General features: G+C 43.3%; 3 protein-coding genes and 2 long non-coding RNA genes across 6 annotated transcripts; 1 reads left to right on the plus strand and 4 right to left on the minus strand.

The window, feature by feature from the left end:
• Positions 1 to 73,466: 73,466 nt before the first annotated feature.
• Positions 73,467 to 77,832, minus strand: LOC137850097 (uncharacterized). The gene is made up of 3 exons (XR_011092258.1): positions 77,585 to 77,832; positions 75,426 to 76,489; positions 73,467 to 75,178 (listed from the first exon to the last, which is right to left on the minus strand). It is a non-coding gene; the product is annotated as an uncharacterized lncRNA (long non-coding RNA).
• A 39,187-nt stretch (positions 77,833 to 117,019) lies between these two features.
• Positions 117,020 to 180,961, minus strand: FOXO1 (forkhead box O1). Its single transcript, XM_068673691.1, has 3 exons — positions 180,130 to 180,961; positions 120,945 to 122,301; positions 117,020 to 120,557 (listed from the first exon to the last, which is right to left on the minus strand). Exons 1-2 carry the CDS (start codon positions 180,820 to 180,822, stop codon positions 120,958 to 120,960), a joined length of 2,037 nt encoding a protein of 678 aa, XP_068529792.1. The 5' UTR covers positions 180,823 to 180,961; the 3' UTR covers positions 117,020 to 120,557; positions 120,945 to 120,957.
• A 7,187-nt stretch (positions 180,962 to 188,148) lies between these two features.
• LOC137852225 (uncharacterized) lies at positions 188,149 to 204,325 on the minus strand. 2 transcript variants are annotated; one of them, XR_011093734.1, is made up of 5 exons: positions 203,734 to 204,325; positions 200,122 to 200,202; positions 198,169 to 198,258; positions 194,390 to 198,077; positions 188,149 to 193,808 (listed from the first exon to the last, which is right to left on the minus strand). It is a non-coding gene; the product is annotated as an uncharacterized lncRNA (long non-coding RNA). The 2 variants fall into 2 exon arrangements; XR_011093733.1 differs by lacking the exon at positions 203,734 to 204,325 and having other exon boundaries at positions 200,122 to 200,608.
• Positions 204,326 to 206,511: 2,186 nt separating this feature from the next.
• On the minus strand, positions 206,512 to 225,996 carry MRPS31 (mitochondrial ribosomal protein S31). The gene is made up of 7 exons (XM_068673704.1): positions 225,837 to 225,996; positions 223,872 to 224,162; positions 223,357 to 223,515; positions 218,402 to 218,548; positions 215,256 to 215,329; positions 211,795 to 211,938; positions 206,512 to 206,822 (listed from the first exon to the last, which is right to left on the minus strand). The coding sequence occupies exons 1-7, from the start codon at positions 225,902 to 225,904 to the stop codon at positions 206,611 to 206,613; spliced, it is 1,095 nt and encodes a 364-aa protein (XP_068529805.1). The 5' UTR covers positions 225,905 to 225,996; the 3' UTR covers positions 206,512 to 206,610.
• A 3,462-nt stretch (positions 225,997 to 229,458) lies between these two features.
• Positions 229,459 to 243,511, plus strand: SLC25A15 (solute carrier family 25 member 15). Its single transcript, XM_068673778.1, has 9 exons — positions 229,459 to 229,607; positions 230,247 to 230,359; positions 231,795 to 231,881; positions 232,183 to 232,310; positions 235,581 to 235,839; positions 238,715 to 238,852; positions 239,133 to 239,302; positions 240,308 to 240,466; positions 241,350 to 243,511. Exons 4-9 carry the CDS (start codon positions 232,256 to 232,258, stop codon positions 241,472 to 241,474), a joined length of 906 nt encoding a protein of 301 aa, XP_068529879.1. The 5' UTR covers positions 229,459 to 229,607; positions 230,247 to 230,359; positions 231,795 to 231,881; positions 232,183 to 232,255; the 3' UTR covers positions 241,475 to 243,511.
• The last annotated feature ends 1,018 nt before the right edge of the window (positions 243,512 to 244,529 follow it).

Raw genomic sequence — 244,529 nt, forward strand, 5'->3', positions numbered from 1 at the left:
CTCTGGACCATCAGAACAGGTGAGGTAGAAAGTGTGCATGGTGATGTGCATGGCAGAGTTGGTCCTGAAGCAGCCACATGTTGGTCTGTGCTACCAAAAGGCACAGAGATGCCTGCACATCTGATGGCCTGAAAACTCTGGAGCAGCAATGCTTCACTGTGCTCACAAGAAGTGTGCAGAAAGTGGTGGCATAGATTTTCCCCAAAGGCCACACAGCAGGTGGAACGAGCACCTGCAAAACATGCAAGGAGGACGTCGTGGTGGAGGAGCAAGCACATAGCAATGTAAGTGCTTTCCAGTGTGATTTTTCTTGAAATGCAAACATCCTATAAAATGCCCACTGCACTCTGAGTGGTTGGTCCACTTGCAGCTCTCTCCATTGAGTTATAAAATAATGTTGTTACTGCATTGAAATAGGACTTTTTATTTTTTTTCCCACATAACCCAAAAGCTGGGGTTTAAAATTCCTATTGTATGAACATTAATATGAAAAGAATGCTGTCTCCTATTATGGAATTGTGTTATAAAACTGGAATGCCATCCCCGCCCCGTCTGGCTCGCGATCACCCGGACTTTGCCAAAAATCATCCTGTACTACAGAGCGTGTGTGTCTCTCAACGGGAACTGCCTCCTGACTCACAAAGACAAGAGGCCGTGAATGTGTAAAGTTGGCAGAAGGGTGTTTTTTTTCTAATCTGTCGGTAACAATCAGGCGACTTGGTTAATGGTTCTGCATTCTGATCTCTACCCTGTGCGCAGCAAGCCGCCGAGCACGCTGCAGCTGTGCGCCTCTGCTCGTGAACTGCTCCCATTGTCTCTTCCAGGAGACCGAGAAGAGCTCCAGCTAGAACGCCTTTGTGTGCCCTCCTTGCTGCTTTTTTGGGTTTTACGCGATGACCTAAAATATATAATGCCCAATTTTCGGTGTCTTGGAAAGCTGTCAGGAGCCTCCCTCTCCGGTGCTTTGTGCCTCAGGAGAACACCTTGAAAGAGCAATGTGCATGAAGGGACTTTCAGGCTTTCTTTGTATGCAGCAGTGCTTGTCCCTAAAATCCCTCTTTCAGCAGTTGCAAAAGGGTACTTCAAAGGCCAAACCCTCACTGCAGCAGTGCCCATGGTTGGAACACAGTTTCTCTGAATATAGACTGCTCGTAATCCACTGGCACTGGTTTAATGCACTAGGGATCAATTTCCTTTGGCCACGCTCTGAAACATCAGGATGTATTTTTTACATTATTTATATGCCCATTCTGCTTTACCAGCTTGTTTCTTGCTTGAGATTTTTCTTTCTCTGCCATTTCAAACCCTAAAGTTATCAAATTAGCTCAGGAAATGCCTCTTGGGAGGGCTTTTTCCTCTCCTGCCCCAAGGGCTACATCACAAGCCTCATAACCCAGGGCAAGAACTGGTAAAATTGCTGGGGTATTTTTGAGGGAACTTGTTCAATTACACAGAGCACATTCTAACCATACGGCCAAGTCCTCCTCCGCACAGGGATGATGTAAGCACATCCAGGAAACTTGGGATGCCAAAAATCTCAAACTCTGGAGGAAATATTTGCAGGTCGACATGGCTGCAAATTGGTCAGAGTTTAGCAACCTGGGAGTGTTCCACTTGCAGCTCCAGTCCGAGCCTGGAGAAGATGGACACAAACAAAGAGATGGTTGCACAGGTCAGAGCTCAGAGCAGAGCCATGCTGGGATGCGCTGAAATGCAGCTTCTCAGACCAGGGCTGAAAAGGTAATATTTTTTCCCCAGCTTGTATGTCAGGAGGGTGCACAAGGAAGGCTCATGAGATTAAGGAGATGAAAGTTGCCAGGATTTTACACTGATGAAGCTGGATGAAGTATTTGAAGAGAGGAATGCTGGATATAAATGAAAATAGGGTTGCACTAGTTTGACGGCACTGGGACGTGTGCCAGCGGCAGATACCAAGGCAATAGATGGTCAGGAAATATGACACACGGACCGACTTGATTACTTGATAGATGCTTTTTAAAGCCTTTCGTCTGCCTTCATCCAAAGTTATTTCCGATGCGGTTCCCAAAACGAAGGAATCTCTGGCAAAGATAAACAAGACTAAGCTGCCTTCCTCTTCAGGCTGAAGCAAAGATCAGAAAATACAGCACAAGCACAGAAAATTAAAACACAGAAGAGGAAATGCCAGTCATTTTCCTGACTAATAAATGCTCGGAGAAGAAATCCAAGGTTCACTGAAGGACCCGCATCTCTATGGAGTCTGTACATTTCTCCCCTCCACGATTTTCTGAACTCTACAGCACTGACAGTTCAGTTTTGCCAATTATGCAACTTCTTAATGCTTTTGTTGCTTTTATGACATGTGTCAGCTGAGCGTGCAATCAAACCAAATAAGACTACCATAATAAAATAACCCACATTAACTAATTATCTTAATAACAACCCTGTTTAAGAGTGAGACATCTGATAGGAGAGATAGAAGCAATAATAAAAGGGCACTGTCAACTGCATGAACAGACTTGCGCTGCTTCCCAATGTGATGCTCCAAGGATATTAACCCCTGAAATCCTGGGAGAGGAGTCCTGGGAGACACCAGAGGATGAGGTTTTCTAGAGACTTTTAAGGAATCCAAACCATAGGGATCAAAACTGGGGAAAAGTTTTGGGATGGGAACGAGAAAGGAATGCCTAAGATACATTTCCTCTGTTGTCTGAGAGCTGCCCTCTGCAGCAGTACATTATGAAGTGCATGGGCTGCTGGGACGGGATGTACCAGAAAATAAACACAAGATTTATGGAGCAGTCTATGTTGTGAACTCAGACTTGATACGTGTGAGGCTGAAAGGTCATCCCAGGAAATCGCACTCCACCAGGCTCCCCTGACCTCGGAGGCATGGGAATGCCACTGTGTCCACTGCTTGTAACAGCACCAGCCTCTCAATACTGGGAGGAAAGGAAATTGATGTAACACCAACCACCGTGTTCCTCAGACCCAGCATGTGAGCTGGATCAGGACAGGGTCACTCTTTGGGTCTTGTTTCCTCCTCAGTCCTTCCAAGATCTTCCAGAACTACCCCTGAAGGTGAAAACCATTTTGCCCTATGCACACATATGGACACAATTGGTTCTGCACTTTGGAGCTTGAAATCATCCTTTAGTGGCTAAAGTGCAATAGTGAAGTTGGGACTGGTGAAACAACGGAGCTGTGCTTGTTGGGGTGACAGATGTGGGAAGTCTTAGTGCTTCCAATTTCCATTCCACATGATGTGATCCAGAAGCTGTTTCTGCTTTGAAAGCTAAAATAAGAACATGGCCCAGCAAATTCTCCTTTCCCTGACCCTCTTCTTCATGGGAGCACCTGCTTCGCTCTCCTGACCTGAAACCTCCAGAAGGTCCATTTAGACAAAAATCCCTTCTATTCAATTAAATTGGGCTGGAAGTTGATCTGTAGAACCAATCAGATCCAAAGCATACACAACAAATCTGAGGGAGGAATTACACCACCTACATGGGGGATCCCACTTAGGTGCTTTCACCAAGTATTGCTCCCTATACTAAAAAAAGAGACATGAAGGCTCCAAAGGTTGGGAAGGAGTAACTCAAAGGTGGCTTGCTGTCTTTCTTCAGTAACTATGGTTGGAGCCTAGGGCAATAATCACAAAGGCTAACATTAGCCTGCAAAGGCTAGTCTCCACAGGTTCCCTTTGTAGTCAATGGAGGGTGAGAGGCTGCTTTGGCAGCAGTTCAGAGCACCTAATAGGTCTGCACAGCTCCTACTTGGAGTCGCCATTCCCCAAACTCTTTTTAAAGAGGGAGGAAAGAAGAGCAACTGCCATGAACCAAAGGTATTCTTAATGAACAGCAGCCTCAGAGATAACTTACATCCATTATATCAGTCCATAGGAACAGCTCAGGCCCAAAATCCAGCCCACAGTGCTAAGGGTGGCCATTTATGAGCACATCAGCAGGAATAACCACTGTGTATGATTCTATGTATGTCAGTTTCCTTTGGACAGGTAATAGATTGTGCATTATGCATCATATTACTACAAGATCCAGCGTAACACAGCTTCTAGGTGTTCAAATTTATTTCTGCAGCTCCTGCTTTTCCTTCTGTTGACTCACACTAAAGTGACATGGTCAGTGCGAGTGCTGTGTCCAATGCAGACTTGCTGCAGTGGGTGAGTGGAGGAGGAAGATTAAGGGTCTGTGCAGCATCACCATTGTCACTGAGGCTGCACTCAGCTCTGACCATCCCCATTTCCTGTATTTGGTGTCTTTCTCAAAAAAACAGTACCTAGGATCTCCGCCTGGTTCAGACTGTTCTCCAGCTAACAGGTGGGATAATGTTTTTATGGACAAACATGAGTTATTCCCCATAGTCACTGCATGTCTAAATGCCACATGTGCAAACCTAAAAGAAAAATGAGATTTTTATGCAACTAAGGGACTTAGGTAGGACTTTTGTAAAATCACCTGCACAGTCCCTTCAACCCAACCCACGTTCTGGGGCTTTCCCACAACTAGAAACACGAGTGCACCACGCTTGTGAAACTCCTGAATAGGCAAGAGGCTTCCTTCTCTTCCTACAGAGTGATCTTTGTTATAGTAAATGAAACAGGCTGGAGGAGCATCAATCTGCCTGCTCAGGACTTTCACAAGCACACTCATCCCCAAGGTGCAGCCCAGCGGTCCTTGGGTCCACTCTGAGGCTGGTAGAGCTTCAAGGCCACCCACAGCCACCATCAGAGGAGACCTTCTTCCAGGAGTGCTCTTTTGGATGCACAGGTGCTTCCAGCACTGAGACCAGTCAAGATTTCACCTGCTAGCCCTAACACAACTTCCTGGGAACCATTTGTGCTTACAGGAAACAGGGTGAGTTGGTTATGTCATATCTACATCTCCGCTGTCTGAGCAAACGTGAGTTGCAGCTCAGAACTCCACAGTTTAAATCAGGAGAGAGCAAAAGTCAGCATCGGTCTTGGCCTTGAGCGCTGGGAGAACCCATGTAGGAGTGGATGTGTGGCAGAGAAAGAAAGGCCACTTCGAAGACAGTGTGAACTGAGTGGGTGAGAAGACTGGGAGTTTGCTTGCCCAGCCAAAATTTCTCAATCTTTCCTGGGTTCAGTTGTCACTTCCACCTGAGAGTTGTTTACAGTGTTCAGAAAGCAGGAGGAAATGGAGGTGTCTAGTACAAAAAAAAAAAAAAAAAAAAAAAAAAAAAAAAAAAAAAAAAGTCAAAATCTTAGCAATGCAGCTCCTGAAATATCTGTCTCACTCCATGCTTTATTTCAGGATACTTCGGGGATATTCTGTGAAAATATGTGTATGCAGAGAAGCCAGGTAATTAGCTTAAAGTCTTAGCCATATAGATATAGTCCTTTCTTCTCCCCATAACACACACAGCTCATCATTAATGGGGTTCTGCAAAGACTTCACACATTGGTGACAAGGTAGGACTAGGTCAGGCATCACAGAGTATCTTCTCCCCAGAAAGGCATCCTCTCCACCACTTGTAAGATTTTTTTAATTTTTTTTTTTACTGCTGTCAGGTGCCAAAACCTCTTTTGCAAAAGACAGCATCATGTGGAGCATCCTCCTCTTCCTCTACCCCATCTTCTTCCATTCACAATCTCCCCAATGAAGGGATAACATCCCAGTGATGGCAACAGTCCCAGGTCACATGCAACACTAAACAAACAAAATACTTTCCCTATTGACAGCTGTCTTTTCATGTAATTTAGTAGCTGGAAATGGAAAGCAGACATACAAACAGCTAGAATGTCTTCAGCAAACCTGCTTTTCTTCCCAGGCTAGCATCTAAGAGCCCTTCTTGTAGATGAGAACCAGGTGTCTCGCTTACCTTTCATCTCTTTTCAGTCCTGAACTCAACAGGAGCTTTTTACGCTCCAGTGGCTGTGATTTGGAGTCATTAAGGCTATATGCGTTTCTGTAGCGTTGAACTGCATTGCAAATCAGTCAACACAGAAGCAAGCACACTTTTCCCCATGCCTCAGAAGTGTGGATTTATAAAGCCTTTCACAGAAAAGGTCAGTCATGGAGAGAATAAATATGGTAAATGCAGTTTACTCCCACCAGAATTAGATTTATTCATACCTAGTAATTAGTTTTAATTATACAAAACATAACTGATAGGCAAGAAAAAAGGAGTTACTGGTAACATTATTTGTGGCAAAAACAATGGTATGAAAGTGGAAATCTCCCCCTGACCCGCCAGAGACTAAACACAGACCATCTCAACATGCATTCTGGCAACCCAGTTCCTTCCAATTAAATGACATCAGGGAAGCATTAGAAATAGTGTGGGCCCTTTTTCGTTGCTGCTTATGACTAACTGATGTAATGCTGAACTGTTTATCACCCTAATCCCAACCTACATATCCTAATCACTGACTCAGTATTTAACCGAATCTCTCAAACCAAAACAGTTGTATAGCAAATACTGCATGCGGTTTTAATTCCGTGGGTTCAGAAGCTTTAAATGATTATTAATTATATTGCTCTAACAGCATGGTTCAGAACCCATGTGCTGGGCCCAGGCAGGGTCATTGTTCAGGGTAGTGGACAAATATAGAATAAAAATGCCTTGCACCCCAAGTAGTTTATAAACTGTTTCTCAAGCAAAAGGTAGCAGAGAGTCAACATAAACTTCAGAGACAGAGAGAATTCAAGGGACCAGGAGACAGGCTTCAGTCACCATCCATTTCTACCATCATCATGTTTATTAGAAGTTTCAAATACCTGATTGCTTGGAGAAAGCAGCCTGCAAAACAGAGCTGAGGAGCTTCTTGGCTTAATTCCGTGATGTATAAAACGAACTGCTGCTGAACTGCACACACACTAGTCAGCACATGCCTTACACATGGCAGGTCTGAAGTTAACCTTCTCTCTGAAAGCCGGTCTTTCAGAATACCAAAGGGAAGATACCTTTGGTATGCAGAGCCATGATCAGCTGCACATTGTCCAGATCTGTGGTACAGACCACAGTAGAAACTCAGGCTACATTTACCTCACATGTCTTCAAGCCTGGACATATCCCAACCAGCAGGGAGCCAGTGGGGGCAACCAGAAGCTCTACAGTAACTATTTGGGCCATTTCTTGTTTCTGAAGTAACACTACTATGTTCTGAAAAGGATGATCTGTGTTGCTGGTCTGGAAGATTTAGAGGTAAGATGGCAGGCATGACATGAACTGACCAGAACAAGCAGGTGTTTACACATATGCCCACACTTTTGAGTGGGTCACAAAAAACACAGGTTTTAGTCCAAGCCTGCTCTGAGGACCAGACCCACACACTGCTCATGCTGTTAACATTACGTTGGAGATGAGGAGCCACAGCACGTCCATGCTATTTGTAGATCAGTGATCGCTCATCCAGTCAGCCTGGATGGATCAAACACATGCAGGCCGAAGACAGCTTGGGACAAAGTTGTTTCCAGGCATCCTAAGACACCTAGAGCAGGGATTCATCTGACCTAAATGAAGCCATATAAAACCTTAGCTGCCTTGCCTTAGCCATTTGTCCAGCCTCTCCTTGTAGTCGGTGGTAAGAGGCATGTCCAGAGGATGAGTCATTCCACTCCAACACAAATACCTACAGCAGGTGGGAGGAATCGGCCTCCCGAGATGCCCATCTCTCCTTGTTGCATGCCTAGCTACCCCACACCAGTAGGTTATACCAGGAACCTGACTCTGCCATGTGGTAAGAATCCCACCCCAAATGACCATTCTGAGAAGGGCTTTATGTCCTCCACAGCAAGGCAGCAGGGGTCTTTCCCAGCACAAAGAGGAACCACGCAGCCAAGCCACAAAGGGAGAAGCTGTGGCCAATCTAGTGCAGGCAGAAAACACAAGGGTAAGATGTTTAAACATGTTTAAGCCTGCCCTCAGGCCTACTCTTCACCACCCAGAGTGGTAGAAAGGTGGGAAAAGTGTCCTGGGAGGAAGCTCAGGCCCAGGGCATGTGGATCCAGTATGCGTTGGGCATCGGAGGCAGGACGAGATCTGGGGCATGCGAGTGACGGGTGGCTGGTGTCTGCCTGGCATAAACACGTTTCTGCTCTTCCTCACATCGATGGGTGTGCCCTCAGATCTCAGCAAAGCTCGAGGCCGCCCCGGGCAGTGCAGCGCAGAGAGAATGACAATGAACGTGAGTAATTCTTGAAATTTGTGGGAAGACTACTCAGACGTCTGACTTCCTGCTTCTGCATGTACAAAGGAGATGTTTTTGTCTAAAGGAGTGGAAACAGCATGTGGCAGCGTACACTGATACAAGACCACATGCACCCGAGCAGGGGCAATGGAGAGCCCAGGAGGGCTACAAGCGGCAAGGGGGGAGCAGGGGAAATCCACAGACAACTCCACCAGCAAGAAGACCCAGTGCAAAAAGGGAAGTAAGCCACGGTTGGGAAGGAGCTAATATATAGGAATTCCCCTGGGAACAAAGGGGAACCAGCCACCAAAGCAAGACTCTGAGTCACTACTCGCTTCCCATGGCATTGCTGGCCTAGGCAATCACATGGTTGCCCCCGTCTCAAGGGCAGATTGCATTATTTCAGTCCAGCCCAAAAAACTATTAATAAAAGTTAATCTGGATGGCAGCACCAGCTTTACAACACAGTTCATCATTTAATCATCAGAAATTCTCAACAGAGTTTGAAAGGCTGCAGCAAAGGAAAACGTTTTGCTTTAAATGCAGCCAAATAATAAATAGGATTTCTGTCTGTGGAAGCTATTTGCTGTATTCTCCAGGGCACCATTGGAAAAAGGAGAACACTTGAGGTTAACAACAGTATTACTTTTTACAATTTGAGTGTGCAGAATCTCTTCCCAGCAACTGGAGCCACTTTAATATGAAATGCATCATTAGAGCGATAGGGCCCTGGTGATGGACGACACTGAAAGATCACCGGAGTAACCCTGATGAGAGCTGGTGCTCAGAGAACGCACCACATTAATTTACAAGCCTGTCATGATTGCTCTGGGTTTATTTTTAACTAAAATATCCTGGCCTTCAGCAATCCACACCAGGGATACCCTGACTCTGCAGAATGTGCAGAGCAAGAGCAGCAGCATATGCTTTTGTTTTCGTCAGCCGAAGGTTTCAAGTTAGGAGCATTCAGTATTAAAGTAATGCACTTTTTTTATATTTTTTTTTCCACTTCTGCTCTAAGGTTAACATTCATTAGACCATCAGGAAGTCCAGATCACATATTATGCATTCATCAACATGGTACTGAACCACAGACTGGGGAAGGACTTGGAGAGAGGTGGCCCATCTGATCCATCTCCCTGATCCCAAAAGAGGATCCTGTATGTATATGGTTGATCTACACACCTTTCTCTTTAGTTCAGGAACAAATTCATACCACAAGGGTGCACACCTACAGCTGCCACATTTCTGTCTTGCATTCAGAATTCCCTCCTGCCTACAGCAGAAGGTATGCTCGAGCCTGTCAACTACTGCAGCTCAGCCATCACTATCCAGGAGAGCTGCCACATTGGGACAAAGAAAGAGCTTGTATAGGTGTAGTAAAAGCGCCTTGACAACTGCACAGCAAGGGAGCAAATAAAAGCTGGGAAAGAAAACGGGAAAAACAAACAGCTGCTTCTCAGCTCATGGCATGGAGAAAACACAAGAGGCCGTAAATGTTTGTTGATTTAAAGGCCCTGCTGATTTCAAAGTGACCAGCTGGCAGCAAGTGTTGATTTTTGGGCCATTTAAGCAATTTTCAGATGATGGCACAAACATATCAATTGCCTTGGGGACCTACTGGCAGCTTTTCTGTATTGTAAGGAATCACTTACTGGAACAAGAGATATTGCAAGTGACAACCAAAGAGTCTTCGCAGAGTACAGATAGAAAGGGAGAGATCCAGGACAAGGATGTCAGGGCAACTGAAATCCCAGTGCATCATAACCACACACTGCTACGGCACCCACAAGAGGAAAGAAAAACCTCAAAATGCCGAAGCTGTGTGGGAGAAGTGGTGCCTACAACTTACACAGATCCAAGTCCAGTGAAGAACAGAGCTGCCTTGGAGACAAAATCCGGTCAGCAGAAACATGGACGGAAATCTACCTAATTTGCTTTCAGTAAAATCTCCATCAGATGGTTTGGAGTCATCACAGTACAAAGATTGCCTTGGTTACCAGATGAAATTACCTTCTCTGAATGCTCCTGGCCTCCCAGTTCAGTTATTTAACAGTTGCCATGAGTTAGACTGTGCACTCTACATGCTCGGTGGTCCTTCAGGAACAGGGGCAACCATGAATTTGCTAGCAAAGTAAGAATAAACAGACACTTGCTGGAGGTAACAGAGCCATCTACTCAGTTGGGATACTTGGGCAGTATTCATCTTATTCAGCTTAACATGCCAATACCAATGACTCCAGTGGCCTGGCATCCCTGTATAATCATTGGTAGTGAAACAGATCATTTCTAGCACACAAGCCATCTGGTCTTCTTTGGACATCTGCACGAGGATGTGATAAGCTGTACCCAAGAGGTGCTATTTCTCTCTACAGAGAGTAGCACAGAAGGCAGCAGCACTCATGGGAATGCAAAAGCGAGAGCAAGGCCCACCCAGCCCCTGTTATCACCCAGTAGAAACCTTTTATGTTGCCAGAAAGAGGGGGGCAGGAAGTCAGAGAGTCTCAGAAACCTCTGGGGTCACTCCATTGTGAACCAGCAGGACTCATGAAAACATAGCAAAATTCATGGGCGGTATTTCTTCATGTCCACAAGTGCAGCTCTCATTAGATCTGTAAAGCAGCTGGATATTTTTGGATCCATGAGCTGCTGAGGACATACATACTCAAACCACTTCATAAACAGGTGGGTGTGAAATAGCTAGCGAGTGCAAGAAAAATTCTGTGTCTATAGGCGATTTCTACTCTGTGGTGATATAAATGATGAAAACAGTTGTTATATAAGCAAAATCTTTTCAACAGATGGCAAGAAAAAGATACATCTAACAGTAAAATAAAAGGAAGATATTTGCCAAACTTTATATAAGAGGGCCTTAAGGAAGGAAAATGTTCTGGCTTCTGCCCCGTGTACAGCCAGGAAGCAACTGAAGAAATAGGCTTTGATAACCATATAAATGAAACCCATGTGTAACTGGAGTGAGTTTGTGGACCTGGAATAGAAAAAATAAATAAACAAATAAAACAGATGCTCTCATCATGACTGGTTTCTGGTTCAATGACAGCTCCCCAGCAGCGTGTAGCTCACAGAAAGTGAAGCTAAGAGGAAGTCCAAGTTTCCATGAAGCAACAGGGAATAGAGTATTGTGCAACAGCTTTTCCAAACCAATGTACATTCAGGCATTGCCCAATCAAATGATAGCCAACAGCGTATGCAACAAAGAACTGATTGAATCTTGGTATAAGACACAACCCAAATGACGCTATTAAATGCCTTAATCTTGGAGCTGACAGAATTGTGGCATGACGTTTTATGAGTAAAAGTTATAATGAAGCGGTGGCATTACACACACACACACTCTTTCACACTCTTTCAACTTCTAACACAAAACTGGAGGCTGGAGGAATGGCATGTGGCATCCTCAGCCAAGATTTTTCAGGCATAAGGAATTTTCTCACACAAGCAACTGTAGGTTAGGAAACTGTCCTATTAATTACAGCAGATGAAGAAGCCCTTCTTTTCATAATTGAAACATTTTTAGTTCATATTTTCAACCACATAGACCAATCTTTATGTTTGGAGTTGGACTGGTGATTTTATTAACAAGCAGAGCAGCCCACACCCCACAAAAATAACAGATCTCTATTATAGTTCTCTGACAAAGTCCATGCAGAAGATGGGACAGCACAAACTCAAGTGCTCTCCATCAGCATGTATCTTTGCAGAAATTTTATTCTTCTCCAATTTCCTTTAATAATTCTGAGGAACATTTTCACTAAAATCAATGAGAAGACACTGGGTGCAAAACTAATCAGCATGAAATTATGAGGTCTACTGAGCAGCAGTGTTCTCATACGATGGATGAACGTGTTTTGGGAAGGCACAAACTATTCAATCTCAAGTTACTGGAATCCAGGCTGGGATATATGGAAGTGCACAGTATCTGTGTGAAGCCACCCCAGATTTTCTGATGGTCCTTTGCAAATCTAACAATCTATTGATTGCCTGACCTGGATTCAAGACCCAGGCTCTAGGTGAGATATGGAGCCCACAGCCTGCCTCTCAGGAGAGAGCTGTGCCCTCTCACAGGAGTGAATCCACTGGCACACCATGTCCAAGGGCTCTCTGTAATTCCCTTTATACCCTCACTTACCTGGTGCCAAATGTTTTAATGTCATCTTGATCCATTTAGAACTGGCCTCACAAAAGTGACATTTGAAGAAAACAGTATTTAAAAACAATCTATGCTGCACACATGAATAACGCTGGATTTTAGGCAGGCTTTTTTTTTTTTTTTCTGCAAACAGAAAGAGTTTAAATTTCTTTTGGTAATAACCCCTTTTGACTTGCCCACATGTAGACGGTAATTATTACTGCTTTTTACGGCTAGGGTATTTTAATCCCAACACATCTCATTCCCTCTCCCACATAGACTGTCTTTGAAGCAACAATAACAAGTACCAGCTTCCCTAGGCCAGTTTGCAAATTTGCCTCACGGCTAAAACAGTCAGAGCAGCCTTAGTAGGTCAGAATTGGATTTCCCAAATATGAACCATTCCAGAAAAAAATAAAAAAATAAAAAGCCTTTTTCTTATTGTTAACTTATTAGAGAAAAAAACTCAGAGAAAGAAAAAAAAGTTCTGGGCTGTGTGTGTGTGTGGATATCCCCCGAACGAATTATATATGGAAAATAACTGCACAAAATGCTCTGGCTCCATTGAACTCAATGGGAGTTTTGCCACCAGCTTCAGCAGAGCCACAATTTCATCCACTGGCTCCAGGATGACATCTCGTATGTCACCATTCACTAGTAGCAGCGAGGAGTTCACCACCAGGCCTCCCATTACCATACAAAACATAAAGGAAAGCTGAGGTGTCTCTGTGGGGAACTGGCAGCCTCGCAGGGCTCATCCAGATTTGTTTGCTTTTAATTACCATTACAGTCAAGGGCACTAGAAGCTGTGTGGAGTCTGGGAACAAACTGTTTTGGTTTCCCTCAGACACGCATTATCCCAGCACGGCCCTGGCAGCGGCGCGGTAGCGGTACCCAGCCAGAGGAGCTCTGCTGGGGGGGGTTCCTTCTTTTCCTGCTAGACAGAGGGACGAAGCCAACGCTTCCTCCCGTCTCCCTGGGGACCCTCATAAGACATCCACAGGGGTGGTAAGTCTCTCTGCCGATGCAGAGATGCTTGTTTGGGCTTTTTTCTAGGTGCGGTGTAAGGGCTACTGCTGCCGCTCTGCTATCAGCCAGTCCCCAGCCAGCTGTGCCAGCTGTGACACACCACATCTCCTCCCAGCCTTCTGCATATACCTTTGGGCACAGCAAGTTCAGGGAGTATGAGCCATTCAGTCTCCTTCAGCCAGCCCCCAGTTAAAGCCTCCATTCAGCCTAAGTTGAAGCGCTCCATCTCTCCATTTCCTAACGCAGTCAAACCTTCCCAGCGACAATCCCTGCCAGCTGATACATTGCCATGAAAATGTTCCTCTGATGAACTGGCAGGAAAAGCAATTTCACAGAAAGAAGAACCCAGAGCAGGCCCATTCACAATTGCCCCTTGCATCCACAGGCTCTTGTGCTAATTGGGAGTAAAACAGCCAGCATTGAAACCCACAAGAACTAACAGATCGCAGCCTAAATCCGTGATATCGCCAACCCAAGAGGCAGTTCAGCATTTTTTTGGTTTGTTTTTTTATGTCATTTTTTCTTTTTTTTTTTTTTTTTGAGTCAGTGGTTTGTTTTCCTGTGACGCCTTGAGAAAAAGCTTACTTGTGTAATGTCTACAAACCTAAAATAACAGGGAATATTTAAATTGAGGTAGAAGGCAATTTAAAGCCCAGCTAGAACTCCTCTGCTGAAATCTCTAATGGCAGGAGAAATGTGCATTTCCAACACATAATTAGGAAGAGACAAATAGAGGGTGTGGAGTCTTACTATGGAATGTTAATTACAAGCAGATCCTGAATCCCCGGGTTGAGTTCCAGCCAGTTGAGGACACACATTGAAATGTACTTAGTGATATACTCATTTCTACTTAATTACTTGTGAGACAAAGTGCTCACAGCCAAAGGATATTTCTTTAGGATGCCGAGGATAGCTCTGAGAAGAATTGATAAATGTAAAAGATACATGAAGCCATTTCAGTCCACCTACTTGTCAATTAAGGCAACAGCATTTTTTTGTAGTGCTCTTTGTTGCTTATTTTTAATGTCCTGAGTGATACAGTTTCCACCATTTCCCTTGGAAGATTAGAGAAGTCTCACAGCCAGGGCTTTTCTCCCCTGCGATATTCAGCTTGTATTGTCTTCTTTGTTAATATAGTTCAACTACTTCTTTTTGTTTAAGAAAAAAAAAAAAAAAGAGAGAGAGAGAGAGCAAGAGAAAGGAAAAGAAAAAAAAGAAAAAAGAAAAAAGAAAAATGAAAGAAAAGAAAAGAAAAGAAAAGAAAAGAAAAGAAAAGAAAAGAAAAGAAAAGAAAAGAAAAGAAAAGAAAAGAAAAGAAAAGAAAAGAAAAGAAAAGAAAAGAAAAGAAAAGAAATTACCCTAAATAATTTCTCTCTCACCTCACTAACTGCACCCTTTTGGCAAACACATAGATTGCACTGCAAAGGGTGTCTAAGAAGGCATTTTGGCTGAATCACACCCAGTCTTTTCCAGGAAGGACTGCTGGAGCATCAACCAGCCAGGGCAAAAGACCTGGGTGGGAAGATAGAGAAGGTTCCCTACTGCCTACTTCCTTCTCCAGACCTCCAAGATTTCCTAGTATCTGAGACCCCTGCATCATGTAGTCCACAGAGCATGGTGGGTGCAGTACTTCAGACCGTGAGAGGGGCTAAGTTGCAGAAAGCAGCTGGTAACGACTGGCAACCAGGATACTCAGCCTCACCTGCAAGCTGGTAACACAGACCTTTCAAAACACACCCCTGGATGGGCCCTGTCAATTGACCTGAAGTGGTAGATGATGCATCCAGAGAGCAGCTGCATCAGGATGGAGGGATGATGGAGAGGCTGTGCTGCAGTGTCAGCTTCAGACAGGGGTACAGAAGGCAGGAGCCAGCTGTGTGATCATCAAGAGCATGATATAGGTCTGCGACATTCCCCTTGCTCACAGATTTAAGCTCAATTTCACTCTCAGCATGAATCAGCAAGGACCCTGCTGCCCTTGCCCTCCTTTCCACCTTATGCTTTCCTCAGTGAGCTGTTCTGATGCAGTTGGCAGGGCTTTTGGCAGGCAGAACCAGGCCCCTTCTTAGGCAAAGGCGAAGTGTAGCCTTCTCATCTCAAAATTGGACAAATTCAAAGTGTCAATGCCCCACCAACCACAGAGGCAACCTAAGTCCGTAATTACATCAGAAGTCGAGTGGGAAGAATTGTATCCTATGTGATCAAAGTGCAATGTCAACTGATTGCCATCCAGCAGACAGCAATAAAATCTAAGCTAATTATTTCCCCCAACTATGCAAACAGAGCTCATGCAGTAGTCAGAACCTGGAAGTAATCACCAGGATCCTAAATCCGCTTGAAGACAGCGTGTTTCCAGAGGCTGACAAAGCAACAGCTTGGGAACACAATGCGTGATGGCTCAGCAGGCATGATGTACAAGGTACAAGATAACATTGCACGTTGCCCAGTCCTCCTGAGAAGCGATGTGTACAGGCTAAGAATGCCCCCATGCACTTGTGATCATCCAGGTGAGGAGAGTACTCCCTCGGGGTGTGCAGATTTGCATTGCTGCCTGTTTGTGCTGGCTGATAACAGACATCCAGAGGATACAACTGTCTGTCATGTAAGTGGCTGCTTGGCTTTAAAATAAGTGCAAGCTCAGACACCACCAGGGGAAAAACAAATAAAACAAGCAAACAGACAGACAAAAAAAAAAAAAAAAAAAAAGAGAGACAGAGAGTTGGAAATTACTTTAAAAAATAAGAATGAGAGAAAGTAGAAAAGTACAGCATAGATTTGAAATAAATAAATAAATAAAAATTATCAGTGTTTTCTCTAAATCTGTCACCTCTTTATTCCCAAAACCACTTGAGCAAGAGGATACTGACCCTGCTGTCTGAGTCATCTGCCACAGCCATCTCTGAGGTCAGTACCAAAGAAGAAACAGAAGGCATCTAAACAAAGCCAGGGAGTACACTGGCTTCTTGACCACTGAGGCCAACCCAAAATCCCACTGACAATAGTATTCTGTTGATAGAAGAGGGGCACCCACACAGACAGTGATGAGTCTGGGGCAGCACAGGAAAAAAAAAAAAAAAAAGAGAGAGATCTGGAATCTGGAAGTTAGAGATGTAGCTCAGTATAGATATATACCTTGAATTGGGAAAAAAAAAAAAAAAAAAAAAAGGAAACTCATGCAGGCCTCACTCAAGACCTCACTCAAGAAAGGTAAAACTGTTCTTCACTGGAATGGCCCCTCTGTTGCAGGGATGTTTTTTAGCCTTGTTGTTTTTTACTTTCCCAGTATATTTCTGTTGTGCTCAATCTGGGCTCACCTCTCACAGCAGTCCAGGCTTTCCAGATTACCTTTATGACTCCTGTTTCACATGCTGGACAAGCAGGACAACAGATCCCCAAGGAAGAATCACAGGGACAAAACAGAGATACAGCAGAGGGCATAAAAAGATTAGAAAAGACCTGTGACTCAAAGTGCAGATATTCAACCTATGGAGTGAGTTATTGTGGAGATGAACAGGATGGACAGGAGTTAATGGCATAAGGTGCCATCTTCATTTATCCTAGCTGCCCAAAGCAGGTGTAAGAAAGGCTTAATTTTGGGGGGGTTTACTGAATAGCTGAAAGGGACATGGAAAAAGTGAGTACAGGTGAGATTAACTGGACAAGTTAGAGTGCCTGAAGTAGTCCTCTTCCCTTTGAGCAGATCTGGGTAGAGAGTTAACAGTAGTACGGAAGCCAAAAGGCTTCTTTCCTCTTTCTGATGACTCTGTGTTAGACTGTCTGCAGATCATTACCCACAACAGTTCCTAACTCAAAGCTATGTGAACATCTAATGACAGACCTCTCCATATCCAGCAAAGTCCATTAGCACAGGTTTTCTGACAAGCTATGACATTATGCTCCCATGACATTGTCATAATGAACTTCCACCACTCCAATTTCTGCTAACCTAGCCAAACTTCCTTTAAAAATCAAACATGACCAAGGGCAACACCCCATGGATGACACAGTCTGTCAGTGGAGTTCCTTACCAAGGACGGGGTATGAGGAGAGGAGAAAGGTGTTGGCTGTGTGAGATCATGCTTCCCACAGCTGCAATACAGGTCCACGCTGGGTGTCAGTAGTTCAAGTCCTATATTTGTTCGTGATTCCTGCCTCATTTGCCATATGCTGTCTTAGTCATGCCTCTTTTGAGCAGCTAGGAGAAATGAAGACGGCACCTCTGGCTAACCCGTTCACCTTCACAATAACTTACTCTGTAAGTTGAATAGCTGCACTTTGAGTAACAGGGAGTAAAAGCAGAGAACAGAGTTCAGAACAGAGGATCTAGATATGTCAGTATACCTAAAAAATCTATTTGGAGATTAGGTTCAAGGACACAGGAATAAATGTTCTCACGTCACTGTTTTTTCCCAGTGCAGCTGCTTGTCAGGCAAAATCCAGACCAACGCTACCATTTGGTGGCCAAGGTAAGCCAACGCTTGTACTGTTAGCAGAGACCATTGCTGAGATCTATTTCTGGGTCTATTTGGAGGACAAACTCTTAAATATCAGAATTTTTGGAGAACAGTTTCAAGTACATCATCCCTAAAGAGTCTGAAATCAGACTGTATCCTTAAATAAATGGTTGGTTTGTATATACCTTCATGCCTTTCTGGATCAGCTGAAGAGCTGGGAACAGAATAAGGGTCTCTGTGTCAGATGAGAAGATGGAAGCAAAGGCCATTTGAGGGTTTTGTCATTTGCCAACGTTTAAGACACAAACATTCAGGGTTTTCTGTCCACCTGCCCCATGTCAGAAGTCCTGCCAGCTGATCTCCTTTGAGGAATACAAGAAATTACTACCACAGGAAAGGGGATTTTTCATCTTAACAATAACTTTCATAGCATTTGCTTTCCCAATGAAAAATTGAAAATGTCAAGAAAAGAAAAACTGCAAGCCCAAAATTGCCAAACCCAAACAGTTTGGGGTCCAAACTCAGAACATCCTTGGGAAAAAAAAAAAAAAAAAAAAAAAAAAAAAAAAGTAGATTTTGTATCAATTTTTGCCAAAACTCTGAGAAAGCCCACACTAATTTGTGTTACCTCAGTTTGGTTGGTTGGTTTCAACCAAAAGCCAAAATTGTATTCACAAACCAATTCTAAGCAGATCTTCTGCTACTCACAGACTGCAGCAGCTTCTTGCAAGGTTAACATAAAGAGACCTAAACACATCGAAGGGGTGAAATTGAGAGAAGGAAACACTTGCTACAAACTCTTCAGTGCTTCAACATTTGTCCTTGACCTTTTAACACAGCAGTAAAGGAAGGAAGTGGAAGGGACAGAATACCATGAGTGTTGTTTTATAGTAAAACTAATTTTCCTAAGTTCGTGACCAGTTCTCACGCTGAACTTGTCTAAGGAAGGCCGGGCTTTGCTCTACCAGAAAGCAAGGGGCTCAGCAAAAACAACAGCTTGCTATTCTTCCTGCTTCACCCTATCACACCAAACCTTGTTCTCCCCAGGATCTAGGCTCAAGCATATATGTATACCCCTTCTGCCACCCCAAACTATGGTCTCCATGAAAAAGAGGGACCACTCAGGTATCATCTGGGCTTAAAGTCCCCAGGTAAGCTGCAGCAGGCATCAAAGGTGTATGTCTAGATAAGGGCACCAAAAACAAGCTCCTCATCTTTGCAGAGTCTGTGGGAACCCAAAAGTGACCCATGCTCTTTATTTGCATCCTCCCTAGTGATTTCTCTGTTGCTTCCTTTATCTGTTTCAGAATGACTCAAGCAATAGCACTTGCTCATCAAAGACAAAGCGTTGCCTGGTCAAGCTGTAAGGTAGGGTCTGGGCTCATACTCAGCACTTGCACAGCAAAGCAGTTATAACACTAATGCTTACATAGAAGAACAGTGTTTCACATGCAAAATTAAGAAATGCCAGATTTAGCTTTGCTTGAGCAACTTTAATCCTTTCCTTTCTGATTCAACCCTCTGATGTGTGGAATGAAGCTGGGTTGGCCCTTGTCTGTGCAGCAAATGACACACTCCTTTCCTTTGTCGTGTAGGAGAGAAGAGGGAGAGGAGGAGGGCTCCTCCTTGAGATCAGGGGGATCTCCTTGAGATCAAGGAGTTCAAACAAGTCACAAGAACATTGATCAGATGGGCTATGCCTGTAGCATTATATTAAAAACCGGGCAGAACCTCCCTCCATCCTATCGGGCTGAGGGGCACAGCTTGGCTCACACCTTGGCTACTTTCAGCTACAGCTCCTTCAAAAGCCTGTCCATGACCACCCCACCAAGTGCTTGACCACAGTTCTCTCCAGGGCTCCAACCAGTACCCCACTGGCACAAAAATACTGAAATTTATTCTGCATAATAACCCTGGGACTTTCCTAGGTCCCAGTAGAGAGATGTTTCTATATCTCAAGCCAGGTTTTGCTTTGCATTTTTTGCCTCTCTCAGTAAAATAGCATGTAACTAGCTTAATTTTAAAACAATTATAAAACTAAATAGCTTTTGTTCTCACTTATCTCTTCATAATCCCTTTGGCCAGGTTTGTTCCTTAACTTTTGGGCCTTAGCCAACAAGAGTTGCTTTTAGGATTTCTTCATGTTCCATTTTTTCTCTTTGATATGCCTCTATATCAAAGACTATAAAAGTCTTTGAGCAGCCAGGTAGCATATTGGGTCTCTCTTACTATCAGAGGCTTAATTTAACCAAAAACCTTTCTCTGTGTACTGTTCTTGTCATCGCACCCTGTTGTCGCTGACAACACATTACAGCAAAGGTGTGAAACCATTTACCATTTATGAACAGATCCCAGAAGAAACGATTTTCCTGTTTGCATACAATGTGTGTCTTGCCCTCTGACTTTTCTCTTGCATCAGAGCTGTCAGTGAAAAGTGAAGCAAACTATGTGTTATAAGGTTCACAGTCCAGCCACATCACAGCACAAACGGCCTTCCCGTTCAGACTCATCCCCTTCAAAATGAAAAGAACATTGAAAAGAACAACCTGTATTAAATCACTAAAAATATAAGTATTAGAGAGCTTACAGGAAATACTAAAAACTAGTTTTCAGCACCACAAGCAATGTTTGCTACTTGACATCAAAGCAATATAATTGGGGCAAGAAGTGGCTCTGAGATTATTTAGCAAAGGAATACATCAAGTAGTTTTATTTAACCTGAGCCACTCGGGACCCCTTCCAATAGAGTGAAACTGCCTTTTGCATTGGACAGCAGTGCAGCATTTAGTTAATTAAAAGCACCACCCAGCCCAGCTGACTTTGCAAATCCAACAAGCCAGGTGTGATGAAAGGAACAAATCCCAAGTGTGACCCAGCACTTATGTCAAACCACCAAACTCATTATCAGTGCAAAGGACTATAAATAGCTCCGCTACATTGGAAAGACACCACCACCTGATTATTTAACCACACACAAAAATAAAATAAAATAAAATAAAATAAAATAAAATAAAATAAAATAAAATAAAATAAAATAAAATAAAATAAAATAAAATAAAATAAAATAAAATAAAATAATAAAATAGGTCAGTCAGCCACTTATATTAATACGGTGTCTTTCGATCAAATGAGAACTCCTTCTACTGACCATACAAAATGACTATGTCTTGTATGATTTCGGGTAGGTACTGACATGGTCTCTTTGCCAGTATGTGACTATGCTGGTTTTTTTATACATTGAGGACAGGGGATGAAAAATACTTTAACAGGACCTGCCCAGTACCTCCCTGGGATGGGTCTCAGGGCTCCTGAAGTGCAGTTGGAAAACAAGGAAAACTGTGAAGGAGCTGTATGTCCTGGCAGAAGAGGTCCACATGAATCCCTCTCCAAACATGAGGGTGTTGGAGATGCCTGCGTGTTGTTGTGTCCCTTGTGTAGACACACCTGCTCTGTGAAGTGTGAGGGACAGACAAAAAAACAGGGATAGACACCAGCTCTGAAGAGTAAGAGTGAAAAAAAGGTGAAACAGTCAGTTCCTTATCCCTGCAGAGTCCCACCCAGCACAGCTCATAGCCTGTACCACATCTTGTGTGTTGGGGAGAGACCTTCTCAGCTGCTTCGTGGAGGATGTCATCCCCACAGCAACACACCTGGAAGCTCTGCCTGTCTGCATTTCTAAGGGGGATGACTTTGCATGATAAGTATTCCTCTCTGTCTTTCCTGAAGCCCTGAACTTCCTCCTCCGCATGGCTGCTCCTGTCCTCAGTCTGCTGCGAACCTTCTTTGTTGCTCCAAGGCCAGCCTGATTTATTCCAGCAGGTTTGCACCCACCTTATACATAGGAGAGCACATTCAGGACTGCAGCACCTGCCTGGCAGCAGGAACTCCTTTTGAGTAGCTAAAGTAGTTCACTGGGAGGAAAAATGCCATAGCTCTACTGCAGACTTGCCAAACTGCTCAGATGACTTCTGGAGGGGCAAACCAGAGTCCCTGGGCCACTGCTTTGTACCTGAGGCTGAAAGCACATTTACAGATGGCTCAGAGCAGCTGCTCAGCCAGACCAAGAAGTTCTTTCCTAGACACACAATAAATACATATTTTTAGCAGCAACAAAAATAGATTTCAACGAATGTCTTTTAAAAACAGATTGCATTTCACGTCCCTCTTTGATATTTAACAGGGATAAAAAGTACTGGGCTTACACCCTAAATGCTGTGAGCACATCTGTCAATGAAGGGTTGCACAACAAAATACAAGGCTTAAATAAACGTGAAGCAGAATCATTAACCAAGGGAGCTTTTTTTTTTTTTTTTGGCACAGAAATATTCTGGACCGTAACAGTGTTGCAAACCCAGCTGTGCATGCAGGCCATTCATTTCAAGTACTTGTTCCTCCCTCCACTTCCCTTTGTGCTGTCAGAGCCCAAATGTTCTTCAGATCATGCTGTGAGGACCACCTCCCCTTTTGCTGGGCACTGAGGGGGGATCCAGGAGTAAAAGCTTCTGGGTGGGGGGCAGGCGCCCTTGATCTGTTGTTATTTGCAGGACTCGTGTTTGATGGCAGTGTGGGAAGTGGGTCTGCAGTCACGGTCTTGGTGCTGTGCAGAGGAACGGCTGCAAAGTTTGGAGTAGCATGGAAGACTGGTAGAGGGCAGAAACTGCCAGCATCTCAAGTCACTGCTTCATTCCTGATGTCTCTCTTTGAAAGCCAAGTAGGAAGCCATTACCTTAGGACCCAGACATCCCTACAGTGATAAAAGAAGGTGCATGAGCTGTCTTCAGAGATTGCTTTTCACCAGTGCTTTGGGATTATATCTGTTATAACTAAGATTATAACTAGGCCCAGCTGAAACAGTGGCTTCAGAGCAGCAGGACAGGCTTGAAGACACAGTGCTGTGCAGAGCAGACATCCCAGAACTGCCACGGAGGTGGCAGTGAAATTGGAGGCAGTGTAAACACATCAGCTCAAAGTTGCACCAGAGGGAAAAAGCCCTGCCAAGAGACCCGTTTGCCTAGAGTCATGCTGGGAGGACACACCAGGTCACTCGGTGTTCAGCCAAAGATTTCTACATCATGCTCTGCAATGCACGTGCCTTGAGCTGCCTTGGTCCACCCAGGCCTTGGGAGCCAGCCTGGAAGATGAGAAGGGCACAAGACGTGCCTTGGCTGCCCCGTGGAGGAAGTGTAAGGGGAGGAACTTGGATCTCACGTATCCTCCCTTCTTCATATGGTCACCACGTGGCCTAATGAAATGCACTGGCAGGTGTGAAGTGTTCCCACTCCGATCTGAAAGGCTCTCTTCTAAGGAATGAATTTTTATATTGCACCTTAGATGTGATGTCTAGGTGGTATTGCCACTCTTTCATGACACAAGCAAAGCTTTTGGGCTTTCCTCATATAGTCTATAGATGAACCCAGCAACTGGTTGAAACGCATCCTCAATGTGTGCTGCTGGATAGACTTTATTTCAATCAGAGAATTTGATAGAACCTGTAAAAACAGAGGAGAGCACAGATTAATATTGTACAGAAAGGGATCTTCCTAACAGACAAAGGAGACGCTCCTGAAGCAGGACCTCTCAGGGACTTCCTTGGCTTGCAAGTCTACCTCAGGTCTACTTCACATCTGTGCACACAAGCATGCATTTATACACAGACAGATGACTATATATATACATATATATATATACACACATGCATGTGTGTGTATATATGACTGAGTGCACTTTTGTCTGTGCATATATAATTTATTATGTCCTGCTGTATTTTTGACATTTGTTATGACATCTATAATTTGTGGTCTGAGGAGGCAGAGCCATGAAATGTGGTGAGCCAAACTGGTTCAAACGTCTTCACCGAAAAATAGGGGTTTGATTTAAAAGAAATTTTCTACCCCCAAAAAAATAACTTTACAATGAAAAGCAATCCACTGTTTTTCAACTTTTACATTTTCAAATTGCAAGGGGAAAAAATACTCTTTTCACACTCTCTTCCTCACTTTTACTTTTTTTAAAGCATTGGCCAAAGGCAGAAAAAGAAGCAAAAGCTAAGAAGCAGACATAAGGTTTGGTCTTGGTTATTTCATTTCTCCACTTTCTTCTTTTATATTCCTAAATGAAAAATAGGAGGTGATATTTTAGGAGTAACAGAAAGCTGGCCTGCTGGTTTGTTTTCTTACCATCAGAATGATATCATGTTTTCCTAAACAAAAATAATTCATGAAAAATTTCCAACAAAAGAAAAAGCCTCTGTTTTTTTCCATGAAACGAGTGTTTACTGAGCAGCATTGCTGTGAATACTCCCTGCTCTGACTACCAAGGAAGACGTCACAGGAAGCCCTCGGATGATCAGGACAAGGACTTGGGATGAGTAGCAGAGCTCTTGGCACCCAGGCATCTGGCATGCTCAGAAACGTCCAAGAGACTCGCAGCCCGGCGAAGCGGCGATGGTGCCTTTTCCCGTTGTCTGCTCAGGTCTTTGTCCCAGATGCAAGCACAGAGAAGAGACACAGAGAAGTGACAAGGGTCTGTCAGGTCCCAGCCCAGTCCTTGGAATAAAAAATGCAGGCCCCTGTTGGTCCTGGAGGATGGGAGGGCAAAGGCATCACTTGTACGTGCCGGAAAGCAGCGACATTTGCGGTTGTTCTGGGCTGAGTTCCACATCCTTGGGGTACCCCCGAGAATAGCCCAACTCCTTCACAAAGAGATCTCTTCTGCAACCAGCAAGACAATCATCTCCTGTGAGGATTCAGCATGATTCAGGGATGTGGAGAATTATTTAGACATGAAGCAATCCCTTAAAAATCCTGAAGCCTACTTTTAAAGCAAGGTGAAGTCTTCCCATCTGCACTGCAGTATTAGGGAGGCCAGGGACGGGGCAGAGGAGAGACGGGCAGTGCTGAGAGAGGCACATGTCCCTCTCACACACTGTCCACAGTGTTTTAGCACTGGGGCTTTCAACCTCACAACAGCTCAGCCATCATCGGGCAGGTGGTGAAAGGCAATACACTGGTGGAGCTTGGATGAGACAGAACCCCCGTGAAACTGGGAAAGGCAGAATGCAAATGTGCCTTTAAGGAAAAAAAATACGTACAGCCAAGAAAACAACTCTTAGCAATGTTTGAGTCCCCTCCTTCACCAACTAGAGTGTCCTGTTTTTTTCATTATATTTCATTTCTTTCAAACTAATTCCTGTGCATCTGAAAGCAGAGGTAGACAAGCTCATCTCACCCAGGACCTCTTCATCCAGGCACCAAACATTGCCTTTCTAGTTTAATACTTGTGCATCACTAACTTATTAAGCACTCCTGTATTAGGCATAAACATTTTATTTGGTGGATACAATATTTATCCACCTAAACCACAGAACCCAGATGAATAACTTGAGAAATAAAGCCAGATTGCCGAGATGGTAGGTGGGAGAAGAGAAAATATGCAGGAACTAAGTGCTCTAAAGCTTCAGATTTTCTTTAAACCAAGTTTGTTCTCCTGAATAAAGTTCTAGAAGGATGAAAACATTTGGTTCATTACAATTGATTTATAAAGCCCTTTATTCTGTTTTGCTTAACTATAAAAGTTTATTCTCTTTAAAAGAAAAAGTTCTGTAGGAGAACAGAGTCATATTCATGTCCTCTCATTTCAATACCTAATTCATCTTCTGTTCCTGTTTTCACATCTAAGAAATTAAAGCACAAGAGCCCAGAGAGAAAATGACATTCACAGAAAAGGATACCCTTGCATTCCTGGTCAAGAGAAGGAGACATACTAATTACTGAATTACAATGAAGCTTTTTACCACCCTCTGAATCTCTTAGAGGAATAAAAAATAGTCCCCAAAATCAGAGCCAAGATATCGAGCGATCGGCTAGCTTTGTTAAGGCACAACAAGGGCAGATGAAAGTAAAATGTTTAAATTCTTTCATGTGAGAAAAAACACGACTCTTTTTTTTTTTTTTTCTCCTAAGGGGAGAAATCAAATGGTTATGGTTTTGTTTTTAATTTGGCTCCTCTGATGGGCACATTTATTTATGTGCAGATTATCACTGTTCCTACAGACTCATGGTCAGTCAGCGGAGATGGCACATATTCCAGCTGTCCACCTCTTACCCACCCATTTCTGAGGACATCCCACCCTCCTTTCACCATCCACATCATGCTGGATGTGGGCTCCCAAGGCTGGTTCTCAGCAGCACTGTGGCTCAGATCCCACAGGCAACTGGAATGGAAACATGCCCACGTGGACATGGCCAGAGAGTGGACACCAGGATCCCACATGTCTTCGGATGGTTCACAGCACTGGTGACCCACCAAGGTCCCTAGAAATGTAATACCTGGTCTGGGTATGTATGAGAGCTGGATTTAGTAGCTGATCTAATACAGGTTTTGAAGGGAGGCAGGCTCCTTCTCTGTTTCCATTGTTCACTTATTCTACAAGACCTATTCTTTCTACCTGAAGCTGTGGGATTATGCAGCATTGAACGGAATCTGAGACTTTTCTTCCTGGGGACCTTGTCATGACAATCTCCATAATGAAAAAGTAATGACTTTGCAACAGGCTTATTTATTAAAAAAAAAAAAAAAATAGCAGAGAGAGAGACTTTTAGAGATTAAATAAAATCTGGGCCCTTATCCAGGTAGAGATCTTAGCCTGGCATTCCAGCTACATTCTTTCTGTTATTAAAATAATTTAGGAAACCAGGCAGCCTGCTCTGCATTCAATCATGTTAGCCCACGCTGTGTCAATTTGAATTCTGCCTGTGGTGATAACAGTTGAAAATCTGATGGGCCAGATCCCGAACTGACAAAAATCGGCATTGCTCCATTACAATCAGTGGGGTTTTGCCAATTTGCCCTTGTTAAAGATCTGGACCTCTACTTCTAGGCAGGCATTTTTCCAGAGAGCAACACAGTCTCCTACCTCTTTGGCAAAGGACAAAATGAAGGAACAATTTAGTGATACTTTGGAAAGTGACATGACCACAATAATGCAACTTGAAAATTATGTTCTTGGCTCAATTTCAGCGTACTTGAAACTTGACTGGAACCATGTTCAGGATATTCAAACATGATTAATAGATAAAATGTGGTACCATTTTGCAGTGAAGATGCCACCAGCTTACAAACTAAAAACTACTATTTTTCCATTTTAGTTCATTAAGATATCTTAACCACCTTGCTAAAAAGTCACCTTTGATGCAAACAACAACATTTGCATGTGTAAGTGGCAACATAAAGACATTTCATTTTCCATCCAATTGCTTTCTCAAGACTTTTTTTTAATATTTACAGTAGAAAAAAAAAAAAGTATGTGAGCCTTGGGAAATGGTGCTTTTGGTATTTGACTCTCAGCTGATAACAATCAGGGCAGCTTAGCTGTATCCTTTGCTCCACCTTGCTGCAGTTCACATGACAAGACAATGGGGCAAGTCAGTCTCTCCCACATGCATGTTAGGATCCCAGTTACTTCTGCACCTGAACATCATTTCTCTTGAATTTCCTCAAGAGCACACAGTAACTCTGCAAGATAATCCTACAATAGTTGCTACTTGGAGAATTACTTAACAGGACTGCAATGAGGGGGACACAGCTTCTGGCAGGTGAAACCTGGAAAGCTTTTGTGTATACGTCTCCTACTGTTTGCCACCAAATCCCTATCTCCTGTTGCCATCTGCCACTGCAGAAAGGAGAGGGAAAATGAATGGAAACCAGGGATTTTGAATTTTGGGAAAAAGTATTTTCCAATGAAACATGACAAGTATTTTTGGTTTGAGAAAAGAGAAATAAAAGGCAAGACATTTCCTATGAGAACAGTTCTTATAAAATTTGAGGTAGTTATGCAACAGAAGTAGCAGGACCTCCACAGGGGCCCTAGTTGTCTAAATGCAGGTTTAAAATCATCCTGAAGGACTTGGACTCAAAGACCACATCTATACTAGCAAAGACACAGGACCAGGGTTTGTCTCTGGCTCTAAATGCAAACAAAAAAGCAAAGCTTGCATTCACAAAGCTGAACACCCTTTTCCCAAGGGCTCACTGTCCCACAAATCATGCCAAGGCATTGGCACTGAGCGCACCAGTGAGCTCCAGCCAAACCTGTGCCAGGGAACATGCCAATCATTCAGCAGTATGGACATTCATGAAACAATCCTCAAGCTGGTTCCCTTGTCCTGTTTGGTTTCTAGCACACACCAAACCAGACAGTGCAATAGGAATCTGATCTGCTTGCAGGTATATATATATTCACATATTAATGTAACGCTGGTTTTGCAAGCAACAATCCTGACCAACACTTGTAGGTGCTGCCATAGCTAATAATAACACTGAATGTGCACTGGAAAAAAAAAAAAAAAAAGTATTTTAATACCTACATTCAACTATTCCCTCAATGAGCTGGACAGCATGGCTTTAGGAGAGCAGTCCCAAGCATTTTGATTTGAATGTCATGTACCTACAGAGAATAAGCTGTGGACAGAAAATCCTCCTACAGTTTCCCAGAAAGGACACATTTGAGCCAGTCACGACAGAACTCACAAAGAACCATGGATGAGTAGAACAAAGGCATCATAAATGAAGCAATAACACTTGGTTTCTTAAATTGGTCATTAGTCCCAATTGGAGAGCTGGGATGGCTTCAGTAATGCAAGCTAGATCTTAAGATCTGCCTGCTGGTGAATTTCCCATGGGAAGCATCACCTCCAGTGACAACTCCCATACCACCTCCCTCTTAACCCATGTGGAGAGCAAGGGCTGGGAGAAAGGCAGCACAGCAAGGTCATCCATTAGCTTCAGCTACTGGCTAAACCCTGTTCTGAGCTAGCAGCTGCTAAGGATGTAAGCAGCAAACCAAGATCTGGTTTAATCAGGTGAGCTGGCCAGTATCCACCAAATATTGCTTTTAAGGGGGCAGAATGGAGCTTTATACTTTCCTTTTTTTTTACCCCTCCTATTCTTGGTTTTACAGTGTACTGCAGAGCCTGATCTGACAATTTGGCTCACAGAGCTAACATGAAACATGTAACAGGTTAGTCCTCATGTCTCAGCTGAGACTGAATCCTTTAGCTTCTCCAGTTGTTTTGAGGGACTTTTATTTTATCTAATTTTCAAAGTAGAGAGAACCTCACCAATGGCATTTAAAATAAATCACTGTGATGAGCTCTAAGACGCAGGAAATAAGAATTGCTTTTCCTTAAGCAACCCAGGAGACTGCAATGATTACAGTAAAATTTTAATCACAAACTCCTTAAGCTAAAATCACAAAGGAATCACTGTACCCAGGAATTTCATAATATGAAGCCCTTTTATAAATTTGTGTCAGATAGCAATTTGCTGTCTGGGAAATGTAAATCAGTTATTAATGAGCCAAATAGTTAACATCAAACCTGGTAATCTATACACAAGAAAGAGACAAAAATCTCTCACAGGCTTATAGAGTTTTACATGTACTAGCCTGAAAATTTTATTCCCTGTTTCCTGTCTTGAGAGACGACATTTGTTGCAAGTGTCATTGAACAATCACATCTCGTTCTACAGTAATATCTCAACTGGATCTGCACAGTGTTGTAGGGCTTTGGAAACAATGATCTGAACATTAATAAATGAAAAACTATTCTGAAACACTGATTAATTGCAATTCAAACTTTGTAACTGACACTAGATTTTTGGTTCAGATGGATGTAGTTCTAATACAGGTGAGAAAACAGCTCCAAAGCAAGCAGAAAGGAAAAATCTACAGCCCCCATTAGAGCTATGCAGGCTACTCAGGAGACACAAGCACACCTGAAACCTCAACACCCATCTCAACATCCCTACCATGACCTGAGCCTCTCTTCTGAATTTCATGGCTCTTCCCTGAATATACAATTGAACAAAACAAAAATCTTGGCTTTTAGCAGTTTCTAGATATCAGGATCATAGCTGATCTCAAGCACATTGCTAGCAGTGCTTAAAATCTATTTGTATTGCTATTTTGTGCATATTAAAAAGAAATCTATTACTATTGTTAAAGGCTGCAAAAGGTGATGAGTAATACCGAGTAGATTCTGGGGATGAATTTGCAATGCAGCTAGAAACTGAATATTTAGGTTTGAAATCCCAGCTCATTATTGAAATTAATTCTGAATGCCTGCAACTCTTTGCTATTGACTTCGTAGAAAACTACAAAGTTTGCATCACTATGAAATTGCCCAATTCCATCACTTGCACAATTCTTCCAATAATCTAGAGTGAACTTAGCCTCTGCAGGTGCAAGAGCATCTCCAAATAACACAAATGGTTCAATAACTGAAATGGATCTGATTCATGGGAGAAGTAATTTGCAGGGTACTCATTCTTCTGCTTACTGATATTTATTTATTTTTTTTAGCAAAGCTTAAGAGATTTGAATGGAATTTCCACAAAGATTTAAATATAAATGTAGGGCAGAGGCAGATAAACTGATTAATTAACTGATCAATTCCCTAAGGAGCTCAAAGCCTATCTTGTAATTTACAAAGGAAGGCGTGGGATGCAGTGCCAGCTTCACAAGGGTATCTCCCAAGGTAGGAGTGTGTCCCATGAATAAAGTAGTTTCATTTCCCTCCCACCAGTGATGCAGCTCCAGAAGCACTACCCTGTATGGAGTTTGCCTCCTGCTGCACCAGGTATCCTCAATGACCAAGTTTGCCCAAAATGCTGAGCAAAACCATGTGGAGAGACAAGGATTTGTTGCTGCGGCTCTCAAAGGGCAGCCTCAAGCCTCATCTCCTTCCAGTCACTAGTGTACAGGAGTGTCAGCTGTGAGCTGGGACATGTACAGCTGCCTCCCTTGCACACACGCTGCGGCATCTATTCGCAAGTCGGCTGGGACCACGTTCAGACCATCTCCTCTAGGTGCCTGCCTGAGTTGCCATGACAACTAGTAAGACAGTGATGGGTAATTCGGGCTCCCCACGCTCCGTGGCTGCCAGACTATATTCCTTATAAAGGCAACGGAGAGAAGAAGGCATCTAAGTTAGGCATCTAAAATCAACATGCTGACTGCAGCCCCCCACTCCCACCCCCAGCCAGCTGCCAGGTTCCTGGCGGGCCCCCACACGCAAGAGGGACCCACTGCACACTCTGCTCCTCAACCCGCTTCCTCATTCGACTTCCTCTTCCAATGTGTCATTCAGAAGTGACAATGCGACATCTGGGAAATGGTCCAAATCTGTGCATTTTTAAAGTGAAGTGCTCAGCAGCAGTTAAGCAGCCAGAGCTTTCTGCTCATCATAGTATTAGAAACATTTGTGTTGCTTTGCAATAGAAAAGAAGTCTACCTCAAAGGCGGCTTTTTTTTTTCATGCATTTCCACATTTTTCATCCTGGAAATGTGTTCCACAGATATGGAATTAGACTTCCATTAAGCTTCAAAATAAAAGTGTAATATTCAGGAAAAGACTTAAGAGTTACCCATTTAAGTCAGAACTGCTGCAAGTGTAAGATCTTGAGACAGCTGCCAGTCATGCAAGTAGTGAAAACCAATCTCTGAAATTACTCATGGAAATTCAAGTATATTCCAGGCCAGTTCATACTTCATGGAAAGATGTCGAGCACCTTTCCTTCTTCAGTACCTCTTCCATTTTTATGAGTTCTTCCACTGCACATATGTACCTCCCCATCAGACCTTCAGCAGTGTTGTTATTACTAGTCCTGAGGTGTTTTCTCTTTCATCTGTTCTTCAGGTGAAATGCATGCAGCAGAGCATCTAGTACTGGTAACATGGTTGTTTTTTTGTTGATATGTTGTGCATTTGTGAAAGGGATCACCAAAGAAATGACCAAGCAAAGAAATGGTGCTTCTACCTGGAGGAGAAGGAGGTGTGATTTGTGACATGCCCTAATTCCCAGAGCAGTTAGTTCTAGATGCTCAGATAACATGCTGAAGCTTGTTTGAATGGCCAGGTATTTTATTATTCCAGCAGTGAAACCTGTGACGAGGTTGACCATCTGGGAACTTCAGCAATTCAAACAGCCTTCCAGAGGCACCAAGGAACGTGTCCAGAAAGAGCAAGTTTAGGCACTTCAACCATACTTCAGCTGGGACGCAGTCCTCTCACCTCATTTGATCTATCTGAAAGTGTGGTGCTTCACCTGAACTCAGGATCTAAGCTTTTCCAACTGTCCATGGAGAAAGACAGGTTTCTTTAGGGAACAATTTACCCTATCCCAAAGAGAGAGGAGATGTCTCTTCCTCTACCTATTGACTATGGAGAATTGGATTAAAGGAGATGTCTCTTCCTCTACGTATTGACTATGGAGAATTGGATTAAACAAGATGCCCATCTGCTTGGCAACTAAAAGGAGGCGTGATTAATCCCATGCTTGGAGTCAGTGGGAACTGGGCTTTCTGTAGTAGTCAGTAGATCTCCGTACCTTTCTGGGCCACAGTAGGAGACTTTGAGCTTGATTTAATGATCTATGCAAAGCCAGTGGAGAAAATGGAGAGCAGATCTGAAGGGCTCTGCAAAGCCTGAGCTGCCTGTGCAGAGTCCCACTGCTATGTTTGACACAGGGCTAGGTTCAGAGGGCTTCATCCGCAGCCCATCTGAATTACTGCAGTCCATCCAAGACATAGAAAAACCATGAATAGTTGAAGTGAGTTTATTATTGACAAGGGTGGGATGCGGGCTCTCAGCCAGCTCATGGGAAGTGTTACTCACTGATGCTGGTTCGTGAAGTCAGGAATTCAAGTACATCCTTTAAATATAGGCAGAGCTGATCAACAGTCCCCAGCATGTCCTTCCTCCAGCCAAACCTTCACCAAGGCTATGAAACACGTTCCCTTTGCTCACCAACACTCACTTGCTCAAGTTCACCTTCTGCCACCTGGTTTTCACTTGCAGCTGAGCCCTTTGAAGGCACAAGGTTACCAGGGTGGCCGTAAATGCAACTAATACATGTTTCAGCCCCCTGCTTCCAGCACTTCAATTAATATTAGTGAAGCACTTCACCTTATGGGTGGTCACGAGTATTAAAAAGAGGTAAGAAAAGGAATCATTCCTGTGGGAATCCACAAACGAAAGTTCCAGCGATAGGGACATTGTTTCCCATCACTGTGGTTTCCCCTTTAGCCAAGGATACACTCCTACCATGAGTGCTCAGATCCTTGTGAGCTAAACCAATAATTTCAATTTGTATTTTCAAAGCTGCTTGTTGAACAGCTGTGGGACATTTTTTAATATTGGCTGTATTTAAGAATTGCACAATTAGTGGACGGGTAATTTGAAGGCAGAAAAAGAAAAAGCAATGTTTTGTGTGTGTGTCAGTCACCTTTACCCATTTGCTCAGCATGGAGGGCTCTGGCATGTGGATTCCAATTTGTCACTTTGGCACACCTGGACTGAAATCAGTGACATCCACTACCTGAGTCAATATTGCCTGAAAAAAGGTGGAGGCTGCCAAGTCAGGCTCTTTGATGTTACCAGTTTGGTCGTAGTTTTGATGAAATGTCATCCTCTTTGATATTCGAGGCAGATATGCAAAGAAATTAAAAGAGGATCTTGTGCTGACTGCATGAGTATGGCTCTTGCACATTTAAATGGACGTGGAAGCTGCTTTTGTACAGGCATTTCATCTGCAACAGACAGGGCTTCACAGCAAGACGTCTGCCATGACACAGGCACAAACAGCTGGGGCAAAAGGCGTATTCATCTACTGCGACATGTAACTCCAAAATACAACCTTTCCTCTCAGTTATTATTTATCTAATTGCAAAGCTGAATTTAGTCAGTGCATTTGAAAGCATAATTAATTGCAATGCACTTAGAAACGCTCCATTCTGCACCGCCTGTAAGTCAAACTGCTGTAAGACAGATTTGATTTTTGGAAGGGTTTCCATCACACTGTGTATTCTGAAAATAATTAGTAAGCCAGGAGGGCACTTACTTTTATCCTGCTAATTGGATATGCTGGCAGTTCTTACGCTGTTATGGTCAGATGTTGGCCTCATTTGCACAGCTCAAACCAGTGGGAATACCTCACTTGGGTGGTCGTGTGTGTATTCAAGAATATAATTCACTCTTTTCAGTTTTGTAAGAGTTGAACTGGGCTGTGTGAGCCATGGTTTTGCTCTGAAGGGGTCAGGATTCATGTTGTCTTATTCAGCACTGAATGACCACCAACGGCCGAGGCTTGTGAGAGGTGTTCACAATCCTGGTCCACTTTGCAGCTACCAGCAGGCTTTAAACAACATTCAGCCTGGTCCAAAGGGGTCTTCTCCACCAATATTCACCATTTGCTATAGTCTCATAAGGTTTAGGAGAAAGTGTTTTTTTGGAATGTGACAGCGCAGTTTCACAATAATTTGGTTTTGGCGGCAGTATCCGCTTAAGAAATTCCCCTCTCCCTTCTCCTGCCTTTGCAACTCAGTTCTCTGACCTCTCGGTTGTGCCAACACAACTGTTTGTAAAGCGATGTGATGCCCTGGATGAATGACATAATCCAGGTTAAACTATGATCTCTTTGACTTTTTTTTCTTTTTTTTTTTTTTTCTTTTTCTTTCTTTTATAGATGAAAATGACAAAAAGGGAGGCAAACTTTGATGAGAGAAGGAGTGGCTGGGAGGGAACTGCCTAAGCAAGGATTGCCACTAAAGCCTTAAATATTGTGAAATTGCTATTCTGAGTCTTGCTTGTTGATGTTTGCTTTTTTTTTTTTCCCCCAAAGTAGCAATGATGCATATTAAGTAAAAGGAAACACTTGGCAAAAAATAAAAGCATGAAGCTCTTATGTCTTTTTATCTGTCTCAACTGCAGATTAGTTGCTGGAAGACTACAATGTCCTCTGTCAACAGCTCTCAGAGATATTCTTTTTAATCCATGAGATACGCTCAACCACTTGCTTTCTCCTCCCACGGTTTGAGAAGTACTGCCACGGCAGTTTGAACACCAAGTGTGTAGCTCCATAGAACAAGCCTTTGGCATGCACCTGGTTGATGGAGCCTTGAGGAAAAGAGGAAGCAGGGATGACAAGGAGATGGATTTGGAAGGGATAGGGAAGAGAGGAAGGACCCCAGACAGACTTTGATGAAGAAATTTGCGGCTGAATAATTTAACACAATTTTAATTTGCTAGAAAACAGTGGAAATCTTTTTGATGAAATGTGTTTTGAAGATATAAATCCTGAAAGAAGTAACAGATCCAACCCCCAAATTAACCAGGACAGCTCTCAGCATGGACAGCTTAAGAATGAACAGGACACAAGACCAGCATCTCATCAGATCTTATAAAATAATAATACATATTTTCAGGTATTGGTAAAAAGCTTTTTTGACATTATGTTTCACCAGGATAAAATTCACCACTCCAAGAAAACATACCTAAGAAAATTTCCATAAAAGCTTACAAGATCTTAGCTGAAAAGAGTATAACGTGCCCCAAAAGAAAGCAAGATTGGTCACAGAAAGGAAGGAGAAAGAAGGGAAGCTTTGACAACTCAGAGCAGGATTATGTATGGATTTGGTATTCGCTTTCTCAACAGCAGCTTAAAAGCATTCAGAAGTTCAGAGACTATCGTGTTTTTTCTTTTTCCTTTTTTTTTTTTTTTTTTCCACCAGGGAAATTAAATCCCTTCTCTAAACTGATTCTAACACTGATGGTTGTAATGTCATTTATGAGTTGAGCTATTTTCATCAATGCAATAAGGGCATAATGAAAACAGATAGATATTAACACTAACTAGTTTCAGCAAAGTACATATGCAATGGTAGTGGTATTGGAAGCAATTACGTTTCCTAGTTTATTTCAACACCATCATCCATTCAGAAATCATGAAAATTATATCTACTAGCACAGATTACAGAAAGCTGCTTTTAATTCCAGACTGTGTGTGGACGGTGCAGGTATTAAATTTTGAAAATGCAATGATCCATTTTACAAAGAGAACAATCACTCTGACAGATTTTAAATTCAATAAAATGCAATAAAATCAAATGCAATAAAATGGAATAAAATAAAGAGCGTTAATAAAAATATTATCTGGAGGAGTAAGGACAGATGGCTTCAGAGATGAAGTAGTCATCTTTTCCTAGTAACTAAATCAGGCAGAATCAAGGTTAGCAAGAACAAAAGTGAGGTGAGCCACTTGCACATATCTAACTAAGCTAGCCTTTTCTGCTTGAGTAGCAATCAGAAAGAGGGCGTAGATTTTTAGAAAATGGCGTGTTATCCGTAATGACCCAGCAAATATTTTCCACAAGCAAATGTCAGCCTGTTCGCTGTGGGTAGTGACTTAAGAATTCACTACGTGCAAGTTGCAGAGAGAGACTGGCCTTCAGAGACACACAATGGTTTTCCTCCTCCCTGACTCGGATGGTAAAAATTCCAGAGATCTTCAGGGGGTAGAACTGAAGCCAATTTTTATATCTAGCAACAGAGCTTGCAAACCTCCCCAGCTGCCAAGCTTTCACCTGCAGTTTGGCAAGTATCATGCAAGTATTTTCACCACAATAGTGCATTTGCTTGTAAAATATTCTCATATAAAATATTACTACAAATATTGTTTATGGAAACCAGATAAAAGAGGTTCTGAAAGCCAATACAAGTTTGCAAATCTTTGTTTGCAAATATTTTCTTTGGTATTCATCCAGTTCAGATGGGAGAGATCTGCCTCACCTAAAGCTAGCACTCCAGAAGTTAAGTGGCTAGTTTAAGCATGTCATTTTAAAGCTTTCTTTGCAGATGATGGAGAAAAATGGGTATTTTCAGAGGGCAACTCATTCTGTCTCTTTTAGACGCCTTTTGGAGGATGGCGAACCACCCCCTGGAGGTGCATTGACTGCAGAGGGAGTACAATTAGTTTGGAGAAGGCACAGCTGAGTCGGATAACTCCTGGCAATGTCTTACCATTTTGCCCACTGACAGGTCTTTGATAGATCTTCCTGGAAGAAGTCAGCTGCTGTGGTCCCATCTGTTGAGGCCAGCCATCCTTCATTTCCAATTACATGTGCACCCATGGGGCAGGTGAGCCCAGTTTAAATGCAACCCTGCTTTCATCATGACTTACAGTTCCTTACAGCAAAAGAGATCTCCACTAACAAGGGTCCACATTTAAATCACCAAACATCCTGCCAGACCTTGTCTTTTAATATAGACAAGAAGGAGACTTCAAGCTGTTATGAAAAAACAAACCCTATGTTAAGACAACCACAGCACAGGAAACAAAGAATGCTTCTGTCAACCAAACTAGACACTGAGGCCATGTCTAGACATTAAACAGTGCGAGGGAGTACTCCCAAACATCAGAACTTATTCATCTTTGCTGTTAGAAGTCACTGGCCTGGCTCGGGCCCCTGCCAAATAACCTTCTCCATAGACTGATTTGAGACTTAGGATAAGGCAGGATCCATTCCCAACAGGGAATTTAGATGCAGTCTCTATCTGGAAGATAAGAAACTGTAACAGCATGGGCATAGGTTGCTGAATGCAAGAGGATCATCCTGAAAAGAGTAGTTATAGGTGTAGACTGCAGTGTACCAGCAAGATATGGATTGTTAGACAGTAGACATAATATTTCACACTGAAGTCTATGTTACCATACTTGTAGCATGTATTTTGATATAGAATAGCAATGCTCTTCTCTGTACTCACACAACATATTCATTTTCTATCATTTTCCGTTTTATGATTTTCCTCTATGTTTGTAACCTCCCAGCCATTTACCTTTGACTTATGAGCACCACCTCAGAAAAGCTCAGCTGCAGCAAATGCCTGCTGGGAGGAAAGATCATTCCCAGGGCTGGCAGAGCAGTCCCATGACTGCTTTCTGCAGTCACCTTCAACAGTCATTTTCAGAAGAGGGCTAAAGTGCAACCTACTTGAAGGACACCTACCAAGATGATGGAGCCAAACTTTTTAGTAGTGACAGGCACTACAACAATGGGCAACAGAAAAAGAAAAAATAAAAATAAAAATAAAATCATAGCTTGGAAGGTTCAAGGTAGGACATTAGGAAAGCTTTCTCAACTGAGAAAGTCAGGTAGCACTGGAACATGCTACAGGACAGGGTTTGATGTCTCTATCTCAGGCAGTCCTCAAGGCTTGGCTGGAGAAAGCCAACCTAACCTAATACCAGTGGTAGTCCTGCTTTAAGCAGGCAGCTGAACTGGATGAGCTTGAGAGGTCCTTTCCAATCAACATTTTGATAAATTTCAAGCTGTGTGTGTTCCTTCCAGTTCTTCTCTTCATCTGTGCTGCACTCAGGTCAAGCAGCAGCACCCAGAGGTCATACAGGAAGGATTATTTCCTTGGTATGCTTTCCTCTTCCTCATACTCCTTCTTCTGACCTAAGCAAAGTTGTGCAGGTTTGCCTAAGGAAAGAATGTGACCTTTTGACAGCAGAGTTATCCAGCAATTTGTTCTAGTTTGAAGCTATTTCCCCTGATTCCCTCTTGTTTTTTTCCTTGCCTCTGCCACAAACGGGAAGGTTTGCTATGTCCGGAATGTGAAGTTTTGGTCACCACTCACTGGGATACAATTCCCAGTTCAACAAAATGCACCAAAAACTTTGTTTCAGACAAGAGCTGTGCTTTTCCCTTATGCAATGGGCTGTGCTTCAACAGAATTTCCCAAATATATTTTTGAGGGTTAAGTATAAATTGTAAAGTAAAGTTTATTAAAAAGAATGTTTTGCCTCGTAAAAAAACTAGTATGCCAGGCTGAAGCAATAGTGATGGCATAGAAAAATACATGTATATTGGTGATTATATATTTCTTACATTCAATCCATATTATAGATATGCCTTATATTTACAGATAAACACATATACATCCATTTAAAACTAAAGATAAATGTGTTTACATACTTATATATGCATTTATATAAAAACAGCATCAATATTTGTGCAGATGAAATTACTTCCTGCTATACTCTTTGTGGTTATGGAGGCAAAAGGCATACAGAGCATAGCAGTGCAACAAATCACTTGATTTTTGACTGCCTCACCTGTTCTTTGTACACTAATCCACTTACACAGTATTTGATTTGGGCAGATTCAAATTACTGATATTTAATAATCATATAAAGCAAAATAACCACCTGCCAAGATTTACTTTGCTCTATTTCAGTACCTCGCAGTGTTACAGAAGTCAAGCAGTACTCCATGTCCAGAAAACCACCACGTGCAAGTTGCTAATCGGCATTGGGATGGGTCCTGAGATCTTAATCAGAGATGAGACCAGAAGTGAATGAAAGAAGCAAATGTTTTTCTTTAGAACTCTTTTTCTGCCTAGGACTTAAAAAAAAAAAAAAAAAAAAAAAAAGCCTTTAAATGACTTACGAGTTTACGAGTCTCTTTTAATTGAAAGGAATCTCTCACAAACAAGTAACACCTTTCACAATGGAAGACACTTTTTCAGGTGACAAATCTAGTAGACCTTAAAAGCATAATATTATTACATACATATAAAGTTTTGATACATATTTGGAGCTAACATTTTGCTGGCCATAAACCATTATTCCCTGCCAGATTGAGATAGCTGGCTGGGGGGTGGGAGGTGGGGTTGGCTTTCAGAAAGTAAGACACATGAAAAAAAATAGTGGGAAAATGCTATTTTTAAAAAGACTGAGCATTTCTCTAATAGGTTTTGTGTAAAATATGTTGCAGCCGCTGAGCACATGGTGTGTCAGAAGCTTGGACTGGTGTTCCTTTGGGATGTCTTGCACAATTTGCTTCTGTGTTTTTTTCCAATACAGATCACTGAGATTTCCCAGAAAAGCAAATTATCTCTGTTAAAAAAAAAAAAAAAAAAGAGAGAGGAAGGAGGAGTTCATTGTTAAGTTTTCCTTTATTTCTAGAGTAAATGTTAATTGTAGTTTAAGTGATTATAGTGGATGGTCAATTCAATTGAGTTTAATTTAGCAGAAAACCCAGAGCATCCGGAAAGAGGTTTCATAAATGCAATTCAGGAATTGAGTGGAGCACACCAGCTGTTGCTAGCACCTTTTCTGGTTTTAAGCTGTAGGCCTGCCTTGCACCTTACATATTGGCATGGGGACTTGCCTGCTCTTCCAGGACCAAATCTGCTCAGATCCACCAAGTTGAAAGGAGGCATGGCACAAACTACAGATGTCAGATATCCAGTGCTACACTGGTTGGGACACCCACCTTTTTACTGTGCCCTCACCTGCCTTAACACACAAGGTAGGTACTGCTGGGTAGTTCCACTGTTCTTATTCAGCTTGTAGCAGTGTCCTTTCCTGAAGGGTGACAGGGAGAAGATGACCCACCAGCTCCAGGACAGTCAAGAGCCTGCCACTGGTCACTGTCCCTCTTCTTCTCTGGCAGCCCTTTGTGTGTGGAAACCTCTCGTGCTTTTTGAACACAAGCTGACAGATTCACACTGCCTGAGCAGAAGCACCAAAATCCATTATTTTGGGTTCCAATGTTTCGTCTTCCCTTCCCGCCTATGCTGTAACCTCCTAGTATGTTTTTATAAGAAGAAAACATTACATGGCTTCACCAGTCATTGAAGAGAGAAGAAACAAGTAGATACATATTTATATCATTTATCTTCTGACACTCCAGATGCCAGGGTTGTCCTTCATCCATGGTAACTGCAGAGATGAGGGGCAGCCTCCCTGTGAAAGCCCACTCCTTGTCCTCATCACGAACAGCACTGTGCTATTTTCAGTACCGTCACTGATTTGTCTGGAGAGAGATCGCTGTGACATACAAGTGACTCAGGACAGAAACAGACACAAAAAACACCCACCTTCCAAGCAAATGCATCAGAGTCCTAATTGCAATTAAGAAAACAACTCCAGAATCCCGTCATCATCAGCTGTTTCCACTTTTGTCCTGCATTTCCAAAACATTGCCTTCCCTGCCTCCACAGTGGACTAGAACACACAAGCCATAATGTGGAGAGCATGAAGGAAGAGGTATTCATGGTTAGCCATTGCTGGAGGAACTGGCGATACACAAAACACGAACAAACCCTCCAGGGACACCAGTTAAGGATGTCCACGGACATCTCAGAATCAGCTTACCTATCAGCTATTGATAACTGGGGGAGGGTTCCCCCTATGCAGAAGCACAATAACAAAAGGAAACCCATCTGGGGAGAGGACATACCTCCAATTGTGACCTTGTGAGCTTCTGCAGGCCAGTGGCTCAAACTATGTTGATTAGTGAACACAGTCAGAAGCCAGAGGTGTTTTAGAAACAAGATATTAAAGAAGGAATATGCAATCAGCTGGCTGTCTATTGATGTGGCCTCCTTATCCATAATCTCCACCCACTTCTACATCCCATCACTGTGCAATAATGCCTTATTGTGTTCTTTCGAAATGGGCAGTCACTCAAAGACAGCCAACTATGTCTCGAAGCATAGTGATGTGTGGTTCTGTCTACAAGCACAGGTAATTGGTCACATTCACATTTTATCTTATTCCAGTTTTCATCAGTGCATTTGGTAACAGATCAGCAAGCGAATCCAAGCAGTGGTATTTAAACCTCCCAGAACCTCCCAAACCTCTCAGAACCTCCCTTGTGTCCTCATCTTTTAGATAATTAAATTCTGTGCACATATACTCCCAGAATGTTCAGTACTAATGTTGAAACAGATATTCCCTTCTTCTCGTGCATTTTTTAAACAGATGTTCCAATATCCTGATGAAGGCTGAATTGCAAACCTCAAGTGCATGGATATTGTAATATACTCAGAACTCAGATTACTTTCATCTCAGAAACAAAATGTTTTCCATCTACCAGCTACTGCTTGTTGTGGAAGCAGGGACGTAGCACGAAATGCTTTGTACAGCACCCACCATCATTTACTGCACCAACACCAGGTTCCCCGAGGCAAGGAATATGCTCTACGACTTGTAGCAAAGTGCTGGAGCCTCTGTCCCACTCTGTAACATCCAAACCAGGCAGATTGAGATGGCTGAGCCTCTACCAGATAGCCACAGCCAAAGGATGCATCTCATCAGGGTGTGCAGCCAAAACGTCCTTACTGGAGGGCCACAGCCCAATGCGGGGGCTGCCAGGGGTCCTCCTCACCTCACCACACCAAGCAGTGTGCCAGGCATGCCATGGCAGCATCACAGCTCAGCATGTGGGTGGCTGGCTGTGCTCAGCCACTTTCAGGTGTCAACAGGCTGTTCTACACAAGTTTAGTCATTGTCTCAAGTGGCTTTAAACTGGGTTTGGCTTTTAATTAACATCTGTCATCTAGGAGGTGCATTTACTGGGTAGGGGTTTGGTGACTGCATGTTCTCCACAGAGCAGATCACTATGAGGGATCTCACAGGCCCCTCAGACATCAGCATCATCACTCTCCTTCCTTGCACAAGCATAATCCAGTTTAGAAGGTGACCGAAGTTGCCGCCATCTGTATGAATTCTGGGAGCACCTTACACTTTGGACTTAATGAATAAAAAAATAATAATAATATACGATTTTGAGTTTTCCCAAGGATAACATGACAGGGTGTCCTGCATTACCAACAAAGTAATTAGAAAAAAAAAACTTATCCTCGTGCAGTAAATTTTGAGGTGTTGTTGGAGGTAAGAGCATACTACAAAGTAAAGGAAAAGCACTTTGCATCTTACAGGAGAATTTGAGTTTAAAAACCATGCATCTTCTCACACCTTGATGTGGCAGATGACTCAGAGATATCCCTTACCAAACAGAGCATTTTTTCTCTCTTTCACCACGTCAATATAGAGACACTTCAGACAGTAGAGACAGACAGCATAGGTAATTCTTGATTCTTCACAGGTGTATTACTCAGGCTGGGGACTAGTCAAGCTGGTGGTGCTTTGTGGGAGCAGCACAGGTCTGAAATCAGAGCTGCTTCCTCTGCTCTGGGCTGCCCTGTGCATGTGTCCACTGATAGTTTTGTCCCTGGCCTTTATTTCCTTTACAAACTCTCATTACATCTTTAAACAACTTGGCTTGTGTAAGCTTTGTCCAATTTCAGGCTTTGCTTTTTTGGAGTTAATTTCCCCTTTTCTCTTTTCTTTGATCTCATCTACAGGTGAGAGGTATGGGGTAGGCAGAGCAACCTCCTCTGAAACTGTCGCTCTGCAACAGTCTGACAGCTGCCCAGCAGATGCACAATGGAAGCTAAATGGCCATAACCAGGTGCTGTCAGGAAAGATGCAGGAGTCTGGCAGTCATCCATCATGTCTTTGTTAGGCAGTTGTTGTTCTTGCCAAGCAGAGAAAAATTATTTTCAAGCATAAAGATGTACAATCTTTTTACAAAATTCAGTGGGGAAAAAAAAAATAAATCAATCACAGAATATTTTCCAAGTAAAACTTCATTCTGTTACGAATTTTGTAGCTTTTCCTCTCACAGACATTTGGCTTTCGGCCTCCTCCAGCACTAAGTGCTGATAGCTTCACTCTGGATCATGATACCGTGAAGTGAAGGCACTTAAATGCGCATGTGATCAGGAAAAGAGCCAGAAACATATCTAGCAGAAAATCTCCGCTTTTTCCCAAGAGGTATATTCTGTCCAGAATCATGATTTACCTGTACCCGTAATGTCACAGGGAAAACTTCCAAAGGGCATGTCAGAAGAAGATGTGCTTTGGCATTAAAAAAAATAATAATAATAATAATTCAAAATCTTAACATATTTTCTGGAAAAAGGTAGGCCTCTTTGGAAAGCCTCTGTATGTCATGCCCCATTGCATAGGCTTGCTTTTCCTCCTTTCCATGTGCTAACAACCCAGATAAACTGTCAGCACATAAGTGAAGATGTTTTCACATTCCCAGAGGACCAAGAGCCTTCCCTGGCTCTCCACTACAGCACCACTTCCAGAGAAAGGAGCAAGACCAAGTTACAGCTAGCCAGGTGCTGGCTAGAAGACCACAGGCTGACCACACCTGCTGGAAGGTGTGCAACCCCCTTCAGGGGAGGAACTGCAAGCACAGGAATGTGAATGGTGCTGGGCTTGGTCATGTCCACCAAGCTCCACATACAGAAGCAAGATACCACCATTTTTCTCATTTAAGAACCAACGCCTAGTCTTGACTATGACCCCAAACATTCTCCATTTATCCTCTGTCATGGGAGTAGAGAGTCTGCTCCAGTGAGATCAAGAAAAAGGCAGGGACATTTTGGCTGTTGAGAGAATGCCCTCTCATTGAGATTCATAATATGCCTCATACAAGATCCATACCTACTGTTTTTCAAGTAGTGGTCTTCCGGTGCACAGCAAATTGAGAGCAGTATTTACTGGGTCTGTCTACAAAGCAGCAACCCAGTATCCCCCGGGGGATATATTCTGAATGAAGTTATTTCATATGTTTTAGACCCAAAATCTCACTCAAAACTTTGATTAGACCTAAGATCAAATGGTGCCACCTGCTACAACCCTGCTCTCACCCAAAGTAGGTATGGAGCTTGCTGGACTGTCCAGTCCCATCTGCATTTGCAAACATAGCACCAACACTGTGGTTTGGGTCGCCTTCATTTGTCTGGGGACAACTGCTAGAAGAAAGGACTTGTGATAGGGAGGTAGCAGCTCTACCCTGGCCAAGCAGAAGCATCTGGTGATTCCCCAACACCTCCAGAAGAAGGGTGGAGGACTGGGCTTGTACAAGTTCAACACTTCCAGGTGTATCACAGTGTGGGAATCCTTGTTTCGTGGCACTTGATGAGTCAGCTGTCTTTTGCAAGCTTATCAGTTCAAATCGCTATTTTCCAGCTTCTCAGCAGGGTTTGCTCAATATGAAAACAAACTACACAGGGCATTAACTCGTCTGTCCTGGAGCTGCTCCAGCAAAAGACAGAATTGCCAGTGTGTGAGAAAAATTCTTCCAAACAGGAAAACCGCTGCTCGGAAAAAAATGACTATATCAAGTATTGGTCTATTAGATTTTTTGCGTGTGAGCTCAATACCAAACTGCCATCAGTGTGTTTTTGCAAAGATCAAACCCTTCAAGAAATCATTTCAGGATACGTTAAAGCTTAGGCTTTGCTAAATCAAAACTCAGAAGCAAGTTTACCCGTGGGTTCATCAATGGTTTCAAACTTACTGAATGAATCTGGCTGGTGGGAAGGTTTGCCCCAAATTAAGGAAACACCTCCTTTTTCACATAAAATTGGAGAATTAAATCTGTGGGCTCAGGCCCAAGATCAAGCCATGACTATCATGAAATCAGTTAACTTGGCATCTTTGGCCAGTGGCACACACAAAGTCATCTGATTGATTCCTCGTGAGCTGTGGTCTGTTGATCAAAATACCTTATATTTGTCTAAGGCTGAAAGTGCACACATGGACAATTACCTTTGATGACTTTTTGTGGCACTGGTCAGTGACATTACATCTGAGCCCTGAGTTTGCTTTGAGATTTTGCAAATCGTTCAGCTGCTTGCAGTGGACCAAATCACATACCACAAAAAGAGGGAAAAAAAATACATTTCACCAATAAAGATTTCCATATGGGCCCATCAACTAATTCATTGATGCTCTTGGAGCCATACTATTTTACTGAGCAACAACAATTATTGAAGGTTTCAGTCCTTTGCATCTGAAGTTGTAATGCATTATTGCTGATTGCATTAACCAAATAAGACAGTTCAGGTTAATAATTGCATATTCTGGACGCACATTGACTGGGGGCTTTCTCCATCCCTGCCCAAGGGGTGGCACCTTGTACCACCAGCAGAACATGCCTGTGTGACATGCTGTCATGCTGTCACCCAAGCTGCAGGAGGGCTGGTCTCCAAACTCGTGCACCACACTACCCCCAGCTGTGAGCCCCAAATCCAATACCTCTCTGCAGCCCTGAATTGAGAGGAGGGCACGTTTCCATCTTCAGTCTGTTTGTGCAGGGCTGTGTAATCACACCCACACACACTCATCTGCTTGTGGTTTCATGACCACACCACCACTGGAAAGTTTCCTCCTTACAGGCCACAGCTTGGGGCCAGCTCCAGTAGGGATGCTGACAGTCCGAACAGCACAGGGATCAGGTCAGGAGGGAAACATGAACACCAACAGTGTTATCAGCTCCCATGTGGCTTGTCCTGCCTGCCCCTGGCCCTCATGGCCAGCCAGGGACAACATGCCCTGTCCCCGGGGGTGTCACTGACATCAAGATCTAAGCTTCCTGGTACATCCTTCTCTCACACTCTTTCTTCTCCACATGAATTTCCAGCACATGTGAGGAATGAATGTGCCCTGGGCAACAAGATTCTGATAGCTTGCTAACCTACTCAGATGGTGGAAATCATTTGGGTTTTGGCACCTTGCCCTGGAACAGACCCTCAGCAAGTAATAAAACCCATTGCCCCCCAAGATGGACAAAACACTTGTCCCTTATTTTCTTTATTTTTTTTCTCCCAAGTCTATTTCCTCTCACCTCTTAATCATTTTGCATTTATCATAACACAGGCCAGTGCTTCATTACACAGATTGCCTATTTCCTCACACAGGCATCCCATATCTGAATCTCAAACTCTGCCTAGAAAAACAGTTCCAGGGCAAAATAAAAAAAATAAAATAAAAAAATCCTTTTGCTACGTCAAATCCACTAACAGACACCAACAGCTTCACTTGTCCCAAAGGAATAAAATGAATTGAGTATTTCCTAAGATAAAAGGCCTTTGTTTGAAGGGTTCTTCCCCCTGCTAACCCTGAGCCAGTAAAACCCAAAATGACCCAAGTAGTGCCTAAAGTAGCATAAGATAAAGGTCTTTGCACAACCAGGAACAGAAAGAGCCCAGGCAAGGTCATCTTTGCCCCTTCAAGGGGAAGACTCAGGCTGAAGGTCCTCCTTCCAGAACTTCAGGAGTATCCCACTGTCCAAGGTTCACTCCCCTGAAATATAGAGTTGATTTTCAGGTTTCTCCATGTGTTTTGTACAGGGTCTGTGAGGAGAAGGGTGGCCAGGTGAAGATAGGCATAGGGCATCCTCAGAGAGAGCCACCACCATGGCAAACCCAGAATCCCGTGAACCCTTTGGGGTTGCTCTTGCCCTGGAATTTCCCCACCCTTGCTCAGGATACTTCCATCTTCCTAACTATAAGCACTCTCTCCTGGTTCCTCCCATGCTAGAGGTGGGAGGAATTTCCCTGCATTTCAAACCACTCAGTCCAAGACCACACCGTGAGGCGATTTTTTCCATCTTACAAGGACACGTGCTGAAGGTATTTCCAAGCAGGAAGAAGGGGGATATCTCCAGGCAGACAAGATAGCAATACTGTGAATGCTGATAGCACGTCTATCCAGAATTTCATGTGTGGTGTAGAAAAATTCACACTTAAACAAATTGTCAGGGAAGGGGCTGACCCTGCTTCTTCAGTGGCCTTTTTGTTTGCACTTCTGGACCTTTTGGAGAAAGGCCTTCTGGTGAAACTGTTCATGCACCATCATTTCACTGGAGTATTTTTTCTGATGAACTTCAGTTTCTGATGAACTTCAGCCTCTCTATTAGCACAAGCCACTATGTCAAGGCTGAGAGCTTGATTCACTTGCTAAGCACAGGTGAGTGGTGTTATTTCCAGCTCCCCACAATGTCTGAAGCATCAGCACAGAGACAGTCATACCCTACTGGAAAGGCAGCCAAAGGACATGCCAAAACCCAAGGGTGCCTCAGGCAACACTGCTTGCTTAGGCTTAAACAACTGCATCAGGTCTATGGGATGTATGCAGCAGGCATCTTGCCTAGGGTAGGACACAGAGTGATGGTCTTGTGCTTAACTCAGTACAACCTCAGTTCAGTAAAACGAACTAGAGCTGTCCACGTGCTTTGGAAGATTGATAAAGTCACTTTTGGTGTGTCCAAACCATGGTTGTGCCAATGAGGCATAAAGTGCTGTGAGTCCAAGGTTCCCCATTCAAGGGAGCACATCCTGAGATACCATCAAATGTGGGGCACCAAAAAATGCAAGGACAAGGTGCTCGGCTTGGAGCTGTGGGCTGATGCAGCAACCTCCGCTTCGGTTTCTCTTACTAGTGGGTTTACTTCAAAGACGTTGATGCTATTTTAGTGTGTTGCCTTATATTTATTTCTCCTTTTTATCTGTGTGATGAGTTAAAAAATGCCATATGCCTGTTTTTATATTCCTTGGGCTTCACCCCCACGCACACCCTATACATACACACAGAGCTTCCAGTTGACTAAGGAATGCTAAACATTTATCTGCGGCTCAGCACAGCCACTGGTATACCAATGCATACATCCAGTGTGGGTGTACTGAGAGATATAGCTGCCATATGGAAACCACATCTGACACGTACGGCTTGGGACAAATGGGAGAGAAATCTGTGCCACTCACGCTCGCCATGCAAAGAACTTTTTTTGCTGAAAATCGTTATTTTGTTTTGACTTTACATGCCTCTGAAGCACCAAAGCGCAGACACCAGCTTGTCACCAGAAAGGAGCTGGGGGGAGAAATGGGGCTCAGCCGTGGCATGGAGGGGGAACGGGTCACCCTGAGCCTCCTTCCCTCACCCGCATTTGCAAAGGGGTTGGACCCAACCGAAGGAGGCAGCTGTGCTACGCCCACCCACCGACTGGCAGCTCCACGTCGGCATTCCCATCGCTGCCAGGAAAGAGCTGGCTGCCATCCTGCCTCCCCGAGCTCCCTCCCTTCGGGGGACAATATACACTTCACCTCCTAAAAACTGAATTCCCAGGTGCTTCATTCAGCCAAATGATAGCTGATAGGCAAAGAAGCGAAGTCAAGCAGGGCAAGGAGCTTGAGCTGGGCTGAGAAAAAAGATAAGTTAGAAAGAGGATTTAATTATACAGATGTATGGTGATTAGGGTCATCCGAGTAGGTAGATGGATTTGCAAATACAGGAAGTTTTGCTCCAGTGGCAATGTCCTGGCTCTGTTCAGAGTTGGTCTAGACAGCTCAGAGCGCCTAGGGGTAGCCGACCTTGGCAGCCTCTCTGCAGCTAGCAACCAGTGGGGCTGCACCAGTGCTGATGCGACTTGTTGGGATGCTGAGGGCAGGCTCAGCCCCCAGCAGCGCTCAGGCAGTCTGAAGGGAGGCTGCTTTTCCAGGGGCGGGGATGAGAAGAGCCATGATTTACGGAGGAGGCTGGCACCCATCCACAGAGAGGTTTGGGAGTGGGAGGCTCTCGCACCCACTCTCTATGCAAAGAGACTGGTACCGCCGTCAGTGGAAGGCTGGCTGTACAAAGACCCAAGGGCTGGGCTGGCAGAGGGAACGTGTTGTTCTGCAGTGTGAAATGAGCGTGGAGCCAAAAAAGTTGGTTTGGGGAGGAGCTGGGGTGGTCGTGCTTCTGGGGGCGTGTGGGAGATGCAGGCAGCGGTGCTCCCTTCCAGCCCTGCGAGACCAAAGCTGCAAGTGGGGAAATGGAGCTGGGCAAATTCATTTAACTCCTGAAATGCAGCTTCTAGCTGTCTGATTGCTCATAAATCATCTCAACTGGAGTGAATAATGACAAAATGTCACAGGTTTTTGCTTCCCAAACTGCTGTGGTGTGTTGGTGGTGGCATTTCTCAGAGGAACACGTCTCTCAACAACCATTACTTTGACTCAGCCCCGTCAAACCTGAAAGCCCTAACAGTGACACGGTCCCAGAGAGGAGGCTTTTTCACTTCTGTCAAAATGGGAACAGGCCAGGAGGCAGGAGCAGGCCAGGTTACTAACACATGGAAGAGGACTAAAAATGTCTTGCAAAACATGAGCCGAGGAACGTGCCTGCTCTCCTCCTCCTTCAAGCAACTGCACAGCAAGGTGCTGACTGTAAAAACAAATATAACATTACAATGTAGAGGCAGGAAAAAACTTAATCCCAATCACAGAGACGCAGAGAAGAAAAAAAATTAATCGAGTAATGCCAAACCTAATAATAACATAGTGCTCACCATCAGCCTCCTCAAAAGAGAGGAAAGGAAAACAAAGGCGCTGAAACACAAAACACAGGAATTAATGGAAAATATCAAACAAATGCAAGAATAACAAGGAGTACAAGACTGCACATAGGTCTCCACTTCCCTTTTCCCCCTTATGCATACAAAGAAAGAAAGGGAAAGCAAGCACCATTCCCAGATCATGGTATTTCTGGAGCTGGTGGATTGGAAAATTCCTTATAAGCCATTTGAACCAAGATAGCTAGATTTTACTCTTCTGAGTCATTCTGCTGAATTGGGTGGAAGGCCAACATGACTGTATTTGAACCCTGTTCTGAACGTTTATATTGAATTGAATTTAGCAGTGTAGGCAATCCCTTAGCAGAGGTGATTCCTCAACGAGAAAGGGATCTTAGAGAAAAACAAAAGACCCAGGTGCTGCTGAGGGAAACATCCCATTTTGTGTTTCTAACACCAGGGGTTTTCTACATTATCAGTGTGCAAGCCATAAGAACCAGGAGCTGGAAAAGAGCAAGCCAGCCTGACAGGCTTTCTGTACTGAGAGGTGGTTGTCACATGCCAAAATCCTACAGCACCATTTTGCCATGGCTTTGGCAATGATCCTGACTGCAGGATGGGGTTTGTTTCATCTAGCTGTAAACCTCTACAGAAGAGACATTTCCAGGTGACATGGTCATCCAAGGGCTGCCCTTGGTACACATTGCAGGGAAACAACCATCTCTAAGATGAGATTCACCCCATCTTAAAGTAGGTGTCTGAAATAGGTCAAGTGAGTCAGGCTCAAGAAGTACCAATTGTTCTCTATTGCCTACTAAGAAAGTGTAGGTGTCTAGTTCAGGTGAAGATGTATGGTTATACGAGATTAGTTCCATCCCTGCTGACCTTTGGCAAGTCTTCATTTCAGTTTCGTCCACAGGCCAGCGATAATGATACCTGCCTTGTTCTGATACATCTTCAAGTACAATGCTATATAAAACCTGAGTTTTGATTATTAATATTATTGTCTTTTAAGAAAACAGTAAAAGTCTCTCCCACTTCTTTCTTTGTTGTTGTTCGGTTCATTGTTTTGTTTTATCTACAATGATTCTAGCTCCTTAATTTCCTGTGCACATATTCAGGGAAAACATTTATTTATATATAATTTATTTTTTTAATGGATCAAAAGAAGGGAGAGAGAAAGAGAATTCTCAAGCGATGAGACCCACAGCTCATATTTGCCTTCCCTTCTAGTTACCATGCTTCTTGCCTCTACTCTTCCTCCATCCTCAGTCACTCTGCAACCCACCATCCTCTCAGGCATGCAGTGCCTCCTAGATTTCCCCTTTCCTCTTCAGTCCCTTCCCACTAGCTAGCTAACCCACACAGTCCAAATTTCCTCACCCAGCTCTCCCAAAGCTTGCTTCTGCTGCCCTGTTAGCAAAACACTGAGGGCACATAAGAAATACAATTGTGACTTCCCATGTCTGTTTGGACAGGAACACGGCAGAGGAGGAATGTCAGGCTGTGGGGGAATCCCTCTTAACTCAGTTGCTCCCCTCAGTACAACCATGTGGATAGGAGCAAAGCCTTTATGGATTTAAGTCACAAAGCCTCACTGAGCTGGCTATTTATAAAGGGATGAGAGTTTTGCAGTCACAGGCAGATTTCCACACGGATAGAAAGGTACCTCCCTAGCGTGAGACCATCACCATCCTGCCAAATTTTGAATCCTTGTCCCATTACAGGGGATGTAAATGTTCTCAGAGAAAAGGCCACCATAGCTTTTTAATGTGGATGAAACTGTTTCTTTTCCCTGTGATCCTCTTGGAAATCGATGAGTCTGTTTGTTTGCTTGTTTTTCTTCTTCACGTCCCTCCAAGACAAAGTAAAACACTTGAGGCAGGTGAGAAAATTCTGGTGTGGTTAACAGGACTATCTCCATCAAATTCTGTAATAGTGGGGCTATTTACACTGCTAATCACAGCTAATAAAATACAGCATAATATCATTTACCCAGAAATTTAATTTAGCTCCAAAATTATGACGACTTGCTACCCCTGCTTTCAAACAGACAAATTCTGCTCTCACAAGGAAGTGGACTTTACAGCCAACCACACCAAACCTTAGATAAACAAGGTCAAAAAACTGCCCACACCAGGTCTTTACCTGATTTACTGCTGGCTCTGATTCAGTAGATGTTAGTGAGCCGAAATGCTGAGCCCACACAGCCTATATTTTTTATATGGCATCAGTACCTGAACACAGTGGCACACAACATGCCTTTTTCACAGAAGTCGCAGTAATGTCCTAAAAATTTGTTAAAAGAATGTAAGGATGACATGAAAGAAAGCTATGGAAAAGCTAGGGGGATATCATCGTATACTTTTAAGGATCATTTGTGGCTTGTGAGCCTGTGAAGCTGCTCCCTGTGTTCTGGTGCAGCATCCTGATTCAGTTTCTGTTCACTTCCCACACCTATGAAACCTTACACTCAGTGTCACATTAGTCATTTTACTCCAACAGTGTCATAGGGCCAGTCATGAAGCTTTTCCAAGGCAAGATCGCTCCTAACTGTATACCTCTATCTGTCCAACCTATACCTCAGAGCACCAAAAGATGGGGATCCACATCTTCCCCACCCAACTCCCTCCAGTACTTTCCTATCCCCACTGTTGATCTAACCTCAACATCCCTTGTTTAAACCCAACCGATCTTCCTCACCGTGGACATGGAAAGCAGATTGCTTCTGTCTGTTATGCATCAGTCTTACAGATATCCAAAGGCTGTTACAATCCCCTCTGCTCCCCAGCACTCTTCTTCTCATCAAACCACCCCAGTCATTCAGTCTTTCTCCACAACCCAGTTTTCTAAACCACTGACCACTATCATGGCCCTATTCTGAATTCCCTCTGACTGGTGTACATCTGTCATGAAGCCCAGTTTCCAAACCTGGATGTTTCTCATAGCTGGGGATCCACTAGTTCTAGGCAGGGTGGGTGACTGGTGGAGCATCTCAGGCTAGACTTATCCATGCCAGTCACAGCACATCACCATATCAAGTTCATAACCACATATGCCTGGCCATGAAGTCTAGGTTGTTTCAATGACTCTTAGATCTCTGTCATGGTCATATGGCAGACATAAAGAAGTATTGTAACTGAGGCACTTAGCCTTCCTTGCAGACAAGAAAAACAAATGTGACATTCAGGAGGGAATGAGGAGGGCCAGCAGAGTGCACTCTGGACCACCTTCTGCTGGCTGAGAGGCAGGCCTCATGGTGTGATTGGTCATTAAATGTTTGGAGGACATTTGGATTTTGGTTCATGGTGCGTAGAACAAGTGCCTTGCGCAGAGGATACCCATCAGATCTCCCCTGGGACCTGGCAATCCTCACCCAATGGCACCAGTCAGGCTGCCATACCTGGACCATAAACCACAGCTGGGAAATGTGCCGAGTGGTTCTGTTTGGGCATTCATGCCCTTGGTGTGGCTACATTTACCAGTTTTCAGTGGGCTTCAAGCCTCTCTTCATATCACCCTCTCAAACCACAAGGCCTGCCATATCTCCGCTTCTGCTTATACAATATTCCCAAATCACCTCTTGTATTCTTTCCAAACCTCACACAAAAACCTTTGCCTTGGAGCAAAAAAGCTCCCAAGGAAGGAGGAGCCAGGCTGAGGCTACAGGGTCAGAGCCAGTGGAAGTGGCTTTCCCCAAAACACCTGCTGCTCACCCAAACTCCCCTGCCTCACCCCAGCATGCATATAAATCACCACAACTATGTCAGAGGACCAGGAATGCATCATGGAAACCCTTCCCCTGTAACCGTAGCTGGGTGTAACATTTGCGAGTGTTAGGAGCTCATGTTTGTGCAACAGCGCTTCCGTACGCCGTGTTCCACCTGGGCGCGGGAAGAGGAGTTCACCGTGACCCTTTCGCAGCATCAAATTTAGGCACAGTCACACTCGCCTGCCGTGAAGGAGGTGAGGGAGGGAGCGGGGAGCTGAAAACTCCAATTTATTGCTAGATGAAGCAGTAAGCTGAAGTGACAAAATTCAGGTTTCCACCCACTTTCTTCTAAATTTGACATTTTGCTGCTATCATTTTCCACAATTTATCTGAGGAAAATCTACTTTTAGGAACAGCAGCATCAATCTACTCCATGAAATTCAAATGAAAGAGGTTTAAGTCATTTTATTGATAAACGTGCCAAGCAGCAGTGCAGGCAGTTCAGGGAGGGTACCCGTAAGAGTGACCTGGGCTGCCAGGACACCGTAGAGGGTGGCGCAATGGGACTGCAGGAGGGAACTCATACTGACAGACAGATTGTCAATGAAAACACTCAGACACACCTCAAATTTCCTTTGTCAGAGGGAGAATACAACATTATTCCAATTCCAATCCCTTCCCAAAGGGCTCAACTGGAAGGAGGAGCACCCCAGTCCCATAGGAAAGCAGAGGGAGAAATAACCACTGCTAGCAGATGAAGAGTGGCACATTGTCCCCCCATTATTTTGTGTATCTCCCAAAGAAAGGTTTTTCCGTCACATCTGTTCCACTAATTTGATTCAAATCTACAGAATATCGGAGTCAGCTCAGAACTGCATTTCTCCATTGTTAAATTATTGGCCAGGAAAATGGGGGAGTGGGTGGGGAGGGGGAATGCCCAATCCCCACCTGCAGCTTTTGGAAACAGATGGAGCTGAAGATGACTGCAGAGAGCAGAAGCAGGCTCCTCTCCCACTGCCAGGGAGTTGAGGGAGGTAGATGCATTATAGCAGTGCCTTCCTCCTGCTGCTGATGCTTCTTCACATGACAGTAGGGACTGGTAAGAGCTTGTGGTCCCTGTGCCCTGCCACAGCTCCTGCTGCAAGCATGGGATATGCTGGGGCAGAAGATCCTAGGGCTCTCAGACATCTCCATTGACACTACCTCTCCTAAAAGCTGTGTGAAACACTTTCCCATCCTTGCCAGGAGTGTTTTACAAAGGAATATCTGGCAGTTTTGTCTCTGGTTGGCACTTATCTTGCTTCAAATGCAGTAAGATTTTTTTATTTTTTTTAAGGCAAATATGTTGCCCCAGTTGAAAAACATCATAGTCAGAGTTAGGGGCAAGCTTATAGGGTTTGCATAACAAAGCCTAAGCAAAGATCACAAGATTTTTGTAGCAGAAATCAGAATTTGCTGTTTGTTTAAATAATATCACATGCTGTGGTGTCCCAGCCTGGCTGGGACCTCCAGATGCTCTGAAAATAAATTGGGATACTTAAAATATTAGTGCATTTCAATAAAGCTAGAAGTGGCACTGATTATAACACCAGTATATTAAACACCTACTGCTTATTAGTAGCAATAATTATAACAGTAAAGTAATAATAAGTGCAATGGAGCTATAACTGACTTTTCAAAATGGAGACTCATGAAACCTCTTGCATTTTGAGCTGAAATACAGGCAACAGTCCCATCAGCTTTCATCTCTATTTGCTGAACAAATCGATGGTCACTTGTGAAGGAACTGTTCATTTACTAGCAGGTCACCAAAAAGGCTGACAAACGTCAGCACACCAAGCATTAATCTATTTGTAATAGTGCCAAAGAACACTTTGGCACTATCCACAGTATCTGGATGGACAGCTTTAAACCTCTCCTCATACCACCTTTTTTTTCCTAAAAATAAAACTGTCTCCTTTGGTAACTAAAAATAGGTGCTCTTAAGGGTTTAAAGATCCAGTATTGACCTAGACAGTCCAAATGCAAGAAAAAGTCAACACTGAGAGGGGCCCAAAGCAAAACCTCAGACCTGAATAACTCCAATTTTAGGGAAGTTCAAAGTCTAGTTCATATAGAGGTTTCATACAAGAGCTTCCTCTGTTCTTGAAACCCTGCAAATGGTGATGCACAGGTTGCACTGATATAACAGGGAACTTTCCCAGGCACAGAAACTTAGTGACTACCCCATGAGGATGGTTCCTGGCGTGCTTTTGGTTCATGGCCACCTGTGCATATCCCAGTATGGCCCCATTTCACAGCAGGGAAAGGGGCCATCCACCAAGGACTGCTTTCCCACCTATCCATAAACATGTTTTCTGCTGGATACTGCGGGGACAGCACTGTCTCCAAGCCATTGAGTGGGTCGTTCAAGGAATGATTCCCAGACAGGGCCTGTGGCAGCATGGCTGCTATCTCTGGGCCTCACCAAGGAGGGTATTAAACAAAAGAGTGCCTTTAGGCAGTTAATGCTGTCTCTGTCAGGCTGGTAACACAGACTGCTTTTTAATTTGGCCCTCAGGAAGATAAGTAGCAGCCCCTGCAGAAATGAGCTGCATGGTGTGAAGACCTGCTCAGGCTTTCCTGTTGCTTGCAGACCCCATGCTCACTTCAGCCTCCTGCTGCCTCCTGTTTGTTGTTGTTTGTTGCTACTTTGCATGAGCACGGGGGATGTCACCACCCCTGTATGAAAACAAAACTCACTTTATGTTACATCAGTAGCCTATTGACATGGAACGGCGCAGTAAGCTTTCTTGCTGATAAATAAAAACGATTAACCTAACTGGTTGTTGTATATTCATCATTCTTGATACCTGGCAAACATTCTGGTTGTCAAGCAGGTAATATCTGATACATCTGCCCTGTTGTTTATCTCTCGGGCTACACCAACTCAAGCACCCGGCCCTTGTCTTCATTCTTTGCCTACTCTCTCCAAAGACTGGATTGAAAGGAGTGGTCACACTGGTATATTTTTATTTATGTTTTTAAACTCCGAGAGTACTAGGTTAATTGTGGACTTCCGAAAGCTTATAAAAACTACAGCTCATACTTAGTACCATTATTAATTCCAAACATTTACTGCCTGCTATTATAACAAACACTTGCTTAGGACTATATTCAGCCTACCTAAAATAGCACCAAACACTCCAGCTTTGGAGTCAAAGCTCAAGGGAGCAGGAGCCATTTGGTTTGGGTTGGCTCCTCACAGAGCCTTAGGAGATAAATAGACACAGTGTCCACGTCAGGCACTCTATAAGTACCGGCTGGAAAACACAGCCCCTGCGTCCCCGTTGGCTGGATAAAAAGCCAACTCTGCAGCCCTGGATAGCAAGCAGCTTGTTTCAGCTCTCAGTTCTCTCAAGCATACCGTTTGTAACTGGCATGTCAGCTAAGCCTGTGTGATGCTCTCTAAAAGGCAGACAGGATACTGCCTGAAGGGCCACATTCAGATAAAGTGGGATGGTAGTTAAGTTTGTATCTAGAATCAATAAGGACTGACAGGCACTTACAAAGTCTTTTCAGAGCAATTCAGAGAGCTTATTCAAGGTCCTGAGTGCCATCTCACTATGTTATTGGCATAGATTCAGAAGGTAAACAGTTTTCATGTGATCACGACCATTTCTGATCGATTAAACTATGTCCTGTAAAACTAAAAATAAATGTGCCTCTGGGACTGGTTTTCAGCTTTTGCAATCAACAAAGACAAAACTGTGGTTCTTCACCCTGCCACCATGATTTAATGAAATTGCTTTTGGAAGTATTAAAAACAAGAACGGCAAATAAAATACAAATTTTAAAGGAAGGAGTGTTTTATGCCCCAAACTACTTTGGCAACAACTGGAAAGAACACATGCAAAACCAGGGAAGGCCTCTAGAGCTGGGGCTTACCTGAGACTGGACCTCAGCCTCCCAGAAGAGATGCAGTGCCAGTGTGTGTGAAATAACCAGCTATGGTGGCCAAAAGAAAAATGTACATTTCATACAGCATCAATAATGTGCCCTTAGGTGTTTTACCTAACTTCCTCTGCCAGATACCAGAATAAATAGTTTTATTTACAACTATTCAACTCATATGAAAAAAAAAAAAAAAAAGCTATATCAGAGTTGTTTGTGCGCCTGCAAAGGAACAAGGGGAATAATTCCTTCAGTAAAAAGTAATTTTAATGATCACCTCAGCCTATAAACAGTCTCAGAACCTACATAAAAGTTACTTTTACAAGACAGCTTTTTCTTGGGTTTGGATTTTTTTTTCTCTTCCTGACTTTCATTCTGCAAGCACTTACAGGAGAATGGATCTCACATTTCTCTATCTTGTATAAACTCCATGTCATTGAACAGTGTCCAGCTTAGGATCTATCACTGGTATCATCTGTGTGGGTTTCTCTGCAGTTTAGTTAACAGAGACTTGATTATAGCAGGAACTTCCATTCTCATTGCATTGTTCAGAGATCCCCACAAGCTTCCTGACCAAACAAGCAAACCCCACCACCCAGTGTGTTAGCACCATTAGCACAGCCACTGACAGCAGTAGAGTCATGTTAGCACAGCTCTGGACCTTAGTAAATAAATGTAATTCTAGGATTAATTAGCTCAAGCACCAAATTTTCTGTCCATTTTCAGTTCTTGAGTTATCTTCGTCAATGATAACTCTCTGCACTGGGTAACTACCTGGCTGTTTTTCAGGGACTCAGCACATGTTGGTAAAACATATTAATCTACCAGGTGACCTGGGGCATGCTTATCTAGAAGAAGATGAGAATGGAGAAACAGGAGATGGCCTCAGCCTATGGAGGTAGGCAAGGACCAGGCATTTCCAGCCATTATAGAGACCCTTCTAAATGCTTCACTGATCATATAGACACTGCCTCCAACACAGTGGTGGCAGGTTTGTGAGCTGACCTCATGCCAGCAGTCATTCTGTAGACTTCACAAATTCCACATGATACCAGATTCCTGGGTTCTTGCTTAGAGCTCACCCAAGCGGGTACAGATCACAAGGAATCCAGGGAACCTGACTAGCATTAGAAATGAGGCATAGTGAGAAATCTGCTCTTCTCAAGAAAAGGGGAGGATGGATTTTTAATTTACCTACCGCTTTTTCCACTTTAAAAAGCCTTGCCCTTTCCCTCGCAAGGCTTTATCAATCAAATGTCCTCATGCCTTGATGACTGGCATGAGCAAGAGAGAGAGAGAGAAACTGAAAGTGTGCAGAAAAATAAGAACAACAGGAATCCAAACAATGAGAAAAAAGCCTGATACTGGAGAAAGAGCCAGGGAGAACCTCTCCCTTCCCATGGCTGACTGCAAAATTTGTGGCTCAGAGAAAGGCAATGGATGCCCTGACAAGGAGCTGTGTTGAGCATGACAGCTAGAACTAACTGAGCAGATTCACACTGGGGCAGGACACGGGCATTAGACAAACAACCCCAGTGAGAGAACAACCCATGGAGAAATGACCAGGAGCACAAATGAAGAAGGAGAATGATAAAAGGGAAGAACTCAGTGACAAAGAAAAACTGTTGGCAACATGAAGATGCTGCAGGGGCAGGTGGGAGTGAGCAGTTCTAGTCAAAACTGCCTTGGGAATTTATGGTGGGAAATTATCACAGGACCTGCTGAATAAGAAAGTTGGTATTTGGGACAGGAGAGCTGAAAATGAGGGAAGGAAGCTGGCTGGACATGCAGAAAAGGACTTGAACAGGAGCCAGATTTGGCACAGGACAAAGCAGAAGGATGTGTTGATCCCATAGACTGAAGTAAGCAGCGCTTCTGAGCCCACCATAAGGAAGTTAAAGACTGTGCCAGAGATAGGCACAGGAGATGACAATAAATTGCTATTAAGTTAAAAGTCCAAAAGGAACCTTTATTCCCGGTTTAATTTGAAACAGCTGAATTTTGCAGCCCCAGAGTTCTTGTAATGTGCTTTGTGCACATGCACATTTGTACTTTATAGCACAGGACGGGTTATGACAGAAGCCAAGAGTACAAAATCACGGCTTTCCTTCTTTGTGATTTATTGCTTCTGACTCTTCAGCTGAAAAAGTTCATTGGCCTGTCTTGTTTGTGCTCCAGATTACAGCACCTAATCTCACATCTGATCTGTTGTCAGACAAGGCTCATCAAGGCTGCCTCATCTCCATTACCTGTCCCCCATCCTAGTTTTTCAAGCTTACTGCTCCACCAGTTTCTCCTTTCCGTGGGAGGAGACCTTACATCACCTTTAGAGGACTGGTTTATTTTTACCTACATTGAACTTCATTGTGCTATGTTTTCCAAGCATTTTAAATGCTGTTGTGTCTCTTGCTTATTCCCCGCCCTCCATGGGGCTCAGACCAGTGGGACTCCTGGTTTAGTTTCCTCTGGAGATGGGACCTTCACACATGAGCTACCATTAGCAGGTCATCCCTTGGTGTGCCTGTCTCAGAGGCCACCAGATAGCCAGGGACTACTGGAGCAGCAGGAGGAGCACAGACCTGGCAGCAGTACTAAGAGGGCAACCTTACATCCAGCCCCAGCTTTCCATTCCCACTTCATAAGCAAGACCAAGCTCATTGTACCGTGGCTGATTTTGCACAAACACATCCCAGCCTGGGCAGATCACTCTTCCTGGGGCTCCAGGCCATTCCACATAGATATGGCTATGGATTAAAGATAACCAAGCAGCCTCAATGTTACCACCAAAATGGTCACGAGATAACAGCTTTTTCCTCTCTCATGCTTTCTTCTTACTCCATCCCAAACCTCAGCTTCCCATGCAAGGATCCCCAAGCCATACAGAAGAGGATTTCTGATTCTATCATTGCCCAAAGCTCTACTGCTCCATGCACAGCTCCCCTTCCATGATTCCCACTTCCCTTGCAATTACTTTACAGAAGCCCTGACTGCTGACCTCTTCCATATTCCATGTCCACAGACCCCTTTCCTTACTTTCTGAGCCCATCCCACTCCCACATCCCCAGCTGAAAGCATTGACTCCAGCATTAGCTGAATTCCTCTCCAAAGTGCTCCAGAGATGGCTCCAGAGCAGACATGGGAACCCAGCCTGCCACCTTACACAAGACCAAGTTACCATGTGTGAGTTGATCCTTGCTCATCCACAATAGCTCCTATGACCACCCACATCAACACTACATAGGATCCTCTTCTCCATTGCTATCTTAGTGTTGCTGAAGTCCAGGCGGTCCCAAGAGAGTAGGCAGGAGCAGCTGATGTCTCCTGGCCACCTCAAAACTAAGACATATGGAGAGAATCACTGATAATTTTTGAGATGTATCATGTGACAGGTGCTTTTGGCTCTGGTTGTCTGGAACGAGGGGGAAGAGGTGAAGAGGGTCTCAGATGGATAGTTTTCTAGTGGAGGTTTAAATATGCCTAGCCATGAATCATTCTCATCTATGCTGACCGCAGAGCATCACATCTGTTGTTTTTATGGTCAAAAAAATAAAAAAAGAAAATGACTAATACATCCTTATATAGACAAGCCACTTGACTCAAGCCTGCAGCACAGTCTGCTAATTGGACAAAACCATGGCTCGTAATCGCATTTTAACATTCCTCCTGCTTAATGTTTGTGTTTTGGTTAGTTACTGAAGGGTGTTAACCTAGAAGTGGTCACCACAAAGGTTTGAAGTTACAGTAACACCCCATTAAGCAGAACATGGCACATTCGCTTCACACCTGACTTGCCAGTGGTAGCATTTGACGCTCAGGAGGCTGCCAGCCAAGCCAAACAGCAGCACAGCGATCCACGCAAGGACAGCCAGGAAAGCAGGCAATGTTCCTCCATCTCTTAAAGAAAGCATGGGGGGGATTCAAAGATTGTAAATCAACCATGTCCTGGTCAGCAGGCTCTCAGATAGCTCTTCTCTGCCAGCACTTATTCTACAGGTATGTGCCCAAATGTGCTCCACGCTGGGCAAAGCTGCCCAGTGCACATGACAGCAGAGGGGAACCAGCTTTCAAACGCCGGCTGGAGCTCAGCACATAGATTCAAATCACAGCAGTGGCTGACTGAGGTGATAAAAATGCATGAAAAAAAGCATGCAAAACACCGAAACTGCAACAACAGATCAAGTGAAAGTGTTGGCTTATAGGACTCAGCTTGCTTTTCTTTCTTTCTATCACTGGGCTGGAGTCTGAGGTTTTAATCACGCCCAAGAAAATGCTTCTGTGCAATTCTGGAGTGCCCTTTATGGCCAGGTCTGTAGTTTCCAGTCCTCTTTGCCCTTTTTCCCTGCTGATATACTCAATGGATTACACCACTGTGGCCTCAAATATCCTCTGCTACCGTTTGACTAGTAAACATACAGCAAGGGGAGAAAAAAATCTTTCTGCATTCCAGTAGCTCCCCAGGCTCAGCTCTCAAACATTCTCTGAAATAATGCCAGCTACTTTACATAGGTGCTATTCATGTTTTTATTTATGTATGAAAATTTATTTAACCTACAGGGTGGGGTTTACTTCTTGTCCACCGAATGGTGCCACCTTCAAACATGCAAACTTGATCTGTTTGCAGCATCCAAAATAGAAACATTGCTCGAAGAGTAATTAGATCAAAGTTTAAAAGTATAGATCCTCATTAAGGCTTTTCCTCAAAGACATTACAGTCTTAGAGCTTGAAGCTAATCTTCAGTGTCAGCTGAAAGGGAAGCCGGGAGGGTTGAAAGAGGGGAACAACAACCGTAACTTGCAATGGTTGCTGTTGCTGAAAAGAAACAAGGATTTGGTGCTCCAAATAGTTAAATCCATAAGATCCTTGAGGGAGAGCAACAGCCTTGAGACTTTCTCAAGTTTCCCTGCTTTCAACAAGACTTTGGTGCATTGTAAAGCAAAAGCTGAGTTGCCGAGTGCCCTGACTTTCCCACCCTCCCTCTCTCTCCCCCCAAAGCAGCTGTCATTGCAAGGCAGCCACATAGAGCATGTGGAATATCTTGGGAGGAAAAATCCATAATAAGGTTGGTGATTTCCAGCCAGATTTCCCCTGGCCTGTCTTAATTCAGTCTTTCAGAAGCTTCTTTCTCTCCTTTTTCTCTCTTTAGTTTTGGTTGTTTCTTGCTTTCTTCCTGTAACATTGGTGACCCTTCTTCCCCACTCTGTTTCTTAAATAGTACAAACAGGCTGCAAAAGACCCTGATGAGTTAGCAAGGGTTTTGTCATTCATGTTTTACAGATAGAAAACTGAGACTAACAGACTAACCAGCTGTACAAACTGTATTGGCAGGGCACAGACCCAACCTACAAAACCATCTTTCCTGTCTCTAGCCATTCATTCAGACACAACCCTTGCACAATGGCTTCTTGTTTAATTTTCTTTCCTTGCAGTCAGCTTTCTTTCCTTGTCAAAATCTTCAGTTTCACTATCCCTCCACTTCTTAATATTCTTATGTGATTCTTGACCTTTTGCTACAGTCCTCACTCCCATATATCTTTATTTGTGCCCCAAAACATCCCCCTTACCAGGGTTCTATACATTTTCTTTGTGTCAAAGCTTTACACATCCCAGGAAAGCTGTACGTTCTGAAGATATGAAAGGCAGAAAGAAAGCTAATAGATTCTGGCAGATTTGTTTCAAATTGTAGGGGTGGATTTAAGACACGACTGATGTCATAACGCATGGGACTTAATATGGAAGAAGAGATAAAGTATGCCAATTGATCTATACCTTAAATGTGGACCAGTTCTGTTTGCTAATTAAAAGAAATTATTATGTATAACCTAAAAAAGCATTTGGTTTCATATCAATGGTCTTTGCAAATTGTACTCCTTGATCAGCTGATTACGAGAGCAACAGATTGTAAAACAAATCTATCACCTCTTACCCCTATTATCACATCAATTACAACAAATTGTGGAGGATATAAAACTGAGTGGAAACATATGCATCCCTTTGATAATTCTGAATTTCAAATTTCCATCGTGTAAAAAGAAGATCTCTTTAATCTCCAAAATGTTTCTGGTCCAAATCTTATAATATTAAGAAATGTATATGTACCAGATGAATGAGTTAGGAAAGCTAGTGCACAAATGAACTGATTATACAGATTCATGATACAAAATGCAGTCTACAATTAGGGGCCACTGATCTAAATGTGATGCCAGGACCAGAGTACCCTGCTCATGAGCCACTACATGTGACATTATCCCTTACTCCTTTACACTGCTCAAATGAGAGGTATGCACCTAAAATACGTTTTCAGTGTTGCAACAATACTTCTCCTGCATTACTCTTCATTTCCATTTATTTAGATGGTTTATCCACTTCACGCTAAACTCTAACATCTTTTAAGCCACTAATTAGCTGAATTCCCATCAGACCCGCTGCTACACATTTCTGAGATTTGTGTAGTTAGTTAGGCCTAGCATAATCAGAGAAGTTCCATTGTACAATCAGTCCTCAAAGGTATATAAAAGAATAAGAATAAAAAATAAAAAAGAAAAAAAAAAAAAAAAAAAGGAAAAAAAAAAAAAAACTTGGATCACATTGATTTCGGTGAGTCAATGGGAGAGTCAATGGGAGGTCTGGATAAACACAGAGTAATTGCTGAGGAAAGAATCTTATAAATCAGTGCAATACAGATGACATTGTCAGCCTATAGAAATGCTTTTCCAATATAATAAAAAGAGGGTCACTGACACACTGGAAGAAATCATTTACGTGCCTCTATCTTAAACAGAAGTAACAAATAAAAAGAGATCACGCATTCTGCCAACCTAAATGCCTTTTGTACAGAAAGCCAAGGATCTTAGTTGTTAAAAGCAAAACAACCACCCCAGTGAAAAATCATCTAGCTCATTGGTCCTCTTAATGGAGAAGGAGGGGAAAGAAGAAGCCCCAGGAGCAAACTATACAGACTTCATTTCCCCAACCCTCTTTCCTTCTCCCTGACAGCCTCCTGAAGGATTAGCTGATTCACAGGGAGCTAGAGGCAAGCAGGCCCAAAGACATGGCAAGGCTGATGCAGCCAGGCCATTGACCAGTCCCATCTCCAATCTTCCTGTAGGATCTGGGGTCAGGCATATATAGGGATTTGCCAGAACAGGAATTCAAGGATTGCTGCATGGAGAGAAAGTGGTATGAGTAGATACTGACTGCTACACCCAGGGGAATGTCACGTGTATGGGGAAGATGGAGACTGGAGAGAGGATTAGAGAAAGGATGACAAATTACTGAAATGGAAATTATTATCCAATTGAATTGATATTGAATCAAAATCTATGTGGAAGAGAGGAAAAAGTAAAACTTGACTGAGAATTGCTGTTCTGGTTTACAGATGGGCTGTTACACCATCTGAGTGAAAACCAAAGTGATAGGACCAGCACTTTATGCAAGATAAAAAGATGCACCTGCTAAGTGAAATAGAAGCTGTGCTCACACACACCCTGGCTAAGTCTCTGGGCCTAGATCCAACCAGTAACAAAACTGATTACTTCTTTTTTCCTTCTGACTTCCTATTCCACTTTCAAATCACAAACGTTTACACATTTTTGGTCATGAATCTGGCCCTTCAAAACGGGTATTTAAAATTTAAAATTTTCTGAAATTTGTGAGAAAAAAAAATAGGGATATAAAAAAAATGAATAATCTGTGTGGAGAGACACCACTATCTTAGAAATGCTAACAGAGAGTTTTGTGCCCATGCTAATGAGTAGAAAAACAGATCATATTCCTATCTGCACTAGAATCTGGGTAGTTTGTTCAAATATTTTCTGTATGTAAAATAAATAAATAAACAGTAGGGATGAAAGAGGCAGAGAATTCTCATGGGGCCAAAATTTGCTTTCTGAAGCAAACATAGTTCATCTGGACTTCTGTCAGACTCTTCAGAAATATATTAGCTCAGGTTGTGCCTGCAAGTGAGCAGGCACTGCACCAAACATAAATATGCCATCTAGTCAGAGGAGGGAGAATGAGATATACTTTTTTACATGTCAAAACTTATTTAGTAACTGAACAGAAATATACAGATATTGTCAAGCACCTTTCATTGTCTTTGCAAAACCCCTGGGTGAACACATGAAGAAGCTTGAAAGCAGTAAGATTTTGCCTTTCCCTCCTTGTGAAGTTTTGCCATGTTATATCCCCAGCCATAAGCACTGAATTTCAGCCCTATTCTGGTTTGCTGGAGTGCAGTCACGCTGCCACCTAAATCTTTCTTCGGTGTCTTACTGCTGTGGCCTTCACATAAAGCAAACAACACAGGTTAGCTAAAATTAAAAAAAAGAAAAAAGAACAAAATCTCCTCCTGAATTATGAAGCAAAGTATTATACACCAAACTCATAAATTGTCATGTTTAGCACATGACTATTCTTAAATTTGTCTTTCCTTTGCATCATTTGCAACCCATATGTCTCAACCCTACTGCCAGATCATTCTGGGAGGTCATATGCAAGTGAGAAGCCTTAATGACACTAACGAACCCTCAATTGGGAATGGAGAAACTATCCTGAAAGTGCAGAACCTGCTTTTTGCATCATGGTAACATGTGGATTTGTGCTTTTCTTGGGGAAGAACTGCTAATGTCAGTTAGTACTAAGGAGAGATGAGCAAGAAGGAGAAGGAGAAAAAAAAAAGACATTCTGGTCCATGCTAATAATTATAGTCAGGCAACCACGTTAACCATTTTTAACAAGAGACTGAAGTATTGAAACTTTTTATTTAGAGGTTTCAAAAAATATATGCATGGATAGTAGAATGCAGCAAAAGAGAAAAATTCCTAAGCCAGGGAAGGCTTTCTGTTTGCCCAAACTGATCTTGAACAAAGGTCTGCACCTCCAAATTGCCTCAGTCCATCATGGAGGTGTAACCTTCTCTGTGAAAGGATGAAGACATGCACCCACGTCTGCCTTCTCCACCTTGGCATAGCCACATGGTTGCTCCTGAGCATCCATGCAAGCCCTGCCCCACCAGCAGGAGTCTGTCGAGATCCCCATAGCACTGGGTCACTACTTGTGTCACTCAGAACCTCCTTCCACCAAGCACTGGCTAAAAGGAGGGCACTCCTGTGCGGGTGGCCATGCACAGGAACAACACCCAAAGCTCTTCATGGCCCTCTGCTTGGTGTCCCATAGGAGTGTGGTGGGTTGACCATAGCTGCTTGTCAGCCACCCAACCACTCTCTTACTCCCCATCTTCCACAGGACTGAGGGAGAAAATAGCATTTAAAAGCTCGTGAGTTGAGATAAAGACAGGGATATCACTTATTAATTACCATCACAGGCAAACAGACTCAACGTGGAGAAAAATCAATTTAATTTAATGACAGTTAAAATGGACTTGGGTGATGAAAAACTATTAAAATTAAACCAACACCTTTCACTCCACTGTCCTTTTTCCCAGGCTCAACTTGACATCTTCATCCCCATCTCTTCCACCTGCAACCCCCCAGAGCAACACGAAGAGTTGGGGGCTGCAGTTTGTCCATAACAGTTCCTCTCTTCCACTCCATCCTCCACACACTTTTCCTCTCCTCCAGCAAGGGTCCTCCATGGGCTGCAGTCCTTCAGGATAAACCTGCTCCAGCAAGGGTCTGCTACGGGCTGCAGGGGACTAGGCTCCAGCACCTGGCCTACCTCCTCCCCTGCCTCCTTCCCTTTCACTGGTGTTCAAACTTTTGTTTATCACCGTTTTTCTTCACTATGCTCATCTGGCTGTTTGGCCCTATCTTAAGCATGTTTTTCAAGAAGCATCACCATCTTGGCTGCTGGGCCCTGAGGCAGGGCTGCTGGAGCCAGGTAGAAGTTGCTGTGTCCTGCATGGGGTAGTCCTGGCCTTACCTCACAGGGGAGACCTACAGCCCTCATTTGTCCTTTACAGGGGAGAGAGAGTTGAAAAGAGAAAAGGAAAGAAAGGGAGAAAAAGTAAGGGAGAGAAAGAGAGAAAAGGGAACAGAAAGACAGAGAGAAAAGCAAGGGAAAGGGGTAGGGGTAGAGGAACGGAAAGGAAAGGAAAAAGAAAAAGGGAGAAAGAGATAAAGGAAAGCACAAAAAGGAATAGGAAAAGAGGGTTTCCCACATTTGTGCCTAACTTCCTAGGTATATATCTTTGTAAATGCCTCTTTCTCTGGTGATTCAGATTTTTTTTTTTCATTTCCTTTTTTTTTAATGGAATGTCATACATAAAGTATGCTTTTTATTCCATTTATAATTTTAAGTCTTAGAGAAACACACACACACAAATTATTTGTTCTAATTCCCTGGTTGTGATTTCTTATGGATTGGTTCATAGTTCAGATCTAAGCTCAGTGATCAAAAAAATCAAAGGGTTTTCGGGAGGTCATCTACTGCTGCCCAAAGGCAGAATTGACTATATGTCAAGGGTTCTTGGCAGCTGCTTGTCTAACCTGTTCTCAAAAATCTCCAGTTATGGAGATTTCATCACCTCCCTAGGCAACCTGTGCCAGGGCATAACTATCCTTATCATTAGAAAGTTTTTCTTCTCGGTATGTAGGAACATCTACTGGAAGATATATCATAGCTGCTGAGAAATGCTTTGAGATAATGCTGTGCTGTCATCCAAATCCACCAGGTGCTTACTTACGCTTAACATTTGGTCAGGAATACACCATTCTTGAAAGATACAGAAATGTTTTTGAGCCACTCCCAAGGCAGCAACTGATAGCAACTGATTCAGATTCAGTCAGCCATTGGCTCCTTAGAGGCAATAAATATCTCAGTGGCTGCTGCTCCTGGATATCTTCCACACGATGAATAGGAATGAACTGGTTCCAGCACATCTCCAAAATACTTAATTCTTAAAGAATAGCCATTACGGAAAGAAAAAAAAAAATAAGAAAAGAGAAGAGAAGTGCCCGGATCAAATAGTGAAAGCATCCAGCCCCCGATGAGATCCAGATGGCGTTGTGAAACAGATCAGATTAGACTGGATTAGGCCAAATATATATTCCAAGTTTTTACTGCCAATGAGCGAGAAGAAGTTTCCAAGAAGGCCTGCTGAGTTTTTAATTTAAACTGGCACTCCCTGCAACATAATCACATAACTTCAGTGACAGGCAGTCAAGAGAATGCATGCATATTCTGTGCATGGCTGCTCAAATGCAAGAAAAATAAAGCAGTTGTTTAATGGTGCAAGAGAAAAGCCATTTCCAACAGTGTTCTGACCAGCAGCCCTTTTTGGTGTGCGCATTTCATGAGGGGAATGGAAGTTGCAAAAAAATGATCTCTTAATCCATTTTAGCTAATTCAATTTTCCATGCCTGAAATTCCTGAGAAAAGAAAGAGACTGAGATGCATCGTATTTCTTCATTAACTTTTGTAAGAAAAATATTGAAGCTCTTCTCCTACTCTATTGAAAAAGCTTTCCATGGAAACCAGATAATGAGGGTTAAAAAAGAAAGAAAATAAAATAAGCAAAACAAAACAGAAACTCCGCGCTTCAGTCACAAGCTGTCCATTAAAATTTTATTCTGTTCAGGTCCTAGCACTCATTTGGTCCTCATCCAAATGATGGCTGAGAGAGCACGCTGAGCCACCTACTTTTTTGATTCCATTAAGTGTCAGGAAAACCAGCAAGCCTTGTGCTTGTATGAAGGCTCAAACATGTACAGGGAAGCTACGCATACAGGAAAACCTTACAACTCCAAGGAAGAAGCAGACGGCACATGAAACAAACTAGATGTGAGAGCAGATAAATACTGCACTGTTTTTTGGTGGTCCCACAACAAACTTCCATGGGACCTATGCCTGGATTCAACCCCTCCAACTCAGACATGTAACTGAAGTGTCCCTTCACCTCTGGTGACCTCAGAGTCAACAGAGAAAGAGATTTCCTGCCCCACCCAGGATCTGCATTGCTCACAGAGGTCTCCCTCTTCCACCACTGTTAGCAGGGGAAGTTTGGAGCATTTAGGCTCCTCAATTAGTAACTTCCTTTAGTGTCCAAAATTAGATAGGATGCAGTCTGGGCTTACTGCACAGTGGGATGCAAACAGGGCATTTTTGCTAGGCACCTTTTGCAGTGAGGTGGTAATCGAGGGACACAGGGACCCATGACGAAGTGGAGAGACCCATAAACTATTTTAAGAAATAACCTCTAAGAAAGTTTAGAGTCTGAATGCAGAGTACAGAAAGGACTTTTCACCCCTTTTAGATTCTCCAGGACTTGGACAACATAGCAACCCCGTCTCCTTAAGACTTACCTTAAAAAAAAAAAAAAAAAAAAAAAAAAAAAAAAAAAAAGACAATAAAAGAACCACTAGGGAAGTTCCTTCTGATTGTATTTCAACAATTACTTCTACAAAACAGATGTAACCACAAAGACAAGGGGCATTCAGAGTAGCTCTGTCTGGTTTGGGCCATCTAGTCCTTGTTCTGGCAGGTAGGGTGATCAGTTAATCTCTGCAGCTGTGATCAGAATATGTCTATAACACAGGTCCTGCAGTGTGACTGAACTAATACCCAGTAAGAGGCTGCTTTCTGGCTATGTGTGTGTTTGAGCACATATACGTGTCTTCATGTGACTTTTCCTCCAGTTTCTGCACCAAGGATCTAAAAACCTAAAGTCAAGACTGTCCCCAGAAAATGTATCCCATGTTCTCAATCGAACCTCTCATTTTCTGGCAGCAGGGACCTAGCCAGCTTTTTAGCAGTGTTCACATGTTGCAGACATGATCATTAAAGAGGGTTTATGGTTGGCTGCAACCAAGACTCTTCATTTTGCAGCACTGAGGCTGTGGCCTGGAGAAGCTGTGGCAACATCCCCATATCTTTTTAACTCAACCTTTCTGGGCTCCCGAGGACAAGCAATCACAGGATCAGCACGGTTCAGCCTGTGGTTTTTCAGTTGCATGTCACACTACCTCTTTTTCCCTGTCCCCAGCCTGAGGCTGATATTTCAGGCTGCAGCAGAGGGCTGCCAAGAGAGTAGCTGCTTGCATGTCCCGGGGCCGTGCAGCCTGCAGGGGAAGCACAGCCCCAGGTGCTGGGAAAGCAACTTTCTGGGTGAGCGGGCTCCACCAAGCAGCCTGCCCTAAGAGCAGCTGCTGCTCAGGTGGGAACAAGCTCCCCGCTGAGCTGAGTGGCTTTCCCCGTTGATCACCAGGGTAGACCCATGGCTGTAGGTCCGGGAGCACCTTACCCATCATCTCCGTCCTTGGTCCTATCCCAGTCACCTCTTAGCACAAAAAGAAAAAACAATGAGAGGCAAGTGCAGGGAAAGCAGGGGGTCCTCACCACTCAAGGGATGCTCCTTTGCCCAAATCACTGAGACCATAAGAAGAAAGAAAAAATAGAAATAAGTACTATTTAATCTTGGTTTGGTCATGACTAGTGATTAAGAGAAGCTTTGTGTTACCAACCTGTGCACTGTCATGAGAGCTTATTTTTTAATGGTAAACAGACCTAGAAATTATGGTTAGACAGGGATATTAAATTTTATTGATGGAAAATATAACTAAAGATTATAACCTGAGAACTGCTAACTGGTCTGTCTTCAATGTATTGAATGGCAAAAATTGCCCTGGCACTAATAGGTAGGAAAAGAAGAAAAAGAAATGACTGAAGTTGTCTATTTTTTTTTTCCTTTCCACCATGAAGTTATCCAGAGCTGGTTCCTTATCCTAATAAAGGCTAGTTGATAACTTATTTTAGAAAGAATGATTATGTGCACTTTCATCTTTCACCCTGATTACTTGCTAATGATAAAAGTAAATCTGTTCAGCCAGAAAGTTAGGAGGATTTAGAGTGGGCAAAAGAAAAAAAAGTAATCACAATTTCCAAAAAGTTTATGCTGAACAATTGACATTATTTCCCTAAATCCTTGGTTAAGACCAGCACCACTGCAGGTCTGACACTGCCAGGAATCTTTGGTCCCCCAAGGTTTCAGCCACATCAAAATTATAACAGGTATATACATACATCCAAAGGGAAGCTAATCAGGTGGGAACTGAAAGGTTAATTAATGGGTCTGGTAACTTGCAGCCTCTTTATATCCACCACCAGATTCCTCCTGTTTACATATCCAGAGATACCAAACCTGTACAGAGAGGCAAAACAACAACACCAAAACAACAACAAAAATAAATTTAGAAAGCAACCCACTTTGTTATTCTCTTCTCCCTCCACTCTTTGCTGAGGCCTGGTCGGATGGGCTTGTTCCATGTGTGGCTGCTTTTCCTCTTTGATGTAAGGTGCTTATTTCAGTACGACTGAAGCAGGTATTAATATTAATCATTCATTGCCACCACAGTCTTGACTCATCCAAAACTGCAGGGGTAGGTTTTCTTTACAGCTCCAATTAAAAAATGGAGGTGGCTTTATTCTTCTAAAAAGGAACTGTTGGCAGTGAAATACAAATGACAGAAACTTTGATGCCTCGGGATCTTCCACCACTCTGCTACGAGGTTTAAAAGGCCAGCAGGTTCCTGACAAAAATGTATTCAAATGCAGATACCTGCTAAGATTAGCCTTCAGCTATGATAAAAAGTTTATTTATTTCTCAGTGATCAAACTGTTGTTAAGATTAACTGGAATTTGTGTGCTTCTAAACTCAGTGGCTACAGGGGATACTCTAATGAGCAGGGGCTGATATACAGCCATAAAGGAATATCCATTTTTAAATAAAATGATAAAATAGTAATATAAAAAATGATATACAAAATTGCATTTTGTCTTTCATTTTCAATGAACCAAACCACAATAATTTCTTAAAAGGAAACGCAACTCGTAGCTACTGAGACTCAAATAAACTTGGACCCCAAAATGAGTTTGTCCTGGATGATTAAAGTCAGGAGATCGGTTTTGCTAGGATGTGAAGCTGAGAAGTGTTTCAAAATACAAGCACTGGGACATCAGGCTGACTTGGGGGCAACCCGCCAAGCAGGCTTTGCTTTCAAAGCCTCGCTTCCCACTTGCCAAGGCAGGGAGGATCTTATTTGGTGTAGATGTCATAGTTTATGCAATATCACCCAGCGGAAAAGCTCAAAGCGCACATGTCCCACACTGACTCAGCAGAACGGGATTTCAGGGATGTGGTCTGCTGAGGAGGGATCACGCACCATCTCAGGTCACTGGTTCCCCCTTCATGGTGGCCTTCCTCTTCTTCCTCTTCCCAGGCAAACACCCTGCAAGCCAACAGCTCCTTGGGGTGCTGCATTGCCTATACCCAGGGCAGGACAGCAGAAGTGCAGGAACTCAGCCATTACTGACACCAGAAATCACCCATGGGTTCAGGACCAAGAGCCCAGACTCACAACCCCCTCTTCATGAGCTCAGGGATGCTGTTGTGTGTGAATCATCCTCCTTCCCTCTTTCTGGGTTTCCCTCCTCCAAAACCACTGTCCTGCTTTCCCCTTGCTCCCCACAGCCACCAGACACATGAAGCAAGCAATGCTTCTTAATCCTTTCTTGGGGCCCCATTTCCTGCACCTCCTAGCCATGAGAGCTTGGGCTGTTAGATGTGAGCCTGAGCTTTGGCATTGCTCGTGCGTTATGAATTTGTGCTCCTCTCTTCCTGAACTCGAGCTCAAAACTCAGCTGGTGGGGACAGCTGTTGCCTTTCTTTTTTCTTTTCGGTTGCTTGCCAAGGGACCACCCTTCACATCTGACTCACCACCTCACAGGCAGGCTCAGAAGGAGTTAACTTCCTTGTCACCCTGCTTTGAGGTTTCCTGCTTTGATACTGCAAAGACTCTTCATAGAGCAGCGCAAAGGAAAATGGGGGGGGAGGGGGGACTGGGGGGAAGCCCTTCTGGTTGTAACACCTGGTCATGATCTGCTCGCATGAATAAAAATTACACTCCCCTTTCTCTCAAGTTGAAGACAATCAGGACTACTTCCCTGCAATCAGAATTAAATAAGCACATAGCCGGGCTGAGTGGGGACCAGGGAACTGCAAATCAGTCGGTTTGAGATACAAGCACCCTCAGCTGCTCTGGGCTACAGCAGCTCTGGCTGTACTGCCACAGTGGAGGGAGCCCAAATGGCACAGACCAGCCTGCACTCACTGTGTTTGGGGACCAGGACCTCTATGGCCAACAGTGTCTATACTGTAGAGCACAAGACCCTGGACCTCCATCACTCTGGTCCCCTATAACAGTATTATCATGATTTCTTATGCTTTTCTCCTCTCTGAAGTAGTGAGGACTTTGCTCCACCCCAGTGGCATGGTCTTAGAGCACTGAGAGTCCGTGTTGTGTACTCCTGATGTGGCATGAAGGTATCCAGGAGTGTGTGAGGACACAAAGCCCCCTGAGATAGCGCTGGACAGTAGCGTAGGGTGGAAGCACCCACACCTGGTGCACTTTGGGTGGGCACCACGAGCTGTCCCCAGGACTCTGCTGGGGCTGTGCCTTGGATTCAGATAATTGAAGGAGTTTCAAAGAAAGACAGGGAATGGGTTAAGCAGTAAAGTCAGTTATGACTTGAGGGTTCATGCTTGCTTCCTGCCTCTTCTGTTTAACGCTATGGACATACCTGTTGAGGCTGAGAGTGCCAGGGCCATGTGGGCACACACCCACTGCAGGAATGTCCACAGCAATGGCCTTGCAAGGCTTTTTCACTGGGGAAGCAGAGCTAGCAAGTACGAGCAAGGATGTACAATCCACCTAACCCAAATGAGCTGATCCATGGCTGTAATTTATGAGTCTGTTTTCTGTCTGTAGTAAATGCAAAGAGGGTCCAGCTATACCACAGTGCTAGGAGGTTAAGCTGGGTCAGATTTCCTCCCGTGTGCCATAGGCCAGGAGCATGCACTCAATTACCATGCCCCAGCTGATGCTCAATCTATTTATTGTGCCACAATATGCTGATCATATGTCTGAGCCTCAAGAAATGATTACCATTTCTGGTTTGATTAAGTGAATGTCTCTTTTGAAGCTGCAAATGATGCCGCTACAATCTATCAAGCAAATATGTATTTATGAATATTTAAAAATGCTAGTTATGCAAATATGCACTTAGGGAATTTAAAAATACACGTAATTAACCTCTTTGGGGTTGCTGTGATCTGCTGAGTGAATACATATCCAAGGAGAATAATCAAGCCAATAAGCCAACAATGACTATTGCAGATGGATACTCAGTTGTATCTCCCTGCTCCTCAGGTGGTGGTAACACACACGGGTTCTGGAGTAGACAGTTACCTTATGTCTTCAGTCATTTCTCTGCTAAGCCGCAATAGCTCAGGCTGGCTGATGATTCTCTGCTACAGCCACACCTAATCAGGGCATTAAGACTCATTATGAAATCACTGCTGGGGGAAAGAAAAAAAAATATTATGCAGTTTCTTTTCTAGATTAAATGTTTATGTTCACATCCTTCATTCCATCATTTGCTTCAGCCTATGCCCTCAAAGGTACACAATGTTTATTAACGTCTGACCCCAGAGAACCCCACTCTCTGGTGGAATCCTCATCCCCAGGTACACGTAACCACCAAGAAGCATGGATGGTCTAAATAAAGGGTTCTGGGAAAACAGCCAAGGTGGGATTCTCTTAAGCTAGCAAAGACACAGAGGAAAGATGTCATATTTAAAGTACATATGGGTTGTCTCTATTTTCTAAAAGCTTAGCTCCCCAGCTTACTCCTGCATCTTGGTCTCCTTGCCACCAATATTGCATGTATACTATTTCACACCCAATACCTTTATTTTCAAATCCAACAAGACAAAATGCAAGTACAGTAGTTAAAGTATAGACATGGACTGAGTGGCTAAGTTGGTCAGCAGTGTGTCCAGTGAGCATTCACACACGTACTGTCTGTCCAGCTGCTCTCTCTTGACTTCCAGCTGAGCCTATCAACCTCTTCTCATGGAGAAAAATAATGGCTCTAGCAGCCACGAGTGGTCTCCTGGCTGTACAGTGCAAAGGCACTGTACAGAGAGAAAAAAAAAAAAAAGAAATTTTGTACCTTTGAGACTTCTTTCTAGTTACTGAATTTAGCTGAAATTAGATGATGGATTTAAAACTTAATGGGGGATGGAGGAGGAGAGATAGCAAGCATATACACAGAACATGATTGCATATTCTCAGATGACTTTTATATAATTTTATTAGAAGATGGTATTTAAAAAAAAAAAAAAAATCTATCTCTACACAGAAATCTCCTTGGTTACTTACCTGGTGATCTGTAGGATTCTTCTACCTGAGCTGGAAGAGACTAAACACATCTCCATTTAAGCTTTCAGACACTCTAGGGTGAGCTTCAAGCTAGAGCCATTTCACTTGTTCTTCCTTTATTTCATGTCTGCTGGTGGTTGCCTCTACAACCTGCCCAGTAGGGCTCATCTGAGATACAAAAGACAGGTTCAGATCCTCCTCATAAGCCATTTGTACAGTGTCCAACAGGTAAGATTAAGAAAGCCTTGTGCCATAATTCACCATAGTGAAAAGTTCAGCTTGTTACATACATCAAAGAGAAGGATTTGAAGCCGAGGGGTGATGCTTTAACTACAAGGCTTCTGTTTTTCCTGCCTGATGGATGCACAGCCTTCACCAAGGTACTCTGAGTACACACAAATTTTGACCAAACTTCATCTGCACCATGGCGGGAGGCAGCTTAGCTCCCATCAGCAGAAACCTGTAATCCATACCCCTTCCTATGTGCATGCTTAGGGCTTGATTTTGGGGGTTCAGCAGCCATGGTTTTGAAGACACCAACAGAAGTTTTTTGGAGGACCTTTAGATTCAAGGCCTCATGCACGATGGCAGTAATGGCAGGAAAGGCACCATGGCAAGCACTATTTAGCAATCTCTAGGGCTTTCATGCCATGGCTGCTAACCTGGTGAACAGAGGTTTGGTCCATATGGGGCACTTCCTTGCAATAATCTTCCATGAAAACTTTGGGTCCATATTCACAGGATTTCTCACTCGTTCTGGAGTTAGGAGCATGCCTTTGTTACAAGGTTTGTGGAGGGTACAGCCTGCAGCAGGCCAGCATCCCTGGGGATCTCTGAGTGTCCACCACTGGCTTGTCCATGAAGGCCATCAGCCCGTATTGCCTACACGCTCCAGAGGTTAGATTCCAGCACAGGAATTAAAGAAAATTATCAACTCTTTAGTCAGCACTGGCTCACATCCAGGGGCTAACACTATGCCCTGAATATTATACACTGTCAGCTTTGTATAAGCAGCATGGCTGTATTTCAGGATCCTGAAAAAGGTATCTGAACAAGCTACAGACCTGGAGGACAGAGAGCAAGAACAAAATTCAGCCTTGTGCAGACATCTACAGCAAGTTTGGGCTGCACTGAAGATGACAGTCCATGCAGCCCTGAGTACTCTGCATCCCATGCACTGTGACCCTAACGCTGCTGCAGTCAGCCCATGCAGGAGCAGTGCTGGTCCCAGCTCGGATTCAGAAGGTGTAAGGGCAGCTGGGTACTGGTGCAGTGCAGCAGAAGTACTGTGGGCAGTTGCATTCGCTTATCAATTCCTTTCTGAAAGCAAGAAAAGGCAGCACAACTTTTCACAAAACATCGGTGAAATCTAGACCTAGGGCGAGGCTAGTACAGAGAGGTGAAGCTCAGCCTTTAGGAAACACGCAGTAACTTTGCAGTGCCTTTAATAGCCCCATCTGAATCCACTCTTACCACACGTGCGACCACAGGAGTAGCAACTGCAACTCTAAGCCCTGCCTGGAAATCTAATCAGTGTGAAAGGGGCAAGTGAACTTCACAAGAGATCAACAGAGCTGGCTGAAGTTTAGGAAACAGCAGCCTGTTTCTAATTTCAGACATCTGTGAGAAAAGGCAAAATCAGGACTATTATGTTCAGCAGTGCTCTGACTGACGTTTTCACATGCTAAGTTTCAGTCACAAAACCACTTATCTCTAATGGAAATATTGACACAGATATGAACAGCAACACTAAATACTTTTAGAAAAGCATTTTATTCCTGAGCTTAAGACCTACTGTTTCAAGTGGCCACAACCAGTAGTTCTCTTAAGCAAATTAAGTCCAATTATCTGATGTCTAAATTATAATCCTCTCCCTCCTCAGCTCCATTTGCAGCAATTTTTAGCACAAGAGCAATAACAGTTATGCACACTTACCTAATTATAGATAATGATCTTTATAAAGAGCTGCTAGAATATGCTAAGCATCTTAGCATAAACATACCCATTCATTCGTACAGCAAGAGTATGGTAAAGCTTAGTGATCATGGCAAATAGTATCCCCATGGAAGCAATCTGCTCAGTACAAAATAACATGATGTTAGTCAATGACCTACCCCCTCCCTTTCTCCATCCCATCAGTTGCAGGTGTGCTTTCCCACCTCACAGAGATCTCAGTCCAGCCTGTCACATCAGCCGTTTTCCAGGAAAGCATCCTTTATTGCCTCTCATTTGTGACACTTTCTCTCTTCACGGCCATGAGGCACGCATGTCCTGACTGCTAGTGCTCCCTCTGCTTCAGTGTTTGCTTTGTGCTTTCTTCCAGGTGGAATCATCACTGCTGTGAGCTGCAGCTTGGCCAAAACAGAGCTGGGATGGTGCAGCTGGCCAGCTTGAAGAGCCATTTTGGCCCATACCCCACACTGCTCATACTGTTTCCATGTGAAGTTGATAAAGCTAATGACCAGATTCTTCTGCCATGGCAGATTAAAGGGGCCACTTGTTACAAAAGGGCCAGATTTCCTCACTATGACTGGGACAGGCAAGGTAGTAAGCCCTCAGTCCTGTCCACCACTCCTCCTTCCCTCCCTTGATCTTCAAAGAAACTATACCTGCACCATACTTCATCTACTGAAATATACCCTGAACACTAGGGCTTACTCTGCTAGGAACACATAAAAGAAAGACCAGATGAGGAAAAGTCCTACATGCAAGCAGCCCTGTGTCCCAGCAGTACTTAACCCTATGTCACTGTGATGGGCAAGGTCCTTCAGCTACTGCTGCTCCCCCGCCTGCAGCAAGGCCACAGGTAAAGCAAAAGGCTCCCCAGCTGCAGTAGCCTGTCCTAGTGATTTCATGCAGCTGACAAGGGAGAGAATACATGTAAATGCACCCTACATACAGGTTCTTCAGGAGTTGGGCACTAGACTGAGGCTGTCCTGATGTTAGGATTGTGCCTTTGCCTCTCCTGATATTGCACCCAGGCAGTTCAAAACCAAAACCTGCCAGCTGCCAGGACAGGCTGTACCACACTTTCCAGCCCTCCCTGTATGACAAAAGCAACAGCTTCATCTCACTTAGGGCAGCTGCTGGAAAAACAACTCCCTTCTTGCCACCAAGATCTCCCCTTGGCATGTCTCTGGAAAACAGCTATGCGGCTAATAGAGAGATAAAGGGAGCTGGGGTGCAGCCCTTGCATGAGCAGAAGCAGCCTCTGAGGATCTGGGGGGTTCCCTTGGCAAGTTTTGGGGGACCCAGCCCTTAACGTGCTGTCTGAAGCACGCACGCTTTTTCATATCTGAGGACCAGGTCTGCAAGCTCCGGGAAGGCAGGCTGAGCAGCAAGTACATTTCCTCCCCTTGCTGCCAGCAGACCTGATAAACCACAAACCGCACGGCTGGGAGGGGCTGTGGGAGCAACCTCTTCACAACAGAGTGGTCCAGAGCATCTGCACCTGATGCGAGAGCCTCCTGAGAGAGATGTCACTAGCTAAAAAGGTGCCAGAGTGCTGTGTGCAGCTCTGACAGCACTGGGCTCACCCTTCTGAGAAATTAACCCTGCTGCATGGCCCTGTGAAATAATAAGAGAGAGGAAATTTAGTCCAGAACCCAGTTCCCAGCTCTGTGCCCCAGCCCATCAAATTGTCAGGGGCTACCCTGAGGTTTCAGGCGAGGGGGACATGACAGCAGCCTGAGGTTGCAGTTTTTGCTACCTCATCATCTGGTAGAAACAGAAATTTCTGCATAGGGCGTAGTGAAAACCGTCACTTTGACCACTTTAAAAGACAAATTTGCATGAGTTATTGAGGGTCTGTATCTCCTGAGCATACAAATGAGCCACCGCTATCAAGGAAAACACATGAACACCTTTGCTGCTGTCAGGAGCAAAGTGAGATTCAGCAATAAGAGAAACTTAGAAAATGGTCCCATTAATGCCTCAGCTCTTCGATCCTGCCAAATTAAAAGGTCTGCCCGGAGAAAAGCATGATGCTGAAAAAAAACTGCTTTGGCAGGACGATCTCGTGCTTGGGAAAAGTAGCAGAGATGAGGCAGTTACAAAAGAAGCGCGTCTGGTGAAGGATCTGCTTCGATGTGTGGTATGCTATCTGTGTGAATATCAGCTTAGCTGCAAACTCATATGACAAGTTACTGTACAAAACCTTTCGTAACGCAGAGGTGAGGTTGCAAGACTGCTAACCTCACCGGTGCAAACCTCAACACTGCAGCCAAACCCATCTCACTGCTGCTGTTTGCAGTCCACAGCCAGACCTCTCATGCTTATCCCCTCCCTGCCATGTCGGCACAAAACAACTGCACAACGTGTTTTTGGGAAAGTCACACCAATAGTGTGCAGAACGGGTGAGCGTGTAGCTGGTGTGCTTGGTTATGAAGACTTCCTGCCTCTTACCCAGGAAGGGCATGGTCTGCAGGTGTCATGCGGGGTGAAAAAATAACGTAGACTCCCCGTGACTTATTCCTAGTTACCGCTTTGACTTTCAAGGTTTGTGTTAACGAGAGAAGCCCTTTAGCCACATCATGTTTATATGGAAATATGTGTGTTTAGAGAGCACATGATAGTAGCTAAAAGAAGTATGGTATTATTTTGGGCAGGCAAACCATAACTGCCCCAAACCCCACCACACACACACACACACACACAAAACACCACCCCTTGCAATGGCAGAGGAATGGACAAGCCAAAGCAAGCACAAACCCTTTCCTCCCCTTTGCTTGCGCATCGTGAATTGTCTCCTTGGTGCAACTCTGCAGATGTCCTGCTGCAGTGACCAGAGTGCCAGGCCACCCGGAGAGCTTTGCATGAGCCTGACAAGCAGAAAGAAAAGACCTTGGGTTTCAGTGAGACCTTCCACCTTAGCCAGCTGCTCACCATAGCTCCGTGAGAATCACTCATGAACAGCCTCAGCTGGGTGGATTTAACTGTCAAGAAAAAAGTCATTTCCTGCTGATATGAGCAACAGCACCAACTCTTTCCTGCACAGAAATGTATTTGTCCCATTTTACAGATTAAGAAGCAAAGATAGAAAAGGGCTGTGGTTCACCTGACCTAGAGTTAGGCCTGGCATTCATCTGAATTGGCCAAGATCTTGCACTATCCTCCAAGACTTTCTCTTGTAGGGAATGCACCAGCGGAATCAGTTTTAATTGTGTCAGCTAGGAGCTGTTGTCTCCAGACACACCGACAATACATTTTTTGGTACCTGAAACTCTGCAGATTTTCTGTCAAATAGGCTCTGCTAAATGATCTGAAATACTTGATCCAAAAAAAAAAAAAAATCTTGCTTTAATTAAGCTTTCCATAAAATATTTCCTTTGCATAGCTAAGAAATGTAGGGTGTATGTTATCTACACACCAGCCTCTTGCTGCTTAGGTCCTCTTGGCATTAATGATTTTAACATTGGCAATTATCTAACAGACCAAATCTGGAACAAAAACACAAGAGCCCTAAATAGTTTCAGATGATTCACCACAGAGCTCATTCTTTACTTTCAATCACTTCTTTTTTTTTCCTCAGTTAGTACTATGCTTTGCAGAAAAGGTGGTGTGCCTAATTTCTGTTATAACTACATGTATTTGTGAAAATGATACTTTAATGAGATAGAGACACATTTCAGAACAGTGAGTCAGGTCCCATCTCCAAGTCCAGGGCTTCAGAGCACAGCAATGTCTGTTTTACCATGCAAAGCCTAAGCTATCAAGTTGAGTTGTCAGCTTTGTGCATGGCCATGAGAGGTTTCCCTTCTCTTATCCTGTCTTTTTCAAAAGAAAAGCAAACCCAGCATGTTCTTCTAGCTAACTGAAGGAATGAGGAAGTTGTTCTATAGAGGGACACATCAATTGGCGTTATGTTTTACCCAAGGACAGCAAGGAACCTAGTTTCATTACACCATGGTCAGCAGAGAGGATTCAAACATTTTATCTACTTCCAAGCATGGTTTTCATCTACCTTTGCCAATGGATTAAACAGAAGTAAAGGAGCAGCACCCACAGTGATTTGCAGACTGCTGATGGTATCAAACACAATCACCCAGGGTGAGAAGGTGTTCCTGGCTATGCACTCTCCGGGTCTTGTTCCCCAACCACCACCACCCTACCTCACCTATGGGGAACCCTCAGCCTCGTGAGTGAGCGTGACCCTTGCTATACATGTTCACGATGTAGATGCATCTTGAAAACTGCGGCATATTTGGGCCTTTCCATCTCAAAAAGTGCACAGTAGGATTGGAAACAGAGGAGTAAATGATTGATATAAAGGCAAAGATATGAAGCAGCTTCTGTATAAGTAACAACTAAGGAGACAAGAACACATCAGCCTGGGAAAACAGGGACTGAGGCAGAATATGACATCATATATAATGACACAAATCAAATCCTGAATGGTATAGACAAAACAGGGAACTCTTCTTCATTTCCCCCTCATATGCAGGGGGCTAGGGAGCATTTTATGAAACTAGCAGATGGCAGATTCAAAACAAACAAAAGGAAATACTTCACAAATACACACCGAGTCCAGCTGTGCTCCTCACAACTGGTTGTTGTGGATGCTAAACATTTACATGAGTTTAAAAAGCCAATGTAACAAGTTCATAGAATTTGTGAAAACTTGGAGAGCTTGGGAAGAAATATAATCTATTATATTCTAATATATCTAATATAATATAATCTATAAAACTTGGAGAGATTGGAGAGAAATATAATCTATTGGCAACTACTAAGTACAATGGCTACTCTCCTCCCTTGCAGGTGAAGAAGTGGCTACAGAGATACTGTTGGAATTAGGGACAATTTTTCCATAAAAGTGTTACTTTTGACAGAGAGGAGAGGAGAGGAGAGGAGAGGAGAGGAGAGGAGAGGAGAGGAGAGGAGAGGAGAGGAGAGGAGAGGAGAGGAGAGGAGAGGAGAGGAGAGGAGAGGAGAGGAGAGGAGAGGAGAGGAGAGGAGAGGAGAGGAGAGGAGAGGAGAGGAGAGGAGAGGAGAGGAGAGGAGAGGAGAGGAGAGGAGAGGAGAGGAGAGGAGAGGAGAGGAGAGGAGAGGAGAGGAGAGGAGAGGAGAGGAGAGGAGAGGAGAGGAGAGGAGAGGAGAGGAGAGGAGAGGAGAGTCATTGCTTGCTCTCTTACATACAAGATACAGTTTTGCCTACTGGCATCAGGAAAGATTGTTTCTGTTATATGTTGTTTCATGATAGCTAAGAATAAGGGACCACAGAAGGTAAAGTGCTGAGCTCCATCCACTTCAGCTCACTTCAAAGGAGCTGAGCTGGGATTTGCAATAAGCTAGAGGTGATGGCAAGTGCATAAACATCAGGAAGAGTATGTTTTCTTTCCAGCACAAGTCACTTGACTTGAATAGGTCTCTGTCAGATTCAGTCACAGAGGTGAAAATATTTACCCTCTTTGGAGATCTACAAACACAAAAAATATGAGATAAGTGCCAAGTATTAGCTGAGGGATCGTAACACTTCAAAGAGACATCAGCACCATGCTGGAACTTCCTTTAGCAGCGAGGAAACAGCATTACTATGAGTAGCGAAGGAAAACATTAATTCCTTCTCATTCACTCACTGAAAGCATAATTGTAAATCACCCTTGACCAGATGCCATGAGAGGAAGAAATGCTGTTTCTAAAGCTGTTTAGAAATCACTGCCTCTAGCACTAAATGATCCAAACAATTGCTTTTAAACTAGGGACAGTAAAACCACAGTCCTTGCTGTGCACATCAGCAATGACAGGTAATGTAACTAAACAGCTGCTATCACACTCCTGCAAATTAAATGCAAGCACTCTCAAATAGATGGGTTTGTATTCAATCAATGAAAGGCCACGGGGCAATTAATTACTGAGTGTAGACAGTAGAAAAAATCCCTTTCTCTGAAGGCAGAAGATTAAATTGTAGACCCTGCATTGCTCCTTAAAGGTGCATATCCTAAAACCCGTGGTGTCCTGTCCATTTTTGCCAATGGGACATCCAATTATAAACAATGTGAATTTCATTGTTTGAGTCTCCGTAATATGCAAACACACATACCACAGGTTGAGGAAATTGCAAGTGAGCCATTACAATGATTAAGTAGCTGAGCAACCTTTTGATAAGTTGCAAGTAATTTAGTTTTCCCTGGAGCCGCACTGTGTAGTGCACAAAGTGAGCGGCACTGGCAAGACAGCGAGGCTGGCTGGGAGGGCAGCTACTACAGCTATGCCCCTGCATGCAAAAGACATTTCTGGAACATTCACCTCCTTCACCACACTTCCACAGAGTTCACTGGTTGAAGCTACAAGTATGTTACACACTCCTGCCAAAAAAGCAGCTGACACATGATGGAATTTTAGACGGTTCTAGTTGCTATTGCTAGTCTGTCCTGCCCTGTGTTACTTCCCTTGGTAACTCCATCAAAAGTCATTTTTTGTTTGTTTGCTTCCTGTAAACAAGGATTTGGGGAGTGGGGGCCTTGCTGTAGGCCCCAGGTCTGCCAAACTCTCTTCTTTCAAAGGCCTACTTTTCAAGGAACATGGAACAGCCTGCCAAGACGAGGAATGACACTGCCTTCTTTACATTGAAACTACTTCTTGGTCCTGTTCTGCAGATTAACAAACAGTCTTAAAGATGAATTGTAATTTAGCTAGGAGCAACCCCTCAGGAGAGGCACCTAAAAATTAGCATCCCTGAAAATGCCTGCACTACCACACTCACCAGTCTTCTGGTGCCGACCCCTGAAGTGCTGGTGCCCAAAATGCACTACTCTGTGTGCACAGAAATAGCTACACACCGATCTATGAGACAATTTCAAATGTCTCTTTCAACATAAAAAGTACTTAAAAGGCTGAAAGAAAGGGAATGGGGATTGAAGCACAAGAGTGCTCCACTCTCACTGAAGTCAGGTCTCTGGAACCACTAACTAATATCAAAATGCCTTGTGCATCTTCATCTGCTAAATTTTTGCAGCTGTTCCAAAGTCAACTTCACTCCCCAGGGGTGACATCTTCACAAGTGCTGTCCTCATCTTCATCTACAAAAACAGTCAGTTATTACTGACCCTTTTTAAAGGGGGGTGTGTTTCCCTCAAAAATGTCTCTTAACTTGCAGGAATTAACTAGCAGCATCCCTGTAATTTGCCTCCTGTTCCATGCAATCATAGCAATCAGATAGCAAAGCCTTCTGGCTTTAACCACAGCCCACCAATTAATGTCGCATAGGTAAACGTAGTTCAGAAGCGAATGAAGTAAGTTTTAAACAAAGGTTATCAGTGCCACTATGTAATTTTGCTAAATGGGAGAGAAGCAAACACAGTAATTTGAATCTAATGTAGTTTTCCATGCTTTTGCATGAAAGAAACCAAATATTTGGCTATGAAAGCAGGCCTGCTCTTTCAAAAAAAGACCTGAGTGGCACTTTTCTGTGATATTGGTGCTGGCCCCTCACCACCAGCACTGAAGTCAAGGGTGTGGGTGACTGCTGCTGATTACCGTCGAGCAGAGTTAAGGTAGTGTTACCTGCCTTTGAAGACCAAGCCCAGAAGGCCCTGTCCTTGAGCTCCACATGCACAGGTTGACAGGTTGTGCAAAATCATGGCCCAAATAGCAGAACTTCGAAGTGGGAAGGAAGTAGGTGAAGAAAAGACAGCACTGAGTTTTTTGATGAAAGGGGAACTATCAGTCTGTAGAGAAGCTACCAAGAGCATTACTCAGGGAGCAGCCTTGTCCCCGTCTTGTTTAATGTGTTTGCAAGTGACCTTGATAAACAAAGTGAGTGTGCTCACTTTGTGTGCTCAAAGTCCCATTTTCCTTAGGGGAAGCTTCCAAAGGCTCCTCCTTGAACTGGAGGAGCAAGGTGACTGGAAACATAAAAATGAGGTGAAATTCAAAGCTACTCAACACAAAGCTACTCAACACAAGATCATATATTCACAGAGTAATAGTGAGAATTGCTACCATAAGATGAGAGCTCATTAACTGGAGATGACTGAGGAGGAGAAGAAGCCAGGAGTATTAGCTAATTATAGGATGACTTAAGTTACTGAGTGATGCAAGTGTAAGAAAAAGCAAATGTGATCTTAGGATATGTCAGTCAATGCATTTCCAGAAGAGATAGGTTACAGTTGTCATACCATAAAACAGTGGAGCAACATGGAATGGTAACAGCATACAAATCGCTGCACTACTTCAGACCAAGGGTCCTCCAAACCCTTTACCCCATCTTCAACAGTGGACAGAGAAAGAACAGGAAGAATAAGAATAGGACAAGCACTTGTAAGACTTCCCTCTGATACTCTCACAGCCTTGAAACATTTTCAGTTCAGGGGATTTCCTTCGCTACTTGTGGTTTGACTATTAAGCAACCCACAATGGATTTTTCTTCCACATGATTCTCATTCTACCCTTGAGCCATTGTAAATTCCTTGCATCCACTGTGCCCTTTGGCAAGGACTTCCTCACATTTACTGCTTATCACATGAAAAATCAGCCCCCATTTTTCATTTTGAACCTAGTCCCCTGTCATTTTAGTGGGTGGCTCCTAATTCTTGTGCTGGATGAAACAGGGAACAGTCAATACACAACTACCTTTTCCCAAATTTCATAGACTTCTAGCATATCTTCCCAAGCAACCTCTTTTCCAGGCTGAACATGCCTCATGTGTTCAGTCACCCCAAATCCCTGATCATCCATGGTACCCTTCCCTGAATATTAATCATTTCAATACACCCTTGCAAAGCTAAGAAGAGTGTGATTACTTACACTGAGCATTCAAGGAATGGTCAAGGTACAGATTTAGACATAGCTAGTCTGTGGCATAGTGGCATAGTTTTGTTTTTTTGTTTTTGTTTTCAATTTTAATGAGATTTTTTTAAGCTGTTAATGAGTATAAAGCTGATGTTTGCATATCTGATTCAGTCATCCATGCCCAAGGAACATTAACTTCACCTTGAAGGAGTACTGAAGTATAGAATCAGTCTAAGAGAATGAGAGAAATGGATTGTCATTACACACGCTGAGGTTAAAACAAAAGGTGTGATTCCTGTCTGTACACATCACTGAGAGCACCAGGCAAGGAGCAGTTATTGAGGACGAAAGACAGTATTAGGATAAAGATGTGAATTGAGTTTGGGTGTGAATTAGGCTTGGATAAATTCAGACCAGTAATTAAAAAAAGTTGGGTGCTGAGAGATTCTGGAGCAGTATTTCAGTAGAAAGAGGTAAAAACGAACTTAGTTCCCAGATGGAGCACAGTCAGTTCATGAAAGGATGGTTGCCTGCAGTACTGGGAGATTTGTAACACAGGAAGGCCCCACCTAGGTATGCATTTAATAATACACGAGGTGCATCACCCCAGCTCCCTCTGCAGCTCCATTTAGACCCTCCCAAGGGCAATGCTGTTTTCATTTAGGATGGAGTAGTTTTCTTTGCATGTAGACATGAGGAAACCAACCAACAACATACACAAAGGGGGGAAGGCAGAGGAATGAAGACTGGCTGGCAAGCTGGCTGCTGGTTACTCAGGGAAGTTTCCCTGCCTGAACGAGCCATTACCAGATGAAGAATTTGCTTGGGAGGTACATGGGAGTAGGAAGCCTACATTAATCCTTCTACCTTAGAGCAAAGTAGTGGTGGGAGGAGCAGGTTACATAATCCCCAAACATTTTAATAATTCAATACTTTTTAAATACTTAAATCATTTAAGCATTTGTGGATTGACTAACCCCTCATGCTCCTTGTGTAGAAAGAGAAAGCGTTACTGCAAAGACCCCAGATTAGAGTAGGTCAGATAACAGAAACATGGAACTAAGCACTGGATGGATGAACAAAGCTTTTTGGTTTGGGCTTTTTGGTAGGTCTTTGGTTTGTTTGTTGTTTCTTTGCTGTTTCTTTTTTCCCCAGCCTCAGTGTCTATGAAACCTCAGACTACTACCACATTAAAGAAAATAAAAATAAAAATAAAAATAAAGTCTCCACAAGTCCTCAGGCTCACAGTTTTCCCTTTCTCTTGATATATGAACACTAGAGGATACATGTTGGAGAATTAAATAGTAAAAGGTATTGTTGTATATACCAGCATAATGAAAGCGAGAATTTCAGAGAAGTGTAAGGCAAATTTAAGGCATTTCTTTCCTCCTGGGAGGTCAGAAAACTGGGAGGAGACATTTCCTTATACTCAAAGAGATCCTGTATCACAGGCAGGAGCAGTAAAAGTCTTCCTTTCTAAAGTGCCAGTAGAGATGGCAATCCTGATTTGAAAGACTCCACTCCTGTAAAACTCTCTTTACCTCGGCTGTCAAACAGCTGCCAATTTCATTAACATCACTGGCAACCTCTGAAGACTCAGATTTGCAACACTAGTGATAAGGCTGTGTTTTAGTGCCAAAATCATCCAGCCAAACTCCAGTTTCCAGAGGAGCAAAGATTTAGAACTGACTATAGATAAATTTTGTTAAATAGTCCTAATATGAAAATAATTAAATATGAAAAACTAATGTAAGTTTTCTATATGATGTGTGCAAAAAAAATGCATTTAAACATTGAATATTTTTTTTTATTCAATTACTTGAGATATATATTCATTGCAGAAAAAAAAAAAAAAATATATATATATATATATATATGTTTTTTTCCAAAGCACCATCTTCTGCCAGTCAGAGAAACATCCAGATCCTGGTTTGATAACCAACATCTGTATTTTTATTTCAAGAATAGAGGAGGCATAGATAAGAAATGAGACTGCAGAGTCTCAGGGACTTCACAGCACCCAGCTATAGACACCTTACAAAGAAACTCCATCTTCCATGTAAATGAAAAGAGATCAGCATACAGCAATGCAGCTTCCCTAAAACACAGTCTTAGTAAATTATAATTCTTGAAATCTTGTGGCTGGGAAAAATAAAAAAAAAATCATGATTTCTGTTCTATTCCCACTGGGGCCATGTCATCTCATCATCAGGAATAACAATAAAATCAATTCATTACGTTTCATTGAAGGCAGCCTCAGGAGAGAGATCAAAGAATGAAAGGAAATGAAAGCTGACCGACTTTATCACCTTTGGAGTCAGTCCCAAAGATCTCAAATTAATTTAGATTGGTGGGGCAGTGCATGAAAGCTGGCAAGCCCTTGTACCAGAGCAGAGCCTTTATACAAACCAGTGAAGTACTGCAGTCTCCAGGGTTTTTCCATGAGCCAAACATTTTTGTGACCACTAAGTACTTCTTCCTCTGGCTATGTCAAGTTTATTATCAGAGGCAGGGGGAATACTTTCATGTTTTCCTCTTGAATTCTTCAGGGAGACATCTGTCCCTCCTGAAAGACCCAGAGGCAAGGTTTCTGTTTGAAAACTTGACCCCACTAAGAGGTAGCCGGCTCTCAGCACCATCCCTAGCCAGCCAGCCACCCACAGGAGTCAGGGGCTTGATCTTTCTCCCTGTTCAGCGTAACAAAGCAATTCCCGGAGCCAAAAGTCACAGGGAGTTTGCCGGGGTTGCAGCAGCACAGAAACTCTGCAGGAAGGGGCTGGGATCCAGGGGAGCTCGGATGGGGAGTGGGCATCACCCTACCACTGGCTGCAATCAAGAACATAAAACCTGAGGCCAGCCTCCCTTCTCTCATCCACACCAGGGACATAACAGGTCCCAGAGCTCCCTCACCCTTCTCTTTATTTTTGCCCTCTTCCTAGGAATTTGACTTCATCTGTTTGAGGAACAGCCCTCTGAGCACTTGTTTCCCCTCCAGTCTTTCCTTGCAATGCGTTATCATGTTTTATTTTCAAACCAGATCACCATTTCCTTTTCGGCCTTTGTTGTAATACCCAGGCCCTGGGCTCCCAGATGCACAACAGGCTCCGTGCAACTGCCCTGACTTATCCCAAGCCAAATTTTGCAGCATCCGTGGTACCACATGCCAGAGAGGGAGACCAGTTCCTGATAGACCTTCCCTTTCCTCACCTCCCTGGCAAAGTGGCTGCCTACTATAAACATTCAATTAGTCAGTGGATCCCAGTAGCCCTGATGATTCAAAGCCGTGTCATCTGCAGCTGCAGACAGGCACTGCCGGCTTTCCCCTCTTCCGAGTGACGTGGAGATATTGAGTATCTCGGGCCTGATTCCTTAGCAGCCAGCTACGTGGAGTCTGAGACCACGGGGCTGGCAAATCTCCCTTAAAATGAGACATAATTGATATCTTAACAGCTGTGTGAGCCACAGGATATTTGGATTTGTGCATTTTGGAGAGGAGATGGGCTTTAAGGGGACAGCCAGGTAGCTGGGTGCTCCTCCCACCGTGATCAAGCCCCCACGGCTGAAACCAGGGGCTATGAAAGGACTCTGTTTTCAGCCACTCACTGAACATCCAGCAAAAATGAATTCCCTCGTTCAACCCTGATTCTACATTCAGTAGGAGGTAAAACGTCATTTAAAAATAAATAAAGAAAGAAAATAGATTTTATGGAACAGTTCCTGATCTTCCAACTTAACTTACCACCTGAGGACTCCCACAAGGAGTCCCACAGGGACTGCACAAAGTCTGCAGATACTGCTGCATTAGCCAATTTTGAAGGCTCAGCCCTGCAAGAAAACTGCTCTGAAGAACTAAGATATGTATTTCCGACCATCACAATCTGTGCTCTTTACAAGCAGTTTGAAAAACACGGCTTTCTTTCTTTAGCCACTTCTCCACGTTGCCTCGCTGCAGGGCAGCTAACATCTGTGGAGGGTCTCCTTGCCTGCTATTCCCACTGCATGGTGGAAACACACTGTGAATAAACCTAGGCATGAAACGTGTGTGCTAAAAAAATTAAATTCTGACCCCAGTCCCTCGGTTGATCCACAGGCATTTGAATTTGCATGCAAATAAAAAAAAAAAAGCTGTGATTTTTTTAACCATCCAACAGCTGTTCCTGGACTTGAACACGAGGAGTCATTTGTCTCGGCGTAGCTCTTGATGGATAGATCCACATGACTGAAAACACTTTCATAAGTAACACGTAGTCAGGCTGCTGGCAAGCTCGGAGGACAGAAGGGGAGAGAGACAGAAGGACTTTTCAGCTGCTTTTCCTGGTGGTCAGCTCAGCTGAGCGTCAAAGTACGTTGCTAGCCTAAAGAAGAGATGCTGCCACAGGCGCATGCCAGCCTCGCCTGTAAATAAATAAAAGGCATCATTTTCCTCTGCTCTGAATCTGGCACATTTCTCCAACACTAAATTGATTTAAAACCTTCCAAAGGAAAAGCCTCAATGTTTGATTTCTCTGACTAGCCTTGGATTCTTGGCCCTAATTTTATTTTCCATAACATCTAGTTTATTTCTTTTGACGCTTGTTATCCTTCAAAAATGCTATTGTAATTAGATCATGACACTCTACAACTATCTCCAAACTTAAATATTCCCTTTCATTCAAGACAGTTTATGTGTAAATTTCATAGGATTTTGAACAATGTTATCTTGAAAGTACACAGTGTTCAGAGCCAGGGTGGAAGGAAAATAAACTCATAGAAAATAAGAAGTGATTCAAGCTTCTGCCCAAAAATTCAAATAAAACTCTTTTGATCTTCCAGAAAAACTTACTTGATTTTATTTATTTTCCTATTCTTCTCTGCTTCCTCTGTTCAGACAAGGAGGGAAAATAGCGAAATACCACATGAAAAAAAATATTTTTTACTGTATTTTCAGCTCACCAAGGACTGAAAATTTAAAAAGAAAGCACAGTGGCCTCAAAGGAATCTCAGTTTGTTCACCTCAGGAAAGCTGCCTGTTTAAGGACTCATGTGACATATATACAGATCTGTCCAGTCCAATCTGGTGCTGTGCCACAGACTAACCAAGGATGACCAGCTGCTACGGTCAAATTCATTGCTCTTGAAACACCTTTGATTTCAGCCTCAGACAGTTCGCTATGAAATAGTTCTCTCTCCCCTGTTTTTTTTTCCAGAGTGGCTGTGGTCTAAAACCAGAAGAGTTCACTTTCTTTTCCCAGTTCAATTCATCTGCTGAGGCAACTTCCCCAAAAGCAAGCAAATTAAATACAGCTGGCTTTTAAAGACAAAAGGTTCATACTCAACCTGTGTTCACCCTTGTGTAAGGGCCACTGCTCTGAGGTTGGGTTGGCACCTCTCTCCAACCAGGCTGCCAGCCTTGAGCATGCACCCTTCCAGCACCAGCTCCTTGGAGGGCATTCACCCAACACTTCCATATGGGCCAAGGTCAGGTACTGGATTTGACGTGGGAAAGCTTCATGACCAAGTACAGACGCCTTAATCACCTGCAAGATGCTGACTATGGGAGGATATGAATGCAGGGGAAGGAATCTCAGATCTGCTCTTGAGCAGGATCATGAGAAGAAGTGCCAGGATGCACAGACATACAAGAAAAGACAGCAGAAGCAGCTCCAACAAAGTTTCCACTGCCTTTGCACACTGCTGGCACCACGTTTCTGCAAACCAGTACACCCTCCAAAACAGAGGCCAATGCAATGGACAGGATTATACAGAGGTTTCAAAGCATCAAGACAAGCCGCTGAGTCCCAGCAGTGTTTCCTTTCACCACGTGCTATGGAGTCCAACCAAGATTACCCACATAATATCTGACCTATCTGATTCCGCTGCTATAGATCAGCCCACTATGGACTCAGATGTCATGTTTGTGTGCTGGACAGATGCTCTCTCCCTAACCTGGCTCAAACCTGGCATCTAAATCACGGTCTTGAAGCGTAAGCTCTATTTCCCTGATTTTCAGGCTTAATACTCAGGATCCCTACTCTCACATCCCCACATCTCAGCCACCCCACCCCATAGCAAGGCATCTAGAAGTCAGCATTGTGCCCAAATGAACACTCAGAACATTTCTTAACACGCCAAGGACAGAAGCATCACTTTAAAAAGAGATCTTTATTTATTATTGCTGCACTCAGCTTTTAGGAGCCCAAACCAAGCTCCTGAGGCACTTAAGACTGCAGAGACTTTATGTCATTTGGTGCTAGATCAATCAACATGGAAATGATGATTTATTTCATGCTGACTGGTAGGTATCAAAGCAGATAAAGATAACTCTGCCTTTTGGCACATTTTACAGGGAAAGAGCAGCTTTTCTGGGCCTGCCTACAAAACTGTCCTTTTCCCTCCAAAGGAGACTGCCTTTAATAGCTGGTTGTGGGGGTTCATTTCCCAATGCATGGGAAAGCAACTTGAAATTACCAGCTGCCCCCCCAGTCTCTGTGTTCTCCCACTCCAACAGACATGCTCTGGAGAGCAGCCATGCTATAAAGAGGTAAGGAAAGCCCAAGAGGACTCATGATCAGCTTGAACTCACATGATTTTCCTGCAGTCAAATGCATACAGTGTCCCAGCCCTCCTGACAGTGGTCTCCAGTGTTTCTCCTACAACAGCATGAAAAGCACCCAATTTCATTCCTTATTATCAAGCGCACTGCCTAATGCTCAGGTACTGCACTCCTTAACCCCTGGGAAATTTTGGTTCAGTTTGTGCCTTAAGTAAAAATGCCTTAGAGCATCTCAAAACAAAACTCCTCAAGCACATTATCCAAACACTAAGAAAAACAAGCAGTTTCTTTCATGCAACTTTGGAGCCCTTTGCTGTGATATCCTGGTTGCCCCAGAGCCAGATGACTTCAGAAATGAAGACTGCTCAATATTTCCTAAGATAAATTTCCCAAACAATTAAAATTTTCCTCAAGACTACTTCTTACTACTTCTTTCCTACTTCTGAAATCCATGTGGGTTTTTTTGTTTGTTTGTTTGTTTGTTTGTTTTTACCACAGAGTTCAAAAGGAGTGACCATTACAGGGCATTTATGAATGTCCCCCAACCTTTACACCCTCTTTGTCCTTGTCTGGTCTAGTCTCTGGAAGCAAACACACAGTAATAGCATTAATCCAATTCTCTGTTGAGCAGGTTTGTTTCCTTCCTCCGCTGATAAACAACACAACTCCCAGCACCAATGCACCACTAGTAAAATGAATGACCAGTAATGCCAGAGGCTTCATCTGTTCTCACTTTCTAGGACACTGGACTACTCTTCAAAACATTGGTCCCACACTACCAGAGGGAATCCTAGATCCTCTCTTAGTTTTCCTCATCTGGAAAAACAGTTCATACGGGAGGAAACTGTCAGCTTTAACTCTCCAAGTATGAAACTTGGAAACACTTTCGGGTGTTTTATGAGCAGGGTGGGCACTAAGTGGATGCCTGGTACTATTCAACTAAGTACAATTCAACAAAAAAATATGTGAAAACAATAGAGGTACAACGTTCTCAGGAATAAAGCTGGCCTTTTTTATTATTTTTTTAACAGTTGGAAGAGTTAAAGGGGATGCCCTTTTCAATTAAAGATGGTAATACACCCTGTATGTCCCAGAGCCAAAATTCTCTTTCAGTTCCCGCAAATACAAGATGGAAAGAATTTCACGAGACATTATCAGAAAGAATTCACAGTGAGATAAACATTTACTTCTTCCATTTGTTTTCATTGAGACTTGACTTGTCACTAATAATTATGACAGAGGATGTGATAAATGTCCGCTCAACATTTGTAAGAACAATATGCTCTACCCAAACATGAGAACACACAGGAAAAAAGGCTAATCATAAACTAATTATTTCTTTCACTAATCATTACAGCTCTGAGTCACCGTTTCTATGAATTGCCTCACTCTTTTTTTTTTTCTCCTTCAGAAGTGAAGGAAAGAAAAAAAAAATCAACTTTGTTTTGCTCCTTACTTTGCATTTTTCTCTTTTCATGTTCTTATATATATTATTTCTCCTTTCCAAGAGTATGTTGATGTTACAAACCTGTGTTTGGAAGTTCCAGCCTTCACAAAACTACTTAATGGCTAAAAGCAGCTAAAACATCAAAATGCTAAACCTGTCTGTGTTTTCATGTACATAAAATATAACTCCTGCGAAGCTACATTCTTTTCAAGGAGTTGGATGGAGCTTGAATGACAATATGGACTCATGCTTTTCTCTTGTTTCACCTACCACTTTTCCAGCAGGTAGAAGAGCTCTTCATTCTGCCACAGAGGTAAGACACATTCTTATTTTGGGTCTGTGCTTTGCTTTTACACCCTAGCAATACGTAAAACAACCTGAGCTGACCACCTCGTTACCATTCCCATATGAGAAATGCATCTGAGAGTTTCTTAACACTTCCTCCTGCCAGGCGAATGAGAGTCACACCAACAGCCTTGGAAAGCAGGGACCATAGGTAAGAAAGAAGGGTGGTGAGGGGAAATCACACAGGCTCTGTTGGAAGATTACAGTTGTTGAACCAAATACATTTTGAAAACTCATTGTTTTACTTATGAACACATCCTGAGAATATGAAATTGCTCCTTCATGAAATGCCAAGGTTCTTTCATCAATGGGACTGTGTAAAACAGCAAAACTGAGTAAACACTTTGGGGTGTTGTAATTAGCAAGAGAGTTTCAAGAACTTGACATACCCATGTTTCTTCTGGATACGTTCCAAAATGGACTCTCAAAACCATCTCCATACAGTCCAGAAATGGGACCTTGCACCATGCTGGATGCCTTTCAGTTTTTCTGGCTGGTAAGCAGGCTTTCTGTATATCTTAGGATTTCATCTGAAATGCTACAGACCTATCTTAAAAGACAAATTCCAGATCCTGCACCGGACTGTGATACTATGTGCTCTCACCTTCTCTTGACTTCCTAGAACGTGCAGGACGCTCAGTGCTTTACAGTAAGATCTCAGCAACCTGCTGGATTTAATCCTTGATAGAAATAGAATTATACTATTTATTTGGTATGAAAATCAGATATTTCATTCACTTAATATTCAAGAGATGTGAACAGACAAGTTCTGGATATTGTATGATCTCTTGGGAAAATGGGGAAAAATAATTTAAAAAAAAAAAGAGCAAGGGTAAAATTAACAAATTGCTCTTTAGAAGCTGCACAATCTGACAGTTACATAGCAATTTGGAGTTATTGTCAACAACCCTATCTCCTTGGAGACTGGCTGACGCTGCAGAGAAATATTAGATGGGAAATTAAGGTTAACAAAGGGTTTCCTACTGTTGTTCCTAGTAATATAAGCACTTTACACATCAGTTCTAATTCTGTTGAACTGAGAAAAAGGAAATGGGAGAATAAAATTGAAACAGGGACCATCATTCTACAGCAGTTAGCTGACAGAAGCCCCCATTACAATTAGATGTACTCCAATCCCCATAGGCTCATGTTCCCACCAGTAAATTACTAGTGCAGTCTTACCTTACCTGGGTGTACTTCACCTAGTTTGTCGAGGCAATATTTTGATTACCATTGCCTGAAATTTCCATGTTTTTGCCACTAACCAAAGTTCAGTAACTTTTTCAGAAAGATCTTTTTTCTATTCAAGAAGAAACATGACATGGTAATGCTCTCAAAGACAGGAAAAATTTTTTACCCAAAAGCTGTCCCAGGCCTGATGCTGAGAGGCAGTGGCCAAGCCTGACAGGCAGTGCCACTGATGCCATGCTTACTCAGCACTGTTCAGCACCATGTACACCAAATTATCCAACTGAATATGAACTCAAGCCTCTTGATAACAGCTGTGTTGTGTTCTTTCCAGCAAGGCTCTGACATGAAGCAGGTGGAAGACAAAAATACCCATTTTTCTTCCAGAGATGTATCAGCAGTAATGGAAATATTTCAAGAGGTTTAGGAACTTATTTCCAGTCAGAGCTTATCATTTTTAGGAACTTATTTCCAGTCAGAGCTTATCATTTCAGCTGTTTTCTCAAAGTACTGCAAAAATGCCATCCAGCACTGAGAAACTCTCAGGTGTTTTCATAGAATGAATCATAGAATGGCTTGGGTTGTAAGAGACTTCAAAGACCACCCAGTTCCAAGCCCCTGCCATAGGCAGGGACACATCCTTCTAGATCAGGTTGCCGCAGGCCTCATCCAACCTCGTCTTGAACACCTCCAGGGATGGGTTATCCACGGTCTCTCTTGGCAAATCCACATTTTGAGGTCTTATTGCCAAATCCATATTAACAAGTGTCATTACAGTTCTCCATGTTCTCAAGTGCTTTGAGAAAATGGTGGCTATTTTGAATAGTGACCCTTTAATCAGGAGCCTGAGAAGGACCTAACATTTCCAGGTCAGGCTCCTATCTGAAGATGAAAGGCCCTCACTGTTGCCCTCATTCACAGCAGGAAGAATCCATCAAACATTGGACACTGAACATTTTTATCATACCAGGGCCAAATGGACCTCAACCATCAAGGCTCATGGTCATCCTGTGAGTTCTCTATGTTGTTTCTGAAGTTGCATGCTTAGTGTATGCAGTGTCTGCCACCACTGCGTGTGTAGCCACTGCTGTATGTACTTTCCTCATCCTTTTCATTGTATTAGTCTCTCACAGAATCACAGAATTGTAGGGGTTGGAAGGGACCCCAAGAGGTCATTGGGTCCAACACCCCTGCCAAAGCAGATTCCCTAGAGCAAATTGCCCAGGTAGGTTTCCAGATGGGTCTTGAAAATCTCCAGAGAAGGAGACTCCACAACCTCCCTGGGCAGCCTCTCATTCCACGTTGCTTCTGGATGGAAAGAAATTTGGAGAAGGGCCCATCTATCTGTAACGGTATGTGCTGGGTAGAAAGTTTCACACCATGAGCTTTCATGTGATATCAGTATTATTTAGAACTCAAGGTTTGAAAAGTCTGAAATTGTGTAGAACTTTTCTTCCTTTTGAGCAGTATAAGGCCAATTTAAAAGAGCAGTGGAAGAGTGGAAACGATGCAGACTGGATAGCACAGAAATGACCTGCCAGTAGCAGGAGAGCTGATTTTGAACGGTACTGTGAATACACTGGTTAATTTCCTCCAAACTCTTCCAAAATGCCTCTTTCCCAGCCTATCTTATGTACTCTTGACTCATGCTCCTCTACCCAGTTCATGTCTCTGTATCCCAATGGTTCTAGTCTGTACTCCAGACCATCTGCCTCCCTTCACTGGTTCCAGTTCTCCTTGATCATCAGTCCCAGGCTCCCCTTTTCTTCAGCCACATATCTGACCCCTGCTGCCTTCCTACCCACCTACCTCCTTGTTAGTTCCCTCATCCTCCTAAACTGAATTTCAGCCTCCCATTCAGCCTCCCAACACTGCTTCTCTCCCCTCATCACCTATACCTGCTGAGGTCCTTATTTTACCCCTTCACATTGGGACAAGACAGCTTTCTCCTCCCCACAGCTGGGGTGCCAGGAAAAGACCATGAACAGGAAAGCAGTTCTCCTTTCCATTCTCACTTCCAGCTGCTGTTCCCAGCTCAGCCCACAGCAGGTCTAGGCACAGCTATGGGAGATGCTTTCCAACCCATCACAGACTCAGATGCTTTGCAGGGATGGAGCATGCACATGAGACATTGTCAGGGCTGGAGTATGGCCAGGGCCAGTGAGGAATATATCCTCAGGAGATCTGAACTCTAAAAAGGCCTGCAAGTTTCTTCATCAAATTTGAGGAAAATGCACATTCCAAGTGGCTTATAACTTGATCAAGCCTGGAGAGATTTTTCACAGGGAAAGACACCTCTGATAGAAAAGCAACAATTTCCTATTGCATTTTGAATATCTGTTACAAAGCACAGGGAAGCATGGAAATGAAAACATTCAAAAATCACTAAAATGGTGACAAAGTTTTTAAAAATCTTGAATTTATCAGAACTGTCTTTGAAAAAAGAAAAATAAAAATCCTGGTCTCAATTTCTCATTATACTTACCTTATGGCAGCAGGCACACTGCATTGAAAATTTCAGCCCACATGGTTGAGCTTTGAGAATGTAATAATTAAAAACAGCCTGGAACTGCCAGGTATCACATGACTTTAATAATAATTAAAGCTACCAACCCCACCTACAATCACATCTTTAAAAGAATACAAATGAACTGGCCATTTCTAACCTTTTTATTGCTCATTATTGGTCCAAGGGTTTGGTTTTTATTTCCTGTCTGCCACTTCTCCAGCACCTCCCATCCCAGCCTGAGTACACCGAGGAAACATCATCCCCAGGCTAAGGGTTAGGATTGTTTTCTAGGACATGTACACACTACAGCTGGCAGATTAATGCTGTGGCATGTTGTACAATAACATAGCACTATTTTCAAGCAACCATGTAGTGCTTCATTCTTCCTGAACCAGCCAAGAGTTTCATTATCTAAATCTGTGTGAGAACACAGGAAACTGTGTTTCCCCAACTCCTGAAATATCTGCCTCAGGAAGGAAGGTATATTGTCTTTTTGATGCCTCTGTTTTGCTTGTGAGGTGGTTCTGTGTGCCTGTTTTGCAACAGCACTACAAAAGCAAACCAATTCAAATCTCCTATGGAAATGCCATGTTTGCGAGACAGTTTGCATCCTTTTAACTCAAGAATGACTGGATCTTGAGCATATCTTTAACGTTATCAAAACCTCTGTGATCTGGGAAGCTCCGAAGTGTGATCTGTTTGAGCCGCAGTGGGAAATGAACAATATGAAAATGATTCCCTGCATTTCAATCACCCCATATTTTTGTTTCGAGAAAGGGAAATATACTTCCTGAAAGTCTTTCACTAAGTCACTAAGTCCAGGACAAAAAAAAAAAAAAAAAAAAAAAAAAAAAGCTACTCTAATCTTTCCTTTTAGTGTGTGAAAAATAATATCTGCAGCAAGGGATGATTTCTATGACCTCTGAAGGCATGAAAGCAGAGCTGAAATAATAATGATTACCAAGACTTCAATCTTCCTCATTCTTTGCCTACACAAATCCTACTCAAGGCACCAGGAATTTGATCTGACTAATAAAATGTAAAGATACTGAGATTCAGCACAGTTAGTAAAGTAATACTAAGCAAGTGCAAGTCTCTGACATGATAAATCTCAAGACGCAAACATAAATTATCAAAATATCTCTGTGAAGTTTAACTTCCTGGATTTACAAGAAGGTTAGTTTTATAACACTTCAAAATAGTTCCTGAAAATTATGCATGGGGTTTTTTTTTTTGACTCTCTCCTCTTCATTCTCTAGCAACAAAAGACACAGTTAGAAAAGCATGTACATGTGCCCTTGCACACAAGCATACAATGATACCAGCTGGTAAAAGAGTTTGAATTTACACCAATCTAAACTTGCTTTTCAGCTGCTTCTCTTGCAAAGTCCTGTCCTCAATGACCTGCAGGCATCTCCCTCTGATACGTCCATGTCTGATCCCTGGGCCCTTACCTGTCATGCACGTGCTTCAGTTGGCTGCAGGAAAGGACCCATGTTGCAAGCAAGGCTCACTACTGGCTGCAGCAGACCTTGGTTTATACCTGGGAAGATTCCTACTTCAGATTCAGGCAGAGATTCAAATACAGGCAGAGACAAGCAAACTTTTAGAGAGTTGTCAGAAAAGGCTGGTAAGTTCCCTTCAGGACATTGCATCAGTCCCTAAGGGATGGACAGACAAGTTTCCAAGAAGCAAGGCAATTATCCACCAAGGTGACAACTCTCTTCCGAAGACGGACATGACCAGAAAAAAAAAAAATAATAATTCAATGGCCAAAACCACTCGGAAAAATAGTAATGGGTCTCCCAAGCCATGATGCAGCCTGTCATTTATTCCTGCAGAGAAAGCACAAAGCAGCTAAAAGTGACAGCTCAACCTAGTGCTCACCAGTCATTCAGGAAATTTTATCCTCACCACTTCTACAATTCTCTAATTTATTAGTCTGAGGGATTTGGCATGTTCCAGCAAGGCTAGCAGGAAAGGATAATACTTCAGAAGGGTGACAAAGGGGGGATTCTTCTTGAGCCCATAAATTACAGAAATTACAAGAAGTTCCTTAAGTTTACAGGTTACCTTCTCTCCCTTCTACTCATTAAACTGGATAAATATTTCACAGCAACATAACAGAGCCTAGAAATAGCCCCAGTGATCTCTGATAGTCCATGCCACTTGTTATTCTCTCTCTCAGCTTACAAAGACAACTTTTTTTTTTTTTTTTTGGTTAATTACATATATCCATTTTTATACAGAGTCAATATTGGCCTACTGGTATAAAGGAGAAAAATTCTCTGAAAGGCTTAACATAGTGCTTTTGGGCCGTGTATATTATCAGCTCAGAAATCTTCCCCACAACAATCTATGGTAAGAAATGAAGAACAAAGAACTCTCTTAAAAGGCTGCCAAATAAGGTAGACAGGACACTCATTCGGGACTCCTTAATGTGTTTTTTATATTCTCCAATGGATACATTTGTACTTTATAATTCAGTTTCTTCACTGTCCAATTATCTGCAGACAATTTACTCTTGGGTGGATTATAATAGGTTCTGCTTCAGTTCAGCCAAGACAGAATCGTAGATGCTTGGTACAAGGCCAGCAGCAAAGGAGTGGAAGATTGCTGAAGTATTTTCAGGGTCACTTCTTATTCTGAGCTTCCTACAGTATGTCCAAACATATTGTAATCCAAGCTCTTTATGTTCAGTACATATCCAGGTTCAAGACAGAATATTTTACTTCCATGATTACTTCAAATGTCTTTGAAATACGAACAATTACCAGCTCACCCCTCATGTAGGGTCCAGAAATAATCTACCTTCCCACTCTCAGGCCTTCTAACATCACCATTTCTCTCATTTTCTCATGACCAGCAGGTAAAGAAAATGCTCTTTAATGACGAACTTATCTGATATACAATCTTGGGTTTGATTGTTTTATTTTAACCTTTTCACTTAAGAGGACCATAACTTGGAGGAAAATTCTCTTTAAGTGCCTCTTAAATGACAAGTCTACACTTCACAGTTCAATCAGTGTGATACTGTGTGTGCCTGGGAATACACCAAAAGAGGGATAAATTGAATGTATTGAGAGCTCAGTTATTACTGTGCATTAATACCACAGACCTTAACTTCTTTGCAATTCTCACATGCAGCTTCCTGTAATATTATAAAGTCCCTATTGTCTTGCACAGAACAGAGTCTGGTACTTTCCTCCTTTTTAAAATATAGTTGACATTTATAATACCATCAAAAGCTTTGAGGTTTTCTGACAAAAGCTCTCAAAGCCTTGCTTCCTGTTCTGATCTACAGGCAGACATAAAATTCACAGCAGAGACACAAGTGCACCAGCAACCCTTCAGTTTCTAAAGGGTTTGTGTGTTTTAAGGGTGTTGTTTTTTTTTTCCATTTTGTCTCTACTATCATGCACCATTACTACTTGGTTTGAAAATCAGCACCAAGGTAGTCATAAAATGCTCCTCAAGTGAATGAAGGCTTTCAACGTATTATCTGTCAGACATGGATATGCTTTTGGAGCCTCTGAATTGCTCTTTTCATTGTCTGGTTTGCTTTTTGCCATCATCTCTCCATCAGAGCTAAGTTTGCTGTCTTGGGAGGCCAATGTGGCAATTGACACTGTGCATCATGACGTAGTGAGCCAGAAGTTATCCAGGTGGCAAGAGCCCTTATGCCAGAGCAGAAAGCTCTCCCTGCTGGTCCAAACAGGGCAAAATCAGGTGGATATGGCCCACCAAATTCACGCACACAACACAGGCCCAGGACCAGAGGCTTCCTCCACTGTGGAGTGCCCAGCTGGCAAGAGCACCCAGCTGCGTAGGTGTGCAGGGTGACATGTGCTTTAGCTCCTGCTAGCAGAGACATGCCTGATGCCTCCCACGGAGAGCACCCGGCTTGCTCACAAACAACTATCCTGGAGAGCAAATATCCCATCCCCTCTGCAGGTTTCACGACATTTTTGAGTTTCCTATTGTTCCCAGAGAAATAACTCCTGGATTATAACCCTGTTTGGTGGAGTACCTTTCCCTAGAGCAAGGAATATGTTGATTCTGTGAATAATGGAAGGACCTTGGCAATAGCTTCGACCGGATAATATCCATTTCCTCCCACTAAACAACTCCATTTCCATCATAAAATATCCTTAGAAGGATATTTTTCATTTAGATAGCTGTGCTGCCTCCAAGATCAACCAGTCAGACAGGTCTACAGGTTTCTTCCTTTGTTTCTGAAATCTTTTTAGCCTGATACACCCTTATAACCCAAAGGCACAACTAAAAATCCAATATACACAACATCATTAAACCCTTTGCAAAGGATTTAACTTCAGGACAATAAGCTAATGTAGTCAGTGGGCTAACATAAGCTAAGTTGGCTTTCACTGCTTAGCTTCTGGCAGTGACTCTGCCTGCCTTGTTGGTACTGTTTACATTGTAGATGGCCTCTTAATTATGCCTCCAAAAAATCTAGCAGTATATCTTGGTCCACACCCTTTTTTACAGCAAACAGCAGTGCCTTTCAGTGCCTCTAAGTGACTGTTCTGTGATAATTAGGCCTGTTTTGCAGAGGTCTACCAGCTGCAAAGAGCTAAGGCACAAAATTTGTTGCTGTTCAGAGCTCATTCCTAGGTCCTATGTGATTGTGCCACAGAGCAAAGGGGCGGTGTTCAAAGGGGCTGAAGAATGTGGGCTACTACCAGAATGCACATCAGCATCATACCATCTTTCCCAGTATAAGAGAAGACATCCCATTGTGGCTGGTAAATATGTTGTGCCAGTGAAATACAAAGGGTACTCACCATAGCCTCAGAGATCAAGTCAGGAATCCTTAATGTGGACTTAATTAATACAGACAGTCCAGACATGGGTTAAATTTTCGTAAAAAAGAATTACCTCTATGTATCTGCAGACAAACAACTTTCCTTAAAATCACTGCTCCTATTTTACAGCCTAGTTTCCATGCTTTCAGCCAAACATTTTCATGTTACCAGAGGAAGAAAAACCTTAAAAACTACAAGTCTTCAGCAACTATGACGTTTGTAGAGTAAGATAATCAAGAGAGTCCAAATAGTCATATCTCTGATTACCTCATGACATAACTTCTGTGTGACTCAACTCAGAGTTGAGTATTGCCTTTCCACTCTTTAATAATAAATTTTGAACATACAGGTATCAGACAAGCTGAAGACAGAGGTGCATCAGGACTTCAAAACACCTCAGCACTCAAAGATGGAAGAAAATTGGAAAAAGAGGCAGAGAATGGACAAATCGCAATGTCATATTAGTTGACAGTCTAAAAGGTAAATAAACAAATCAACACCATCAGTCTGATACAGGAAAATAATGGAGTTTTTGATAAAATGCTTGAGAATGGTGTAGAGTTATATACAGTTAATGATAAGCAACGTGGATCTATGGAAAATAAATCCCATCAAATTCAATTGATGTCCTAACATGACACATTTTTTCATAGCAGTAATAGGTGTGGTAGAACTACTTATATGTATATAAAGTATTTTGCTGGACACAGGAAGGCAAAAGATAAATAAATAAAATGCATGATAAAATCAATAAAATGCATGACAAGTTTCATCAAAATTGGTAATGTCAAAATGTCAACATCAATAACCATCAAGCAACTGCCTTAAGGAATGCTCCATAGACAGGGAAACCCCTCATGTATCTCTGACTCTGATAGATAATGTAAGCTTGCAGTAATACACTTTGGTCAAAACACAAATGTACACTTTGGATTTACAAACAGGTCTGTACTACATCCATTCTGGGAACTGTATGACTGCTGCTGATTCAGTGTACTCAGCTCTTATGGAAACACTGGACATCAGAGAGGAACTCCGAGAATGAATAAAGAGCTTTAAAAGTGTGCCTTATGAAGAATCCTGTCAACCACTCCAAATTGTTTCTAATAGGAGTTTAAGTGAGAAAACCACAATATTTACCAGGGAATGGAAATTTATCTGCTCTATCAGAAAATATTAAGACAAGGGTTGAATGCAGAGATTAGGCAACTGGTCTAGCGTCTATGTCAAGGTTGGCCATTTCAGAATTCCTTTATAGTCAATAGACAAACATAGGGTCTTAGAGCACGCAGTTCATCTACCCCCATTTTAGGGGGTAGGTCTAAATTAGGATGAAATATACCTCAAAAGTACTTATATCTCTTCATTGATCAGATAGAGAATCTGGAAGGGAAATAAGCTTGGATCTAGATATCCATGCTGTAGACGTTTGAAGCTGGGAGGCAGAAAACCCACTTAGCCTAAAGGGAAATCAGATTCAGCTTTGGCAACCATTAAGCACTGGGACAACATACCAAGAGGCAGAGTAGATTTTCCTTCAGCAACAGCATCTAAATTGGGGTCAGAAGGTGCACTGCTGTTTGACAAGTCCCATGGCTGCCCTGTGCAGGTGGAAAGACAGCACTGCTGCGGTGCTTCCTTCTGGCCTTCCATCAGTCCCCGCTTGGCTAAATTTCATGCAAGGCAGCTTGGATTCTTCACATGAGCAATTCCCTTTATTTACACCATCAACCTTTGCTTGCTGCCTATTGCCATGAAATAGTGTCTATGCTATGCAGATTTAAATAACTGTGTGCCTGTATACACATACATAAACACATGCATATAACATACACTCACACTCTCAGTTTTCACATTTATGTCTGAATCTTGATCAGTAATGAGCAAGCTAGAGTGTTCACTCCGGTACACTTGGATCTAGGCTGTTGGTGGCTTCCTTCATCAAGCCAAACCTTGCTTCAGAAGAGTAGCAGTTTCCACCTAGACATTTACAGTGTTCAAGCACCAGTTTTCTAATATGCAGAATAAGAAAAAATAAAAGTGAGGTTTGTGGATACTGTGGTGAGGATTGGCCCCCCTTGAAGTGGTGACCATTCTCCTCAACCCAGAGAGGCAGGAGCTGCAGCAGAAACACATCAAAAAAAAAAGACTGTTCAAGTTCTTTTGCAATCACTGTCTATGTCAGCAACTAGATATAACATCTTTCTATCATTTCTTCTTGGTTTGTCCATGTTCCTGGTAAAAACTGAGATTTTTAAAGAAGATCCTTACAAAGACCAGCCTAGCATCTCCAATAACAACACTCACACCAGTTACTTGTTTTTCTGCTCTTCAGTTTCCACCTCGGCATAAGGCAGAGGCCAGATGGAAAGCAGACGTTAGCTAGGCCAGTTCACTTCTGGTGTTGCAACTTTGTGGGAGGGAACGCTTGCTCTCACTGCTGTAAATTAGGGAGAATAATTCCCTCATCTCTGGCTGGGGCGGAGCTGCCATGGAATTGCACACCTTTGCCTTCTGAAACCCAGCCAAGGGCTATTACAGTCCCATGTGTGACCAAGAGGCAAACAATCAGCTCAATCTGTCCAAGTTAGCTTGGCACTGGGACTCTCACTGTCTCAGCAGCCCAAGAAACAAAGATAATAAAGCAATGGGATTTAAAAAAAAAAAAAAAGTGACGTGACTAGTTTCAAACTACCAAGTGAAATCTTCTCTTCAGCACAGCATGTAGCTCAGATTCATTGGGTCACTGTTACACCAAATAAGAACAGCTGCCGACCAAGAGACAAATCCACTAACAAATGTTTGAGCCACCACAGGGAGAGGATAGTGTTACTAAGAAAAATTGCTTGGAACAGAAGACGTCTGGTCGCTTTCTATATTGCCAGGTGACAAAAAATATTCTATTGCAAGCCGAGGAGTTTTCAGGCATTTTTTTCCCCGTGTTTTTTCAAAACTGCGAGTTAGCTCAAACACCTGCTGTGTCAGCTCAGTCCCTTGGAAATACCAGGGACTTGCCAAAGAATCTTTCACTTCTTCTGTGCAAGGTGCTTGTACCACACACCAACCACCTCTCTACTCTGTGCACAAAGAAGAGAGGGAAGCTCTAGTCTAAGGAAGTGGCCTCTGTAGGAACAACATACAGGAATATACATGTACTTTCATCTGAAGAACTCAAAACATTTAGAATCTTTCATTAATTAAGCTCCTAAAACCTTCTGTGAAACAGGTAGGAACACCCATGGCTTTGGGGACACTCTAAGAACTCTGGAGTCATTTATACTCATTTTTTTTCATCCCATTTTAGCTGAGAGTGAGCTGGTTAGAAACAAATGCTGAATGTGAGCCCTTAAAACTGGAACACATTTGTGGATTTAGCAGATTAAATTTTCCAGCAAATGCAGTTTTATAGCATAAAGTCTCCAAAGCTGAACATCTCAGACCTAAAGACATTGGGCTTAACCTATGCCCAAAGGTCCCTCAGCACCTGATAGACTTCACAGCTGCTGAGTTTTATTGCTAGAACCAGACAGTTCAAACTGAGGACATCAGCCAGTTTAATAAAAGCACAGCAAAATATCCCAACAGTGACCTATTCCAAGTATCATGTGTTATGGGCATGCTCATGCCTTATCACAAAGTCATGTTTGAACAGGTCATTAGACTGGAAACAGCAACTTGCTACACCTGGTTGTACTCCTGGAGAAGGAACCTGAGGAGGGAAAAGACTTAGTCTCCTCGTTTTTGGAGGCTTTTACCTCCAAAAGAATTATGAAGAGCTGGGGGTAAATCTGAGCATCGGGCTCTATACAGATAGTCTTGTTTTGCATGGCTCCATCCATTTCTGAAAGTAAAGTGCCTCCTAGAAATTCTTCTACATAGCAAAGTATGTATGTCTTTGTTTCTCCTAATTTCTCTAGAGGGTTAAACTGTGTGAACCAGAGGCCTTGGGGGAGGAGGGGAGAGGAGGGCATGTCAAGCACCATAAACAAGGCTGAACTTTTCAAAGCAGCATTGGAAGAACAAGCACTGGGGAGTTCCCATCCCAAGAGTAAGTTTAAACCCCAAATCAGAAATAAACTTATTGGAAAATTTAAGCTGCTAAATCCATGAATGTCTTACAGTTTTAAAGGCTCAGATTCAGCATTTGTTTAGCTTCCAGCCATCTCGCTCTCAGCTGAAATAGGTTGGTAAGAGGAAAGAAAAAAAAGAGCAAATTACTCCAAAGCTGCTACACCAGAAGCACTGGTTGGAGTACTCTTGATCGAATGGACATGACTTTGCAGAGGAAAAAATGTAGAGGGCACGGGTGAAGTAATATTTAGTCCTTATGAGAGCCCATAGTCCTTATGGGCTCTCAAAAGTATGAAAGCTTCCTTGTTTGGTCAGTGCTCTTTGTCACTTATGTTCACAAGCACAGTCATAAGTACATGTAGGTCACAGTGTAGGTCTCAGCACCTGCCTTGTAGACTGGGTAGTAATGCCTGGGTTTCCCTGTGCCTTGCTCTGGAGGAAATGCTGACCTAGCAGAGTTCTATCACTAAGCCACAGCTACTCCTCCAACTCGGTAATGCTCAGGCCCTCTTCCCTGGTGAGTTACTTTTTGGCTGAATCACTCCACTGGTACCACTCTCACATTGTGAATGTCCATACTCGGTGTCAGACTCTTCCAGCAACTAAAAATGTGGTCACTTGCCTGGTGCACACCTGATTGGAAAGGTTCACACCTAATTAACCACACAAACACTATTAAGGGCTCTTCCAGGAGCTGGGATTCCTGGTTTCCCAGCAGTCTGGTGACCAAACACTCTCCACACTTAGTCTAGACTATTCATTTATACAGGACTGTTAATGCACTCATTAATATTATACAGTCACACACACAGCTACAAATACACATATGAAGCTTGTTGCTTTGGGTGCGTTACGAGCTTTGGCATTACGTCTATACACCACCACATGGGAGCGACTGCCTCAGAAGCAGTTTTGCCTGGACTTGTGTTTGAGATCATGCTGCACCAGAAATTTTTGCTGGCTTTCTGGACCACAGTAACTCTCAGACCAGGGAACTTGCCCAGCCACTGGGTGAACGTCTGGTACCTTTCCTCAGCTCGCTCTGCTCTGCACTGACCAGCAGCTTGCCCTAGCCTACTCCCTCCAAGTCTCCACCTTCCTAATACCATTTCATTTACTTCTCTTCCTTTCTGCAACTCATGTCCTTACAGTCTTCCTTCCCCTTAACTTCTCTTTTGCTACACGTACCAAATACAAATAAAAAAGATTTGGATCATAACACATGTTGCCAGCGAGCTACTCAAATCAATTTATTTGTTTTTCCCACCCTGTTTCCCTTTTTGCAACAAAGACCATAAAGGCTGCAAGTCAGAAATGATTTCCTGGAGTAGATTTTTCCAACACGCACCCAGCGGGGCCCCATTCCCCCATGTACGATGTTGAAAAGTAGTGCTATAAAACTCTCCAAAGAGTGAAGGATTGTAGGAACCTGAATTAAACCAGGTGTCCAAAAGCCTAGCACCCCTTGATGTCCATCATCTGTCAAGGACTACATTCATATCTGTGCTCCACATTACCGATGGATTTATTTCTGCTTGTGTCATGCTAAAAGTTGAATATTTCTTTCCATATACCTGATAGCTAAGGTGTACCTTGTTCATATACACAGCTTAAGTATGTTTCAGAACTGTCTGTAACCCAAAAGAACTTGAATGAATACAGTTAGTTTGTTTTTTATTTAAATTTACTGATCAGAGAGGTCTTTTTTCTCATCTTGAGAAAAATAAGTCAAAAATCCCTGCCTTCTCATTAAACCTGTTCCTATCAATATATCAGAATCCATCCCACCTGAGCAATAAGCAAATAATTTTAAAACTCAGTAAGTGCATCTTGAACTTAATGCTTCTAGTGTCTTAAAACACTACTAAAAATGAGAGTCCCCTGGAGAAATGGGTCACTTTTTTCAGCAGAAAACACCCCAAAAAAAATCAGTTGCTATATTCCCAGAGCAGCCTGTAACTTCAGCAGTGCTGGAACCTGAAATTGCAGGTTGCTCTTACAGCTACTGAGCACAGTTTATAAACCAAGACCTTAACACGCAGAATCAAGGACCATCCAACCTACAGCCTTTGATGAGTGTTTTCCAACCGGGTGAGTTAAATCATTATGATGAAAACAGAAAATCGAGGACTTTGTGCCAAGGGTCAGGTCTCTCACTGGGTAGATCCTGAGTGCCTGCATTGGAGGGGGGGCTTACTAAAGCAGAGCAGCCCTTGGAGCTGGGGGTGGCCAAGGCTTTGGCAGTGAGCTGGGCAAGCCTTCGTTTGCCAGGGTTCATGCTCTGCCCTTGCCCCATGGGTAGGAGTCACATTCCAGAAATTAGCACAGCAGTGCTGGAGACGTGGAGAGAGGAGAGCTGCCTGCCTAAGACCCTGCGCCAGCAGGTCTGCCGGCTGCACTTCATCTCCTTGGCTGCCAGAAACAGCTTCGTATCATCACTCAGTTAACTAATGCGCAAAACACAACTGGAAGGTTGGTATGCGAATGCCTCCTACAGTGGAGAATTATGAGGACTTCCTCAGTTGCATTGTGAAGATGCCCAGAAACGTGGTGAATAAGGGGCATCACCAGTTCCCTTTATGTGGCCAGAGGCTCTTACAAGAAGTCATAATTCTGCTTGATAGAAGTTACCATTACTCCACACAGCCACAGTAAATGACTGTCGGAATACCACCACACCATTGTCCATGGGGAAAAAATAAATAAATAAAAGAAAAAAAGAAGAAAAATGAACTGATATAAATCACGTCTACATTAAGGTTGTTTAGTGGAAGTAGGCTCAAACTTTCCACTATGCATTTGGAATAGCCTCAGAGTGTCTGTACAGCTTCTTGAGTGGGTGGCAGAGAGCTTCCTGAGCCTCTCACAATGACCTCAACACATCCTAACATTTCTAATGGCTAATGCAGCTGAAACAAGGTTCAGGACAAACCAGAAGACTTTGAGAGACACGGCAACCATCAAAACCAGTCATAGAAAACCCATTACTTATTACAAATTTGCAAAGTTGCAAGCTTTTCCAGAACAGGAACATTTTTATCATGCTTGGAAAGTGCTTCACATTTTGTGGACACTGCTAATAAAAGCAGGTAAAAGAGAAGTTGCTAATTGATAGTAGATGGCAACATAAATAGGAAGCAGCTCTTGATGCCCAGCCTGTGACACTGCAGTTGTTTTGGGGGTCACGAAGGCATTGCCAAACCTACCATCAAAGAGGAAAAAAAAAATAATAAATAAAGACAGAAAAGAAAAGGAATCTGCTTCAAAAGCCTAAGTAGTGTTTTATAAATTGCAAGGTTCTCCATTATTCAATTCAAAATACATTAAAAAGTCCAGGTTTCAGTCAGTTGAGGTGCCAAACATTAAGTCAATTGAAACAACCTACAGGTTGCATTTATGGAGTTTTAGATAACTACATTCACTTTTAATGGTTGAAATTTAGAGAAAATAACCACTTGCTCTTGAAGGGAACATACAGAGGTGACAGCTTTCTTAAAAATTCTTTTTGAATGTTTTGAGAAGAGTCAGCATTGATCAGACTTCACATTTCAAAGCTTCACAGAGGAAGCAGCTTTGGACACAGATCTAAGGAAAGAAAGCTAAGTTTGCAATGCATATGGCAGTCCATTAGCATTATATTTTCAACACTTGAGTGAAGTCTGTGATTTCCTGCATGTCGGCTGGTGAGCTACAGCATAAATTCACTCTCACCCAGTATTTATAGCTGCTGGCATTCAAGACTCAGTTGTGATGTCTACTCAGTTTCTCTTCACATGAAGTCCTATAATGGACTGTCTCAGCTATAGGCAGGATAACAAGCCTTATTCTCTCCTTGCATCTTTAGGTCAGCATTTCTTAATCAGTTGCAGTGAGTTAACAAGCCTGGTGTCATTCTGTTAACATGCAAAGGAAAGAGCTCAAATTATGGATCCAGCAAGAAAATGCTGTTCTCTCCTCCAGGAGAACTCCATCCTACATCATTAAAATATTTAGGAAGAGATAAAACTGCATATTTCACACACTTTTCTCTTCTGGCTGACCTCAGCTGTCAGCATGGGAGAAGCTGCTACCACTGATACACCATTACTTCCAGACCGGTTCTTCTAGGCTCACTGTCCAATATCACTGTTGGCTATCTCTGAAAGGCTTTCAGGTGCCCACATGAATGCCTTTAACCCCTTACATACGTACAAAAGAAAAAAAAAAAAAAAAAAAAAGGTAGTGCTTTAGTCATCAGTGTAGGGAAGAGGCTGGGATATGTAACAAGATTTTATCCTTGCCTTGAGCACAACCTCCATAGAACTGCTTGGGAAGAATGCAGATTTTGCTTTTCTCTGATCCTCTCTCTTCCTTGTGAGTTTCTTTTTTTCTGCCCTAAAAGCTTATAAATCTGGCTGAGTAATTTGCATTTGTTACATCACAACTTTGTAGGATGACAACACAATCTCAGTTGATGTATTTCCATGAAAGATATCAAATAAGTCTCCCAGTGCAGAGACAGCCTGTCTGTGGCCACTGTCAGAGACCTGAGAAGTCCACATGGAGGTTTGAAACCTCCTCAGAGAAGAGTTTCAGGCAGCTGTTTTTGTCTGTACCTATTCCCAACACAACGAAGAAGGTGAAGACAATCTTGCCAGGTCAGATCAAAGGTCCACTTAGGCCAATATCCTGCCCCTGGTAGTGGCCAGCAGCGGATGCGTAGGTGAAAGGAGCATAAGCAACTGGCCACGGACTGAGTAATCCCTTCCCTGGTACATGCTCCAAGCTTCCAGCAACTGGCTCTTTAGAGACTTCCTGAGCTAGAGGCTGCATCCGGACCATTGTGTTTAATAGCCACCCATGGACCTATCTTCTATTAATTCATATAATCCTTTTTTGAATCCATTTATACTTTTGGCCTCCACTACATCCCGTGGCTACGAGGTACAAAATATAATTATGTATTCTGTGAAAAATTACTTCCTTTTGTTTGTTTTAAACCTGTTGCCTGATCATTTCATTGGGTGCCTCCATCTGTGTCCTGAGAAATACTGATTAATCATTTTTCTATTCACCTTCTCCATAGCACCAAAGTTTTACAAACCTCTACCACCTCACTCACCGGTACTCACACTCCTCTTTTTTTTCTTTTTAGTCTCTGTTCCTGACTCTTTGTAGCCCCACAATATCATCTTTGAAAATCAAATGGTATGCAGTATTTATGATACAGGCACATTCTGCATGCAAAGAGAGGCACTACAGAGGTTTACCATTCTTGTCCCACACACTTACATGTAGTTCTGCCGTTTCTTTTTGTCCACAGCTAACAGTGAGCTGAGGCTTGCAAGATATCTTTCCAATGACTCTAAGGTCTTTCTTATTGTAGCAGCTCATCTGGGGTTCATTAAGCATCCTTATGTGCTAGGCTCACTTCTCCTCTGAGCATTACATATTTCACATTTACCAACACTTAATCATATCTGCCATTTTATCACCTAGTCGCAGAATATCCTGGAACCTTTCCACAATTCTTGGCACAGCCCAACATTTCCCTGTCTTGTATGATGCTCAGCAATTTAAGTCATCAAATGCTTCTGCTGATGATTTTTCAAACTCACTGAACAGCACTCTGAAGCAGTTGCAGGTGCTGAGAGGACCTGCATGACATCCCGTTTCTTTCAGGAACTTCACTGAGGGAAATTCCTGAGGACACTGGAAAACCACAGAGGTTATGCAGATCACCCTTAGTCTCATACTTGCTGACTCTACCACATTTGTGAAGCACAGCCCCCTCCAGCAGAGACATGGATGCCATTTCCCCCATCACTCCATGATGCCAACAACTCTGTGTTACATGTTCTGTGAAGTTACCTTGTGTGGAGGTCAAACCTAGCTCCTGCAATCATGCTAGGAACCTTTCAGAAGGTTGGCATCATCTTTTTTTACCTTATTTATCTGGCACTCAGTCCTATCTAAGCAACGGCTCTCACAGCAGTTATATTGGAGTCCAGTATATTTAATGTTATAATATTCAACATTACTATTTGACATTATTTTTGAACTGAATATAAGCCTCATTCACCTGTTGTTCTGCTTGGTCACCAGCAGACACTTGGTTTGCTGTACCGACCACAACAGGACCACTGTGATGAATACAACCAACTGCCCAAGAAGTCCGTAGTCAGGAGAGATGCACTTATTTTACATCAAAAATAAACTTCCAGACATGTGGACTTATACCAGCAGTCTGTCTGTGGTTGAACAAGACATGGAATCATAGAATGGCTTGGGTTGGAAGGGACCTCAAAAACTATCTAGTTCCAATCCCCTGCCACAGGCAGGGATGCCACTCACTACATCAGACTGACCAAGGCCCCATCCAGCCTGGCCTTGAACACCTCCAGGGATGGGGATTCACAGCCTCTCTGGGCAACCTGTGCCTTACCACCCTCTGAGTGAAGAATTTCCTCCTAACCTCTAATCTAAATCTCCTCTCTTTTAGCTTAAAACCATTCCCCCTCATAAATCCACATAAGCCCCCTTTAGGTACTGGAAGGCCACTGTAAGGTCTCCCTAGAGCCTTCTCTTCTCCAGGCTGAACATCCCCAACTCCCTCAGCCTGTCTCCATAGGAGAGGTGCTCCAGTTCCTTGATCGTCTTTGTGGCCCTCCTCTGGAAGAGAAGGCCTGCAGAAACCCAGCTCTGAAAGCCCTCCAGTGAAAGCCCCACTGCACAGACCAAAGCTCAGTTCAAGGGTTAAAACTCACCAAGGCAGCATGAGAGAGGGCCAGTGGTGGGTGGGACAAGATGTCTCACCTCAAAGGGTTCCTGGAGTGACCTGTGGAGTGAATTGACCTTGGCGTTGGGGTTCATTTATCTGTTAATTTGATAGCTCTGTTAAGGAGGTTGAAGGAGGAGGAGAGGACAAAGAACCGCCTTATGGCAGATCAGCCATTGTGGTTGAGTCTGAAAGAAGGGCCTGAGGTCTTGCATAGCTGAACTGCTCTAAGCAGGGGCAGGAAGGAAAAAAAAAAAAAATACTCCTCTAACTTGTTGGGGTGAAGGGGGTAGAAAGGGAGGAGCAGGAAGTGGTAACTTATTTGGACTCCTGAAATGAAACTCCAGCTCTCAGACGGTTTCACAGCTCATCATTTGTTTTCACCTGGTCAGAAAGTCCCAAGCAACACATCAGCCCAGGACATTGTGGCGTGTGTGGCTGCTACTGGACACAACTTCAAAAAGCAATAGAAATGAAGCTCTTTTCTTGCTAGGTTTGAGTGAGAATTTTCACCCCAGAGAAATCCAACAAAGCGATTTGAAACAATCACTTTCCCTGTTCCACCAGCCAGGAAAGAGCTTAGAATACTTGCAGAAATTCTCGTCCCCCACTCCTTTGCAAGTCATATACATGCACTTCTATGATGGCTTTTTTCATGTTGAGCTGCAATCCTCTGGCTTCAGCAAAACTGAAGGCAATTGAATACTTCATAAACAATTTACATAGCACTGCCAAACTCTGTATTTCCCTGGGAATGCAGCAAAGCCTTGTGCATGCTCTGTGCAGTTGTCTGTTCAGGTAATGTCACTCTAAGGGCACTGAGAAGGAAATACAACTGCTTGTACAGGCCTCTGCATTTAAGGATATCAAGAGCAGCTCTAGATGAGCACACAGCAAGGATGTAAGATGTTGAGGCTCCAAGTTATGAACAGACTCTTTGTCTGATTCTTCACTCCACAGCCGTATGCCCATCAGAAGCTTCCTCCAGATGCACTGCACAAAGCCCTCATCCCTTTTCCCACCATCTCAGTGATAAACACCCACGCAAGAAGTTTACTCGCAAAAAAACACATGCAAAATTTCTGAGTGCCCCAGGGACCAACAGCGAGCAGAAAAACATAAAATAAAATAGGATGGGGCGCTGCCACTGCCTCCTCATTTTAGCTATCATTCTGGCACATGCCAGAACATTACCCCAGGCAAAAACATCAGCAGGTAATGAACAGGGATTTGCATGCAATTCCACCAGTGGTCATGACCACAGGCACTGCTCCGTGCAAGTTTTTCCTTCTCAGGATCTTCACAAAACCCATCTTCACACACCAGCTGAATGATAACTGGCTGCAACATCTACAGCTATTTGTACTTTTAATTGGATTATCAATTGACATGACATAATAGCTGATGTTTCTACACAAAAACATGTTTATTGCATTGATGTAGGACTGACTCAGAGCACAAGGATGCTTTGAGGTTTCTATGCTTGATCAGCAAATTCAAATCCCTCTTTGCCAGATTGGCATAAATTGCTCGCCAGTCCCTTCCCAAGAGACAAGCTTTGACTATCTCTCCCGACAGCAGTAACTACTCATGTACCAATTAGATGCACATCCTTTCCAACAACGGCTTCGCAAACACACAGACGGAGTATCTTTGGATCTTAACTACCCTCCCATTCCATAAGTGAGGTTTTTCAAAATGTCAGTGAAGATACCTTCAGCTTCTTGTTTTTCCCCAACATGAAAAAAAAAAAAAAACACCTCTAGAATGTATACCAAAGAAAAAGGAGCAAAGCTAAAATAAAGATATAAAATACAAGGGAAAGTTGCTCTTAAAATATCTTAAGGTCTTTCTGGTTTTATGTGCAATGATACCCTTGCATTCTTTCACCCTTTTTAGTTCTACCTCTGCTCACTTTAAGATCAAACTGGCATTTTTGCCAGCAATTCATTAGAAGCCTGCTCTCCACCACCCCTCTCCCTCCCCACCTGCAGGCAAGCTGGGATCTGGGCCTCACAAGACTATTGTGGCGTGGGTGTTATTGGCTGTCTGTTTTGGCAGCCTCTCCTCCTTTCTTCCAGCTCTGTTTTGAAACACAATCTAAATTAAAAAAAAAAAAAAATTTAGACGTTCTTGCTCTCTCCGCTCACATCAGCACTCCTGCAGCGTAAAGCACGGCTGCAAAAGGAGCAGCAGTGTGCAGGTTGGCCTACATAGAGCAAAAGCTCGGCAAAGAAACTCTTACTTCTAGGGAAAGTACGTAATTTGGGAAGGAAGGAGGGGCAGGGGAAGGCAAGAGGTGAAAAGGAGGGAAAAGAGGGCCAAGAGGCCTTTGTGAAATGTCAAACTTTAATATGAGCAGAGGGAAGACAAAAACGTCTCTCCAGAGCCGGCTCCCTCCCACATTTAATAGTATTAGGATCTAACATAATTTGGACTAAAAGACTAATTCTTTCATGTGGTTTGATGGATGTTAGTGTCGTGTGTCCGTCCCCCGTCCCAACCCCCTTTTATTTTCTTTATCAATGTTTTACATAACATTCTGATACACTAATTACCATCTCATGTCATAGCAATTTTATTAAGAGCTTATACTTACAAATACCCATTCTGAAAGGATTTCAGGACTTTTTTTTTTTTTTTGTAATTTTCTCTGAACTAGGCTTGTTGAAGCACTGGCAACAAGGTCTGAGGCTGTATAACGCAGCGTCCAGTAACAAAGTGCCTCTACACAAAATCTCTCATGAGCTCTAAGAGTCAGGCATGGATTCTTCTTGCGTTTAGTCTCAACGACTTGTAAACAAGTTACTTTTAGCACTCTATGTTGTGATAAAACACTTGTAACACAGCCCTATGAGGTTCCTGTACCTGCTACACTTCCAATTCCAGAAGTAATTCCAAGACAAATTCCTTTATACCAAGTAATGGAAATTTTGTTTAACTATTCTGCAGTTAGTGTTTGTGTGTTAATATGGTATCATCTTGCCAGACACAAGACTTGGTACCATGAGGTATTTTTCCGTATAAAATTGCTAATGCCATCAGGATTGTCCAAATGGGATCATCATCATTAAAAAGATTACGTGGTAAGGAAAGTGATTACAACAACATCTGAGCAGAAGGATTACTAATCACAAGTAGAATCCCGGTACAAATCTCATTCTCCGTATACAAGAAAGGACACAAAACCTTTTAAACATAATTTATATACATTTATGGCTTTATACAACAAACTGTCAGGGATTGTTCTCGTGTGTCTGTAAAAGTACATCAGGCACTTTTCTGAAAATATCCACGTCTGAATTTTAATTCTGCAATGTGACTAAGTCAGAGCAGTGAAGCGTTGAAGAGCTGTCACACCACTCGCAAGTAGAGCTAGCAGTATGTACATGCCAATCTCTCACGATATTGCTGGTTTGTGGAACACCCTCAAAAAGGAGGCCAGTTTTAATGCCAAGTAATTTGCTTTTTGTTTGCATAAACCATGCTGCATTTTACATTATGATTACCAAAAAAAAAAAATAATAACAATGAGAATACCTTATTTAAAATCAGTCATAAATTAAGGATCCTAGCAATTTCATAATGAAAATAGGAATTTCAAATCAGTAAAAAAATAAAAAAGTACTAACATACATCCAGTGGTTTAACAAGTGCAAATTTTATACTGTTTTTATAATTGGTCCAATTTTATCTTCTCTTCTTAGGGATGCTCTGTTGACTTAAGCCAATAATAAGCAATATGAATTTTGCTTATAAGTGTAGGCAAATTGTCAGTTTATCAAAGCAGAGCTTTCCAATTAATGCATCTACTACCTAAACATATATCATATAGCTATATTATGGAAACAATACATCTTTATATTTAAAATATCTGAACAGCTCTATAATACAATAAACTTTTAATAACAGTACAAACCAGAGAAAAGTCAAAAACAAGGCTGCATAGGTAAGATCATCCGCACAATTCACAAACCAATCATTTACAACAATTCTGACAAACTAAGTTACTCCAGAAACTTGGTACTTTTACTGAAAAAGGATTTATTACTAGAGGTCACATAATGTTTGTTTTCAAGGCAGACAATATGCCCTTCATCAGACTTCACAGTATTTCAGAATTACAATTGCAAAATATTAGAATGGCACCACACAAAAGAAAATAAATTTGACCACACAACCCAAAACCTCTGATTATCTACAACTGTTTTCTGTCAGTAATTAAAAGGGGCTTCCTACAGACTGTTGTAACTCAGGAACGGCTACATTTATGTTTTTCATAGTTATAAAAGGAAATAAAATATCTGTATGCAGGAATTTATACAGTAGCAGTAAATAATAAACAGGAGGTATATTGTTAAATGTAGCATGTTCAGCTACAACCCGATGGAGTTTTAGCATTAGGTGCTGCTTTCTTGGCACACAAAGGTGAATTTTGTGACTACATTGGCCTATGCATATCAGTGCCCATGTGGGAGCAAACATTTTTGCACATGTAGCAGAAATAATGGTCTTCAGAAACCTACATGGGAGCCCTTTGCTTGTTCCATTGCCAGGGTTTACCATCGAGTCTCAGGGACTGTGAAGTTGACAGTGGAGATGCTATTAGAGAGATTCGCTCTAAAAGCAGGCTGTTTCATTGAGGCTTCACCACTACAAACATTTCTTTTGCTCAACAGAAGTTCAAAGACCTCTACCACACTGGGGGAGATCCTGTATCACAAGACAGCCTAACATCAGCCTCTGGAATTGCTGACAACTGTAATAAGATATCTAAAAATTCAGACCAGCTGTAATTAGTAGTGATTTAAGCCCAACAGGGAGCTAAATGCTAGCACATCAATAGATACATTGAAGAGTTTTAGGAAAGTCATAACAGGATCATTAAATATATGGTTTGTTGCTAAACTTCATTTTCTTGGCACATCCCATTTCTTTCTCCACCATACTCCATCACTACAGGGAAGAAGAGTTTAAGTTAGAATATTTTCCAGTTGTGGGGTACATATATAAAACAGAAGTCAGTGAAAATATTTCATTCCCCTGCTTCACAACAGCCAGCCCTAGCACAAAAACTGTTAATGTTCATCCCATCGGCTCCAAAGATTTCTCTAACACAAATGATGTGTAGCAACCAATGGAAAGACAGGTGGTGAGGCCCATACTCCACACATCCTTGAAAACTGCATCATTTAATTGCAAAAAAGTCAGAAATCACTTATCCAAGACACAACCCTGAAAATGTTCTGGTCAATGTGCCTACTCAAACAAGAGCAAGTGTTTCCACAGGAACGAGGCCTCTACCATTAATGCTCTCTCTAAAGTTCTTGTATTTTCGACTTACTTTTTCTTTCTTACTCAAAAAAATATTTTTTTTTTCTCCTGGAACAGGGGGCAATGCAAATTTTAGCCTTCCGTTGAAAAGCAGTACTTCTGCTGCCTTAAACATACCACTTGTCAAAAGAAACACCGACACTAGAACTAGTGTTAATTGATAAAAATGGGAATTTTGTGATTAATTTTACGAAACTTATGAATTTTCTCCAAATGGTCCTGCTCTTGAGTGTACAAACATTATGAGACCTCCATGAAATAAATATAAATGAGAAGCATTGTACAAGCACCTAACAATGAATTCTTAACACTTTGTGGTAGTCAGAGTTAAAATGATAGTAGAAGCAGATGACATTTCTAAAAATGCATATATAAAACTGATTAAATATTTCCTAAACATAAAGTTGTCTATATTTATACATCACACAACAAAAAAAGGGACAGAAATGTTTTGTATTCAAGATACTTATTAAGCTTTTCCTTTATTAGCACTCCCAAGTGCTAGGGAAATTTATAAAAACATGTACTTAATCCAGTTAAAATACTGTACAAAATGAAGAGGTTATGAATGCTGCCCGATCTCAGAATTATTTTTTTTAAGTTGCCTATGTAACAAAAGTAGATTTTAATTATAAGAAAAATAGCTTGGAAAGTATTCCAAAAATTATCTTAAATCCAACAACAAAGTCATTAGTCTGACAATGAAATCCAGATATATTCTTGCATAAATTTACATGAATACAGGTAACTTATCAAATGGCATTTAACCTACTGTTTGTTGTAAATAGTCAGTGAGTTTATTAGGATCATATTAACAGGCTGTTCTGTTCCCATATGAAATGTGTGGCAATTTTAAGTAAAATAAAGCAGTTCATACTGCTGCAAGGCAAGTCCACAGTTATCTCAATTCATCAGAACACAGGTAACATCAATGAAGGTTAAACTTACTTAGGGCATGAGATCATCACAGTATTCTTACAAAAGTTTATAAACTTTTCTTGGACCAAAACAGATAGTCTTAAAAAACAATTCTTCTTCTACAGATCATACTGTACAAAACTGAAAGCACAACATGATGTAAGTAAGAGTCTTTGCTGTGATTATATGGTGTAGTGAATTTGGCACTTCAGAGTAATGAAATTTCCAATGGCACAGTTCTTATCTACAGCAGCACATAACCTGCAAACCTTGGGCAAACATCCTGTACAGGAAAATACTCTGTCTGCTGCCAACTCTGACGAAAGGAAGAAAAAGAGAAAAAAAAAGACACAAAAAAAAGCTAGTGCATGCGCACAGCTCTGTCAAGAAAATTAAAAAGGAAGGTGAAGGACATCTTTGTACTGCTTTTCTCAGTTCCTGCTGTCAGACAAGTCTGGAGAATTTAACCGTAGCCTAGGAAAAAGAACAACAACAACAACAACAAATTAACATTCACACCAAAAGATTAATTCTATTAAAATATGCGCAAACTAGCTTTAAAATAACTTAAATGGGGAAAAATTCTTTTCATTAATTGTTAGTTACCAGGAAGTTTTTGGTTTAAAATATTAATGGCAAAACATTACATTACTGCTCCACATGAAGTACAGAAGTCAGTACATGGCAATCCTAACGCACCAGTGCAAACCTGATTTACAAACTCATAAAGGACTGGAAAATCACTGACTATAACAGAGGCATTTCACATGCCAACACAGGTGATCACCCAGATTTTAAGCATTTGACATCTCTTTTCCCTTTAAGCTCTTTTTCAGATTTATTATAAAAAGCACAGCTTACCTCCTACTACATCCTAGCCTGACACCCAACTGTGTGTGGTTGTCTTTACGCTGTGCTGAAAACTTTGGTTAGGCAATACACTGTCAAAGTTAAAATCTAACGTTTCTCCATCCATAAGGTCATTACGAATAATTGACTCCATGTCACAGTCCAACCGTTCAATTAACATGTCATCTAAGTCACTGGGAAGCTTCTCCTGGTGGAGGGAAACGATTCCCACCCTTCCATAGCCGTTGCAACTGTTAACAGGGGCATACGGGTTCATAGCATTCATCTGCATTGGATGACTCATAGGCACTTGTAACGAAGTCTTCACTGTCGACAAGCGATTTAGACCTGAAGTATGTGACATGGGGTTCACTGTGTGTGACAAGGCACGACCATTAACTGCAGGTGTTGGCTGGTTATGTCCTTGGTGAGGGCAGGCATTAGGGTTCATCATTTTGTTGTGGGGTGGCTGACTGCCATAACCTGGCATCACCGAGTTAGTGACCATCAGCACACCTTGGCCCAGCGCCCTGCCACCAGCCTGGGAAACACCAGTGTCTACTGATGCCAAGATATCGTTGTGCGGAGGAGAATCAGAAGTCAGTAACTCCTTCAGAAGTCCTGCAGGACAGTTATATTGGCTCATCGATCCATAGCTTGATTTACTGTCTTGAAGAGTCTGCATAGGAATTTGGGGCAAAGAGTTCATGCTAGCTTGAGCATACGTAAATTTCCTGTAGTCTGGATTTGGTGAACCTATACTTGTGGTCGAGGATGCAAATGAGTAACCTGGTGTTTGCTGCATCAGGGTAGCAGATGAAGACTGGGTTGACACAGTCATTGACGTATTAGGTGACAAAAGATTAAGGTTATCCAAAAGATTTTCCATGTTCTCCGAATTACTCATCTCTGAAAGGCTGGGTAGAGTAGAAGTCATTTTGGTGGCTGATGATGGGTATACCATGGAGTGCACATCCCCGTCTCCAAGATCATCTTGCTCTGGCAAAATAGGAGAAAGTCTTCCACTAATTGTACTAGCATTAGAGCTAGTTCTAGGTCGAAATGTACTCCAGTTATCAAAGTCATCGTTGCTGTGCGAGCTGGGGCTTGCAGGCCACTTCGAGAACTGCGATCCAGGGCTGTCGCCATTCCCCTCTTGACCAGACTGAAGGGAGGCTTTTTTCTTGGCAGCTCTGCCTCTGCTTTTTGCAAACTTGCTGTTGTTATCCATGGATGCCGCTCGCCTCCTCGGAGACTTGCCACTCTTTCCTCCTTCAGGATTGAGCATCCACCAGGAACTCTTCCCTGTTCCCTCATTCTGCACTCTGATGAACTTGCTGTGCAGAGACAGGTTGTGACGGATTGAATTCTGAAAAACAAAATAAGGTGTAAGAGCACAGGATGCATTTCTGAGGGCGTTGAAAGAGAGGCCTCTTATAATGTTACATGTGTAAGAGGCACTTCAGGAAAAAAATTATTTCAGAACTGAGTCCTTTCATTCAGCTACATTTCCGAATGCCATATTCCTAACCGTGGTCCCCAGTTATACATTCATCTGTACAAAAGGAGATACTTAACATGCTGAACATTACATACATTTCAGGAAAGTCTTTCACATCAACTCTCCTTACAAGAAAACCTGCTGCAATGAACAAGACTTCCACAGCATGATAATACCCTTGCTTGTACAGTTTTGATTCTTTCAAACGAAGAAAAGATGCTTCTTTTATGGCATGTTTTTATTTGCTTTTGCAAACATACTCTCATTTCACTAGAAAACATAGGGGTAATTGTGAAATGGGAAAACATGCGAGCCTGGAAATATTTCTATCAGTGCACCACTCAGAAGAGGCTAAAACTTGCAGAGAGTTGCCAAATTAATTTGTCTGCCATTTGGCAAGATCACATCTGACATTGTGAAAAATTAAAATTACTGAAGTAGTTGATTCCTCATATAGGAGAAACTACAGATCCCCCATATAAGAGACAAAGTATATCAGAAAACAAAGACCACTGAAAATCTCATTATCAACTTCATTCTGATGAGTTGAACCTGATTGCATTTATCAATTTCTTTATTATTATTATTATTATTATTATTATTATTATTATTATTATTATTATTATTATTATGCAATGTTGAGGAATGCTAGATCCTGTTTTATGGTCCTTATAATGGGATCTCATCATGCACATCTCTAAACCCTGCAAACATGCCAGTCCATGCATATTGCCACTGAACATTGTGAGGCTTATATTACTTGTGTTAAGTGAGAAAAAACTTACAGAAATCAGTTGAGGACTAAAGTTGAGGACTAAGTTCGAATTTTTGTATATAAAAACCACAAATTGTCTAAGAAATAATGAGGCAGAAAGGAATGCAAATAGCACAGACAAAACTGCATTTAAGACTTCAGTCTTAAAATATCTTTCTCTTTCAAAATCAACATTTTAACAAGCAATGTTGACCTTTGTAATACCTGATGGCACAAGATATCTTGTGCCAAGACAGACCAGGGAGTGCTCAAGCTTTTCATTATCTCCTGCATTTCCCAAGCCCAGAATGCCACCTGTGACAGGAGCATCTCCAGAAATGGGTCTTCCTTTCTCGAAGATACTGCCAATATGAACATCTTGCCTCATTCTCAATACATCCAGCTGACAGAAGGAAAGCAGCAACAACCATAAGAAGGAGCCACACCAGGTGAAAACAGTCATCTAATGGGGCTTGCCTCCAACCAGAGAGCTGAGGCTCAAACTCTCTGCCATGGTCATGGCACAGTGTGGACTGTGGAAGCTCAATCGGCCAAAGCAGGCCTGGCCATCTGCAGAGCTCAACAGGAAAGCTTACTCTGGGGTCAAAGAGGAGGCCTTCAGCACATGAAGGCAGCAAGAAGTCCTGGACAGGACTGTAACACCTTATATGCAGCAGTACTCTGAGAATACCCCCACAAGAGTGCAGCCTCACAACAAACGGGTCACGAAGCTCTCCTGGACAGCAGAAGATGGGGGAAAACAGCCTCGTGGCAGAGCGCGGTTCAACCAGCACAGCAGGGAGTCAAAGCATCTGCCTAACTTCAGAAGCCTTTCCAACCTCTCCTTTCAATCCAGAGAACCATCTTTAACAAATTATCCCAGATAAATCAACACCAGTGACGATTTCAGCATTTCCTCATTTAATTTTGAAAGGAAGCCAATCTCTCTGATATTAACTAATTGCCACAGGACCATGTCTCTTCACTGCAGTCAGTCTATGCTAACCCTGCAATCAAAAACTCATCTTCTATCTAGCGACAGGGCATTAGGGAAGGCCTTGAAATTTTATTTTCACCACATGTGGCCCTGTAAAAATATCATCTGGGACTCGCCTCTGGATAGCTTTAGGCTTGCGAATGCTCAGTGACTTGCAGGGCTCAAGGCAAGCATCCGCCTTCCCCCACCACCTGACGTCTTCGTAATGCAGTGTTAGCGCCGTGTCAGGAGGGTAAGCCCCAAAATCCGTCTCTGGACCTGCCCGTGGCTGTGGTTGTAAGGGCCAGGGAGGGTTGGGAGCCAGCCCCGCCAGCCCTTTGTTTTCACTGTAGGGCCACAGCTGAATTAAAGGCTGACACAATTCCAGATTTAGCAATGTCGCAAGAAAGTTGTTCTGCACGTCTGTTGATTAAAAAACCTCCTGCGCCAGTTCATTTTTTTATTGTATTTTGTAAACATACCCAGTTGGCTCAGGCTTACTGTTTACTATCAAAATAAGCATATCGAACACGCAAAACATCAGGCAGAGAAAATCCCATGCTAGTGCTCGGCTCCCTCTCCTCTGCAAAAGAAGTGTTAAATATTTAAGAAATTACTGCTATTCCTTAGTCATCAAAAATATCATAATCTGGTATTATTGTACTGAGGACATCTGAGGTCGCTCTTTGAGTAACAGAGCTGTCTCCTAACCCTGCCAACAATGAAAAAAAAAATTTTCCTAACAGGAAAAGGTTTGCGGCCCAGAGCTTGTTACATAAATTCCTGTTTTTCACGCAGCCAGCAGGACATTAAAGAAGCTATGATTTACTAACTTGGAAAAAAGTGTTGAAGAGGTAAATCTTGTGAAAATATGCACTGCTGTTAATGATGTTGTGTCTACAAATCTTTGCCAGACGCAAACATGACCTGATAAAAAAGTATAGTTTCAGCAGTGGATCTTGGCAGCCGGAGAAGCGGCACCGCCAGCCGCAGCCCTGCCGCCTCAGCACGCTGCAAGACGCTTCAGACCGCGGCTTTCGGCAGGACTTTGAAGCAAAGTCTCTCAAATCCCACCTGAAGGATACAGAAAGCAATTGGCTGCATCTCCAGCCAGGTTTCCGTGCACCGGCAATGCATGCCAGGTCATTCCGACAGCATCCCTGCTGGAATTTTATCAGACCCACGTTATGACTCCGGCAGGACTGCTGCCACCTGTGGGGTGTTTCCTGGGACTGAGTTTGTGTGCTTGAGATGAAGCTCTGGAAGCCTCTGCTCCTGTTTGGCCTTCAAACTTCATCACATACTTCATACTTCAGTCATACTTCTTCAGCAGAATGACTATCAGCTATGGATATGATTATCATTCCTTGCTGATTAAGAGCCAGAATATGCAAAACCAATATTTGCTAAATGTAGTGTAATGAGCACATACCAGCTAATAAAACTAACGAGGCCAAGAAAATGATTCATTTGAATCTACACATTTATATCGTTCATCTGCTCTTCCAACATTTCTTGAAGCTGAACCACACTGTAAGCAAGAACACCCAGCTTGTTCTTCTAAACAACAAATAAACTCAAACTGCTTTATATTTTAAAACAATAAAAGTCTGAGACATCTAATCCCTGGGTGCCAGTAGCAATGCTGATGTCTAGTACTACATTTAAACTCATGAGGTACCTATATTAAAACATGCAACCTAAGGTTACCCTGACTAACTGCTGAAAAAGTCATATCCCTCTTAAAATTGAAGTAGAAGTATATTTTCTTTTTTTAATTGGTTTGGTGTCTTACTAAAAAGAAACACTTGAAAACACAGTTGCTTTATTGAACTTGACAATATTGTAGGCTTTTACTTAAAGAGAGCCCAGAGAGTCACACTGGCCATCTTTTGTCCACTGCATTCCTTGGAGTATGCACAGGAGAGGGAAGTAGAGCAAGAGCTCATGTATAACCCTACTGCCGACCTCACCAATAGCCTAGGCTCACTGCAGACTTTTCCAGGATCAAACTGTGGATCTGTCAATGTCCAGGGAGCTGTGAGACTCACGTATTGTAATTTCCCATGAAGGTCCATACTGAGCTTCCTTCACTCCCTGTTCAGCTACAGTGCTGTGATTGCCACCAAAAAAGGGAGAACAAGGAATGGATGCAACAGTTGGTATTTTTTACAAAAACAATCTTGTATCACAGATCTGCTACCAAGCTGCAGATACTCATGTTATTGCAATAAAGCACACCAGAGCATCTTGGAAAATATATTCATCAGTAACTGTCAACAAAGGCAGAAAGAGTTGACCTCTGGAGGCAGATGCAGTTGTAATGAAGTGGGAGACAGTAAGGTAAGAGGAATACTGCATCCGCAATACACAGGTCAAGTATTTGTATTAAAATCAACTGCCCCAGTTGCCTACCAATTTTTCACTCAGAAGACATTTCAGCAGTCCACTGCTTCCTATGCCTTATTCAAGAGGATGGTCTACACGTGCTGCTAGTCAGTTTGCACTGCCATCAGCTGAAATGGCTGCAAATGCAGGTTGGGGTACAGTACCTGACTGTAACTCTCATATTTCTCCAAACAAAATCTGAAACAGATTTGGAACTTGGAGAGGAGCTGTCAGTAAATATGACACTTCAAGACTGCTTTTGCTATGACCCTCTCAGATAACTGTAAATGAAGGGGGAAAAATGAGGTGGAGCAGGAGATTGCTTATTTATTTTAATTAAGAGTTAGAGAATATTGCAACAGGAACATGCCTGGTAAGAAAGTCAGGCTTGAGGACTGGTAGGATGGAAGTTCATCGACTCATCAATTAGCATCATCACCATTGAGAGGTGCATGCCATGAACACTGTTGGCTAATACGTGTCAGTGACCAATATTACTGACATCTTACAGAAGGAAGCAGAAGCAACAGAGTCCCTCTGTGGAAAGAGCACTAAAGCAAAAGGGAGACCCCAGGACTTCCTTATGCTGTCACAGAGGACATCAGACCCATCTCTCAAGGTCTGTGTCTTGGAACTCTACAGCAGTTCCAGATGTTCAAATCACCTTCCTCTTGGAGCCTCAGCCACTCTACAAATAAGTCATATAAAAAAAAAAACCTCCCAGGAAAGTATGCAAAGGACTGTCAGGACATGCTCAGGGCTCCTTCAGCATTAACAACCAGACAGCAGCAGGGGCTAACCATGGCAAGTGGCACCACGTGGCATCTGTTCAAGGCTGATTTAGACCATGCCTGGCAAAATAGACAAGTCTGCTTGGAATAGTTATGCTGCACCCACTTTGCTGTGCCTTCCAGCCATCTTGCCAAGTTTGCAGGGGCATGGTGAGGAGACAAAGGAGGGAAGAGCACATTGTAAACTCCAGATGTAGCAAGATTTCTTTAGGCATGACAGTCTGCTGTAAGGCAGGCTCTTTGTCTTAACTGTGAGATATGAAAAGTTCAGAGGCAGATACTGCATATCGTGCTTGGGCTTGGCTCAGAGCTGGAGTTTGACACCCAAAAATGTTTGGTCAAATGATAGCACACTTGTTCATAAAAGAGCCTTAGGCCATATTTCTCTCTCAAGAGGGTTCCTGATACCACAGTGTTCACCAACATGACCACACATCTGGCTGCAGTGTCAGAGGTTTCAGTTGCTAATGGAATAGCTATCTTTGCCACCCAATTGCTGCATTCTTTCCTTACGGCTCAGAAACCTTCTCGGTTGTCTGATAAGAGCACGGACAGAAAGCATGTCACTTACCCTCAGGTCAAACAGTCGTATTTAGAAGAGGCTGGCAATTTGCCACCTGCAGCTGCATGAAGGTGGAAAGGCAGGATTTCCTCCCAAACAGGTCATGCTTTTTTAGGTCCTTTGTTCTTAGGGGGGTGCCTTTGTTTGACTTCATTTTTATCCTGCGCTGTTACGTGGCTAAGAAGTTTCAGCTGGAAAAGCTGCAGAAACACTTCAACACTCCTACGGGGACCTCATACTGTATCTCTGGGCTTTTCATTACTGATGGTAGCAATAGCGAGAGTCTTTCCCAGAGCACCACCCATGAAACATCATCTCTGAACATGGAGGTACTTTCACAGACCGTTTCGTTTGATGAGATTTCAGCAATCCCTTGTTCCTTCCGTGAACGTACAAGAATGTAACAGATTGTGTATTACCAGTGTACGATCACTATACACGGACAGAGGAGGCCTATTGTGCCCCTATTTCATTGGTGTTAATCTAAGTCCTGCTCCTTCTGCAGTTAAGTCCGCAGATTTATACCCTATTGCATTTCCTTTCCACAGCTGTAGAAGGGTTGGCCATCCTCCAGGTTGCATCCCATTGCCCCACGTGGCACCAGGGACTGGAGGGGATTTCACAACCACTGGAGCTTTCTCCTCTGAAACATAATATGTAGTAACAGAAAATACACGCACAGCTCCAGACAGGGATGTTTAAGGGACTTGGCTATGCACACGTACATGTCAGAACCAGCAGCTCTACTGACACGTATTTGAGTAATTCCCAACCACGACTCCCAGATACATTATTAATCTTCATTCTAGGCAGACTCATTTAAAGCACTATTCCATAATAGCAGTTTGGACGTTTCTAATAAAATGGCAACACCTGCCTACTTTCTCTACACGAGCATTTAGAAAGGATGAGTATAAAACCCATGAACTGTGTAATACATAAAATAAGAAGCATACATACAAGGCTAGCATGCACCTGGAGACTGCTCCAATTGAAATGACCCCCAACACGAACTTCTCATGACCACCCTTCTGTACTCTGTGTCTTATAAATACATTTACTTCTATAATAACCACACTACAGGCATGATACAATACCAGCACAGCACACACCGAAAATACAAACATTTGTTAGCATTTCAAAGATGAGGAAACCAAGTGACACTGATTAGGAAAAACAACAGACAAAAATGCGTATGAAAACTGAGGGATATTTAAAAGGGGGTTGTCAAATGGAACTTCCTCCACCTCTGGTAAAATCATCTGGGAAGCCAAGACAGATAACAGGTTTGTCTAAAAACTATCAATTGTAGGTATGAAATGGGTAAAAGAAAGGCAACATTAAGAAAGCAACACGGTCATATAAAAACATAAAAGCAAATAACCACCAGGATAAAATAAAAGCTGTGAATAGTAGAAAATAAGGGAAGACATGGGTATCAGATGAAAAAAATAATGCAAAGCTAGCAGGGGTGACTATGTATTTTGTGATCTAGACAAATCCCAATATTGCCATTGCAAAACTGAAGCTTTAAGACTGCTGTTAGGACAGACAGACAAAGACAAGTGTTTGACAAATATGAGGCTTCCTGTTCATAGATAGACGGTTCTGTTTTCCACAAATATGGAACAAATATATGTATATGCATATATTTATGCATATATGCTTCTGATGAAGAAGGAGCATTTCCTAACTTCATTAGTGACAAAGCAAGCCAAGACAAAGCCTCACTGAAGAGGGACATTTTGAAGTCAATCTCTCCTGATAATCAGGACCTCCTTGCCTCCTTCTTAAAGCTTTCTCAGACCTTTGGACTTCAGAACCAGCCTCTGCTGCAATCACGTCAGTAATGCAAAGCAGCAGAGGAGGAGAATGGGTACACAACCTGGGTGCCTTGACATTGATCCCAGGTCATATAATAGAAAAGCTGATGGACGACTCAATTAATAAACCATCAGAGGTAAGGGATATGCTTATTACCTTCCAAGAAAGCCCCATAGAATATTATCACATGTACCAAAAAATGTATCTTTTTGAATAATTTACTACTTTTCTCAAGAAAGGTAAGATAAAGAAGACCTGCAGATACCCCAATGCCACTCCGAATGACAGCACAGCCAAGATTAGCACTACTCAGCGCCTCTAATGCACACTCATCAAAGGGATTAAAATGATTAGGATTATCTATAGTGCAATAAGCCATGAGGAAGGCCGCTGTGATTTGCAGCAGACCGGTGGCCCCGTTACAATTACTCACTGCAGGCTCTAATACAACAACCATGAATGAAGCTATGCAGAGGACACAAGCACGGCAGCAGGGGCAATAGTTCAAGGCAAAAGCTGTTGCTGAATGCAGAGCACAGACAGGTTATTGTAAGGTAGACACAAATCACAATTATAAGTTTATTAAAATAAATACAAATACTTGGAGTAATAAAGTAGCAGCTCGTCCATACAATGCCAGAATGACTAATAACATCAAATTTCATTCTCTGACTACCGTAAGGAGAGATCGAGGGGTGTTTATTTTTTTTCAGCCAGTGGGAATAATTACGATCGGTAGGACAAAAAATGTTAATCACTCGTTTCCTGTTTAACAGACAGCCTGCTTCACCTCTGCCACTCTCCACGGTTACACCCAATTCATCACAAAGACTGCTGCACTGTTTATAGAAAGCTTCCCTCTTTTCTCTTTTTAAATCTAAGCTGCCTTTTATTGACATTCGTTAGCTCTAATGAAGAGGCACAAATGTGTATACACGCTAAATATATCAATACCAATTAGCCCAGCAGCGATGTTATAAGGAGCACTAGAAACACGTTCTGACAAACAAGCAGCACAAAGGTGAGAAATAGGCCAAAGTCTCAGCATAAAGCACTGAGGTGAGAAAAACCATAGTCCGAAAATAGGGCTCAGTTTTTGCACGGGCTTTTGTGGACATTCAGAGAAGTCCACAAAAAAAAAAAAAAAAAAAAAAAAAAAGAGAGAGAGAGAGAGATATTACAAAAGATTACTTCAAAGGCTTTAATAGGCTAAGTTAAACAACTGGAAAGATCCAAGCCTCTGCCTGAGTATTCACATAAACTTCGCATGTTAAAAGCCCTGGATAATGACCAAAGCAGTCATTTGCCACTTGCCTTTGTAAAGGCACAAGCAGACCTAACCCTAAATATTTGGTTTCAATTGGATGCTTCACCAGGGAGCCACACATCTTCTCTTCATCTTGACAGATTAAGAGCATTTGCTTTCATAAAACCATCTCTAACATAGAGGGTTAGAATGATTGTCACGAACTGATGAATTTACAAGCAATGGAGAGGCTTGAGGATTCCTTTCACCTGCAACAACTCCCACTGCCTGACCACAGACCTCTTCTTAAGGAGACAGAGAAGGAGTAGACATCAGTTTCCAGCCGTGGGTCTGCGGAGAGAGCCAAACACACCTGCAGCTCTGTGCCTGTGACTCCCAGAAGCACAAGAGAAGTGTTGGGGTTTTTGGCAGAGAAGCCACCAAGCCTGCCTGTACTTCTTACCTCGAGAAGCAACATACCAAGAGGGATGTACAGTTGCCATGAAGTAAAACTTTGGGTTGACTTTGTGCAGATTAAAAGGAAAAAAGCCAAAAACATATACTGGTAGCAGTATAGCAGAGGCAGCATTTCTTTTCCTTTAGCAAGCAAGCAAAGAAACCAAATTCTCCGGACATGGGTGTCACTGAATACTAGTTTTTCAGAAACAAAGAGTCAATGAAAGCAGCAAGCTTCCTTTGTAGCAGGGTTAGCTGTGCCCCACAGGAAATCCCTGGCTGAAGGAAACTGCAAGTCTTGTAAAAAGAAGGGCAAAGCCTTCCATTTACAGGCTGAACAATATCTCACACTACATCTCACTGTGCATTTGATCTCTATTTTGGCTAAATGAAGTGCAATGATAGGCTACCAAGACGTAAGTGTAGTCCCCAAAACTACAAAAAGGAAAATAAAATAGAGTCGATGTGTTTTGTTTGGTTTCGGTGCATCTTTAGAGGTTCTTTACCACACCTAGTGGAAAAGATGCTGAATGTCTTACATTTGTAAGGGGACAGTGTCCATTTCGGAAAACAACCCTCACCTAGTGTTGCTGATGTTGCTGTAGTAACCAAGAGAAACTGAGGGAAGAAGACAGGGACATTTCTCTTCCCTTTGGTTTCTTTTGTACATGAACACAGTCCAGTGCATGAAGTCACCATTTTTACTGTTTATTTTTCCTCTCACCATTTCTTCCCGCATCCATCTTGCACATTAGAAGAAAATAAAGTATTGTTTTGTTGTTAACAAAATATCAGTAGAAAAAACAGATTTCTACGTTTTTATTAAAATAGCTGAAACAGGATCAGACTTAAGGTCTTGTTAAACTACTGCACTACTGCATCATCTCCAGATATGTAGACAAAGGATATACAGTCAATATTCATTCATTTTGTCTCCTATTTCTCATATTTTTCTTTTTTCTAAAGTTACAAGAAGCAAGGACTGATTTCCAACTGCTCCATTTTGCATGTCCTCAAGAAGCAGCACATATACTAGGTATTGTGTTTCTACACAGCTTCTTTGAAGACAATTTGTCTTGGTACATTTTTCCCCACTACAGAAGCATGCCAGACCACCAGCACAGTCTCTTCTGGAGAGCTCTTTCCAGTCCAAGCTTGGTCCCATAGCCCAGCAGATTTTATATAACATGATTTACTACTGCAATGCCCACAAAAAGCCATCAACCCAATTTCATTATAACCTTGAGCTATATTCCATCTGTACATTGCCCCCTCCACTGTCTGGCCAGTTGTGGCCACCCCTATTTCAAATGAGGTGTGGTCTAAACTTAAAGGGTTTTCAGTTTATAGTCTCTCAAGGGGGTCTCAGGACTCCAAGGACTCATGACGGGTGGTTGCAATGTTCATGCCAGCATCTTCCTCTTGAATACTGCTTTCCGTGACGTTCTCCAGACTGCAGCTTCAAGAAACGCTGGCACTCATCACTGTTTTTTATGACATCTGGTCAGCGTTATAAAGCCACGATCACCCAATCTTGCACAATGGGCAGCACCAACAACAAACCAAGTTACCTGTGGACACGCTCAGGCCCCAGGTTTCAGCTATCTATGGGAAGCAGAGAGCTGTTTCTCAGAGCAAGCTGGGCACGCAGAGGAGGGAAATCTAAAGGAGAATTTCTTCCCTCACACCAGTTTTGGAAGCACTCCTATTTCCTCACTACTGTAGGCTGTGCTCTGTACTTAACAGACCCTTATTAAATCAAAGGACTATTTACAATCTACATACTGGCAAGTCCACATTCCCATAGAATGTCATCTGGCAGCAGTGATTTAAACCATCAGCTCTGTATTTACTTGCTTTCCTCTCTCCCAAACAAGAAGAGTAAAAAGGACAAGAGGAGAGCATGTCTTTTAATGACAAGAACGGAACTAATAGAGTAAGCCCAAGAGCTTTGGTGCATCAGCATTTATCACGCCACCCAAAAAATACTTTTAAAAGAGGAAAATATTGCACTGAGGACAATATAAGCCACGCTGGACACAAACTAGGAGAGCAGAGTGAGACATTGTTCTGCCAAAATGAGCTTTGTCAGGTATTTTGCATGCTGTCATTCCTATTTTTCTTCTGCTAACTTGGTCTACCCAATTTTCCCTCCATCCTATTTCTCTCCATTTGATACATGCAAAGAGACTGGCCTCGCTGTGGCTGCTCAGAGCACATTTCACTCATTCTCCCATTCCTCCCAACAGAACCTGATCTAACTTTTTGCTATCCCCAAAAGTTTTTATTGGCTTTCTGATTAGGTTCCCTCCTCCTGGAAGGCTTGGTGCAAATTTCTGGGCAGCCAAAGCCTGCCTGGCTACTTATTCGGATTTAAGGACTGCAACATCCAACTTGCTGATCACCAAGGCTGCCATGGGCCACTCATCTCTCCATCTTCTTTGCCTGAAGATGGGAAGGTGGAGGAGCTCTCCTCTAGCTTTCCCCAGCTGTGCACTAAAGCACTATGGTGAAACCACAATGGAGACAAGCAAGCTGAAGTGTCCTAATCAATTCAAAGGACTGCAGCAAGAAAACCTTAAGATGCTCCAAAGGGACTTGCTCAGAGTTTTTATCTCCTTTTGACAGCTTTTTCTGAAGTACTGCAGTTTAGTTTTCCCTCTTGCAGATGCTCTGAGAGGCAACACACAGCCCCCTGCTCAGACCCGGAGATGCACAAGCTCTCTTCTGAGAGCATTTGCTTGCTAGGTCAGAATGGGGCATTCATCTCAAAAATAAAAAAATAAAAAATAAATTAAAAAATCCACCCTCACAGGACACAAAGTTATATCAGATTAAAAATAGCAGGAATGTCAGCAGTAGGAGCTGTCATTTGCAATAGCTATCAAGACAGGAAGTTATTTATTCTGTGGATCACATAAGGGCCTCTTTAAAAACAAGGATGAAACAGAAAAAAAAGCAACCTTGTTTACTGAAGCTTGTTTTCCAATATTATTTATCTAGCCAAGTTTGTTTATGAAGTTTTGTAATAATTTGTCATTGATACATCTATGGATTTATGTTCCCAGATTGATTAAGCTGCTAGCAAACTCCAGCAGACATCGCAGCCCTCTTTTTTTTTTTTGGATTCTTTTTCAGTTTTAAAGATATTACAGGGAATGTTTCCACATTATCATTTTGTTTTAGAAAGAAATTAAAGTCTTCAACTTGGAAAGTCAGGTGTTTTCAAGTATTTTGTTTGTTGATTATTCATATAGTCATAAATTACACGTGGTATTTGGCAGGCCATGCTTTTCTCTGTTAAAATGTTTGTTTTTACTTCTTCAGTTATTGTGTAGATGCTGGTCATAACACGCTTTAGGTTGTTTTGAACAGCAAGGAGGAAATAAGCAATATTTTACCTTATATCACACTGTAACAACATTAAATGCCTATGCAGCAATATGCTGCCCATTCAGTATTTTCAACTTTTCTTCCTGTCTACTGCTGACTTTTAACAGCAAGAAGATAATCCGTAACTTTACACAGCTTTGCAACATTTAAACAAAGTTATGATTTGGTTCACATCCCGGTCAAAACAAAACACAAACAAAAAGGAGAAAGGAATAGGAAGTGTAAAAAGAAAATAAAATAACATAACTGTATTTGCTGGAGGCTGACTTATAAAATTATAGGAAAAACAACAAAGCTCTTCTAGAGTCAGCTCACAGCCACAGGCTTTGCAGGTAGCACAGGCCAGTTGGAAGAGGTAGAGCCCTGGCACAGCACTGTTTGCCTAGGTTCATCCTGACACTAAGGCAGAGGTTAGAAAAGAGACTTGGAAGTCTGTGAACTCCATGCCATCCCCACTGCCCATCAGGTTTCAGTCTGCTCTGGACATTGCTCCTGACCCATTGGGACTCCTTGGCATATGCCCTCTGGATTACCAAAAAGAGACATGTTGTTCCAGAAGTCACACCGATCCATGCAAAACTGTCTCAGCTCCAGTGCTGAATTTTCAGAACTACATGTCAAGAATTTCTCAGGGATTTTTAATAGGGCTAAGATGGACATTACTCTTCAAGTATTCAGTTCTCATACAGCAGGTTTTCCACCTCTGCCCCATTAGAAAGAAACATGACTATTTCACTGCATGTTTCTTTTGGCCATCTTTGGGAAAAAATACATCTTTATCATTTAAGAGTTTGAATTTTGGCATAGCAACATTTTAATACCTAGAGTCCTCTAAACAAAAAGGCTCCAATAACCAGCTTTTTTTTTCTGTTCTAAATGGGCAGAAAGAATAACCCTACCTAAAAGCATCTTATTTTGGATCACTCTTACCATGAACTTTGAAAGATCACAACTTTTCTAGAAAACAAACTTCTGACACTTAGAAATGAAGATGTTTGGCAAGATAGCCCCCTGTTCCCACAGACATCTGCAACCTACTTGAGCAAATCTCAGTGAACTACATCCATCCAAAAATATTCTTCTTTGAAGCTGGAATATACTTGCTGACTTACCTGGAGAATATTTATCCAAAAAATCCTTTCCTTAGATTTTAAGCGTTTAACTAAATAAAAGCACAAATAGAGTTGCAGGAATGATGCAGATCAGCATGCCCGTAAATCAGAATAGTTCATGGACATTTTCTAGCTGTAAATAAACAAAGTTGCTTTATCAGTCCCTGAAGCACAGCAACTGGGGACTGGGCTGAGCCAAATTATTACTGCCCACTGGACAATAGTAACTGGGGCAAAGACAGTTTTCCTAAAGACAGGACCACGTGCATCAACCCACTAATTTTTATTTTCCTTGTCTCCCACCATCAGTTGTACATATGCCAGGCCTGACATCAGGCATCACCATCTTCTACTTTTATGTTAAATTAAATTTAATCATGCCAGCTTCACAAAGCTGCATCAAAGGCACCTCACCAATAAAGCAATACTGTACTGGAGCTTCCGTCTGACAGAGTTGGTGTCTGAAGCATCAAAAAAGCACTGGTAGAAGTTGAAAGTAAGCATAAATATTTGCAGTTTACCTGCTTTACACTTGAGAAATATTTAATGTATCCACTTTACAGTGCTTGGCCTTAAATAATAATAAGAAAGTTTATCTACCCTACCCCTCCTACCCCCATTTTCTCTTCCCGCATTCGCTACTCCCCCACTGAAATAAAAATAATAAATGCAGAGCAGATAACAACAGGAGCCAAATCTTGGCTTCAACATTTAGAAGCTAGTCATTGTTTGCTACAAGCTCAAGTCTGTATGTCTTAAAAAGACTACAGTTAGCAACTGTTCTGATTTAACTAAAAGCTCCTCATCTACCTGGTAAGAAGAGTGAGCTTTCTTCCAAGGAAAGCTCAGTAAGAAATGTACTTCCAAAACTCAGTTTTGGAGCAGTGAGTGAAGGATCTGGACACAGTACCTTTATGATATTTCTGCACCAATTACTGTTTTAACAGATTTTAGTACCACGTTATATATGAAATCCTCAAGGCATCAGCTGAGTTCAGAAGCTATCACTTAAAAACTCATTATACACATTAGGTTCAAATAATGGAAATTGGCAAAAGGGATGTGGGCTCAATCCTTCTGTTTTCTCCTCCATCAATTATACAAGGAACCCTGCTTCACTCCTCCACTGCTGCCTACTTCCTTCAAAGACAGGCTCTCTGGGACATCTGATAAGGAAGCTTAGAGTTATCTTGCTCAAACAACAGCCATCCCCCACATCCCTCCCCACACATACATTCAACACCTTTGACTGATTTTCCAAGGGGAGCAGCAGCCGAGCAGTTTTGACAACAAAAAACACAATTTTCCTTGCTCTACATCTTTAAAAAAATAATGAAGTGAGATTTTAAACAGAATGGATGAAATCTTTAACAAGTCTCACCTATCTGTCATTTTTTTAAGTATTGAAATGTGAAAACACTCAAGAACGAGCATGATCAACAGAAGATTAAGATGTACAGTCACCCCTAAGGAGGATTGTAGAAAAGTCTCTAGCACATACAAATCCCCCAGCTGCAGCAGTTTCTGCACTGTATGGTTGGCTAATAAAAACCACAGAAACATGTTTAAAACAGGCTTAAGGCCCTTTCACCTTAAGAAAGAAATTGCCAGAGCACAGCAGTGACAATGTGTTTGCTTCCTGGCACAGTTAAGGGCACACCACAGCCTTTTAACGCCTAGCAGCTTGCGTGACTCTTCATTGTCACAGAGGCTGCCCACTTTTGTCACTCCTTATAATTTATTTTTTTTTATTCAAGACATACACATATCCTTTCTACTGTAGTTGTTTTCAGCTTGAAGCCCAAGAAACCCTTGAGGCCTGTAAAATGCCCTTAAAAGCCTTCAGAAGGCAGGTGGGGAAGGTGGGCTCAGTTGTATGTCCTCTAGGACTACAGTGGTGTTCCTGTAATCCTATACCAGCAAAAAGAAAAAATGATATTAAACTGCTGATTCTAGAAACGGAGCAAGAACAACCTCATATTAAACCCAGCCCCCAGACTTTGTCAAAAGGCTGATTTAGAGGATAAGCCCAAAGGAGATTAACATGAGTAAAATGTCAAAGTACACTCAGACAGCAACAGCGTCTTGACAAACAGTGAGGAGTAATAAAACCCAGAACATTTAAGAAACCAACTCTGCAGAGAACAACCCCAAACTGTGCAGCACGTGCATGAAGAAAAGCCCTCCTGGAGAAGGTTCTGGCACCTGGTAAACTCTGCTCACTGAGCCCGTAGCCAGAAACACAGCCAACCCAGCCAACTTCACAGCAAGCAAACCCTATGAGAAGAGAGCCATGTTGACCAAGGAGCAAGGCAGCATGGTTTCCCAGGCCGCTCCTGGCAGCCAGGCTGGGTTGATGAAGAGACATGGTTCTCCCTTCACCTGCCAGGAGAGGAAGAAGCAATCCAGTAGCAGAGGAGTGCACAGTTTTGAAGGGGACATCCAAAAGTTGCTCCTCAACATTATCAAGAGATAGGAACAAGGAAAGAGGCAGACTCCTCAGCTGCCTCCTCTCATTCCTGCCACTGGGGCAAGCAGCTTTTGGAATCATTCTGATGGGGTGAGTCCCAGGAGGGGATCTGTCAGACCCTCATGTGCAAGCAACAAACAAGGGCAACAGAAAGCTCTCTTTGTGGTCACCTTCCCCACCCCACGCACTCTGGTGTTTATTTAAACATTACATACAGCAGTCACCAAGAAACTTCACCTTTTTCCACCCTGGATGGCCCTACCATTCCACACGTACCAGCAATGCAGCCACCCCCATTCCACAACTACACCACTGCCACCACCACCATACGTTAAAGAGACTTTCCATAAATACTGCTTCAAATGGCAAGTAACTAATGGCAGTTATGGCAGTGGTTACCTGGGGTGCGATTGGCATTGATACATTTGATGTCCACACATTTATCTTTATGCAGGTCTGAACACCAAAATCAGGCCTTGAATGTCCCCATGGTGGAGATGTGCAGCAGGAAGGATGGTGAGGAAGGTAACTGCTCCTGTTCTCCTCAGTTTAAAATAAGCCAGCAGCAGAAGTAATTCAACCAGTGAAAAGACATTGAAGGAATAACCCACAGGAGCAGCACTAACAGAGAAGGATTTAAAGAACATGGTTCGGGTTGTACAACAGTTTCATCACAACTGCTCTATGAGCTGCAGCAGATAGCAGTGCTTTGCGTCCTTTAGCATGACATGACTGCAGGGTTTAATTGCACAAAGCTACGTGAAGTAGGCTAGGGCGGGAGGCAAAGATTGTCCAAGAAGCCTGCAAGGAGAGTGCCAGGCAAGCTGAGTTACAAAAGCTTAAACTGGACAAGTGACTGAGGTGCTGGAGTCAACACTTCTGATCCAGCACAAGTCTCCCAGCACTGAAGGCCTTTCTGGTGTCACCAGAAGACTTCCTCCTACTAACATCCATGCAGCAATGCTGAGGGAAGAGTGTGAGCTGCTGAACCAGGCAATGCTTCCCTGAACAATTCAGGTCCTCAGGTCCACCAAGTCAGTCACACACCAGGCATGAGGGAGCAGTCCAGCACATGGGGTGGTAGGAGTTGAGGTTGCCACCCAGACACCAGTTTTTGTCAATTCACATGAAATCAGGAACCTACAGCCCAGGCAGCAGCTTCACAATAGAAAGGCTGCTTCTTCAAATGGGCTTCCAGAGGGCCTCCTGGTCAGAGCTCCACCTGAACATAATCTCAATTCCCAACCATTGCCCATGAAAAAAATTTCCCCGTACTGACAGCATTCCTCCACACCTCAGCTGCCATCCGCTGAACCTGCCAGTTACCTAACTCAAGCCTGCATCTGATCAAAATTTTCCTCTTCCTCCTCCTGTCCCACCCCAAGTTTTCTTTATTTCCTGGAATGATGACGTCCTCAACACCTGGGCTGAACACAGCCATTTTCCCCAACAAAGAAACCAAATCCCCTACACCAATTCCAAGTGGTTTCAATGATTTAATGTGCTCGTTATGGACAAAACTTATACTACTCAAGGCAAAATTTACAGTTTATTTCTCTAATTCCAAGACTCATCTTCTAGTAAGGGCATTACAATAATACAATTAACAAAGTTCTGCTATATTAAGATCTGCACTGCTTTGGTGCTGTTTTTCCTTCATCTACATTTCAATACAACGTGCTTGAATCTTTTTATCTTTTTTTTTTTAAGGATGTGTTTATAACCCATCCTACAAGCCTCATGATAAAAGGCAGCAAAAGAGGAATAAAGGGCACTTGTGAAGACTAAAGTCCATAATGATGACCGCAGGTCATGCACACAGGAGGCTGACACCCTCCCTGGTATTTTGGCTGTTGACTCTCCAACTAACTTTGCAAAAGTCTAACAGAGCAATAACAAAAAGTCACGAAAAATAACTTTGGCTCCCAGATGCACCTCTCCTAACTGAGTTGAGACACACAGTGCTGCAATACGAGGGGAGTGCTGCCCTTCCTTATCCACAACGCCACTGCTAGCAGGCGCTCCCACCAGCATTGCGCCTACTTGTGTGTGGAAAGGCAGACAAAGAAGAGGAGGGAGATGAAAAGGTGCCTAGCATCTTTGTCAGACATTTGGAAAACACCATTTTCTCCAACGCAGAGGAGGAAGCAAACAACAAGCTCTGCAAGCCCCATCCCTCAGCTATAGCCGTACGCACGCACATGCACACGCACTTCCTCCAGCTTCAAGAAAACAATGAAGCGTGGGGAGGCCGGCTCTTATATAAAGTACATACCAACTATGTATAAAATTAGGAAAGCAGCTGCTTCAAAAACTCAGTCACCTTTTTATCATCAACAGAGCTTTAATTAGTACCCATCTGCTTCCTGTTTTATACTACAGAGCTAACTTTCACCTGTTTCAGCATAACACCCCTTCCCCCAAATGCAAGTATGTGCATGCACGCACACACACAAAGTTAACAAACACGGTTACGCTTAAGTAATTAACATTAGGAATCCTCATTCGGAGTATCTGGGGCATTTGCTTCCTTTTTTAAAAAGCTAGGCTTTGGCAGTGTTATCCAGTTTCACAGCAAACATCTTTAAACCACACACATGGTTGTTGTGCTCCACCATAAATATGAAATGCAGTCGTACCCAGGGACCCCAAATGAGGACTGTCTCTGTACCACACTGAGCCTGCCCAGAGGACTCCCAAGTCAAGTCTGGGATTTTCCTAATGTCCGTCACACACATGAAAGGATTTATGAATAAACAATGGCAAGGCTGATAGTTAAGAATGGATTCAAACTCACCCCATTGTTTGAAGAGAAGAAACAACATGCAGGAAAAAAAATATTACTTAGGGAGGAAATAGCTTCACCTTTGAATTTCCTGACATTTTTCCTCCCACGCTTTTCCCCTTCACACATCAATTATTTATTTATTTTCCACAGAGGAGACAAGTGAAAGTTAAGGACAGCAGCAAAGCTACGTGCTGTCAGCCCTGCCTACCTCTCCTGCACCGACTCACTGAAGCTTGAAAGCTTGCCAGGCACGTGGTATCTCCAGAGAGCAAAACAAGAGCAAGCAAAGCACCCAGAGAAAGAATTGCTTGGCAATGGCCATGCAAGGAGCACCACTCCTAGGGCCAGCTATGGGAATGAGAAGAGGGGTGAGCAACTAAAGGAACAGTATTTACAAGCACTCTACATGAATTTTATGAGTACGCAAAGCTTTCTCAAACTTAAACTGCAGAAGGGAACTTTTCTTAGCATACCTTTAACACCAGCCACCACCTCCAGAGCTTCTTATGCCAAAGTCAACCTGGCAAGCACTCTACTCATGCTCCAGTTTTGGAGCATGAGGAAAGTGTTCTCTCTTTATGGCTAACAATGCAATCTGCCACGGCTTTCCCAGATGTACAAATCCAAAAAAAATTTTGGAGTTTTCTCCCATTTCTCTCTGCTTCTCCTGGAGCTGCTTCCAGAGGTGTTGGAACTGCCTGCCTGCAGGTTCAATGAGATTCATCTCCAGAAGATTATATTGGATGACTAAGAGGGTTTTTTTTCCATTAACTTGAAATCTTAAACTACCTGTGAGGTTGGGAATTTAACTTTTCAGACTCTGCCAGATAAACAGGAGAACCAAGAGGACTCCAGTATCAACCATTGCAAGTGCTTTTATTTCATTTTCTTTCCTGCTCCATGAAAAAAAAATAAAAAATAATAAAAGTAATTAAAAAAAAAAAAAAACAGTTATCCTGACATTACCCTTACAAGGGGACTTCTCCATTTCATTCTTTTGGGCTGGAAGAAAAAAAGAAAAACACAAACACATGAAGACTGAAAACTGAAAAAATAATCCTGCAATAATCCCATTTATGGCATTAGTAGCCCCATAAATAATCCTGTAATAAGAATTTCACCAGTCACCATTTAATGTAGCAGTCATGGGGTTACCATGAGAAGCCAGCCTACAATATCCTCCTGTTTCCCCTACACAATCACTCAAGGGGGGGATCACATCATTGGCAACACCCGAGGTGTCAACACTGACAACCCAGCACTGGTGATGATTATAAGACTCAAAATATTCAGATTAGGTTCCCTACAACATTTACTTTTAGTTTAGTGCCATTTTATCGAAACAGCACACCAAAGTATCATCTCTGTACATATGCCTATGGGGGAAATTTGTCTAGCATTTTCTACTGTATCATTGTTGAGCAAACACAGGATTTTGTACATACACTAAGCAACCTAATAGTGAAGGGAACGAGCCCTGTCACTAGAGGAAAAAAAATCAAATGAAAACAAATGGGCTTCCAGGCACAATGCTTTGAGCAAGTGAAATCGGTGAGAAGGGATGAAGCAAAATGAGCACCAAATGTGAGAACTCCAAATGTTCCTTGCAAAAGAAAAGGTGGCTCACATCTCTCTGGTCTAACTGCTGCAATTGGATATGGAAAGAAAAGTGGTACGGAGATTTTGCAGATTTTACTTATTGATTAACGCAAACAATTCATTTTCTACTAAAAATGCATAACCCTGCGTTTTCACCTAGAAGATTACACCACCACTTAGATACTTTTCCATGATATCTCAAGCAACATATTACAAAACTTCATCCAGGACTGAAACAACAGATTGTCTCAAGAGCAAATGACAAAATATTTGTACCAGAAATCCTGGCAACGTTGCGTGCAGATGGGTTTCTGAAAAATGGGGTTCCAAGAATAAGTCACCCGTGGTTCCAAAAATAAGAGTTAAATTCAAACAAAAACTGGATGTTCATTTCACAGGGCACTGCAGTCCTTCCCCAGGGTCCCACCCTCGCCACACACACGAGGCACTTGCTAACCACAAGCCTCTGAAGTCTCAGTTATAGCTATATACACGAGACTGGGGGAACACAACCAAATCCAGCGTCCTGGCCACGTAACCCAGAAACCAGCACGCTATGTGTAGCCAGCTATTTTGCTGTCAACAGACTTGAACCTAAAATTGCACGGGGACCACGTACAGCAGCTCAGAGCTGCAGCAGATGCGGGAGCATCCCACCAAGCGGCACCAGCAACGTCCCCGCCTGCCCTCGGGGGACATGGGGACCCAGGTTGGGTCTCGCAGCCTGTTGGGGTGCAGCTGGGGCCACCTCCAAAATGCTCGCTGTCCCCAAAGCACCGGGGCGGGCGCTGTGTGAACCAAGGCACAGAGAGATGTCATGCTTCAGGGGGTGCCACCGGAGCATGACTGAACCGCGGCAGAAACAGATGTCTGAGACTACTATAATAAACAGAGACAGTGCGATTTAAAAACTGCATATTATTTCTCTCCTTCTATAAGCAAAGTTCATAAGCTTCATCAGAAGCAAAGTTCACTAGGTAGTACTGACTTTTCACTAGGTAGTACTGACTTTTCTTTAAACAATTCCTGGGTTTTGGGATGCATTGCTTTCAAGGCTCTGTTTGGTTTTGAAAACTTTACTCAGCCAGGCAACCATGTTTACTATATTTTTTGTTTTCAGTGTCAATAGCTACTGACCTGATAGGGAATTCCAGGATATTTTGAAACAAGAGTACGAAAATAGACGCCTGTTTTAAAAGACGTGTTTTGTCAGTGTGATCTAGATCACCACTCTCTAAAGCCTTCATCAGACTTTTCACTGGTGGCTTGTCTTTCTCAGCAATGGCCAACTTCGTATACAAATACTGTTCATAAAAGCTATGCAAAACTAGTAATGTTTGGTAGGAGACAGGCATATATTAACATAGTTTTAGCCTAACATGAAAAAGCTAATATAATTTTTTTTTGAAATTTGGCACTCAACCGAGACCAAACTTTTCCGTTAGATGATTAAATAACTGGCTTGTCGTATTTTGCATAAAAGGCTTAAAAATGTGATATGGATCTGGGGAAAGGAGAAGTGAAACAAGAATGGAATAATGAGATTTCGTGATAACAGAGACCATTTCAGTCTGGTGAACATAAGCAAATGGTGCCCTTTCCTTTCTTCCCTTCCCTGCTTCCCTCTATATACAAAGTCAATAAAACTTTTTCTTGGAAGTTTAGGAGATGACATAAAAATCTGAGGTTACATTGAATTGAAAGCCTGGTCATACACAAGATAGCCCAAAGGAATGAGGTAAGAGTAAAGAAAAACTCAGCACCTTATAGCATCAGCAGATACGGTACAAAACTATGTTATTATAATTAAGAAGTAATACAGAGAAATGTATTTACTGTTTGACACAGTGTAAGTTTCCCACTTCAAATCCTGAGCTTTCAAGAAAAATAACCATTATCAGTATTATGACAAATGACAATTAGACCAAACCTTAGTTTCTGTTCCCAAGAAAGTCAACAAAAACATGTCAAGCTGATGACTTCAAAAACCCTACTACTTCCCAGCATTTTACTGTCCCTGCATCATATCCAGTGTACTTTAAGCAAATACGTTTGTATGTAAAATAGTCACACACAATTTTTACTTTTCCAACACATTTAAGGCTTATTTAAGCCACACAGAAAACTCCTCTTGAAAAAAAAAGACACAAAAAAAAGGCTTGAATTAATGCTCATCTAATGTAACTGTTTCAAGCAGGTCAGCCCACTGGACACAATCTGTAGATATCTGTACTGTCTGCCAAGAGATATGCCTGAATTTATAGGTAAGGCTCTCTGCCCCAAATATTCAGTGTCAGTCTTCTACATAAGCATTCAGTGGCTCTATGAAACAACCCGCTTACTCAGGTCAGGAATCATTGCATGCCAGTTCAAAATTTTGTCAAGCAAAAGTAGTCAAAACTTTTTATCACAGTTAAAAAAATATTTTCTTTAAAGATCTTTCTTCTTTCTTGCAGAATTAGGCTAAATGAGAAAAAATAGCTCAATAAATGTACAAGTCAACTGAAAACTGAAAATAGATACTTTGAGTCACTCATAATCTAGTAAATACAGGTCTGAGTTCCCAAGCACAAAGAATATTCATTTATTTCCCTTCACGCTCGCCCCTTTGGTAATCCACAGAAAGGGCAGAGGAACACAGCCAGCTGCAGAGCGGTAGTTCAGCCAAAGTATATAAGCACTTCCATCTCAGGCTGCCTCACAGCCGTGCAACAGAAATCCAAAAATTGTGCTACACAACGCACAGCTTCAAATAGGGAATAAGGAAACTACACGAGCACGAGGAAACCTGCAGGGACCCAAAGACCCATGATAAGCAAACAGCCCTAGATCCCCATGACATTTTTGTCTTTGGAAGAGAAGCAAGGAAAGGGAAATTCAGTGGCAACACAAAATAAAAAGCTTTGTCTGCAGTCCTTCTGGAGCCCATAGAAAGGCAAATTCTTCTGCAGAGGCTCTGGATTTCAAGGAAAGCAGGAAGAAGGTTCTCTGATAAAGAGGAAAGATGGCAACACGATAAAATAAGACCTCACTGCATACTTCTCCCTTCCTATCTCATCTGGGGACAAAGTTCAGCAAAACTGGATGAGCTTAAAAACTGATAAACTGAAGACGACTTCCTTCAGTACCGGGAAAAGCAGAAGCCAGACTCCTGAAGCATGCATGTGCATGCAAATACCAGCTGACAGAGGACACCAGAAGCTCTACACTCATCCTGAAAACCATCCATAGGGCATCTAAAGGCAATCAAGTGACCTGCTGTATGCATAGCTTCTAACAGCAAAAGAATCACCTCCTAAAACCTTTTATTTTCACCTCTGTGCGTTACAGTATATTTCTTGGAAATTTCAACCTTTAAAATTTTACAAAGTGTATTAAAACTAGCAATCGTAATGATAAAGAGCTGCGAATGGACAGTTTGGTCAGAAGTTATTTCATAATGGATAACTAAAAAAAAGCTCAGCTATTCAAAGCCAACATGTAACTATTGCTGTGTCTGTGCGACTACTAAAGTATCCCAAAGTTTGGTTTGCTGCTAGTAAAACACCCAAGCACAGCTGTGAGGAGACATCTCTGTGCTTCCAAACAGAGGTGACTTTGCTTTTAAATGGACTCATTCACCCTCTTCAGTGTCATGTACTTCTGTTGTATCTCAGTCGTGGCAAGAACAAACTCCTGCTTTAGGCCACAGATACACAGATGATGCATTTTAAGAAGGAAGAAAGAAACATTCATTTTCTATATTACTGCCGCAAGACCACTCCAGTTCCATATATAGTGATATTACCTATATTACTCCTCTTAAAAGGGGGGAAAACACCTGGAAACTTTAGCAAAGCAATCAGAGGGCTCACAGACACCTAATCTTGCCAGCTGCTAGGCACTATGCTTTACAAACACAACCACAGGCAGGACAGGGTTACACCATCAAGCCCCAGACCTAGCTGGTCACGACACGAAGGGCAACAGGACCACAGTGCTGCCCCAAAGCCAGGGATGGAGGACATTGAGTAAAGACACGTGGATCTATGTCCAAATCCCCAGCAAACACCCTTGCTCTGTTTTATTTTCTGTGGGTTTCATCTGACTGATCTTCCCCAATAATTCTGCCCAAACTGATTCACAGAAGCTTTGTGGAGATCAAATCACACCACAACCGTTCCCCCCGCAACCCAAACCAAAGCCAGGTTTGCTGCAGCATTTTGAAGAGTTCAGACTTCTTCACCTGAGAAAGTACTTAGGATTTTTCTTTTGCAAAGCATCTTTCATTTTACAAATTTGCAGTTTAACCTTGAAGCTTGACTGTACCCTTTAGGCCACAGGCCCTTCTATACAAAGGAGCCACTTATCCCAATTCACCTAGGTAAAAAAATAGGTCTCTAGGTCACAGATCTATCATTATTCCCTTGTTTTATTAATTATCCCATCAACATAGGGATTGCACGCCACTCCATTAGGCCTTCTGCAGAAGGATAAAATCAGTGGCCTCTCAGGGACGTGGGAGCTGCACAGCAAGGACTCAATGGGGGAACGTGTATCTGCAAGGGAGAAGCAGGAGCTCACCAGCAACCTGGGCTGTTATCCAGGCCTTTAAAACACTACAAAGACTTGAAATGGGCTTTTGAATGGGAATACAGAAGCAGGTTTGCTGAAGGTTTCTCTCCAACAAGAGAAACCACGAAAATAGGTTTTGTAAAGAAGCAGGCAATGGAGACAGGTACCGCAGGTGAACTAGAGGTTCGTGTGAACACCACAAGAGTGAGTAAAAGTGGAAGGGAAAATAACAGTGGGTTCAATGAGGCCCTGAAAGGGGATGATGAGCCACCCAGATATGATGCGATAAACAGAGGAGGGGGAAGGAGGTGGTTAGGCAGGATGTGGCATGGCACGGGAAGGGGCTATGAGTGCAAATGGACACAAGCATGGTCAGGGTGATTTCCTCAAGACCAGAGACACAGGGCCACTGCAGAGCAAGCAGCCTCTGGCTTCTAAACACTGGTCTCCAGTGTGCTTGCAATGTACTTCAGACACATTAGCAATTCCAAAAGCAGTCATTTGCTTTCAAGACACCATTCTGCCAGGTGCCTGGTGCTATCCCCCTCCTTCTTCTCTAAGAAATTACTGTTTCCCTGTTTTAAGACAAACCTTCTATGCTGCCAGGGTGGTCAAACGCTGATGCAGGTTGTCCAGAGAAGCTGTGGAGTCTTCTTTCCTGGAGATCTTCAAAACCTGTCTGGACCTGGTACTGAACACAGCTCCAGCTGGTCTAGCTCCAAGCAAGGTCTGGACTGGACAATCTCTCAGAAATACCTTCCTGCCTCAACCACCCTGCAATTCTGTGATCTCTCCTTTAGTCTGTCTCCTCTGATGGTCTCTGTGAACACCCTGGAGGCAGTAGCACTGCCACAGGAGGCACGGCCATGTAGCCTGTCTGCAACAGCACTTTGATCCATGCTGCCTCCGTGTTCTTTTGACAACTTGGCCCACAAGAAATTGCACTCACTGTGTTTTATGAAAAGCAAGAAAGGCTTTCAAATACTTAAATGGAAAATTACAAGGGGCCTCATGTTCCCAAACCATCTTGGACACTGACTCATCACTGCCCAAGCTCTCCAAAACCATGTCACTACATACTTTATCTATTCCTTGAAACAGAGCTGGCCCAGCGCAGCTTTGGTTTACACTGCTCTGGAGCAAGTTTCAGTGAGATGACAGATTTCCCCTGCAGAATACAGTAGTCAGACAGCAGCTACTCCACAGAGCACAGGATGGAGTGAAGAACAGATGGGCTACTTTACCACCTCTCTACTTAGGGAACCAGTGTTCAGATGCAGTCACTGCAAGCTGTGTTCCAGGTGCTACATGATAAAGATGAAACCAGACTAAAAGACCCACACAGCTACGAGCATGCATTAGAGGAGCTCTGCTCAAAGCAGCAGAGAGCCTCTCCTTGCTCCCTCTGTGCCCCGGGGGTGTCCCTCAGCAGCAAAGCTGCTCTGAGAGCATCCAGGTGCATTTTCAATGGAGATGCCATGCTCTTTTAGCTTCAGCCTGCAAAGGAGGTGTTAGGAAGCCACTGCTGCTCGGTGACAGCATTCATGGCATTACTCCTCTTACTTTCAAGCTGTGCCACAGCTTTATGGTCACAGGCTCTCATTCCAGCAAAACACAGTCTGCAAGGGCAGAAAAATAATGAAGACATTGGTAAAGCTGGTGCTTTGGGAAAGGGAAGCTCCCCTAAAACAGTATCAAAGGTTGCAATTATTCATATCCTTTATGCTTGTATTTAAAAACTTTTTTTTTTTTTTGGCATAGGAAATTCTTTCTCCCAAACAAATTACACAGGCAGAAAGAACAGAATTATTACAAAGGAATATCCATCAATAAAGCAACTTCATTCAAAGTCCTTTGAATTATGCATTCCAAAAACATTTATTTTTCTGAAGAAAAACTTCAGTATAAACTCTAATTCATTTTCAGTTCATTACCTCTTGATGCATTCAAAAGCCATCATCTGATAAAGACAAGAAAGAAGAATTAATGTCTCCCTCTTTTCTCGTTTATCATTACAGAAGTTTGGCAAAACTGTTTATTCTCAAAAAAAAAAAAAAAATAAAAAAGATTATTTTTTTTAAGTTTATCCTCAAATAAGAAAAGATAAAGAAAAAAGCAAAAGGAATCAAATCTCCCAAGCTGTATTGGGCCCCCAGAACAGAATACAGTTCTTAGTGAAAGAAATGCAAATACATGTAGCTGTCATAGTAGATAGCTCTCACAATGGACTAATTTATTAATTTATTTTTCAAGCAAGACCATAAGAGAGAAAAAATTATTCAGCAATGAAATGAATCAAAATATCATTTTGATTAACCACAGCTAAGACTGTGCTGTACTACTACAGATTTCTGAAAGAAAATTCCAAGCATGTTCAAAAAATCAGACTATTTTGATTTTTTGCCAGACAGGCTACCTTCCAAGAATAAAAGTGTGGGAAAAAATGCTAGTACAGTGACAGAACAACATCTCCACTTCTCATTCCTAAAAAGAGACAAACCGAAGATAAAATGAAAGAGCTGACAATTATTTTGTGTATCTTAAAGCTCACGTATTCCAAGAACCAGTGTAAAATAGTAAGTGATGTTATCTGGAGAAAGCAGATGAAAAGGTGGAACAGAATGCCTAAAGAGCACAAGGATTTTCCTCACCATTTATCAATGTTACATACTAAAAGTAGTGAAATTTATGGATGAAGGCATTTTTTTTATTAATTAGTCTGAGAGGAAAAAACAACACTATTAAACTTAAAAACATGTTTTATTGAAAAAAGCTTTTTTTGGTGGCGAAGTTCTAAAAAATTTGCTTTTCCCACTTCTTTTTCATGGGAAATGCAGAGACATTTTTAATATGCAAACCGCATAGGTTCCACCAATCTACGCTTAACATTTTAAGTGTAATCAAATTAACATTGTCTCAAGCATATCAAGTCCATAAATTTTTAGGCTTCTATAAAGCAAGAGCCACTTAATGCAACTTTCTGTTTGTAAGGAACCGGGCAGTACTTGATGGTGCAAACACGGCCACCTGTCTCTCTGAGTCTTCACGTATCATGCGAGAGCCAGCGTGAACATTTGTTCGCCTAAAACGCTCGGCATATGGTTGAACTGACAATTTAATAATATCTCGATAAGGATGTTGCCAGATTTTTGGCGGGAGATAAGCATGTTTTATCATTAAATATTTGTACTGCAGTAGCACCCAGAGACCTTGATCGGAAAGGGGCCTCATTGTGCCAGGCACTGAGGCTTATGGAGTCAGTCACCCAAAAAGCTGACAGCCCAAGACAATCAGGCTACAAAAAGAGACTGAGGATGTTATGTACTACGTATACTTCAGTGGAAACAAGCCTTCATCCCCACGAACATCTACACCTACCCATTAAGACTTCTTCTACAAGTCACAATTGAGCTGTAGACAGAAATTCTGCACCAACCTCCCACCAGCACACTGTCTGAGAAACCAAAGAGACGTGAATGGAGGAGAGGACTGGCTTATCTTCAAGACATTTTCTTCATTATGCATCAGAAAACTACACTGCAAGGGCAAAATCAGAGTGGACGTTCATCTTCTAGATGCTATCAGCTGATCAGCTAGCAGCTTCATTTGCTTTGTTGCCTGCAAAGATTCCTCTAAAATGCTGCGTGTGAAAATTGTTCTGGGATAGCAGATCGTTCTGCCTGCAAAATGTACAGGCTGCTCTTATTTATGGCACGTGATCCAGTGAAAATCCCTCTTCATCTCTCAAGTTCCATGATTATGACTGTTTCCAGAATATCTTCTATCCTTAAAGACCAAATGAAAAGTGAATAGAGGAAATGGATTAAGCTTGAAATTGGGTCTTGGGATACCTTCATTCCATTCATACTGCTAAAGCCATGTTATTTATGTAGACATTACTGAAAATAGCTCTCCTAGGCTGCGCATTAAATCTAGTGGCGATCTCGTAAGAACAGAAAACAACGCCCTGTATCAGAGCTAAATCTTACCCTTCAAACAGTATTTCTTACTCAGTGATTTCCTATGAGAATGGGCTTTATTAAACAATGTGTCAGCAGATTGAAAATAACTATGACCCATGGTACAGAGAAAAGTTGAGAGCAACATAAGTTTCTATTCAAAAAGAAAGTATCTGCCTGGAAACTTAGCATTGAGACTACAAAAACGAAAGGCCTCATAACCAGCAGAAACGTATCAAGTCTGATTCACCTTAATCTTTAGACTGCGACACAATGCACTCGCTCCACTTTTACATTCGTGACATAAGGACAACTGCTGCAGAAACAGGATTTTAGCACGTATATGCTTCTTGTCTCTTAAAGACTTCATAGAATTACAGTATCTTCCTTTGTAGCAGGAGAATTATTTGGGCATCAACCACTTTACATGTTTTTGATGGGTTGTTTGTTTGGTTGTTGTTTTTTTCATATGCATGCACATATACACATCATATAAAAGCTATCATCTAAAGACTAACATTTGAAATATTTTACATACGAAACATATTATAGATATACAAGATTGTGTGCGTGTATATATATATATGTATATCTTTAGCTGTTTAGATGAGGCAGCCTGCAGCCTTACATTGCACAACAGCTGGTGTCGCCTCCTTTTCCCCTTCTCAGCCCCCAAAGGAACCAGCAGGGGTAGGCTCAGATCACTTACTCTCATCCAGTGTACATACCAACACACAAATTCTAGAACATTTTTGCCTGCCACGTGTTTTCAATTGCTTTTTGTGTACCACATTTGCTCCGACTTCATATTTAACCAAAGGTTTAAATTAAGTAACCCATAGTATTTTCGTTTGTCTTCACAAGTCCATTCGCAGCTGACAAGTGAACTCTGTCCTTGCTGCTATTTGCAACGTGTCTGCACATGCAAGTCAGCCCTATTCTGCCTTCTCATTTCCAGGACTTGAGAGAATCTGCAGTTGACATCTTTTCTAAGAAAGCTGCAATGGTTTTATTGAAATTTACTACAGACCACAACTGACTCTTAGAGCTTTTTTTTTTTTTTTTTAACAAACAGGAGAATTCACTTTTTTTTTTTTTTAATATTGTCATAATTGCTTCTTTTTAATGAGAAAAAGATTGCTTCGTTTTAATGAGCAGCAAGTACCTTCTTGATAGTTCTCAATTTGTAAAATTTAACAAGCATGTTATGCATACAACTAAGAATAATACTACTTCTGGGGGGGTAGCAGCCTGCCAGCACCTAAAGGAGGCCTACAAGAAAGCTAGAGAGGAACTCTTTGTCAGGAAATGTAGTGGTAGGGCAAGGGGTAATGGCTTTAAACTAAAAAAAGGTATATTTAGGTCAGACATTAGGAAGAAATTCTTCACCCAGAGGGTGGTGAGGCCCTGGCACAGGCTGCCCAGAGAAGCTGTGGCTGCCCCATCCCTGGAGGTGCTCAAGGCCAGGCTGGATGGGGCTTTGGGCAACCTGGGCTGGTGGGAGGTGTCCCTGCCCATGGCAGGGGGGGTGGAATTAATGATCTTTAAGGTCCCTTCCAACCCAAACCATTCTGCGATTCTATGATACAAGACACTTAAGAAACCCACTGTGGTATCATTGATATTATTTGTTATTCATTTAATCTGACATGACAAACTAAGAAAACCTAAATATACTATTGAGGAACATACATATGTAACTTGAAAATGCAGTGTGTTGCACCTAATCATTTATCTGAAGTTATAATCACCTACTTTCTACAAAATAAATGCAAACCTTGTTTGAATGTGAAGGTGTCTCACTAGACAGATATGTGTCTTGACAGGGAACTCTGTTGTCTGTAGGTGCTTTGGGACTACAACTCTAAGTACAACAGGTCCCAGGAAAAATACTGGAGTAGAAGGATATTATGTAAAAGTCATATTTATATTCTGAAATTCACTTTAATTTGGCTACAGTCAGGCACCAAACCAAGCCTGCAGGCAGACAGAGGTAAGTGCGCTTGTATGAACTGGTTTTAATCCAGACATGAAGCACGAAGGATGAAACACCTCCTGACCCCATCAGCTCCACCTCAGAGACCCCCTGCCCTGGGGTACTACCTGTCCCCTGTCCATCAGTCCTTCCCCCAGCCTGGGAGGAGGCTATGCCCAGCACTGCCTGGACAGACAGCAGTGCTGTGGGGGGAAGGACACCAGCTCAGGACCGGAGCTCCTCCCCGCTCCTTCCTCCCTGCGTTAGCCATCATTGTGCTTTAAAACAAACCCGAGGGCCCATGTCGGGATAACAATCACAGGAAGAGGACTCCTGACAGCCTGGCTGCGGATTTACGGTGCCCGGGGACAGGAGGGCAGAGGTTCACACAGGAAACGATAGCAGGACCAGGACCCTGCCCTGGCCAGCACGGGGCCCCTCTGCAGCCACAGGTTTCGGGAGGCAGTGGAGGGAAGAGGAGACGGAAATGTACTTTGCTCTTTACAGCTTTAATGTCAACTTTGCCTGGCTCTGTGCTGCTGCAAATTTGTCCCAGAGTCTGCTTTTCAGTGTTTTAGCACCGTGAGAGGTATTCGAGCATCTCTCCCACTCCAGTTGGGAAAAACTTCAGCACTGCCTTACGCAGAGGAAGGACTCCTCTGGTTGGTTCCTCTGAAGACTTCCAGCAGTAGCCACAAGTTAGTCCTTTGCAGAAAAGCATCTGCCAAACCAAAACACAGGCTTGTGGCTTCCAAGAGACTCAGATGCAGCATTGAATGGCTGCAGTCTTCTAACATCACTGAACACTGGCTGCAACAGGGAGCATGCAACACAGAATGGACTACAAAGGATCTCTGAAAAATATATACCTCTATTTTAAATGATTCAGGATGCCGTGTGCTCTAAATTGAAGCAATCTCTGTGAAAAGATTTCAGGTCACACCAAAGCAAGCTGTGCTCACTGCTCTAGTGACTGCAGTCTCCCCTCACCTTCTGCTGGAGGAGAAACAACAACATCACATGCTGTGCTGCAGGTCTGGGACGGGATAGATGTTCATAAACACTCGGTCATGTGTCTACCCTGTTTTCCACACTTTTAACTTCATGCATTTATTTATAGTTTCTGAAATTCCAATATAAACATGAATTTAAAATCCTCTAAAAGCTGCCCATCTTGACAAAGCCTCCGATTTGTTTGCCCATACGTACTGGAACAGAAATACCACTTGAACTTGTGTTTCTCCATCCCATTTCAGCTGAAACTTCTGTTTGCCCAGCCTATTCAAGGCAGAAACGCTGGGATTTAGCTGCGCATATTGTCGTATTTTTGGTAACAGCTTCCCTTGCACTTTACAGCCCCTCTAGCATGCCATTCCAGCCAGTGACTGCAAGGGTGGTTTTGAACTCAGCCTCCCCACATAAACGCCTCTTTCAGAAGCTCTAGCCTGGCACCACTTTCATGCTGATACATGTGATAGAGGCCAAAGTCTCAAAGCTGTAAAACCCGGCAAGTTCAATCACCCGAGGGAACAGAAGGCACGGCATTCTGCCCACACATTGCTACAGAAAAAAAGCATACCCAGACTTCCTGATCCGATTAGCAATTCTGGCATCAGACCCTGACCCAGACAAAACACAGATGACTGATACTTGCCTAGGACCAGCTCAAGGTTTCTCAACAGCGTAGGTAAAACTGAATCTGGTGGCATTAGCAGGGTGGCAAGCAGTAAGCTGAGGACAGCCCCCGAAAGGTGTTTTCCATTCCCTGCGGTATGACATCCCCCATACATCCAGCTCACACACACTCCCACATGCCCACCACATCTTCTAAAACCCAGACTCAACTAACCACATCTGCCAGAGCCTCTGTCCTTCCCCAGCAGCTGTTCATCCTCCTCCTCACCCTGCTGCAGTCCCTAATCATGGCCACTGCAGTAGGGGAGCAAGCATAGGGCTGGGAGTTGCTTTGCCTTGGGAAAATGAGGCAGTGCGAAATGGGGAAAGCAGTTTTCCTCTTTTGCTAAAGTCTGAAGAATCTGCAGTGATGACTGATGCTGTTGAGGAGGGCTTTCCTCCCACCAAAATGTGGGCTGCTCCTCCTGAAGCAACAGAGTGCTGTCCAGAGGAAAAACAAAATAAGCCATCTGGACACCAGGTCCATCTTCATGGTCTCTGGTCCAAACAACACCAGCGGCCATCACCCTGCTGGCTTCACCCTTGTGACAGCAGGCTCTGACATCCCTATGTGACTCTTGCTTGATGGCAGGTACCTGGGGATGTGGGGAGGTGTTTTACCTAGTTTCATGGAGACCATGCTTAGAAGGTCCCTTTCTCCATAGCTAGAAAGCAAATGCCACTAAATGCAATTCACAATCTCCTTCTGTAAGCAGCATTTTCTGGGTATATATTTTGTAGCAGAGGGATGCTAACAGGAATGCTGTAGAACAAAGAACAACCTATTTCTAAATTTAAAGGAGAAAAAAAAAAAAAAAAAAAAAAAAACAGGAGGGGAATAGAGCTACAGAAAGCAATGGCTTTCTCCATCCCAATGTACACCCTACAGTTAAGAAAAAAAAGGAGCGTTTCCACATCACACAGAGAAAGAATTAAACCCAAACCTAAGTATTTCCTGCAATACAACTTCTCAAGACTTCTTGCTGCCTTCTCCAGTTTTCCCTGGATATCACTTTGCAGGGGGCAGAGACTTCTCAGATTAATATTCAGGAGCAAGCAGCGATTCAAAGAAATGATGTGATTGGAGACAAGGATCACACCTTGTTTCTGTCAGAAATACAGGTTAAAAATGTACATATATATTCAGCTACAGATTCTCAGCAAAAATTCTTATCATAAAGCAAATGTCTTGAGAGAGGCCCACATACTTGAGCCTAATGCAAATCCAGCTTTTGAATTTGATGGGAAGATGGAGTTGGTAGGATTTCATTCATTCCTAGCCTTAAACCAGTCTTTCATTATAAGTGTGAAGCTAATCATATCAAATAACTGTAGTAGAAAGACGCTTAGCACATATAATCATCACCACATTCCTGCTTCATGATTATAAAGCTGCTCATTATCCAACCCCATGCTACTAAGGGAAGTTGTAAGGGAAGACCCCTGATTTTTTCTTTACTAGCCTGCATTTAAGTACCTAGAGTTTAGTCCCTGAAAGTCTGAGTTGTTCTAATCTCACCGTTTTTTCATCCCAAACATGTGCAATAGCACCTTTACCATTTCTTTATAGAGAATTATTTGCATCTGTCTTTTGAAGTTTCAAAGAAAATATCAAGCAGAAAACACTCTTACTTACACTTACATAAATTTCTAGCAGTGTCCAACTTAAAAGACCCTTATTTATTACAGTCTTTACCCCATACTTCTAGAGGAATACTTCATAAATCACTACCTTTTCTCTCCACCCTAGCTGGGCATGTGGCTGGCCTAGAAAAGGACTTGTGGTAACAAACATGCAACATCGTGCTACAGCCAGACCAAGTAACAGCAGGAGAGAAAATACAAAGTATTTTGACAACAAACACAACAATCTCAGCTTTAAAAAAAAAAAAAAAAAAAAAAAAAAAAAAAAAAAACACTTTGTAACTCCCAAAGAACATCTACTTAACCATTCCTTGTTGATACACATACAAAATCAATTTCTTACTCTAAATAACTCCTCAAATTAGGCGACTCTTCCTGCGCACACATCCACATGACCCCAAAGAAAGCACGTACTGAGTACAGCTGGGTTCCCAAATTGCTACCTTTCTTTCACACGGGAACGCCGGTGGCGCTGAGATGTTAATCCTGTACTGGGAGACGTGCTCCGGTTCTGCCACAATGCAGTCAGCCGCTGTTCCCAAAACCTGTGCCTTCCAGTTCTCCCTTCAACATGAGTTCCAGGCCAAATAAAAAATAATCATAATAATCATTCATTAAAGTAACTAACAGATTGCCCACATACTTCATATGATAAATAAAACGTTTGTAATATAAATTCTCCCTTCAGGCCCACACTGCCTTTCCACTTGCCTACTTTGTATAACCTCTTCCCATACTGGGATTTTTCAGATTAGATAACACCAGTGTGTATTTTAGCCTAGACTCCAGTACAACCTCTTCATCTTGGAAGATCTGTGTAGACCCGTGGCAGTGGGAGCTGATAATCCTTAAAAAAAAAAAAAAAAAAAAAAAAAAAAAACAGAAAAGATTTTTGATCCTCGGACGATTTAAGGAGAACTACACTCATAGCATAGTTCATTTTTTTCTGCATGCAAATACACAGAGATCATGCATTTATGAAGAAGCATTTTAAAGTACATAATCCATACACAGATCTTCCCTGCCTCAAAAGTAAAAGAAAAGGAGGAAAGCAAGGAGACTGATAACATTATTTGCTTTTTCTAACATACAATAAATTATAAAGTCTGGTATTAACATTTATTTATTAATAGAAACTTAATGTTCACTATCATATTCCTTTCTTATACGATGCCTTCAGCTATCACAGATACTGATGGTCAGAAAGTACCCATTTTTCTTGGTATTGAACCTATCACATGCTGGAGCTTAAACACAGCTAATAAAAATTCCTGGGCTACTCTGATGAAGTGCTCGCAGCTCCTATTTTGCCATTTCCACAGAGCCTGAAGCTATCAGATTCTCTCTGCTAAGTATTAATCCATACGCTTTATTTTGTCCTGATTTTGACAACACGTTAAGTACCATATACTCTTAAAAGATGGTTTCAAAACAAACCAGCAAATAGAATTTGTTACAGGAACCTACCAAGCACTCTTCTTGATGGCTTGCTCAAATTGCCCTGCACAGCTAAGTAGGCAACTTGCGTAGGTTAAGCAACCAATTATTTTGACTCTGATCAAACATCCAGCATTGCATATACCCAACATTGCAAGATACAAATGCTGCAACACCACTGTATTTCCAGAGCACTCAGGGAGAGAGAGACAAAATGCTAAAGTGTGGGTTGAATAGGAAGATCTGGTGTTTTGCTATGGATTGCTGTTAAGTAGCAGACTTCAAGTCATGAGTAGTCTCCTGATCAAGAAGAGAGAGGATGAAGCAATTAAAGGACTGTTAAGAGTGGACTATTCAAAGCCTAACCTCTTCAAGAGAAGAGACAGCAAAAAGGCAGCTCTTATATGCAAGGGAAGTCTCACTGAATATTGGCTTAGTATTTGTACTCAAACATGTACTGAATATCTGACAAATGTAAACTCATCCAGGCCCCATCAGATAAGCACAACACCAAGGTTAGCTACTCCACCTCCCTCACAAGAAAGCAGTTCAGCTCTTGTGCACATGAGCTCGCTCCTCCACAAAATCAGGGGCCCATGGCCTTCATCCCTGGCAACCAGTTCTACCTGCAGTTTGTTTCTCACAGGTAACTTTTGCTCATGTTAAATGAGTAAAGGCACATGTGAATCACACCCGATTTGTCACTCACTGACAAAATCAAGCTGACACAAGGGTCTGTCAGCTTTGCAGATCAGGGAACGCATCAACCAGGCACCAGAATAAACCAACTGACCAGCAAACAACAATTTGGTGGACTGCCTCAAGTCACTGTGTTACAGCAAAGAGAGATGAAATATTGGCAGAGGAAGGGGCCAAAATGCCCACCTGCAGGCAGGACTGATCCTTCTCACTGGGCAACCTAGCTATCCTCCTAGGGTGATGGGATGAGGCTCTTTGAACACCAACATCCACAGCAGAGCGCTGGCTATGCCCTTATTTCTGAAGATGCTCTCAAAGGAGAGGTATCACTTTCTGACCCACCACCCTACTTGTCCATATGTCCATCTGGAGCTGCAGGTTCAAGGAGACTAGAGACATCCAGTTACAGGTATCCAGCTCTGATGCCTGTCAAAGAGCAAGACCCAGTAAGTGGTGTTAAACAGCTACGCAGGAAGAGTTTTCCTGCCTCATTGGACTCTAATGAGGATCTCACTATCACTTCCTCGGTCGTTTTTCAACATCTTGCTGTCAAAAGGTCATGAATTTCAAAGATTCCTTCATTTATCAGCAAATGCAATAGTATTCACAAGCTATTAGTGGAGGAAAAAAAAAAAAAAAAGGTAGAATACAAGATGACCTGTCATAGTAAAATGAGATTTTAGGAGTTGGCATTTCTCAGGCTATCCATGAGTGTGAGTACAAAGTCACTACCCAGCATCAAAATACAGTTACCTCCAAGGCGTGAAGGAGCAGCCGCTCCACACGAACGCTATGGGATTGTTTATAAGAAGGGAAACGAAGCTCAACTTCTCCAGCTGAAGCTGCGGAGGAATTCAAGGCAGGCAGAAAGTAATTATTCAGCTGGAGTTTGGCCAGGACGCTGGAGTTAGCACTGCTATTCTTGCAGCCTGTGTCAGGGGACCATGCAATGACCACCAGTGCTGTCTACTGAGTCATCAGCGCCGCTTCCTGCGGGACCTGGGCTCTCCTTGGAAATCTCCCATTTCTGTATTGACCAAGCCCATCCCCAAGTCACTTTGGGAACACGGGACAAGGAGGAAGGGCTCAGAGTATAACTATTAGTGTCACTTTCAAGAACAGTAAAATTTACATGGATTAAAGGGATGAAATCTTTATATATAGTAAAAAGGATAATTACAATGAAGGCATCTGTCTAGCTGGCACCACCTACAGCAAGACCTGCAAGCAGTAATTGTACAATAACAACGTGGTGTTTAGTGTGAGGTTTAGGACTTTCTGCCAGAAAACCTAAAGCATCCAGGTTGTAAAACACTGTAATAAGTAGGTAATCCCCAGCCTGGCGTCCAAGTTACTGCCCTAACCTGTTCCTTATGATTATAAAATGTCTCAGTGTCAGCAGGTTCACTGTGAGTCAGAGCTGAAATAATAAATGGCTTATTTTCCATCCTGATGGAGGAAATACATCACGGCTCATTGTGGCTCACTTACTGAGGCTGTTTTTTTTTTTTTTCTTTTAAACAGGAAAATGTAAAAATAACCAACTCATTCTGTCTTATTGCACTTATTTTTGATTAACAAAGCCCTTATTACAATCAAATTAGAAAAGAAAAAGAAGCATGTTTTCAATATGGTCTGCAAAAACAATACCTTAGGAAAAATACACAAGAAAAAATACTGCCCAAACAGCCAAAGAATATGAAATTTGTGACAAATAGCCTCTTTGCCAAAGTGATTCCACCACTTCACTCCTGTAAACAACTGGCTGCCTGAGCTGAGGTAAGAATCGAGGCTCTAACCTCGCCTGCACTTTTGCTCCCAAGAAGTTGCCTTTAATCACGTTCCAGTGCAACATGCTCAAAGCTACTCCACTGTGTATTGGCAGAGTCAGGACCCCTGGCTGTAAACTCTAGAGGAAAGGTGCCATCTCTTGCTTTGGGTATTGCTACCAAGCAAATAGGGCCCTACTTCTGGCAGGTCTGCCCATGCACTACATAAAAACCTCATTGTAGAGTATGAAAAGAGAGATAACACACCAGCATCCCACAAAATATTCATCCCTTACCTAACACAGACGTACATAAAATGGCAGGAGTATTGCAAGCAAGGTTCAATGAGTCCTCGCACCATTTAAACACTAAAGGAATCAAAACCAGTAGAAGAAAATAAACATCATCATTCTACATACCTAGACCAGAGGCACAGATGTATTAAGATGGCTATGTCAAGTTCAAATTCACAGCATGTATATTTTATACATATACACAGAGTAGCATATACATAAAACCCTTAGAACAAAAGAGTAATATAGAAAAAATAAGAATAACATAGAAAAAGCAATTAAAAATACACATATAGATAACTTAAGTAGCATCAATTAAAAAATAAATAAAAAGAGAGAGAAAGAAAAATACAAAAAGTAGTAGAAAATACAAGTAGACCAGAAGTTGCACAAACTGTAAAAGGAAAAAAATCTGGAGTGAATATCATGAAGACAGCCCTGATGAATATTTCCCCTGAGCACAGTCTCAAAAAGACTGCATATTTGAAAAACACAATAAGTGACATTAGACATTAAAAAATGCATTCTTATTTGTATGAAAATAACACTTATTGAAAATATAAAATTTCTCCAATATTTCATTGTAGGGAAAAAATGATTTATTTTTTATGCATTATGCATAAAATAACAAGCTGTAAATTAATGCTGTAGACCAGAGTATGAAAAGCAAATGTTAATTCCCAGAGCACCACTGCTATAGAACTGCTAATCAATAACTACTAAGTTATTTAAGACCAAATGCCAAATACTGTAGCAAAAAAAGGGCAGATAAAAGTACAAAGTTTCTTTTAAAGGGTTGTCTCTGGACTGCAAGGTTTTTAAACATGCAGTTCAAATGTACAAATGAACCATTTCAACAACGCCTTGCCTGTCTTCTCTGCAGCCTTTTACGCATGCTTCGGTAACTCAAATTTATCATGACCTTTAAAACCACAAGATCCTTTGGGTAACCGTGGTCAGAACTCACAGCTGCAACTGCAACAGGCAAGACTTTTTCTCCCCATGCACCCTTCAGCATGCCAGGGTCTGCCTGTGAGCCATGCAGCAGTGCTTGGTTCTACCCCATGCTGCTTTCCAGATTGAAAAAAAAAAAAAAAAGTCATTAATAATTCGAGTTGTGTTCTTGTGCTATCCATCAGCCCTAATTCTTGGCAGCCCCTCATGCAGCTACTTAAAAGGACTAATGGTCTTGCGATGGAGTCATGGGACTTTGACTCACGGCCCCAGCTTCAGCTCCAGGTTCCACCGTGATGCCTCGAGCAGTCCCAGCCTCTCCTCCTGCCTGTCCTCCTCAGCTGCCCCCTCACTGCCAGCGAGGGCACCGACATCCCACTCCTCTTGGGCCTCCCTAGGCTTCAGACTGGTTTTCTGTAAAGTGTTTGGTGGAGCTTCTGGCACATTCAGGGTTGCTCCTCTCAGCCATCCTCCACCAAAACTCAGGTCAAAATGAGTGAAAATACCAGCACGCAGAAGGCTGATCTACTCAGGCTATGCAAGCACAAGCCAAGCCATGGTTTCCTACAGACTTCAGTCCCTCCTCAACAACACCCCTCCACGGGGCCACAAAGCCCCCAGCAGAGCTCAGATGCCATCCCAGGCATGGCCACTTAGCTCTTGAACTGATTTATTTATTTTTGGATGATGTTTTATGACAGTTAGCCATAATAACGAATATTAGAGCAACGAGCACAGAATTTGGATTCATTACTGCCTTATGACTCATTAAAAAAAAAAAAAAATCTAACCTGAGTGAAGTTGCCATAATTTCAGGGCCACGTTTTGTATCTGAGATACTTTTCAAAAAGCATTATAAATCAATACAGTTTCAGTAACAACAAGGGGATGCACAAGCACCCAGTATTTAGAATGGCAAGAAATGAGGTTTTACAAATATCACACAGATGGGTATCAATTAGTGTCTGTTTATAATTTTCTAATCCTTTTCACACTTTGGATTTCAGTCCTTAAAAGTACAGAAGAATGTTGCATTTTAAGCTGCTGGATTATTTTTATTCCTGTTTTGGCTAATGATGTGAACAGATCCGTCCAATGACACTACACAGAACTACTTCTGAAAGCAAAAGTCTGCTCTTTTCTATTGCACACCAATAAGAGCAAAAATCTCTTCCTTCTGACACAAATATCATGGAATATAAATGTCTAAAAACAAGATTTGCAGACAGACCTTGTATTGGACAACTAGCAACACCTGAAAAAAGCATATATGCTTTGAATTACACAGGCTCCTCCTTGACTCCTATTACTATTTTATTTTCTGCATTTTCTTAAATATGATTCACAGCAAGTTACATTCCCCTTTAATTTCAGCTTGTTTATAACATTCATTTGATTCTAGATCTTTTTATGTTTATTATTCACTTCTGCATCTACAATGTTATTAAAGAGTTCATGCTTCCAGGTAAAGTTTGTATTTTTTCCTGAACTAATAGGAAATCCTGTAAGATCTTATTGTTGCAGTTTTTCTCCATAACAAAATCTTCCATTACATAACAGACTGCCTACCTTTAAGATATTCCTTTTCTTTATGACACATGTTGTCTTCTTTTTAGAAAGAGAAACTTTCCTCACTAAGCCTCAGCAAGAGAAAGCAGGAATTTACAAAGAAAAAAAAGAAAAAAGAGAGAGAGAGAAAAAAAACAACACATCTCATGCCAATCCCTATTTAACTCACTTTTCAAAGTTTTCTCATTTCCTCTGTTGCCCTTTCTTATAAACACCACAACCAAAACACAATTGTTTGCTTTGATTTTCAAAACTCTACTGCACCCAAACATGAGGAAATTTCCCTGCAACCCACTGAGGTTACCAGTATGTTATAGCCTTTATCCCCACACTGAAACCATCCACTCTGCAGGCTTTCTAGTAAGCACAAAACAACTTGCAGTTGAGATATTTCTTACATCTGTCCCGGAGGCTGGACTGACAGACGTCCTGGCCATCTCTGGCTCAGGGAGCATATTTCACCCCATGCAACCAGGATGCACAGCATATTGTATCCCTTCTTGCTTTCAAATGGAGAAGGGGGAGAACCCTTGAAGACTGCATATATGGGAAATTATGCTATTTATTTGAAAAACAGCTTAAGCTATGTGTAAATGGTGTGGCTGGGCTCTGTCTTGTATGAGACCTGAGCTAAGGCTTCTCGTGCTGGCAGGCCAAAGAGCTGGGTGCTGGTTAAACCCCATGCAAATCCCATCACCCTTCCAACTCCTTGGAGGAGCAGGCTGTTGCTGCAGCATGTGACATCCATGACTTCTCTACAGACTAGGAGATTCCTGCTGTTTGAATCCTTCCTGGAGAGCCTTCCTTCTTCCCCGGTCTTTCAATGGCCTACCCAAGGCCACTGTGGTATGGACAAGCACAGAGCTTGGTGTCCAAATCAATTTGCCAAAGCACAGCCTGTACAAAGAGAAATGCAGGGGTTTCTAAACTCTAAACATCTGCATGACAGGGCAAACGGAGCCAGTTCCTCATGGAGCCAAAACACCTAAGTCCTAGAAACAACATGGTCTGAGATACCATCTTAGTCCTATGCACTCAGGACTACGGGCTTGAATTTGACAAGGTTGTTTTGTCAGCACTTGAAGCTGTGTCCCTCGGCCTTTTCCCTAAACTGATGGTGTCTCATAATTTGAGCCTGAAAGGACTTGTGGGGATGTTCACAAGGGCTGCCGCCTTTCTAGAGGAGTTACTCACTGCCTCATGAAGTTTTGCCTCATGTGAAACAGTGAAAGCAAGAACCTGCCACCCTTCAACTGCCTACAGAAGGATCCCAAACAGACCAGCCTCTTAAGCCAAAAGGAGACTATATAACCCTCATCATATCTAGCTGTCTTCTTTCCCCTTTTTGTCTAACCAAAGGCTTTCCTTGAAGCATCAAGAGGTCAACACATGGGAAGGACCAACTAGACTTAACTGAAGGCAACTTCTAGGCTTTCTAACTACAGGCAACCTCACAAGGAGTTCAGAAGAGGACTGTGGTCTCCACACCAGCTAGCTGATCAGAAGCACACAAGAAATCTCTGTGTCCCACTATGAACCTTCGACGTTCCTAAGGAATTTCTGAGAACCACATCAGGCTCTCACGCAACAGGTTTCCCTCAGCAGCAACACACATAATCTTCAGGTCACCAACAGAAGATGAAAAGTTGTATCTTAGATGTTAAATGAGATCTATTTTTCTTACCAAAGCTACATGTGTGAACATTCGTGCAAGATTTACACAGAAGTGGGAAAAAAATGTTATCAGGGGAGGAATATTCAGTTCAGTATGGACACATTTTGCTACTCTACTTCTATGCTTCATGTAACAAAATTCAGCTTAAGAGGTACTTTAGCAGAGCAGCAACACAAGCAATAAACTTGGTCAGAAGATTCTGACAACAGAAGCGCATGCTGCCTCCTGATTTTTTTTCCTTTAATTTGAAAGGAATTTTCACGTTTCAGTATAGTTCAGATCAAGCTCAAGATATTTCTGGGAAAAGGCATGTTTCCCACAGCAAAGCTCATTTCTCTGTCACTTAATAGCAACAAACGTAAAGCCTTGGTTGGCAATTTCGATTTCTCCTCTGCATGATTCATTTATCCCTGGGATAGGCCTGAGCAAGGGATTCTCCCAGCGCAAGACAGACTAATCAAATTATTTCAAGTCAGTCAGGTATTTGCTTTATGCCAGCCAGCCCCAGTGGCAAGATCTCTTGTAATAGCAGATCTCCCAACGTTAAGAAAAAATATTCATGGTCTAAATGCAAGCTTAATCACAGCCAAGAGGCAAAGCTCCTACGGCCAGAAAGACATAAATGTTATCCTTGTCTCCTTCTCATTCATAATCTTTCACACTGCATTGGAAAGTAGCTCAGAGGGTGCAGGCATGTATTTCAGCTCGTACGCTTGACAGAGAGACCACAAAACTCACTCCCACATGCAAAGCAGCACTGCTATATTGCATCCCAGTAGCTGGCACAGAGAGGCCAGATTTTTGCAAGGTACCAAATATCCCACACTATCCCATCGTGACCAGGACTGTGTGACAACCCCAAGAAGGCTTGAGACTTCCCAGTCACATCTGAGAGCCCTCTCTGAGGGTAGGTGCCCACGTACATGGATCCAAACATCCCATTCCTTGACCTCCAGCAAAGAAGGGAGACAGGATTCACATCACTCACTCCAAAAACTTTGCAGATAAAGTCACTGCATGAGCACCCAGCACTAGGTCCCCACCAGGCATGGCCACCAGACACTGGGCACCGCAGGATGGATCACCCAAGAGCTGGATCGTGGAAATGAAATGTCACCCTGGCCACCACCACAAATGCAGCAGGTGAATTACTAAACCCTGGTGAATTACTATGCCCTGCTGTTCGTCAGAACTGGAGCAGTTTGGAGATTTCCAGTTCAGAAGAAATCTCTGCAGCCATGGCACGGCCCAGGGCCATAGAAGAGCTCATGTAAGTGGCCCAAGGACCTTGCTGGGAGTTGTATTTTATGCAAGCATCTTTTGGTGCTACTTTTACAAGACATGTCTAGCTAAAGACACTTCACCTGTTAAGTGTGACTTCTGGTGCATGTGTTTCTTTCTTCCTGAAGTTGATGGCTTTTATTTCATGCACACAGAACCTCCTGAACACCTGAAAGTTTGCCAGCCTTTCCTCACCCCATACCACAGGCTCTAAAAGACACCGAGAAGCATCGTGACACCACCACTGCTGCCATTTCATACATTCTCATATCCAATGCAGAGGGCAGTCACATGCTTGTGTTTATACATCCCATAATACAAGGCCGCTATTTATCAATAAATGCCTTGAGGTGCAGAGCAAAGCCCAAGCAAACAAAATCTGCTAGAAAAAAATAGCAACAGCAGTGGCCTGGGAAAAGAGAAATGAGGATGCTGCAGAGATGGTCCAAAGAGCAAAAGAAGGGGCTGCTACAGATATTCAAAGAGCTGGGTAATGAAGAAGGAGGAGAAGGCAACAGAAGTAGAGGCCCAACTTATTTGGGGAAAAATAAAATAAAAAACAACCACCCTCTAATTCAAGGCATTAAAGAACGACTTTTAAAAAGCACACAAAAATGCAATGTTTTGCCCAGTAAATAACTAACCATTGGAACCCATGGCTGCAGGATAGCTAGTGGAAAATAACTTGCAGTGATTAAAAAGGGATTAAATGGATTTTATAAACAACAGTATCTGTTGTTAAACATGCTAAAATAAAATTACAAGAGTTAATAACCCATTTGCTTCAGGGCATAAACTAATCCTCTTCTAAGGGTAGCAGAGATCTGCCTGCATGTCAGCTCAGTATCTGGTGCAACAACTCTTCTCCAAAAGCGAGCAAGCTTTGCTCTTAATTTCTGGCATTTAAAAACTGTCTTTCTTGCCTGAAAAAGAGAGCATGCTATTGTTCAGGCCTTCAACTGACCTCACATAATTAATTCTGCAGTTTACCAGATATATAATTCCCTTGAGGGGCAAGGGCTGAAATGCAAGAAAGGGAGGAAAATAGTTTAATTGCTACATGCTTCAATATTCTACTCTCAGTTTCTTCAAATATAGTTTGTCAGGGCACTCAAAACAAGTGCATGAGGTAAAATTCTTGTAAAAAGCTTAAGACGTGAACAAAGCACAAAATCTATTAGTACTGTTTGGTGCAACAGTTCACCACCCTTATCAGTTTATGAGAAAATTAGATCTTTGGGAGAGATAGCAAGGGAGGGTTTTTAATATATTAGAACAGAAGAATTTACTCACCCTAGTAATAATTAAAGCATTATCTAATATCATAGCCTGTCCTCAAAGGCAGGATAGAGTTGAAGTACAAACCCCTTGAGATTCTGATTCCACCCCTTTCAATTCCCAAATCCCAACCCGTGAACCTTACTAACGGACTCGCCGGTCTCTAAAATAATTGCTCCTGGACAAAACACAAGATGAGACATGACACGCTCAACGCTATGCTGTGGTTATGACTTTTCAGTTCCAAATGCCAGCTTGCTCTTTCCCACAGGGAAGACAGCCACGTGCTGGGGACGCTCCTCCTCCGGCTCAGGAGAGCTCCTGGAAGAACAAGTCTTAGCATCAGACATACAAAATTCAGACCACAGTTGATCCTCCTTAGAACACTGCCGGGCTACCTTCTCCAGGTCAATATGTCTACAACTTCATTGTTATTAATATTACCATTAATATTAGTAGTAGTAGTACTACTCCTACTTTTTTTCTTTTTTTAATGGGGTGCAAATTACATCTGGCTCCGTTTGGCAGTCCCATGGGTCAACATTTGCACTGTATTTTCAAAAAAGGACTTCGCAGTGGTCCACTTCAAGATACCAGCAAGCCAGATCAGGTGTGCCTTCCAAGTCTCAGCAGAACAAAGAGGCTGCAAAATTTGGCACTGACCATCTGACAGAGCAGTATCAGTGCTGGAGCCATGTGTTAAACTGATAACCAAAGCAGGGGATATGAAATGCCTGCAAGGGAAAAAAAAAATAAAAAAAAGAAAAAAAAAAGGAGAAAAAAAAAGCTCTGAAATTCAAATTAGTTTTACAGTGAAAGCAAACATGCTGTTTCAGACCACCGTATGTATGTATTCCCTCTGCTCCCCTACTGCTGAAACAGCAAACCGTGCATGGCAGATGGCATGATTCATCTTAAAATTACTCTAGCAGCATTCCCTCTATTAGCCTCCAAGGAGTAAACTAGGATAAAAATATTCTGCATGTTAACTTCAACTAGGCTGTTGTCATGAGGAGTCATCAGGTCAGTCTACTTGCTTATTTTGCAGAATTTTTCTTTCAATCAGCAATAAGCATTGCGTATGGAGATACCACTTACTTGTTGCGCCTCTCAGGAGTTAATGCAGACAGGGGCAAGAAGGGAGGCAACTGAGGGGTGGGCAGGGGGGAGAGTTTGTTTTCCCACAGAGAAGTAAAAAAGTACAATGAAACTCAAGCCAGGAGCCACAGTACATCATACTAACAACAGCACCAGTCATTTCTGGCAGGTTGGGATAGCTGGGATAAGAATTTACACCAGCCCAGAAGCTAAACACAGATCTGCTCAAGGCACGCTTCTGTGGTATCGTTCTGCTTTCACCAGGGATGGGACACAAGTGTCACACTCGGTGTCAAGAAAGCCTCACCAACCAGCCTGCCCCAAAAATGCAGTTACAGCACCCTGCCTCCATCCCCCTCCTTCACATGAAGGGCTGGAGCCAGCGGTGTGACTTCTTCCAGAGAAATACTAAAACATAGGAAATAACAAATGTAGTTCCCAGATGAGGGCTCACTCACAGACCTGTTGGATACAATGTCTCTGACTGAAACTTCATCCCTCATTTAGAAAAAATCCCCATGCACTTAGGAGATGCTTTAGACTATGCTGACAGTACGAAAATTCACTGCTGTGCAGGACACGTCCCCAGGATCGACTACTGCAACGTTAATTGCCTGGACTCCGGGCCCCAAGCTAAAAAAGCCCTTCCAAAATAAACAGTCCATAAGAACTAATTTATTTTTCGCTCCATCAACAATATGTCTCAGCCAACAGAAGCAGAATATTTTGTGTGCTTTAATACCCAGGTTAACCAAGGAGGGGGTGAAGCCAATAACACAGTTAGCCTCATCTCTGGGTAGAAGGTGGTGAAACTGCACTTAATGCCATCTCTTCAAACAGGCGTTTTCTACATGTGTATGCCCTACACGTCAGCCTCATTGCATAACCTGGTTGTGCAATAATTGCAAATTCATTTACATCTTCATTTTTGTTCCAGTGCTCCAGAATGGGGAAGCAGGGAGGACCATCAAATGGCAGGAGGAACTTTGCAGAATTCCTCTCCTCCACCATGGGCCAGCCCCGGGAGGATGCCCTGCAGAGGGCTTGGACACACTGGGAGTAAAACACAACTGCTCACCTGGAGCAGACATCTGGAGCAAGGCTTCAGGGAGCAACCTCAAAGCAAAGGATGACTTCATAGCATCAGCAGATGACTGGTGTTGGCTTGGACTGCAAGCAGAGAAGATTATGGTTTCTCCTTTTAATGCTTATTGCTATGTAATTGCCATAGAACTGTAAAGAAGAAGTAGGCAAGAGTGCAGTATCAGGTTTTCATAGACTAAACAAACTGGATTATTCAAGAGCGACTCAAGTTTCCTAACAAGCATGGAGCACTCTGCATTAAGATAGCATCTACTTATTTCTCAAAAATCAATTGCAACAGGCTGCATTTTAAAATACTGCCTTAACCTCCTCTCCTGCCATTTATTTCAGCAGCACATTTATGGATTTACTACATTTGTGGACAAGGGCATAATGCACCAGCAGCACCAAAGACCAGACCCTAGACCAGTATTACTGCTCCGCTAGCTAGAATATGCATTCATGTCGTATTAGGAAATGTTCAGCTCTTGCAACAAAGGGCCATAAAAATCTGACAGTTCTCCTCAGAGGCTGCGCATATTCCTCAAGGAAGAAGGGAAAATAAGGTGGGGAGGGGGGGGAAATTCATCATCCCACTTCAACCAAAAGTTAAAGACTTCACCCCTCTCTGGCACTCTCTGAGTTTTCCAGGCATCGTGTCACCTGCATGCGGGAGTGCCTCCAGCTCCACCTCAATGCTGGCCCAAGGATGGCAGGACCAAGACACCATAACAACTACACAGAAAATTAAGTTGGTCTGACTTAAACATGCAGTCACACTATGGGTTTTCACATCTGAAAAAAAACAACACATATATATTTATATCTATATCGGGGGGGAAAAGGGAGTTTTTGGTATTCCTTTCTTCGCTATAGACTTCTAGATATTAATCAAGACCTAAACTTATCTAGCTAGATAAAAATATTTAGTACATTTTTATTTATGTTTGGATTATACATGTATAACGTATTTTGATCAGTCACACATGAGGCTGTGTCCTCATCCTGAATTTCAAATGCCTTCTGGTTGGACCTGCAGATGCATCAGTAGAGCAGAGCTCAGTCGCAAGAGGCGGGGCAGAGGCAGGACAAGTGCGGCAGACGTGTAAGGGATGGAAACACTACAGATAACTAGAAGGGACCTTAAAGACCATCTAGTTCCAAACCCTTGCCATGAGCATGGATGCCACCCACTAGACCAGGTTGCCCAAAGCCCCATCCAGCCTGGCCTTGAACACCTCCAGGGATGGGGCATCCACCACTTCTCTGTGCAACCTGTGCCAGTGCTTCACCACCCTTTGTGTGAAGAATTTCCTCCGTATGTTTAATCTAAATCTACCCTCTTCCGGCTTAAAAAATGAGGTAGATTTGTCCTATCACTACATGCCCTGATAAAGAGCCCCTCCTCAGCTTTCCTGTAGGAAAGTAATAATACACCTGAGAGAATTTGGTCAATAACCACTTATTTTTTGATCAATATTTCATCAAAAATATGATCAATAAACACAATATTTGCAGCATGGATCTTTCCCTTCAGCACAACCATTGCTCTCCTCGGCCTGGACCTCAGAAGCTGAAGCACCTCAGCAAAAGCCAGACGCAGCAGTGGGGCATCCTCCTGAGAGGCTGAGGGATACATACCCTAACATCTTTGGATAGTGTTATATATGGTGAATTACTACACATTTCTTGCTTTAACAGGTAACAGGAGATTTCATTCCTCCTCCTCACACATGAACAACTAGAGGAACAGCAGCACCAGCCAGACAGATGGAGGCAAGTGTTCGCAGGACAGCTCCAACGGGCTCGGCTGTGGCATGGAGCAGCCGCTGGATCACGGCTCCAGCACACACAGAAATCCACACAGCAGCATCCAGCCAGGGCTGGGGCAGCAGCCAGACCCCAAGCTTTCCCCAAAAGCTGCCAGCTAGCACCTCCCCACCTCTTCACGCCTTCCGACAGCAGGAATAATCCCTCTTCCCTCGGCCCACCACCAGGATGCCTTCAGAGCTGGGTTTTCTGGGAGAAGGGGCTGTGGGGGCTGCAAACAATTTCATCTAATTTGAAAGTTCACATTTGAACAGAGTATTTTTGGAAAGAGAAATCAACACGTTAACAGCGAACGGGAGCACAGAGCAGATAATCCTTTCACATCCTGACAGCGGAGAACTGCGGAGGCCTGCTATGAAGCATTTCTGAATAACAGCGTCTTCATTTTTTGAATACCTAATTAAGAGTTTCTATATATTGCAAAGCCTCGCTATAAGATATAATTCAGTTGGCAAACACCAAAGATTTCTCAGTCTGTAAGCTTTTGGCAATCAAAATTTAAATCTGAATATACGTGCAAGATATGTACGGCACAGGTACTTTATTTTTTATTCTAACAATTACATTCAAATTAGGATATTAACTTGAATCGGTTTCAAACGAATGCAAGCTACAGGCAAATCAGCCCCCCCATCACCACAGGAGTAAATTTTTGGATTGTTAATATCCTTACTCCCGTTAGCTGCCTCAGATACATTCAAACACACATTACAGAACAGCATCCAAGACGAAACGAGTTTTGCTTCAATCTAAAAACACTGCAGATGCCAGAAGACAGCACTAGCTCGGACCCGAAACTCACACATGCCAAAAACCATTTGCAACCGTGCTAATTCATATTATGGGAACTGAAAGGCAACTCTGTATAACACAATGGGCAACAAATCCATTCCTCTAATTTCAGTCGCCAAACTTTAATTAATTTCCAGCCAGGCAAACATTAAGCATTTCTGCTGATCTTGCAGGATGTAAGCTCATTTGCACAATAAATGCGGTCTAACAAGTCACCACATTTATAGCGAGTTGCTTCAGTCTTATCTAACTGCGTAGTTTGAAAAGTCAGTGATGGGTAAGTGAAACTCCACCCACGTCACAGTTTCTGGAGTTAAGCATAAGAAAACTGAAGAAGTTGCGACTTTTTCATTGCTGCAGACAGCATTTGGACAATTAAAGTCCATTCTCTGAACTATGCTTATTAAGGAAGCAAGAAAAATTAAAAATAAAAAGCATATGATCTGCATTTTCATTTTTCCCCATAAAATGAATGCCTGTGCTCCAATGCCCTGGAGTTCCCCTTCCAAAAAAAAAGCAAAACAAAACACCTCTGCTGCCCACTCACAGTAATTGCCAAAAAGGACAACAACAACAACAAAAGTAGAAAAGTATATTTAGGAGACTTCAGAACAGCCCTGGGTGAAAAGCAGCTGTGCTTGCTCACTGCCCTCCTCCTCTCCAGCATCAGCGGTGCTGCAGGACAGCGGGGCCCAACCACCAGTCACATCTCATTCCATAAAGTTTTTAATTTCCTGATTTTTGGGTGTGATTTAAAAGATCTCACTCTGGTACTAACTAAATTAAATGTAGCGCCGGGGATTAAGCCTCCAGCATTTTTAGAGGGAGATGCCAACATGCAAGACACGGAGTGCTGTCCCCTTCATCCTTTCACATCCTGATGCAGGAGATGCACGGAGGCCTGGCATGAAATGGCCTCTGAATGACGGATACCCAGAAAAAATAAAGATGCTAATTTATAAGAGCTCTTGCATATTACAAAGCAGAGGTGGCAGAAGGTATTTAGTTAGCAAACACTATAGGTAAAGGACACCTCTGCTTGCGAGCACCAATCAAAATGGCAATCAATCAAAAGTCAAATCTGAATAGGTGCTATTTTAGAGTATGCCCCACACAGACACGCTGTGTTCCCTCAAGTATGCATGTGCCAGGCTTCAAAACTTAAACTACACCACAGAAACAGCCTTGACAAAAAGCAAAAGGAGCCCCGCAGGCTCACACCAGCACGCAGTTAACACGTCGGGGGAACACAGGCTGCTCAGTTGCCACCACAGCCATCCCTGGCCCGCTGGCGTGGAGCAGCAATAGGACCGAGAGCATTTCCAGCTGCGTGGATTCCTAGCATTCCCAAAAATTTGCTTTCGAACACTAGAACAAGAGAAGACTTGTACCTTGAGGCTGAATTAACTCTAGAACAAGAAGTGTTTGCAAACAGGACTGTAACATCATTGATACCATGCAGCGATGCTCGATGCCGTGAGCAACAACAAGCTGCCTGGGGCAAACTGAGCACAGCCCTCCACTCCTCCAGCAACTTTCTGCAAGATGCAGCAGCTGTCAGAGTCCCAGCAGATTTTCAGACTTTTCTCCTCTGGTCCCAGGTATCACAAGGGAAAGCACTACTAAAGCTTTGCAATTTACTGCAGAAGTGCTTCCACACTAAATAAGCTCACCTCCTTAGATATTATTTGGTAAAGATCAGCAGCCACCACCAAAATCTAAGCACAATCACAAGGCCTAATGAAGTTCTTAGTTTGAGATAATCATCAGTACAGTAAAGCAGTTGACTTCATTCTTTTTATTCCTCCACCTCCTACAGTAGAAACGGAGACCTATCAAGAAACAGCATAATACAGCTGCTGCACTAACTGAAGATGTTTGCACATTACAAACTAAAGCATAGGAATGAAGCAGCTTTGTTTGATGAACACACAGGAGTAACATTCAACAAATAGATTTAGAAATAACTTAAATGTGAATAGCACTTGCCCTCAGAAGTGAACGTAATTCATGCTGAAGCTCTGTGCAGCAGCACAGACGCCATTCTTCAAAATGTGACTCTGCCCTGCACACTTCATCCATTTCTGTAGTGCAGCCTTTCATTATGAAAAGCAGTATTCCCCTGTATTTAAAACTCATGTTGGCACACCAAACTTACACACAGAACACTGCAAAATTCATTAAAATATTGGAATGCACTGCCATACACTTAACTATAGTTTAGCTGCAGCCACCAACAGTGAATGTGAAGTTCTCTCTTCATAGGAATTAACAATAAAGTAAATGTATCCATCTTTTACATATTTCTGAAAGAGGAAAACAAATTATTTAATGGGTATCTTTAATTTATCTTACTTTAGAATTCACTACTCAAGGTTACAAAATCATTTCCATGAGAAATCCCTGTTTCAAACACTAACTTTCTCCCAAAGCAGAAGGGGCTGAAGTTTGAATCTCTGGAGGCTGTGGCCACAGCCCTACATATTTCACAAATCTGTGGCTGCAAAATGTCTCATCATTTCTGCTCCAAAAGCTGAGCACTCTTTTTGCTAAATATTCACCAGTTGTGTAAACAGAGTAGCATATATTTAGGTAGCATTATGCTTTGGAAATTGAAGAAGGTCTGAACAAACATCTCAAGAGTACACCATTTCTGGAGTCTTATTAAAAATATATGCTATATATATATAAATTGCCTACTTTATTGTTGATTATTATATTTAATAAAAAATAAATAAAAATCACCTTACCATCTTTATCCTCTTGTACCATGCTGTTTCCCCTTTCTATCCCAGGCAGCAAAAGCCCATTCCCTAATCCACCAACTCCACTGACCCCTTGTGAAGTAATGTAATAAAAAAGAAATAATGACATTAAGAATGAAGCCAAGTATGTCGTAAGGAATACAGTGGCAAAGAGACCAGTTGCCTTGTTTTTGTGTTGAACTTATTCAAAGCCTGTCACTTCAGGAAGATTTAGCTCACTGTGTCAGTACACAAAGCCTCTCACAGGTGCTTTCTTTTGGCATTTAATCTTGCCCATAACCAGACAAGAAACTGAACAAGCATTGCAGCAGTTCCAGCAAATACAAGACATGCAAAAAAAATTAAGACTATTGTCAACATATAACTCAAGGCCTGGACTGGAAGCTCAAAACCACCTGGGATGGATCGCCAGGATGCATCACACCAGGCAGCGCAAGCCTGAAAGCAGGGGCAGCAGCATACAGGTCTAAGGACAGAACAGGCTTTATCCTTCAAGCGAGGTTTAAGATCAAAAAGGGCAAATATAGATGGAGAAAGAGAATTAAGTTTAAAAGGAACAAGCCATGAAGGGTTAGCATGGAGCTTTATCACTAGTTACCAGGGTGCAGACACCTTGCAATGATTAAGGTGAACTTTCAGCCGTGAACCTTTTCCCTTACTAAGCAGGATTCAGGCTGGTGACTCAGAGGCAGGCGGTGAAGGCTGCCACCGAGGACTGATAGTGGCAGTGAGCAGGTACACGAAGTCACCAAAAGTAAAACTCACAGCTGGGTGAGCAGTGGCTGGAACTGGTATGGAAGAGAGATCGCAGCAGCTCACACAGAGCAGACACAACTGCAACTTCCAGGTGCTGAGGCTGTTACCAGTACCATATGTAAAAAGGCATGGCTGTGAGAGGATTTACCTGGCAGAACCCATAAATAGGAAAGCAAACACATGGACATACCTATATGCACACTCATGTGTGTTGTATACATGTGTAACACAACGCTAGGGGTCCACAAACCTCCTAGGAAGACATCTGATCTACTACGCTGGGACAGAGTTAAATACCCGCAGGTATGCAACCAGCACTGAGGGAACACCAAGCAATTCATCAAGGCAGTCTTTAATTAAAGTGACATCTCCACGTCGAAATAGAAATGTGCGATAAAAACCTGAGATCTACTTCTTCCTCTTCAACTACTTAAGCTCTACACAAATTTCTCTGATTTAAATTATCTAGAACCCAAAGCTTTCGGCAGCCATGAAAATCACTCTGGATTTCCCAGAGCCTCCCAATACTTGATAACACATGTGTGGCTTTAGACTTGGATATACCACACCCCAGCACCGATTTTGCACGGAGGTCAATTCACTGGAGAGGAGACCACAGAGCCACAGTGAGGCACCCGAGGCTCCTTCCCCACACCCGTTTTGTCCTCGGGCCTACGTCCATTCATCCTTCTGCAGCTCAACACCATCTATCCTCGCTCCTTCAGCAATGGCAACAAATAAATTTGGGTGATCAAGTTTCCTCAGGACTAGAAGTCAAGGAGGTGTAAATGCACGTGCGGCCTTCACACCTGCCACTGGGAAAAACAAACACTGTGGCCACCTTGAGATGGGAGCCACCAAAACCCTGTGTTTTCTGCTTAATGAAGACCTCTGTCCAAACAGTCGCTGCATGTAGCCAACATAATATTACAGGTTGTGGTTTAAACATATTTTCAATAGGCGGCTGAAAGCCTGAGGCCATTCGGGAAAGTTCAACTCTGACAGCTCCTTCACAGCAGAGCGCAACCATTTTGACGTAAAGCAAAGGCATCATGAAATATACCCGCCACAAAGGCATTTCATTTCTTGCATGTGATGATTAGCCAAAAAGTTATCAGATTTGAGCAAAGGAAAAGTTATCTACGGCCATGATGAATCCCATTTGGGGACTGCAAACTGTCCTAAGCCCCATGCACAGTCTCCCACTCGCACAGGTAGAAGAAAACACCGCTTTCACTTGACTGCTACGAGACAAAAGTTTCATTCTTCCATGCAACTTTCACAACAATTTCTTAGTTATCTCGGAAACAGATCTTGTTCTTGCTTCAGCCTTCTCTGAGAAGCACCGCTCGCTATCGGCACTTGCCCGCGTTCACCCCTGCAGCAGGTCTGGCAGGGCCCAGCTGCTGGGCAGGCAGCCCTTGCTCCCCCGGAGCTCAACTGTTTTTTTTTTTTGAGTGTTTTGTTGTTGTTGTTTTTTTGTTTTTTTTTAAAATCAGAGTTTGTGCTAAGAAAGTCTGGAGTAAACTATTTTGCACATACAGCCGAGAGCAGTTTTAACTACTTCAGTAAGCTAACAGTGAGAATTTTATCTTACTACCTTTACCACCCTTATTTAAGATGACATTTCCGCTTACAAGTTTCAGCTCAGAAGAACTTGGACGCTATTCCGAGCTCCCACCAGATAATGTCAACACCATTGAACTTCTTTATTCAGCAAAAAAATGCAAAAGCAGTTCAACATCAGATATTAAGTGGGGGCCGTGCTGATTCACAAGCATTACAGTAGGCAGCTCTCAACTTCTGGGTGACAAACGCAGCCTTGCCACCAGGCACAAAGTGCACATTCTGTTACAAGTCCTCGTGTATTTTATGGAGTTTGTGTACAATCTGAAAGGTGCCTTGTTTACACTTACAAATACGCAGGCTCCAACAAGATGAAGCTTTATTTAGGAGGGAAAAAGCAAAGCAAAACAAAACATTTTCTTTCTCAGGCTGCAAAACACCTACACACCACACACCCCTGGCACCGACCCGGTGATGCTCCGTCTCTGAGGGGCCGTGGCCAGCTCCAGCCCCGCTCCGACCTCAGCACCCACAGCACCAAACCCGCACAGCATGGGGCCAACACGATCAAACACAGCAGCTTTCTGAGCTGCCTGCCCATAATGTGGCCAAATAGAGGCCTGAGGGCAGTGTGTAGGCTGCACGTGTGTGTTTTTGGGGTACCTACAGTGCCCTGCCACAGGGTACAGCCATCCCAGGACTGTGCCAGCACCAGCTCTCCCCGCTGCAGCGCAGCGTGGGTGCACGGGTATCAGCAGCGTCCACTCTGCCAGGAGGAGGTGTGCGAGGCTTGTCAGTGGCTGAAGCAACACAGGAAGAGGAGCAATAAAATAAGAAACACCTAATAAGTTAGGCAGCTAGCAGAGCTCCCAATGTGCCTGCTTGAACTTGGGAGTTCTCTGCTCTGATTTTAGTTTTGTTTGTTTTCCTTTCAGTTCTCTCCGACTCGCTCTGCAAAGGCACTCGAGGCAGCTTGCTTTATTTCTGACAGACTGAAACACCACTGGAAAAAAAACAGCGTTTTCAGGTGACAATTTACCTTATCTAAAAGTTGTCAGCTATCAATCATTCCCCTCCTATTAAGCCTTTTTCGTGAAAGATGTCTTCAGACAATTATCCTTTAAATTTTTTAGTCAAACACATTGATAGGAACTAACAAATTACTTTTTAAAAGTCTTAAAAGCCTGCAGCTGACAGCGAGTTTCAGATCCATCTGCATTTCCCTGGCAGGGTGCTGCCCCCCCGTAAAAACATGACGTTGACGAAAATCTGACGTAACAATCCCTCCTAGCTGTGCATGTAAAAATCTATATAAATGCAGGATTTGACTTGGAAAAAAATAATGCAAATATGACAGATACTAGAAGGTGAGGTGAGCAAAACTCGACGACTGGCAGTCCGACTGCCCCAACTGGGGAGCCAAGTCAGGAGCACAGCAGCACAACACGCCGATCCCACGTTCGGCACACGCACCCTGCACGTTTGCTGCCATCCTTCGCAGGGAGGAGGAGGAGGAGGAGGAGGAGGAGGCTGTGCCTTCGTGCAGGCAGCGGGAGCTCGCTCTGACAGCGCTCTCACGCAACAACGGGGTGCCGAAAAAGCGGGCGCTCTGGGTCTGTTGTGGGTGGATTTGGGGTAGGGGCTGGGGAGAAGAGGGGCTGGGGGTGGTGACACGGGGATGGGGGTGACACGGGGATGGGGGTGACACGGGGATGGGGGTGACACGGGGATGGGGGTGACACGGGGATGGGGGTGACACGGGGATGGGGGTGACACCACCACAGTGGGTGCCCAGCCCCATGCAAAGCGCCACCGAGCTGGGCAGCGCTGAACCCCCCCCAGCCCAACAGGTTCCTCACCACCGGTCCTCCCTGCCCCGGGAGCGCACAAAACCCCACAAATTAATGGGAAAGCCGCTCCCGCACGCCGACTTCAGCTCAGCCACCCAGGCAAAGCCAGCTTACTCATTAAACGCACGGTGTTTCTGCAACCCTTGTCCTGCCCCTTCTCCTTCCCCTGCCCCGTTTGCCTCTGCCCCGGCTCCCCGGGTCCCCCCCCCAGTGGTGCCGGGCGGTCCCGGGGGCGAGCAGCGCCCCTCGCACCCCGCCGCACGGGGGGGGCTCAACACTGGCAGCCCCCAAAATCCCCCAAAATCCATCCTCTGTGCCCGGGGCCGGCGCCGTGACACGGCGTGAACTTTTGCTTTCGGCGGGGCAGGGCGGAGGGGGGGGAAGGCGGAGAGAGGCGAGCCCCGGCCCCCCCCCGTTCCGCTCCCGGTCCCGGCCGAGCCCTGCGGGGGGAGGGCAGAAGCGGCTCAGCGGCTTTTTTTTTTTTTTTTTTTTTCCTTTTGGGAATAAAATAAATGAAGCGCGGTGGGATAAAGTGAAACGGAGCGGGATAAAAGTGAAACGGCACGAGACGAGACGAAATGAAATAAGTAAAAGTAAATAAAATCGGACGAAATAAAACAAAAATAAGATGAAATAAAACGCGTTAGGGTAGAATAAGATGAAACACGATCAAATAAATTAAAACAAGAGGGGGGAAAAATGAAATAAGACGCGAAAGGCACACGCACGCTGCAAAGCGGGCAGCGCAGCCGGCGTGTGCGGTGCCGAGCACCCCGCAGCCCCCCAGCCCCTCGGGGGGGGGGGGGTCCCGGCGGTGCCCCCAGCCCTCCCCTCACCTTCCAGCCGGCCGAGCTGTTGCTGTCTCCCTTGTCCTTGAAGTAAGGGACGCTCTTGACCATCCACTCGTAGATCTGCGAGAGGGTGAGCCGCTTCTCGGGGGAGCTCTCGATGGCCTTGGTGATGAGGTCGGCGTAGGACAGGTTGCCCCAGGCGTTGCGGCGGGACGAGCTGCTCTTGCGGGGCTGCCCGGCCACGGGACCCGGCGACAGCCCGGCCACGGCCGCGGGGGGCACCGGAGGCACCGGAGGCACCGGCCCCGGCGGGTGGAGGCGGCAGCCGGCCTCGGGCGCCGGGAAGTCCCCGCAGCGGCAGGCGGCAGCCTCCGGGGGACCGGCGGGGGGCAGCGGCCCGAAGTCCTCGCTCTCCTCCAGCAGGCTGAGGTTGCTGATGAAGTCGGCGCCCAGCGCCCCCGAGGCGGCGGCGGCAGCGGCGGCGGCGGCGGCAGCGACGGCTGCGGCGGTGCCGGCCGCCCCCTCGGGCTGCCCCCCACCACCTCCTCCTCCTCCTCCTCCTCCTGCTCCTGCTCCTGCTCCTCCTGCTCCTGCCCCGCCGCAGGACGGAGCCGGGCTGGAGGTGGCCGAGCTGGGGGGGTTGAAGTCCGGCCGCGGCAGGGGCCAGGTGCAGGAGCGGGGCCGCGGCAGCGGCTCGAAGTCGGGGTCGATGTCCACCAGCTGCGGAGCCTCGGCCATGGCGGGGCCGGGAGCGGGAGGGGGGAGCTCGGCGGAGGCTTTTGGGGTTGTCGGGGGCGGATTTTTGGGGGTGGGGGCGGCTCAGCGCCCCATGCAGGCTCCCGGCGCTGCCCCGACGGCGCTGCCGCCGACTCCCGGCGCGGCTCCGGCCCCGCCGCCCTGCCCGGCTCCTCGGCGGCGGCAGCGACCGACTGGAGCGACCGCCCCGCGCGGGCCCGCCTCCAGCCTTCCTCCTCCTCCTCCTCCTCTCCTCCTCCTCCTCCTCCCGGCGGGGAGGGACCGGCCCGAGCCTCGCCAATGGCAGCGCCGCGCCGCCCCCCGCCGCGGGGCGGGAGGGTGCCGGTGCCCCCGGGCTGCTCCCGGGGGGGGGCTCCGTGTGTGTGTTTGCGTGTGTTTTGGGGTTGTTTTGGGCTTATTTTGGGGTCCCTCACCCTCGACGGGGAGCGAGAGCCCTTCGGCTCGAGAAGGGGGCGGCAGTCGGTGCCGTCCCGGCGAGGTGCGGAGCCCGAGGGGGGGCGATTGGTGCGGGGAAAGTCCCCAGGACGGCTCCCCAGGGGACCCTCGCCCCTCCTGTGGCCGCGGCCCCCCCGGCCCTGTCCCCGCAGGGCAGCCCCGGGCTGGACGCGCTCCCGGGGCGGCTGCCGGAGCTTCGGGGTGGGCTCACGCGAAGGTTTGACGGGCTGCGCCTCATTTCTGCCCCGTACTCATTTGCCTCCAGGTGAATCCAGCCCGTACCCCCCTCCCCAAGGCTCGTACCCCCTCCCCAAAGCGGTACAGGGTCCGGGACGAGCCCCCGCGACGTGCTGCCCCCCTCTGCCCAGTCCCGAAGCGCCCAGAGGTGCGTCCGAGGCGACACAGAAGTTTTCCATTGAAATTGAGACGTTCCCTCAACCTGGGCAAGCCAGCTCAGGGATGCGAGTCCTCTCCTCAAACTGGCAAACCCTGTAGAAAATCTGCCTTGTTTTCAGTAGCAGAGGGCTTTTATCAACAGGCTGGGGGAGCCCCAAAACCCGCACCATGGCACTCGGTGTCCCCGTCCAGGGCCCGTTCCTCATCTCCCCGAACCAAGGCAGCGAGTGGAAGTGTTATTTAACTGCAGCCCGTTGTGCCTCTACCAATATTTTTCCAAAAAATCACTAGGAGGGAGAGGACGAGACTGGACGTAGGCCCACAGCGTGCAACTCAGTGCCAGGTCGTACGTCTGCATGCACGCGCTGTTATGAAAACGCTTCTTAAGGCACGTGGTGACACCCAGCTATGTACTCAGCACACGCATACACATGTGTGGAGTAACTGATTGAATCTGAAAGCATCTTTTTTTGCCATGTTTCTTTCCCCAGATGCCAAAGGTGGTTATTACAGGCTGGCTGCGTGGCAGTTCTCAGAGCTGCGTGGCTTTAAAGCCGCTTCTACATTGTCCGAGCCCTATGGAGGATTCAGCCCACAAGTCTGTATCGCTCAGCCCAGAGATTTAAAAATAGTAATAGCAATTATATGTATATATATATTAATTTTTTTTAATAGCAAAATAGTTCCTGATCGACCTAATAACATGCATGCCACGTTTCAGCTCGGAACAGCTTCGTCCCGCAGCGTTATCCAGCACCACTGCGGTCGCCCTGCAGCCCAGGCGAGCACCCCGGTGATGAGGAGGAGCAGGGACCACAGGATGCAGGCGTGTGTGAGGGGAAGCCATGGCATGTGGCAATCAGGCACCTTCAAAAGGGAGCCAAAGCAAAAGAAGTGCCCGGGACTACTGAAACATTTTCTCTTACTTTCCTGCCATGGGCATCTGAAAAAAATAAAATAAAATCTAGGAGCCAGGCTGGCACCCATCCTGCTGAAGGAAATGGATTTGTAATCAGGCTTTCTTCAAAGGATTTTTTTTAGGTCTTGTGCTCATTGCTTTTTTTTTCTTTCTTTCTTTTCTTTTTTTTTTCTTTTTTTTTTTCTCTTTTTTTTTTTTTTCCTCTGGTCAGAAATCTAGCTGTTATTCCCTGACCTCTATTGGTATACACAGATGTTGAAAAAAAATAGCTTTCCTAAGAAAAAAGGGCCAGCTTTCCTAAGAAAAAAGGGCCAAGCAGGAAGAAAGTTGCTGTGATGGGCTTTCAGTGAGCCCTGGAGTGTCCTCAGCTCAGCATCCTCGTGCAGGGCAAGCATTGCCTTGCTCCCTCTTGGCCCTGCATCACGTTGCCATTGCTCACCTCCCCTTCTCAGAGGGGCCCTCGCTTGTGCCACAGGTCCCACGCCTGCTTGCAGCAGTAAATACAGTTAGAAAACAGCCTGCAGTGAGAGGTGAGGGCTGGCAAGGTGAGGAGCAATAAAGGCAGAGCGTTCACATCGCTGCCTTTGCTCAGCAAGCCAGGCCGAGCGATTCACAGTGTGGCAGGTTTCGTTCTGCAAGATGAGCATTGCAGGGGGTTTTGTGTCCCCAGCTGACCACCCGCTGGAAACCCTGCCACAAACCAAATGTCCCATTTGGCTGCTGGAGGGGAGCTTCCTCCTTCCAAAACAGCTCAGCACGGCGCTGGCTCAGTGCAAGAAATTTTACTGCATCTACAAATGACAGCGTTAAGTTTATCTCATCTCCCACAATGCCTAAATGCTGATGGATGCACCACAATTCATTTTGTACTCCCACGGCCCTCCTCCTACACTCCACCTTTTCATTTCTCTCCTCCTACTCCTGCTCCCATTTTCTACTCCTCTACAATGCAATTTCTCCTATCATCCTTAGCATCAACTTGTATTTTTTCAAATGAAAGACCTGAAGATTGCCTTTTATCATCAGTGGAAAAAAGCATAGCCTCTTATTCATATTCTGGGTTCGAGGCAGCCAAAATAAAGGATCTGCACTGTCTTTTTACTACTGTATGTATAATTCACCTTCTGAGGTTTTGATCACATTCAGCAGGAGATTACATGAAGTTGCGAGACTCATATTCTGTGTACAGCTCCCTTCTCTACATGTATGTGCACAGAGAGAGAGCACAGACATTTTAACAGAACAAAAAGCCGTGATGAAGTGTCATTTTTGTGCCTGGTATCACAGGAGCTGTTATATTGGGAGAAAGATGGCTTTCAGACAAAGGATTGGGGAGCTCAGCACCTTCCTTTTCCTCCCCCTTCTCTCATCAGTGTCTGATTTTATAGCACATTTTGTAGCATGTGAAAAATGTGTAACCACTAATTCCCCTGAAATTCCCAGGATTTTCAAGGCTCCATCAGTGGCTGGTGGAGCAGTGCAAGCCAGAAGTGATGGGCAGGAGACACTGCTGACCCCAGAAGGGCTGCAGCCCACCTGGATTCAACAGTGACCATGCCCCAGAGCATTTGGCTAACAGGATAACCAGGCACCACAGAGAGATGCATGTGCAGAAACAGGCTTTGCATCCAGGTCCACCGAGTCCCAGTCCTTAAGCTTGAAAAAAATTCACTCCACCAAATAGTTTCTAGCGTACCTGAAGCTACCTGGTCTCTGCTATGTACAGGTGGAAATCCTGGGCAGCAAGAACCACCTCCAGCCAACTTCTGCCTCCTTCACGGAGGCTGGAGGGCTCAGCAGCCACAACCAGGGCAAAAAGCGAGCTGCCAAAGAGGGGCAAAGATGGTACTGAGCTAACCAAGCCAGGAGATGTTGCTGCTGGGGGTGGGCTCCCAAAATCCAGGTACACACCTAGCAACTGCTCAGGTTGGGCCATTCTAGCTTCAAGGAAATAAATAAATTTTATACATATATAAAACGTTTAGCAAAAATAAGTCTAATTTTATTACAAATTGCTAGTACAAATATTTACTGTGCTTTTTTTCCACCATTCCCTTTGATGTTGCTCTTACCTCTTTCATTCTCATCATCTGCAAAAATACGAGCAATTAAGATTTGAAGACAAGATTTCATGGAAACAGCATTTCTAAGTTGTATTGTTTGCAGAAATTGGAATTTAAATTTCCTTGTGTACGTTGTTTTTTTCCAGCCAAAGAAAAGAAATAATGATATAACTTTACTGTTTGCTGTGATTAATGTGGCTCAGATTCCTACTGAGCATGGCTTTAGAAGCATAGAACCATAGAATATCCTGAGTTGGAAGGGACCCACAAAGATCATTGAGTCCAACTCCTGGCTCCACACAGGACCACCCCAAAATCAGGCCATGTGTCTAAGAGCATTGTCCAACACTTCTTGAACTCCAGCAGGCTCAGCACTGTGACTAAGTATTGGTGTTAGGACAAAATCCTATTCACTGAATGAGCTGAAATGAGGTGTACGTTATTGGGGACCGCAAGCTGCTACCACAGTTCTTAAGCCAAAGAGGAAGGCAATATCTGATGAATGAAGTATCTGATGCAAAAACTTCCCTGAGGTCTATGGCAGTCCAGTCTCCCAGGACCCAACATTTTGGTATGCATCATCTCACACCCACGTGCACGCACGCCGAGGTGAAAGACTGAAGTGCAATGTGCCCAAGAAATGATCCTCACCAGGATCAATACAATAAATACCAAAGGTAGCGTCTGAGCAGCTCTATCTGCTTTCAATGTGTCATGTGCAACCACTGGGCGCAATGTAAAAACAGAAGGCAAGAGTTTATCAGGTTTCAGATTCAGCTGAATCACCCGGCCCACCCCTATGCAAAGGCCAATGTGCCTGGAAGTAAACACAGCTCGAGCAGCACGTATGTTTTCCAGGGTGTTGGGTTTCTGTTTTGTCGTAAATACGATCCATTACAATATTCTCCCACATCCTCCAGTCAGTGTTTCAACATTTTCAGGTGCCTTTCTCGTTTGTTGTTTTCCTTTATATATTGCTTGAGGAAAAACTGACTAGCTTCATGTGATAGCTTTTGTATATTAAATAATTTTATTGTGTTTGAGCAACAAACTAAAAACAGGATGTTTGACAGTTACGGTATAATTCAGTGGTTTCTCTTGAGCCTGTGTGAAGGAAAATTCATGGCACAGCACAATGCAATGCTTGACAACTATTTCATCTTCTTTTCCTTTATTTCACTGGAAAAGTGATAGCTACCTGTCATCAACAAGAAAAATAATGTATATTCCAGAATCAGCACAGAGACAGTGGCATAATAAAGGCTCACTCGTAAAAACAATCGTTGCTCCATTGTTGAATTCTTGCTTGAAAAGCATATTTGTATCTGCATTACAATGTATCTGCATACAAATCAGTGCATTATGTGTACGCTGCACATATGCATATGCATGGTATCATTATATACATTTTATACTAGATTTATATAGATGGAAGCATGGGTAGACAATAATAGCAAGACTGTATTTTGACATGCATGAATATATTCCTACTCTGCTGGTGACTAAGACATTAAAGAAGGCAGTGTTTGAATGGGACGCTCAATAGGTAAGGTACATCCCATGCAAATCCTGCCCATGCCATAAATGCAGCGAGGCCAAGGGGCCAGAGCAGAAGAATGACAATCCAAGCAGATGTACTCTGTTGTGGTTATTCACGGTAGTTCTGCACTTTTTGTTACCTCTCTGTAAAACCGGTATAAGTACAGTCTGTCTGTTGCAACCCTGTTCATTAACGGGTTTAAGTGCGTTGAGATCTGGTGCTGAAAATGCAAACCTTGCTTAGCCCCGGTCTGCAGGGAGACAATACTGAAACCAGCGAGGTCCCAGCAGCAGGTTCTTCCTAAACTCAGAAGCACGCCCTATACCAGCATGAAAACAGATAGAAAGAGCAACCAGCAGTTTCAATTTTGCACCTGCCAAGTACTGAAGCGTGAACTTTGACTAGGATCAGATGAGCTGACGCCACATCAGCAGTAGTAAGAAGGCAGATGGCAGGAGGTAGCTTGGCTGCTTCTCATCCAGGGAGGAGATGGGGATCATCGATGGGCATTCACTAAAGAAGGGGCTCAAGGCAAAGAAGAGCATCAGGTGCAAAGGGGCCCTTCGGATCCGCACACCCACACATTACAGAAATGCTGCTGCAGCTGCAGAGAAATCAGCAGTGGCTCCTTGAAAGCCACCCACTTTCACTCTTTGCTCAAGTTGTGGCTACCAACCTCGCTGGCTGCTCAAGCAGCTCATGAGAGAGAAAGAGAAAGAGGGAAAGAGAGCAGAAGTGCAGGCTCAGGCAGCAATGTGGACTCTGATTACCTCCTCTTTGATGCTAGGGGATCGGTTCATTGGGGCAGAGGACCCTGCATCCTCCCCAGTGGATGCCAGAGCTGCTGGAAAACAGGAAACATAGTGAAAGGTGAGAAGGGAAAAGGTGAGCAGAGAGAAAAAAGATACAAAGGAAAGGGTGGGGGGAGATAAGGACATCATAAAAAGAAAGCACAACGCAGGGAATAAGGCACAAGAGAGGAAAAGGAAAAAGAAAAAAAGAAAAAAAAAAATAGAAAGGAGGAGAATGACCAAGAAATGAGGAGAGATCAAACTCTGCCAGTCCATGAAGAAAGAGGATGCAGAATATCAATATATCAAAGCCCCCCATATTGCAGCTTTTGCAAAATAAAGAACCCACGAGAATACTCCAGGGGTGCTGAATGAGCAACATCGCAGACCACAGGCAAGGTCTGCAGGAGGCTGGCTGGTCTTCATGGGTGCCTCTTACAGGACTCACCCCGGCTACATCCACACACGAAGCAGCAAGTCCTCTCCACAGCCTGCCTTCCAGACATTTATCAGGTAGTAAATAGATTGAGAGCTGGAAGTAACTGTGGAGCTCTGCAGTCTCTGTGCTTACCTGTGCTTTCAGCAAGGCCAAGTATCAACCTCCGTCTCTGAGAAGATGAACAAGCTCAAGGATCGCAGAATCACAGAACTGTAGGGGTTGGAAGGGACCTCAAGAGATCATCGGGTCCAACCCCCCTGCCAAGGCAGGTTCCCTAGAGCAGGCTGCCCAGGTAGGTGTCCAGATGGGCCTTGAATATCTCCAGAGAAGGAGACTCCACAACCTCCCTGGGCAGCCTGTCCCAGTGCTCCGTCACCCTCACCGTGAAGAAGTTCTTCCACATGTTGGTGTGGAACTTCCTGTGATACATTTTTTGGCCATTGCAAGGTCAAAAGGATGAAGACGCCAGGGATCGCAAGGATGATCCCAAGGATGCCAGGGATTCAATGAGATGATGTATCGGGCAGCCATCTGCTCTCTCCCTGACCCACCCAAATAAATGCCAAGGCCCCATCAGTATTTCTTGCCAGTATTTTGCCCAAGAGCACTCGGGAGTGATGGCTACTCAGTGTTTAGACAGACACTCAAAGGAGGACTCAGGAGTCAAAATAAAGTGAAGGGACAAAAATGAATTTTAAAGAATTCCTTAACATAAGTGGATTTATTAAAAACTTGAGTCTTGCATCGTTTTGTTGTAAAACCACAATATACATGCAAAATCCGGTGCAGAAAAGCAGGACTGATTATTTTTTTCCACATCTGCCAGATGTGTTTTCCTTTGAGTTGATATATATATATATTTTTTTAGTGAAACCTTTTCTTATTTTTTTCCCCCTCTTTTACTTATACACCTAACCTTGCTCTTTGTCAAACCTCTGTGGCGTGCTTGGGAAGTCACTTTGGAAACAATCAGGGAACACGCTTTTCCCACAAGACTCAAGAGCGGTATTCTCTCTGTGCATGAAGCTCACTGCAAATGTAGACAGCATACCTCTATTACAAAATACAACAAATGCAGCTCTTGTTACCAAAAGCACTGTGTGAAGGCTTCAGCACAGCCAGGCAGAGCTCCCGTCCCCGTTGTTCCTGAACAAGCCTTTTCAGCCACTCGTGATGTCAGGAGGCACTGTTCAGACAGATAACAGCAATCTGCATCCCTCTGGATTCTCCTTAACCTCCATAAATAAGGACTTTCTTTGCTGCTTCATCATGTGAACCTAATGAGTTGTGGTTTGGGTGTTTTCTGTTTGCTTTTTTTTTAATATTAGAACAGGGGTTTCTAGTTAAAAACTTTCAGGACTGCAATGCAATCAGCAGTCTGCCCCTGTCTGGACCCTTCCTCCTCAACCCCACCATCAGCAGTAGGGCACCCATGGTGTGAATCAGGTGTACAGCCTCCTCAAGACCTGAAACCCAGCACAGCAGTAAGTAAACCACTAAAATACATTTCCCAAACCAGGCAGGTTTCCTGCTGCAGCTCACCAAAAAGCACAGAAGGGTCTCATCCTCTCCAAGGCTGGGAGATGACTTGGTTCATCACTAACAATCTCCATTCGTCACCTTGGAGACTGAACAATGGACAATAATTGCATTTTACACTTATCTTACAGTGTTGGCTCCTGCATCATTCAGCCCCCTCCAAAATACTGATTTTAACCCATGCTGATCATCTGCAAGCTTAAAGAGAGGGAGAAAGAGCAAAGAGGGGGGCATTCAGTCATCTGGTGGAGGTCTCTGTGCAGGGTGGGAAGGAGGCTCAAGAACAGGCTTACTTGTTGAGATAAGAAAAGAAGAAGGACAAGGAAGCCCAAAAAGATGCCATCATGTTCCTAAAAGACTATCAAGGTCTGCTAGTTGAGAAGGGTGACCGTAAAACACACCGAATTTCTTAGCAGCTGACTGGTTGTCGACAGCTGTAGGCTCCAGACAGCGATTGCCCGGTATTTCTGATTTACCAAAACCCCTCTAATTTTTGTTAATTTTTCTAGCAGAAATTCAGGAATGTATCTTTGCTATACTGCAGTTTGGTAGCACTGGGGGGTTGCATTAGAGTCTTTCCCCTCAATTCTCATTTCTCTAAGCACAGGAAACTACCCTATGGCCCAACACAGCCCAGAGGAAAGTCCCTTTGGAAGGAGTGGCCCAGATCACCTCCATCCACTCTCTAGCTTTCAGTGTGATCCAGCTGCAGGTAAGAAAGGAGATTCAATACTTGCTAGTGCTGTGAAAGCAGCAGCCAAAGTAACTCAGCAGCCAGATGGGTGGCTTGCAAAACGTCAGCTGTGGAGCACTGGCGCATTGATTTCACAACCCTTAATCCCTAATACCAGTGTTGCAGCATGGGTATTGGCGACTCCCCTGTGACTGAACCCAGAATTTTCTTACAGTAGTCATAAAAAAATAAAGAAAAAAAAACAGCATCTATTTGACAAATTTATGTGAAGTTGTGCAAATGGGTCTTCAAAACCATCTACGTCAATGGATTCTGCCTTTGATATTTTAAGCAAACTCATGTGCCAATGTCAGATGAAATCAGCACATCTCTTCCTCAGTGGGGTTACTGTCTAGCTGCCAGCCTGCTGCTTGTGCAACAACGTTGGAGCCAGCCACCGAGATGTGCAGCTGAGCAAGGAAGTGGGTAACTACCATGGAGGTAAAAGCAAGGTCAAGACCATGGCTGCAGCAAGTGCAGAGGTAAATGCTAAGCAGAGAAGCGACAAGCATCCAGAAGGGATTTTTCACAAGCATGCTGGCATCCTGTCTCGCACAGCTTGTTACGCTCCCATAGATTTCAAGCAAAAGCAGTCTGTGACAAATATTTTGAGAGTGCTTCGCAGAAATCGAAGCTGCGAGATGTTGAATCTTGCACTGGCAGAGCCAAGCACCAAAAGCTTAAAGTGAACTTTTTCCTCTACAGCCTGCACCACAGAAGAGCTTCCTGATTCGCAGAGGCTTTTTACACATCTTGTCACAGTCAACCCTGCTATGAAAAGAGTTACTTGGAAACCTTGCAGAACACAGGCATCATATCTTCCTTTAATCGATTAGGGGGGAACGCAAAAATACTGAAAGTCCTATAAATGACCCAGGGAAGCTGCTGACTGCTCGTGTTGGGCATCGCCTCGTAGCAGACGAAGCGAGGAGCCTGGCAGCTGCTGCGCTCAGCACGGTAGCAGCGCCGCGTTGCTCCCTTGTAGATGATTCACGAGGGCTTGGTGAGGGAAGCAGGCAATTCGCAACAGGAATTTCTTCTAATACACCGAGTTTAGTTAGAAACCAAAAGAGCAATCCGGGCCGTTGGAAGCGATTCAGAAGTGCGATTTTCCTTTTGAGAAGACGACTGCTTTTATTAGCCATATCACTGCAGGCACAGCAAGAGCATGGGAGAAAAGCCCTAATTCTCAACATAGCGCATGTGGCTTACACAGAACCTCTGTTAGGCTTCGTTGGGGGAAAATGGAGTTAATTAACTTCTTATGGCAGTAAAACGGGCCTTTGCGGACTTCTCACAATATCTCCAGGCAAAGGGGAAAGTACCTGCAATCTTCGCAGACATGAGGTGGAAGAGCAGCTTTCAAGTCATTTTGGGGCTAGCCAAGGCTTCTGGGGAGCACACAGCTCCATCCGGCAGTTCAGTGTGTGCGTAAAATTCACCTGCTGTGACTCAGGCATCCAAAACTTGCCAATCACCTTCACCTCCGCTTGTCGTTGAGGAAGAAAAACAGATAAAGAAAATTCGCTTATCCAAGTCCAGGAGAGACGAGCGGTCTCCTGGTGGTGCCTCTGTCTGTTGACTGACAGGAACAACCTAGAAGAGCTAGCTCTGACCTGGACACGAGCTACCTTCAAACCTCCACAACCAAGGGCAAGAACAGCCCAAATTGTAAGCCATAGAAATACTTGCAATTGTTTCAATAGCCAAACTGTTTCAATATCCAGGGGTAACCCCAATCCTCTCAGTCTACATAAAATCAGACATCACCACATGTCAAGGAGCACGTTGGTAAGCTGTGGTTCTGGCTCAAACTTGAGAGCCACACAACCAGCTGGACATTGACCAGGAAAGTCCTTCTTCAAAGCAGTATTTAAAGAGTTATCTGCCTTCACAGCTGTCAGTCAACTGGCATTTCTTTAAAGACCTGTCAAATTCTGGATCCAGTCTACATCACGTATCAATTGATACTTCTGTGGCAACTTCTGTGCTTGACAGCAACGTGTTGAGTAGTGCCATTTCTTCAGTTCTGGATGGAAAGCCTTCACATATTGGTAAGTTGTGAGATGACTTGCAGGTGCCCAACAGCAATGAAGACACGGCATTGGCTGTATACAAAAGTAAATCACATGACTGCAGAGAAGAAGTGGCCCTTCCAGTACACAGAGCAGGCTTACAAGAAAGGTGGGGAGGGACCCGTTGTCAGGGACAGTAGTGATAAGACAAGGGGGAATGGGTTTAAACTAAAAGAGGATAGGTTTAGATTGGATATTAGGAATAAATTCTTCACTCAGAGGGTGGTGAGGCCCTGGCACAGAATGTCCAGAGAAGCTGTGGATGCCCCATCCCTGGAGGTGCTCAAGGCCAGGTTGGATGGGGCTTTGGGCAACCTGGGCTGGTGGGAGGTGTCTCTGCCCATGGCAGGGGGGTGGACTGGGTGGGCTTTATGGTCCCTTCCAACCCAAACCATTCTGTGATTCTATGAAATGAAACCGTGCTGTATGCAATACTATCTTAACCATTAAGATCTTCAACTGGAACAACAAACCATCTCCTTTCCTGTGAAATGAATTTACAGCTAAACTTACACTTGTATGTTTGATCGTACTGTGTAATAACAGTATAGGTGGTATTAATAAAATACACTTATTTAAAAACACCTGTGTACATTGCTTTGGTAAAAGCTACGTTAATTAGTAATCAGGGAATGCCATGTCAGTACTGAAGCCTTAATAGTTACTTAAAAACTCAAGTGTGAACCTGGACTGGACCGGTGTTCCTGGAAAGGGCCGGAAGATTGTAGTAATTTAGTCATCAGTAATAAATTATTAATCTGGGAGTATTGTTCAACCTCTGCTACTATATTTACTTTGAAATGCCACGCCAGTGCGGTAGAATTAATAGCAACTTAAAAATAAAGGGGTTGACCTGAAAATAAGCTGGTGTCTGTGGAAAGGGAGAAGATTGATCTTAAAGTGTGGTTATAGTCGGTGTCACCTGTAGCCATCGGAGAGCAGACTGTTCTTGCCTGGAAGAGCTGCAGATGCAGCCGGTTGGTGCTACCACCTCTACAGGGTCAGGTAGGTTTCTCCCTCTCGGATTACACACTTTACTTGTAAACCTGTTATTATAACGACGATTTGTCTTCGTTAGAAGCTCTGCCACGGGGCTCCCCTTATCTGCTAGCAGAGAAGGCTGATTTCCTATCAGAGGTGGAGACAGGGCAAAGAGCGGCCATGCAACCAGCGGTGGGGAGGAAGGGCAACCAGCCGAGAGGGAACCTCACACAGCAGCAACAGGGGCCAAAACATCCCGGGAATGCACTGACTGCTGTGAGAGGTTCTTTTTTGTTGTTGGTTGGTTGGTTTGTTTTTTTCTGGGGTCTTTTCATGAAGACAGGAAGAACTGCTTTGAAGCAAAGCGCACAGAAAGGGGCTACAGACTGAGAATTCAGGGAGATGCCAGCAAGAAGCACTGAGAATGAACTTACAGGAAATAGTGTGAAAGACGGTCTAAAGCATGGAAAGAAATATACACACTAGCAGCGCCTGGCTCTTCAAAGAGCTATTTCATTTAAAAGAAGTAAAACCTTTTTGCAAGAATCTTTAGACTCAGGAAGAGGAGGACGCACAAGCTGCGCAGTCACAAAGGGAAAGATTCAACAAGAGCAGGAGAGACTTCAGAAGGCAGCTAGCTAGGCTTAGTGCCTGAAACATCATCTTGACTGTGAATGGGAAACCTCACCGCTAGAAGTGAGCCGCTGATTCACAAAGCAACGCAGCACCAAGAGGCAGCAGGAGAGGCTCTGAAGCGCAAACCCCGTTGTGCTGAACACAGCATCTCGTGGCCGGCTCAGAGCTGTCAGATTGTTCCAGCAGAGCATATTGATAGACTCAGGAAGGCAGAACACAGCCTTGCACATGCCAACCATGGAACTGCTTGTGGAAATGGAGGAGCAACGCTAGGATCAGAGGTCAGGTTTCTCATGGAGAAGATATACATGGGACATGGGCTCATAGAAGTAAGAACAAACAAGTCACAAAGTCTCTAAAGTGGTGGTCCAGGTCCAGGATGAATATCCTCTGCCAGTCCATCCTTCTAACTGAGTAACACCTGAGGGTATAAACAGGGAATTCATACAAACACTATGAAAAATGAAGCAGAAAGTGTTCTGGGACACCACATGAGCACACTTTGGCACACTCAGAACCATGTGCATGGCTGCAGGGATGAACCATAGGCTCACAAAAGCATTGGGTGCTTGTGGAGGTGCTCTTGATTCCTTTTAGGTGATTATTAAATCCAAGCAAGCCTACGTGGCCCTTCCACATTTACAGAAGGCCCTTTGCCATGTTAAAACACTCTGGCTTGAAACTGCCCTAGCTCACATTAGCCTGTTAGCCCAACCCTGATAGAGTGACAAATACAGGTTCTTCTCCCTAGGCTAGTTTCTTCCTCCTCAAATATTTTCTCATCCACTGTTCTAAAAAATAATGCACTTAACAGTTAGGTCATCACCTCCTTCACCACCAACAACTAGGAGAGCTTCTGGTGACTGTGGCAGAGCCACTGGGACAATGCTGCAGCACCAGGGATCACCAGAGGAGTGGGGCAAACCCACCCACAGCAGAGCAAGCCTTCCACATGGACGCTCACAGTGATGCACAAGCTGCTCTTCATCATATCACACCTACCTCCTTCCAGTCACTGAGAAGCAACTGCATTATGAAGCACCAGTTTGCAGCAACATCCTTCAGGGAGGTGTGTGGCACTGGATCCAGGTCACTTCTGGCTTTTGAGGGATGCCTGCTCTACCGGGATATGGGAGCATCCAAACAGGTACTAGCAGCTCTTCCCAGCAGTGCCTTGTCCAGTGGCTTTGAAACCCCACTGAGATGCTGCCACTTCCTCTGCTCCAGACATGGTTTATTGTGACACAGCAGCTGGAAGAGATGGCCTCGAAAGGCCACCAGGCAACAGGACAGCTGAGAGGACAGATGGGTCCTGGGAAGCACGGGTTTCTGGCATCAAGCATCCTTGTCCTGCACTAAGGAGAGCTGTGCAAAGCTATCTGACTACAGGGACGGGCTAAGAACCTCCTCTCTAAGCAGAAAAGAAACACGTAAAGAGGGGAAGCATCCTAAAACACACCTGTATCCACCAGTGAGCAGTAACACCGTGGCTCATGCACAGGTGTCAATGTTCCCATCTCCTGCCTCCCTCCACTCACATCCATCCCCCAGGGGACATTTTTTTCTACCTCCCATACACATCCTACCTGCTCTGTCATGTTTTCCTGGCTCCCAAGAGGATGGCTATTAAGGATTATGCTTTATGAAGGCTTCCTCAGATGCTGTCAGCCATGAACAGGGCATTTGTGGCCCTTTGCTCCCACTCAGCTCTGGTTGACAACGGGATTTTGGCACCTTGTCACTCCTCTCTGCAGCCATGGGAATGTGCTCTGTCCTGCCCTGGGAAACGTTGCCTGGGATTTGGTTCCTTGCACTCTCCCAGCAAAGAGAAAGTGGCCTCTGGAAACAATGTGTGCCAGTGCCAGCGTATTATTGCCCTTGTACTCGCCGTGAAGTAAACATTGAGGTGGAAGAGTAAGTAAATCACGGACTGGAGAGAAGAATAATCCTTTGTGAGCATTTCCACAAGAGGTTATTGAAACATCAAGCAGACACCATCAGAGCAGCTTAATAAGCTTCAAAATACTCCTGGGAAGTATCCAAGAAGAGTTAAACATACACTGGGTCGCTTTATTCGCATCTTGGGTGGGAAGGAGCAGCTACTCGGCCATGCACAGCACTAGTAACAGCAGCAGTTAGGCACAGGAAGTCAAGAAGAATACCACAGACATTTTAAATGTGAACAGATAAGTTAGCCACTCTGAAAGCATCATACCTGAGTCGGGGTGTTACTGGAGCACAGGGGACAATGTCACCTTAGGGTGTAGTCCCTTCATCCCTACGTCCCTTCTTTCTCCAGAGACAGATGTCCCACATCCTCCTGAGAAGCTTCCCCTGGGAAGGAAAAGTCATTTACTGGGACATCGGCTCAAGGGAAAGCCTTCAAACACATGGGGTTGGGGGCTGGAACCAAGAACTGCAGTGTAATTTTAGTGTAATTTCTAATTCGTTAATGCAACTGCAGGAGAGATTTCAGACCTTTAATCACGTAGATCAATCGTGATTAGTAACGATTTGTTGCAGTGGTTTGCGGTGTATTTTCTTGTAATTCGGTTTAAATATAAATCTGCCTTGACAGTTAACGGGTAAAGAAGAGAGCCTGTAAGAATTGTTCCTGTGGGAGCAAAAATCTGGATGTTGTAACATTAATTTCCATTGCAAGATGATTTTTAAATAAATCAAAGCAATTGTTCTCACTCAGGTCCTTGCACTGAAGCGGTAGCTGCTTCTCGCCCAGCCACTGAAAAACCCTAGCCCCATTTTTTAAAACAGCCTATTGGGACAATGAAATTGCTACACAAGCTTTAAAGGAGTGAGTGGCGACCAGCTTGTCATAACACGACATTCATAACACCTTCAGGGAGCAGAACGAACGGTTAAAAGGAAAGTTAGCTGACTCATTCCGCGAGTAGCTGGTGTCAGTCGTAGCAGCTTGGAAGTTAACAGATAAAAATGTTATCACGGGCAGCAGTAATATAGCCCTAACGACGACACAGGCTCGTGTGTGTAAAAGAAACCCAATTAACTGCCTTAAATACGTGTGCAATTTGTATTTGGTAGCGATATTCCAGCAGTGTACTGGAGGCCAATTGACAGCTTCTTTAGAAGAAGCCTTGCGCTTTCGTGCCTTCCGCAGGAGAATAATTTTATTTGAAGATATACAGAGACTTCAAAGCGCTGCTCCCTTCTGGTAAGTAGGCCAAATTTTGTATTCAGTCACACTGGTGGTATAAATCGAGTTTACAGTAACTCCATTGACTTCATCAGCATAATTAACCGCTGGAACAACTTACCAGCGATGCCGTACGCTCTCCATCGCTGGAAATTATTAAGTCCCAAATGTCTGGCTTGCTTGTTTGTTTTTCTGGGGGAAAAATAATATAATAAAAACTATGTTCTAGTTGAAGCTAATAAGCCAACTGGCTTGGGCTGCACATGATATCAGATGAGTGGGCTGTATTGCCACACTTGGACTTCACAAGCTATGAGCAAAAGGTCTTGGTGGACGCAGGAGCTCCGTGGTGGCACGGCATGGTGTGGACAGCCCTACCTCCAGCGCCACTAAATCCATTCAGGGCCACGTTAGCAGAGGGTGAAGCAGATCCGTCCCGTAGACAAGCCCTTGATAGAGACCTTTGAACCAACCCGAGTTAGTCTGAGATGGCCTGGACTCAAAGCATTAGCTCTGCTCCTGCTAGGAGCCAAAATACGCAACCTGATACTCACAGTTCATTTGTCACAATCAGAAGGAAAAAAAAAAAAAAAATGTTTGAGTGTCTTCCTGCGAGTTTCTAGGCAATTATTCACATATGTCACATGAATTATCAGATACCATGGGGTATTTGTTGATTTGTTATGTTTGGCTTCTGTGCAGTAAAAATCATATGTCACCGTTTGTGGGGGTGAGTAGGTCTCTCAAATGGTTCGGGAGGGTGTAATGTCTTTCCACAGGCCAATTAAAACACGCAACTGCTGCAGAGACTGTCTGAAGGGAGCCACAGAAACTATTCAAATTAGCAGCTGCTCTATATGGCCCAACTGCGAGAATCAGAGTGAGGAAAGGCATGTTAAGAGCAACATTTAATTTTTATCAGAGTTATTTAGTCCTGGGCAGTGTCACCCTGCCGGAGCAGGCTGTGCACGTTACATCCCACACCAGTTACACCAGACCATAGCAAATTATGGGGGTTGTGCTCATAATAGGATAGGTTCGGAGCCAAAAGACCAAGCTAAAGGCTTGTTGCAGTCTCCCAACCCACTGAGCTTCTCTTCTTTAAGGAGAACAAAAAAAAAAAATAAGAGGGAAAACTTGCTGTGGGATTTTAATTTCTGCCCACGTTTCACATTAGATTCCTGGTTTTGCCTCCTCTTCCAGCAGTAACAACCCCTCCAGCCTTGGGTACATGGTGTTGGCACAAAAAGGAGAACAAGCAGAGCCAGGCAGAACTGCAGCCCACGCACAGGTCAGGTTGGTCCCATGAGGAGCCCGGTGCTCTTACAGTACCTGCAGCCTTCCCAAACACCATGGACAGAAGCCGTGGTGGTAACCCCATAGCTGCATCCAGACCTGCCTCCATAGGTCACCTTCTCCACAACCAACATCTCCTTCATCAGTGTGGGTTTGAGGTAAGGCTGTTTGCCCTTCTCCATGAGGCACTTGCCCTGCTCCAAGCACATACCCCTGGAGCTTCTGTCATCAACAAATTAATAATTTTAGTTGTTTTATTGTTTTGTTTTGGTTGTTGTTTTTTAAGATTTTGCAAGGATTACTCCAATCTCACTTCCATCTCTGTCCTGCTCTGCCCTTCCGTGTCTTTTTAACAGCCACATTCAGTTCCCATTCACCTGAGGTGTGGAGGAAATCTCAGTGCCTGCCAAAATGAGAATGGGAGAATTATGAAAAGAAAAAAGGCAGGACTTCCCCTTCTATGTATTTATTTTTTAAACAGCTTCATGCCATTTGCTTTCCCAAGGCAGTGGTTCAAGCGGCCTTCTCCGGCCACTCAACTAAATGTTACAAGTAGCACCCAGCAGCACCCGTGACAACCACCACAGATGGGACTGATTTTTCTCCAGTTTGCCTTCCTGGTTTGCTCTGTGTAACTGAATACCTAAGTCCTCTCCAAGTACGGGAGCCACGCTGCAGACTGTTGCTCTTGTGTGCCAATTTCAGGTTTTAGTGGATCCCAGCGTGGTCACCAGCAGGGATCCCCCATGCCACGAGCTTCTCCTTTCTTCCTTCCACATCCTCCTTTCTCCTCCTCCTGGCTACAAGGCAGTGGAAAGTAAATGCTGCTTCTCTTTCCCATCACAGCCAGGAGAGGAGGGGAGCGGGTTTTCCCTTCCCCATTTCCACGTGGTGGTGAGAGCTGATTAACAGGGCTTTCCCCAGGGAAGAGGGAAGAGCAAGTGGGAAAGTACTGGTGCTCACCCCACTGCTGCTGCTGAGTCTTGAGGCACGAGGCTGGATCCTGGTGCAGAGCACAGACACTCCTGTGGTCCCCTAATCAAGCACTACTCCAGCTTTGGTACCTACAAAGCAGTACCTGGGACTGTCCCACCATTCCCGTCCCCAAAATGTGGGCTCATGTGCCCTCAGATAGCCTCCAAAACTGCAGCTGCATCAGCTGTGTCTGGAAGAGTCTTCAGGTGGCCACTGATCCATCTCCAAGTTGGCCATCCTTTCCTCACCTGTCATTTCTTTGTCATCAAACTCCTCCGCTGCCATGACTGCTGCCACCACAGCCTGCTGGGACAAGAGGCATAATGCATGGGGAATAGAAATGGAGAGAAGATGCAAGCCAGGGCATCCCGAGGATGGAGTTTTGGCCTGCTCCGATCACCAAAATAACACCTGAATGAGCCCCAGAGGTGGTTCAGGGAGGGATACAGACCCCTTCATGACCCAGAATGGTTTAAGTATTCAAGGGCTGGTGATAGCACTGGTGAAAGCTGTGTGCTTGCCCCATGTGCATCTAATTAACTGCCCATCTGGGGGAAGCCTTGCAGAAGGAGAAGCGAAAAGGAACAAGCTATTGCCAACAGCTGGGGTGAATCAAAACGAGCATCACACAGCCTGTTTCAGACTCCAAGTGATGCTACTGCTGAGAGAAACACAATTTCCTTTTAAAATCTTCTGAAAATACAGGGATGGGACTCAAGGATCTGCATCCATGCACCCAAACCTAGTGCCAGACCCAAACATGTCCCTTCAATGGGTCACTGACTTCATTGAAAACTTTTCATGGGTTCAAGGCTCAGGGTTTTGTGTTTGTCCTGGATTTCAGGACACCCTTCTCACCACAGTTTTCAATGCAGAAAAGGAACAACTGCACAGCCCAGCCCAGGCAGAGGCTTCAGAAAGCCTGCTGTCTGCAGCCCCACGTTTTGTGACAGCAAAATGTCGGGGCTGGGTATTTTAGCTACAGTTTTAGTCAGTCCTATTATCATTGCACTGCAGAAAAACTGCCTGAAGCGGCAGTTACACCAAAACCAAACCCCTGGGTTACACGGCATGCATGTACCAGAGGATCAGCACCATGTGGAGCAGGCTCACCCCCTCCAACACCCCTCCTTGTTGCATGCACAGCCATGAGATGCCTCAGACAAACCAGGCACCACAGATACCACAGGTCTCCCGTAAAGATGTTTCCTCTGGCCATGGTGAGCTTCATGTGAGGCAAGACATGAGCAAAGTCTCCTTCAGCAGGAGCCCAGCAGCGGGGGTGACTCACGTCTGAAATCCCCAGCGTGGGTGTTGGTCGTTTTTCACACAGGGATTGATGCCGGGACCAACAGCAGCAGTGACAAAGCTCCTGTAAAAGTCAACCAACAGTCAGGCCTCACATGCCACCTCCACGACTTCTGCAAGTGAGTAGTAGGACTCAGTAGAGTTGAACCCTGTAGGGACAGAAGAGACACACCAGGCACCCAGAAAGACCACTGAGCTATTTTTGCAACACCAGATCTTCAAAAATTACTAGATAAGGAAAGTAGCCTGGCTTCATTTGTTAACAATTTTCACACTTGCAAATGCTCCTCCAATTAGGTTCTTTCCTCTAAGTAGGGCGAGGACATGAGCTGATCAGCCTCCAAAGTAGCATCCAAAGCTTGCAAATCACTTCTAAGACATCTGCAGGAGTCTTTCACTAAGAAGTAGGAGATCATTTGGGACCAGGAGATGGGGAGGTGGACATTGGGTGGGACCACTGCCTCCTGAAGCGTAACAGGAGACCTCTCATATCCTTGCTGCATCCCAGTGGGACACGGGGCAGCCCAGCCACCCACACCAATGTGCTAGCTTGTGCCCTGGGTGGTTTTGGGCAGCTTTATGCCTCTGGTTAGTAAATCACACAGCTTGTGACAATAGCAAAACCAATTCCATCATGCACCTGGCAGCCACTTTGGCTTTCAGAGCCATTGGAAACCCTAATTTACACCCTCACAAGGCAGATCCTGGCACAGTATCTGGGTCTGGATAGCGCTGCTGGGCATCAATGCCAATCTGATTTAGCACTGCCACACTCCAGCCTGCCTATCTTGTGACTGTCCTAAAACAACCCCATAAAAAATTTGCAATATCAAGTTCCCCTCAGGAGGAAAAAACAAGTAATATCCAATAATTTAATCAGCGATATTTTACGGACTTTTTGAACAGAAAACATCCACTGATCATGTTGAAACCAATGCTGCTGTGATGTTCATTTACAGCTTAAAATTGGGATAAATTATAAGTATTTGTTCCATTTTCCTCCTTTTTGTCTGATCACTTGCGAGAAATGTGCATGACCAGATTTATACAAACAATTTTGTGTTCCCTGATATCTCTGTCCCCTGGTCCAAGAGATTCGGAGGTTTCTACAGACAGCTTTTGGTGTGTGCCTGCAGCTCCATTTTTCTCCTTGGAGAGCACCCAGCAAACATCCCCTCTCCAGGGAGGCTTAGAGTGAGTTCACAGTAAAATCTTCATATATGCAAAACAGTGATTTGCCTGAGTAGTCCTTGATTTCAGGGGCTAATCGCCAACCTGAGGAGCAAGCTCACAGCTTTGCCCTGAAATCGGGGCAGCTGTTTTGTTTGCACCTTTTCCCTTATACAGTGAGCAGAGTATTAAGATTCATCTATTAAAAATCAGCTCCAAAGAGAAGATTACCTGTTAGGGGTGGGAACCACTGGGCTTTGCAGAGCATCCCCCATCCCAGGAGCACATCTTGGTTGATCTCCCCAAAATCCCACAGGGTGAACTTGTAGATAATGTGTAGAGGGGAGAGGGAGTTTGCACCCCCATTTCTAGCTGAGCTGCTCCATACAAGTGCTGGGGAGCAGGGAGCCAAATTTTGGTGGGCTAACACTTTGCTAGCTATTGGAGCTGGACCCCGTGAGGAATACGGGGCACTGCTTTTACCACAGGTTTTCCACCCCAGCTGCAAGGCCGGCCTGGGAACGGCGCTGCTCTCCCTCCCCCTGCCTCCCCACTTCCCCAGCGAAATCCGAAAGGCGGCTATTTCTGCCATCGCTGACAAATACTGTCACCTCTCGCTGCCTCCCCTCCCTCATGGGTGACAGGGTGCAGCGCCGAGGACCGTAAATGAATCATCGCCGCCCGGCCGCTGCTGCTTTCGGGCCCGGGGGCGGGCGGCAGCAGGGCCACCCACGGCCGGGCAGTTGGGTTTGAGCAGCCCTAAGGCCACAGGGGATGTGAGGGAGGACAGGGCCTGGTCCCTTGGCAATGTCCCACCTCGTCCCTGTCATCGTAAAGGGGGCTTTCTGTACATAGGGAAACCAAGCGGGCGTTTGGCTACCACACAGTTAAGCCTCCCCACACAAGCGCCTTGATCCCATTGCCCTCAGAGCCTTCCTTCCACCCAGGCTGGCCCTGCTGCTTTTTGTTCAGGCTTCCAGCTTTACTTCAGACACAAAATTGAGCACTTTATCGCTCAAGTGACACCCGCAAGACTCCTCCCCTGCTCAGATTGCCCGATGCAGTCTGGGCACCTTCGATTTTACCAAAATTTTACTCTTTTTTTTTGCACAGCGCCACTCTCATTTCGGGGTGCCACGCGCACCTCTCCCGGTACGCCAGCGCACGCCGCCTCGCTCCTCCACGGGCGATGCATTCCCGAGCACAATCAACCCGATTGTGCTGCTCTGAAACAAGTTTTGGCTTCAGTCTGCTGGGGGAACAGCACAAGGATTTGCTATCTAATCCAATAAATCTACACTGACATCTTGTGGAGATCACGGGACCAGAATGCCTGTAGCCACCGAGAACTGTGGTGAGATTCACAGCCTCGCCGCGTCCTGCTGGACATGGGGCGCTCTGAGGGACCTGTGTCCCTCACACCACCGTGCTGGGCACCCTGGTCCCACCTCACGGCCTTCCCAAAGGACCTTCAGGCCTGGAGGATGTCCATCTGCAGGCCCTTCAACCTCAGAAGTCATCGCGCTCTGTCCACAAGCAGTCAGGAAGAAGAGTTAAGCCAACTAAACTCACAATCCCGGCTAAAATGAAGCTATTTACTTTTAAATTGTTGCTGATAGCAATGGTGTGGCCCCTCTTTCATAAGTGCCATGATGCTTCAGGCTTCACATCAAAGCACGGGCTCCCGAGGAGGAGCTATTTTCATGCTGGAATTTTATTATCTCTGTAAGCATTGGAAGAAAATGGACCTGAGTAGCACTCCAGGAATCCTTTACCACTCCTCTTCATCAAAAAAATATATGGTTTAAGCAATTAAAACATACTGCCCGCAGTTTGGGAACACATTCAAGACTTTCCTCCCTACTCACCCCGTTCATTTTAGCTCCTCAGCCAGGGTCAGAAGGGTTAAATTAAGTCACCTTTATTATAAGAAATCAGGTATAAGAAATTAATTCTTACTTCCAGTACTCAGGGGAGCATTCATCCTTGCAGTCAAGGAGCACAAAGCAGCATCAGTGCTGTTGATTGGTAGGGGTTAACACCAGGAGCTGAAATCCCACCACAGATGAAGCCTTCCAACCAAGCATCATTCCTCCAGCTTCCTCCAAACACCACACTGGGGAGCAAGTGTTTACGCTTGCTCCATAAGTGGTTAAAAAAAAAAAAAAATTAAACTGCTTTACATCTGGTTTCTAGCAAACCACTCCTATCGAACAGGCTGGAAAAGACAGAGGGTGCCATCTGATGACAGAGACAAGGTTGGGTTGGCATATGAGCAAAGCAGGTGGCATCTACACCCACCGTGTTAATGCAGGAAATTCATCCCTTCGTGGGTCTTTCATCCATTCCCTTTGGGCAAGGAACCAGCCCTGAGAAGCCTGTTTTTTCCCAGCCCAACAGGTGAAGTGGCCAGGCTCACACGTACCGTAAGCAGATGTCTGTCTCCAGGAGCATGAGCACCTAGCAGAGTGAGGGGTGCTGAGAGCAAGGGGCACCTCACATGGGATAACACACATTTGTGCCCTGAAGACAGCACCACGCCGCTGCAACCTGGTCTGAGGCTCTGAACAAAGCAAGGCTTGTCAGGAGAAGGAGTGCCTGATATTCCTGTGAAAACGAAGCAAACAAACCAAAAACCACCACAGAGTATCTACTCGGTACGCTACCCCAAAACCAGAGCAGCAAACTTCATCCAGCTAAGTACGAGCTAAAAAAACAGCTAACCCTAAGTTGTAACCATGTGCTTTGAATTTAAGCTCATTACAATAATCAGTTAGGCCACTGAGGGGGCAGGGCAAGATCAGCACTTGGAAAGCGGAGATAAAGAAGCTGAATGGCAGAAATAGGGCAGTAATACATCCCAGGCCTTGAACCGTTTCATTACACCTTCAGCCCATGGTTTGGTTTCTGATTTGTTTTCTTCTGGTATCCACACTGAAATAGAGAAGGGAACGACCGCACAACCCAGAATAATTACACCACCCTGCCACCACACCTCGTCTTCTGGCCAAAGGCAAGCTCACCAGACCCAGTGTCTGTGTGGGTTTGGTTTGGGGCTGGGAACGGGCGCAGAGGGGAACAAGCTGTCATGTTTTCAACACACAGTTTTCGTGATCCACTCTGCTCAGCCAGGCACCGCGTCTCAGCCAGCACCTGGGATCATCAGCTTGCGTCTGGTCACAACTCTACCGACACCAAACCATAACGGCCAGTGTCTGCATTTCCTCTGAGGTGGGCAGAAACCCTCTGAAACTGCACTAGAAAACCCCACTACACCATTGCACCTCTGGCACAACTTTGTCATGACTCAGACAACCCTACTCAACCAGCGGCTCTCCTACTACGTACCCATTGCAGCTGCAGCTCTGTAAGGTACGAGGTATGAGGCATGCTGAGGTATGGCATTAGCAGCGCATTAACATCACCTCAGCTTCATGCACTAAGTAGGAAGTCTGACTGCAGCACGTAACAAATGCTGTTTTGTGTTGGACAGATCCTAACGCTGAATCCATTCAGTTGCACGTAACACCACCCAGACAGTCAAAGGAGGGAAAAGCAGACATCGTAAGAAATCCCCAAAAGACTATACTGAGGGAACCCACAGCTCCAGCACCAGCAGAAAACGTCAGCAGCCAGCTTTTATCCTTTGGGCTGAGAGAAAAATGGTGTTTTTTATGCTGGCTTCTAAGTGACAAATCTGTAAGCAGTGCTTTAAATTCCTACAAACCTTCCCCTTTGGGACTATCAAGAAGGGCACACCCTTCCCTCCTTCCCCCTCTCAAAAAATAAAAAAGAAAAAGGACATAAAACTGCTGCCACTTGGGCTCTAACATGCTTTGAGCAGCTCCAATAAGCATACGTACATCCATGCAGCTAGGTCTGATTATTCAAATCCTGTTGCCTAGTATTAACTCCCAAATCTATATTTAAGCACCTAAGTAGGCATTACTACAGCTTTCCAAAGATCCTAAGCACCAAGAGCTCTTGTTAAGAGCTTGTCGAAGTAGTGACCTTCTAACGAATCAGTTTAAACAAAAACATTCACCTTGCTCCCAGTGCTGCAAAATTCAGGGCTTTCATACACAGCTAAAGCTCCCAAACCTCTTCCAGTGAGGGAACAACTTGTGAGGGTGCCCTGTCTTTCGTACCAAAACCCTGGACTGATGCAAAGAAAATACACAGATGGGCTATTTCTAAAAGCCTGTGGTGAATTCAGTGCTTTGGTTTTAGAAAAAGACTTGAAGCAGAGCAGCATGCAGGCTTTCTGGGTCTCTTCAGGCAGCTCCCAGCATCATTAGCATGTAGGAAGAATGGTATTTATTAAGTAAAATGTAACTTGGCATTGAACTGAAAATTAAAACTATTCTAGGACTGAATGGAGATACTTTGAAATAATTCTTGCTTTCTCCATTCCAAAGCCAGGAAGCCTCTGAAGATTTCCACAGAAATTTGAACCTTGCTGCTCTTACAGTTAAAAAAAAAAAATCAAAGAGCTGCTTCTCCCTTCCACGACCCCAGTCTTATCCTTTCCTAGACAAGCAAACTCACGTCCTACAGCTTAGCATAACACAGCAACAATACTCTAAGTCATAGAAAAAAGCCAGCTTTTACTTTTTTTGCTTTGGTGCAATTCTGATTTAAAATAGTTTGCATGTGAAGCCAGTATTTTACCTTTGTTCCAAACCTTCCTCCTTCCAGCATTGATTACAAAGAAATACAGGGGAAAAACAAAGACAGGAGTGTATTGATAGGGCAAATAACTACCAAAGTAATGGTTGTAAATGGGAGAAAACAAGCAAGAATTCAATGAACAATATTTTTTAAATGAAATAAAGATGATTAATGAAAGAAGATGGTATTCCAAATACCATCCAAACACCAGTGTATAATGAGCTACCAAAATGAAACATTACTGTCTCAGTAACAGCTTTTAAAAATTAAAGCTGTGTCAGGATTTTTTAGCTATGAAAGCATTTCAAGTTTTCAAGAACGTAAAAGATGAACAAACCTGTGAAGATACACATCAAATGGGAAGTGAGTAAGAACTGGAATTAGTCTTAATATATTTTAAGGTCAGAAGATTAGTTTCAAGTTTAAAAGATGATTCTGATAAGCTATATTTTAAACGCACATTCTATTAGATCTATACTTTTCAGTTCCTTCTTTTGTTCCTAAAAAAGATCTGCATAAGCATGGACACACATGAAAGTATGATCTTTTTTATTTAAAATGCAACTTTCCGGTGACATGACTACTTTGCACCGACAGTATTTCGTTCATTTCATTTTCTTCATGTCAAGTCTCACATCTCTTGAAGAAATTCCTCCTTTTCTTCAAAATAATTCCGAAACCACTCAATGTGTTCGATCTTCTGTTTAACGCTGAGGTATGGGTTTTTTGAAAGCCCACAGATGACAAGTTCCATGAAGTGGCGAATAGGTCCTTCCTTGGGAAAGTCTTTGAGGTGTTTCTCCAGAAAGATATGTTCATGAAATTCAGCATCATCATCCATCCCTACCAAAAGGAACACAAAATGACAAAGTCATTCTCATAATACAACAGTGAATTTAACAAAATAAAAAAATACAGCCTGTAAATAAACCTTTAATTAGTAAAATTAATGTTTCTGTGCCTTTTAATCCTTTTGCATTAAACAAACCACGAAGTGTAAGAAACTTCAGAATTCTAAGATGTTAATTTCTCTTTCCACACAGAAAACATCAGCATATATCCTATCCATCTACCATATTATCTCCTTATCTCCACTTTGTGTTCCCATTTACAAGGATGCCAAAAATCAATCTTCCTGAAAAAAAAAAGTTTGCTCAACACGTGAAACCTTTATTCATAAGGTGTATCACCTTTTAGGCTCTCAACACTTTTAATAAATTATTTTTAAAAAGAATTCATTGTCTAATTCTACAGAGGGTTGAAGAATACAAACTCATCTTGAATGAAGGAGGCAACTTCCTGAAGTATCTGATACGGAACTGTTACAAAAAACTTGCATGTTCATTGCAAGTCACAGTTTTAGCACTCCAGTGCTACCAAATGGGTAGGGGAAACTGCTTTCCTAATGCTTTTCAAATCTGTGAGCATATTCTGATGCAAAAATGTTGTCTATCACACCAGCTGCTACTTGTAAGTAGTGACCAATGCAAAAAATGTTGCATTCAAAAGCGTTCAGTTGCATAGAAACATAGAACAGGGGATTATTGTAGATCTCTAATCAAATATAGCTCAGATCCTATGGCAGCTTTTTGTCCTCCATCCTGTGGATTTCAGCTGTAGATGTTCATATGATGATGCTAGCATACACAAGAAGACTCAAAGCACAAATTCCTTCATATAGGAAAAAAAAAAAAGTTGCTTTTGCAGTTCCTGGGATTAAAAAAAAAAAAGAAAAAAAAAGAAAAATACACAGAAAAATGGGATTTGCAATTGAAACATTTTCCTTCAGTTAGAGATGTATGAAAATCTTTACTTGATCCTAATCTGCTACGTATTTGTAAATGACACTTGCAACTTTGGGTAAAAATTTATCAGAGAGAACTATTGCACATGAACTCTTCCACACAACAAAAATGGGAAGTCTATGCCACAGATGTACATTTTTTCCCTATAGTAGCTAAGGCATGATATGTTATCTGCCAACATTAAATCATCAGAATTAAAAATGAGAAAATGAAGCCAGCTCAGTCCTAGGCTTCCTCCTATGTTACAGCTTCTTCAATTTTAGGTGCATAATACTGGGATAGAGAAGACTCTCAACCTGTGTATCGCATTCATTAAGTTTGCATTCTGTCTTTCCTCCATTAGGTAGTGCACTGCCTGAAGGAGCTGGGAAACGCATCTATTTTTCCCTGCACATCTTTCCCAGAAATATGTGCAGTGTCTACCAGTGCCAGCTACACGCCACTCATCCTCTTCGTCTTTGAAAGAGAAAGTGTATTTCTTTCTTCCTCAAGCTCTCTCCTGTTTCTGATATGTTAAAAGAAATAAAAAAGATCACAGCAGCTTCAGAACTTGTATTTCTATGATGCTTGAAAAGCTACGTCTACTTAGAGAAGCACAGAGATGATCTTTTTACCATGCCACCCACGCTGACCTTCCCCCAGCCCAGGGAGGTGGAATCTCCCCGTACCTAGATGCCGATGGTTGCGTTCACAAGCTACCATCCTTTCCAGATTTCATGCTTCTGTTGGTCACAAAAATCCAAGAGAAATAAACCAATGAACCCACTACTGAAAGAATCTGAATAATGCCGCCAGTAAGTGTGGGCTCTTCTGATGCTCTTCATTTGGACATAGAGGAAGAGAGTATGTCTAGTTAATAGTTTCTCCAATTTTCATCTCTAATCTAAAGGAAATTAAATCATTTATAGTCTCACACAAAAATTCAGGTCAGGAGGAACATTACATCATCTGTTGTGATCTCTCATTTGTCAAAGACATGATACATGGTTTGGGGATGAAGTGCTAAGTCCAAATACTTCATTTGGACCACATATTTCAGTCCTCAGAAAAGTAAAGTATGCATCACAAAAAGAGACCACAACTGCCCAACTGCCCTCACCCTCTCTTCAGCTGTCCTCAGAAACCTCATTTGAAAGGACGTGCATGGTGGGAGCCTAAAGCAGAGGATTTTCTTTATCGATTTCAAAGCAAGAAGTCACTCTCAACATCCTATTTCCAATTCCATGTGTACTAGAGAAGAGAAAGTCTAGAAAAATTTCTTTAGCTAACACATTAACCCTTCCAAAGGAATGGCCAGCCTTCCCTTAAAGGCAACATCTCAAATGCAAATAGGGTGTTTTATAGGGTGTCTACTCTTATAGGGTGTCTTGATGACAAATTCTCAGTAAACAGAGGACCAAATATTTTCTGAGCAAGATAAATCATGCCCTGACAGTAGGCCCCTAGAACAGACCAAAAATAAGCAGAACAATCCCTTCCCCTAAAATGACTGCGTAACATTTGCCACCTCTCTTGGTAAACTGCCCCAATGCTGGGCAAAGCATCTCAGCAAAACAGACAGAGCAGGACCTGCCAATCTTTTGCCTACAGAAGCCACCAGAGGCAACATAAGCAGTAATTTTCTAAGACTTCCACTACACCTATAGCTTATGCCATAAATATCTCTGATGTACCAGAAGCATTTGTTCCTCAGGATGGGTTACTAAAGCAAAGCAGCACCAATAACACGTACTGGCCCTTCTAACCACTGCACTCCTCAGGATTTGAGTCATCGAGGCATGAATACACAGGCATCATTTTAAAAGGTCAGAAATCAACTTCTTCCCCAACTTTTTGCCACGGCAAATGACGGAGTGGAGCTAACCCTGCTAGAAGCAGAAGAGGCAACCAGACAGGAGGAGGAGCGAGAATGATGTTACGCAAGCCATGCTAGAGGTTTGCTAATCTGGTAAAAATTAATCAGAGGCAGGAGAAAAGAAAAAAAAAAAAAAGAAAAAAAGGATAGTTTGCTGCCTAACAGTGACTTCAACTGTATCAGAAAAGGGAAAGAAACGCAGGCAGGAGCTGACAACAGGGCAAGGGGGAAGACTTACTGGCTGCTGCAGCCAGTAAGTCTAGCCACGTCTTCAGATGTTCCTATTAGGGCCAGACAAGTTTTAAACATCATGACCCTGCCCTGATGCCTCAAAGCTCAGCACAGTGTCTTGGTAAAGCACTCAGACGAGAACACTGGAGATGCTCTGAAGCCAAGAAAAGCAGTTATAAGCTGTCTTCCTTATTTTTCATATTTCATTTAAAACTTTAAAGGCTTTCATAATGCTGGAAGTTGAACACACAAGCTTTCTCAACAGAAAATTTAATTACAGAGATGTTTTTAGAGCCCCTTGCTTCTGCATAAAAGAAAAAAAAAATAATCACACATTTCTTGATAGAGAACAAGCTGAGGTAACGTCCTCCTATCGAGGGAGCTCACTGCAATCAAACTGCAGAGCTAACGGTGGGAAGGGACATCTTTCTTCTGCAGAGCCACTGACGGTGCGGTGTGTGGAAATAATTGGAAGGAGGTTCTCAAGTTTTCAACTGTACTTGGACGTAGCTGGTCTGAGTACCAGCCTGCGCCAGGACAAAGCTGGCAGCTTGATCAAACCCGATTCACTGACTTGATATTTCAACCTGAGAGGTGATAGATTTCGGAACGCTCCGCCGGCATTTTCCACATGACCGCTCTTTGTGGACAACTCAATAAAGATTCCTGTCTAACTATCTGTGAAGGCTCTTTGTCCGCGTGCCATCCCAGCCCAGACAGCACGGTTCCGGCCACGCTGCTCCAACAGAAAAACCAGTGGCCGCCAAAGCCGCCCGGTCCGCTGAGGGCCCCAGACAGCAGGGTTCCAGCCACATTACAACAACAGAAAAACCATCGGCCGCAGCGGTTTTCAGCTTGCAAAAACACGACTAGAATATACTTGGACTTCTACATGACGGGACAGATCGATTCTGGGAGCAGCGATTCAATTCTGTGAAGAAACTGCCAAAATAGGATGAGCATAAATATGAAGAGACAATGAAGCACATTATGCAATTTGCAATTCAGCACAGGACAGATTTTCAAAGACTCCCAGCTTCAGATACTAACCTGTTTTGCTTTCAGTGACTGAATCACTCTCAAGTAGTTCTGTTTGATGTCTTTTTTAAAAAAATAAAGAAAGAAACCACTCAATCTCTCCCTGAAATTATGAAACCCCCATTCCTGAAGCGTACACTTGCTTTCTGTAGTCCTTCCTTAACGTGCTCTCTTTTCTCTGCTGGCTTAACTTCAGGGAGGTGGCTTTTTTTGTTTGTTTATTTAGTGGTGGTGGTTGGGTTTTTTTTAATAAATGGAAATAGGATTTTTTTTTTTAATAAATGGAAATAGGAGCAAATACACCACACAAAGATATCTAGTTAAGGTAGATGCCCAGAATGAGTGAATATTGAGACTGTTTTTTTCCTATGAAACTGATAAAACAGAGAGCAGATGACTGTTCAGCACTCGGCCAGTACTGATACGGAACTGGCAAACAGCTGACTAGGCTTTGGCTCGTCGCTGCGTCCGAGAACCACACTGAAGAACAGAGTAAGCATTATAAAACCCACGGCAGTCTTGAGAGTCTCCTTCCTCTGCTAGAAGCTTCTTTTTCATAGTAAAAGGTATTACGTAACAGACTTGAATAGCCCTCTGGTGTTGAAAGCACCAGGACAGAGAGGGAGGGAGGGAGAACTCCCGACGTTGGCAGCAGGCAGCCCTCAGATCAGCCAAACCACCTGCAGGACTTCACCTGAGGAGTGCCAGAATGAGTTCAGCTGAAGAATCTCCGACTTGGAACCATTCGAAAGCTACATTTGTTTACTATCACATGCATGATTCATCATCTGAAACACCGTGTTAAAACAGTCAAAGTCTCATAACACACACTAATTCCCCAAAATGATAAATACAGACAAATATTAAAAGTTAACGCTGCCCATACCTGCTTCATTGTCAATTGGAAACTCCCACAGTATTCCCTCTTTTGTCCACTGGATCATCTCCTCAAAACCGTTTCGGGGAGGCTGGTCAGTCACTGCTGCAATCTCCTTCGCAAATTCCAGATCCCAAATCGTTGGTGAAGATACTAAAACACAACAATTTTTTAAAGATCTATCAGCACGCCAAAAATTTCTCGTTGGCTAGCACAATGTATATCCTTTAGCCTTAACCTTTCCAGAGACCAGTGCTCTCAGTTATGCAAATTTTTCTACCTTAGAGGTCAGCAGCACTTTTTTTGAGTGAGAATTCTCTGTTGAAATGAAATATCATTGAATTAGGAAAATTCAATTCAATTCAAAACAATTCTGAACCAGTAAAGGACAGTATATTTTTAGGCTCCTCACCCAGAGTAAGATTTTTTCACTTTTTTTTTCCCCTTTCTGTCTTCCAGCTTGTATATATAACAAATTCTGAACTTGACCAGTACATTCTGCTACAGCAACCTTGCTTACTACAGCAGTGCTCAGGTACTTCTCAACTCCACTCTCCTTCAGGAAGACAACTCTTAATCTATAAATGGTGGCAACCCCTTCCCCAACCATCTTAGGAGGCCTGATTTCTGCTTCCTGGGCCTGAGAAATCCTGATGTCCTATTTTTCTGTCAGTCCAACAGCACCTTTAGGGATGTATCTAACCTGCTAAATAAATCTGAGTGTATTTTTAAAATCCAAGTGCATTCACATGGCAGCAGTCACTCTCAGGGAGTTCCTGCCCCTCCACCCTCGGAGAACTGGTTATGAGCCCAGACTGAACCGCATCCCTGAAACGAAGGGAACACAAAGGGAACAAGCTGTTACCACAGGACAGGGAGGAACAGCTGGGAGTGCCTTGGGGTGCTGTTTCATGAGCTGGCCTAAGTCCTGCTCCCCTCTGTTTTCTTGTCTTCCCGTTACCAATTCACCCTAATCTCCCCAGGACAGAGATTTTGGTGTGAATTCAAGAGTTACAGTCCATTTGAAGTGGATTATGGCCAATCAGTTATGATTTTACTACTCGTAAGTATTTGAAACTAAGACATAATTTCATTTTTGGCTCCGTGGCTTACAACTCAAATTTAAAAAAAATAAAAATCTTCCCCCTTCTTTTAAGAAAACATTCAAAGTGCAAACAGTATTTTTTGTATGCTGGAAAGTGTTTTCATTTTTTGCATCAAATCAGAAGATACTTTTTCAAATTATTTCTTACTTAACAGGGAAAATTGCAGAACTATATTCCCCAGCTGCCTACTTTGATTTGAGGGCTGGAGGCAGGAATAAACAGATAAAAGACAACATGAGAAAATGATACCAGAATTAAATTATTGTCCACATCTTAAATAATACCTTTTAACAACGTGCTGCTAATAAATCTTCTAATAGAGGAGAGATGAAACTTATGTTCTCAAGTTTGCAGTAAAGGTCATAAGTAAATGGTATTTTCACCTCTGTGCAACTGAAAATAATACTGAGATTTTACACTAACAGTTATGAACTATTTTTTTAGGATGCCAATTTACTTCATTAACATTCACGTTTTCAAAATAAATATTCATTATGTAACACAGAGCTTGCTTCTCTGTCATTTATAAATAATATTTTAACTCATGATCTCAGCTAACATGAGCCAAGAAAAGTGAAAGCAGATGAATCAAGGTATCATGTATCATGCTGGTATTTCCTGAGATTAAGGCTTCTTTTTTGGGGGAGGGAGGTTGTCAGGCTTAGTCAGTAAGCCATTTAATAAGCTTTCTGGCTTAGAATATATGGTAGATTTCCTCAAGGCTACCTGGAATAAAAAAGGGAACTGCTACATAAAAAATCTGAAAGAACCTTATTTCTTTCTATCTACTTATAAAGCCAATAAAGTCCACTTGCTCTCTTACACTGTTTGTAACAGAACTGGACCATGCAAAAATTTTGTATCTTCACTTTTTATTTGGTGTGACTACCACGTGCCAGCGTGTTTACATTGTGTCATGCAAAAAAGAGATATTAAGCTCTCATCATTTGACCTCAGAAAATTTGTTTCAACTCAAATATCACTTACTTGAGTACCACTTTGGTCAGGATAACTAGAATAAAACAAACAAAAAACTACAACAACAAAAACCCAAATCCTGCAGCATTCACTGTGGTTTTATCTGAAATAGAGACAGATTTTTAAGGAAGTTGACTGCCTTAAAAAAAACAGCAAACTGAATTCCATTTTAATAAGCAACTTTCGTAGTCCACCACAGAGGTGGCTACACTCAGAAAGCTCACAGCTGCTTGAAAATAGGCAAATAGCACCATGTGACATTTTCCTAGAGAAATCAAATAAACCAATTAATTTCTCCCTGTAGTTTCAAATCCAAAAAAAAAAAAAAAGGGGGGGGGGGGAGAGAGAGAGAGAAAACTACTAAGCTGGAAGCTGACAAAAATTAATAGTCTTACTCTTGAAACAGGAAAAAAAAAAAAAAGAGTTCCATTTTCTAAGCTACCAGAGAGGAAGAATGCTATTTCTTTTGCACGTGTTAGCTTTCTATACAGTTCTAAGTCATTACACTGCAATAATGCATTTTTCCAAAGCATCTCAGGATAGTTTAGAGCAATTAGCGTACCAGAGATTAGTGTAGGAATGCAGTTTCAATGTTCAGAAGGCAAAAAGAGAGGGAGAGACTTTAAATTTCTTGCCCATAATCACACACCCTTAGCCAAAACCCAGTCTGTGTTAAAGCTGAGTCATACTTCACGTGTGAAATCCATCCCCCTGATGTGGCAACTGAGACTCTTCCTGCAGAGATATATGGAGGTGGGTCATATCCATTTCACCAGTCTTCTTTTAGTTTAATCTCGCAGGAGATTTGGTGTGGATTTTAAGTATTCATGTGTGAAACACCAGCCACAGTAGGTAAAGCAAGGTGTTGTTTGTTGGGCGCTACAGGATCTTTTAAGCAACCCACGTAACACCAGATGAAAGAAGCCCACAAAGCAACCAGGCTTACAGTAGAGTTTGTTTCCACACTGCTTTGGCACAGCCACCTGTAGAGCTAGCTCATTTCCCTGACACCACAGCCTTGTGTTTCTTTGCCATTAAATGAATTCAACAAGTTTGCAAAATGAACAAACGCACCAATGGAGCCCACATACCTGTTCTCCAGACTGGTTTAAGGCTCTCCAAAGCAATCATAGTGACAAAGAGTTGGTTTTACCCTTCAAAGTTCAGTAAGAGAATGTTCTAATTAATACAGAAAACACTAACGTGTGACCCTGTGTGGAAGTTTTGTTCATTAAAAAGCAGAGTTCCATTAAAATATATTTTTTACAGGTCTGAAAGCAGGAAGTTAACAGGTCATGAGTCTCTTTCACAACAGTGAATCCCTTGATATTCTAAAAATTCAGAACTTGGCTTCATTGGCTTTTTCATTATTGAATTTCCACTAACCTGTTTTCAGCGCGCTTTCCGTTTCTGGAGGAGCCTTAGTGAATATATTAAGCCTCTTTCCTTCTCTAAGACTTCTATAAACACAAGAGAAAAACGATATTTAGTATTTCGCAACACTTCACAACACTGCCAGATACAAAATTTAAAAGCACAAAATATTCTTATGATCTAACAGATCTCTGGAGAAAAAAAAAAAAAAAAAAGAAAAAGAGAGAGATAGTGACTCTCTTTAAATCCTCAGGCTTTTAACCACAGAGTGTTTATGATTGGATTATTACTCTGTAACAGAGCTTCCCAGAACATTTCTATGTGAAAGAATGAGCATAAATCAATTATATTCGCAGTCATTTTTCACTTAAATATTTACAAATCTGAATGAAGTTAAACAGTATCAAACTACAGTCCTTAAACAATTTCACAAAGTTGCAACTAAAAAGGGAATTTGGTGATTTGTGTTTTTTTTTTCCTGTAAATAATATTGCACAATTCAGGAAGAGAAAAGGCAACAGCGTAATGATACAATTCCTGCTTTCTGACATAAATAGCCTTTTTGGAAGATTACACAGCCACCTCTCGTGCCACATGGCAAACACACAAAACCTAGCTGTATGATATATTCTAAATAGCATTACCCTGGTGCTCTCCTTTCCAAGTATAAAAGTATTTTATTCTGACCATCTATTTTTAAACGTATTTATCTCCAGCATTAGCCCATACTAAAAAATAAGCTCAAAAATTCCAAGGGTTCAACAATTAATCAAAATGAATTCTCCTACAAATGGAAACAAAGAGAAAACAATGCCTATACTGTAAAACACTGAACTTCAGAACAAATGATCCTTTTAATCACGCGATCTTCTTTATTAGTGCAGACCTCCACTGAGATTCTAATAGTTCTTACTTTATGTTAACACATATTTATTGCCATCTTGGCAATACCTGCCTTTCTTGACCATAAAAATTTCACCTCTCTGGTTTTACAGCAGATTTCTGATGGCCACAACTACTTCTTGCAAACCTGCTCTTGTCATACTACATTTTACTGATGTAACTACCCTGGATCTATTCCAGCATAGAGCAATCTAATTACACAGCCTTGAAAGAATGTTGATTTAGGATTATATTTTCCTATCTGTGTGTAACTCCCAAAAACATTGGCTGAAGATACAAGCATGGCTTGGAAGAACATTTATTTTAAAATGACTAGTTCAAATTACTATAAAGCAACATCATCCCGTTCATTGAAACGCACTAATTCAATTTAAACATCTTCTTCCTAACCCGTTCTTTGCATATTATCAATAGATAAGTACACCTGCCAGAATTTCAGAGATGCAGAAGGAAACTTGGGAGTGAAACTGCCACCAGCTTGTTCATTACAGAGACGTTAAAAAATCTTTTTAAGATTTTTTTTTAAAGTATTGTTCCAAAGTTATATACCACAGAGAATTTCATCACACAAAGGTGAGATGGCTCCTCAGATACCATAAATATAATAAATGTTCTCAAATGCAAGTGAAATCTGCTTTACTATGCAGTGTATTAATAAATGAAAATCTTATCAAAGATACAATATACACTGCGTGAACACGTAGTAGTTCAAGCTTTCAGTATATACTTACAGATCATATTATTTCTATTCTTTCAAACTTGGAAAATCTTTTAATCCAACACCTTAAATCAACTATTTCTCAGTCAGTCAAGAATCACAGCTTAATAACAAAATGACTTTCACCTGACTACCAACCCTGTCTGATAATTATCCCTGGATTAAAAATATCTATCTATGGAGCTATTATTCAGCAACTGATAACGAGGGCTGTCCCCTTGCTCCTTAAGCAGCTCATAGCAGAATGAATGGAATGAATGAAAATCCCAGAGCAGAAATATCTAAGCTACCAAGGGCTTGGTCTATAACCTCATTCCACTTCTTTCTTTCAGCTTCCAACAAAAGCAGCACCGCTTGCACTTTACATCACAGAAGGATGTTCCTGTTGTTATAACAAGAAGTCCCAGGACATACTGCACGCCTTATGACATACCTTAACGGTTTGGTAGCTCAAGAAAAAGGAAGTTAGGCACAAACATCTCAGCAAGCAGGCGAAGTGATTCTAACGACTGGCCACACACACTTTGAGGTTTTTGCACGTTCTGCATGGCTCAGTGCATAAGCTCCAACTAGTTCCTTGTGGGAAGTCGTAATTCTCTGTTTATGAAATACTGAACTAGATGTCTCAGCCAAAAAGGGCAGATTGCTGTACATCTACGCACCTACAACTTTATGCTTATTTTTTTCTTAGTTATGCAAATTCTTTCTTCAGGATTATCCACCCTAAACACAAATTATTCCCTCAGCTTCCAGCCTCTAACCCCAAGAAAAAGGTGTCAATTTGCACGTTAATGATTAAAGTTAATCTCACTAAAAACAGAACCGCAAGAGAAAGAAGACACTGAGAAGGAACGTGATCATGAGCTGCCACGGGAAAATTAAAAGAACACAGGCATGAAAGCACAGCTTATAGGAGTAAAAAGCACTCCTTAATGAATGAAGAAATTGACGTGCCAGGTAAAAACAGTGGCAGGAGAACTTTATGAAGTAGCCTGAAATCACCATGTAAATTATGAAGTTCATTTTACAGACAGTTATAATATCATGGGCTATCAAGGTAAATAAATAAATAAATAAAAACACTCAAAATCTCTTTAAAACCCCAACAGAGCACACATTTTTTTCTGAACAGAACATTTTTCACAGTTTTCCATTAGATGAAAGTAAGACTTCAAAGCATCCGTTTCACAAAAAGTTAGCAAAGCGATATAAAATTATATTGTACGTGAGAATTATTTAAACTGGTTAAAACAGAAATGCAATTACATTTCAGCACCTCACATTTTTTAAAGAAATTAAAATCCAGTATCAGAAAAACATTAATAAGTTGATTACCTTGTTAACATTAACCAATGTGTTCTCACAAAAGTTGATTTCAATGTTAACAGCACTTCTTGAAAAATAATTTTAAATTTCCTTTAAAACGTGAAGCATCATGGTACCGTGAATACATGGGACTAAATTTAAAATATTCCTCATTAGTAATTTTTTGCACACTCCTCCTCTGGGCAATGGAAGATAACACAACAAAAAATACCTTCTTGAGTCAAAAGAGCGAGATGAGAGTCTCTCAGGCTTGAGTCTTTGCCCATCCTCCTCCATCGCCAAGGAAATGCGATTGGATATCATCACACCTCTTTGAGCTGGTGACTGCCTTTTAATTGACATTTCTGAAATAACATTGCTGAAATTAAAAATGTAAAGGTAAAAAGTCAACAAACTGACACAGGAATGAAGCTTGTCACATATATCAATCAGAAAACCTACTTTCCATAGGTTTCATAATTATACATTCCTCACAAAATACATCTATTTTTAACTCATCATATACTTAAGTCTTACTCTTTAAAACTATCTCAGTTGTTATATTCTAAATGAAAAGTGCTATTTTAGCCTACAGTGAGGGCTTTCTTTGAAACTTAATTCATTTCCAATTAGAAGAAAATTATCATTTATCTGCACACCCATATTCACAGAGTGTATAAGGTAGGTTTTGCTTAAGTACACGAGAAACTTCTCTGGATACAAGGAATATCCTGAAATAAGGAAGTAAAAATAACCAATTTTTTTGGAGAGGAGTCAACTCTGCCCAGGCTGCAGCCTGAAAAGAAGCTTGCCTTCACACATCAGCTGACACGGGTCAATCATGCCACCCTAATAAGTAGGTCACCTTTCCTGATCCACTGCAATCTGTTGCATTGCATAATCATGTTACAGCACTACCAGGCCACATCTTCCTTCACAATTCTGTAGCCAAAATCACGCAGGAAGAACAAACGCTCCTATCTTTTCCAGTGCACTTTGCAGCACTTGTTCTGAATGTAAGGGATGAAACACACAGCCCGCCTGCCCCCTTATATGTTGTGTCTGTGGGTTGGTAAAGACCGAGGTGGTTATTCCTCCTTTCCTAACTGCTTCCGATAACGTGCAGACATCCAAAACTGCAGTGCTCAAATTTGAAGACATCAAGGTGGTCTCAAAAAACAAAAACAGGCTGAGTAAAAAATCCTGTGTATCCATTTTATGAAAAGCTTTATTAATTCAAACTATGCTTTTGATATCTTAAGTTAAAAGGGATTTTATTAGCAAGAAATACTTCTCCAAAATTGTAAAAGCTAATTGCCACAGCAACGCAATAAGGCTTTGTCTTCAGCGTTAGATGTGGTTTTGAATGGCAGAACAAGAGTAGCACAGCTCTTCAAGTACCTGCTCTGAAAGACAGGCATCCAAAAATAAGGTTTAAATCGCTTCATTTTAATCTTAAAGGAAAAACCACCTCTGACAACTTGTGCCTCTCACACTACAAATTGCCCTCCCTGGTGCCTGCTGGCAGCAGCAAGCTGGTGTAGGGCCAGCGACCCGACCCGACACGCTTCCAAGGGTCAGGCAAACGTAAACCCTAAGGTCAGCCCCACGGGGCCCAGCCCAACAACTCGACTCGGCTGTGCTGTTCCTGTGCTATGGGGGGGATCAGGCTTCTTCCAAGAAGCTCTCCTCATGACAGAGCTCGATTTAGTTGGGGTTTTGCATGGGGGGTCATCCTTCCTTCTGGACACGCTATGCCACCCATCTATTAGCACATACAGTCGACGGCATCAAATTGCTCATCAGAAAGTCCCAATGTCACCCCAGCCCTGGTACAGGCGCATTATTGGCAGCAATATTCATCACTCCATAATTAATAGTGCCCCTCCGTTCCCTAAAAATAAAACCACAAAGACGTTTTCATTGCCTTCTATAATGAAAAACAGTAGGTTATAAATTCATATTCCAGCCCCAGAGTATCTACAGTGGTTGGATGTTGCATGACAAAACCTCAAGCCCCACGATGAGGCTAAGAACCTAAGTTCCCGGATCTCTCTGCTTTCCAGAGATGGGACGAGGCTGAGCCTTTATAACAAACACAGGTCCTCTCTCCATCCTGCTTACCAACTGTTAATTATGACCCTAAAAACAAAGATCCAGGAAGCTCGAGATATATTTTAGACTTCAGCTCCGAATTACTTATCTATTTTTTTACCCAAAACAGGAGCTGAAATTTCAACTTGCGTTGCCACTGGTTTTATTTTGGTATAGTGCTGTTGTAATTTCCACTGCGTGAAACTTCATTCCACACCAAAATAAATAAATTCCTGTGTCATTAATATTTTCCCCTCCTTGTGAACAGGCTGTCCTCGGGACGGCTACAAAACAAGGCAGAGAGACAGCTGTGTACAACAGTGACCTCTGGAGGTCAGGCCACGATACTGGAAAAAAAATATTACAAATCAAAAGACCTACAAAATATAGATTTGATATTCTCAAAAATGGCAATAGAGGCCTCCCTTTTTTTTTTTTGCAATTGAGCATTATAGGGTTCTAACACTTACAATGGTATCTCATCTTTATTTTTTTTTAAATAGAGGTGGAATATATACTGGCTTTTTTAAGTTATAAGTATATTGAATGCAAAAGCTTTATAAAAAAATTCAGCAGCCCATATTCTCTTTTTATTCAGACATGATTATTTTGTGTTGATTTTTATTTGAAAAAAAAAAAAAGTAATTGCTTTCTAATATTTTAAAGGTACTTTGTGTGCTTTGTGTGAAGAGAGGTACTTTTGGAAAATGAAGTCATGCCCAAGCAAGACTGAGGGCTACTGGACCTTTTAAATCAACATTTTTAATACTGACCAGAAAGCCAAAAGTACCAAATTAATCTCATATTCCAGCTAGGAAATGTTGCTGTTAGCCAAGTTTTCAGTCATGACAATCATCAAGATTTATTTATCTTTCTAGACAACCCATCCACCACTGCTAGTTTCAGAGCGTTACCCAACTACTAAGGAAAAAAACTGACTTTTCAGCATATGTTAAAAAAAAATAAGATATTTTTCAAGGTGGAAACGAGCTAGTTCACAAAGCTGGCTCAGGGAGTCAAAGAAATTGCCAACTCAAAGCACTGCAAGCCCATCATGACATTCCTCACCAACTAAAAGGCTGTGTGCAAAAGGAAATTTTTGTAACCATAGTGGCATTTGAATGTCTGCGTTTTTCTACCCAAAGCAATCCATCCACAAGACGTTAAAAGACAGCGCAGTATCATCACATCTTACCACCTCTACCAACTGCACAGAGCCACACAAGGCAGGGACTTCAGCTTTTAAATTTCTTCAGAATTTAACAGCACAAAGCCTCTTTGCTTAGACTGTAACTTCCTCGGACGCTTTCATTTTTCCACAGCAGCCGCAGCTGCGTTAGGTCCTTCAGGATAAGCGCAATGGGTGGTTAGAGAGAGACCTCGCTGCCAGGAAGCAGAACCACCAAATTTAGAACATGTATATCTTAAGAAAGAGGTGCAGGTGCACATGAGGTTAGCCACCGCACGTATTAGCTTGGTCAGTAACAGCATGACCCTCCAACATCTTCTCTGGAATTGCTGCTGTAATTACACTGAAGCTGACCACCCACAGACTATACCATTATTAAGGCAGTTGTGTACTCTACTCTTCCAAAAACCCCAGGGACAGAGATGGAATAACCTCACTGCTAATGACCAGTGTAATGAATATGTTCCTTATACCAAGCACTCCTCATTTGTTATTCTTATATTAGGAAGCGTGTCACATTTTTTGGTAATACTGAACAAAACCAAGAAGAACGCAGAAACGCGTTGATTTTACGTAAAGCATTCAGATCTTTAACCCTCAAAGCTATTCAGTTTGGCTCCAAAAGCCTGTGGAGGGAGAAACTTCCGTCAAGTTCTCAAGGTCTCTCATATTCAGACTGAGAGGAGGTTATGAAAACAGCACACACGCAGCCTTTGGAGATGCCTGTGTATATTACCTAAAAACGTACCTCAACCTAATAGCACGGACTTCACATGCTTGGAGAGAATTTCACTCTGCTCTCCACAACAACCGTTGGTGGAAAAATCCTGAATTCAGGCTAAAAGGGAAACTTGCAAAGCTTCTCCCTTTTTCTTTGACAACCCCTGAAGAACACACACTTTGTTTAACCGAGTTTTTCACTGAGCATTGTGCTTCCCAATTACTCGATCTATTTGCAACCATCTGTTGTATTCTTCCTCAGTTTTCACTCCCTTAAAACGTAGACATCCGCAGCAAACATCATTAGTCTGTTGGCTACTCTGCTTGCAGTTCATTGATAAACACACAAAGCACAAACAAATCCTTTACAAATCCCTATAGCAACCTACATGGTCCAAACTTAAATCCTGGTTTGGGACAAATTCATTTCCACAGAATAAATTCAATCTAAGATAATAACCATTCTTGCAGTTCACGCTGCAAAGAGCCATAAATAAAGGCTTCGCATTCTTATTTTGCTGAAGATACAGCTTTCTGTTTAGTTCAGCATTTCATCTGGATTTAATGCCTTATTTTCTGAGTAATTATCTGAATACTAGCCGAAAAAAACAGTCTGTGTTTAGCTGTCATCCAAAAGAAGAGCAATATGCACAACTGTTTCAATTTCCAAACAAATGTTTCTCATCTGTTTGAAACCCGCACTGGAAACGGACTGGAGCCAAGAGATGAGTTTCTTGGGTTGACTGGAAAGTTTTGAAAGGAAGGGTGGGGTTATAAATAGAGTTGCTCTAGGTCAGCTCAGTTCTTCAGAGCTGTCATGAAAATTCACCGGTCCAGACAGAGCGTCTGAAATGTCTACAAGTCCCTCCATTACGTGAAAATTTCTGAAACTAAAAAGAAAATTAAAAAAAAAAAAAGAAGAAGAAGAAGAAGAAGAAAGAAGCCCTTATTTCACTAGTCTATCCGAGAAAATAATGAAATAATGATCTGGACAGGAAAACAGTTCAATTTCTGCCAAAATTTATGGAGTAAACGAGACCAATGATAACCCCATTATTCATTAATTCCAAGGACAACCTGTCTTTTAGGGCCATCTTTCCAGCACAGAATCCAGCCACCTTCAAGATGACGATGCAAAAATCAGAACTTCAAGCATGACTGAGAACAGCATTCAGTATACAGACCGTATGTTAATAGTTCCCCCTTTTCTCTGTTTATCTGTGGTTTCTTCGTGTCTTCTTAGTTGTGCGAGTAGTTCTGATTCTGTCTGTTCCTTGCTGCGTGGTAAGGAAGATGCGACTGCAGAAACAGCTTCCACCAGTTCCCGATTCAAAGGTTTGGTTCTGTTAAGAGACACAACAGATATGGAAATACAAAGGCATTAAAGCCTTAATATAATAAAAAATGACAACACAGAAATGGCAGTTATGGATGGGGCTTTGGGCAACCTGGTCTAGTGGAAGGTGTCCCTGCCCATGGTGTTGGGTTGGAATTAGGTGATCTTTAAGGTCTCTTCCAACCCAATCCATTCTACAATTTACCATAAGCTACATTTATAAGCTATGTTCCTTCACAAGATTCTTCTCTGTATTTGGTAACACCAGTTGATGCTTTATTTTGTCCTAGATAACAACAAAAACAATCTGAAAAAAAAAAAGAAAAGAACATTGGTTAAGAAGCGCGTATGTGTCTTCTTTACCGCTGGGTGTCTTCTGCAGCTCCTTGAAGCGTGCTACTTTTGCTGTCCAGGCCTTCCAGCTTGTCTGTGGCTTGCTTCTTGATCTCTTGTGTTTTTAGCTGTTGAAATTTCTTCTTGGAGGTCACTTCTACTTTCATGTTACCAATGATGTTCAACAACTTCTGCTTTGGTGTTTCTGCTGCACCCTCCGGACTCTTTGATGCCACTTCATTGGTGCTGCCTGGGGAAGTGGTCGATTTGTCCTTCTCAGTAGACAGCACACTGCTAGTGCTGAAGAGTTTCTGAATTTTGCTAGATAATACAGAAAGGTAAATAAATAAACAAATAAATAAACACATCTGAAGTAATGAACAGGCTCCGCAGTTGAATTTTGTAAGCCTACATAAAAAAAAACATTATTTACAACTGTCTAGTCCTAATTATGTGCAAACTGAGTACATTAAGAACATATTAAATGTACTTTTTGTTCTTCAAGTAGGGCTAAAGCCCTTCTCTTATTTACAACCCTTGGCTATTTATGGCTTCTTCAGAACAAAAAGAATATAAACAACTTTATTCCCTCTACAAACCAATTCTTGATTAATCTAGGAACTTAAACAAAATTTTTAAGACCATCCAAAATCCCCACATTTTACCATTGTTGCTGGGTTTATTCTGTGCTAGGTACTATGACCTTATTAACGTAAATTGGCATGAGCCTAGGTTGAAAAAAAATAAATCACACAACTATTCAAAAAAAAAAAAAAAACCACACACATTATTGGTACCTAATACTTAAATTAATTAGTACTATAGAAAACTCACTGAAACTTTTAAAATAATGCAGTAGAGATCACTGCCACCATGCATAAAAAAAAACAAAAGCAAAAAAGATTTGGCAACATCAGTGCGTATTCACACCCATGTCCTTTCACATTGATCCTTCACAGAATCACTAAGGTCGGAAAAGCCCTCCAAGATCACCTGGTCCAACCATCCCTTACCACCAGTGTCACCCACTAGACCATGTCCCTAAGCACCACGTCCAACCTTTGACCACATCCATCCCTCACAGTCCTACAAGCATGAAACTTAATAAACCCTACATTGTGCAGCCAGGCACTTGTGCAGCCATACGAGGAACCAGATCCTGCTGTAAAATCACCCGGCTACACGCAAAGCAGCTTTTTTGGTTATTTTTCCCTCTGGAGCAGCTCCCCTGCCCAGCTGACCACATCTCACCACTGCACAGAAGCCAAAACCAGCACGGCGCAGGTGAGCACGGGAAGCTGGGGCAGCACAGGGCTGCTTAGGATATTGCTGAAACACGGATGTAATTGGATTATTTAGGAAAAAAGTACCATAAAATCCAAAGAACGGCTCTCTTCAACCACATAAAATGAAATATTTAAATCTTTCAATTCAAAACTGCATTTTAGGAACCGCCTTCAAGTTCATGAAGAAAGAAAAATGGTTCAAAATACTTCAGCTGATCTGCAGCAATTTTGACGTTTTCCCCACCTCTCCCATATAACACTCAAAAAAATAATAATAAATAACTAGTATTATCAGAGGGCACCTCTTTATTACTCCAGTCACTCCGCACTTGATAAATCATTAAATTCCCAGCGTTAAACCCCAAATCTCACTGTTGCAATGCGGCAGGCTAACAGAGGCATGGTTTTGGGGCCACGCTGGCGAGGATCCCCGCTGCCTGACAGGGCTGCCCTCCACACACCCTCCCCAAACACCATCCTTTCCATGCCCTCAGGCTGCACAGTGTGTAAAATCACTCAGCAATCCTGCTCACAGCTCTGTAAAGCCCTCAGAGCGCAAGGCATCCCCCCTACACAACCCCCCACAACCCCAAAAGCCGCCAGATCCCCTCGGATCCCGCTTTATAGGATACAGCGAGGGGCTGAGGCGGCCTGCCCGTGGTCACCCGGCACCCTGCGGGCTTTGGGGTCGCGGTGCCCGGCCCGGTACCTGCGATGCCGCCCGGTGAGGAGCAGGAGGGAGCAGCGGGCGGCTCGCCCGGCCCCACAGCCCCACATGGCGGCCGCTGCCCGGCCCCAAGCTCCCGGCCCCGCCGCAGCGCCGCCGGCCGGGAACAGCAGCCCCGAGCCGAGGGTTCCGCCTTGCCCTGTCGCGTTTTTTGTCGCGTTTTGTCCCCAGCACAGCGAGAGCTTGGGAATTGTTGGGAAGTTTTTAGTTTTTAAAGCTTTTACACGCTGCAGAGGCGCGGTGTGCTCAGGGAAGGCGCGGCGTTAAGGAGTCGGCAAGACCAGGTGCTTGTAGCGGCTTCTGTCTGCGGCCCTGCCTTGAAAGATTTTGTGGAGGATAATAGATTCACGTTCATTTATGGCTCTGTTAATGAGCTGACTCTCATTATTTCCATTGTAGAATAGTCATCAAGTTGGCTCTGGGATAGCGACACCAATTGTGCCTCAATGGGAGGATGGCCTACCAACGCCAGATCCTCCAGAATTAAGTATGCTTTTCTCAGTATTTTTGCCAACAGATTATTTAAATTCCAAAAAGTGTCTTTTTTCTCTTTTTTTTTTTTTTTATTTTATCAATAAAGATATAAACAAATCAACAAGATAACATCCAGAACAGTACTATGGCATCCCTGCCTATGATCTTTGAGGTCCCTTCCAACCCAAGCCATTCTGTGGTGACATCTGAAGACCAACCCCTCTGAAGGACAGATGATCTTGTATTTCAGAACATAAATTGTTTTAAGAGATTTAAAAGTAACTTCCTTTACAGCCAGCCTATTGAAGTGCCTCTCACCTTTCTCTAAAGTTTGTGGTGCTGAAAACATTAGATATAAGACCCCAAGCCACTGGTTTCATCCAGTTCTGCACTTGTGGTGCGTATTTGGTTCCACTGTTTTGGCATCCAACCCCCGTTTGCTCCTTTGCTTCTTAGGGTACCTTTCTTCTTCTCAGGTACCCAGGGAAGAGTGAAGGTCCTCTATGCCTCTGGAATGGCTTTTACACCTGTGCTCTCCTACCACATGCGTGGCAGATGAGAATCACACTGATAACATGTATAATTTAGAAAGCACATGCCATAAAGGGAAGGGGAAAAAAAAAAAAGTGACCAAGTTTTTTTTGTTCCTCAGGATTGGTAGCTTCTGTGAATCAGACATAATCAAATTTATACCAGTGGATGTTTTGACCCACAGGGTAATCTGAAGTCCTAAAAAGAGCAAAGGTATCAATAACACTTTTTTCTCTGCTCTGTATGGGCTGCATCACAGTTCCAGATCCTCCAGAGATCCCAAATTACTTTTAACAAACAAATAAACAACCAACAAAAGCTGGATGGTGCTTTCTATATGTTAAAAATTCAGGACCTGACTGCCTTCTTTTTCTGGACAAAATCTGTCCACAACTAAAGAATAACTGCATGGCCTTACATGCAGAAGCCATCTTACTTTTTCCTCCTTGTGCAATCCCCATGTGGCACTGTATGGGTTGACCCACCTCTCCAAATAGCCTGGGCAACATCTACTGCAAGGTGCTGGGTGAGTTTTGATGGTCTTGTTTCTGTAGCTTTGGCTGCTATTCCAGGAGGGTGCTTCAGAAGAGCTGATGTACATCCTCCTGGACAGTGAACGTTTCCCTAAGCATTAGGAATGGCAAAATAGTTTTCAGAGAATAAATGGTTTGTCTATGGTTGACGGGAGATGGTGAGCCCAGGAGATAGGCTTGGAGTGTTGGGATCCTGCAGGGTGGAAAGCAATGCGTTTTACAAGGAGACCCTTGCAAAAAGTACCGTTTGACTGAGCAGAAAGGGGTGCAGGTAACACAAGGAGCCACATGGTGGCAATGTCCTCATTGCAATGTGGCATTTCGCAGCTCTAAACTCTCCCAGGCAACACGTCAAGTACTTTCACATCTTAGAGTCCAAACTACAGCCCTTCAAGCATGACAGTCTGCCTGAAGTATATGGTTCTGAATAATCATGCTGAAACACCCAAGATCTGATGTTTCAGCTGACAAACAGCAACTGCATTAGGTGTTAGATAATTTTCACCAATTGGATCTTCCAACAGCACTGCAGTCCTGTTAAAAAAAAAAAAAATCAACTCACAGCTGAAAATTCCTTGCAAGTAAAGAGTGATCTCTAAGTGTTTCACATCATTTGAGATGGACAATTATTTTGCTGTCATTAAATGTTTACCACAGATCAGCAATTGTTTCTACACTAAAGCAATAGCATTCACAATTCGGTAAGCCTGCTCTTCCTTAATAATTGCCATATTCTGAAGAATAGCCCCCAACCATTTAAAAGGACTTTTGACAAGAAGATAACTGTATGGAAAAATCACCCATACCTGAAGCCTACAATTCATTAAACTGATGGTTAAAAAAAAAAAAAAAAAGGTATTTATAATACTTCATGGTATTTATAATACATTTTTGTACAGGTTCAGTGGAGTAAAGTGATATTAGGCCTCATGATGTTTGCTTAAGCTACTGTATTCTACCTCATATTCCCAAAAATCTAGGAGTATATCTTAAAAGTCACTTGTTGATCTACTGCAAATTGCTCTGATGTCTGTCCATATCCAATATAATGTGCTACAGGTCACTGTCTCTTACGTGCAAATTAAGCTAGTTTTTAGCAGACTTCAGAACAGGAACACCCTTTAGGTTGTGTCTCCACAATTATTTGAATATTCAATCCACCTAAATAGGAAGAGGAAAATCCTTTTTATTTTAGTCACTATCAATAGTGTCAGGGTTATCTTTATACCTTTAGATTTAAGACTTTGCACTGTTATGTCTCTTCCTGAAGTATAACATAGCTCCAGACCTCTACCACTTAGTCTTCTAATGCACATGTGAAATTTACCAGGGAATTTGTATTTTAGGAAAGAGATAATAGTCGTTTTTTGACAGAACTGTTATTCAGGAATATAGAATAAAGAATGGCCACAAATTAATTTCTCTTCTCCTACATTGCTTGAATGTCATTGAAAAGTGCATCAAAATCTGCAAACAAGCAGGAGGCAGAAGAAAAAAAAAATGCTCTGGTCAGGTTCTTACTGCTGGATGAATGGCTGTCTTAGCAATTACAGCAATTTTGTGATTCCTAGAGAAATAACTCTGATGTTATTTTAAAGTGCTTTAATTCCTAGCTAAATGCTTCTTTAAAAATAGGGAGGGGACAAAATATATATATATATATTACTGATATTTTAGTTTTCATTCATAAATTCAGTTATATTGTGCTCAGTAAGCTCAGAGAGAACCCCAAAATCACTTTCTGGGGGGGAGGAAGAAGGAGTTTACAAGAGAATTAGGTGCTATTTGAGCCGAACAGCCTTGGGCTTGAGCACCCCGTGGAGGCACACAGCACCTGAAGACCCAGGCTGGGAGCTGGGTTTCTTTTGGAGGAGAGCAGCTGCAAGGAGCAGCGTGGGGACGATGCTGCGGCCGCTGCAGCCTCCCCCTTGGGCACAGCGGGATGCACGCACCCCCTGCTGCTCCCTGCTGTTCCCAAGCGACCCCAAAACCCCATCCCCGAGCCGTGCACGATGCAGAAGCACACAGAGGCGGCGGGGAAGGCCGCACGCCGCCTCCCCTCCGCCAGGGGCACCCCAGGCCGCCGCCGCCGCCGCCGCCTCCCGAGCCCTGCCCGGCCCCGCAGCCCGCCCACCGCTTCCCCGGGGCCGCGGGGGCCCGCGCCGCCTTCCCCCGGCCGCCTTTATAGGGCCAGGGGCGGCCGGGGCGAGCTGCGGTGAGTGCCTCCGCTGGGAGCACGGTGCTGGAGGCTGGCGAGGGAGAAAAAGGCACGGAGCAGGCCGCGGGGGGGTCCCAATGGGAAGCGGTTGGGTGCCGGCTCGGTATCGGGGCCGCGAGGCCCGGCTCCGGCGCTGCGGCTCCTTCGGAAGGGGTCGGGCGGCGGCGCGGCGGCGGGCGCGGGGCTCGCAGCCCCCGGCGGGAGCGGGCGGTGCGCCCCGCTGCGGGAGCGCCAGAGCCTTCCCCGGTACAGCGAGCGGGACACCCGGGGAAACCGGGTCACCCCACTCGCTGCCCGCTTTGTCCGCTTCAGAGCTGGCGGTCTGGGTGCTAAGAAGTGTGTTTGTCTGTGGAGTGGTCGTTCTGGTTATTAAAAAGTGCATTTCTGTGGTGGTGGTGATTGCACGCCACAGCCTGTCATGGCCCAGACCTGGTGTAACTCTGCTGCACGTGGTGCTGGCCTGCGGTGACCTTGAGGGAGTAGAATTACGGCCTGGCTTCCTTCAAAGGAGTGGTGCTGCCTCGTGGTTTTGTCTGCTTAGTGTGTGGGGAAGTCATCTGTGCCTAATGCATCCCGGGCTGGGGGTGGAAGGCTCTGCAGGACCTGTCAAGCTTACCGATACTTCTGTGTTTCCAGGTTTGGAGTTTGGATTTACTTTAGAAGTAACAGAGCAGTTGTTACCTCACGATACCTACACACAGGTTTGAATCTGATAGTGTTATCACAAAGAGGGCTTCCCTGGAGAGGAGGTACGTGCATGTCTAATGACAGAATAGTTTTGACTGAGTCTTCTGAAAGTGCCAGTGTGCTCTTAAGGATCAGGAGAGTTAACTTACCTGACTCTTAAAACTTCTATATTTCTATATGCATCTTTGTTTTTCCTTTTGCTGAGAAGCTTTTGGTGGGTATCTGTGGGTGATTCGGCATGTGCTCGCTTTGGGGGCTGACACAAGCTGATAAGCGCTGGCTATGATGCAAGCAGTGTGGGTGTTACTGAAGGCAGGCAATTGTTGTTCTCTGTGAAGTCCATTCATTCAGAGGCCTTCTTGAAGATTGTTCTTTCTTCTGTTCCTTCTAAGTGAGAAGCAAAACTGCAGAGTGCTGCATGAACACTAATGAAGTGTATCGGATAGTGAGGGGAGACTTGGTCCAGGAGCCTCTCTTCTGAATCTGAAATAATATCAAGCTTACAGTGTTGTCAGCAGTGAAACAGTTCAAACCTGTAATCACAATTCAGCAATAACAAGTGTTAGTGTAATTTATTAAAAGGCTACTGTTGTTTTTTTTAACCTACTTCATTGATTGATACAACATACCTAAACAGGTCAGGCGTGAAATTGACTGACAGTACTTGGCCTACTGTTTTCTTGAAACTCACGAATAATAAACTTGTTCAGAGATGGGCTTTCTTAAAACCTTGTTTGTATGCAGGCCTGTGTCTGCTTGTAAGCAAGTGCCTGTGCTTGTAATCCAGAAGTTGTTTAAAAAAAAAAAAGTAGTTCACACAATATTTCTTATTATTCTTCCAGCGTGACTTACTGGAAGTTATGTTTCCAGTTCGTATTACTCAAAAATATGTTTTGGGAGGCAGCAGGCTTCAAAAGAAGGATTGCAGTGGGTATAAGAATGGAAAATACTGTTCCCTGATTTACTCTGCTTGAAAATAAGCTTAAGAGTCAATGAGGCACTGACTCATGTGTGAGGCTTTTTAAGACCCATGCAGCTTTTTTGACAGCACTGCCAGCCAAGTGTCTAGCTCAGCAATGTGGTTCTGAAACAGTGGGAGCTCTCTGGCTCAGTGTTCTTACTCCAAATTACTCCAAATGAGCAAGCTTGTCTTAACAGCTCACCCCATGAAATTACCTCGCTGCAAACTTGAAAACAGAATTCTTTTGAATGTTTTATTGGAAACAGTTGCCTTTGTATTTCTGCTTTCCAGCTGCCTTCCTAAGAGATGAGGTATATTTCTTATTTTACTTTATAATGTGCTGTTGTGTAGGGACTTGCACTAGGAACATGACAGCCAGACACAATTCTAAGTGTTCATACTCATTTTTTTTCTATTCGTATCTTCTCGGCGCCACATAGAAATACCTAATGTGCCTGTATCCTGTGTGATGATGAATATAATTTTCTGTGCTTGTGTTCACCATGAGGAGAACAATTCTCTATTTTGCTTTATAGGTGGGGATCTGAGACAGAGGGGGAAGTACTCTTGCCAGCTAGCCTTGCACACCCGTTGGAGACGCCGTTTCTGTAATCAATAGAAAGGTAATATTCAACAATGTTCCCTGGAGGTACTCTTTGATTTCATGTGAGAGATCCAGGAAGACTAGAGACTGGAAAGCTCAAATAAACCAAAGCTAGGCAGTAATACTTCAGAGGGTTTGCCTAATGTGTCAGAAGTAGTCAAAACACAGGTATGCTACGTCTCAGTTTAGTTCTGGGAGTAAATGTTTTCTGTTACTAGTTGCTTTGAAACGAGTTGAATGGAAGTGAAAGCATACATGTGATGTTTTTGCCTGTCAGTTAGTGTTGTAAATTGTGTGTGCTTTGTCCTCTTTTCCCTCAGGAGGAAAACAGATTGACATCTTCCAGGAAACGGGAGCCTTTTCACTCTAGTAACCAAGAAACAAGTGTGAGGCATGAGGATCAACTCTGCTCTTCAGGCTGCTATTGACCTCACAGCAGGAGCTGCAGGTAATGCTGGAGAACACTTAATTGCACTAAACTCCTGAGGGACGATTTTAATACATCAAAATGTTTAAAAGCAAATTCCCATTGCTTAGAGAACAGGGGAAGTATCAGCTTCCCTATCTTAAGGATATGGGGGTGAAGCAGGTGACCTCAGCCAGTGGAAGTAGTTGTGCTGTCCCACTGATATTGCCATAGTGGTGATGTCCATGGCCAAGGGATGAATGAGTTGTTAATTACCAGGGCAAAGGAGTCTTCCTGAGAGCCTACGCTTCATCTCAGGGGGAGGGAGAGAGGTTGAAAAAGCTACGGGGAAGCACTAGCAAAGCTTATGCCTTGAGGGCAGGCTTAGTTCTGGAGGTACTAGTTATAGTTTATCATAGAAGCTTACATGATGTTCAGAAGAGATGTAACATTGGGATAGAACAGTTAATTTGACAACGTTTGTACTGCAAAGGTTGCAGAAGGGGTTTATCTAATGTACTGTTGTAACAGGTTTAAACAAGTTGATTTATTTTCTTTTCTTGCCCTTAAAATAGCTGTTACAGTCAGTCCTTTTATGACAGTGCTAATGGTGTTAAGTGCATTCAAGGCTAGTTATCGGAGGTCATTTGTCAGAGTGGAGTTAACCTTACTGCAGTGAGAAAGCAAGGGAGACAGGCCATACAAACCCAATGTGGCACCTTCATAAAGCATTTGGTCTTCTAACATATTTTGCCCAACGAATACTTGCTTTATTAGCCGTGGCATGATGCCATTGACTAGACAACACCCTGCATCCCTGCGAGGAAAGAAGTGCTTTTGCTGTTATTCCTTCATTCCCTCAAGAAAATCCTTCTGTCAATCTGTTCATTCACATTTTTGGGCGGTTGAAGGAAGCTTTTTTTAAGAAAGTAGCTAACCTGCTCTGCTTTGCAAAGTAACAACTTAATGCACGAGCAGTTCTGGACAGTTTTGCTGGTGTTCCTTGGTTCTTAAATGGGAGATGTGATTGCTTTTCTTCTCAGTACATCAGTTTAGGAATGCTGTTTTTAACATCCAGGGCAGTGGAGAAATCTGACTTTGAGCTGAAGCCTTAATGTCCTTCCTTGGTTACTGCAAGAGCTGAAAACTAGCTTAGAAATCCATTGCTTGGTGATACACTTCCATGTTCATGTAAACTGCGTGCAGGTTTGCCTGTTTTTTCTTTTTGGCAGTAGAGATTAGAGAATCTTAAAACTTACTGTGCCACTTTCTCTTCTGATACAGTTCCCCTTACTTCAGATAGGGTGGAGGAATTCAGACCTTTTTCAGCGTGACTTCATTGTTCCCAAATCAGTGTTCTTGTTCTTTGGTTTTCTTTGCTACTTCTGTTGTAATCAATACTTCTACTGTTCCTTAGTATTTTCCATGTTCTTTCCACATACTTGTTCAGTATTGGTTATGTTCATTGGTAGTGCTTGGTGTTATTCTTGTGTCTCTGTGCCCTTTAGGAAGTGTAAACCACTATGCAAACAGCTTGTTCCTCAGCACATGCATAACCTGGTTTTACCTTCCTCTCCAGATACAGTCTCAATGAGCTGATAAGTGATGTCATACTGGGACAAGTAAATTCTGACCAAGAATAAATAAGTCATCTACCTGCCTGTGGGTCATAGTCCTTTGCCTAGGATCTTAGCAACCTCTGATCACTTCTTTTAAACAGGACTCTTTCCCACCATGCTACTGTTACTGTTAGGAGTACGTTTGTCCAAACTTTCAAGCAGGGTTGTTTTTGGCTGGTTTAATTTTATAGACTCTACTTCTGGCTGGAAGAATTTTTCCTCTTAATGTTCGAGATATTAACCAGGTATTTGAGATATTAATCTTTACCTTGAGGCTTACAAAGTTCATTGTACTTTACTAAGCTTCTCGTGCCCCCTGTAGAGATGCTATAAGAAGAGCACTTTCTCTTTTTAGAACAGCTCAACTCCCAGTTTTCTTGAGCTTCAGATGCCCTAGGCCATTACTGCTTGTCTTGCACTTCTTCCAACAGCCATTATTTTACTATGTGGGATATTTTAGGTCTGCCTTTACACAGGAACCTAACACTTGTTCTGAAGGTTTCTATCTCCCTGACTTCCCTGGAGGTAGTATTTGCTGTCTTTCCAGAGCTCTGCTCTGCTTTTCATCTGAGGCTGAAGTGACCATTACTGCCCTGAGCCAGCTACTTCTCTCCTGGTTATCCCTCTCAGACCAAGTAGCTCTTCATGCCTTCTATCACTTGCTCTTCAACTTTATGATTTATCTGGTTGAGCATCAAGTTTCATGGGAGCTGGGTTCCTGAATTCTTTTTAAAGACCTGAAGTATCTCTTTGCAGAGTAACAACAAATGTGTTTGCAAAGAGTAAAATCAAATAAGAATCACTGTGGTTAAACAAGCATTTACTTAACTCTTCATCTTAGAAGAAAGTTAACTAATCTTAATTGGATACATACATTTCTTGTTTAATTTTTTTTTTTTACATTATCTGGATTTACAGATGGTTATTTCAGTTACATAAATGAAAAAGCAGCATCTTGTTACCTTGCCCTCTCTAAGGCATTTGCATGCCTACAGTGTTTTGTTGAAAGATCAGTTCCTGTATTAGGATGGTTCTTTTTAAAAACAAAACCAGATAATGCTCACCTGTCGTATGCTTCTTGTTAGGTATCAGTTCCTGACAGATTGCTGTCAGTGTACGCTGATATTTCATATCGAAATAGCGTATCTAACTTTTTCTGCAGGCAACTGAATTGAGTTCAATCTCATGGAAGAGTGTTATGCTGTGGGCTAAGAGGTTATTGACAATACCAATAGAAGTATCTCACAGGTTTTTAGGGTATTGACCTTGCAATTCAGTTTGGAAAAGATAACGGGTTAGGAAACTTTGCCCTCTTGCCCTTTTAAACTTCTCCTATGCTATTCCGGTATCTGGGAATAAATGTAAATAAGAGTCGTTCAGACTATTGAAGTGAAGGATTTGTATCTGTGGTCATCAATTTATAGTGTGTTATCAGTTTTAGCACTCTCTGAGCAGTGTTCCTCTTGTCCTGGAGGTGTCTCTCACCTGATTACAAATCATTATTTGGTTGTAGAATTGGAGGGTGTCCGAACCACTGCATTAAGGAGCAAGTGAAAACACTGCTTAACTCATTGCAAACGACTTCATTGCCAAGGAATACCTCTAATTCAGTAGCTGTCTAAGTGAACTGACTAATTTAGATGCTCACCCTTATTAAGGTGAAGAAATGCTTAATGAGAATCACCTTGCACAGGTGGAACAGCATGTGTGGTGACTGGCCAGCCCTTCGACACAGCGAAGGTGAAGATGCAGACGTTCCCTGACATGTACAAAGGAATTGTCGACTGCTTTGTGAAAACCTACAAACAAGTGGGGTTTCGAGGCTTCTACAAGGGGACCTCGCCAGCACTGGTAGCCAACATCGCAGAGAACTCCGTCCTGTTCATGTGCTACGGGTTTTGCCAACAAATTGTGAGAAAAATTGTTGGAGTAGACAGGAAAACAAAGCTCAGGTTAGTAACTGAAACCTCTTTTGTGTTCAAAAGGAATAGTGGTTGGGGGGAAATCATGCAACTGCTACTAGTAAAGATTCCCCAGGTGCAGTCAGTGTTCCAGGCCCCTCTCCACCAACATGCAGCACGGGATGTTTTGGAGTGTAGATCCTTGTGCTAGGATGTGGCCAGCTATTTGTCACTGCAGTTGTCTGGTTTCAATGATCACAACTCAATTGAAATGTTGAAGACCTGCAAGGCTTTACCAAAGGGACTGAGTTGCCTAGGTTGCACTGCCTTTGCAGGGTGGGGAGTGGTTCCTCTTACAGGGAGGTGTACTGAGAGGAAAGGAGGCTGCTTCTTGTACTGTTTGTTTTCTTTGAGTTTCAAAGGCTCAAACATAATGGTCTCTAGACCAGAGGATCCCTTCAACACAGCATGTTGTCTACAGCGCTGGCAATAAGTGGTTACCTAAAGGACAAGATGCAAGGAAGTATTAAATACTGAGTCCTCTGCCAGCTCGTGTTCTTAGATCAGAGGATTTCTTGATCTTGGTGTGATTTTTTTTTCTTTTTTTTTTTTTTTTAATCAGTGGCTTTGGATCTCTTGAAGCACTTGTCCACTCTCCCCTTGAGTTCTTGTAAGGTCGTGCAGTTTGGCAGGGAGTTCTGTGGGTGACAATTACTAGTTCTGTAACTGGAAGAGACAGGGAACAGCTGGTCCTTAGCCGCTGTCTCTGTGACACTTGGGATCTTGTAGATCTCTGTTCTGTACCTCTCCTCCCCACCCAAGACTTGGAGAGCCCAAAGACTTGGAGAGCTCTTAAGATCTTCTCTTGAGACTCACTAATGGAGAGATGGCATGTTTAGGGTGGAAGTAGTGCAGAAAACCTTCAAGCAATATATTTCAGTGTACTATTCCACGTCCTCGGAGTAAGTACACACTGAGTTTTATTTGAACAAATGGTGTGACTGCAGCACTGAGCAGAGCTGTATCAGGATAAAACACTAAAGGATTTAAGTTCATCTGAAAGATGCTTCCCTTGGTGCTGCCGTCTTCATCTGGACTATTTTGGGGGCTCATCTGTAAGAGAATTGAGTTGACATGGTTTGCAGTTGTGCCTTGAGTACGGGTGGTCTGTTCAAGACATCGCTGCCCATTCGCATTTTGGAAGAGTGAAGAAACATCTGTAGCATGCTGTAGAGAAGGGAAGGAACCGAGGTGGCTGTCCCCAGCTGTGACAAGAACTATCACTGCCCTTATTGCCTCAGCTGTTTTAAAAACTGCTGTGCTGTATGACCCTGAAGCAGAAGGGTGTGAAATTGCATGCTGAGGTGAACCTGAGCATTTTCCTTACCATTACCTAAGCAATTGCTACATTAATTAGTTTTTGCTTTTGGTTAAATTTTCAGTAATGTGTTCTAGTAAGTTTGGTTTGGGAATAGGTTTTCCTCTTTGTGTTTAGGGGTCAGCATGTGAAGCCTTACAAAGCAGTTGCAAAACAACAGTTTTTCCAGTTGAAGGAATAAATACCACTGGTGTGTGAGTCCAAAAGAAAACAAATAGGAAGAAAAGTGCTAAATTCCACTCCTTTTAATGTCCATTTAATCCAATCAAACTGATTTAACTCCATGCCAAAGTCTAAACTGAGACCACCCAAAGGACAGAGAAGTGCTAAATTCCTCTTCTTTTAATACCCATTTAGCCCAACCAAACTGATCTCATCCCATGCCAAAGTCTAAACTGAGCAAACTATTATCCTTGTTCACCTCAAATTGACTTCTTCAGTACGTGACTGGCCATCTTAAGCAGATTACTTTCTTTGAAAAACAAGATAAATGCCTCTTATAGATGAAGCATCAGTGCTAAGAGTGGATGATTTTTGCGCCCGTGCTGTGTGGTCAAAACTTTCCTACCTGGAAAAGTACTGAATTACCCACTTGAGTTAAGAAGGAACAGGTTAAAGGCTCATCACTTGTGCAATGAGGCTCGATACATTACAGACCAAAGCCTAAGCAGCAGGCCTCGTTAAACTGTTGGATGTAGAATTAAATATCAAGACAGGCAAAAGTAGAAGAGATCTGAATTATGGTGAAGTCTAGTTTTAGGTCTTTACCTCTGTTAGAGCTCTGATGTCTGATAGCCTCTGATTTTTTTTTTTTTCTTTCCTTGAAGGAGAAAGGATTCTGTGCACCCCTCAGCACAAAGCTGGAAGGCACCTTTCCCATATTTTCTTACCCTAATTCCTCAGTGTGTAACTTTACCTTGCTCATCACTTAATGACTGCAGGGCTCAGCCACGTACTGTATTTTTAACTCTGTCTTGCTCTGTTGTGAGCTCTAGAGCACCTCAGATCCCTGTTACACCCAGCTGTGTGTGCTGCAGGAGGATTGGGTAATCAGTGTTGCCATTTCCTATTTACTCAGTTGCTGCTCTGCAGACAGTTATTGATTTCCTCCAGTCTGACAGTTCTTTCACTGCAACATCTGAATGACACGAGGCTTGTTTCACGTCACCGCTTCAGTTTCATGATGCTGCTGTGAGGTGAAACGTTGTAGGATTAGTCTCTGCTGTAGGTGTGTGTTTGCAAGATGTGTAAGGTCACCACGAGAAGTCCCAGTTTGTAATGCTGCAGATTAACAGATCACACTGCTGTCTTGTTCGGTGGTGTCATCTGTGTCTGCACTATCTCCAGCTCCAGATGTGTGTGAGTTGGACATGAAGATGGGGTGAGCTTTGTCCCTCATCTCCCTGGTCCAAGGAGATGCCTTTCCCCAGGACTGTCTTTGGTTTGATAATGCTTGTGGTACAGGTTCAAGAAGCTGATTGCTGGTGCCGTGGCCCTGCTGTGCTGAAGGCCGGTGCCCAAATACCCTGTGCAGTTTCTCTCTTGCAGTGACCTGCAGAACGCTGCCGCAGGCTCCTTCGCCTCTGCCTTTGCCACCCTGGTCCTCTGCCCCATGGAGCTGGTGAAGTGCCGGCTGCAGGCCATGCATGAAATGCAGCTGTCGGGGAAGATAGTGCAGGGGCAAAAGTAAGTATAGTCCCTGTCCCGTACTTCTGAATCCCTTCTCTGTGTATTTATTAATTCTGTGCTGGCTCAGCGGTGCCACATTTGTTGTTAGCCAGGGAAGAGCTGTGACGGGAAGGATCGTAGCACATGCACTAGTAAAAGTGGATGCTGGTGACAGACTCCAGGCAGGATCTTGCTCAGAGTTTTGCTTGAGCCCTGCTGTCTACACACTGGTCTAACTCTGAATTGTTTTGTAACCTTTGCTATTCAGCATCACTAACTGGATTGATCTCTCTACCAGCACAGTTTGGTCAGTAGTGAAGAGCGTTATCCAAAAGGACGGTCCCCTTGGATTTTACCGTGGCTGGTCCAGCACATTGCTGCGGGAAGTCCCGGGCTATTTCTTCTTCTTCGGAGGGTACGAACTGAGCCGCACGTTCTTTGCCTCTGGGAGATCAAAAGATGAATTAGGTACGGTGCCTCCAGGCGGGTTCTGTCGGGCTGTCATGGGGTTTGTAAGGGGGGGGATACATTCCCTTGAGGGTGTACTGATGATGCACAGCAGATGTGAAACACCTTTTAAACAAAGGGAACTGGGCATATGGAATAAAAAGATCTGCACTTCGTTTATATGCAGTAATTAATTACTGAAGTCATCCCTTTCTAATGGAGCAGGATATATTGTAAATGGAAAATGCAGTGAGGTAGCAGCAGCATTACAGAACTCGTTAAATATCTGACACTGCAGCGTAACACCTCTGAACTACTTATTTCAGCAGCTCTTCATAGCGATATTTGAGTCTTCAGCTGTATCACCTTGAAGGGTGTACAAATGCATGCTGACCGTTAGATGTCATTGCAATGATGAGAGAACACTGAGGCTGAAAATCAGACCTTCAAAAAGGAGGAGATGCCAGGATAAAGATCGTTTGTCTCCTTCTGAAAGACTGAACAATGCTACTTTGTCTTGCTGGCAGTTAGTATGTCAGCTGCGTGTATTCTAAGCTCTTGTTTTTGCAAAACCTCTATAAAATCTGAACTGAAACACAAAATGAAAAACACATCATGAAAAATGACTGACCACAGAAATTTCACCGTAACAAAAAAAAATCATCTCTGCAGAGGTGATCAGCATCACTGTAACATCACTCTAAACTGTTTCATAACTAGCACTGGAAAGTGGTTATAAGTGTGAAAGGAGTAGAGTTAATTTAGTTAACAGTCACAATATAGCTCCGAGTTGTGTGTTCTTAGCATGGCCAATAAACTAAAAGGCACTCCTTATAACCTTTGAGCCTTTGGCTAGACCTGCAACTTAGCAGTGGCTTAAGATTAACTTAAAGTTTGTGGGGAAGCAGGAATTGCTCTTTTGCCATAAGCAGGGCCCTCTGTCTTCTCCGTGACTTCAGAAATAATGTGATATTTCTGTTGGTGAATGTTCTGTGGTGTGCCTAAAATCTTGTTTCTTAACCTTAGGTCCCATTCCCTTGCTGCTAAGTGGAGGTTTTGGAGGCAGCTGTCTGTGGATCGCTGTGTATCCCGTGGACTGTGTTAAATCTAGAATTCAGGTTCTCTCCATGGCTGGAAAGCAGACGGGCTTTATGGGAACGTTTGTAACTGTTGTGAGAACTGAAGGTGAGCGTGCAGCATAGCAAGTGAATCTGATGGGCTCCAGTTCGAAATCTATTTCCTCTGGTTCCAAGAACTGCTTAAGAAATCTTGTCTGATGGTATGTTAGAGACTGACAGAAACGGTTTCTAATAGAAATATTGATGTAGTTTGGAAGTCTTAGAATCCAGAAATTGAGACATTTGGCATTGTGCCATATCTCTTGGTTCAGTAGGCAAATAAATCAAGGCTAACAAAAGCTCAGTAAGCATTAAAAGCAGACAAATGAATGAACTCCCTGTGATCAAACCTATAAATGAAAATTGAAGGAACAAGTGAAGTTTGGTAGAGAATCTTTCTTTATCTCTAGAAGCTGATGTATGGCTGGCTGACAGCAGTTTGCCAGTCTAAGACTCATTTACCAACTTGGAGCCTCTACCTAAGCATCTCCTCTGGAAAAGGCCTGTACCAGGCACTGCAGGAGGTGGTGTGAGAACACATACGGCAGCAGACACAACTCCTGGCCCTGTTATGGGGGAAGCTACTCATCAGAGCAGGAGTCTGGCTTGACACAGCTCTGAAGTGGTTGTGCCCTTCTTTCTGCCAGCTGCTGTGAGCTGTATCCTCCAGTGAGCAATCCTTCTGAAGACCCTGTCACGCCTAAGATAACTTCAGGTGCTTACATTAGAAGCTTAAAAGACTAAACTCAGGTTGCAACTCGAGATGCTCCTGTAGCTACACCCAGTAGCACTCCAGTTAGCTGCTCCAGCAGAGGGTTCAGCTGTGTGCGTGCACCTGCCCCCCTCAGCAGCAGCACTGCCTCATCAATATCCTTCAAAGATGAAAGAAGTGTGTTTGGTGCTGATGGGCGTTTTAATAAATGGCTAACCAGGTCTGATTTAATTTCCAGGTGTGCTTGCCTTGTACTCTGGACTGAAGCCAACTATGATCCGTGCATTCCTGGCCAACGGGGCGCTGTTCCTGGCCTACGAGTACAGCCGGAAACTTATGATGAAACAAGTGGATTCGTACTGACACCTTCTAGCAAAGGGAGAACAACCTTTTTAAATGATCAAAAAACCTCTAGATCACATCGCGGTCTGAGCAGTGCCAGATCAGTGACCTAATTTTAAGAACTCATTTCCAGTTTAGGATTTGTAATCTTCTAAATTGAAGTGATTTTTATAGAGATGTGTACATGCTGCTTGAGTTGGACCCGCAGGATCATCTCCAGCTTGCAGATCCTGCACTGGGTATGTTGCATGTCAGAAATGTCTTTTCCTGCCTGTAATGGTGCTTAAAAGACACCTTGACATGTTGGTTTTAATGGTACATGCGGGGGTGTGAGTGAGTTGTTTGAGCTCCTTGTCTAGCTCCCTTTTGCCCTGTGCCTGTCCAGGATCAGTGCAGTTGGTATCTGACTGCACGCTCTGGGCCTAAAGAAGTAGGAAGTGTTCACCCACTTGACCTAGAGCTGAGATACGCCCATATTTGAGATAAAAAAAATGAAATAACTGGTTTTAAGGAGTTCATTTGTAACAATTGTTCTCTAAATCCTTCCAAGAAGTGCTAGAACACATTAAACACTTAAGAGGAACTGCTGGAAATAGCTGCTGCTTCCAAGTACAAAGCTGTAACTTGCAGGCTCCTGGTCAGGTCACCTTTGTGGGGCTGAAGGGCAGGAAGCTGAAGAGGAGCAGAAGGCCCCAGCTGAGTTCTTGAAGACAACTGACACCAAGGTTTCTGCGGTGTAGACCCGACTAACTGGAGCCCTGCCACATGTGCCACGTGCTGTGTCTCCTCAGCCGAGTGGAAACTGCTCATGTGAACGGACTGTTCATATTACTGCCAGGCCTGGAGGGCGTGCCTGCTTCTTTTTTGTGTTACTTGATTCAACATGCAGTGTAAGGCCAGTTAGTATAAGCCAAAAATGATATCGTAACACCTATTTTCCTAGCTGCCCCCTGCCTTCTTGAAGTATGATTTTCATGTAAGTGTGCTCTACCTTGTAAGCAGCAGCCTAGTGCCAGTCCTGGGAGGAGAAAAAGCAAGTCTCAGAGCAACAATGATCATAACTGAGACCTGGTGTTGTACAGAGGGATGTTGTCTGTGTGGTGTAGCATACCTGCCCCAGGGGAGGGCACAGACAAGCTGCCCTTGGGGTTTGCAGAGCTCTTTAACCCACCAACATCAGAGCTGCACCAAAATTAGCAACTTATTTCTGGGCGAGTTACAGTTGCTGTGATAAGTCAGAGCTGAAACAGCTGGGTTTTGTATGTTCCAGCTTGTTTCATAGCCCCAGGCAGAGAGAAAAACTTCAGATGGATGAAGCTGTCTCAGTATCTACTGCCTCTTGGAGGAGAGCCAGAGTAATCTTAAACTGGCTACTCCACTTCATGGCTATAGCCTGTTTGGAGGGAAAAAAGAGGTGCTTGGTGCAGTTCCCCAACCCCTTCTTGAGTCTTCATGTGCAGCACAGACTGCTCATACACATGTGAAAGAGGCAGTTAAAAGAGTGCCACATGGAAGAGGCTTCAGTGCCTGTTGTGCTGATTTACCTTGACTGCCTAGCACACTAGGGACAGTAGCACTGTGAATAACCCATTCGTTAAAAAGGAGTTTATGCCAAATGTTTGAATAATTCAGGTAGCAGAGTGGGACTTCTGAAGTCCTCAGCCTTCTCCTTCCCAAAGTTGTCTACCCAAGAGTTATACTGCATTTCTGTGTGGTTACAATAGTCGTGAGAAGTTAAGGACAGAGTTCATAGCATTGGGATACTGAAATCTATTTCATAGATTTGTCTTTGGTCTTTGCTTTCATTTTTTAAAGCTCAGTTGCAGTTTTTAATACCGAAGTTAAGGCTTCAAGAGAAGCAGGATTTTTTTAGACCCACCTACAGCAAGAGGCTGGTGGCAGAAGCAGGCATGTGTTTTGAGAGTTTACCTTTCAGAGTCAAACTAAGTAATTTTTATAGCTACAGTCACCTGAGCTGTACACACACACCAATTGTTCACCTAAGGACTTTGCAATGTTGGTACAGAAATTTGTTGGAATAAAGTTTGATTCAGCTGACTGCCTGTTTGTGCAATACCACCAAGCTTAGCTAACTGCAGGGCAACGGGTGAAATGGGTGTCACCACCCCTCTGAAGGAAGAGGGGTTTCGGGAACCCTTACTGATTCCAAAAATCCCTCGCACTTGAAGTGAAAACTACAAATTGCTGTGAAGCAGCTGTAGATTTCACATACTCTACTATAAAGAAAAGAAAAGCCCTAGTTCAGCCCTTGCTCTGTTGCTTTGTTAGTATGAAAGCCAGTTCTAATATTAGGGTTTACCTCAAGACCCTAGATTGTTGATTAATGTGCTGTAAGAGTAAGGTTCCAGCCAGAGGAACGCTGAGAAGAGACTTGGGTGACCTCAGCTCCAGGGGCGAAGGCTGAGTGGCCACGACCCTGCAGCCGGAGGTTACTGCTGCAGGAAGATCACCAGCTGTAGAAAGGTGGGTATTGGGTTTCTGACATGAGATGCAACAGCTCTTGACAGCTATTTTGCTTATTTCTCCCCTCTCCTCTAGCTGAAACATGCAGTTCAGTAAAACACACCACTGGTTTTGCTCTTACAGCCCTTACTCTTGCCCCATAACCTGCCGAGCTTGCTTCACAGCAGGAAGAAGATGAACCTGAACTGCCCCGCAGCCGCTCGGAAAGGGCAGCCCGGGGCAGCGCTATCCAGTTGCCAGAGCTAAGCTGAAAGGAACTTGGTCAGCAGCCACCGCTGGCAGCAATAAACGGCCTCATGTTCCAGCCCCAGGGCATTCGGTCTAGACAAAGGCCTTACCCGCATTCTTCTCAGTCGCCCTCTAGTGACGCAGATGCAGCTTTGGTTTCGCTCCTATAACAAGAGGACTTTAAAAAACAAAACAAACAAAAAAAAAAGAACTCCAAGCCAGATTAACACAACCAAGAAACTAACCTCAGTGACTGCTTCACATCAAGGAAGGCTCCTGAGCTGATGAGACCCAGCTGTGCCACCTCAGCAAGGCCTGTGCCAGAATCCTTCTCCTCCATCTCCAGCATCCCCTTAATCCTAGG

Source organism: Anas acuta, chromosome 1, assembly GCF_963932015.1.
Source record: "Anas acuta chromosome 1, bAnaAcu1.1, whole genome shotgun sequence".
In the NCBI taxonomy this organism is placed as follows: Eukaryota; Metazoa; Chordata; class Aves; order Anseriformes; family Anatidae; genus Anas; species Anas acuta.

Bases quoted from the DNA above. Each gene is read 5' to 3' on its own strand.
- FOXO1 (XM_068673691.1), bottom strand. From the start codon at position 180,822: ATGGCCGAGGCTCCGCAGCTGGTGGACATCGACCCCGACTTCGAGCCG. The intron at 122,302-180,129 runs GTGAGGGGAGGG...TTTGTTTTTCAG, and splicing joins ACAGCTCGGCCGGCTGGAAG to AATTCAATCCGTCACAACCT.
- MRPS31 (XM_068673704.1), bottom strand. From the start codon at position 225,904: ATGTGGGGCTGTGGGGCCGGGCGAGCCGCCCGCTGCTCCCTCCTGCTC. The intron at 218,549-223,356 runs GTCTGTATACTG...TTTTAATTTCAG, and splicing joins GGGGGAACTATTAACATACG to CAATGTTATTTCAGAAATGT. The intron at 215,330-218,401 runs GTATTTTTTGTT...TTGTGTTTATAG, and splicing joins CGCTCTTTTGACTCAAGAAG to AAGTCTTAGAGAAGGAAAGA.
- SLC25A15 (XM_068673778.1), top strand. From the start codon at position 232,256: ATGAGGATCAACTCTGCTCTTCAGGCTGCTATTGACCTCACAGCAGGA. The intron at 238,853-239,132 runs GTAAGTATAGTC...TCTCTCTACCAG, and splicing joins AAGATAGTGCAGGGGCAAAA to CACAGTTTGGTCAGTAGTGA. The intron at 240,467-241,349 runs GTGAGCGTGCAG...TTTAATTTCCAG, and splicing joins AACTGTTGTGAGAACTGAAG to GTGTGCTTGCCTTGTACTCT.